Source organism: Salmo salar, chromosome 17 (genome assembly GCF_965601325.2).
Source record: "Salmo salar chromosome 17, fSalSal1, whole genome shotgun sequence".
Lineage (NCBI taxonomy): Eukaryota > Metazoa > Chordata > Actinopteri > Salmoniformes > Salmonidae > Salmo > Salmo salar.
In genome coordinates, this window is record NC_138307.1 from 6,518,647 (window position 1) to 6,768,699 (window position 250,053).

Below are 250,053 nucleotides of genomic sequence, written 5' to 3' on the forward strand. Positions count from 1 at the left end.
CGAATCGCCCTTGCTGTCTGCCTGGTCGGCTCCCCTCTCTCCACTGGGATTATCTGCCTCTGACGCTATTACGGGGACTGAGTCACTGGCTTACTAGTGCTCTCCCATGCTGTCCCTAGGAGGGGTGCGTCACTTGAGTGGGTTGAGTCAGACGTGATCTTCCTGTCCGGTTTTGCACCCCCCCGGGCTCATGTGGTGGAGGACATCTTCGTGGGCTATACTTAGCCTTGTCTCAGGGCCAGTAAGTTGGTGGTCTGTTTATCCCTCTAGTGGTGTGGGGGCTGTGCTTTGGCAAAGTGGGTGTGGTTATAAACTGCCTGGTTGGCCCTGTCCGGGAGTATTGTCGGACGGGGCCAGTGTCCCCGGAACCACCCGTCTCAGTCTCTACGCTGCAATAGTACATGTGCCTTGGGGCTAGGGATCATGCCTCAGGTCTACCTGGCCTGATGACTCCTGGGTGTCCCCAGTCCACCTGGTCGTGCTGCTGCTCCAGTTTCAACTATTCTGCCTGCGGTTAGGGAACCCTGACCTGTTCGCCGGACGTTACCTTGTCCCGGACCTGCTGTTCGACTCTCTCGGTCTACCGCACCTGCTGTCTCGACCTCTGAATGCTTGTCTATGAAAAGCCAACTGACATTTACTCCTGAGATACTGACCTGTTGCATCCTCTACAACCACTGATTATTAAATGACCCTGCTGGTCAAACATCTTGAAGAACAATCTGGCCTTAAATGGCCAAGTACTCTTATAATCTCCACCCAGCACAGCCAGAAGAGGACTGGCCACCCCTCAGAACCTGGTTCCTCTCTGGGTTTCTTCCTAGGTTCCTGCCTTTCAAGGGAGTTTTTCCTAGCCACCGTGTTTCCACATCTGCATTGCTTGCTGTTTGAGGTTTTAGGCTGAGTTTCTGTATAGCACTGTGTGACATTTGCTGATCGAAAAAGGGCTTTATAAATACATTTGATTGATTGACTTGACCCCTCTGACTGGTAGCACTTCCTTCTTTTCCAACTCTCTCGCCATCTCCCTCAGAACGATCTTCTTGACCCTATCCAGTCAGGCTTCAAGACGGGTCACTCAACCAATATTGTTCTTCTCTGGGTCACGGAGGCTCTCCGCACTGACTTTCTCTCCACTGTTCTCATTCTCCTAGATCTATCCACTGCCTTCGACACCATGAACCATCAGATCTTCCTCTTCACCCTCTCAGGGCTGGGCATCTCAGGCTATGCACTCTTGGAGGCCACTCCTATCAGGTGACGTGGAATCTGTGTCTGCACCACGTACTCTCACTACTACTGTCCCCCAGGGCTCGGTTCTAGGCACTCTCCTCTTCTCTCTATACACCAAGTCACTCGGCTCTGTCATATCCTCACATGGTCTCTCCTATCATTGCTATGTGGATGACACTCTACCTTTCTCCTTCCCCCACTTCTGACACCCAGGTGACATCAAGCATCTCTGCGCTGCCTGGCAGATATCTCAGCTTGAATGTCGGCCCACCACCTCAAGCTCTACCTCGACAAGAAAGAGCTGCTCTTCCTCCCGGGGAAGGCCTGCCCGCTCCAAGACCTCTCTATCATGGTTGACAACTGCAGTGTTCCCCTCCCAGAGTGCAAAAAACTTTGGCGTGACCCTTGACAACACCCTGTCGTTCTCTGCAAACGTCAAAGCGGTGGCTCACTCCTGCAGGTTCATGCTCTACAACATCCGTAGAGTACGACCCTACACGCAGGTTCAAATCCAGGCTCGCTATTGGCTGGGCTCCCCGCTTGTGCCATCAAACCCCTGCAACTTACCCAGAACGCTGCAGCCCGCATGATTTTCAACCTTCCCAAGGTCTCCCATGTCATCCCACTCCTCCGCACACTCCACTAGCTTCCAGTCAAAGCTCACATCCACTACAAGACCATGGTATTGCCTACGGAGCAGCAAGAGGAACTGCCCGTCCCTACCTTCAGGCTCTGCTCATTCCCTACACCCCAACCCGAGCACTCTGTTCTGCCACCTCTGGTCTATTGGCCCTCCCACACCCACAGAAGGGCAGCTCCGGCTCAACCCAGTCCAAGATTTTCTCTGTCCTGGCATTTTAATTTGCATGTGAGTTGTAGTTTAATGTGTTTATTGTATTGTGATGTGTATGGTTGAGCCTGAAGGTAGGGAGGGGCAGTTTATCTCGCTGCTCCGTAGGCAATTACCATGTTCTTGTAGTGGATGCGAGCTATACAGAGCTCATCTGGAAAAGAGACCTTGGTCTCAGCATTGACTCCCATTCCAAAAAAATCTTGAATTGAGATTCACAGTAATTGACTATTTGCTTTTATTTGACATTGTATAGTAACAAACTTGTCTCACAATTTTGAGTAGGGATACAATTCCAACCAATTTAGTTTTACTGAGTAGCCTAGAGAAAGCATATTGCAATTCTTTGGGACAGTAGTTCAGAAGACCTGTCAATGACTCCAGCACATTGTCAATAAAAACAGTATGTTTTTATACTGCATTGTCAAAAATACTCTGAAAGGTGGGTTAACAATAAAATACTGTTTCTATCATTGTAGTAGTTCTTTGCTGGCAGCCAGAGCTGATCCTAGGACAGTGATGAAGCGGTGTACGTCACTAAAGGAGTTGTAGAGCGGCACCGGAGCGATGCGCAGAACGTTGGGTTCCCTCATGTCACACTGAGATGGCATGGAGAGAATAGATCAAAACAGCAACAGTCAATTACAAAATATAGATTTTAATCTATGCATGTATACTCATGCGTGAAACACATACATACTGTCCAAAAATATAAACGCAACATGCAACAATTTCGAAGATTTTACTGAGTTACAGTTCATAGTTCATAACCTATGGATTTCACATGACTGGGCAGTGGCGCAGCCATGGGTGGGCCTGGGAGGGCATAGGCCCACCCACTGGGGAGCCAGGCCCAACCAATCAGACTTAGTTTTTTCCCCACAAAAGGGCTTTATTATAGACATAAATACGCCTCAGCACCCTTCCTCTCCCTTCTCAGGTGATCCTGCAGGTAAAGAAGAAGGGTATGGAGGTCCTGGGCTGGGGTGGTTACATGTGGTCTGCGGGTGTTTAATCAGCTTCTTGATATGCCTCACCTGTCAGGCGGATGGATTATCTTGGCAAAGGAGAAATGCTCACTAACAAGGATGTAAATACATTTGTGCACGCAACATTTGAGAGAAATAAGCTTTTTGTGCGTCTGGAAAATTATCTGGAATCTTTTATTTCAGCTCATGAAACCAAGACTTCACATGTTGCGTTTATATTTTGTTCAGCATACATGTTAAGGGCTTGTATTTCGTACCCAAATTAAACGTAAGTCCACGTCTGGACTAAAAAGCATGGTCAATTAATTATTACTTTTTTAAAGTGAATTTGTATTTATTAAAGACAGCGCTTTTTAGTCCAGGCTAGGCTTAATATGGGTCTGGGAAACTCGCCAATACTGTACTACTATTGTATATATGAAGCCACTCACAGCGACGCCCCTCTTCTCCAGCTCCTGGAACACGGCTGCGATGGGGACCGAGAAAGAGAGGGAGAGTTGGCAGCCTCGTTCCTCAGGGTGGGAAGGAGTGATGATATGGACGTAGGGCTTGTGAGGCTGGGCCTTGTCCTTGTTGTAGTAGTGCTGGATCAGACACTCCAAGTAACCCGTCAGAAGTCTGGACTTCTTCCTCAGAGCTGCCATACTGGTCATAGCAAAGACCTGGACGTATTGGCAAAGATTGACAACAAAACAGTTATTGCCAGGGCTGGAATCAATCCCATTTAAATTCAGAAAGTATACAAAATTCCAATTCCAAATTCTCCTACTTGAAAAGCATTGAAGAGCATTTGAGTTTCAGTGTACTTCCTGGATTGACTGGAATAGAAATGCAATTAACCCCAACCCTGGTTATAACAACAGTTACAACCTTTTACAGGTCACTTGTAAACTCCATGATTAGAGAGATGAGTACGAACTTGTTCTAATATTTGCTGTATGAAATCGATATGAAAAACCCAAATTGGTTCCAGTCACCTCTAAACTAGCTTGCAGTGGACACACCAGCAGGACGGGTTGGTTTGATAGCCGAAAGCCACTTATACCAGGTAGCAGATCCATTTCTATGGTAAGAAAAAATGTAGGATGTTCGTGATGAATTCATGTGACTTGACTGAAAGGGTGAAATGAACACGGTATAACCCATTTTCTGTAATACCCTAATATGACCAGGAGATGTCAGTGTAAATCAAGCTACATGGATATCTCTGCTTAGAGACCCGACAATGCCAACTTGAAGCAACATTCTGTAATGTGTCCCAGTATAGGGAATAAAATGAGAACATGGATCACAAATATGTTGATACCATTATCCATGCGGAACCTTGTTTTCAAGTTATGTCCCCACCATCCCGTGAGCCTGAGAGAGAAAGTAACAAGTAGTTAAAACACAAGAGTCCACACGTAATATGAACACACATCTGAGCTGTACTGCACTGTCATACTCACGCAGGCTTGACTGTATGTGCATTCTTCTCATGGATAAAGGCTCCAGCCAGTCCACCAGCTCCAGAATTCACATACTACACATGAATACAAATAACTCTGTCAACACATTGCATAGTTTGTCTGCCGTATTATCTACAGCATTCAAGACCAAGGATAATCTACAATATTTGAAAATGGGCATCGATAACTGCAAGAAAATCATCGTTGGCAATATTAAGCTAGAACAAGTCCATTTCTACCCCACATATTGTGGTCTTCCTGTGTCAGCAGGTGTTGGACAGGAAACAGAGTGAAGCCACTGCCAGCAGTTCATTTGCCCTTGATTTCTCCACACAAACCCCCAATGCTGACCTTGTAGGAGCACCAGCAGGCAAAGTCCACTCCCCAGTCATGCAGCTTCAGCTCTGCATTGCCCACTGCGTGTGCACAGTCGAATCCAACGTAGCAGCCCTATGGCAAGAGCAAAAACGCACGGTCATGCCAGATGCTAAGGGCAGCAGGCCGGAGCTGTGCAGTCAGGACGCATCAGAGGCGGTTCATCGGCGTGTCTGAGTGTTTGTTTGCGTGTGTGTCTTTTTAAGATAAACTTCAGAAATGATTCATGTATTCCTAGTGGGGGTATTATCGTGCGGATCATTAGGACTAAGTCTGGTTGTTTTGATTGCCCTGCTAAATGTTACAGAAGGAAGGCTTCCCCCTGTGTGTGTGTGTGTGGTTTGACATCTCCTGAGTGTCATCATTTATATTTCCTTGTCAACACACTGCTGTTTATTTGACAAATGTCATTCTCAGCATGGAGTGAATTTGAATGGGCGTCATACACTTGCATGAGGTGAATGCAGACAAACCCTGCGAGCCAATCACGTCAAATTGTTACTCATCCCTGACAACAGAGGACGCTGTTGGAGCAGCTGTTGTCAGACAAAATGCTTTTTTGTTTTAAATAACATGCTTCATTACCTCAAAAGCAAATGTTAATAACAACATTACACAATAGAAGCATGATGAAATAACTTGACTATACACAGTGGATACAATGGCCATTATCCATTATAAATAGGGGTTGAATTAGGAATTCAGAGGAGCCCCTCTAAACATAACCCTAGCTTCATGTCCACATCCCAGTTCAACCCTAACCTCAACCACTCCTAGCTTCATGTCCACATCCCTGTTCAACTCTAACATCAACCCTAAGTTCATGTCCACATCCCAGTTCAACCCTAGCTTCATGTCCACCTTGGTTTCTCCTATTTTTTCCTTCAAAACCTTAAATTGCTGGAGTTTGGCTCCGTCTGTTTCTCCTTTTGACCCAATGTGCAGGAGCCTGGTTCCTGGTAGCTCCAGACCCAAGTTCTTTCATTTGGCTTTTTTTTTATTCTACAGATAACAGCCAGAACAGGTAGAGGGCAGAACACACGGATCAAAATTAGAGGGCAGGTAGAGGGCAGATCACCCACCAAATTAAACCCACCACAACCCCCCCATGCTCTAACAGAGCCCCAACCCAAAACCAGACTTATTTAAGCAGACATGATATACATTGAGTAATATAATCAAATAGTAAAAAAATTAAGATCTAAGAAAAAAGTATTAAATAATTATACAAATTCGGGTTGGTTTATGGAGTTAGCTGGGTGAAATTAGCTGGTCCATGTCTTCTGCCAAGGATAGGAAAGGTTGCCAGATATTAGAAAATGTAATTGCAGATCCCCTAACGGAGTAGCATATTTTCTCTAGCTTGAGATGTTGCATAACTTCCTTTATCCAATGGTTAAAAGTAGAAGGAAACCCATCCTTCCACTCAAATAGAAGACATCTAGCTAGAAGAAAAGTAAAATGCCAGTATGTGGCCCATAGAACTGTTTAGAGGGGCCTCCTGTGGTGCCACTCCATAGAACTGTTTAGAGGGGCCTCCTGTGGTGGCACTCCATAGAACTGTTTCGATGGGCCTCCTGTGGGGCCTCCTGTGGTGCCACTCTGAATAATGCAAAAAAAGCCAGAAGGTTCTATAGGACTCTCCAGTATCTTAGAAAACATCTCAAAAATTGATATCCAGAAATGTCAATTTCGAGCCTGCCCAAAACGTGTAATAAAGAAGCAGGAGTCTGCATACATCGGTCACTAGTGGGATCTATTTCTGGTCTAATCTTGGATGATTTTGCCTTTGACCAAATGCAGCCGATGAACTATTTTAAATTGAATCACAGCATGTCTTAGACATAGCAGAATGTATTCTCTGAAGCATACTCTGCCAAGTTTCGTCTGAAAGTTGTCCGCCTAAATCCTCTTCCCATTGGTTCTTGAAAGAGTTCAGGAAATCCAGATTGTGCGAGTTTAATAACGTATAGATAAAGCTTATGCCCCCTTTGATATGAGGGTTCACTTTAAAAATAGAATCTAGAAGGGAGGTAGGTGGGCGTGACTCCGGCCCAATTGAACCACTGATTATAAACAAAAGACTTCACTTCTTTGTCGCAATGTAGTGACAGTATCACAGTTGACACCAGAGGGCAGTGTTACTCTCTTGACCGTCTTAAATTGAACCTTCATAAAACACCATCCAGATCATGTTTGTGTACCCTCTAAGAAGGCATGGGATCATAAAATAGATTCAGCCGCGGGCCGATTTTTTTTCTTGAGCGGCGAGTCAGGCCGGAACATAATTACAAATCATTTGTAGACTACAAATTGACCGCAAGAAGCCCAAATAGAGATAATACTTGACAAAAACATTAAAGCATTGGGCCAGGTAGTTTTCTCCTGGCATCTGCCAAACCCAGATTCGTCCGTCGGACTGCCAGATGGTGAAGCGTGATTCATCACTCCAGAGAACACGTTCTCACTCAGTCCAACGGCAGCGAGCTTTATACCACTCCAGTCGACGCTTGGCATTGCACATGGTGATCTTAGGCTTGTGTGCTGCTACTTGGCCATGGAAACCCATTTCATGAAGCTCCCGACAAACAGTTATTGTGCTGATGTTGCTTCCAGAGGCAGTTTGGAACTTGGTAGTGAGTGTTGCAACCAAGGACAGACAATTTTTACGCACTTCAGCACTCGTCGGTCCCATTCTGTGCGCTTGTGTGGCCTACCACTTTGCGGCTGAGCCGTTGTTGCTCGTAGACATTTCCACTTCACAATAACAGAATGGGGCATCTCTAGCAGGGCAGAAATTTGACGAACTAGGCCTCCCGAATGGCGCAGCGGTCTAAGGCACTGCATCGCAGTGCTAGCGTCATCACTACAGATGCGGGTTCGATACCAGGCCGTGTCGCGACCAGGAGACGGCACACAATTGGCCCAGCTTCGTCCGGGTTAGGGGAGGGTTTGGCCGACCGGGATGTCCTCTAGCGACTCCTGTGTCGGGCCAGGCGCATGCACGCTGAGACGGTCGCAAGGTGTATGGCATTTCCTCCGACACAATGGTGCGGCTGGCTTCCATGTTAAGAGAGCAGTCTGTCAAGAAGCAGTGCGGCTTAGCGGGTCGTGTTTCAGAGGACGCATGGCTCTCGACCGTCGCCTCTCCCGACTCCATACGGGAGTTGCAGCAATGGGACAAGGTTAACTACCAATTGGATATCACGAAATTGGTGAGAAAAAGAGGTAAAAAAAATATGACGGTGCCACGACGTTAGTCATTGAGCACTTCAGTAAGGCCATTCTACTGCCAATTTGTGTCTATGGAGATTGCATGGCCGTGTGCTCGATTTTATACATGTCAGCAATAGGTGTGGCTGAAATAGCCATATCCACTCATTTGAAGGGGTGTCCACATACGTTTGTATATACAGCGGGTGGTGAAGGGGGTGTTATGGAACCCTGCTCTAAGGGGATTTGTAAAGGGTTTAGAAGTAGTATCTAGACAATCAAGAATGAATTCAAACGTTGAAATAACATTTCCCAAAAAGACCCACCCCTTTAAAAACACAAATGTTAGGGTCTCAGTGCAGGCGAGAAAAAGACACTAAGCAGTGGTTCTAAAGTAGTCCTTTTACCTTCTTCTGCCCTGCTTTAGTGATGGCGGCCATATCAAAGAGCTGTCCAGTGTAGTACTGCACTCCACTGAACAGAACCACAGCAATGGAATCTCCCTCCTTTTCTATCGTGTCCAGAATGTCCTCTGTTCTCAGCACCTCCTCGCCCTGACGGGTAGAAAACACGGCAGTTGGTCAGGGTATATAAATCTCACTTTTAATTACTGTTAATAAACTCTTTCTCAACACTCAATTTAACTCTTTATACTCAATGTCCTTGGGTACCTTGAAAGGTGCAAATAAAAGTTATCCTTTAAGTCCTATCGCCCCAAAAGGGATTACAGAAAAAAAAACGACTACTTTACCGGTCTGGGCTTCATCAGCAGCATGCTCTCCTTAGGGTCATATCCTTTCAACTGGATCTGAGATTCCACAGCATACTGAAGAAATCACACACGATGAACATGGTAAAAAAACAGTGGGTCAATTTACCCCACTCTCCTCCACCAACACAGAGACAACAGATACAATGTGGTGGGAATAAGAACAGTGGACTATTCTATTACGACAGGATAAATGATGAAGAGTAGGTCCTGCACACTCAAGTATTATACAACCGTCAAAGATCTTTTTAGGGCAAAAACAATGAATTATGGTTGAAATGCAGTTGAAGAATGCAAATGGCTTTGAACACAAAATGACCTGCAGTCATTACGCCAACATCCTGTAGGTTTAAAACAAGTTCTGTGTCGTTGGAATTACTCACATGGTCTGAGGGGAAAGCCTTGTCCTCAAGAAGGATTTTGTGACGTTTTGCTGTAGGTTTGTAAAAAGACAGCTGCAAAGCAAATGTATAACATGTTGTTTATGTAAAGTCTCGGTATAATAATGTATGTCACATTGGAGATTTGTATAAAAGTTTGACATTATCTTACCAGCAGAATATGCAGATTAACCGTTAACCCGTTCATCAAGGCAACCTCCTCAGCTTTAGCCCCTGTTCGCACGTACGCAAACACAGGCGTGATTTAATTCCCATTGCTCTGACATAACTTTAGAACACCTTTTTACCTAATAGCATTTAAGCAATCAAAACCTACATTTTCCACACTACATTTTCAGCACAAAAAAAGACATCCTAGGAGCATAACGGCCTTCAGTTGTTTGGTTTGGCTGTACTTTGCTCACTGCAAAAGATGGCACAATGCCAGGGTGCAATTACCTTTTAAAACCAGTCACAGATAGGAGGTCTCTGTCATGAATCATCAACAGCCAGACAGAACGATAATTAGCTATCAGAATTACCTGACAATTTAACCATGAACGTTATGAGAGCTGGAGATTACAGGCTTTTAACAGTGCTGTGTGAAAAAGGGAACCATGACGACCGTGTGTATTGGATCCCTTTGGTCGCATATCAGTGCAAAACGCCTGTAAAGGTGCCGACATGCATCGTTAAATAGCCCCATCTCAGCCCTGGCTCATGTTAACTGTTATGATCATACAACTAACATAGAATGTCGAATGGTAAGGCATTGTATTTGATAATGCATTGGACATGTGTTATTGTATGAACTTACCAACCACATTTGCCATGAGTTCCTCTATATTGTTCTCCGCCCAGGCCCAAGGTCGAGAGCCTTGCAAATGGCCATGAACCCCCCTGTAAAACAGAACACAGAGAAACATTAAAACAATGCTCACCGCTACAAGGATAGGATACACATTTCACAGATAAAAGTTAGGACAATTACATTAAAAGAGAACGGTTCATGGGGGGGACTTGTCATCCTCGAACGACCATTACTGTACTTGAAATAGTTGACTAAAACTTTAGCTGAGCTGATTCAGTGTCATAAAGCAGACATTGGGGGGGAAACGTTGGGGGAACAACTTACATTTTAGCCCATTTATCCAACTCCTCATCAATGTACTTCTTGGCCATTTTGGGCTGGAGGCCAAGTGAGTTCCCCACAAAGTAAATGCATTCCTTGGTGCCATCCACAAGTGTAAGGTCAGCTAGGGTAACATTAACAGTGCATTAGCACAATCGATCCACACATTTGCACTGAGAAGCTTCCCTGCATTGTTCAAGTCATGGCATACTTCTTGGCCCCAGAAAGAGGCTTTGTTATACAGTTGAAGAATATGTCATTGAAATGATTCAACTTTCAAACACTTAGCTAAATGAAAGTGCTTAGTCATGCCCTTTATTCAGCTCAACCCAAATTTTGTAAGCATCTCTCTTCCAGCTGCAATATCTTCCGACCACATTATACCTGACCAGGCAGGCCGTTTCCTCACTGTATGTAGGATCTCGTAGACCTACATGTATAGGCAGGTCATTTTGGTGATTTCTGGTATAACTTACCATCAAAATAAATAAATCCCAGGACATTTTCGGACTCATTCAGCAGTTTTTACCTGATTAAGTACAATAGCATTGGAAATTCATTTTTGAAATTTCCATTTACACTACTGTTCAAAAGTTTGGGGTCACTTAGACATTTCCTTGTTTTTTTTTTTTTAAAGAAAAGCACATTTTTTGGTCCATTAAAATAACATCAAATTGATCAGAAATACAGTGTAGACATTGTTAATGTTGTAAATGACTATTGTAGCTGGAAATGGCAGATTTTTTCTTTCAAAAACAAGGACATTGCTAATGACCCCAAACTTTTGAAAGGTAGTGTATATTCCTGAAGCTTACGGTGAAAATGATGCTGTCGCTACTTCTTGATGACAAGACATTGATAAATAGCCCAACGTCAAGACCGTTTTAAAGTGTCCAAATCAATAACCAATATGCAGAAACAGTTTGTGATATATTGAAAACCTATAATCTACACATAGTGCCATGAAAAATCATTTGCCCCCTTATGCCACACCCAATTCCCCTGTGTGAAAAATTAATTGTCCCCGTACACTCAATAACTACTTGTACTGACAGGTTGAAAACATGGCAGTTGATCAGGGGACATAAATGTCAATTTTAATAAATGTTAATAAAAGATTTCTCAACACTCAATTTCACTCTGTTAGTGTCCATGGGTATCATCTCATCCAAAAAGTTGACTCCAGTTTGCCAAAAAGCACCTGGATGATCATCAAGACTGTTCCATGGACAGAAGAGTCAAAAGTATACCTTTTTGGATGACAAGGGTCCCATTATACCTGGTGAAAACCAAACACTGCATTCCACAGTAAGAACCTTAAATCAACAGTCAAGCATGGTGGTGGTAGTGTGATGGTTTGGGGATGCTTTGCTGTAATAAAACTAACAAAGTATTTACAAGCAAAACCAGCCAAGATGACCATTTGTTCTTCACCTGTGGACTGTGACTTAATAGAAGAACCATGAATTCGGCTCTGTATCAGAGAATTCTACAGGAGAATGTCAGGCCATCTGTCGGTGAGCTGAAGCTCAGCTGGGTCATGCAGCAAGACAATGATCCAAAACGCACAATCAAGTCTGCATCAAAATGGTTAAAATGCAACAAATTAGAAGTTTTGGAATGGCCTAGTCAAAGTCCAGACCTAATTCCAATTGAGATGTTGTGGCAGGACTTGAAACGAGCAGTTCATGCTTAAAACCCCACAAATGTTGCTGAGTCAAAGCAGTTCTGCATGTAAGAGTGGGCCACTTGAAACTACCACAACTCAAAAAACATCACTGCTTAGAGGACAACCTGCAGTACAGTCAGATACATTTTGGAATGTTGAATTTTGATACAGGGGTCACCAAAACAGAAAGAGAAACAGCAACACTGGTTTTAGGGCTCCCTAGTGGTGCAGTGGTCTAAGGCACTGCATCTCAGTGCAAGAGGTGTTCGAATCCAGGCTGTATCACATCCGGTCGTGATTGGGTGTCCCATAGGCTGGGCCACAGTTGGCCCAGCGTCGTCTGGGTTTAGCAGGATTAGGTCGTCATTGTAAATAAGAATTTGTTCTTAACTGACTTTCCTTGTTAAATAATGGTTAAATAAAATGTTTAAAAATCCCTCCGATCAATCACTCGTATCGATTATCACGTTTAAACTATTTGCGCAAGAGGGGGGAGATGAGGTTGCACGTCCTGTTAAAAATAACACCGCTCAAAAACCACACAGAACATGGTCTACATCACTGGTTAGAGGACAATTTGTAGAAAATCAGCTAGCTACATTTTGAAGTGTTGCATTTTGTTTCAAGTGGTTCGCGAACGTGGTAAGTGTAATGCAACACTTTTTTTGTTAATCACTTCCATCGATATCACGCTGAAATCAATAGAACAGGGCGCAAACGTTTGGGAAGTAGCGCCGTTTAAACTAACACGACTCAAAGGCCAACACGGAAACTTAACCTATACACGGTTGGTTAGACAAGAGCGTGTAGAAAGAAGGCTTATACCTATGTTTTGCAATGGCGGATGTTGATTTTAGGAGGCTGCCGTCGTGGAAAAGGGAACAAACAATTAAAATACTTTTTCTGTTAGTAAACGTCAACGAATCACAACCCACCATAGGATATCAACAGTACAAAACTAAAGCTATTGATATGTTTTCGGCAATTGATTTTGTGTCATGTTGACTATAGAACTGCTTTTCTAACATCACCAATCTGAGGTAAAAAGCATGTGGAATTACCTCCAATTCGATGCGGTCAAAACGTCAGTTTGTGTAATGTAGTAACACATACTGTCCACATCATGGAAAGCAGAGTAATATACATTAATTAGATATGGAAAAATTATTAGCCATCTTAATTTAGGATGATAGTAAATTTGGCAAAACAATTAAATACCTTAATTTAGAATGATAGTAAATTAAGCAAACTCAGATGCTTTCAATAATCACATACAGTATATTTCTCACTAGTTTAAACATTTTTAAAAAAGCCCTTGTGCACAATTTAACTGGGTGCTCTAGAAAGAGTTCCCAATAGTGACTATACGGCAGCTCATTCCTACCACTTACTTGGGGCAAGCAAGGCTCGTTGTAGCCAGAAAAACTCCGGCCACAAGTTAGTAAAGGCTAGAGGTTTTCCTACACATAAGATAATAGTATAATGACACTCCACGGACTGCTATAGGGAGAAGCAACTAGCCAGTGCATCAAAAGCCTGCATAACATTAAAAAGCATAAAATGCCTGCTTGCCATTTTACTTACAAGGAGGGAGTTCTGCAACTTTGGGTAATAGAAACTGTTCACGCAGATGCTTTAGTTCGTCGTGATTGTCCAGATATGTGGCTACTTCATTCGATGTCTGGCTGCATCCCAGCAGAGTAGAGACACGCTCCAGAACCTTGCGCGGAGAGATGGCGTCAAATGGGTCCATTACTGAAGTTGAAAAAAGGAAAATTATTTAGAGTAATATGCAATTTACAAATAGTTCTCAAACAAAGCTAGTCCTACAGTATATACTATCTACACAGGCTATATACCCACCTCAAATGTTTTGACAGGTTGGCTAAATTACATTTACGCACGCACGAAACCACTGCCTGCGTTCCAAAGTTCAATATATTAAATTATGACAATTCAAAGTGGAGAAACAATTAAATAATTAGGTAATTACCAGATAAAGCAAGTATTTCCAATTTCAGTTGAATATATCCCAGTCTCTTTCACCCGTTTGAGAGTTAAAATGGACACATTCACAAGTGCTCTTTCACCCCTATGTAAATATCCGAAGTTAGCTAATCATTGACCTCAAAGATATCACTGGTGAGGTTGACTTCATTGATTCCAGCCTAGGCTACTACATGTCATTTTCTAGCTTTTATTATCGATACTGTAAACAACAACTGCAACAAATATGGGTGAAGAAGAGGCACTATGTAGATCTACTTCCTTTATAGACCTACTTCCTTTATAGACTGTCATGAGTTATTTTTCATTACAGCCTATACTCTGTTCGTACTTTCGATTGGGCAGAGGGACGTGGTGACCGGAGGAACACCGTTGCTTGTATCTAATTGGTTGACTAGACCTCTAGTCAACATGTCGCGAAAATTCTAACTTTTCTCTTGGACAGGGCACAAAATAACTCGCTCTAGAGGAGACAGGGGTCAGGTACGGCGCCAGGATTTTCTCTCTCCAGGTGCTAAGGAGGGGCTTGACCAATACGTGGGGGTGCTAAGAAAATAGACGACTTTCATGACTATTTACAAGTGCATTTAATCCATATGCATAACCAGACAACTGTGCATTGGTAATACTGTTTCGGGTGAAATGGCTATCACAACGTCAGAAATGAAATGAATAATATCCAAAGTGCAGCCACAACGAGAAGTGCAATGCATTTAACCTATGCCTGTTAACTGTGCACACACTTGTAAAACGAATTGGCTATCATCACAATCTTAGTGATTGTATTTCTATTGCATACAAAAAAATAACTTGTTGGCCGACGATATACATGCGTCCTGCTGTGCATTGGTTATACTGTTACGGATTAAATGTCTATCACGTCAGAAATGGAAAGGAATAATATCCAGTGCAACCACAACGAGAAGTGGAATGCGTCTTCTTCCATCCAGATCAGCGCGATTGAATCATGTTCCCACCACCGGACAGGGGCACTCTGTCAATAAATAAAAGGCCTTTCAGTTACTCACCAAGTGTTGTTTTATAGAAGGACGATGCGGCTGTTGTTGTGGTTCAGTGCAAACGGGTCTATAATCTTCTGGTCATCCAGGGCCTTGGTTCTCTCTGCTTGTATGGACATGGCAGACAATGGTTCTGAGTCGAGGGTTTAACCCAGTATTTCATTCTGTATATCATGATGCGTGTACTTAGCATTTCTAGTATTATCTGAGATTTTTCTGTGCAACTGTTTTGTCGAATTTGCCTATGACCTGTAAAAGTTCAAGGAAGTTTCCCTGGTTGACAGCCATGTAATTGTCTATGTCTCCTCTCTGTGAAAGTCCCTGGTATGCAGTGTAACGCAATGACTCCACAACTGCTCTCATACACTCTCTGTTCTCTCGGACTAGTTTCGAATGTCCATCGCTTAGAGCATTGCATATTGTTGAGCCAGACTCTTTCTGAATAGTCTACTCATTCCACGCTGTCATTGCATATTTATGCTCCACACTAGCATTGTGTGTCAGGAACGAACTTGTCCCCTTCTTCCAGTTCTTCTGGTAGCCAGCGAGGGTAAATGCCGCCTTCTCTCCACCATGGTTTCCTGGACGTTGAAAGTGGCGGCATGCAAAGCAGAAAGCACGGTCCTTTTGAAATAGAATATTCCAGCCATGTGTAATCCTCATACCATCTAAGATTGAAGTAGCGATCCTGCTGTCCAACTTTTGTGGCTGGATAACGCCGAAGAAGAGGGCGCCTTGGTTCTTCAACAGGTGACTGGTTTAAATCAGAGGGAGCGGTGGCTAGCAGCGACGAACTGCTCTGGTGCTCCCTCACGTCGTGGCTCACGAGTTTCTCTCTCCGACTCATCTTTCTTATCTCCCTCTTCTTTGGGCCCCTCGGAGACAGGGTCTGGATTTTCTACCCGACACTCTTCTCTTGATCAGAAAACGGTCCATCGCAACGGGGCGAAATGGCGACTAGCTATGTAAAAGTTAGCTCACATAACGTAGCCTAACGTGCGCGAGCAGATAGAGAATGAAGTCAATAACGTGATCCACCTTTCTTACAAGTTTACAAGAGACAACACAATGCTTAATATTCCTACTTATTAGTGTACTATGGTATTCCATGGCAAGCTGGTGGAAGTCTCCTGGTGGTGCCTATGTAGCCTGTCAGTCTATAGGAGTTGAGTGTTACCTATTTCCCATCTTCATTCATAGTGGACATTTCCTCTGCCAGTCTTAATAGTTAATGAATAGAAGGAATCAGCACTGAGCCTACAGGGAGCTCCATTATCAATTTAGAGAGAGGAATCTCAGCACCATGAAGAGCAAGACAACGTTACTATATTGAATAATATCTCAACTCCAATCCTCCTTCACCACATTTCCCTTGCTCTTATCCATCTTTAAGATTACCACTGACATACAGTACCACAGGAGAAAACTTACATCATACAGTAGCTATGTTGAAAGAGCTGTTTTTCAAATTCATGGGCAGGAAACATAGATGTAACCCAGACTTAATCTATACTGATTTAGCTATTCAAAAGCAAAATACTAATAAAAAGATTTAAACAAAAAACGAATAAAAAATATGAAATTACAAAATGCACAGGAGCTCTTTGCCTAGGTGACCTAACAGTGTCATGTCAAAATGTGTAGAACAGCATGAAATTAGCTATAAAACTGCAAAGGTTTCTCTCTGCCTCATGGCCATGCGCTACACCACTGCATGCATCCCAATGGTAGACCGCCTCGAACAAATCATCCCCTTCAATGCTGCAGACAGCAGGAGTTGATCCTTGGCTTAACAGTGTCATAGCAAATAACCAGTCTTCCGTTAAGTCACCAGTCATAAAGGGTAGTCGAACACAAACCCTTCAAACGTCATAAAAAGCCTTTGCATATTTCTTTCACTTCTACATATTATAAATGGCACATTTTGGAGGTTTGGTTTTGCTTTAGGAGGGATATCTGTCTGATAATTACATAAAAAAGTGTAGGAAGTAGTCAATTCTGAAGAAGGAGAGGTTGAGCAAGAGGTTGGTTCTGTCCCAAATGCCCCCTTATTCCTTGTAAATAGCGCACTACTTTTGACCAGAGCCATATGGGCCCTGGTCAAAAGTAGTGCACTGCATAGGGAATAGTTGTTTGTTGTAGTATACAATGGAGCTGTCCCAGAGGTAACCTTGCTGCTTTTGTATTTTCACCACGAACAGAACTGCTCTTCTTCAAACAAGCCCAAGCATCTCACATTGTAACAATATCTAAATGCACTATACAGATGTATTGATCCTTTATCTATACATCTTCACAATACAACTGAAAGTAAATCTTGTACTTTTTAGAGTGTATCCACTCTCCTCTATCTCCCCCACTCCATTGCAGTCTACTCACACAGATAACTGTATTTTGTTTCAATGTCAGCTATATTTTGAAGGTCTTGGATAGCTTGTACTGTATGCTGGGATCTGACAAGTTCTGACCTCCATGGTTTTAATGGACTCTTCTGTGGCTCATTTGTAAGAAGAGGGGAGCTCTCTGCTGCGTCTGCTTTGTGCTGGGACAGGTCTCCAGGGCCCTCTTCTTCAGAAACATGGAGGACAACACATCTTTATGGGCTACATGACCTCCTTACTGAGCACTATTGACTGGTTGTCAGCTAGCCTTCTAGACAATGATGCTGGAATTGGTCTCTCTTATTGTCTTTTGTCCTCTCTTTTTCATCTTCTCGCTCTCTTTCACTCTCTCTCTCAATTCAATTCAAGGGCTTTATTGGCATGGGAAGCATGTTACCGTTGCCAAAGCAAGTGAAATAGATAATAAACAAAAGTGAAATAAACAATAATAATGAACAGTAAACATTACACTCACAGAAGTTCCAAAAGAATAAAGACATTTCAAATGTCGTATTATGTCAATATACAATGTTGTGGCGATGTGCAAATAGTTAAAGTACAAAAGAGAAAATAAATCAACATAAATATGGGTTGTATTTACAATGGTGTTTGTTCTTCACTGGTTGCCCTTTTCTTGTGGCGACAGGTCACAAATATTGCTGCTGTGATGGCACACTGGTATTTCACCCAGTAATGAAATACTGGGTGAAACCTCTCTCACTCTCTCTCTGTGTGTTTGTGTGTATATGAAAAGAAAGCCCTGTAGGGGGCAACAAAGTACCACACATTATTCATTTGAATGAACATGATAATATGGAACCTAAAATATCACATAAGCCAAGACAAGACAAGGGAGTGGAAATACGTCTAAGGGTGAGGATGAGCTGCAGGTCTGGAGAAGCTGGGTACATTTGCCTTCCACAAGAGTGTCTGGTTGGGTATGTTGGATGCCATTTCTAATTTCAGTACTTCATCTCTGATTGCCCAGGAGGGGGTGGAGAAGGCCCTTACACTCTGGACCTGTCTGTCTTCTGACTAAGACTGTACTGTAAGATCCACTGGTGTGGCTCTGGCTCCACCAGTGTAGTATAAGACAGTTAGCAAGGCAGGCAGCAGCTGCTTCTGTTCATCCACTACGCCAGGGGACTGGAACACTCAGCTAGCTAACTCCCTCCTAGGACACTGACCTCCTTTGTGGCGCTCGATTGAAATTCAGGAGCCTGCCCCCGTACTAGTACCCCAGGCCCAGCACAAGTCTGTAAACAATCAGGGGCATATGGGTGAGGAATGACAATCTCTGAAAACTGAAAGATGGAATGAGACGGGATGTGATGAAATGGGATCCCTGGCTGTGATCCCACTTTGAGGGTGTCTCAAGGGGAGTGGGATATGCAAAAAATACACATTTCCATGTCCTCACACTCGTACAGGTTATCCACTTGTACATGCAGTGAAACAGGACAAATATAAGCACCCCCCTATTTGACATTTGACATACACACACACACATTGCACGGACATACAGTGAATGGTTTGCAATTACAATACATTATTACATTCACATTAGGTGGGGTATTTTATCTGTGTCGTTAGGCTGCCCCTGGCCTGCATATTTCATATTTGAAAAAGGGCATGGAGAGTGGGGCTGCCACAGGCTAATAGAGAGAATGGAGGGACCATCCTGCTGCATCTCCTCAGGGGAAACCAAACCAGCGAGATCAGACAGTGGCTGAATCATTACAGTTTAAGATCTGGCAGGCACAGTGGTGGGACTTGACTGAGAGGAGACGAAAGGAGAGGAGACCAATTATTACTTTTAACGGACTAAAGAGGGTTTCATATTCACAATGGGCCCTGCAGAGAAGAAGCCCTTTGTCACTCAGATTACTGGACTAAATCAGAGTTTCCCAAACTCGGTCCTAGGTCGTTTTCATAGTCCCCGTGCATGTTTTTTTTTTGGGGGGGGGGGGGGGGGCAAAGCTGAGTTTAGACAGTGGTGGAAAAAGTACTCAAAAGTCATATTTGAGTAAAAGTAAAGATACCTTAATAGAAAATGACTCAAGTAAAACTGAAAGTCACCTAGTAAAATTCTACTTGAGTAAAAGTCTAAAAGTATTTGGTTTTAAGTATACTTAAGTATCAAAAGTAAATGGAATTGCTAAAATGTACTTAAGTATCTAAAGTAAAAGTATTAATAATTTCAAATCCCTTATATTATGCAAATCAGACATCACAATTTTCTTGTTTTTCATTTATTTACGGATAGCCAGGGGTACACTATAACACTCTGACATGAATTTACAAACCAAGCATGTGTTTAGTGAGTCCGCCAGATCAGAGGAAGTTGGGATGACCAGGGATGCTGTCTTGCTTGATAAGTGTGTGAATTGGACCATTTTCCTGTCAAAATGTAACAAGTACTTTTGGGTGTCAGGGAAAATGTATGGAGTAAAAAGTACATTATTTTCTTTAGGAATGTAGTGAAGTAAAAGTAAAAGTTGTCGAAAACATAAATAGTAAAGTAAAGTGCAGATATCCCAAAAAACGACTTAAGTAGTATTATTACTTAAGTACTTTACACAACTGAGTTTGGGAAACCCTGGACTAAATGGATTATTCTTCTGGAACACATTATCCCTTTAAAAGTGCTGAGTTTTGTGTACCTCAATATCCTAAGAATTGTCAGTAATCTTACTGACAATTCTTAGACTACACTACTGTAGATTAAGGTGAAGAGATATGCATGTATGTAATTCCCTACTGTCAATGAAATGATAGTCAGTCTCTCTCTCTCTCTCTCTCTCTCTCTCTCTCTCTCTCTCTCTCTCTCTCTCTCTCTCTCACACACACACTCACGAGAAACATCGTCACGTTTACAAATAAGAGGACAGGCTGTGTAATGTAGACCCCCAGTATTGAAAAGTGCTAGAAACATTGTCTCCCCGCGCTGGTAGCTCTACCTACCTCCCTCCGCCTTCCTCCCCTCCTACCTTTTCTATCTCTCGCATGCTTTCACAGTGTCCTCCACTCGCTCACATACAGCTGGGAAGAGGTAAAGGTAAAACGCAAAGGTTTGCGTGACAAGCGTTGTGGCTATCTACAGTTGACATTTCTGAACGTTCTAACCGGACCAGGACGTGAGTGGATGAAGTGCTGCGGCCAGTTTTGATCCGCAACGATGTCCGACTTTATTTTAGCTTTTTTGACCATATCTGGATTATTTCAAATTGCTAAAATGCTGACAACTGCGGATGCAGATCAAGGTAAAACAAGTTCATGTTGTGCTATTACTGTCGAAAAGCCATCTATTAGGATCTTATAATCATCATCACAGAACAATCATAGATTTCCAAAAGCATTTTATGACCTTGTCCTTGGCTTTTTGTCATGTAGGCCTATGTGTTACGTTGTATAGCAAGGGCTTGTTACAAATCTCTGAATTACAAATCTCTGAATTAAGTGTGTGATGAGCACTGTCACCTAATAATGCGAATTCTGATGGAAGTTTTTGTATGCTATTATTATAGATAACATGCATGATGCAGAAGATGAACAGAAGTCTGCTCTATTCATCCAGTGATTTAACCCAAATAACATGATTATTTGATATTGTATAATTGAGCATTAGGTAGACTACCACTTTCCTTTAATTGTTTTAACTTTATAGCCCACCCACATTAAACATTTTGTTGCAAAACCTTAACAATACGGGCTTGTTCAAATAGATTTATAACAGATGGGAATGAATTCAGAATTGATTGATAATGTTTAGGGCTATATGCAGTTGAAAATGTATCGAAGAAAAAAAATAATCACGCAAAAAACAAAGGTACCAAATACTCAAATACATGTATACCTGCTCAACATCAGCATGTCCACTAAGCTACTGGCTACTGGTTAATGAAATACATTTGGTCAGCTCGTCCATTACATGCTCATCTGTTTAGCCTGCCTGACCAATATAAACCTCTGAAATATGGGCTAGGCTACTGCGGGAAGAAGACCTTACATCCAATAAACACTAGATCGACCATAAATGACCAACATCATTACAGTTGATCCACAATCAACAGTTTTATAAAGGTAATCCAATATTGACAACTCCATTGCTGCCCTTAGCAAATACAAATTGGGTCTTAGTGATAGAGAATATGGAGTAAACGTACTCAGACAGAGATAGATCTGTTCCTTGCATACATGTTTTTAGTGGCTGGCAGAGGTGACACCACAGGTTTAAAAAAAAAAATGGTATGGCAAAATTAGTTTGTGTTTTTTCTGGGGCATGGCGTTTTTCCTGGTCTCCTGACCTGATCAGGTAAAACTATGGGTACTATTCGTAGGCTATGACAAAATATTATTATTATAGATCGCTTCCCTTATCATCTGTGCTATGACTATAGGGTTGGGTTTTTTCTTGTCGGGTTATGTGAATTGGAAACACTCCCGGCCTAAGGTGGATCAAACCCGTTCTAACTACCACAAGCCTTGTTATTTTTCATTCTGAATCTGATATCGAAAGAGCCAGAGACAACAACTACATTGGAAAACAAAGGCCAGTGACACTAAATCTCACAACAAAATGTGGAAAAAGTCAAGGGGTGTGAGTACTTTCTGAAGGCACTGTACTCTGTAGTTTACTATAGCAGGGCTGTGTTATGCAAACAATTGTTACAATGTCTTTAAATGTTAATTTCACTCTATACACACACACACACACACACAATGTTAATCAGTAGACTTTGAAAAATAAATATTGAAATAAAAAAAGATAGTAATTTTATGTCATAAAACCTTTTATTTGTTCATCTGATTACAGTGCTCTTCTGCAATGATTCATTCTGTAAGCTTTATGTAAGGCATGGTTACATGTAACACTATACATGGTAGACTTTGTAACAAGGCAGGGAGGGTTACATTAAAAACAATTCTTTATGTGTAAGTCATAAAACAAATAAACTTGTGTTGTTGTCCTGTCTCTGTCTGGCCCACCAAAGGTTGGTTCCCTGGTGCTCACTGTAGGAACTGATTGCCTTTCAATTTCATATATTCAATCATTAAATCAACTACTTTCAACATTTTCATTGAAAATAATATCCCCCCTTTCTCTTGCACGCTATTCTAACCAAACCTGCATTACCAGTTCATACAGTAGGTGTCACTATGCTCTAGCTATTTGAAAAAGACTGATGTCATGATGCCTGCTTGTCTCTGTATTTGTGGAAGTTATGGTGGTGCTAGACATACAGTTGAAGTCGGAAGTTTACATACACTTAGGTTGGAGTCTTAAAACTTGTTTTTCAACCACACCACAAAATTCTTGTTGTATAGTTTTGGCAAGTCGGTTTGGACATCTACTTTGTGCATGACACAATTAATTTTTCCAACAATTGTTTACAGACAGATTATTTCACTTATAATTCACTGTATCACAATTCCAGTGGGTTAGAAGGTTACACACACTAAGTTGACTGTGCCTTTAAACAGCTTGGAAAATTCCAGAAAATGATGTCATGGCTTTAGAAGCTTCTGATAGGCTAATTGACATCATTTGAGTCAATTGGAGGTGTACCTCCAATTGACTCAGTGCCTCTTTGCTTGACATCATGGGAAAATCAAAAGAAATCAGCCAAGACCTCAGAAAAAAAATTGTAGACTTCCACAAGTCTGGTTCATCCTTGGGAGCAATTTCCTAACGCCTGAAGGTACCACGTACAATAGTATGCAAGTATAAACACCATTGGGACCACGCAGCCGTCATACCACTCAGGAAGGAGACGCGTTCTGTCTCCTAGAGATGAACGTACTTTGGTGCGAAAAGTGCAAATCAATGCCAGGACAACAGCAAAGGACCTTGTGAAGATGCTGGAGGAAACAGGTACAAGAGTATCTATATCCACAGTAAAACAAGTCCTATATCGACATAACCTGAAAGGCCGCTCCGCAAGGAAGAAGCCACTGCTTCAAAACCGCCATAAAAATGCCAGACTACGGTTTGCAACTGCACATGGGGACAAAGATCATACTTTTTGGAGAAATGTCCTCTGGTCTGATGAAACAAAAATAGAACTGTTTGGCCATAATGACCATTGTTATGTTTGGAGGAAAAAGGGGGAGGCTTGCAAGCCGAAGAACACCATCCCGGGGGTGGCAGCATCATGTTGTGGGGGTGATTTGCTGCAGGAGGGACTGGTGCACTTCACAAAATAGATGGCATCATGAGGATGGAAATGATGTGGATATATTGAAGCAACATCTCAAGACATCAGTCAGGAAGTTAAAGCTTGGTCGCAAATGGTTCCAAATGGACAATGACCCCAAGCATACTTCCAAAGTTGTGGTAAAATGGCTTAAGGACAACAAAGTCAAGGTATTGGAGTGGCCACCACAAAGCCCTGACCTCAATCCTATAGAAAATTTGCGGGCAGAACTGAAAAAGCATGTGCGAGCAAGGAGGCCTACAAACCTGACTCAGTTACACCAGCTCTGTCAGGAGGAATGGGCCAAAATTTACCCAACTTATTGTGGGAAGCTTGTGGAAGGCTACCCGATACGTTTGACCCAAGTTAAACAATTTAAAGGCAATGCTACCAAATCCTAATTGAGTGTATGTAAACTTCTGACCCACTGGGAATGTGATGAAAGAAATAAAAGCTGAAATAAATCATTCTCGCTACTATTATTCTGCATTTCACATTCTTAAAATAAAGTGGTGATCCTAACTGACCTAAGACAGGGAATATTTACTAGGATTAAATGTCAGGAATTGTGAAAAACTGAGTTTAAATGTATTTGGCTAAGGTGAATGTAAACTTCCGACTTCAGCTGTACCTTGTTTTCCATGAAAATGTTTGTTCATTCTATTATGAGGCAGGAAACCAGGCAGGCAGAAAATGAGAGTTTCCATGAGATAACACACCCACAAAGTCAGATTCCACAGACCAGAGAGGAGCGTGAGCAAAGAAAGAAACCAAGTCAAATCAAATACAATTTTACCGGTCGCATCCACATATTTAGCAGATGCTATTGTGGGTGTAGCGAACTGCTTGTGTTCCTAGCTCCAGCAGTGCAGTAATATCTAAAAATTCACAGCAATACACACAGATCTAAAAGTGGAATTAAGAAATATATAAATATTAGGACAAGCAATGTTGGAGTTCAGAGTATAAAATATATACAGTACCAGTAAAAAGTTCAATAAAAGTGTTAAACAAACCAAAATGTATTTTAGATTCTTCAAAATAGCCACTCTTTGCCTTGATGACAGCTTTGCACACTCTTGGCATTCTCTCAACCAGCTTCATGAGGAATGCTTTTCCAACAGTCTTAAAGCACCCCCACAACATCACACCTTCTCCTCCATGCATCACAGTGGGAACCACACATGCGGAGATCATCTGTTCACCTACTCAAATTTGGACTCATCAGACCAAAGAACAGATTACCACCGGTCTAATATCCATTGCTCGTGTTTCTTGGCCAAGCAGGTCTCTTCTTCTTATTGGTGTCCTTTTGCAGCAATTCGACCATGAAGGCCTGATTCCCACAGTCTCCTCTGAACAGTTGATGTTGAGATGTGTCTGTTACTTGAACTCTGTGAAGCATTTATTTGGGCTGCAATCTGAGGCTGGTAACTCTAATTAATTTATCCTCTGCAGCAGAGGTAACTCTGGGTCTTCCTTTTCTGTGGCAGTCCTCATGACAGCCAGTTTCATCATAGAGCTTGATGGTTTTTGCGACTGCATTTGAAGAAACTTTAAAAGTTCTTGACATTTTCCGTATTGACTGACCTTCATGTCTTAAAGTAATGATGGACTGTCGTTTCTCTTTACTATTTTGAGCTGTTCTTGCCATAATATGGACTTGGTCTTTTACCAAATAGGGCTATCTTCTGTATACCACCCCTACCTTGTCACAACACAACTGATTGGCTCAAACGCATTAAGAAGGAAAGAAATTCCACAAATGTACTTTTAACAAGACACACCTGTTCATTGAAATGCATTCCAGGTGACTACCTCATGAAGCTGGTTGAGAGAATGCCAAGTGTGCAAAGCTGTCATCAAGGCAAAGGTTGGCTACTTGGAAGAATCTCAAATAAATGAAATATATTTAGATTTATTTAACACTTTTTTGGTTACTACATGATTCCATATGTGTTATTTCATCATTGTTATGTCTTCACTATTATTCTACAATGTAGAATAATAGTAAAAATAAAGAAAAACCCTGGAATGAGTAGGTGTGTCCAAACCTTTGACTGGTACTGTATGTGATGGGATGTACAGACAATATAGACATTATGGACAGTATGTGGATAGAATATTTAGTATATCTGTAGAATACGTAGGATAGAATATATATACAGCAATAGTTGAATAGGATTTTTTTATTTTATTATTTGACCTTTATTTAACTAGGCAAGTCAGTTGAGAACAAATTCTTATTAACAATGACGGCCTACCAAAAGGCAAAAGGTCTCCTGCGGGGACAGGGGCTGGGATTAAAATGATATATTTTTTAAATATAGAAATATGAACAAAACACACATCACGACAAGAGAGACAACACAACACTACATACAGAGAGACCTAAGACAACAACATAGCAAGGCAGCAACACATGACAACACAGCATGGTAGCAACACAACATGGTAGCAGGACAAAACATGGTACAAACATTATTGGGCACAGACAACAGCACAAAGGGCAAGAAGGTAGAGACAACAATACATCACGCAAAGCAGTCACAACTGTCAGTAAGAGTGTTCATGATTGAGTCTTTGAATGAAGAGATTGAGATGAAGCTGTCCAGTTTGAGTGTTTGTTGCAGCTCGTTCCAGTCGCTAGCTGCATCAAACTGAAAAGAGGAGCAACCCAGGGATGTGTGTGATTTAGGGACCTTTAACAGAATGTGACTGGCAGAACAGGTGTTGTATGTGGAGGATGAGGTCTGCAGTAGATATCTCAGATAGGAGGGAGTGAGGCATAAGAGGGTTTTATAAATAAGCATCAACCAGTGGGACTTGCGACGGATACAGAGATGACCAGTTTACAGAGGAGTATAGAGTGCAGTGATGTGTCCTATAAGGAGCATTGGTGGCAAATCTGATGACCGAATGGTAAAGAACCTCTAGCCGGGGGTAGGTGGGGGAGGTTCTATGTCAACTTGTCCAATAAGAAACGCCTGCTTTCTTTTCCATTGCAAAAATGTTTTCTATGACATAAACGAATGAATATGTCTGGTCAACGTGTTTGGTGCTGCTGCTTTGAAAGTGGTGTGGCGGTGCAACACCAGATTGAAAAGAACTGGGCCAAATGCTGTCTCGCAACAAGTTTTCTGGCGGCTCTGGTGGCTGTGGTACATTACCTAATTTACTGTACAGTTACGGTGCATGGCTGCATTTTGAGTGTGTAATAGTACATCATAAGTACACATCATGCCACACATTGGCAGCACTATCTATGCATCTCCTTCATAGTTAAGTGGAAGGAAGCTTTTTGTGCTCATCATCCCAACAGACCAGTTGGCCCAATCCAATGTAGCTGGACCAATGGAATGTCACAGCTCAGAATCTTGCAAATGGCACCCTATTCCCTACATAGTGCACTACTTTTGACCAGCGCCCATGTATGGAATAGGGTGCCATTTGGGACGAAGCCCAATAATAACTTTTCTTCCAAGGACTCAGATATGAATTGAGGCACCGTATCCTCCAGAGAAATAGCAGTGGAGACTTTAGCCTATTAAATATTACTGTACCTCCTCTCCTCGATGAGGGTTGAAGCAAAGCCTGGCTATAGACCACTGTGTGTCTAAACTAGGAGGAATTCAAGGATCTCTCCTCTACAAAGGTTAAATGGTTAAAAAAAAAAATTCTGACCTGCTTTTTCTGATATGCTGAGGGGTGACACTTTAAAATGAATCACAGAATGAATGTTTGTCTTGGAGGTCAGTTCCTGATTATTTGAATGTAAGGTGGTATAGGACAATTAAATGCACATTTGGCAAAGTGTGTAAAGTAACTAAAATAACTATATATAGTATATATCCTTTATTAATATACTCTTACTTCTAAAAGACAAATTGTGACATACATTTACATTATACCATTATTGTTACACATTTAACCCTCAAGCTACTATTATACTTTACATACATCGATTACCAACTGGGGTCATTTTGACCCCAAGAATAAACTTTTGGAAAAAGCAACAATCATCACAAAATATCAACTCATTTCTTATCAAAACACCATTACACATGTAATTAATGTTTTCTGAAATAGAAAATGACCAAAACAGACTGTTATTGTCACGCCCTGACCTGAGAGAGAGGGTTTGTTTCTCTGTGGTTAGGTCAGGGTGTGGGGTGGGCAATCTATGATGTCTATTTCTTTGTGTTGAGCCGAGTATGGTTCCTAATCAGAGGCAGCTGTCTATCGTTGTCTCTGATTAGGAATCATACTTAGGCAGCCTTTCCCCCCACCTGTAGTTGTGGGATCTTTATTTTGTACTGCTTGTTAAGCCTACAAGACGTTACGGTCGTATTCATTGTTTATTCCTTTTTGTTTGTAGTGTTCTGAGGTAAATAAAATACGATGAACACTTACCACGCTGCGCTTTGGTCCACTCCTTTTGACGATCGTGACAGTTATTTTAGCCAAATTACATTTAATTTGCATATTCTTTAGAAAATGTGCAGCTGTTTTCCAATGTGCAATGCACAATAGTGCTAAAAAAAACATATTTACCATCATTTGATTAAATTATCTTTTCATTTTCAGAATTTTAAAGTAAATATTTATTTTATAATATTTGTGGTATCAACGACTGCCATTTAAAGGGGCAGTTGAACAACATTAAAAATATACATAATTTTACTGACAAAAAGTGATTAAATTCACTTAAAAAAACTGGTCCTGGGAGACATTGACCAAAAATATGGCTTCGTTTTTTAAAATGTAACTTACCCCACAGTCAGCATTAGCATTGCTGTTACTGAAACAATGCTGGTACAGCCTATGACAGGATGTTTCAAAATGCATACCCAAATCCTCAAATTCACTTCAAACCAAATGGTTTAGCACCCAAAATAGCATAATAAGTTACACATATAGAATATTGTAGGATATAATAGGAATTCTGGTATTTATAAAACATTTTCGGTATTTTTTTTTCTGATAATACACACCATTAATGCTGCTTTTCAACTGTAACACCAGTGTGACACTAGTGTATACACCATTATGTTATACTAGGGAAATTGTATTTCCATAGCTAGGGCTGACAGTGAGGACTTATGAAGAGCAGAATCAACAACCGCTGCATAATCAAAACAGTTGCTTTGTGAGAAGGTGTTAAAGTTCACAGTTAGCCATTGTTATGTAAATGATAGGTGAAAAGTACCAGTGGCCTGGCTTTGGTCCCAGGTAAGAGCAGGTCCGCCGGAGCCATGGGCCACACTCCTAGAAAAAAAGGTTCTAGATAGAACCAAAAAGGGTTCTATGCTTGCTTCATATATGGCACCCCTTAAGGTTTTATATAAAACCAAAATTGGTTCCTATATAGAACCTTTAGGGGTGCCATATATGAAGCAAGAAATACAACTATTTTCTTTGTTTAGTTATAAGAGTGCAGTGAGACACGGGTGCTGGCCAGCATGGAAACAGAAACGTTTTTGCCTTTTGGGTAAAACACTGGGCTAAAACCTGTGTGAAAATGCACCCCGTATGTGTACATTCAAGGGTAGCTGGTTTCTGTATTACAGTTTTACCAAGTATGCATACGACTGACATACCTTTATGAGCTGTATTGACTGCAACTAATCATATATCTGAGGTAATTTAGATTTTGTACATGGTCAATCAATCAATAAAATGTATTTATAAAGCCCTTTTTACATCAACAGATGTCACAAAGTGCTATACAGAAACCCAGCCTAAAACCCCAAACAGCAAGCAATGCAGATGTACAGTAGAAGCATGGTGGCTAGGAAAAACTCCCTAGAAAGGCCGGAACCTAGGAAGAAACTTAGCGAGGAACCAGGCTCTGAGGGGTGGCCAGTCCTCTTCTGGCTGTGCCAGGAAGAGATAGTACATGGCCATTAAGGCCAGATTGTTCTTCAAGATGTTCAAACGTACATAGATCCTTCACTCAGTCTGGAGATCTGGTCATACTTAGTTATACAGTTATATTCATAGGCGAGTACATTAATTAAGGTTCTCCATCTCTGCAGGTGATCTGTCTATCTGGTCAAAATCATTGATACAATGTCACGATCGTCATATAAATAATTGGACCAAGGCGCAGCGTGATTAGAGTTCCACATTTTTATAATAGTGAAAGTTCTCGAAACAACAAAGATATAACGATGTGAAATACGTAGCGCACATAAGCACACATACAAAACAAAACAATATCCCACATCGCAGTTGGGAAAAAGGACACACTAAGTATGATCCCCAATTAGAGGTAACGATTATCAGCTGCGGGGAACCATACACACACACCAACATAGAAACACAATACCAAGAAACCCCACCCAGTCACGACCTGACCAAAAACACCATGGAGAACCCCGAGGGCTCTCTATGGTCAGGGCGTGACATACAGGTCCCCCTCCATCCTCTGATGACATAATCTGTCTTTCAGATGGGATGTTAAACGGATGTCCTGACTCTCTGTGGTCACAAAAAAAATCAAATGTCGCAACATCCAAGCATCCCGGATAGCACTGACTCTCTGCATTCTGCACTGTTTTACTAATTTCATGTGTACAATATATACTGTATTCTAGTCAATGCCATCCTATTCACCTGGCTAAATTCCCAATCTGGCCCTCACACCATCATGGCCACCGAAATCATCACCAGCTTCCAATTGGCTCATTCATCCCCCCCTCTTCTCCATTGTAACTACTCCCCAGGTCGTTGCTATATTAATGAGAATGTGTTCTCAGTCAACTTACCTGGTAAAATAAGGGTACAAAAGTATAAACAACTTAATAGTATGTCTCGAGACAAAACCTGGATTCAAATAAATACTTTTTTAGATTTGCCCTGGAATAACTACTTTTCTGAGAATACACACCAATACAGCTATTTACTGTACAGTATGTAGATTCAGAGCATATCAGAGTTCTGAATTGCAAGTATTTATACCATTGTCATACTTTGTATACACTTGGAATATTTTATATGCACAAAAAGAAGGTGATTTTGGTTTTGTACACAGTCATACGATACATGGTATAGAAAAGTACAATGTTAGGCGAGTACATCTCAGGCGAGTACATATTGGTGCAGATGATCTGTGTATCTGGTCAAAATCACTGACACAGGTCCCAAAATCACTGACACGGGGGTGGGGGTGGGGGGGGGGGGGGGAGGATGGATAACTTGTAATTATGTCTCCAGAGAAACCTAGATTCAAATAAAAGTCCTATTTATAAAATTACTATAGGCAGAATTTGGTGTTTTTGGCTGGGGTCTAAATTACCCTAAAGGACTTGAATTAAAAAAAAAAAATCTAAATTGATACCGAAACACTAAGCAAGGATTTAGATTTGTTGGGAACAAGTTGATTGTCAAAGTTATTGCAACATGTGGAACAATTGAATAAACCACCTTTGGGCTTTGATCAAAAATATGCCTCTGGGGTCAAAATGACCTAGATGGTAGCTTGAAGGTTAAATACTTGTTTGATGCAATTGTAGGACAGTATAATACTGTTTTTGTGTGACCTTATGACCTTATGGTGCTATAACCTTATGGTGCTATGGCCTTATGGTGTTATGACCTTCTGGTGCTATGTTTGACCTTATGACCTATTCTCAAACAGTACTTCAGACTTTACACTGTCTAGACTCCTCTAGCAGGTGTCATCGTCGATCTGACTTTGGTTAATATTTAGCAACAAAAAAAATGAAGTAATCACAGTTATAGAAGGGTAAAAGAGGGTAAACATTGATGATGTTGTGTTTCATCCCATTTCTAATTATTCTCCAAGTGGGTTGCTTTGTTCCCCCGTCAGACTGTAATAAATCATCACTGCATCACAATATATTCTCGTGCTTAATAGCGGCATTGTGTGTGTGTGTGTGTTTGTGTGTGTTTGTGTGTGTGTGTGTGTGTGGGTGTGTGTGTTTGTGTGTGTGTGTGTGTGCGTGTGTGTTCTGGATTTCATGTATGCATGTGGGCCATCACTGCAGAAACACAAAATATAATTTCCTTGAATTGTACCTCTTTATATGAAAAGTCATTCCTGACGGACCCCTTAAAAGTCTGTACCGTGCTTCTGCATGGGCACACATCCTCCTGAGTGCCTGGAGTGAAATAGAAGGAAAAAAGAAGAGAGGGAGAGTGAGAGTGAGAGTGAGAGGGATATAGACAGAGAGAAAGAGAACATGCGAGAGAGAGATAGAGAGAGCGAGCAATAAGCTTAGGTTGCATCAGGTTGCAATGAATTAAGCCCACATTTTTTTGTAACACTATAATGCACATTTACTCTGTAATGCGCCATCCCTGAATCCATAGTTAGAAAAGGGGATACAGAGGTTATTTCATCGGTCCTTTGTTTGAAAATGGATAACAACCATCTCACTAGGATAAGTTGATACTGTATCCTCCTTGTCCTTGAAATTGTAATTAGCCTACTTAAATGTGTTGAGATAATGAACTCTGAAATCTTGATATTCACAACAACACCCCAGATCAGTATTCCATTTATGTCGTCAATCACCAGGATTCTTCTTAATTTGCTGCTAAGTGGTCTTTATCCTTACTGCCTCTCTGTCTCTCCTCTGCATTAATAAAATAAAGTTAAGGTACAGAGTGCAGACCGAGCACCGCCACCCAAATAAGCAGGGAGAACTTACTGCTCAAATTATGTCCATGCTCATAATGTCAAATGATTGAAACTAGAATTTAAAATTGGTCAGATCAAAAAGCAAAGAGAAAGGTTGTGCTTAATGCCTTTGTGATTTTCTAGATTTCAAGTTCAATTCCAGGTTTTATTGAGACATTTAAACGTGTTTCGACATAGTCATAAAAATCTGTTGCTTAAGAGCACTTCGCTTTTACAGCTTTATTCCCAAATGTGTTTATCCAAATATCAAAAACCATGTGTTTGTCCTATTGATGCTATTTTCATCTGTAATCTGTAATCTGCCTTGATCAGTCCTGTATATTGCTACCTTTGTACTGTAAAGTCAGTTCAAATCAAACTGTATTGGTCGCATGCGCCGAATACAACCGGTGTAGACTTTACAGTGAAATGCTTACTTACAAGCCCGTTCCCAACAATGCAGAGTTAAAAAGTAAGACAAATATTTGCTAAATAAAAAAGGAAAGAGTAACACAATAAAAACAATAACAAGGCTATATAGGTACAATGAGTACGAGTTAATGTGCAGGGGTACGAGGTAGTTGAGGTGATTGGGGTAATAAAGTATTCACATGTGGGTAGGGGTAAAAGTGACTAGGCCATCAGGATAGATTATAAACAGAGCACCAGCAGTGTATGTGAAGTGTGAATGTGTGTCTGTGTGTGAGTGCGTGTGTGTTTTGTGTGAGTGTATGTAGTGTGTGTGTCAGTGTAGTATGTATGAGTGTGTGGGTAGAGTCTAGTGAGTGTGCATAGAGCCAGTGCAAGGGAGTCAATGCAAAACAATTAAGATAAAAAAATAAAATAATGAAGGGTGTCCATGCATATAAATTGTCTGGGTAGCCATTTGATTAACTGTTCAGCAGTCTTACGTCTTGGGAGTAGAAGCCGTTCAGGTGCCTTTTGGTCCCAGACTCGGCGTTCCAGTACTGCTTACCGTGCGGTAACAGAAAGACAATCTATGACTGGAGCCTTTTTAGGGCCTTCCTCTGAAAACATCTGATATAGAGGTCCTGGATGGCAGGGAGTTCGGCCCCAGCGATGTACTGGGCCGTACACACTGCAGCCAATCAAGATGCTCTCAATGGTGCAGCTGTAGAACGTTTTGAGGATCTGAGGGCCCATGTGAAATATTTTCAGCATTCACAAGAGGAAGAGGCATTATCATGCCCTCTTCACGACGACTGTGTTGGTGTGTTTGGACCATGATAGGTCCTTAGTGATGTGGACACTGAGGAACTTGAAGCTCTCGACAAGCTCCCCTACAAAATGGCAAAATGGTTGTGGCTAATCTGTCTGATTGTTTAAACCTAAACTCAACATCAATATCCTTTCGTCTGTACCAGCCATCTGCTGTATCTACTCTGTTTTATATAAAGCATTTAGTACTTCGATACAATGGTATTTCTTCATGTTTTTCAAATTACTGAGTTGACCTTTCACAGTTTACTGGTCAAGCAATACATCCAATTGATATTATCAAAAACAAACAGTAGTACACATGTTTTATTAAGTGGAGAACCACATTTTCTGCGTGGAAGCTGTGTGGCTGTTTGTTTGTGACTAAAACACAGTTAGGGCACAGTTGGGAGCTGCACAACAAATAGACACTGGCCTCGTGAAGCATAACAGTCACAAAAGTCAATGATTTAGTTAAAAGACTTTACACAGTCTGTGGTAATCCAACTGTATTACAATCTCATTTCACAACTCAATACTCCGTGGAGATTAGATTTGTATCTTCGCCTAGCTGCGTAATGTCAGATTGGGTGACATTTAACTTCAGCGGTTAAATGTTGCTATTTCCACATATTCTAATTGAGACCATATATGCAGCTACATGGTTTCATTGCATTTTCAAAACCATACATTTGTATGTGTTCTGTTTGGTCGTGAAGTGGTTTGTGATGGCAGCAAATGGCTCATATAGACAGTTAGACAAACCCAATGGCAAACAAACAAGCGGAAAGATGTGGTGCCAATATGCTGGAATGGTTCTCTGTTTCTGCCTCTCGGCCACCTGTGAGCTTTGTGGGCATCTCATTTTACAGACTGAGGCTGGTCGGTAGCCATCTAACGATGCTGGCTCATGCCTGCAGGCAGTGAGAGTCTGTGTGTGTGTACGTGTACATGTGTATACGTGTGTGTCTGTACATGTGTGGATATGAGTGTGCCTTTATGCCTGTGTGTGTGTGTGTGTGTGTGTGTGTGTGTGTGTGTGTGTGTGTGTGTGTGTGTGTGTGTGTGTGTGTGTGTGTGTGTGTGTGTGTGTGTGTGTGTGTGTGTGTGTGTGTGTGTGTGTGTGTGTGTGTGTGTGTGTGTGTGTCTGTGTGTGCATGTGGTCCCCAATCCTCCTATTAAACAGACAGCTCCAAAGTGTCCAAAGCACTGAAGACTTCACTAATGGCCCTGTCCTCACATTGTATCGCCATCTGCTCCCAGCAAGCCTTCAGAGGAAACATCACATCACCACTCAGTGTGAAACAAAGACATTTTTTCTCTGTTTAGCATTCAATTCCGTTCCACATCACCATATGACGTTTGAAGTTTGGCTGTTCAGTGTCCAGAAGTTTTTGGGAGAAAAAGCTTAAAGCTTGTGTTTATAGAGCCGTTTTGAATGAGAAGTTTAGTTACTTCCGTTTGGTTTTAAAATGTTGTGTTTTGATTGTCAGGACTTCCACAAATTGCACATTCTAATTAGGGAATCGTTTTCGTAGCAAAGATATTTGGTTTATTAATCAAACATCACAACCATTTTGTCTGGCAGACCTGCCAGCCAACACTTTTTTCAGAGAAATAAGATAAACCTTTCATTTGATTCAATTTGACTATTGACTTACCCTAGCTAGCCTAAAACTCAAAATGTGACTGTCAGAACAGAACAGGACTGTTAGAGATCTGTGTAAACTGCAGTGTTTTTTGCTTATGTGCAATATTTACATATTCAATAGATTACATGTTGGGGACACCACACAAGGAATTGGCATTGTTTAGTCAGGGGAGATGTGAGCACTGAGCAGCAAGCTTTGTGCTTTGTTGATGAAAAGAGGTTTAGGGAGGAGGTGTAGGGAGAAGATGAAGGCAGGAGCAGTAGGGGTGGGCTCGGATGTCTGCAGTAGTGCGTTTCTTAGCATGGTTCCTAAAGGGGCTTTACCCCGGTTGCAACAAATGTCTCATTTCCTGGATTTGTCAAGCTGTGATGCATTAAAACTGACAGCGAATAGGGCAGACAAAGCTATCTCATCACAATAGGATATTATGCATATCCCTTCTGACGACATTAACTAAAGTACCAATACATGACTGCCAAGTGCCAACTCAGTGCATTTGCATTCGGACACACTATTTACCATACATTGTTTAGTCTGCATGATTATTTTGCCTTCTTATTTACCCTTAATGGCAGTGTCAGACAGAGTTAGTTACATGTTTTAGTACATTTCCTGGACAGGCTGTTTTCTAGATAGACTTTAGATCAACTGACCAGTCTGCAAAGACGGAAGGTTCGATCATTTCATCTAATTCAATCTAATGAGTGTTCAAATGATGTGTTGTTTCAGGACGGTTTGATTAATGTAGTGTAATTTAAACCTGCATCCCTCCATCACCTCTAGTGGTAATTAGCCTCTAGATTAGGTAGGGGGGGATGGAGAGAGAAAGAGAGGAGAGAGGGTGGGAGAGGTAGAGAGAGAGACAGGAGTGAGGGGAAGAGGGTGGGAGAGAAGGAGAGAAGGGAGGATAAAAAGAGAGGGAGAGTCAGAGAGCGAGAGAGGGATATATCTATTTATAGAGAGAGAGAAATAGAAAGAGAAAGAGAGAGAGCCTGCCTGGGGTTCAGAGACAGAATGTGAAATTGAATGGCACTGGCGGGCTAGCTGAACAGAACAGGATCACGGTGACTAGCCAAATTTGTCATCTGGAAGGGAAGATTGATCTCTCAAAGTGTTACCGCTAAATTAGCCGCCATGGGCTGCAAACTATTGGTAATAGATTAATTTATGTTCTTGACATTGGATGGAGGGATGAGGGGAGGAGAAGATCTACAGTATGTGACAAGTGATGAAACAGATGAATAGGGAAAGGTTGGAAGGACATAAAACATACCCTCTCTTGGCTAATGATCCTTTTAAACGATAGAAATGACGAGGACATATGCATTGTCACCATTGTCTCTAGATTCATTCTCCCATGAATGCATTTGCTCTGCTCAAGATTTCTCTGCTCAAGACTGCCTTAGACAGTGGAGTTTTTGAATTTCTTCTTGAGGAAAGTCAATTCGTATGGAGATTTTGTGGGGCCTAAATTCAGCTTTAAAGACTCATTACAGCTACTTGTTCCTGCATTTGGTAAATCAGTCAAAGGTATAATTTACATACTAATGACATATTTCCCATGCAAATGTTTGGACAATTCTGCCATAGCAATGTACATGATAAGTCCCATTTGTGTGCTTTGCTACTTGTTTTATCTCTGTAGTACAGCATATTTGTGGTAATGTCAGATGATTTCCCCGTTTTTGACCGTTTAGATGGAATCTGCAGTCGTGTGAAACAGCAGCACTGGCCGCCCCACCACCATTGTTATTGTTTTTGTTGCTGAGCTGAGGAGTGTCGCGCAGGATGATAAAAAAAAAAGTGCTCTTCTATTGCGCGTGCAATGATGTCCGAGGGGAAAAAAACATGTTCATTGTTTGCAGTCACTTCGTGGTTGTTGTAATATCGCAAACGACGTGGTGTAACCGGTGTGAAGTGGCTAGGTAGTTAGCGGGGTGAGCGCTAACTGGTGGTGACGTCACCAACACTCGCTCTGAGCGATAGGAAACCATGCTTCGTGGGTGTCAGTTGTGGATGTGTGCAAAGGGTCCCAGGTTCGGGGCGAGGAGAGGGACGGAAGCAGTACTGTTACAGTGGCAGTTTCACCATTAACCTGTTTGGGATAGGGGGCAGTATTTTCACGGCCGGATAAAAAACATACCCAATTTAATCTGGTTACTACTCCTGCCCAGAAACTAGAGTATGCATATAATTAGTAGATTTGGATAGAAAACACGCAAAAGTTTCTAAAACTGTTTGAATGGTGTCTGTGAGTATAACAGAACTCATATGGCAGGCCAAAACCTGAGAAGATTCTATACAGGAAGTGCCCTGTCTGACCATTTCTTGTCCTTCTGTAGCCTTTCTATCAAAAATACAGCATCTCTGCAGTAACGTGACGTTTTCTAAGGCTTTCATTGGCTCTAGGAAGGCGCCAGAAAGTGGAATGATAGCTCTGCAGTCTCTGGGCGAAAAACAGCAGGGGTTTTGGTGAGTGGTCCTTCTGGGAACAATGACACTGAGGCGCTCGTGCACGAGACAACTTTATTTTTTTCTTTCAGCGTTTGAACGAATACGTCGTCGCCCGGTTGGAATATTATCGCTATTTTACGCGAAAAATCGCATAAAAATTTATTTTAAACAGCGTTTGACATGCTTCGAAGTACGGTAATGGAATATTTTGAATTTTTTTGTCACGAAACGCGCCGGTGCGTCACCCTTCGGATAGTGACTTGAACGCACGAACAAAACGGAGCTATTTGGATATAACTATGGATTATTTCGAACCAAAACAACATTTGTTGTTGAAGTAGAAGTCCTGGGAGTGCATTCTGACGAAGAACAGCAAAGGTAATCCAATATTTCTTATAGTAAATCTGAGTTTGGTGAGGGCCAAACTTGGTGGGTGTCAAATTAGCATGCCGTGATGGCCGGGCTATCTACTCAGAATATTGCAAAATGTGCTTTCACCGAAAAGCTATTTTAAAATCTGACACCGCGATTGCATAAAGGAGTTCTGTATCTATAATTCTTAAAATAATTATTATGTTTTTTGTGAACGTTTATCATGAGTAATTTAGTAAATTCACTGGAACTTTGCGGTGGGTATGCTAGCTCTGAACAAAACATGCTAATGTAAAAAGCTGGTTTTTGATATAAATATGAACTTAATTGAACAAAACATGCATGTATTGTATAACATAATGTCCTAGGAGTGTCATCTGATGAAGATCATCAAAGGTTAGTGCTGCATTTAGCTGTGGTTTTGGTTTTTGTGACATATATGCTAGCTTGAAAAATGGGTGTGTGATTATTTCTGGCTGGGTACTCTCCTGACATAATCGAATGTTTTGCTTTCGCTGTAAAGCCTTTTTGAAACCGGACAATGTGGTTAGATAAAGGAGAGTCTAATCTTTCAAATGGTGTAAAATAGTCATATGTTTGAGAAATTGAAATTATAGCATTTTGAAGGTTTTTCGTATTTCGCGCTAGCGGAACGCCTGTCCATAAGAGGTTTTTAAGGATTTCACCAATAACTGTATTCATGCTCCATGAAATTAATTAGCCGTTTTTACTTTTTAACCATACAATAATTTCTCCTTAAAGCATAATTGATCCAGCCAATGCGATGGATGCCAAGCAACAAACAAGTTGCTTTCAAAATACTGTATATTATGCAATAATTTTAAGTAACTTCCTGATTAGAGGATATTACACTCGTAGAAAAAAGGTGCTATCTAGAACCTTCAAGGGTTCTTCAGCTGTCCCCATAGGAGAACACTTTGAAGAACCCTTTTTTGTTACATGTAGAACTTTTGGGGGTTCCATGTAGAACCCTTTCCACAGAGAGTTCTACATGGAACCTAAAGGGGTTCTACCTGAAAGCAAAACGTGTTCTACCTGGAACCAAAACAGGGTTGTCCTATGCACAATGTTATTTATCCATAGTTTAGCTGGAATGGAATGTTTCTACACTGTGCATTTGACTGTGATAATGAGGTTGTCTGACCTAGCAATCTTAAGATGAATGCATTAAGTGGCTCTGGATAAGTGCTAAATAACTAAATTGTAAATGTTTTGCATACATATCTCATATAACACTCTTAGAAAAAAGGGACTGCCTAGAACCTAAAAGGGTTTGTCGTGGAAATTCTACACAGGGACACTCAAAGTCACTCTTAAATGAATCATTGTTTATTATCAGTGCTCTGGAGAGGTTCCAAACAACTCAATACACCAAGTACACATGTCGATCAGGAGATCTACCCGGGTCAGTCCCGTTAGTTCTCTTATGGACAGAAAAGTTATATTTTCATAATTTAGTTTATTCATCATTCATAATTAATGAATCATTAAAGTTTGCTTCCTTCATGTGACCGACCAATACTGGGTCATGCATGTGACAGACCAAACCTCACAAGGCTTCTTCTCTAAGCTGTGACCTTGAAAGTGAGATATCCCTTTCTCAAAATAAGTTCCTGGGTGTACTGCCAAATTGCAGATACTGATAGTGAAGATTCGTTCAATCAGTCACTTGCATGAACACAGAAATTGGTTATTAGAAAAGCACAAACCTAAAAATGTCAGTCACAGGTTATTTGGCTGCCCCCGTAGGAGGACCCTTTGAAGAACCATTTTTGGTTCCAGGTATAACTTTTTGGGGTTCCATGTAAAACCCTTTCCACAGAGGGATCTACATGGAACCCAAAAGGGTTATCCTATGCAAAATGCTATACATTGTATCCATCCAGCTAACTTGAAACAACTTTGGAAAGAATTGAAGTCAACATGGGCTAGCATCCCTGTAGAATGTTTTCGACACCTTGTAGTCCATGCCCCAACGAAATGTCTACAATGTTCTACATGGAACTCAAAAAACATTTACATTTGACATTTTAGTCATTTAGCAGATGCTCTTATCCAGAATGGCTTACAGTTAATGCATTCATCTTAAGATAGCTAGTTGAAGGGCCTCCTGAAGGGCACAGCGGTCTAGGGCACTGCATCGCAGTGCAAAAGGCTTCACTACAGACCCTGGTTTGATCCCAGGCTGTGTCACAACTGGCCGTGATCCGGCGGCACACAATTAGCCCAGCGTCATCAGGGTTATTGCACTCTAGCGACTCCTTGTGGCAGGCCGGGTGCCTGCAGGCTAACCTCAGTTGTCAGTTGAACAGTGTTTCCTCCGGCACATTGGTGTGGCTGGCGGGCGGGTGTTTTGAAGCGCGGTTTGGTGGGTCATGTTTCGGAGGATGCACTTGACCTTCGCCTACCGAGCCATTTGGAGAGTTTCAGCGATAAGACAGTATGGATTTTTTTTTAGAGATATCTAGTTGAGACAACCTCATTATCACAGCCAAATAAACAGTATATGAACATTCCATTTCAGCTAAACAATTGATATAGATTTTAATACACACCTAAAATCTATGATAAAAAAATCTGAGAACAGTTATATTTCACACTCACATGAAGGTACCCACAAGCAATCATTTCTGGGGATAAAACACAAATGTGAAAAATGGGTGGACATAACATTTTGGAAATAATCATTTTCTGGGGTGGGCAGTGATTGTGTATGTGTTGTTGGGGGCAGTGGGTGTGTGGTATGGCTGAAGAAAAATGTGATTAATGTTTCTGCTTTTAAAGGATTAAACATCCTATGGCTCCCAGGGTTACGAATGATGATTCTAAACCTTCGGTCACACTTTGCCCATTGGTGCTGTCTAACGGTATTAGGTGTTTATGGTTCCTTAGAAAACCACTTCATATACCAAGTATAGTTTTTTTATTTAAATGACTCTGGAACCAGTGCCATGAAAAAGTATTTGCCCTCTTTCTGATTTTCTCTATTTTTACATATTTTTGATACGGATAGTCATCTCATCCAAAAAGTTGACTCAAGTTTTCCAAAAAGCACCTGGATGATCATCAAGACTTTTGGAAGAATGTTCTATTGACAGATGAGTTTAAAGTATAACTTTTTTGACTAGATGGGTCCCATATTGCCTGGCGAAAACCAAACACTACATTTCACAGTAAGAAGCTTATAGCAACGGTGAAGCATGGTGGTGGTAGTGTGATGGTTTGGGGATGCTTTTTTAGGAGCAGTGGGTTAACTGCCTTGTTCACGGGCAGAACAATAGATTTTTACCTTGTCAACTCGCAATTAGATCTTGCAACCTTCCAGTTACTAGTCCAACGCTCTAACCACTAGGCTACCTGCTGCTTTGCTGCCTCAGGAGCTGGACGGCTTGCCTTTATAGAAGGAACCATGAATTTGGCTCTGTATCAGAGAATTCTACAGGAGAATGTCAGGCCATTCTTCTGTGAACTGAAGCTGAAGCTCAGCTGGGTCATGCAGCAAGGCAATGATCCAAAACACACAATCAAGTGCACATGAAAATGGTTAAAAAGCAACACATTTGAAGTTTTGGTATGACCTGGTCAAAATCCAGACCTAATCCCAATTGAGATGTTCTGGCAAGACTTGTAACGAGCTTGTAACACGCTTGAAAACCAACAAATGTCGCTGAGTTAAAGCAGTTCTGCATGGAAGATTGGGCCAAATGAGAGACTGATCAACAACTACAGGAAGCGTTTGATTGGAGTCATTGCAGCTAAAGTTGGCACAACCAGTTATTCAGTGTAAGGGGGTCAATTACTTTTTCACACAGGGGCATTGGGTGTTGCATAACTTTGTTTATGAAATAAATGAAATAAGTATGCAATTGTTGTGTTATTTTTTCACTCAGGTTCCCTTTATCAATTTTTTTGGTTTTGGTTGAAGATCTGATAACATTCAGTATCAAAAATATGCAAACGTAGAGAAAATTAGAATGGGGGCAAATATATTTACACAGCACTGTACTTCTCTACCTAATAATTATATAGGCAGTATAACTCAATGCCATACAGTACCAGTCAAAAGTTTGGACACACCAACTCATTCAAGGGTTTTTCTTTATTTTTTACAATAGTAGAATAATAGTAAAGTTATCAAAACTATGAAATAACACATAAGGAATCATGTAGTAACCAAAAAAGTGTTAAACAAATCAAAATAGATTTTAGATTTTAGATTCTTCAAAGTACCCACCCTTTGCCTTGATGACAGCATTGCACATTCTTGGCACTTCTTTTGGTCCTACATGATTCCAAATGTGTTATTTCATAGTTTTGATGTCTTCACTATTATTGTACAATGTAGAACAGTAAAAATAAAGAAAAACCCTTGAATGAGTAGGTGTGTTGTAACTTTTGGTACTGTAGGTGTTTTTATTTTGAAAAGTTGTCTCAAATAAACCTCAAGAATGGATAACAACACCCTAGGATGTCACTGTGTTTGTTTTCCCTTGGAATAGTGCCATACAGGTTCAAAGGTTAATAAAGTTCTGGACATGATCACTGGCTGAAAGTAATACAAGCCATCGCAAGGTCAACAACAACAACCATGGCAAAGTTGTTTGTCTGTATTTGTTGAATGTGATGTCAGCAGAGAACCAAAGAGAATTGGATCAATGCGGAGTCTAAAGGTCCAGGTATATGTTAAATCAATTCTGCTCTTACTGCTGTTGTGCAGGGCAGTCATTGATACTCTGTCTTACAAACAAACAGCAACCTTTTACCTTCGCTTCGTGACTACACAAAATTAGTAATGTCGCAGAGAGAAAGAGAGAGAGAAAGATTTGTTAAGATCAGTTTGTGATCCCATACTCTATAGCAGGTATTCCCAAACTGGGGTACGCAATGCCGTCTGGGGTACGCCAAATAAAACATAAAAAATATATAAACAAAACAACAAAAATATAAACAAAAGATGCCAATTTGAAAAATAAGCCACAGGAGTTTTTTGAGCGAGAATGGTGACGACTTTCAAGTAGTAAGACATGTATAAAAGCAACAGATACCATTAATAAGAAGGGGCTAAAAGCGTCTTGTAAGGTGAGCTACCGAGTGGCTAGGACAGGCAAGCCCCATACTATTGTGGAGGACTTAATATGGCTGGGACAATGGATATGGCTGGGACAATGCTGGGGGAAAAGGCCAAAAAAACTATACATACAATGTCCCCATCAAACAACACCGTTTCACGACGCATCAGTGACATGGCAGGAGATGTTTTGAAACAATTACTGCTTCGCATACAAGCCAGTGAATTCTATGGATTACAGCTGGATGAGTCAACAAACGTGGCGGGCCTGGAACAGCTCCTGGTATATGTCCGTTACGTTCATGGGGGGTCAATTAAGGAAGACATCCTCTTCTGCAAACCGCAGGATACTCTGCACTCAGAGTATCCTGCCTTGGCAAATCATGCTGTTAAGACTCTGATGCTCTTTGCAACCACGTACCTATGTGAGAGTGGATTCTCGGCCCTCACTAGCATGAAAACTAAATGTGTGTGGAAAATGATTTAAGATTGAGACTCTCCAATACAACCCAACATTGCAGAGTTATAGTGCCTTGCAAAAGTATTCACCCCCTTGGCGTTTTTCCTATTTTGTAATTTAAATAGATTTTTATTTGGATTTCATGTAATGGACACACAAAATAGTCCAAATTGGTGAAGGGAAATGAAAAAAATGACTTGTTTCAAAAAAATTCTGAAAATAAAAAACGGAAAAGTGGTGCGTACATATCCATTCACCCCCTTTGCTATGAAGCCCCTAAATAAGATCTGGTGCAACCAATTACCTTCAGAAGTCACATAATTAGTTAAATAAAGTTATAAAGTCCACCTTTGTGCAATCTAAGTGTCACATGATCTGTCACATGATCTCAGTATATATACATCTGTTCTGAAAGGCCCCAGAGTCTGCAACACCACTAAGCAAGGGGCACCACAAAGCAAGCAGCACTATGAAGACCAAGCTCTCCAAACAGGTCAGGGACAAAGTTGTGGAGAAGTACTGTTCAGGGTTGGGTTATAAAAAATATCCAAAAACTTTGAACATCCCACGTAGCACCATTAAATCCATTATTAAAAAATGGAAAGAATATGGCACCACAACAAACCTGCCAAGAGAGGGCCGCCCACCAAAACTCATGGACCAGGCAAGGAGGGCATTAATCAGAGAGGCAACAAAGAGTGTAGATTGGAGTATATGTCCATAGGACCACTTTAAGTCTTACATTCCACAGAGCTGGGCTTTATGGAAGAGAGGCCAGAAAAAATTAAGCAAACATGTTTGGTGTTTGCCAAAAGGCATGTGGGAGACTCCCCAAAAATATGGAAGAAGGTACTCTAGTCAGATGAGACTAAAATTTTGCTTTTTGGCCATCAAGGAAAATGTTATGTCTGGCGCAAACCCAACACCTCTCATCACCCCGAGAACAATATCCCCACAGTGAAGCATGGTGGTGGCAGCATCACGTTGTTGGAATGTTTTTCATCGGCAGGGACTGGGAAACTGGTCAGAATTGAAGGAATGATGGATGGCGCTAAATACAGGGAAAATCTTGAGGGAAACCTGTTTCAGTCTTCCAGAGATTTGAGACTGGGATGGTGATTCACCTTCCAGCAGGACAATGACCCTAAGCATACTGCTAAAGCAACACCCGAGTGGTTTAAGGGAAAACATTTAAATGTCTTGGAATGGCCTAGTCAAAGCCCAGACCTCAATCCAATTGAGAATCTGTGGTATGACTTAAAGATTGCTGTACACCAGCAGAACCCATCCAACTTGAAGCAGCTGGAGCAGTTTTGCCTTGAAGAATGGGCAAAATTCCCAGTGGCTAGATGTGCCAAGCTTATAGAGACATACCCCAAGAGACTTACAGCTGTAATTGCTGCAATAGGTGGCTCTACAAAGTATTGACTTTGGGGGGGGGGGTGAATAGTTATGCACGCTCAGGTTTTCAGTTTTTTTGTCTTATTTCTCATTTGTTTCACAATAAAAAATATTTTGCATCTTCAAAGTGGTAGACATGTTGTGTAAATCAAATGATTCAAAGCCCCCCCCCAAAAAAATGGGTGTAAGGCAACAAAATAGGAAAAATGCCAAGGGGGTGAATCATTTCGCAAGCCACTGTATGTGCATCCTTTCAAGCACACCTTTCTCATTAATCTGTGGTGAGTTATTCACAATTTTCGATGAACAAATAAGGTTTTATATGTAAGATGCCTAAATAAATAATTGATTAGTATTATATTATTATTTGTGCCCTGGTCCTATAAGAGCTCTTTGCCACTTCCCACAAGCAGGGTTGTGTCAAAAACCCACACTCATTCTTATGTTTAATAAATGTAGAGTATAGTGTGTGTGTGGCAGGCTTACAATGATGGTAAAAAAAAAAAACATTTGAGAGTGCACTGACCCTGGTGCTAGAGAGGGTACGCAGCTGGAGGATGAATGTTTGAAGGGGTACGGGACTATAAAAAGTTTGGGAACCACTGCTCTATATGAACAAATCTATCTGAAACACTGAACGTTCCCAAAGCCAAAAACAAAACTCATAACCTGGCACTCAGCACTCCTGCTTTAAAGGTGTTTCAGTCCATGCCAAGGGAAATAATATTAAGTAGCATGACTGTAAAATCCACTCAGAATTTTTTAAATGAGCTCAATAAATTATTCATGTATTCTTAGTGGGGGAATTATTCAGAGGATCAGGTCTCTGACTGTGTGTGTGTGTGTGTGTGTGTGTGTGTGTGTGTGTGTGTGTGTGTGTGTGTGTGTGTGTTGATAATTGCTTGATAGACGGCTGTTGTAGAGGGAAAAATACCTGACCTTCTGCAGAATGGAAGGTTGCATTAGGTTTTAAATGAAGTTTTAAATGAAGGTTTGTTCATTTAAAGATGACATCGATTTGTCTCCTGTTAAGTTTGCCTGCACTGCTTTGCATCCTAAAAGATTGAAAGATTAAGGATTTATTGGAGTTCCTAATAATCAATGATATGAGACATTTATCCAATAGCAACAGAGGTGTACAATATGAAAATGACCTGAGAAAGTACTGGGAAAGTCAGAAAGTGTTTGTTTTTTATCTCTAGGCTATTATTTGTAGTGTTTCTATACTGGCTATGCTTTTGAAACCAGGAACCAAATGTTCCAAGACAGATGACTCAATACTTTTTAACCAGTTTGAGCTAATGAGAATGTGAGCTACAAAGTAGGTTTTTATTATGTGGCTATGTGTACTGTGGGTCTCTAAGCTATCAAACAACAACACTATTCAACATCTGACTTAGAGGTTTCAGGATGAGTTTTTACAAAGCAAAGGTTTCACCCTGGGATGGTAAGACACAGCGAAGTGATGCAGCTCCTTTTGAACCGCTTCTGGCGAGGCAGTCTCTTTTCTCTTGTTTTTTCCTACACAAATAATTCATTTGTTGTGAAAGCAGATGAGTGTATAGTGACTCTTGCTTTTATGAGGTGAGGTGTCCTGCCCATTATCTCTGCGGGGCGCAAGGAATGAAACTCCTAATAAAACAATCATGAAGGTACCACAGAATATATCCTGCTGTTATGGTTGTATGTTTTCAATGCATCTTCTTTTCTTGGAAAGTGAGACGGGAACTACAGTAGTGAAGTATGTAAAGAATAGATCTTTGGTTCAATAGTTGCACTCAGGTTCTCCTGGTCTTGTTTCTATGTTTGTTAAGATAGCCGACATCAAGTGGATAGGCATCAAAGTTATAGCTAGCTCTGTGAAGACCTACAGCCATTCTTTTGAATGGAAGTCCCAGTGCTGAAAGTTGCCCTAAAGGCATAAGGGCTGAGCTCCTCTTGAAAATTGCACTCATTTGGGCTCCATGGGGGATAGCTACAGCTTAATATAGTTTAAATTCTGTCTGCCAAATTTTTCATTAATAATTATTTATTCATCTTCCATGTGGACAGACTATCATTTGGAGCTTTTAAACTGTGTGATACTGCTTGAGTCTTTGTTCTGTTATTTTTCTGATATTTACCAGCAGAAATTATTGATAAAAAAGCAGGGTGAATAATTTGAGAAAAAACATGAGATTATGAGAGGCCACTTTCATGGCAGAACAATGATCCCTGTGAAGTGCTAGACTGTAATTGAGAATCCAGTAATACATTATACTGAGCCGCCTCCATTCAGTATAAACTGTAGTATACTATAAATATGTGATGCGGAAAACGTGGACGGAGTCACGGAATCCAGACATTTTGAACAATATATACATAATTTCTTTACTTAGTAGAACATGAATTAATTGAGCTTATTAGAAAAGTAGTTATTAATTGCAGTAGTTTATCATAATTAATGAAAATAATGCATCAGGGATTTGTATTTCCTGCAACTTTCTTAAGAAGTAACAGTATGATGGGAATGCGCCTGTTTATGTTGTAGCCAGGTAGCTACAACACAAAGTCTTTCCCAAAAACCATCCCAGTTAAATGTTGCCTGCAAAGTAGGTCTACCGGGCAAAATGATATCATGATGATTTTTATTAATAGGGTGGGTGAACTCTGCCATCACATGTGCAATAGGCTACAAAAACACTGCTAGCCAAACACAACAGTCTCTGCACACTTTAATTAAAGTGGAAACTCTTTAGACTCTCCAAAAAAGTGGACTCCTGATCTGATTTAAGCATTGTTGTGGACTTAGAACATCCAAATTAGTTTAGCGAGAAAATTACGTGGCAAAAAACGGAATTTGGCCCAATTAAAAAAAAAAAAAAGTTTACAAATTGTTGTTCACCAAACCATAAAACATTCCCTTTCAGCTTGTTCTAATGTAAAAACTTGACTTGCCCCTGCTCTAGTTATTGTGAAGGTCTGAAATCTTGAGCGAAGCACGTCACTTCTCCTAGTGATCACAGACTGTGAGTCTGACAGGCAGAAGGAGGTGGTGAACTTGTCAACATTCTCAGCAAAGTTTCCTTTTCAGGAACAGGACTTAAACATGCCTATTGGGTCTGTTTCTATGAGCCCATGCAGTTATTTCTAGCAAATCTATTAAAAAAACGAACCAAAGTAATATGTTTGTTCACCTCTGATAAATGATCATTATAATATTACAGACTTCATTTCTTTGATTGTAGGAAAGCCATTTCAACCACATAGTTTATTTATAGATGTCTTTATTTTCAATATAGTCTATATACATAGTTTGTTGATACTCAAGTTGAGGAGTATGCTATTACCTAAAATGCTTGATTACCAATGTAATTGTCAATGTACAATTCTGCCATGTATTGTTGTAGTGTTGCACTGTGTTTGGGTATAGTGCAGGTGTTCTAAATTGTTGATCTCCAAAGGGATACAGACAGACACATTGAAGACGTTTCTTGGCTGTCAGGCACTTAAACTTCTGACAGCATCTTTTCTGCTGCTCTGCTAAGCCTTCAGAGGAGCTGCTTGTTTATGTGTTTTAAACTTTGTTTCGTCTTCGATCCTTTTCTCTCCAAAAATAAATATACCTCGTTTTGACAGCCACTTCTAAACTGACACTCCCTCAGCGGTCTTTGGCGCGACTTCAAAATGTGTGTATTTTCAGAATTTGATATTTTCGTTTTTAATGACTTGATCCATTTATATTGTAAATATTGAATTGATGTTGTTTTGGGTGAAATCTGATACTCTGTTTTGCAAGCTAATTAAAATAACGGCGCCGGAAGGCAGCCTAAACAGATAACTTTCTACATTTTGTACATATATATTATTTTTTATTCACTTTTTTGTTGTTGTCATTGAGTTGTTGATTGGACATACAGTATCTGGTTGTTTTTACCCATGGAGTTGCAGGACTGATGGCAGGTTGACTCTGGTTTGGCTAGCTAGCTGGCTTTAAAAAATGCACCTGAGCACCGGCTGCTTTTTGATCAATGAGATCAGACTTCCTTGTGGAAATCATCTGGAATTACCATTATCTGGCATCACCTGGCATCAACCATCATCTAACTCAATTTAGGAGCCTGAGATCGCTGGTCTACTGAAGGAGTCCTGCTCTATCCTCTGACAATGGCGTGGCAGGTAGCCTAGTGGTTAGAGTGTTGGACTAGTAACCGGAAGGTTGGAAGATCAAATCCCTGAGCTGACAAGATAAAAATCTGTTGTTCTGCCCCTGAACAAGGCAGTTAACCCTTACATAGGCCATCATTGAAAATAAGTATTTGTTCTTAACTGACTTGCCGAGTAAAATGTTTTGTTATACTGTGCATTCGGAAAGTATTCAGATTTGAAGAGAATGTGAGTCGTGAACATTGTAAGGACTTACCCTTACATGTAAGGACCTTGTGTTAATGAAAACATGTTTACTAAGGGGTGACTTTACCAACACAGACTCATCAAATAAAACTCAATGGCTTGTGAATGTACATTATCTCTTCCCCTGGAGGACTGGCACCTGCAGGAGGGAGGTTTGTCAGAGTAATGTAGCATAGCGTTGTGGTATCAAACTGCAGGATATGCAGTTTTTATTAAATCAACATTAAAGGCCATGCTGTCGTTGTTTGTCTTTGAACCTGGACTTGTGCTGTATGTTAGTGGGGCTGTCCTGAGCTAGCCTGACTTGCCCACGTCCTAACTAAATAACTGTTATATGCAAATAATTGGATTAATTTCCATTTGTTTGTATTTGTGCAATCTGTGGTTTGGAAAAAGCAGGAAAAGCAAGAAAAGCTAAATTGACGAACAAGTATGGAAGAATTCTTGATTGTATCCTAACTTGCTAAGATTATTCATGCAAACATCCGAACTTCTGTGTAAGTTGTTCATCATGGGATAATTTCTAAGAACACATTTATTCTCTGCAACACAACACGCATATTGTAATCACTGTGATTATTATACCAAAGTTTACTGAGGGAAAAACACATTCATTTGATGAAAAGTGCATATATACAGTGCATTCGGAAAGTATTCAGACTCCTTGACTTTTTCCACATTTTGTTACGTTACCTTATTCTAAAATAGATGAAATACTTGTTTTTCCATACACAATACCCCATAATGACAAAGCGAAAACAGTTTTTTAGAATTGTTTGCAAATATATAAAAATGTTAAAAACAGAAATACCTTATTTACATAAGTATCAGACCCTTTGCTATGAGACTCGAAATTGAACTCAGGTGCATCCTGCTTCCATTGATCATCCTTGAGATGTTTCTACAACTTGATTGGATTCCACCTGTGGTAAATTCAATTGATTTGACATGATTTGGAAAGGCACACAGCTGTCTGTATAAGTTCCCACAGTTGACAGTGTACGTCAGAGCAAAAACCAAGCCATGAGGTTGAAGGAATTGTCTGTAGAGCTCCGAGACAGGATTGTGTTGAGGCACAGCTCTGGGGAAGGGTATCAAAACATTTCTGCAGCATTGAAGGTCCCCAAGAACACAGTGGCCTCCATAATTTTTAAAAGGAAGAAGTTTTGAACCACCAAGACTCTTCTTAGAGTTGGCCGCCCTGCCAAACTGAGCAATCATGGGAGGGAGGAGATGACCAAGGTCAGGGAGATGACCAAGACACCGATGTTCACTCTGACAGAGCTCCAGAGTTACTCTGTGGAGATGGGAGAACCTTCCAGAAGGACAACCATCTCTGCAGCACTCCACCAATCAGGCCTTTATGGTAGAGTGGCCAGACGGAAGCTACTCCTCAGTAAAAGCACAAGGACAGCCTGCTCGGAGTTTGCCAAGAGGCACCTAAGATTCACTTGTCTGATGAAACCAAGATTGAACTCTTTGGCCTGAACGCCAAGCGTCACATCTGGAGGAAACCTGGCACCATCCCTACGGTGAAGCATGGTGGTTGCAGCGTCAGCGGCAGGGACTGAGAGACTAGTCAGGAGGGAAAGATGAAAACCTGCTCCAGAGTGCTCAGGACCTCAGACTGGGGCGAAGGTTCACCTTCCAACAGGACAACGACCCTAAGCACACAGCCAAGACAACGCAGGAGTGGCATCGGGACAAGTCTCTGAGTGTCCTTCAGTGGCCCAGCCAGAGCCTGGACTTGAACCCGATCGATCATCTCTGGAGAGACCTGAAAATAGCAGTGCAATGACGCTCCCCATCCAACCGGACAGAGCTTGTGAGGATCTGCAGAGAGGAATGGGAGAAACTCCCCAAATATAGGTGTGCCAAGCTTGTAGTGTCATACCCAAGAAGTCTCGAGGCTGTAATCACTGCCAAAGGTGCTTCAACAAAGTAAAGGGTCTGAATACTTATGTAAATGTTATATTTCAGTTTTTTATTTTTAATAAATTGTTAAACATTTCTACAAACCTGTTTTTGATTTGTCATTATTGGGTATTGTGTGTAGATTGACGTGAAAAAAAACGATTTAATCAATTTTAGAAGAAGGCTATAACGTAACAAAATGTGGAAAAAGTCAAGGGGTCTGAATACTTTCCGAATGCACTGTAGGTGTTGGAATATCAAAGCCTTCATCAAAACCCCACTCTCACATTTATCTCACATTTCAATGTGTTACCTGAGGGTAAAAAGTAACACTTAAAATGTATGAAAAGGTGAATCTTTCTGTGAAGAAACAATATGACTACAGTTGATTTTTGTGTGAATTCAGACCAGGTTTAATGTTGGCCTTTTGTGTCCCACAGAATGACTTGCTTGTTTGCCGTGTTGCATAATTATTCAGGGGTGGTTCAACGGATCGTTTCTCTCTCCTCAATAGTAAACAGGCAGCACACCTTGCCAGGAGTCTCTCTAAAATGTTATGTGTCATGTTCAGTGGTGAGCAGCAAAGTAGGTGTCCAACTTTATGATGTTTGAATTTGAGTCGATTTCTTGAAAATGTATGAGTTGTTAGTTGTTGTTGATTTATGACACAGCTGAAGACTTCATTTAGTGATATCTACCTAACTGGTGGCAGCCTAACATGAGTTCTTATTAGAATCTATTTGACATTTTAGTCATTTAGCAGACGCTCTTATCCGGAGCAGTAAGGGTTGCATGCCTTGCTCAAGGGCACAACAACAGAATATTCACCTGGTCGTCTCTGGGATTCAAACCGGCAACCTTTCGGTTACTTGCCCAATTTTCTTAAATGCTAGGCTACCTGCCACCCCATATTTCTTGCACGTTTACTATTCACTGCCTGTGTGTTTGGGTTGGTGATACAAATTTGTTAGGCTGAAATTAAGGCCATTGACATTCCGTGATGTTAACAGAATGTGACTGATTTGTTTTCAATAATTGTTAGAATATCAAAGCCACTCTCACATTTAAAAAACGTACATTTTATGAAAATGTGCGTTTTTCTGGGAAGAAACAATGTGATATTTTTTGCAGTGACAGTTTTTAAATGAACCCAGCCCAGCGTAATGTTTTTTTTTGCCGTGGTGCACATTTTAATGTGTTACCCTGAGGGCTCTATTTTTAGCCGGTGTTAAGGTGGCACTAGTGTCAAATGCAAGTTAGTTTGCAATATCGTCATGTAAAAACTAGCTCGCTGGCATTTTCCAGCCACAACGCCAGGTTCGGTAATTTACCTGGCTTGCGTTCAGATTTAAAAGATGGTCCAAAGTGCTAATTTCAGGCAGCGCTGGCAGGGATATTTAAGACCAACCAAAAGCTGTTTTTAGTGTTAACCCAGTTGGCTATGGCATGAATTTTGATGGCGGAAACGCAGCCTATCCAGCTGTGATGCCCATATGCGCATAGAACAAGGTGTGCTTTTGGTGCCTGTATACTTACTATTTAGAAACATAAAACGTTAATGTTTTTTCCTCCCATTTCGTTTTATTTGAACATAAATCAAGCATGCCCTCCTCTCATTGTAGGCCATTTTCTTTTTTTCCTGGCCAATGTAATCAAGTCGGCTAGTCAAGACCATTGATAAAGTGTTTGGCTCGTGAGACCGCTTGGAAATAAATCTTAATCAACAAAGCTTTATTAAAAGATCAAGTTTGAAAGGAGCAAAACAATGAGCTGTAATTCCCTTTTTGTCGATGTATTGTAGGCAGGCCTACATTATTTTTGCCATGCTTTGGATGTGCGTAAAACCCCTCCATGATGTAGGCTACATGTGTTCATGCCCATCATGAAACAAGAGATGAGAACCTCGGTGAATAGTGGTGACCCTCGTATTAGAAGTTATTTTCCTGAAAACAATTGTTTGTTTTCCGTTTCATATTTTGAAAACCCAAGCCCTCCCTAAGCTACCGAGTGGCACAGCGGTCTAAGGCACTGCATCTCAGTGCAAAAGGTGTCACTACAGTCCCTGGTTCAAATCTAGGCTGTATCACATCTGGCTGTGATTGAGAGTCCCATAGGGTGGCACACATTTGGCCCAGCATTGGCTGGGGTAGGCCATCATTGTCAATATGAATTTGTTCTTAACTGACTTGCCTAGTTAAATAAAGGCTTACCCTAGGACTACTATAATGAAGGCTGGCCCAACAGCAATGCATCATACGTTTTTTAATCCTGCTGATTTGATAATTCACTGGCATGGTTTTATGGTGAGAATGTCAGTGGCGTGCATGCAATGCAACTTCAGGAGAAGTGTGAATGTGATCTGTAAGATGGTGCCAATATGTACAGTTGAAGTTGGAAGTTTACATACCCCTTAGCCAAATACATTTAAACTCATTTTTTCACAATTCCTGACATTTAATCCTAGTAAAAATGTCCTGTCTTAGGTCAGTTAGGATCACCACTTTATTTTAAGAATGTGAAATGTCAGAATAATAGTCGAGAGAATGATTTATTTCCGCTTTTATTTCTTTCATCACATTCCCAGTGGGTCAGAAGTTTACATACACTCAATTAGTATTTGGTAGCATTGGCTTAACTTGGGTGAAACGTTTGGGGTAGCCTTCCACAAGGTTCCCACAACAAGTTGGGTGAATTTTGGCCCATTCCTCCTGACAGAGCTGGTGTAACTGAGTCCAGTTTGTAGGCCTCCTTGCTCGCACATGCTTTTTCAGTTCTGCCTGCAAATTTTCTATAGGATTGAGGTCAGGGCTTTGTGATGGCCACTCCAATACCTTGACTTTGTTGTCCTTAAGCCATTTTGCCACAACTTTGGAAGTATGCTTGCGGTCATTGTCCATTTGGAAGACCCATTTGCGACCAAGCTTTAACTTCCTGACTGATGTCTTGAGATGTTGCTTCAATATATCCACATCATTTCCATCCTCATGATGCCATCTATTTTGTGAAGTGCACCAGTGCCTCCTGCAGCAAAGAACCCCCACAACATGATGCTGCCACCCCCGTGCTTCACGGTTGGGATGGTGTTCTTCGGCTTGCAAGCCTCCCCCTTTTTCCTCCAAACATAATGATGGTCATTATGGCCAAACAGTTCTGTTTTTCTTTCATCAGACCAGAGGACATTTCTACAAAAAGTACGATCTTTGTCCCCATGTGCAGTGGCAAACCGTAGTCTGGCTTTTTTATGGCGGTTTTGAGCAGTGGCTTCTTCCTTGCTGAGCAGCCTTTCAGGTTATGTCGATATAGGACAAGGTCCTTTGCTGTTGTTCTGGGATTGATTTGCAATTTTCGCACCAAAGTACATTAATCTCTAGGAGACAGAACGCGTCTCCTTCCTGAGCGGTATGACGGCTGTGCGGTCCCATGGTGTTTATACTTGTGTACTATTGTTTGTACAGATGAACGTGGTACCTTCAGGCGTTTGGAAATTGCTCCCAAGGATGAACCAGACTTGTGGAGGTCTACAATTTTTTTTCTGAGGTCTTGACTGATTTCTTTTGATTTTCCCATGATGTCAAGCAAAGAGGCACTGAGTTTGAAGGTAGGCCTTGAAATACATCCACAGGTACACCTCCAAATGACTCAAATGATATCAATTAGCCTATCAGAAGCTTCTAAAGCCATGACATCATTTTCTGGAATTTTCCCAGCTGTTTAAAGGCACAGTCAACTTAGCGTATGTAAACTTCTGACCAACTGGAATTGTGATACAGTGAAATAATCTGTCTGTAAACAATTGTTGGAAAAATGACTTGTGTCATGCACAAAGTAGATGTCCTAACCGGCTTGCCAAAACTACAGTTTGTTAACAAGAAATTTGTGGATTGGTTGAAAAACGAGTTTCAATGACTCCAACCTAAGTGTATGTAAACTTCGGACTTTAACTGTATATAAAACATTATATTTGGGAGCATTATAAGGGTGAGTGGACGTTTTCCCTTTCTTTTTATATTGGATCTTTGTGCAGCTACTGTGAAAATTTTAGATGTGTGTAAAACCCTCTGTGTTGTTTTAATAGTATATGCCCAAGTGAAGCAAATATGGTGCCTGCAATTGTGGTGCCTGTAATTGTATTTAGACATTAGGCTGTTTAAAACAAGTTATTGTTTCATTTTAGGAGAATTTGATCAGTATTATTCACTCTCTTTTTAGTGACTTTAATCTTGCTTAGTGACAACATTTGGAATGTCCATGCTCAGCCATAATGCAATTTACAGTAAGCCTAGCCCATATCTTAGTGTGAATGTTACACTATCTATCACAGGAGGTTGGTGGCACCTTAATTGGGGAGAACGGGCTCGTGGTAATGGCTGGAGTGGAATCATATCAAATCCATCAAACACATGGTTTCCAGGTGTTTGATGCCATTCTGTTTGCTCCGTTCCGGCAATTGTTATGAGTCATCCTCCCCCCCGTCCCTCCTTCCTGTGGTATGTACAGCGCACTCTGAAAGTATTCAGAGCCCTTTACTTTTTCCACATCAATCTGCACACAATAACCCATAATGACAAAACAAAAACAGTTTTTTAGAAAATGTTTCAAATAAAAAACAGAAATATTACATTTACATAAGTATTCAGACCCTTTACTCAGTACTTTGTTGAAGAACCTTTGGCAGCGATTACAGCCTCAAGTCTTCTTGGGTATGACGCTACAAGCTTGGCACACCTGTATTTAGGGAGTTTCTCCCATTCTTCTCTGCAGATCCTCTCAAGCTCTGTCAGGTTGGATGGGGAGCGTTGCTTGCTCAGATATTTTCAGGTCTCTCCAGTTCGATCAGGTACAAGTCCGGACTCTGGCTGGGCCAGAACTCTCTGTACTTTGCTCTGTTCATCTTTGCCTCGATCCTGACTAGTCTCCCAGTCCCTGCCGCTGAAAAACATCCCCAAAGCATGATCTGCTACCACCATGTTTCACCGTAGGGATAGTATTGGCCAGGTGATGAGCGGTGCCAGGGTTCCTCCAGACGTTCAATCTTGGTTTGAAGAGTCTTTAGGTGCCTTTTGGCAAACTCCAAGCAGGGTGTCGTGTGTTTTACTGAGGAGTAGCTTCCATCTCGCCACTCTACCAGAAAGGCCAGATTTGTGGAGTGCTGCAGAGATGCTTGTCCTTCCGGAAGGTTCTCTCATCTTCACAGAGGAAATCTAGAGCTCTGTCAGAGTAACCATCGGGTTCTTTGTCGCCTCCCTGACCAAGGCCCTTCTCCCCCGATTGCTCAGTTTGGCCAGGTGGCCAGCTGTAGGAAGAGTCTTGGTGGTTCCAAACTTCTTCCATTTAAGAATGATGGAGGCCACTGTGTTTTTGGGGATCTTCAATGCTGCAGATTGTGCCTCGACACAATCCTGTCTCAGAGCTCTACTGTCAACTGTGGGACCTTATATAAACAGGTGTGTGCCTTTCCAAATCATGTCCAATCAATTGAATTTACCACAGGTGGGCTCCAATCAAGTTGTAGAAACATCTCAAGGATGATCAAATAAAACAGCATGCATCTGAGCTCAATTTTGAGTCTCATAGCAAAGGGTCTGAATACTTACCTAAATAAAGGTATTTCTGTTTTTTCTTTTTGATACATTTGCAATTTTTTTTGAAAAACCTGTTTTCGCTTTGTCGTTATGGAGTATTGTGTTTATATTGCTGAGGATTTTTTTAGAATAAGGCTGTAACGTAACAAAATGTGGAAAAAGTCAAGGGGTCTGAATACTTTCCAAAGGCACTGTACATATTTCAACATGGAAGTCATGCAATTACTTAGAGCAATGTGGACTGCAAACAGGTTCAAGTTAACATGATTAGCAAAGATGGGATAGGTCTATATTTTGTTATTTTTTTCTGTAAGCTGTCTAACAAACTATAATGGTCTAACATTGGAATCGAAGTTGATTCCAAAGCAATACATAAAAGACCATAAACACACAACTTGAAGCAACCGCATATTTAGCCATGGAGCACGTCCTGATTGGCCAGTGAGGGTCCAAGCTTTGACCCACCCACAACTTGTTAATTCATCAAAACCCAGCCCTTTCTCCCTACTGCCAGCCACTGTTCCAATAATTGTGCTTGTGAAAATAGCAAAAATATTTCTGACACACCCCCGAACCTATAACGCTACCGCCCAGCGCTTAGCTTAACCATTGCGTTAGGTTTGTTAAATTAGAGCCCTCATTGTATATCATGTCTGCTTTAATAGGTCTGGTTTTGGGGTGGGGCTCTGTCAGAGCATGGGGGTTGTGGTGGGTTTAATTTGGTGGGGGATCCGTGTGTTCTGCCCTCTACCTGTTCTGTCTGTTATCTGGCTACCCCTACCCCGGTCAACTGCCCGGCACCCTCCACAGCAATCCGCCAAAGACCCCACCATTTCTCCTTCACCCAAATCCAGAGAGCTGATGTTCTGAAAGTGCTGCAAAATCTGGACCCCTACAAATCAGCCAGGCTTGACAATCTGGACCCTCTGTTTCTAAAATTATCTGCTGCCGAAATTGTTGCAACCCCTATTACTAGCCTGTTCAACCTCTCTTTCTTATCGTCTGAGATTCCCAAAGATTGCAAAGCTGCCGCGGTCATCCCCCTCTTCAAAGGGGGTGACACTCTAGACCCAAACTGCTACAGACCTAAATCTATCCTATCCTGTCTTTCTAAGGTCTTCGAAATCCAAGTTAACAAACAGATTACCGACCATTTCGAATCCCACTGTACCTTCTCCGCTATGCAATCTGGTTTCAGAGCTGGTCATGGGTGCACCTCAGCCACGCTCAAGGTCCTAAACGACATCATAACCGCCATCGATAAGAGACATTACTGTGCAGCCGTATTCATCGACCTGGCCAAGGCTTTCGACTCTGTCAATCACCATATTCTTATTGGCAGACTTGACAGCCTTGGTTTCTCAAATGATTGCCTCGCCTGGTTACCTGATTCTCTGATCCACCTCTACGCAGACGACACCATACAACTCTCCTTCCATGGCCTCCAACTGCTCTTAAACGCAAGTCAAACTAAATGCATGCCATTCAATCGATCACTGCCCGCACCTGCTCGCCCGTCCAGCATCACTACTCTGGACGGCTCTGACTTAGAATACGTGGACAACTACAAATACCTAGGTAAAAATGAGTAAAACTATACAAACTCCATTGTTGGTTAACGCCCAAGGTTTCCCCTCTATTAACTTTCCCTGTGGATCCATTCCCTGTGGATCCATTTTTATGATCCCAGGAAGAGGATCATATATAATTTAGAAAATGTGAAAAAAATATATATAAATACAGTACCGGTCAAAAGTTTGGACACACCTACTCATTCAAGGGTTTTTCTTTATTTTTACTATTTTTTACATATATATCAGTACAAAGTATTTTTCATAATTTTTTTAAGTAGTCTAGAATCAGTTTGCAATTAAATCACACAGAGTGGGTTCATTTATTATATCCCACAGGGCTACTCAACATCTATTATATTCACTAAAGCAATACTTATGAATAGGTTTTGAAAAGGGAACCGAAAGCAATGTCTCTGCGAACCAGTAAATGCTTATTGCAATACAAAAAAAGAATCTACTGTAAATCGTATCTAACCTGATAGTCTGCAGCTATACAAATATATCACAGATCAACATTACCTCACGACTATTCCTCCATTATAGAAATGTGCCATTTTTTATGATTTTACAGATGTATTTTTTATTTTTATTTCACCTTTATTTAATCAGGTAGGCTAGTTGAGAACAAGTTCTCATTTGCAACTGTGACCTGTCCAAGATAAAGCATAGCAATTTGACACATACAACAACACAGAGTTACACATGGAATAAACAAAACATAGTAAATAATACAGTAGAACAAAATAAAACAAAAAGTATATATACAGTGAGTGCAAATGAGGTAAGATAAGGGAGTTAAGGCAATAAATAGGCCATGGTGGCGAAGTAATTACAATATAGCAATTAAACACTGGAATGGTAGATGTGCAGAAGATGAATGTGCAAGTAGAGATACTGGGGTGCAAAATAGAAAACATTCACGGTATATGTTTGACAAGACTGGAGCAATGGTGGGGTGAACATGTGGGGATGGTAAAAGTATACCACCAACACAATAGTCTCATTAAAGAAACTATTAATACACCTTTGTGTCTTTTGTCATGGGAAAGACAGCTTAACTTTCCTGACTCTCATAAGCCTACAGCGTCTTCATGTTGATGACCAAATCAAGAATATTACTTTGAACCCATGATATTTGTTTTTAATTCTCATTTTAGGTACAAAAGCTGAGTTGGTGAGATGTCCGCCGAATCACATGCAGTGCATTGGCTCCAAAATGTGCATCCACTTCAATAAACTTTGCGATGGAGCGAGAGATTGTGAGGACGGATATGATGAAGGAGTACACTGTCGAGGTGAGTGTGTAGTTGAACGAAATGATGTTGAATATAATAATAAATGACATTCATCAATCTGACTTCATTATTAGGTGAATAAATGCAGCAGGGCATGTACATTTCTGGAGGATCTAGCCTTACATCACCTCTCAGTATGACTATAATGAACATGTGTCTATTTTGCGCCGTTATGCAATTATTAAGAGACGAGATACAAATAGCTACAGTAATCCTGGCGACCAATGTTCTAGCGTTCATTTATTGTGTCATGTAGGGATGTCAAGGTGGAACCCAAGCACATACTATGTCTAGTGTAAGTTATATTTACCAATAGACCTACTAATTACTCTGTAAAACGAGGAATGCATTTACTCAATTCAACTAATAGGATTTATTAGTCACAAAAGAATTAACACTCAAACAATTCCAGTGTACATGAAATACATGATACGCTACAAAGTAGATGACTATCAGCTACGTAAGACTTAACGTGGTTACATATATCTTCAATTCAAAATAATCTCTAAGAGAAAATACTACGTGTGTGATACACAAAGGAGCTTACTAACAGGTTCTCAAAGTATGAACGAATTCACTGACTTTTAAAAAATTCAAGCAGAAACTCACAGCCAGCCTGAATTAACATTTACTTGCGCTTTGCTAGTGAAAACAATAGGCAGGAACTCATACCAAGATTCTAATCTAATCAACTATGTTAAAGTGATAAGAGCACACCCGTGTCGCTCCTCTTTTAACTATCTGCCTTCAGCGTAACACAGTGTCCCTGTAACAATACATCCAGAGCACTTACCGTACAATAGAATATATCAAAATTCTTTATGAACTCTTGAAACAATCCAAACATGACAATTTATTCTGAACAAAATTATAAATGCAACATGTAAAGTGTCGGTCCCATGTTTCATGAGCTGAAATAAAAGATCCCAGAAATGTTCCATATACAAAAAAAAGCTTATTTCTCTCAAATGTTGTGCACAAATTTGTTTACATCTTTGTTAGTGAGCATTTCTCCTTTTCCAAGAGAATCCATCCACAATTAAGAAGGAAAGAAATTCCACAAATCAACTTTTAACAAGGCAAGGTTCATTGAAATGCATTCCAGTTGACAACCTCATGAAGCTGGCTGAGAGAATGCCAAGAGTGTGCATATCTGTCATCAAGGCAGGTGTGGCATATCAAGAAGCTGCTTAAAAGCATGATCATTACACAGGTGCAGCTTGTGCTGGAGACAATACAAGGTACTCTAAAATGTGCAGTTTTGTCACACAATACAATGCCACAGATGTCTCAAGTTTTGAGGGAGCGTGCAATTGGCATGCTGACTGCAGGAACATCCACCAGAGCTGTTGCCAGAGAATGTAATATTAATTTGGCTACCAAAAGCCACCTCCAACGTCGTTTTATAGAATTTGGCAGTACGTCCAACTGGCCTCACAACCGCAGACTATGTGTAACCATGCCAGCCCGTCTTCTTCATCTGCGGGATCGTCTGAGACTGGACAGCTGATGAAACTGTGGGTTTGCACAACCAAAGAATTTCTGCAAAAGCTGTCAGAAACCGTCTCAGGGAAGCTCATCTGCCTGCTCATCATCCTCACCAGAGTTTTGACCTGACTGTAGTTCGGCGTCGTAACCGACTTCAGTGGGCAAATGCTCACCTTTGATGTCCACTGGCACGCTGGAGAAGTGTGCACTTCACGGATGAATCCTGGTTTCAACGGTACTGGGCAGATGGCAGACGGTGTGTATGGCATTGTGTGATGTCAACGTTGTGAACAGAGTGCCCCATGGTGGTGGTGGGGTTATGGTATGGGAAGGCATAAGCTACGGACAATGAACACAAATGCATTTCATCGATGGCAATTTGAATGCACAGAGATTCTGTGACGAGATCCTGAGGCCCATTGTCGTGTCATTCACCCGCCGCTATCACCTCATGTTTTAGCATGATAATGCACAGCCCGAAGTCGCAAGGATCTCTATACAATTCCTGGAAACCTGAAAATGTCCCAGTTCTTCCATGGCCTGCATACTCACCAGACATGTCATCTATTGAGCATGTTTGGGATGCTTTGGATTGACGTGTACGACAGCGTGTTCCAGTTCCTGCCAATATCCAGAAACTTCACACAGCCATTTAAGAGCAGTGGGACAACATTCCACAGGCCACAATCAACAGCCTGATCAGGACGTGCACATAGTAATGGCTGGAACGGAATACATGGAATGGTAGCGAACATTCCATTGACACCATTCCATTGACTCCATTCCATTGACTCCATTCCATTGACTCCATTCCAGCCATTATTATGAGCCGTCTTCCTCTCAGCAGCCTCCTAAGGCGTCATCCTGCTGGGTCTTAGCACCTGCAAGTCACTAGTCACGAGTATCACCTTCTCAAATGTTTACACTACAATTTCACCCCCTGTGGATACTCTGCATTGTACAAAACAATCAGAGGAACCAGAGAAAGATGTGGAGAGAGGTGATTAGACCTTAAAAAAATAACAGCATTGAGTCCATGTAATAGTTACCACCCAAAGGCTTGCCACGACACGGTGGAGACTCAAGAAGATGGTCGCCGTCTGCTCAGCCTGCATTAACTTCTTGTCCATGGTCATTAGAGACTTGGTGCTCTCCTCGTAGAAGGTATCCTCCCACCAGGGTGCGACGTCAGTCTCCAGGAGTACTAGCTGTCCCATCGTGGAGTCTTCCATCTCCTCCATCAGAAAGTGTGTGACTTAGCTGGACAGGTCAGGCCCCATCATCGTAGTCCTTTTCACAGTTGATGACGCATCACTGTTTGTGAAAGACTTGGAAACCATTCCAAATAGCAATACAATGAAAGTACACACATTAACATGATATCATACTTTGCAATGTATGACAAATACAGATTATGTATGACAGATACAGATTCTATAACAACAATAATATGTTGTGAATGAAGTTTCACTATCATTAATATGAAAACTAGCCAAGAAAGTTATCCCATCAACTACCTGATCCAAACAGAGGATGAATTAGTTGCCTAATAGTAAACTGGCAATTTTGAGGGGTTCCTGGGTGGCGCAGCAGTCAAAAGCACTGCACTTTTGGGTGGAAACAGGGTAAAACAATACGCTTGTGGCCATACCACCCTGAACACGCCTGTTCAGGATCGGGCCTGGTTAGTACTGTGACAGGAGACCCCCTGGGAATACCAGGTGCAGGAAACTGGTGATTTAATTAGGTGATGATTGGGGAAAATAATTAGGACCATTTGGCATGCTGGCATAGTTACATGCTCTATTCTGAGGACATTGAAAATTCCTGACATTTAATCCTAGTAAAAATCCCTTGTCTTAGGTCAGTTAGGATCTCCGCTTTATTTTAAGAATGTGAAATGTCAGAATAAGAGTTGAGAGAATGATTTATTTCAGCTTTTATTTCTCTCATTACATTCCCAGTGGGTCAGAAGTTTACATACATTCAATTAGTATTTGGTAGCACTGCCTTGAAATTGTTCAACTTGGGTCAAACGTTTCGGGTAGCCTTCCACAAGCTTCCCACAATATGTTGGGTGAATTTTGGCCCATTCCTCCTGACAGAGCTGGTGTAACTGAGTCAGGTTTGTAGGCCTCCTTGCTCGCACACGCTTTTTCAGTTCTGCCCGCACATTTTCTATAGGATTGAGGTCAGGGCTTTGTGATGGCCACTAGAATACCTTGACTTTGTTTTCATTAAGCCATTTTGCCACAACTTTGGAAGTATGCTTGGGGTCATTGTCCATTTGGAAGACCCATTTGCGACCAAGCTTTAACTTCCTGACTGTTGTCTTGAGATGTTGCTTCAATATATCCACATAATTTTCCTTTCCTCATGATTCCATCTATTTTGTGAAGTGCACCAGTCCCTCCTACAGCAAAGCACCCCCACAACATGATGCTGCCACCCCCGTGCTTCACGGTTGGGAGGGTGTTCTTCGGCTTGCAAGCCTCCCCCTTTTTCCTTCAAACATAATAATGGTCATTTTGGCCAAACAGTTCTATTTTTATTTCATCAGACCAGAGGACATTTCTCCAAAAAGTACGATCTTTGTCCCCATGTGCAGTTGCAAACCGTAGTCTGGCTTTTTTATGGCATTTTTTGAGCAGTGGCTTCTTCCTTGCTGAGCGGCCTTTCAGGTTATGTCGATATAGGACTCGTTTTACTGTGGATATAGATACTTTTGTACCTGTTTCCTCCAGCATCTTCACAAGGTCCTTTGCTGTTGTTCTGGGATTGATTTGCACTTTTCGCACCAAAGTACGTTCATCTCTAGGAGACAGAACGTGTCTCTTTCCTGAGCGGTACTTGCGTACTATTGTTTGTACAGATGAATGTGGTACCTTCAGGCGTTTGGAAATTGCTCCCAAGGATGAACCAGACTTGTGGAAGTCTACATTTTTTTCTGAGGTCTTGGCTGATTTCTTTTGATTTTCCCATGATGTCAAGCAAAGAGTCACTGAGTTTGAAGGTAGGCCTTGAAATACATCCACAGGTACAACTCCAATTGACTCAAATTATGTCAATTAGCCTATCAGAAGCGTCTAAAGCCATGACATCATTTTCTGGAATTTTCCAAGCTGTTTAAAGGTACAGTCAACATAGTGTATGTAAACTTCTGACCCACTGGATCGTTGTAAAACGAGTTTTAATGAATCCAACCTAAATGTAGGTAAACTACCGACTTCAACTATACATATATACAGTGAGGGAAAAAAGTATTTGATCCCCTGTTGACTTTGTACGTTTGCCCACTGGCAAAGAAATGATCGGTTTATAATTTTAATGGTAGGTTTATTTGAACAGTGAGAGACAGAATAACAACAAAATTTCCCTCATTAAAATGCAAATCAATTTATAAAATTTTTGACATGCGTTTTTTCTGGATTTTTTGGTTGTTATTCTGTCTCTCACTGTTCAAATAAACCTACCATTAAAATTATAGACTGATTATTTTTTGGTCAGTGGGCAAACGTACAAAATCAGCAGGGCATCAAATACTTTTTTCCCTATCTGTATATATATATATATTTGTATGTGTATGTGGATACTCATGTTTTTTAATTTAAAAAAAGGAGTAAAGTATCCACTGGACAAAAACAATAAAGATGACAGCAACAGTCTTGCAGGCACATACAACGCAGTGCAAGGACAACTACCCACAACCCCAGAGAAAAACACACACTCCTATATAGGACTCCCAATCAAAGGCAACTCAACACACCTGCCTTCAATTGGGAGTCCCAATCACCAACACAACCATTCACACACACAAAACCCCTGCCACATCCTGACCAAAACTAACACCATTACGCCCTCTGCTGGTCAGGACGTGACAGTACCCACCCCTCAAGGTGCAGACCCCGGAATGCACCTAAAAGAAAAACAAACACCCAAACAACAACAAATATCCCCCTAAACAATAAGGGAGGGAAGGGAGGGTGGCTGCCGTCAATGACGGCACTGTGCTACACCCTCCCTCCCCAACCCACCTCTCCAGGAGGTGGCTCAGGTGCAGGACGTCTGGGGAACGGGCGGGCCAGTCCATAGCATCAATGCCTTCCTCTTGCAGGAACTGCTGACCCACTCCAGCCACATGAGGTCTAGCATTGTCTTGCATTAGGAGGAACCCAGGGCCAACCGCACCAGCATATGGTCTCACAAGGGGTCTGAGGATCTCATCTCGGTACCTAATGGCAGTCAGGCTACCTCTGGCGAGCACATGGAGGGCTGTGCGGCCCCCCAAAGAAAGGCCACCCCACACCATGATTGAGCCACCGCCAAACCGGTCATGCTGGAGGATGTTGCAGGCAGCAGAACGTTCTCCACGCCGTCTCCAGACTCTGTCACATCTGTCACGTGCTCAGTGTGAACCTGCTTTCATCTGTGAAGAGCACAGGGTGCCAGTGGCGAATTTGCCAATCTTGGTGTTCTCTGGCAAATGCCAAACGGCTGGCAGCTCCGGACTGGCGGGCGGCTCTGGCCCAGGATTCACCAGGCTGGGGAGACATGCAGGAGGCCTGGCTCTGGGCGCAGGCACAGGACTCACCAGGCTGGAGAGACCCCCTGGAGGCCTGGTCCTGGGAGGAGGCACAGGATAAACCAGGCTGGAGAGACCCCCTGTAGGCCTGGTCCTGGGAGGAGGCACAGGATAGACCAGGCTGGAGAGACCCACTGGAGGCCTGGATCTGGGAGGAGGCACAGGATAAACCAGGCTGGAGCGACCCACTGGAGGCCTGGTCCGAGGAGGAGGCACAGGATAAACCGGGCTGTGGGGGAGCACTGGAGTTCTGGTGCATAGGTTTGCCACCCAAACTCCAGGCTGAATGCCCACTTTTGCCCGGCACGGGCGGAGCGCAGGCATAGGCCGAACTGAGCCCTCCCAGCGCCCCGGAGACACAGTGCGCAGTGCCGGTGCAGGATAGCCTGGACCGAGACAGCGCACCGGAGACCAGATGCGCTGAACTGGAACACTCCGACCTGGCTCGATGCCTACTCTCGCATGTCACTTGCGGGGGGCTGGCATGCAGCGCTCCGGGCTATCAACGCGTACTGGGGACACCGTGCGCTTTACCACATAACACGGTGCCTGACCAGTACTGCGCTGCCTCCTGTAAGCATGGGGAGTTGGCTCAGGTCTCCAACCTGACTCTGCCACACTCCCCGTGTGCACCCCCCCACATTTTTTGGGGGCTGCCTCTCGTGCCTGTTGCGCTCCCTTGCCTCATACCAGCGCCTCTCAGCTATTGCTGCCTTGATCTCCCACTGCGGGCGGCGATACTCCCCAGCTTGAGCCCATGGTCCTTTACCGTCCAGTAATTCCTCCCATCTCCACGAGTCCATACTGCCCCTCTCCTGGTGCTTCTCCTTCCTCTGCTGCTTGGTCCGTTTTTTGGTGGGTGATTCTGTAACGGCCGTCGTCGTAATGAGACCAAGGTGCAGCGGAGGATGTGTATTCATCTTTGAAATATTTAATTGGAAAAGAGAACACTTTACAAAAATAAACAAAAGACGACAGCCAAACAGTCCTGTCAGGAAAAACTCTAAACAGAAAACAATCACCCACAAACCCCAAAGGAAAAACAGGCTGCCTATGTATGACTCCCAATCAGCAACAACGAACCACAGCTGTTCCTGATTGGGAGCCACACATGGCCAACCAAAGAAACAAACCAACATAGAAAAATAAACATAGAATGCCCACCCATGTAACACCCTGGCCTAACCAAAATAGAGAACAAAAACCCCTCTCTATGGCCAGGGCGTTACACAGTTTAAGTGATTCAAATCCAATCCTGCATTCTGAACAGCCAAAAACCACATGGAATTGGATATTTCAAGACACATTTCAAACCACCTTCATAGGTGGTTTGAAATCAGATACAAATCTGATTCCTTATCAGATTTAAATCTGATTTATTTGCCCTCAAGTGTTTTTTTTACTGTTATTTGGCATATCTTGTTGCTTTCTAGCTCTGTTGACAGTTTGAACAGTACATGTGGTAGCTAACTAGCTAGTTTATTGTTTACAAACACATTAGTGAATGTGCTAGAAATAGCTACCTAGCTAGCTAGTTTACTGCTGTGGCTAGCCAAAAAGGACTTGTTTTGAAAGTTGGATAATTTTATCCTTTGAGGCTTTAAATGTGTTCTTACACTATGATGTTGAACATTCAAAGTAACTGGGAAACGTCCATGGCAGCCACCTTATCTTACTACATAACTTCTGAGTGATAGGAAGCGCAAGCTCCACCACCAATCAGCCTACACCAGTGTTCACACACCCGTATTTTCTAAGACAAGTGTAGACAAGTCAGCAAATAACTGCTGTCTGAACACACACAAATCCGATTTGGTTACTTGTAACTTGCTGTTTGGACAGTCAGTATTCCAAAACTGATTTGAAAAACAAAACGGATTTGAGCATTAAGGCCTGCAGTGTGAACAAGGCTAAAGAGTCCTCAATCAACCTTAGTGTAAAAGACTGTTCTTCAAACCTGAACGGCATCTTTGATCGTTTGAATGATTCATCATGTGCTATGACACTGCAATCACATTACCATATTCATGATACTGAGGATTATTTTTAGCTAGGACTAGGCTACTTTTTTTAAGGAAACGTCTTTAGCGTGACTTTGTTAAGCAGAATGATGCAGTAATTGCAGGAAACCATGATACATGTTTCATAAACAGCTATGGCTATTGTACAAAGCCTACAAAGTATAGAACATTTTACAACTTAACCTCGAAATTTGCCATATGTCTTACTTGTTCTGTGAAACACTTAAAACACAACAACAACAAAATCCGTTGCAGGTGTTGCAGAAAAGAGATGTATAAAAAGCCTCACTGTGAACTCTTTCATCTCCCAGTGGAAATAATCATATACAGTATTCTACTCTGCCCACTTTTCCCTGTTTCTCCTCTGATGAATACAAAGCAGTTGAATAAATACTGCATTCAACAGAATAGAGTTAAGAATAGGAATTTTCAGACAGAACAAACTGGCATTTTATAAAAAGACATAGAATAAACTGCCAACTTAAAGAGTCAGTGAGGCTACAGACAGAGCACTTAATGGATCCTGTCGTGTAGAGAAGTGAGCCGAAAGAAAATATCTACATCTATTTTGTTAAGGCATGACAAATAGACGATGACAAGTAGAGAAGTTTGTTTACTCCTTTATGCTGTATCGTTAGCACAGAAGACGCTATAGCAAATACATCCAGATTGAGCAATTATCTGTGAATAATGGTCCAATAAGCCAAATTGTAACTTCTGTAAAGCGATGAGGATGCATTGTGTTTAAGTTACTCCTTAAGTCTATGGGCCCTAAACAGTCTCTAAAAAGAGCATACTGTACAAACACTGTGATTGGATACAAAAGTGCATTAGCTCCACTCAGCTCCTCATCTTGGGTCGTTTCTGTTGGCATGGTGGCTTATTTATGGTCTGAGGATGACAATACCAGATGGGACATTAGCAACTAATCATAAGAGATCAGTGAGTGAGTTAAGAGGTTTTACTCAAGAGTACAGCCATGTACTCTCAATGAGAGGCAAAGCGGGAGAGATGGAATGCACATTTCCAAGGAAACATGAGACATTCCAATGCACTGGGAATATCTCATCACCCTAATGTTACTTTAGATAGTTGTAATGTTGTTTTTTTATATAAAAAAATGTATTCAAGTTTTACAAAATGTACAGTCGTGGCCAAAAGTTTTGAGAATGACACAAATATTAATTTTCACAAAGTCTGCTGCTTGAGTGTCTAGATATTTTTGTCAGATGTTACTATGGAATACTGAAGTATAATTACAAGCATTTCATAAGTGTCAAAGGCTTTTATTGACAATTACATGAAGTTGATGCAAAGAGTCAATATTTGCAGTGTTGACCCTTCTTTTTCAAGACCTCTGCAATCCGCCCTGGCATGCTGTCAATTAACTCCTGACTGATGGCAGCCCATTCTTGCATAATCAATGCTTGGAGTTTGTCAGAATTTGTGGGTTTTTGTTTGTCCCCCCGCCTTTTGAGGATTCACCACAAGTTCTCAATGGGATTAAGATCTGGGGAGTTTCCTGGCCATGGACACAAAATATTGATGTTTTGTTCCCCGAGCCACTTAGTTATCACTTTTGCCTTATGGCAAGGTGCTCCATCATGCTGGAAAGGGCATTGTTCATCACCAAACTGTTCCTGGATGGTTGGGAGAAGTTGTTCACGGAGGATGTGTTGGTACCATTCTTTATTCATGGCTGTGTTCTTAGGCAAAATTGTGAGTGAGCCCACTCCCTTGGCTGAGAAGCAACCCCACACATGAATGGTCTCAGGATACATTACTGTTGGCATGACACAGGACTGATGGTAGCGCTCACCTTGTCATCTCTGGACAAGCTTTTTTCCGGATGCCCCAAACAATCGGAAAGGGGATTCATCAGAGAAAATGACTTTACCCCAGTCCTCAGCAGTCCAATCCCTGTACCTTTTTCAGAATATCAATCTGTCCCTGATGTTTTTCCTGGAGAGAAGTGGCTTCTTTGCTGCCCTTCTTGACACCAGGTCATCCTCCAAAAGTCTTCGCCTCACTATGCGTGCAGATGCACTCACACCTGCCTGCTGCCATTCCTGAGCATGCTCTGTACTGGTGGTGCCCCGATCCCGCAGCTGAATCAACTTTAGGAGACGGTCCTGGCGCTTGCTGGACTTTCTTGGGCGCCCTGAAGCCTTCTTCACAACAATTGAACCGCTCTCCTTGAAGTTCTTGATGATCCGATAAATGGTTGATTTAGGTGCAATCTTACTGGCAGCAATATCCTTGCCTGCGGAGCCCTTTTTGTGCAAAGCAATGATGATGGCACGAGTTTTCTTGCAGGTAACCATGATTGACAGAGGAAGAACAATGATTCCAAGCACCACCCTCCTTTTGAAGCTTCCAGTCTGTTATTCGAACTCAATCAGCATGACAGAGTGATCTCCAGCCTTGTCGTCGTCAACACTCACACCTGTGTTAACGAGAGAATCACTGACATGATGTCAGCTGGTCCTTTTGTGGCAGGGCTGAAATGACTTGGGAATGTTTTTGGGGGATTCAGTTCATTTGCATGGCAAAGAGGGACTTTGCAATTAATTGCAATTCCTCTGATCACTCTTCATAACATTCTAGAGTATATGCAAATTGCCATCATACAAACTGAGGCAGCAGACTTTGTGAAAATTCATATTTGTGTCATTCTCAAAACTTTTGGCCACGACTGTACATCAATGTAAGTACAAAGATTTGACCATATCCCAACCACCCTTTCTCCCTCCCTTCCTCCACACAACAGATCCACCCAACCCCCCTAGTCCCTTCCCTACCTCTCCGCCCTACCCCTTCCACCCACCTCAATTCCTTCCCTCCGTCACTCCCTCCCAACCACCCACTCTGATCACCCCATATAGCCAACCCACCCCACACCCTCCCTCAATTCGGTCCTAGAAAACAAAAATTCTACAGAGATATCGCAACAAATAAACAATCAAGAATACAAGGGGGAAAAATATACAAACAACTCAATACAGATTCCAAATACAAAAACAGAAATAAATAAATGATCAGTTAATCTTAGACAAACGTGCTTGGACTGGATAGTATTATATTGATTACTGGTAATACCTACTGGGAACCCTTAAAGCATCTCATCAGAGGGGAGCCTCTGCAAGCTACGAAAAAATACGCAGATATATCTGAGAAATGATTGCTTTCTATCGAGGTAATAGAGTCAATATGCCATCCCAGGGTTGGCAAGGGGGTGGAGCAGGGAAGCCAGAAAATTGGGAGGAGACACAATGCCTAATTGGAAGGTAACGGAAAAAGTGAGATGGAGGCAAAGACTATTTAGAGACCAGGTTGGGAAAACTAGAAAAAATACTAGAAAAGTCTTGGAAGAACTTAATACCTTTCCTTGTGCAGTGAGAGAAAGGATTATCTATTAGGGAAGCAGGGAATAAGTGATTCTTGTCAATAGGACCCATAGTAGATTCAGAGGAGAATTTAAAATGCCATCGAAACTGGTACCAAATCTTAAGTGTGGAAAGCACTACAGGATTGTGAGTATAGCGAGAGGGGGATGTTGGGAGAGAAGAACAGAGTAAAGAAGGAAGAGAAGCAGAAATACAAGAATGTGCCTCTAGGTGGCACCATGGGGTATCTGGAGCATGTAACCAGAATGGCAATTTCTGAAAGTTTGCTACCCAGTAATAGTATAACAAATTGGGTAGTGTCAGCCCTCCAGTAAACTTGCATCTCTGAAATAAAGATCTACTGACTGGGTACCTTTCCTCCCCAGATAAATGTGGTAACAGCCTGATTGATTGACTTAAAAAAAAACGTTGGTAAAAACAATGGGATAGATTGAAATAGATAAAGGAATTTGGGTAAACTGTTCATTTTTACAGCATTAATCCTTCCTATAAGTGATAGTGGTAAGCTATCCCATCTCTGAAAATCAGTTTTCATTTGCGCAAGAAGGGGAGCAAAGTTTGCAGAAAAAAGAGCATGTAATGAACGAGTTACGTTCACTCCAAGGTATTTGAAACCAGAGTGGCTAAGCTGAAAGGGCAAGTATGTCTGCTGGAGGTGTAGTGCTTCTGGATTGATTGGGAAGCACTCACTTTTCTGGAGATTCACTTTTCTGGAGATTAACCTATATTCAACTCCTTCCCGTGCTACACCCTGGAAAGAGGAGGATGCCCATAAAACTACTGAAAAGGGCTCAATGGCGACGGCAAATACTAAAGGGGACAGTGGGCAGCCTTGGCATGTCCCACGTTCCAGGGCAAAATAATCAGAATGGGTGTCATTAGTACAGACACTGGCCTGGGGAGAGGTATACAGAGACGGATCCATGAGCAAAAATGTGTCCCCAAATCCTAATTTTTTAAGAACAGCAAATAGGTACTCCCATTCAGTTCTGTCAAATACCTTCTCTGCGTCTAGGGAGATTACCACCTCAGAGGAGTTGGAGAATTGTTTAGAATAAATAATGTTAAACAGCATCCGAACGTTAAAAAATGAATATCTGTCCTTTATAAAGCCGGTTTGTTCCTGTGATATGAGTCTTGGTAAAACTACTTCCAGACGCCTCGCTATCACCTTCGCCAGCACCTTTACATCCTCATTAAGGAGACTTAGGGGCCTAATTGAAGAACAGGAAGTGGGGTCTTTTCCCCTTCTTAAGGAGAAGCCTGTGTTAGGGTAGGTGGCAATGAGCCATGTTCAAGTGATTCATTATACATAGATAAAAGTAAAGGGGCCAACTTGGTATAGAATTTCTTAAAGAACTCAGTTGGAAACCCATCAGGCCCTGGAGCCTTGCTGCTCTGCATTGACTTGATAGACTGAATAACTTCTTCAAGGCTGAGAGGGGAATCAATGTCATCTGCAGTTTCAGCCTCAACTGTGGGAGTCTCCAGTTCACCCAAAAATGTAGCCATATTGGCAGTATCTGAAGGAAATTCAGACGTATACAGGGAGGAATAGAAAGATTTGAAGGTGTCATTGATCCCTGTAGGGTCAGAAATCAAGCTATGAGAGGAATCTTTAATTTGGGGAATCAGACAGGTAGCAGCTCTGCGTTTTAATTGCTGTGTGAGCAGACGACTTGCCCAGTCGCCATGTTCATAGTAGGTTTCACTAGCAATAGTAACCGTTCTGCATCTGTAGTGGACAAGAGATTGAATTCAGATTGTAAATTCAAGCTTTATTCCAAGATAAAAACTTTATAGAATTAGGACTACCTATTCCCATATTACTATTATTTGCGTTGTTAGCCATCTAAAATATTGAAATGAAAAAGGTGTGAAAACAGACCAAGAATTTGCAAAGATAACAGAGAAAACTGATGAAAAAAGCTAAGATAAAAACCAAACAAAACCAAACACAAAAAATACAAAAATAGGACCAAAAAAGGTCACTCCCCCTCCACTCCCACCCAAACCCAAAGTCTCGTTCCCCAGCGAATGGAGACAGCAGGATGAAGTTTGTGCAGCTTCGGTGCATATAAACAGAAAACCTTTCTATCCTAACGCGGAGAGGCTACATAGAACCGGTAGTGAAATACATTTGCAAAGGCATTCACAAAACGGTAAAGTAGGTCAACAGATAACCAAAACAAAGACCCCATAACAGTGAAACGGAACTGTCCTGACACAGGGAGTCTTCAATCAGTGCAACACGTACAATGTGTCTTAAGGATGGCCAAATAAGTGTCCCACAGTATGTTACCCTGTTACAAAAAAGAAAAGGGGCCAAGTGTCTGTACATGTACGAATGATCAATAGGGCGTAATAAAGTGGTGAAAAGTCCTTCAGTAAGTATCTAGAAAAAAATGAGAAAATACTAAACAAAGGAAAGCTCTACTGAGTGGCAATATAATTTCCGAGACCAGAAACGTACAGAGGTTCTGAAGATCTCTGGGGGAGTGCTCTGTAACGGTTGGACTGGAGTCTGCGCCATTACCATTCACGTTTGCCATCGCGGTTGAAACGTTAGTTACAGGTCTTCTGCTCCTCAGGTCGTGTGACATTTGAATCAAAACGTTAACTCACAAACTCACCAATCAAATATGATATGTAAGAAAGTGGAATGCAAAGTACAAATTTGGCAAAATTAACTAATGCGTAAGAGCCTCGTCCACGAGCTTCTTGTCCATTCTCATGCTAAACCGGAAGCCATAGTGCTGTGTTGGCATTCTATACAATATATACAAAACATCTTGATTAGTTTTGATATACTGATTATGTTCTGTAAAAAAAAATTGTGAAAATATAGCGAAAAGTTAAGTAACGCCAGGCATTATTTGCCTCTCTGATTCCTGATAATGTAGTTTGGCTGTGAAACAGGCCATTAAACAAGACACCTGACAGTGTGTGAACCTCCCCTGCGCTCCGCTGCCATGGCGCTGTGGTAAATTTACAGCCACATAACTCACACAGTGAATCCTCAAGGTGATTCCGCCACCGTCGTGCTCCACTAACCAGAGACCAGACACAGGACCAGACACAGGTGTTTGCTCTGGGAATCAGTAAACAAGATATAGAGCTGTCGGGTCTGCCTGGGGTTGATGGGGCTGCTGTGGGGCTGAGGTCTAGGATGCTGGCCCCCTGAGGTGATCCATCTCACCACTAGGAGGGGGTCACTATAATCTACTGTACCTTTTTTTATATATTTTTTATTTCACCTTTATTTAACCAGGTAGGCTAGTTAAGAACAAGTTCTCATTTACAATTGCGACCTGGCCAAGGTAAAGCACAGCAGTTCGACACATACAACAACACAGAGTTACACATGGAATAAACAAACATACAGTCAATAATACAGTAGAAAAAAAAGAAAAGTCTATATACAGTGAGTGCAAATGAGGTAAGATAAGGGAGGTAAGGCAATAAATAGGCCATGGTGGCGAAGTAATTACAATATAGCAATTAAACACTGGAATGGTAGATGTGCAGAAGATGAATGTGCAAGTAGAGATACTGGGGTGCAGGAGCAAGATAAATAAATAAATACAGTATGGGGATGAGGTAGTTGGATGGGCTGTTTACAGATGGGCTTTACAACAACACCATCACCATCTCTGTGGGGAGAACAGACGATGGGAATTGGGGGACAGCCATATTACTCAAACACCACCAGAACAGCCATATTACTTCTCATAGAAGGAAAAGTCGTTATGAGTTTTGGTCGACTCCCTAGTGGTGGTGTCCTGGTGAGGCATCATGGGAGAATGAAGAGGCTGTTTGTAATCAGTGGGAGATGGGATGGAGCTGGCCTGGAAATGTTTCAGTACAGAAAGGTGAGACTTGCATCAAAGTGAATGCATGTAAATTAAAGTGAAGTTCACTGACAGTAATTGATTTAGAAATGCTGTGCGATGACTCTAGCGTTCTTGCCTGCTTGACATAAATAGATATAACTCTGCTTCCCACTCCCAAGGTTAGCCACTGACAGGTTTATGAGGAAATAAACGCTTTTGAATGATATTTTGGGTATTGAAGTCATTGCAATTTGTGGCAGTGGCACATGTTGTGCAAGAATATAAATCACTGACATTCTTCCACCAATTTATGAAACAATAAATACAAGGTAGGTGTAGAGAGATAATGACAGAACAGCAGGAAGCCCCTGTGTCCCCCAAATGGCACCCTATTCCCTATATAGAGCACTACTTTTGACCAGGGCTCTGGTCAAAATTAGTGCAATACAGTATATAGGGAATAGGGTATATGGTGCCATTTGGGATGTAGCCTTGGACAGCTCTCTGACTGATGCATGTGATTATGAGCAGTTATTGCTGTTGGAGGAAGTAATGAATTTCCTACAATGGACCTTACATTTCTACTTCTACTACTGTTGACAGCAACCTTGAAGTGGCGTCGGAGAAATGTATCAACATAAGCAGCTTTTAAACAGAAATTCACTTTCTGAAATCGCTGTGAAATAAATCATGCACACCAAATGATAAACAGCTAACAAAGTGATCGGAATCACTTATTTAAAAAGGGTTTCTATGCCCTCTTTCGGGGGTTTCAAATCTTTCACACCTCTTCCCCTTCTGCTGGCAGTAAGAAAGGAAATTACATTTCAACTTCAAGTCTGAAAGCCCAGAGACATTAGTGACGTATTAACATGACATAACACCTGTTATTGCTTTTTCCATGGCAATGTCAACCACCTACACACAACAATGTTTTTTTTACTTTGTCTTCCAGAACTCCAGCCAAAGTGCCAAGAGTTGTTGTGTCAGTACGGCTGTGTCAAAATGAGAAACGTGACATTCTGCTTCTGTGCAGACGGCTTCGAGGTGGAACAGGATGGTCGAGCCTGCAGAGGTAAGGACCGACAGCCAACAATTCATCTAAATCAAAGGGATGAGTGGCGGATATTAACAAACTGATGACAAAAAAAGAATGGTAGCGCTTTTATGTTCGACAACACAGTAAGTCATATTTGGATCATTCTGGAATAACTACTAAATGGACACATATATTATACTCTGTATGTGTGAAGGTGACACTTTTGAGATGTCTTTTTGGGGCCATATTAAACCAGGTTTATGTACCGGAAAGTATTCAGACCCCTTCCCTTTTTCCACATTTTGTTACGTTACAGCCTTATTATAAAACGGACTACATAAAAAAAAAATCCTCATCAATCTACACACAATACCGCATGACAAAGCGAAAACAGGTTTTTAGAAATAAAAAAATAGAAATACCTTATTTACATAAGTATTCAGACCCTTTGCTATGAGACCTGAAATTGAGCTCAGGTGCATCCTGTTTCCATTGATCATCCTTGAGATGTTTCTACAACTAGATTTGAGTCCATCTGTGGTAAATTCAATTGATTGGACATGATTTGGAAAGGCACAAACCTGTCTATATAAGGTCCCACAGTTGCCAGTGTATGTTAGAGCAAAAACCAAGCCATGAGGCCGAAGGAATTGTCCGTAGTGCTCCGAGACAGGATTGTGTCGAGGCACAGATCTGGGAAACGGTACCAAAAACACTTCTACAGCATTGAAAGTCCCCAAGAAGACAGAGGCCTCGGTCATTCTTAAATGGAAAAAGTTTGGAACCACCAAGACTCTTCCTCTTCCATTTCTAAAATCCTGTTTTTGCTTTGTCATTATGGAGTATTGCGTGTGATTGATGAGGGGAAAAAACTATTGAATCCATTTTAGAAGAAGGCTGTAACGTAACAAAATGTGGAAAAGGTCAAGGGGTCTGAATACTTTCCAAATGCACTGTATTTAGGTCATGTTTGAACTGCACTTAGTTTGTAACAATTTCTTTCCCTCTCACTGTAGATCACGATGACTGCACAGTATATGATACATGTAGCCAGACATGTATGAACACCTTTGGATCATATAGATGTAGCTGTACAGATGGATACATCCTACAACCCAACAGAAGGTCCTGCAAAGCCAAGACCGGTAGGATGAATGATGTATCATGGCTTTAGTATGCAGCATGTCTTTGATGGAGAGGTTTTACCTCTAGAATGTGTTGTTTCATGAAGTAAACCAAGGGTTTCCATCTAATTAATATGAATTGAACTTTATATTGGAGACTCATCTGGTGAACATGTATAGCCGACCTGTAACACGACCTGAGCTATTTCATGTCTACATGTCTTTGCTGTTCTGTGTTACTTTTCCCCTTGGGGCCAACATAATGTGATGATTCAATCAGGTAACTTTACAATTGTTGCAGATAATACAAGAGGGATGTTAAGGGACACTTCAGGATTTTGACAATGAAACCCTTGATCTACTGCTCCAGAGTTAGATGAACTCATGGATACCATTTTTATATCTCTATAGCCATATGAATGAAGTTAGAGGTAGTTTCATGAGCCAATGCTAACTAGCGTTAGCGGAGTGACTGGACGTCTATGGCATCTGATAGCATGCTAGCACTTACAATAGACTTCCAGGCATTGCGCTAATGCTAGTTAGCAATTGTGTTATTGTTAGTTACTTACTTATTTCAAACTGCACGCAGAGACAATAAAAATGGTATCCACGAGTTCATCTGACTGGGGAAGAAGATAAAGGGCTTCATTGCCAAAATCCTGAAGTGTCCCTTTAAGACATAACCATTAAAGGAAAGGATTTAGCAAGAGAGGGAACCCTGATTTATGACTAGCATTACTTCCATTACTCAAGTACCGTGTGGCCTAACTTTCCTTGGACTGGTAAATCACACTCTTCATGGGTGAATAGAAGTCCAGGCCACGCACACTCACACTCACGCTCACACACACCTCCTTACATTTCCCATGCTTTCAGCACACTTATGTCTCCTAGGTCAATAACAGTTGTAAAACACCCGGTGACAATCCTTTGTTTACTTTCCTGCTGGATATACAGCAGTGGGCTATCGCTTAGAAAGAGATCTACAGTAGTGGGCTATCCCTTAGAAAGAGATCTACAGTAGTGGGCTATCCCTTAGAAAGAGATCTACAGTAGTGGGCTATCCCTTAGAAAGAGATCTACAGTAGTGGGCTATCCTTTAGAAAGAGATCTACAGTAGTTGGCTATCCCTTAGAAAGAGATCTACAGTAGTGGGCTATCCCTTAGAAAGAGATCTACAGTAGTGGGCTATCCCTTAGAAAGAGATCTACAGTAGTGGGCTATCCCTTAGAAAGAGATCTACAGTAGTGGGCTATCCTTTAGAAAGAGATCTACAGTAGTTGGCTATCCCTTAGAAAGAGATCTACAGTAGTGGGCTATCCCTTAGAAAGAGATCTACAGTAGTGGGCTATCCCTTAGAAAGAGATCTACAGTAGTGGGCTATCCATTAGAAAGAGATCTACAGTAGTGGGCTATCCCTTAGAAAGAGATCTACAGTAGTGGGCTATCCCTTAGAAAGAGATCTACAGTAGTGGGCTATCCCTTAGAAAGAGATCTACAGTAGTGGGCTATCCCTTAGAAAGAGATCTACAGTAGTGGGCTATCCATTAGAAAGAGATCTACAGTAGTGGGCTATCCCTTAGAAAGAGATCTACAGTAGTGGGCTATCCCTTAGAAAGAGATCTACAGTAGTGGGCTATCCCTTAGAAAGAGATCTACAGTAGTGGGCTATCCCTTAGAAAGAGATCTACAGTAGTGGGCTATCCCTTAGAAAGAGATCTACAGTAGTGGGCTATCCCTTAGAAAGAGATCTACAGTAGTGGGCTATCCTTTAGAAAGAGATCTACAGTAGTTGGCTATCCCTTAGAAAGAGATCTACAGTAGTGGGCTATCCCTTAGAAAGAGATCTACAGTAGTGGGCTATCCCTTAGAAAGAGATCTACAGTAGTGGGCTATCCCTTAGAAAGAGATCTACAGTAGTGGGCTATCCCTTAGAAAGAGATCTACAGTAGTGGGCTATCCCTTAGAAAGAGACCTACAGTAGTGGGCTATCCTTTAGAAAGAGATCTACAGTAGTTGGCTATCCCTTAGAAAGAGATCTACAGTAGTGGGCTATCCCTTAGAAAGAGATCTACAGTAGTGGGCTATCCCTTAGAAAGAGATCTACAGTAGTGGGCTATCCATTAGAAAGAGATCTACAGTAGTGGGCTATCCCTTAGAAAGAGATCTACAGTAGTGGGCTATCCCTTAGAAAGAGATCTACAGTAGTGGGCTTTCCCCTTTGAAATAGTCCATAAATAATGGAACCTAAACAGTGACTGGACATTAGCAGTAATTGTGAAAGTGGCAGTAAATTCATTGTCCCAAACTAGTTGAATAGTGGAATACTACCATTTTAACATGCTACTCGCACTGTAATGGTCAAAGCTACATAGACACCTGTAAAAGCTTGTCTATATCAACTTGTTATAGAGAATTAATCAGAGATTTTTGGAAACAAATGAATGTTTGCCTGATGGGTCATTAGCAGCAAACAAGTGCTTATTATAATCTCATTCAGATGCTCTGTTTTGAAGTTTCTGTTGTTGGATTGTATGCCGTAAGTATCCTTTAAGAATGTATGGATGGATACTAATTTCAGTCTCTCTCTCGATCTCTCAGATCCTGGGGACAGACCACCTGTGTTGCTGATTGCGAGTACAGAACACATCACAGTCACACACCTCAATGGGTCGTCTATACCCAACCTAAAGCCATTGGATACTAATCAGACGATTCACACGTTGGATTTCTATTACAAGGAGGAATCATTATGTTGGATCGCCTTTACAAACTCCAACCGTCAGCTTTGGTGTGCCACCATGACAAAGTTTAAAGGCTTTTCACAGATGCGAAGAGTAAGGATAGGAGAGAATCTAGAGAGTAAGTTTCATTTCAAATTATGTAGAAATATCTATCATAAGGGTTTGGATGTTGCTGCTCTAACAAAAAAGTTTGCTCTAGTCACAATGTACTTTTTTTCATTTGGTTGTAGATGTGGAACATTTTGCCATTGACTGGCTCACAAGAAGCATTTACTTTGTGGATAGAGTAAGTGAAAGAATATATGTCTGCAATGAACAAGACGACGCATGTGTCACAATAGTTGATCTCGATCTTCAAAACCCTGGTGGAATTGCTCTAGACTCATTGATGGGGTAAGTTGAGAAATTGAGAAATGTATTTTATGCAAGTGTCACGTCCTGACCCTAGTAAGATGTCATTTTCTATAGTAGAGTGGGGCAGGGCGTGACAGGGGGTGTTTTGGGTGGTTCTATGTTTTCTATTTCTATGTTTAAGTTCTAGTTTTTCTATTTCTATGTTGGGATTGTTTGGGTTGATCTCTAATTGGAGGCAGCTGGTCCTCTTTGCCTCTGATTAGAGATAATATTTAAGTAGGGGTTTTTCTCTTCCTGTTTTGTGGGTTATTATGTTTTGAGTAGTGTGTTTTCCTCTCTGCGTCACGGGTTGTTGTTTTTGTGTATTCAAGTATTTTTCGTGTATTGCATTTAGTTTCACAATAAATATAATATGTGGAACTACGAACACGCTGCATTTTGGTCCGATCCTTCAAACAGCCTTGACAGCAAGGCTTTCCCGTCTAAATATGTCTCAGCTTGCCATCAGCTGTTGTACTGGTACCAACACATATTTTTCTGTTTGATTTAAGGTTCAATGTAGCGGAACCATATGATATATTTTCATTTCCTAAAAGCAGCAACAGACACCACTATATTTACTTTCACATTCTACAGATTTTTTTATATATTTTTTTTTACTTTAACTCAAACTGACTCAGCTCACAACATTTGACAACTCAATTTGAGCAGACCTGTATTTGTATGTGATGCAGAGCTGTACCAGTTGTCAAAACTGAGTGCCACTTCCAGCTGATAAAGAAACTATGAGTGCATCCCAAATGGCACTCTGTTCTCTATATAGTGCACTACTTTTGACCAGAACCCTATGGGCCTCAGTAAAAAATGTGCACTGTATAGGGAATATGATGCTGTTTGAGACAGTCTATTTTAAGGCTTAGACTTCCAAACCTGTGGTATTCCTGACTTGGATTTAAGTGGCTCCTGCACCTTAGCAGTCAGTTGCTGTTAGGAGATTGTGTTATCTTCCTGTGCCACTCACTGCACTCACACGCAACAAAGCTGCTTTGACAACATCAAAGTGAGAGGGGTAATATTCCAGGACCAATGTGTTCAATTATAGATGCGATATCATCGGCAATACGTTAGTTTTCCCTTCAGGGGAAAATGACTCCCTTCTACTCCCATGATATCTGTCAGATGACAAAGGGATGACAAAGGGAATGTATCTAAGGATTTCATGTATTTTCAATGGATTTCACTTAGTTAACTTAAAATGATTTAGTGTTCTGCTAAAATGGAGTTGGATTGTAGAAATGAATAGAAAGCATATAGCGATATTGTCTCAGTATATGATCTGATACATTTGTTTTGCATAGACCAATTACATTTTTCAAATTAGCAATTTTAGGTTTGATACGTTTTTAATAGATGAATCATACTGGATCTTATCAAAAACAAGTGAAGTGTGAAGGTGAACTCTACATGCAGTCATACTTCTGTTCTGAAGCTCAATGTTGAAAAGAGCCTTGACGCTGAAATAAGTCATTGGCGTGTTGCATTTGGTTGACTGCACCTAGAATAGCTTTCTGATTGGTGGCATTGATTTATTTAATTACAAAACACCACTTAACTGTCCGAATGAGCTTTCAAATATGGTTGAATGAAAACCATCAATTTGCAGCACAACATTGCACGTGATAAATTCTGTATATGACTGGCGTGTGAAATAGGAATTACAAGGAGGAAGCGTTTCTATTGTGATTCCACAGTTGATTTCTCCACAAACACCTTTCCCCCTACTGTTTATGGGACAGTGCATATCACTCAGTGTGTCAGGTTCAACATGATAACGTTAAAGTATCGGAGTTAGCGACAAAAGCTCATTTCCATCCGTAGTCCAAACTGTAGGCCCTACTGTACATTGTTTCTCAATTGTGGTTTGATTCTATAAAAACTGTTTTATACCCTGGGATTCAACTTGCTTTTCAGGAAAATGTTCTTTACGGATTTGGGGAGTACAGCCAAGTTGGAACAGTGCAATATGGACGGCACCAACAGGACCAGGATAGTGGAGAACAGAATAGAGAAGCCCACAGCTGTTACTCTAGACCTGGTTAGAAAGCTGGTCTACTGGGCAGATTCTGCCCTGGACTATATCCAAGTGGTGGATTACAATGGGCGCAACCGGCACACTCTTATCCATGAAAGCTCTGTAAGTACAGCGAGTGACAGTTGTTATCTTATGATCTTCCCATTTCCAATGTTCAATAATTCTTTGTTTCAGAGAAACCATATACTATTTTATCAAAGTGCATGCCAGTTGGTCTCACTTTAGTGGTCATTTGTGAGGATTCAATAAGATAGTCCAAATGAGCTAAGCTTTTGTTAAGAAGTGTGTGGACATTCTTTGACCCTCCCTTTTTTACGTAGAGACAGTGGTTACGTCCCAAATGGCATCCTATTCTGGTCAAAAGTGGTGCTCTACAGAGAGAGGGAATAGGGTTGAAAGAGACGCAACCAATGCTACTGTACATTCCTGCTGCTGCTGTATCCCCTTGCCGCAGCCTTTTCCAATGGATTAGAATGGAGTGGAGGAGCAGGCCCAGCTAGCACATTTGGTTTCCAATTGATTCTGGGAACGAAGCCATAAGTGAAAATGTTTCCTCTTCTGGGAACACATTTTCAAAATGATAGGTTATTTGAAGGTAATGAAATAATGTTCTGAGAACATGTTTCAATAAGACTTTTAATAACACTGCTAGCTTAGTTTGGGTTAACTGTTTTGAACTCCAAGCACAGATCGGACATGCAAACACAGGTCTTTTTTTTATTGTGGCACGGCATCAGTGACATTCAAACCTTCTCTTTTCTATCCATGGAATTATTCCACTGTGCAACCAGGATGGAGCTACTGTGGCATGCCATTTTCTTTTTAAACTCATACGAAGCTGTTCATTTTAGTCGAATCAAACAGACCCCATTTCAAAGGAAACAACCACTTATTAGGATCAGGTGTGGCCAATTACACAGCTGAACACACTTAACAAGATAGAGGACAGAGAGTTTTGTTGACGCTGAGAACGGATTGTACATGTTAAATAACATGCTCAGAGCGTTCTTTGGATATACCTAATGTTTTCTTGGGGTTTTTATGGAAAGTTTTCTTAATGTTCTGAGAACATGACTTTAAATAAAACCACGAGGAAACCTGTAGAAAACATTAGGCTGAAGTACTGAAATTCATTGTTTCTTCACATTCTCTGAACAATTTGAGAACATTACTTTACATAGAACCATGAGGAAACGTTATGCTGATGTACAGAAATTCCCACCTTTGAAACATATGGTTCTCAGAATGTTATGTGCCAGCTGGGTATCCTGCACCATTCCAAGAATGTTGTTGGAATCAGTGGAGGCTGCTGAGGGGAGGACAGCTCATAATAATGTCAGGAACGGAGTGAATGGAATTCCACCTATTCCACTCCAGCCATTACCACAAGCCCGTCCTCCACAATTAAGGTGCCACCAACCTCCCTGTGGTTGGAATATTGTATGTAAATCAACCATAGGACAACCACTTTCTCACCAAGCTCTAAGAAACATATGATTCTCAGAACGTTAGTGCTAGCTGGGGGAAAAGGTGTTCATCTGGGGATTAAGTTGAGATGAATGAAACATCTAAATGTAGCCTAGCGTTGCTCTATAGCACTGTGCTCCTCATTCCTCTTGTCACTACTGCTCTCTTTGTCTTCCAGTTGCTGCACCTCCACGGATTATCACTCTTTGAAGATTATTTGTTTGCAACTCGCACCGAGCCATCTAAAGGAACAAAAGCGGACATTTTACAGATAAATCGGTTTAACGTAGCAGACGTTCAAACTGTTACCACCGTGGAGAATTCTGTGGGAATACGTGTTTACCAAAAACTCACCCAACCAACAGGTAGAAAGCAAATATAGAGTTTCTTGCGTGTTTAGAAGATAGCTGTGTGTGTGTGTGTGTGTGTGTGTGTGTGTGTGTGTGTGTGTGTGTGTTTGTGCGCATTTGTGTGTGTCGTGTGTCTGGTATCCACCCTCGTCTCCTATCTCTCTCTGCAGTCAGGACTCATGCGTGCGATCCCGATCCTTCTGGAAGAAAAGGAGGATGCTCTCACATGTGTCTGCTCAGTGGAAGTTACAAATCTAGATCCTGTCGCTGTCGAACAGGCTTTGTACTGGGAAGTGACAGAAAATCCTGCAAGAGTAAGTTCATATTCTGGCATATTATGTAATGTGTTGACGGTCATAGTGTCAGTCAGGGGCAAAGTAGCTTCTATAATTAGTGGCAGCGCCCACGCAAACCAAATGTCTGCAACTTTGCTCCAGTGCGCTCCTCTGTCAGGTCTACTGAACATCACATCTAGTCAACCCAAACAACATCTCATTCTCTGCCTGTTACTAATGACTGGTTAAAAGCCAAATTCATCTTTGTTTTGGTCAGCTTCAATGCTTCCCGTTAACTTTGTCTCGAGCGTTGCTTTGGCACAGACTAGTTTTGGAGAAAGGGATTGATTTATTTGATATGGTCTAATCAGCAGAACAAATTTTTGCTTTAATTTAGGTAATTGTAATTATTCTTGTCTTAGGATACAATTTTTAATTTCCTGTGTTGGTTGGAAGAAAAGCTAATCATGTAAATTAATTACACACTGGCAGTGTTCAGGGTAAAGAAGATTAGTAGCTGGTGGTTTGTTTATGTAATATTCATAACACTTCCTATAAGCACCCTCTTCATAATGCATTATAACCTCCCTCTGCAGAGCCTATGAATGAGGTATTCCTGTTCTACGGACGAGGGAGACCCGGTGTCATCCGAGGCCTGGACCTGAATAGCAAGTCGGAGGCTGAGCACATGGTGCAGATTGACAATCTTGTAAACCCTCGGGCGATCAGCTTCCATGCAGAGACCAGCCACATATACTTTGCCGACACAACCAGCTTTCTGATTGGCCGACAAAGACTGGATGGGACCAATCGAAAAACGATCCTTAAAGATGGTCAGTGCATTTAGATGGTTCTGTTTGTTAGGTAACAACTTCAAGTAACCTTGAGATGAGATATTCCAGATGTTGACAAAAAATAGCACCTTTTATGTTAATGAATTGAGAATCATGCCAATCACGTTAGGGTTAAACACATGTGGACAGACACAGGTAACATAAGATTGTATCATAGCAACCGTCAACAGACTGTGAGATGCGACGACTAACGAGGAACTCTCTTCTGGTGCGCAGATATTTTGGACAAATCACAATTTCACAGGTGTTCGCATCTTTCAAATTTCGGAATGGGAGGGGACATTTGGGCTCCCGTGTGGTGCAGCAGTCTAACGCACTGCATCTCAGTGCAAGAGGCATCACTACAGTCCCTGGTTTGAATCCAGGCTGTATCTGGCCGTGATTGGGAGTCCCATAGGGTGGCGCACAATTGGCCCAGCGTCGTCCGTGTTTGGCCCGGGTAGGCCGTCATTGTAAATAAGAATTTGTTAACTGACTTGCCTAGTTAAATATATATAATTTGGCCCATGCTTTGGTTGAGTTTCCATTTAGAGGGGATAGAAACTTCTCTAGTCTCGTTAGTATATTTTCTCATACAACTCCCCCAGAACATTATCGAGCATCTGACGAAATTACGCAAGATTTTAGTTCTGGGATTATGTGAGTAAAGAAGTCCTTTGTCTTCTTTACATCCCTGGCATGTACCTGTACACCTCTGTACACAAATGAATCATAGGTTATTCATACTTTGAAAGGTCTTAAAGTTGTGTCCCCAAATTAGGTCAATCTCTAATACCCAAAAGCTTTCTGTGTAAGCAGCATTATTTTGCATGGCTTTTGTGTTGTGTGTGATTTAATATATCTGCTACAGTAGATTCTAGAACAATGCTTTGGGGTTTTGATTCCATTAACGAGGATCTGGAGACAGTGATAGATTACGCTCCTGTAGGGATGATCAAGTAGAGGATAACAACAGCATACTCTATACATTACATTTTTTTTCCTCACATCCTGTCCTAGACCTTGATAACGTGGAGGGGATCTCAGTGGACTGGATAGGGAACAACTTGTACTGGACAAATGATGGCTACAGGAAAACAATCAACGTTGCCAGATTGGAGAAAGCTGCACAAACAAGGAGAACTCTGTTAGAAGGAGATATGTCTCACCCCAGAGCGATCGTGGTGGACCCTCTGCACAGGTGAGTGTGTCTTTTACAGTTGACACCCTGATAAGATCTCCTTATGTAGTGACGTTTCAATAGATATTGGTTTGTACGTAAGATGCCAGTGCCCACTTTTGGTACTGTTTTGAGTAAATCGACTCTGGCCGCGATTCAATCCGATCAGTGGTAGATCCGAGTTATAGCGCACTTGACATTTAAAGGTCATTTCACTTGAGACGACATATGCAGCGTTTACCTGAATGCGGTCTCCGCAAATGCTGAAACATTGCCTTTAAAATGTGCATAGCCGACAAAGTGCGATTGGATTGAATCGCGACCTAAATCTCCATCTGAGGAAAGGAGCTGAGTTTGGACACATTTTTCGGTAAGAAGGAGCTTAAAGGTGAGATGGACACTGAGCGGCTGTGAATTGCTTCTCTGGCAAAAATGTAAGTAGTGTGTTGCTCTCTGGTATGAGAGGCTTAACAGTTTCCGAGCAGACTAGAGTGTCTACTGTTTTTCGGGAACTTTAGAGTGATTTGATATTCACACATTTGGTGTCATGTCTTAACAAAATATAAATACAGTGAGTATACCAAACATTAGGAACACCTTTTGCCCTCAGAACAGCATCAATTCGTTGTGGCATGGACTCTACAAGGTGTCGAAAGTGTTCCACAGCGATGCTGGCCCATGTTGACTCCAATGCGTCCCACAGTTGTGTCAAGTGAGCTGGATGTCCTTTGGGTGGTTGACAATTCTTGATAGTAGTTGTAGTTGTAGTTCTTGACACAAAACGGTGCGCCTGGCACCTACTACCATACCCCCCGTTCAAAGTCACTCAAATCTTTTGACTTGCCCATTCACCCGCTGAATGGCACAAATACACAATCCATGTTTCAGTTGTCTCAAGGCTTTAAAATCCTTCTTTAACCTGTCCCCTCCCCTTCATCTACACTGATTTGAAGTGGCTTTAACAAGTGACATCGGTAAGGGATCATAGCTTTCACCTGGATTCATCTGGTCAGTCTATGTCATGGAGAGAGCAGGTGTTCTTAATGTTTTGTATACTAAGTATTATTTGGGCTAAATGATCTATCTCTCTATGCTAAACCATCATATTGATAATGAATTTTTTCTGGTGTTCAGCTGGATGTACTGGACAGACTGGGAGGAGGATGAGGTGAACGATAGTGTCGGCAAGATAGAGAAAGCCTGGATGGATGGATCACACCGGCAGGACTTTGTCACTTCAGGCATCCTGTGGCCTAACGGACTCACTCTGGACCATGGCTCCAGTAACATGTACTGGTGCGACGCTTATTATGACCACATAGAGAGAATCTCCCTCGACGGTACCCACAGAACGGTTAGTAAATGAGTGAGTGTTCTTTTCTACTGATTAAGACTATACAATCAGCAAATATGCATAGTAACATTTGAATATGTACATTCATTTCCAACTTTTGTATGGTTGCAAATACATGACTCCATCAAAAAAGTAACTTTTAACTGTGAATTATTGTCTAACATGTTCTTTGTTTCTTTAATCTACAGGTGGTGTATAACGGCAAAGAATTAAACCATCCCTTTGGAATTTCCCTGCACCAGAATTCCGTTTTCTGGACAGATTACATGAACGCCTCTATTTTCCAACTGGACTTGCAGTCAGGGCAGGTTGCTCTTATGAGAATCGAGAAACCCCCTCTTTTTGGGCTATCTGTGTACGATGCTCAAAGGCAGCAAGGTAAATACATGATCACACTATCATTGTCATGCACCAAAACTATTTAAATACACGACTGGCTCTCTTTTTGTAATATAAACATATCAGAGACTAGGGGATATAATCATTACGTACAGGATCCCTGTGACTCTCAACCCTTTGAGACCAGTTTTTTTCAGTATATCAACCCTGATGAGATGGTGAACTGAGAGGACCTTTGATGAAATTACAAGACTGAAAATGGCTGAAGTACTAAACTTGGACTTTGCTCCAGCCAGGGGGTTTGAAAAGCATGACAGTTAATACATCAGAAGATTCTCTTTTGATTTTTCCCTTTTAGGCCGGACAAAGTTGAATGACTGTTTAACGGATGCACCGCCTAACTTTTCTCCACACACCGGGGAAAAAAAATCTGGTGTTATTTGTTGGCCAATATATGCGGCTCTTTGCTTATAATGCACTGTCCGCTTTCTAGTGATGGGTCGTTCGCGAACGAGTCGGCTCTTGTAGGTGAACGTTGGGAGCCGGCTGGCATATCAGAAGAGCCGAATCTATTTATAAAAATATTTTAAAAAAATAAGATATGAATAATCAAAAGATTTAAATGAATAGAATTAACTAATTCAAAGAACGAAAAAATAAATTAAATAATATAGTCCTAAATGTTCAAGCGCACACATTCGTTCTGACTGTCTGCTCAGACTAACAGCCTCACCTGTTGTTCCTGTCAATCAGACACGCAGTGTCAACCAATGAACCAAAGATGCGTGAGGAAGGGCCGAGCCAACTCACTCACAGTCACACACTTAGCAGCCGAGGAGAGAGAGGAAGGATAGCTGTGAAAACAACAGCTGGAAAATGAGTCGGAAGCACAGTAGCATTTGGATGCGTTTTAATAATGTAGCCAATGTTAGAGCACAGTGTAGAATTTGCCAAAACAAAATCTCATATAAAGCCGATTCTACACACAACCTACACCGGCATATGCGAACTGTGCACCCAACTGTGAAGCTAGCTGTAGCGGAGCTTCGAGAAACTAGCGGACCTGCTAGTGATAGTGGTGGAGCCAGCACCTCCACACATGGAGCTGTATCCACTCAGTCAAGTAGGCCTACTCTGCGACACACAGCAACGCAGTCGTCTATGGACCAGTTTATGCCAAAGTCTGTCTGTAGCAAAACAAGGCCAAATTGATATTGCATTGGCTAAAATGATTGCCACCAATTTCCAGCCATTTTTGATCGTGGAGGACAGAGGTTTTAGAAATTATAGCAATAGTCTAAATCCAATGTACACAATTCCAAGCAGGAAAACCCTTTCAAAATCACTTATTCCACAACTGTATGAGAGTACACAGGCTTCAGTGCGGGAAAGAGTCCAGAAAGATACTGCAGTTTGCCTTACCACTGACTGCTGGACATCAAGGGTAACCACTTCTTACATGTCGGTTACATGTCACTTCATTGAAGATTTTTCGATGTCTAGCTGTCTTCTGGACTGCTTTGAGTTCAGCGACAGACACACCTCAGAGAACTTGGCACAGGAACTGTTGAGAGTGGCCAGAGAATGGCAAGTAGATGGAAAAGTGGTCTGTTGTGTTAGCGACAATAAAGCTAACATAACCAAAGCCATGAAAATTTTAAAATGGACCCATCATCCATGTCTTGTCCACACAATCAACCTGATTGTAAGAGATGCTCTGAAGGTGATGAAGCCCACTGTGGACAATGTGAAAGCAGCTGTGGAATACTTCCACAGGAGCACAGTAGGTGCTGAAAAACTAAAGTCTACACAACGCCAGATGGGGATGCTGAGGCCTAAATAAGACTGCACTACAAGGTGGAATTCAACTTTTTATATGTTGAAGCGGTTTCTTGAGTCAAAGAATGCCATCATCTCTACCCTGGCCATTGTCAATTCACCTGTTGATGCTCTGACCCAAGAGGAATTGGAGGAGGTTTGCAGAGTCCTGGAACCCTTTGAGCAGGTCACTGTGGAGATCAGTGGAGAGATGTACAGTAAGCAGTTATTACTACATCACTATTTAATCCAGTATTATATATGTATATGAGCAGTAGATGAGAATGTAGTATCAGTAGACAAAACATGAACCTGAACTAATAAGTTACTGTTCTCTCTTTTCAGCTATGTGACAGCCTCAAAAATGATACTCCTGTGTAAGGGTCTGCAGTGAATCACATCCAGCCGCCAGAGAGAAGCAAATGTAACCACAGGACATATGACAGAGTTGATGGACACCCTATGTTCATAAAAGAAGTTAGCCTTCAGTGATGCCAGAGCGATTGATGAGGCTCTTCAAAGAATATCCTCAGCAGCAGGGAGGGACAGCCCCAGCGGTCAGCTGGCTCAGGCACCAGGGCAACAGGAAGAAGAGGGATCAGATGTAGCAGAAGCACCAGCAGTAGTGCCACAAACCTCTGCTGTTTGGATGCTGTTTGACGAGAGAGCAACTGGGGATGCAGCACGAAGGAATCCCTCAGCAGATGCCATAATGGAGGTCCAATCCTATTTGGAGGAGCCCCATCTGGGCCACATCCGTTCCCTCTGAGAGGGTCTTCTCGAAAACAGGACAAATAATTACTGAGAGAAGAAACCGCATCAGCCCCTCGAAAGTCAGGCAGCTTGCATTTCTGAATGAAAATCTCTCATAAAAGCTAAATATGGTCAGCATTGCTGTGTGCTGCTGGTTATAACATGGCAATAAAGAAGAGAGAGAAAAGAGGGGCCAGTTTAATGTTTTAAGTGGGATTCGGCAGTTGTGCACATTATAAATTTTTCTTTGATATGGTGCAATATTCCATTATGCTGTTCAGATTGTATTCATTTTCAATGGTTAGATTTATATGCACTTTGTTTACTTACATTAAAAAGTTATACTTTAAATGCAAATGTTTAATAGCATTATTTTCATAACAAACCAATGCATTTTGAAATACATTGTGGTTAAGGTAGAGTATGATTTCATTTAATAATTTAATTACTATTGTTTTAACACCAATCATAGTCAAACTATCGCAAACTGTTTGACTTGAAAAAATACAAAACATCTTTTTTTTAAAGAGCCGATTGGGAGCCAAAAGAGCCGGCTCTTTTTGGTGAGCTGATCTGAACCAGCCGGCTCACTGAAAAGAGCCGGAATGCCCATCACTACCGCTCTCCCTCGAGTCTTTCCCACGTTGATGCTCAAGAGCCCGAACAGCCTCAGATCACACGCTCAGATCATGTTCAAGCCTCGGATTGGACAGTGAAACACACACGCTCAAGCCTGCAGACGACTTTCAGATGTTTCATTTCTCACTCATACAGTCATGGCGAAAGCCAGCGCAAATTCCTACTATTTATGTGTCCAGGTTAAACGTGGGACGTCCCTCATTATAAACAAACAGTCAGTTAAATTAATGGTTATTGCATCATTTTCAGATCTATTAGAAGCGAGTAATAGACGAAACAACAATGCAATTTAACCAATTGACTGGCCAGAGATCAGGGCATCCATCAGCGAAGACACAGTGCAAGCGGATAGTATTTTGGACAACCAAATTGAACTCAAAATGATTGATGAAATCGAAGTGTGTCAGCTGTATGGTGATTTGCGATTCATAACTTACATTTTACCGGTACTACCAGTAGTAGTAGGCCAACGGATAACACCACGACGGAATGCGTTTGAAGTGATGACCGCCGAGCATGTCCAGCAAAGTACATTGCCAGTGGCACGGACGCACTTTGTGCAGATCCGCAGGTGTGGGCTTTTCGTGGCAGCCAGACGAGACAATCGAAGGAGGATGAGGTGAACAAAGTTACTGGACTTGAATTTAGTCACGCTTGCTCTATGTAGATTGATGCTTCTAATTGTGCATGTTTTCGCTCGCTCGCCTCGCTTTCCTTGGGAAAAAATCCGTTAAACAGTGAATACGTTTTGTCTGGCCTTAGCATATTTGAAATGCCACAATTCCGGCACTCGGGCTCCTAAACAGTAGTCAGGCATATTTTAGTCTGTCTGGTGCAACCCCTCTCTAACAACCAAATCCTCTCATAGCCACCGAGGACGAGTCATGAACAAAGAGAGAGACCAATGATTGATTCAATGAGAACTGAAGCTGAGACTGTCCTCAAATGTACACCGTCTCTAATCCTTTAACAGCTACTTATAGTAACCCCAGGCCGTGTTTTCAGACTCAGCTGCACGGGGGTTGTCATGATAACAGTCCTTGGTTGGCAGATTGAAGCACCACCTGTCTGTACTGTCTCTCACTACCCTCGAAAGTGAACGCTGAACTCAGCTGGGTGCCACCCACCTCAGCCTTTACAACGTCTTCATATGCCTTGTATTACATCAGCCTTCCTCGCTCCTTTTTTTTACCACTCTTCATATGCATACCTCTTCAAATACAGTTTCATCGACATCAAGGAGGATGTCAAATGATCCGTCAGACACAGTGTTCCGTTTTCATCTGATGTCGCTCCGACTTTTTATAGCAGCGGGGTTAGGATGATTCTGCCTTTGGCTGAGTCATATAAACAGTCGCTCTGACTGGCATGCGGATAGGAATACCATTAAGCCGTTTTAATCTATGAACGTTTTGAATATAGTATTTGGTATAATAGCATCACTGTAACTAGGATTATATATATGTTAGTGTTACAGTTTTGAGTTATGTTATTGTCTTCCCTAATATGTTGCATTATAAAGGCTGCAGCTGCAAAAAAAAAAAAAAAAAAGATCGGATTTAGCCTACTTTGGTTTATCTAATTGATCTTTAGGTGACAATGCGTGTGGGGTTGATAATGGTGGCTGCGGTAGCCTGTGTCTGGCCATTCCCGGTAGCAGAGTGTGTGCCTGCGCTGACAACCAGTACCTGGACACGAATAACCTCACCTGCTCCTGTAAGCCCTGTCAAATACACTCTTATCTCAAACATACAAGGCCCGTTCAGCCCGACACTCCACATCAATGACCAAGGCAATCAATAGGAATAATGACAGCAGATAAGATATGGTCATGTAGAACTCAATATGCCAGTACTGATTTTCAATGCCAGCATTTAACATAAAATACATGTTTCATCAGTTGTGGCTCTTGAGGAATATGTTCTGCGGAGTGGGAAGATGAGCCAGCAAGTGGATGTGTGTCTGTGTGTGTGTGTTTGCTTGCAGCCACATTGGGAGATTCAGGGGACCATGGGGAGCCACAGAGATGTGGGAATGAAGAGTTCCAGTGTAGGAACCAGCGTTGTGTCCAGGCCTCCTGGAAATGTGATGGGGACGATGACTGTTTGGACGGGAGTGATGAGGAACCGTACATCTGCTGTAGGTCTTATTCTGCGTGTTTGAAAATATAGATCATTTTGCATTTATGGAGAATAGGACATGTCCCAGAGACTGATTCCAAAAAAAATAATCAAAAATCATTAAGTTGAAATTAACAACAACAGCTTAGCAAGACTGAAATTGCTAGGCTGACTTTTTCTGTCATGCTTTCTAGCTAACTATCCAATATCTATGATCAAAATAAGTTGTATTTGTCACATGCGCCGAATACAACAGGTATACCTTACAGTGAAATGTTTACTTACAAGCCCTTAACCAACAATGCAGTTTTAAGAAAAATACCTAAAGAAAAATAAGAAATAAAAGTAACAAATAATGAACACATTAATATGATTGCATGACAGTTTACATCAAAGACTAAATATCAAAGCAATTTTGCCCATCATTACAGATAATCGTAGTTGCCCTGCGGATCAGTTCAAGTGTCTGAACAACCACTGCATCCCCAAGAGGTGGCTCTGTGACGGGACCAACGACTGTGGGAACAACGAGGACGAGTCCAACTTCACCTGCTCTGGTATGCTACTGTCTGTTCTACTTAGAGGCCCATCTAGCTCATATGGACCAGGATGCGGCCGCCAGATTCCATGTTGTAGAACAAACTTAAGTGATCTGTCACGCCCTGACCATAGAAAGCCCTTGTTTCTCTATGGTGTAGTAGGTCAGGGCGTGACGAGGGGTTGTTCTAGTTTAACATTTCTATGTTGGTGTTTTGGTTTGGTTCCCAATTAGAGGCAGCTGGTAATTGTTGCCTCTAATTGGGGATCAAATTTAAGTAGCTATTTTTCCCACCTGTGTTTGTGGGATATTGTTTTGTGTTTGTGCATGTGCACCACGTAGTCACGTTTCGTTGTTCGTTTATTGATTTATTTGCTTTTGCTTAAAGTTTCACTTTGTAATAAATATGTGGAACTCAACATCCGCTGCGCCTTGGTCCCGTTCTTACGACAACCATGACAGAATATTCCACCAAAAGAGGACCAAGCAACGTATCCACGAGGTAAAGGAGTTTTGGACATGGGTGGATGCGAAACCGTTCCTTAGCGGCAGACGGAAGGTAATAATGGAGGACAGCGACGGCGCCAGAGTTCGCAGCCACAGAAAGCCCAAGGACAACCCCAAGATTTTTTTGGGGGGGGGGGCACAAGCGGTGGCCGGCTGAGCCGCGGGAAGAGCCAGAGCACATGGCGCAGGCGATAGAGAAGTGGTCGGTCGACCCAAGGAGAGAGCCAGAGCCCGCCTGGGAGTCGATGGAGCAATGTGAAGAAGGATATCGGAGGATGATGTTGGCGAGGAGTAGGCTGCAGTGCAGGCGGGCTGAAGATCGGGTCATCAGTCCGGTGCCATCTGTGCTGGCTCCACGCACCAGATCTCCAGTGCGCCTCCCCAGCCCGGTACGTGCCTGCTCCCTGCACTCGCCCTGAAGAGCCAGAGACCATCAGGGAGGCAATGGAAAGGTTGGGAGAGAGAGATGAGAGAGATGTTGTGCAAGTGTGTTCTGCTCAACATCCGACCAGAGGATCCGGTTAGCAGTCTGGTGCAACCTGGGCTGGTTCCACGCTTTTGGCCTCCAGTGCGCCTCCCAGTCTGGTACGTCCTGTGTCTCCTCCTCACACTCGCCCTGAAGTGCGTGTTCCCAGTCCGGTACATCCTCTGCCTCCTCCTCACACTCGCCCTGGAGTGCGTGTCCCCAGTCCAGTACGACCTGTGCCTGCTCCTCACACTCGCCCTGAAGAGCGTGTCACCAGTCCGGTGCAACCTGTGCTGGCCCCACGCATCAGGCCTCCATTGTGCCTCCCCAGTCCAGTACGTCCTGTGCCTGCTCCTCGCACTCGCCCTGAAGAGCGTGTCACCAGTCCGGTGCAACCTGGGCCGGCCCCACGCATCAGACCTCCAGTGCACCTCCCCAGTCTGGTACGTCCTGTGCCTGCTCCTCGCACTCGCCCTGAAGAGCGTGTCACCAGTCCGGTGCAACCTGGGCCGGCCCCACGCATCAGGCCTCCAGTGCGCCTCCCCAGTCCGGTACGTCCTGTGCCTGCTCCTCGCACTCGCCAGTCTGGTGCCACCTGTACCAGCTTCACGCACTAGGCCTCCAGTGTGCATTCACAGTCCAGAGCTTCCGGCGACGGTTCACAGTCCAGAGCTTCCGGCGACGGTTCCCAGTCCAGAGCTTCCGGCGACGGTTCCCAGTCCAGAGCTTCCGGCGACGGTCCCCAGTCCGGAACCTCCGGCGACGGTCCACAGTCCGGAACCTCCCGTGACGGTCCACAGTCCGGATCCTCCTGCGACGGCCCACGGTCCCGGAACCTCCTGCGACGGCCCACGGTCCGGAACCTCCTGCGACGGCCCACGGTCCGCAACCTCCAGCGACGGTCCACGGTCCGGAACCTCCAGCGACGGTCCACGGCCCGGAACCTCCAGCGAGGGTCAACGGTCCGGAGCTTCCATGCAAGGCGTCCAGTCCAGCTCCAGGGCAGGAGCCTTCCTCTGCGCCGGTGGCCAGTCCAGGCACGGTGTCCAGTCCAGCTCCATGGCAGGAGCTTTCCTCTGCGCCGGTGTCCAGTCCAAGCACAGCGACCAGCCCAGCTCCAAGGCCGGAGCCTTCCTCTGCGCCGGTGCCCAGTCCGGGCACAGCGTTCAACCCAGCTCCATGGCTGGAGCCTTCCTCTGTGCCGATGCCCAGTCCAGGCACGTCGTTCAGCCCGGCACCATGGTCGGATCCGGGGTCTGGGGGGGGGGGGGGGGGGGGCTACGACCCGCACCGGAGCCGCCACCGACACTAGTCACCCCCCCAAACCCTCCCATTTGGTTTCAGGTTTTGCGGCTGGAGTCCGCACCTTTGGGGGGGGGGGGAATACTGTCCCACCCTGACCATAGAGAGCTCTTGTTTCTCTATGGTGTAGTAGGTCAGGGCGTGACAAGGGGGTGTTCTAGTTTAAAATTTCTATGTTGGTGTTTTGGTTTGGTTCCCAATTAGAGGCAGCTGGTAATCGTAGCCTCTAATTGGGGATAATTTTTAAGTAGCTATTTTTCCCACCTGTGTTTGTGGGATATTGTTTTGTTTGTACATGTGCACCACGTAGTCACGTTTCGTTGTTCGTTTATTGATTTATTTGCTTTTGCTTAAAGTTTCACTTTGTAATAAATATGTGGAACTCAACATCCACTGCGCCTTGGTCCCATTCTTACGACAACCGTGACATGATCTCCAAGTTTCTCCAACAAGATAGTCATTTGGGAGAGGTTCTGTCAGAGCAGAGGCCATTGGAGAATACGCAGAGAGGAGAAGACAACTCTTACAAGACTTAAACATGCACTACTGCATGATTTCCCGTGTTGGTGAGGGACGCTTATGTCAAAGATTCCCAATGGCCTCTGTGCTACTGCACATCATGATTGTATCTATATACTGGGATAATTCATCATCTTCTCCATCCAGGAGACTTGACCAGGATATGCACACCTCCTCTGGGGGACATGGGGGTTTGTTAGGGGATGTAGATGAGAAATGTTTTTGTTTCACTTCATCCTTATCAAGGTGTTTCAGTTGCCAGATGTTGACATAATGCCCATCCTGAACACGGATAGGATGATTCCATAAGAAAGAAAATGCCGATTTATATGAATGATATCCTGGTTTCACGTTTTTTACGTTCACTTTTTGATCTCTGTGAATAACTAGATTACTGTGAGTAGATAGAGTAGATAGTAGCGAGTCAATTCTCTAGGACGACCAGTCACGGAGAAACCAAATCCAGATGTTTTAGCACTAAAGGGCTCCACAGTGGCGCAGCGGTCTAAGGCACTGCATCTCAGTGCTAGAGGCGTCACTACAGACCCTGGTTCAATTCCAGGCTGTATCACAACCGGCCGTGATTGGGAGTCCAATAGGGCGGCGCACAATTGGCCCAACGTTGTCCGGGTTAGAGTTTTGCCGGGGTAGGCCGTCATTGCAAATAATAATTTGTTCTTAACTGACTTGCCTCGTTAAATAAAGGTTAAATAAAAATAAAATATATGCAACACACATGGTCTGCTGGCTCTCTATGTGGAATCAAATGTTACAGAACATGAACAGTAGATGCAAAAGATCAGACATGACTTAAAAACGTCCCGTACTATAATGGTGAGGATTCACTCACTGAAATAGGCCAGGCCTAGTCAATGCACTTTATTTAAGTACTTATTAAGACCATACTGGTATTGAAAAGCACTACCGTAAATTCCGGACTATAAGCCGCAACTTTTTTCCCAGGCTTTGAACCTCGCGGCATAAACAATGACGCGGCTAATATATGGATTTTTTCTGCTTTCAATTTTTTTTTCTCCAAAATAACACATTCTGTGACGTGATCAGTTTTTTGGCGGCATGAAGCTTTCATTAGACCAATGAAATTGCCGAACGGGTTAAGGTCAAACAACTTTTTTGTTTACTGTTTAGATTAAATCGAGCGCTCTCAAACTTCCCATCATTCTGATTACGGTAGTCATTTTGTCACCCTCATCATGGCAAAGACACAGAGAAATGCATATGATGCAGCTTTCAAGTTGAAGGCGATTGATCTGGCTGTTGGAAAAGGAAATAGAGCTGCTGCACGGGAGCTTGGTCTTAATGAGTCGATGATAAGACGTTGGAAACAGCAGCGTGAGGAATTGACTCAGTGCAAAAAGACAACTAAAGCTTACTGCGTCAAGCCGGTTTCGTTGCCTATTTTTTTGTTACAAGCCGTGTTTCGTTAAAGCCTATTTATTTTTGTTACAAGCCGTGTTTCATTAAAGCCTGTGTAAAGTTAATTTGTTTCAATGTACCGGTAGGCACCTGCGGCTTATAGACATGTGCGGCTTATTTATGTTCAAAATAATATATATTTTTTTAATTCAGTGGGTGCGGCTTATATTCAGGTGCGCTTAATAGTCCGGAAATTACGGTATATAACTGTTGCATAATAGAATAGAAAAACGTAACTTTTCTAATGGGAACTTCAGTGTAGTAAAATAATGTTATAAAATGCTATTCTATTATTGCTATGAATGTTTTCAGCGGGATCATGCCAAGCTGACCAGTTCTCCTGTGAGAACGGGAGATGCATCCCAGAGTCCTGGCGTTGTGACAGGGATGACGACTGTGGGGACCACACTGATGAGACCGCCTCTTGTGGTGAGCTTCTGGACAAGATTCCATTTAAAGGTTAAATGAAATTAAATGAAGTCACGGCTGTGTTGAGATATTCATACTGGCATACTACTTAGAATGAAGCAGTCCATTGGACAAGACATTCCTCGTGATATGTTAGCCTGGGTATTTTCTTAACACTCCAGCCATGACAAATCAATGGGTTTCCCTCCTTTGGTTCCTTCCACTTGGATAGGTTGACTTAAATCGAAATGATATCAACGTTAGCCTAACATTTCAGAAATCATTCACAATGTTTTTGAGACTTGTTCTATCTTTTGCATTATATCATTCCACTGTATGCCTTGTATTTGACCTACCCATCATGTTAATTCAATTTAGAATGTAGCATACCCTCTGGGCGTGCTCTGACATACTCTGGAGCAGACAACTCAACATGGAGATGGAGAGAAAGGCTTTTAATATTTTAAATGTGAAATAGCTGGGACTCTTCCCTGTCATGAGAGGGATAATTATGTCTTTCTTCTCTGAAACAATAGCATGCATGGGCTTTCAAAGATGTAGATCAGGGATTGGCAACTGGCTCAACCCATCCGCCCTCCTTACTTTTGAAAGTACACAAGATGCAATTTTGAAATTTGGTTGTATGCATCAGCAGTTTTTCCTCTTGTTATGTCAGTCACTGACAGTCACACAGTTAGCCATGTCGGGCTAATATTTTTCTATATTGGTAAGTTAGTCTAGGGGCCAGCTATCTAAACTTGTAGTAATCATGGTCAAATTACAGACCGGAAGACCCCTATGGATTTTGTTAGTCACTCTCACTCAGATATCATATTCAAAACGAGAAACATTTCTCACCATCGTATGGTGAAATGTTTAGATGTGCAGGAAATTAGCTGTAAAACTGCTGATGGTGTTGATGTAGGCCCGGGCCAGCCTTTCAAATAATTTCATGGCTACAGATGTGAGTGCTACAGGGTCGTAGTCATTTTGGCATGTTACCTTGGCGTTTTTGGGCACAGGGACTATGGTGATCTGCTTGAAACATGTAGGTATTACGGACTGGGTCAGGAGAGGTTGAAAATGTCAGTGAAGACACAAATGCAAGTTCAAACAGGTTCAAAGACAGCCACGACACATGCGCATGAACCCCAAATGACCTTTCCCCAGGTCAGGTATCCCACAATGTAAATACACCCTCTTCTGGCGAGGATACATCTAAAATGACTGTATATCACCATCACCACAGAGTTGTTAAACCAAAGTAATGTAATCTGATATCACCTTCTACACTTGTTTTAGATAAGAGGGAAAAGTAACAGGCAGTAGGACACAGTCTGCAAAACATTCAGCAAGAACAATTTGAACCTTCTGTTAGACAATATTGCTGTGAATGATACTTTTCTGTTACCTCTGGTGCTACTTAGAAACTGCTTCACAAGTACAAACAGAGACAGACAGTGTTCATAGTAATTACAGTTTCTGCTTGGCTTCCTTAAATCTAATTTAAGCCTGCGCTGAAAAACACTTTGCGCACTCCAATTTTTGTAACTTCGGAATTCAAAGGCAATGCCGACTCACATAACTGTGCCAATGTCTCCTGCATCGAATGTGTAATAATAACAGATGTTCACCCACACTGTTTCAGAGGTGTTCATTGCATGCAGTGTGTAAATTACTGGCCTATGTGATTCTGGACAGTCGTAATTGATTGATTCCAGTCATCAAAAGTGCTTCGTTAGAAAAAAATCCCAAATTGAAGTCCAAACCTCTTGTGTTACAACAATAACACAATTTTTTCTTCTTTCTTTCTTAACAGATTTCGCCACATGTGAGCCCCTTACACAGTTCAGCTGTTCCAATGGAAGGTGCATTAGTGTGAAATGGCACTGTGACTCAGGTGAGTGGTATTTTTCTGTGAACACTCTCTTTTTACAGTTCAATTTTCTACCTCAGTGGGAAAAACTGCCTGACTTGAAATGGCGTCATTACAATAACCAGTGTACAACCAGAATTGGTTGTAATCTGGTTGTAACAACATCATTTCAACCAGTTTTCCTTACTGGGAAAACGCCATGGGATGGACCTGCACTCTCAAGAAGCAGCTTGCTGGATGAACACATTTCACCTTCTCTGAACCACGCTGTGACTCTCACACTGTTTCTTAATCTCCCTTCTGTCCTTTCCCCCGCTCTTCCGTCCGTTCCCTCTCTCTTCCGTCCATTCCCCCCCTCTCTTCCATCTGTTCCCCCTCTCTTCCGTCCGTTCCCCCTCTCTTCCATCTGTTCCCCCTCTCTTCCGTCCGTTCCCCCTCTCTTCCGTCCATTCCCCCTCTCTTCCATCTGTTCCCCCTCTCTTCCGTCCGTTCCCCCTCTCTTCCGTCCGTTCCCCCTCTCTTCCGTCCGTTCCCCCTCTCTTCCGTCCGTTCCCCCTCTCTTCCGCACGTTCCCCCTCTCTTCCGTCCGTTCCCCCTCTCTTCCGCACGTTCTCCCTCTCTTCCGTCCGTTCCCCCTCTCTTCTGTCCATTCCGTCTCTTCCGTCCTTTCACCCTGTCTTCCCTCCTTTCCCCCTCTCCCCATCCTTTCCCCCTGTCTTCCATCCTTCTCCCTTCCCCCCTCCTTTCCCCCTCTCCCCATCCTTTCCCAATGTCTTCCATCCTTTCCCCCTCTCACCATCCTTTCCCCCTGTCTTCCATCCTTCTCCCTTCCCCCCTCCTTTCCCCCTCTCCCCATCCTTTCCCCTGTCTTCCATCCTTTCCCCCTCTCACCATCCTTTCCCCCTGTCTTCCATCCTTTTCCCATCTCCCCATCCTTTCCCCATCTTTTCCCTTCTCCCCCATATCTTCTCCTTCTCCCCCTCCTTTTCCCTTCTCCCCCTCCTTTCCCCCTCTTCCCCTTCTTTCCCCCTGTCTTCCATCCTTTTCACTTCTCCCCCTCCTTTCCCCCTATCCCCATCCTTTCCCCCTGTCTTCCATCCTTTCCCCTCTCCCCTTCCTTTCCCCGTCTTCCATCCTTTCCCCCTCTCCCCATCCTTTCCCCCTGTCTTCCATCCTTTTCCCTTCTCCCCATCATTTCCCCCTGTCTTCCATCATTCCATCCTTTCCCCCTCTCCCTCTCCTTTCCCCCTCTCCCCATCCGTTCCCCCTGTCTCCCCTCCTTTCCCCCCTCCCCATTCTTTCCCCCTCTCCCTTTCCACCTCACCCAGATGATGACTGTGGGGATGGTAGTGACGAGGTGGGTTGTGTCCATGCCTGTTCCGGTGCCCAATTCCAGTGTGCCAGTGGGAAGTGTATCCCTGACCACTGGGCCTGTGACGGGGACGATGACTGTGGGGACAACAGTGATGAGAACACCACCTGCACTGGGACAGGTGGGGGACAAACACACTAACTTCTCATTCTTCTATCTGCCTTACGGGAATCACACCCTTCGGATTCAAGTCTTAGATCTGTGAAAAGTATAATGTAGTCGGAGAATATGCTCAATATAGTCTTTGAAATGGGGATGCTATTCATCACACTTCAGGGGATGCGGTTAGGAATATGGGTTTGAGATGTGCAATATCTGTCCTTGTAAAAATAGCCCTTACCCAAGAAAGAAGTGCTTTATGTTCTGAAGTGCATAGCCCTACCTGAACTCTGTATTTGTAAATGTATGTTTATCTCTCTGAACCTCGGGCTCTCCTATAGCCTCGGTATTAGCTGATGACTGCAGCGGAGATGAGTTCCATTGCCAGGACGACGGTGGCACCTGTATCCCTGAGCGCTGGAGGTGTGACGGGGACAAGGACTGCGAGGACGGGAGTGACGAGGCAGACTGTGAAGGCGCCAGCAGAATGTGCGACCCGCACGCAAAGTTCACCTGTCAAACCTCAGGTACAGTACTGAAGCTACTGTGAAAACACTTTAGAAAAGAAATGCTGCACACTCTGTGGCTCTGATGCAGTGCACACTGTATCGTTAAATACCCATGTTTAACTGTAGAAAGCTACGCTGCTTTCATCAAGGTGTCATCTGGACTGTAGCTACTGGGACCTACACAAAAAGCTCACCTGTAAAATCTCAGGTACTGTAGCTACCTCGCCAGATGTTTTGTGTACTCTGCATACAGGACTGTACTGTACACAGCCCCCAAAATGAACCATGTTTTTTTGTCGACCTCTCAGTTATTAACATAGACATAAATCAAATGAATGTATCTCTGGTTATTACCCTCAAATGGTCTTAATTTGTGTCCTTGGTGTACAGACACACATTGGGGAAGCTGATATTAGCCTACAGGGTTAGAATTCACACAAAATGGTGAGGAAAAAGCCAGAGAGCATTTCATGTCTTTTATGATACCTGCAGGGCATCTTGTAGACTTCTCCTACGCTTTATCATGTAGCCATGACGGTAAAATGGGAATACTTGGGGTACTTTATGTGACTCCTAAAACAGTTCCACATGGTTGTGGTAAATCAAATTGGCCTAGGAGTTGCAGATTTCCCAATGTAAGTTGGTCATGTTATTGTGCCAATAGTTCAGTGGAGTTGATATGAATCATCTGTACGGTGCACCACATTATATATCATTGGTCTTAAAGTGGAGAATTCAAATGAGAAAAACCTCTGGCTTAGTTCACTGATCTCATGCTGTTAAAAGGCTTAATACACATCATTCACTTACCATGTAAAATTCAATAAAATGTCATGAGGAGTTTTAAAATCCACAAAAAGCAGGTCTTAAAGGTAACACTGTTAATAATGGCAAGGCTTTTGAGAGAGGAAGCACAGCCTATCCAGCCATGAAGCACAGTGCCAATGAAAGAGACATGCCTTTTTGGCCGGTGAATCTCGTATTTAGAAACATAAAAAGCAATTGGTTCCCCCCCCCCATTTCGTTTAATTTGATTAAAAACCAAGCATAGCCTACCCTCCCCTTAATCTAGGCTGGTTTAACAGCGTTGCATAGGTGCATATTTTTAATCCTGGCCGTTATCTAACTAGTCTATGAATAAAGGGGTTTAAATGGTCTACTGAGAGTGCTTGAAAGTATTTTGGAGGTTTTTGCCCTCATGCTTTTTCATCATTCACAATTCACATACCTGCTTAATTGATTTCGCTTTTTCAGTTGGCTATCCATCAACATTTTCAAAGAGCGCCTCTCGTCCGATTACCGAAGAGGCACGCTCCTCCAAACTATTCAATCCTCCTATAATACCACATCAGCTGCAATTTTTGGGGGGAGAATCTTGTTCGTACATAAGCCATGATACAATTCGCAGGAGCCAAGTATTTTGTATAGACGTGCGAATGTTATGCTTAAAGACATTTAGGCCTACGCGTGCACACAGTACCATGGAACGAGAGAAGCGATTTCTGATATCATGACCCGATCCTATTTAGAAGTATTGTTGTTGGTTTAAAAAGCAGATTTATTCTTTTTTGTTTCATTCGATTAAAAACAAAACCGTCCGTGGGTTTATGGTGAGAATGTACATGACTGAATGCAATGCAATTTTGTCTGCTATTTCTGGAGAAGTGCAGAAATGATCTGTAAGATGGTTTCATGATGTTTATAAAACGTTACATTTGCGAGCAGTGTAACGGTGAGTGGACATTCCCCCCTTTCTCTTTATATTGGATCTTTATCCAGCTCCTGTCAAAAGTTTAGATGTGTGCAAAACCGTCTAACTTTCGTTATCTGTATTATACGCCCACGGGGAGCAATTATGGTGCCTGTAACTGTATTTAGACATAGCCTATTTAAAATAGGTTGTTTTGTTTACATTCAAATTTGATTATGCACTGTCTTTTCAGGGCTTATTAATAGCCTACTTCATTTAATCTAGTTTATTGACTACGTTTGGCATGTCCAAGTCAAGACTACAATATACAGTAGGGCTAGCCCCTACATCTGTGTGAATTCTATAGAAAATGTTTAACAATGTGTTTTCATATTGAAGCTACGCAAATAGTACAGTGTGAAATGCAAACATGATCAAGAGCAGGCTATAACGGATTACCGCCAGCGCTAAGATTGACCATTGCGTTAGGTTTGTTAAAAAAGATCCCTCAGCGTGGATTCTGAAACAGCTTCATTAGGATACCCGATTGGAATCGCAGTATTTTGTAAAACACTCCCAAATTAAAGCGAACAGAAAGAACATACCTCCAACAATAGATCAACACACTGTTGTTTGAATTGAAATAATTGGCAGACTCAGCTCTGATCTGTATTCACTGTGTCTGTCCAGACTAAGCTGACTGCCTTACGCTGAGGCTGACAAAGTATAGTCGTTGAAAATATATAGGAGGCATCCCAAATGGCACCCTATTCCCTATACAGTGCACTACTTTTAACCAGAGCCATATGGGCCCTGGTCAAAACTAGTCCACTATATAAGGAATGGTGTGCCATTTGGGCCAAATACATAGCCTTTCATTAGGCCTTGTTGCAAGCCACGTAAACAGGATTTATTCCAGGGTTTCCTCATCAATACCACAGATTAAAGCTGAGGTGGGCTGCCTCTCTGCTAGCACCATACACTTTACTTTCTTCTGATGCCTAAAGCGCTTTTAGTCCTCAGCTTTTCAGGATTCCTCTGAGACTGTGCTTTTTACCTCGCTGCTTCCAATAATTGCTTCCTATTTCCTGCAATTGTTTCTAAAAGCTTCTATTTCCAGTCACTTTAGAAGCATTTGACAAACTACCTAGAAGCAGCAGAATTGCTTCATTTGATGGTATTGACAGTTTAGGCTTAGGTATCACTATGACCATTTTCTCACCAGTTTATATCTGATAGTTTCCATTCTCTCCAAGAAAATGGACAATCAATTCTTATTTTTGTACTTACGGTTGAAATGTGGGTTTGTTATCATTCACAATATCTCTTATAAGGACAAAACGATTTCGATTTTTGCAATTTTGTCCCTTGCCTCATCTCTCTCCGTTTCTCCCCTCACAGGCAAGTGTATCAGTAAGAGCTGGGTGTGTGACGGGGACTATGACTGTGAGGATCTGTCCGATGAGGAAAGCTGTGAGAAATCGCCCTGTAAACCTCCCAGATACCCCTGTGCCAACGACACCTCCGTCTGCCTGCCTCCTGAGAGCATCTGCAACGGGAGATATGACTGCTCTGACCACTCTGATGAGGGACACTTCTGTGGTATGACCTTTGTTCAAATCACTTCTAACCAATTCTCTTGGTCCTATTTCTCTCACTTGAGTCAATTCTCTCGGTCCCCACTTCAATTAATTATTAAATATCGTTCTATTGTTTTTCTCACTTAATTCTATATTTCCTTTGTCTTCCTCCTCTAGCCCGACCGGCAAATGTATGTTGACAGACAGTGTTGAGCTGTTGTAAATCAGCAGCAGTGCTTGCTTTGGCATCGTCCATCTGTCCTCTTATTCCCCGCTGAACTCAGGGAGAAACTCGGGGAGAACAAGCTGTTGAGGCCGGAGAGGATATAACTCTTGCTGACCAAGATCCTTAGTTTTCTCTGGAAACACTCCAAAGACGGCAGGGAAGAGACAGAGGAGACATATTAATAGTGAAGGGGATTATGGTTTATAACAGAGACAATCCTTTTGTTTGGACCACATGGGCTAGATGATCGTAGCAGTAGGGTCAGGCTTAGGCAATGGGGTTAGGCCAGATGAATACCTTATGTTCACATGAATGACCTGCCCAGGGATTGCCACACGACACTTTGTCCATAGAAAAGAAGATGCGAGACAGATATGACAGGAAAGTTGTGTTCACTTTTTTATTGAGCCCCTATGTCACTAGTCGACGAGGACGTGCAGTACATCAGTCTCCATCCATCACTACTCTCTGACTTTCCTTCCATACATCTGTCTGTGTTCTCTGAATCAATCTGCTCACCTCTCATCACCTTTCTTCGTCTTCTTCTCTCGCCGTCTCAGCCGATTGCATTTTGGGTAACGGCGGCTGTAGCCACCAGTGTGCAGTGGCTCCTGGGAGGGGCGTGGTGTGCTCCTGCCCGCCGGGGCTCAGTCTAAGCCCAGACAACAGGACGTGCCAGACCCTGGACTACTGCTCCAGGCACCTCAAGTGCAGCCAAGTGTGTGAGCAGTATAAAGCAACCGTCAAGTGTTCCTGCTACCCAGGCTGGAGGCTGGCACTAGATGGAGACAGCTGCCAGAGTACAGGTAGCTGGTGTTAAGCTCTGTGTGACATGGCTGATAAGTCTTTCGGACACATACCTGCGCTCTGTGGAACTGCCCAAGGACCGCCCATAGAAACGAGAATTCTGATTCTATTTCTGTGTTCCTGTGTGTCTCAGTCAGTAGAGCATGGCGCTGGCAACGCCAAGGGTTGTGGGTTTGACCTGCTGGGAGCACCCATAAGTAAAATGTATGTACTGTAAGTCACTTTGGAAGAAAAGCGTTTGCTAAATGGCATATATTATTATATTCTATGGGACAGCCATCCTTACCCTTGTGCCTTGAATCCAACATATAAAAAGCAATGTGATAAATTGGGTATATTCCTAACTGTACATTTTATTCCAAATTCTGAAGCAGATATTTGGGACATTCCATTTATATAGTAGTTAAATACCTTTGGAAGCAGTACTATTTGAATATTGGCCATTTATACACCTGTGGCTTTATAGGCCTTTTTTTCTCTTCATCAATGTCTCCCAGTTATATAATGTAACATCTGGTAATTGTATTGAATAAGCCATTTTTTTTCCATCTAAAATATTACACTTTCGATTGGAGATTCATTCTCCGAAGGTTTCTGTACTCATTTTATGACAAGATGAGCTAAACGAGATAATGTGGTATGAAAATGAAATGAATGAAATGACGATCTATTTCATAATTATTGATTTCAATATAACCTTATTCACAAACTAAACTAACGTGAGTTGCTATTCTAGCAAACAAACATGACAGTTATTTGTGTATTTGTGTGAGAATCTGTATTAGTATGCAATATTTATTATCAAAAATGTATTTCTTGACTTATTTCTTGTTTCCTTCCTCAGATCCCTTTGAGGCATTCATCATCTTCTCCATCCGCCATGAGATCCGGAGGATAGATCTCCACAGACGAGACTACAGCCTTCTAGTTCCTGGTTTGAGGAACACGATCGCCTTAGACTTCCACTTCAATCAGAGTCGACTCTACTGGACCGATGTGGTTGAGGATAAGATATACAGGGGGAAGCTGCTAGACTCTGCTGGTAGGAACACCATAGAATTTGGTTGGACATTTGTTTTTATTTTTGGTTAAGCTCAGTTGTTGATTTTTAATTGAGGTCATGGGGAAAGTGTTGTATTGGCTATATTTAGTTCTCCTATCAACTCCACTGAAGACTTCCTAAACCAAAGCCTAGTTTACCTGTGTTTCAGCACATCCTCTTGCCCTCTTATGTGTTAGTGTGTTGGTCCTTTACTGTTATTGGTTCCTTACAGGTGTGACAGGGATTGAAGTGGTGGTCCAACATGGATTGGCTACTCCGGAGGGTCTGGCTGTTGATTGGATAGCAAGGAACCTGTATTGGATCGACAGCAACCTAGATCAGATAGAGGTGGCCAAGCTAAACGGGAAGCTCCGGACCACACTGATCGCCGGAGGGATGGAGCACCCACGAGCCATCGCTCTGGATCCTGAGCAGGGGTTAGTTATCTCTGAGGGAGTGAGTGAGTGAGTGAGTGAGTGAGTGAGTGAGTGAGTGAGTGAGTGAGTGAGTGAGTGAGTGAGTGAGTGAGTGAGTGAGTGAGTGAGTGAGTGAGTGTACTCTTTAACAAGGATGTGCATTTCTTACATAATCCTGGTTTGATATGAATGACCTTAGGGTGAGGTTGACTTGATTCTGATTAATCCTTAATCGATTTCACATGGATGATTATTCTTATTTGATTATTTTGTGGTTTAGAATCATTTTCTGGACAGACTGGGATGCCACCTTTCCTCGGATCGAGGCTGCTTCTATGAGCGGAGGAGGACGCCATGTTGTCTTCCGAGACATGGAGATAGGAGCCTGGCCTAATGGTCTTACTCTGGACCTTATGGAGAAGAGGGTTGTGTGGACTGATGCCAGGTGGGTTATATGCCTGCACCTGTCTATATAGGGTCAATTCCCCATCAATTCTATTTCAATTCAGGAAGTCAACTGAAATTCCAATTTAGATGAGGATTTCAGTTGACTTCCTGAATTGGCTGTATTGAGTTGGAATTCACCCCAACCCTGCTGGTGGAATCAAATGATTCCAATAGACAAACATCTATCTTCATCTCAACAGGTCTGATGCCATATTCTCTGCTCTGTACGATGGGACTGGTGTGATAGAGATTCTGAAAGGACATGAGTACCTGTCACATCCCTTCGCTGTCTGTCTCTACGGAGGTAGTGTCTACTGGACTGACTGGAGGACCAACACTCTGGCTCGGGCTAACAAGTGGACAGGGGCCAATGTGACAGTCATCCAGAAAACCAGCGCCCAGCCATTTGACCTTCAGATATACCACCCCAGCAGACAACCACAAGGTAGGCTACCGCACTGTCTCAAACATTAAGATCACAAGGTTGAAAAGAGAGTGGATGTTTTGAATTAAAGACAACCTTCTCAGCTGGACAGGTTGAAGAGTTTTGTTTACTTAGATCATAATTAATCATTTATTGTATGGTTGCGTTTTGAATTTGTTGTTACATCTGTGTCTCACAAAATACTTTTCGCTTTCTATATCCAAAGTTCACTGAGAGATAAGAAAGTGCCATAGTGTCGCCCTAAAGTGGTGATAAGCCCAGTCATTCTGGACGGAGGCTACTGTTTAGTCTAAATGACACTATAGTGCCTGGAAATACGATGACGTTGCTAAAGTAGTCAAATATTTAGTAGGAAACAACTTTGCCAGCATTAACATGTCGTCAAATTTACTTTAGACAGATGGCAAAGTTGTCATTAGCTTGCAAAGTTTGTCAAAAATAGCTATCAATGCTAATGTTAGCTAGCTAAAATCTGTTGGCCTCCCCTCAATCTTAGCTAGCTAGCTAACATTATACAGCATCTAAAGTCAATCTGGCAACTTCAAATGATAACAAAAGATTTCATACTAATTATTTGTCTCCTTTTGAATGTCATTGTATTTCCAAGCCACTGTAATACACTTTGGATGAAATCTTCATCGGCGCTGATTGACGATGCATTGAGTAGAATGCTTAGTCGGGCATCAGTCCAAAAATGAATGTTCAAAACAATATTGTGACTAAACACGCAACCCATGAATTGGTTCATCTGGCTTCATTTTCTCTGTCTGGACTTTTGGCAGTAGGGTTCATTTACAGGACTCTGCCTTTCACAAATCAAATACGTTTCCTTCCAAGAGTATCAGAATCTTGTATTAAAATAAACCACACTAGTTGATTATTGAAGCCACATTTTGTTGATTATTGAACAACTTCCCCTCCTCTCCCCCTCTCTCGGCGATAGCCTCAAATCCCTGCGAGGCGAATGGCGGTCGTGGACCCTGCTCCCATCTATGCCTTATCAACTACAACCGCACCGCATCCTGTGCCTGCCCCCACCTCATGAAGATATCTGCAGACAACTTTACCTGCTTCGGTGAGTGAACCTCACCCCTTCATCCATTTGTCAGTCAGTCTGTCCTTACATCAGTCTCTCCGTCCAGCCATCGCGCCATCTATCTATCTAGCCATTCATTCATTCATACAATCCTCCACATTCATACACTATAGTGCATGTCCCTCAAAAGGGAGTCATTTCAAAACACAGCAGGTTTCTACTGTTTTGAGAAGAAAAGTGAAGAAGGTGTCTGACAAGACTGTAATCATGTTCACACTACAATGACATTGAAAGAGCATGGAATTTCAAATTCTCAGGTGGTTTGAGTGTTGAATAGTAAGGCCACCAATAACTCCTGCTTGATTCTGAACTTTGAAAGCAGGCTATACAAAGCAATGTCAATATCCAGTTTTCTCTTGTCCTTCAACAGCACTGAAGAAATTCCTTCTGTATGTGAGGCGAACAGAGATCCGTGGCGTGGACATTGACAACCCTTACCTGAACCTGATCACAGCCCTGACGGTCCCAGATATAGATGAGGTCACAGCAGTGGACTACGATGCATCAGAGGAACGAATCTACTGGACTGACGTCAAAACACAAACCATCAAACGGTCCTCCATCAACGGAACCGCAATAGAGACGGTCATATCCGGAGGTAGGGAAAGATGTTCACCTCTGTCTTCTGAAATGTAGCGGTTTTCTGACACTCATGTAACTAAACGTAATGTTTGTTGTAAATGTATTCTCAGACTGTTACACTGTTTTTTTGCATCCATTTGATGTCCTTTTCATATGTACCCATTCTAATTATCATAGTCCACCTGTCAGGTTGTTCAAGCGATAGACTCAGTACATGACTTTATTGAAGAGATTAACATGACCATATTGATGTTGTCTTCTGCATGTGATTTCTTTGCAGGTATTGTTAATGTAAGAGGGCTGGCCGTGGACTGGCTCTCCAGGAACCTGTATTGGATTAGTTCAGAAAGCGACGAGACACAGATAAACGTGGCGAGGCTAGACGGGTCCCTGAAAACCTCTGTGGTTCATGGGATTGAGAAGCCTAAGTGTCTCACCGTACATCCGTCTAAAGGGTAAGATTAGATTTTTGGACGTACTTTTATACAGTTCAATGTCTGATATTGATTAGGTATAACAAGATGTAGTCAAATGAATGGTAGTTACACGATATGATAAATGATGCACTTTTGTGTTGGTGTTCTCTGTGGAAAATATTGTTTTCCTAATGAGTTTTTACCTTCCAGGAAAATGTATTGGACAGATGGCAACACAATCAACGTGGCCAACATGGATGGAAGCAATAGCAAGATCATTCACCAGAACCAGAGAGAGCCAGTTGGTAAATGTCACATGTAAAATTCTGAATATTTGTTCTACGTACAAAGCATCCACATTTAGTGGCTAGTACCAGTTATCTTCTGCAATTTTATATTGCATGACAACAGTAGTACTACTATCTGGTAACAAACGATATTGCAATATTGAGTGAGATGATTGGTAGAACAGCAACCCCATAATATGTCAATCATAGCTCTAATCGATGATGTCTCTTCTAGGCCTGTCGATAGACTACACATCAGACAAGCTGTATTGGATCAGTGGAGGCAACGCCACCATCAACAGGTGTAGTCTGGACGGTAGTGGTCTGGAAGTGCTGGAGACCATGAAGAAAGAGCTGGTTAAAGCCACAGCTCTAGCTGTTATGGGTGAGTGACGAGAGTTTAGAGCATGGGCCTGTGTTCATAAAGTGTTTCAGAGTAAGAGTGCTGGTCTAGGATCCGTTTTGCTTTTTGGAGCATGGTTCTATGGATGAGCACTACACCCTGAGACTCTGTGTATATTATTTTTGTCTTAGAAAGTGCCTGATATAAATATGTTGTGTTCTTACAGCTCATAAAGGTATTTTCTGACCAAATTGTATTTTGTTTTAAATACTAATCCATTGATTTGGGGTTGTTTTTGATCTGGAGTACATGAGTAAAAGGGGTTTTGACAGTGAGCTGCCTCACGCTACAGAAACAGAAACCAGTAACCAGGCTTTCTGACTTAGTGATGGGCATCCTGGGCTTTCTATCCATCCTGCTCACTGACTGTCCCAGGTTTACTTATAGCTGTAATGGTGATTGTATAATATTGTACATCTATTATGTTTTAATAGTACAGATCATTGAGGGGGAGTTTCTCTCCACGCTCTATAAGAAAGTTGATCATGATACTATTAACAGGGTGGAATAATTATTTTTTTGTGTTGATTAGATGGTTGTATTCATTTGTTTAATATCGTACTATTTAATATTTTAGTGGTTATTCCCCATGACTAACCCTACAGGGAGTTAGACAGCGGAGAAACATCATTATTGATGGGCTTCTCGCTCTGGTTTTGTTATGATTCCTTCATTTAGAGTGCCTCTCTTATCTGCTTGGGATATTGAAATAGCCTCTGGGATATTAAAGTACTATCTATCTATCTACAGTATAGTCTGCCGTAATTCTGTTGGGAATACTGTTTGATTTTGATGTAATTCACCTGCAGAGGGACTGCTGTTTATATAAATCCTATCTGTGATTTAACCATAAAAAGACATGTTGTTTTTTTTCTCTGTGGTTTTAACACGCCGTCTTTTTGTATGCTCTCCAATCCTCCCGTCATTCGAGGAGATTCTGTTCTTTGTTGATAGCTCTAGTCCAGCAGGCCAAAAGCCAAGAATGGTCTGGCTTAAGCCTATTGTACTGTACCCCATTCAAGTCTGCAGACAGGTTAAAAAAAGAAGAGAAAGTTAAGTTCTCTGTCTACAGGCACAGGATTGGTCTTGCTTCAGAGGTTTTCTGACTGCTGAGCCGCTGTCCGATGTCCTTTGTGCCGGGCTGACTGTACTTCAGCGTTGCCTGTTTGCTGGAACTGGGCTCATGCATAAACATTGACATTTTTTTTCGGTCAAGGGTGCAAGTACAGTGCATGGGCTTATATTATAAGAAAAAAATATGTCACATGGCCCAGTTCCTCTGTTTCCTCCCTGGACCTGTGCCCCTAAGATTTATGGGTAGGGGAATGAACTTAAGATCCTGTCTCTCTGTCTCGTATCACCCGATTCTCAGAGGAAGAAATATGAAAGTCCTCCTTTACACAGCTACCTCCTTGTCCCTTCTTTTACAAACATCCCAGGAGTCAGCCCCGGCCTACTGTATTCATCAGCAAAGGAATACTGTACAGTTAGAGCTATGCATACCTTATGGATAATACAGTATTACACCGTTCCTAGAATGTATTCAATTCAGTTACAATTGTATGTTACAGTTCCTAGGAAAGCGATCATTCAATGTGTTATTTGGGTCCAGTGATATTTGTAGTGCTCTGTGAACATGCTGTATTGCCTACTATTTATGAACAAATGGGCCGTTAGCTTTTGATTGAAGGGTTACTCGCGGAGACAGCATAGAACCACTATTGCTACTGGACAGTATCCGTGGTCTTTTGAATAGCTTTGATTTATCAATATACTTGTCAATTCAGTCATGAACAATCATTGATTTCCTGTCTTCAGGTGCCAAGCTGTGGTGGGCTGATGACAACTTGGCCCAGTTGGGGACCGTCAGTAAGAGAGGTGGGCTGGACATGGTGGTTTTACGTAACAAGACCACAGGGATTGTTCATATGAAGATGTATGACGAAGACAGCCAGACAGGTAGTGTAATGAGTAGGACTGCAACTCAATGCTTTTACTCAGACAATGTCCTACCTCCTTGTAAAGCTTTGTTGTGTGCTTTTGACTAGAGATTGCTAAGTGTTTTCGATCCTCTCTTGAGAATGCACCGACATTGCTTTTTATTGGTGTATGTATGTTTCAGAAGAAATTGTCCTTTTTTTAATCCTATTGGCCAAAAATAATGCTTCTTCATTGAGACGCAGCTTTATTGAAATAAGGATTCCGTGTAGCAGTTTTGTGAGTCATTGGCAGTATCATCCATTTTATTGACACGTCCAATATCAGGATTGCTCTCAACCTCTGTTAGTATTAAAAATGGCAATTAAGGTGTCTTAAATGTAAATCTTTCAACTTCCTCCTCAAACTTCCTCTGACCGATTAGCTAGTTCATTTATCTTTTTGACACAGACCACATGGGAGTATGGCCATGTCTCATTAGGCTTCTCTCTCTCCCCTTCTCTTCCCTCTCTCTCTCTCTCTCTCTCTCTCTTTCTGTCTCTCTCACTCTCGTCCTCTCTCTCTCACTCACTGGAAGTGCTCATGCTTTCGTGGAAGTACTGTAATCTCATGAAAATAATCGGAACGTAATGCAATGCAGATGTACTCTGCCTAACTCTGCCCCCCCCCCCATAATGCTCAGTTAAATAATACGCATGTTGTCCTACTGTGTCATTACTGTGTTGTTTCCTGAAGGAATCCACAAGCATATACAATGACCATGCCTACGTGTTCAATTTACAGTGTAATGTTTCACTGCTGTGCAGGGAGGAATCTCTGTCAGGACAACAATGGAGGCTGCTCTCAGCTCTGCTTCCCAACATCAGAGAGCACACGGAGCTGTTCCTGTGCCGTGGGCTACAACCTCCACTCCGATCGCATGTCATGTGAAGGTACTGTACCGGCTTCTCGTGGGAGTACATTGAACAGGGAACACAACATATGAAAACCATGATGTGAATCTGATTTGACATGTACTGCAGATCCTATAGTGGCATTGAAATATGGCGTTGTCTATGAGCGTTGCATTTTTGTGTTTTGAAGGACTAGGGTCTTTCCTGATGTGACGTGAAGGTTAGAATTACATTTGACATGTACAGTAGATGCCATATAGTTGATTGGTTTGGCTTTGTGTTTGAACTTGAAGGCATCGGGTCTTTCCTGATGTACTCAGTTCATGAGGGCATCAGGGGGATATCCCTGGATCCCAGTGATAATAGTGAAGCCTTGATGCCGGTGACCGGCTCAGTGATGGCTGTGGGGATTGACTTCCATGCTGGTGAGTGTATTGGCATTGTTTTTTTGTGATTATTTGAACTATTCTTCATGCTTCGGATTGCAAATTAATCATTATCATTTCAATGTTTTAATTGTTATTTTTAATTCTAGTTTGTAGGAAACAAATGAAGGGAAGAACATTAATCCTTTTCAATGAATTGATTTTCCTAATAGGAAATGACACGTTATATTGGACAGACATGGGCTTGAACAGGATATCCAGAGCCAAGCGAGATCAGACGTGGAGAGAGGACATTGTCACTAGTGGTATCGGCCGCGTGGAGGGGATTGCAGTGGACTGGATTGCAGGTAAGTAGCCGAGCTCTCAAAGTTAACCTTTACTTAAGAGAATACAATGTCAAGTGCAAAGGAGGACATAAAAGTACAGTTGCGGTCAAATACAGTGCCTCCGGAAAGCATTCAGACCCCTTGACTTTTTCTACATTTTTGTTAAGTTATAGCCTTATTCTAAAATTCATTAAATTATTTTTTTCCCCTCATCAATCTACACACAATACCCCCATAATGACAAAGCCAAAACAGGTGTTAGACATTTTTGCTAATATATTGAAAATAAACAACTGAAATATTACTTTTACATAAGTATTCAGACCCTTTACTCAGTACTTTGTTGAAGCACCTTTGGCAGTGATTACAGCCTTGAGTCTTCTTGGGTATGATGCTACAAGCTTGGCACACCTGTATTTGGGGAGTTTATCCCATTATTCTCTGGATATCCTCTCAAGCTCTGTCAGGTTGGATGGGGAGTGTTGCTGCACAGCTATTTTCAGGTCTCTCCAGAGATGTTTGATCGGGTTTAAGTCCGGGCTCTGACTGGGCCACTCAAGGACATTCAGAGACTTGTCCCTAAGCCATTCCTGCGTTGTTTTGGCTGTGTGCTTAGAGTCGTTGTCTTGTTGGAAGGTGTGTGCTTAGAGTCGTTGTCTTGTTGGAAGGTGAACCTTCGCCCTGGTCTGAGGTCGTAAGCTCTGTGGAGCAGGTTTTCGTCAAGGATCTCTCTGTACTTTGCCCAGTTCATCTTTGCCTCGATCCTTACTAGTCTCCCAGTCCCTACTGCTGAAAAACATCCTCACATCATCATGCTGCCACCACCATGCTTCACCGTAGGGATGGAACCAGGTTTCCTCCAGACGTCACGCTTGGCATTAAGGCAAAGAGTTCAGTCATGGTTTCATCAGACCAGAGAATCTTGTTTCTCGTGGTCTAAGAGTCTTTAGGTGCCTGTTGGCAAACTCCAAGTGGGTTGTCATGTGCCTTTTACTGAGGAGTGGCTTCCGTCTGGACACTCTACCATAAAGGCCTGATTGGTGGAGTGCTGCAGAGATGGTTGTCCTTCTGGAAGGTTCTCTCATCTCCACAGAGGAACTCTGGAGCTCTGTCAGAGTGACCATCGGGTTCTTGGTCACCTCCCTGACCAAGGCCCTTCTCCCCCGATTGCTCAGTTTGGCTGGGCGGCCAGCTCTAGGAAGAGTCTTGGGGGTTCCAAGAATTATGTTCTTGGGGACCTTCAATGCTTCAGAATTGTTTTTGTACCCTTCCCCATATCTGTGCCTCAACACAATCCTGTCTCGGAGCTCTAAGGACAATTCCCTCGACCTCATGGCTTGGTTTTTGCTCTGACATGCTGTCAACTGTGGGACCTTATATAGAAAGGTGTGTGCCTTTCCAAATCATGTCCAATCAATTGATTTTACCACAGGTGGACTCCAGTCAAGAAACATCTCAAGGATGATTAATGGAAACAGGATGCACCTGAGCTGAATTTCGAGTCTCATAGCAAAGGGTCTGAATACTTACTTACGTAAATAAGTTATTATTATATATTATTTTTAATCAGCAAAAATGTCTAAAACCTGTTTTTTCTTTGTCACTATGGGGTATTGTATGTAGATTATTCAGGATTTTTTTGTTGTCCATTTTAGAAAAAAGCTGTAACGTAACAAAATGTGGAAAAAGTAAAGGGATCTGAATACTTTCCGAAGGCACCCTTGCACGATTCACTATTTCTTCTAAAATAAGTTTAAAAAAATAAATATATATAAAAAGTTTTTCACACATTGATTTACAACCGCACAGGACCAAGAAAAAAATATCAAATTAATATTTTTCGCATCAAAGTATAAAACAAATTGCCTGGACTAAATTATACAGAATTGAAATTAATTTGGTTGGAGGCAGGTGATTCTCATTTACAGTGCAACATCTTACTTTTAAAAATAGCAGTTCAACCATAAAAAAATGAGAAAACAGAACATTCTGCTCCATTGTGCTCCATTGTAAAGTGCAAGGGTGCCAATATATTTGACTGCAACTGTAGGACATACAGAGAGATGAGAGCCATAGGACATACTTCACAAGTAAGACATACATAAAATGTAATGAATTGACTGACTTGTAATGCAATGGTTGAACGCTGTACAAAGTCATGTTTGTGTTATTTACTAGGTAATATCTATTGGACGGACCATGGCTTCAACATCATAGAGGTTGCTCGACTCAGTGGCTTGTACCGAGCCGTGGTGATAGCTGAAGGACTTGACCAGCCCAAAGCCATTGCTGTGCACCCTGTGAAAGGGTGTGTACAGTTTTTCATTTCAGTTAACACTTTAAAGTCCACCCGCTTGGTATGTAATGAACACGTCCTAGCTACATAATGTATTCCCTGGAAATGACCGCCAAATAACCAATGTTTTCATTCATTTTGATAGCCAGTAATAATGAACGTCATAAAACGATCTTTGCAAGATTATATAGTAGAATTATATAATTACAGTGCCGTTAGAAAGTATTTACACCCCTTCTTCCACATTGTGTCAGCACCCAAGGGACTGCCGACTCAGGTCTACTGGCCGTTGCTCTCTCGGGGGTAAACCCTTGTGTCCCCTGGCATACTGGCCTTTTCTATCAAGTTTTTTCTGTTGGTTAATTTAATTACATTTTAATACTATAGAATTTGTATGCATTCACAATTGTAGACTGCACGATCAATTTGGGGTTTTATGTTATGTTTTTCTTTTATGTGTCTGTCTAAACAGTATTTCTATCTCAGCTCTGTGTAAAGTGTTTTCAAATCTCAGGCTCTTGGATATAGTTACATCTCAAGCTAACTCATGGATAGACTAACCTGTTCCCCCGCACATTGACTCTGTACCGGTACCCCCTGTATATAGCCTCGCTACTGTTATTTTACTGCTGCTCTTTAACTATTTCTTATTTTTATTTATATTGTTTACTTATCTATTTATTACATAACACTTATTTTTCTTTAAACTGCATTGTTGGTTAAGGGCTTGAAGCCTGAAGCTTAAGTTGTTAGACTTCCCAGATTCAGTGACCATCCTTGGTGTAATGGACACGATGGGAGACAGAGCTGGTTTCAAGCACAGGGCACAGCTGGTGTTTATTGTAAAGGACCACAGGAGGAGGCAGGTAGCTGGGTCCAGGGGCAGGCAGAAGGTCATACACAGGGGGTCCAAAAAGGCAACAGTACAGGCAGGGAAAAGGCTAGTAACGTAGCCCGGGAGATCAGGCAATAGGTTGATTACAGGACATCCGATAGGCTGAAGTACAGGCAGGGAATAGGCAAAAGGTGTCGTTAGTGAGGCGGGCACAAACTATCATACACGGAGGATTATATTACGGGAAAAACAGGGCTCCGAATAGAAGTGTGTCACAAAACAAACAACACCTCACAATGATGGGGTGCCAAGACCTGAAGTAAATAGTGTGTGATAATGACATGCAGGTGTGTGAATAGGTGATTAGAATTCAGGTGATTGGGATCTGGAGAGGGAGCTGCGTTCAGGGGGATCTACGTGTTCGAGAGTGTGAGCTGGAAAGTGAGCTGGAGTGTGAGCTGCGTTCAGGGGATTTACGTGTTTGAGAGTGTGAGCTGGGAGCAGACGTTACACTTGGGGGAGATTTTAACTTGACTCTAGATCCTACTATTAATACCACCAGTGATAATATCTTGGCACTCTGGGCACCTTCAAATTATATTAAGACCTTTTTAGATGACTGGAACATTGTGGATGCCTGGTGCCTAACAAATCCTAGTACTAGAGAGGATCTTATTTTCTCCACATCATCAGTCTTTCTCACAAATTGATTGTCTTCACCTCCCCTGTTTTTCTGAAATGTACATCCCATGCAGAGATTTGAATTATGTTGTTATCTGACCATTCTCCGTTATTGATTTACTTTGAGATTTCTCCAGGATTCACAGGTTTTAAGAAGTGGCATTTCAATGTTTTGCTTTTGCAGGATAGGGAATTCTTAATAAACTACATTTTTGATATCTTACAAACCGGGATTAAAATGGATTTAATTATAATTTTTGGTGGAAGAAAAAACAAATTTGAACGTTTATAAAAATCATGAATAATAAAACACTAATATAGAGTGCATTCGGAAAGTATTCACTTCTTCCACATTTTGTTACCTTACAGCCTTATTCTAAAATTGATTAAATACATTTTTCCCTCATCAATCTACGCACAATAAACCCATTATGACTAATTGAAACAGGTTTTCTTTTAATTGTTGCATTTATAAAAAAAGAAAAACAGAAATACCTGATTTACATGAGTATTCAGACCCTTTGCTATGAGACTCAAAATTGAGCTCAGGTGCATCCTGTTTCCATTCATCATCCTTGAGATGTTTCTACAACTTAATTGGAGTCCATCTGTGGTAAATTCAATTGATTGGACATGATTTGGAAAGGCACACACTTGTCTATATAAGGTCGAAGGAATTGTCCGTAGCGCTCCGAGACAGGATTGTGTCAAGGCACAGATCTGGGCATGGGTACCAAAACATTTCTGCTCCATTGAAGGTCCCCAACAACACAGTGGCCTCCATCATTCTTAAATGGAAGAAGTTTGGAAGCACCAAGACTCTTCCAAGAGCTCGCCGCCCAGCCAAACAGAAATCGGGGGAGAAGGGCCTTGGTCAGGGAGGTGACCAAGAACCCGATGGTCACTCTGACAGAGCTCCAGAGTTCCTCTGTGAAGATGGGAGAACCTTCCAGAAGGACAACCATCTCTGCAGCTCTCCACCAATCAGGCCTTTATGGTAGAGTGACCAGACGGAAGCCACTGCTCAGTAAAAGGCACATGACAGTCCACTTGGTGTTTGCCAACAGGCACCTAAAGGACTTTTAGACCATGAGAAACAAAATTCTCTGGTTTGATGAAACCATGATTGAACTCTTTAGTCAGAATGCCATGCGTCACATCTGGAGGAAACCTGGTACCATCCCTACGGTGAAGCAGGGTGGTGGCAGCATCATGCTGTGGGGATGTTTTTCAGCGGCAGGGACTGGGAGACTCATCAGGATCGAGGGAAATATGAACAGAGCAGATCCTTGATGAAAATCTGCTCCAGAGCGCTCAGGACCTCAGACTGGGGCAAAGGTTCACCTTCCAACAGGACAATGACCCTAAGCACACAGCCAAGACAACGCAGGAGTGGCTTCGGGACAAGTCTCTGAATGTCTTTGAGTGGCCCAGCCAGAGCCCGGACTTGAACTCGATCGAACATCTCTGGAGAGATCTAAAAATAGCTGTGCAGCGACACTCCCCATCCAACCTGACAGAGCTTGAGAGGATCTTCAGAGAAGAATGGGAGAAACTCCCCACATACAGCTGTGCCAAGCTTGTAGTGTCATTCCCAAGAAGACTCGAGGCTGTAATCACTGCCAAAGGTGCTTAAACAAAGTACTGAGTAAAAGGTCTGAATGCTTATGTAAATTTGATATGTCAGTTTTTTTCCATTATAAATTTGCAAAAATATCTAAACATTTTTTGCTCTGTCATTAGGGGGTATTGTGTGTAGATTAATTAGGGGGATGTTTTTTAAAATCCATTTTAGAATAAGGCTGTAACATAACAAAATGGAGAAAAAGTCAAGGGGTCTGAATAGTTTCCGAATGCACTGTATCTTGATTAGATAAGTATTCAGTCCTCTGAGACGGTACATAGAAACACCTTTGGCAGAGATTACAGCTGAGAGTCTTTCTAGGTAAGTCTTTAAGAGCTTTGAACACCTGGATTGTACAATATTTGTCCAATATTATTTTTTTAATTATTTTAGCTCTGTCATGTTTGTTGATCATTGCGAGAAAGTCATTGTCAAGTCTTGCCATAGATTTTCAATCCAATTTAATTCAACTGTAACTAGGCCACTCAGGAACATTCAATGTCATCTTGGTAAGAAACTCCACTGTAGATTTTCACCTTGTGTCTTAGTCTATTGTCCTTCTGGAAGGTGAATTCATCTCCCAGTGTCTGTTGGAAAGAAGAGTGAACCAGGTTTTTTCTAGGATTTTGCCTGTGCTTAGCTGTATTCCGTTTATTTTTATCCTAGAAAACTCCGTAGTCCTTACCGATGACAAGCATACCCATAACATGATGCAGCCACCACCATGCTGGAAAATATGAAGATTGCTACTCAGTGACGTGTTTTGTTGGATTTGTCCCAAAATAAAGCTTTGTATTCAGTATTACTTAAGTGCCTTGTTGCAAACATGATGCATGTTTTGGAATATTTGTATTCTGTACAGGCTTCCTTCTTTTCACTCTGTCATTTAGGTTAGTTTTGTGGAGTAACTACAATGTTGTTGATCCATCCTCAGTTTTCTCATATCACAAACTCTGTAACTGTTTTACAATTACCATTGGCCTTGTGGTGAAATCGCTGAGCAGTTTCCTTCCTCTCCGAGAACTGTGTTAGGAAGGACGCCCGTATCTTTGTAGTGACTGGGTGTATTGATACACCATCCAAAGCCTAATTAATAACTTCACCATGCTCAAATGTATATTCAGCGTATCCTCTTTATATTTTTTCACATCTAGGGGCGGCAGGTAGCCTAGTGGTTAGAGCGTTGGGCCAGTAACAAAAGGTTGCAGGATCGAATCCCTGAGTTGACAGGGTGAAAATCTGTCGTTCTGCCCCTGAACAAGGCAATTAACCCACTGTTCCCTGGTAGGCCATTATTGTAAATACGAATTTGTTCTTAACTGACTTGCCTAGTTAAATAAAGGTAAAAAAATCTACAAATGCCTTTCTTTGCAAGGAATTGAAATACCTCCCTGGTCTTTGTGCTTGAAATTCAGTACTCGATTGAGGGACCTTACAGCTATTTGTATGTGTGAGGTACAGAGATGGGGTAGTCATTAAAAAATCATGTTAACCGCTATTATTGAACACAGAATCAGTCCATGCAACTTATGTGATTTGTTAAGCACGTTTTTACTCGTGGACTTATTTAGGCTTGCCATAACAAAGGGGTTGAATTATTATTGGCTCAAGATATTTCAGCTTTACATTTTTCATTAATTTCAAAACATTTCAACAACAGAATATTCCACTTTGACATTATGGGGTATTGTTGTGTAGATTAGTGACACAAAATATCAATTCAATCCATTTTTAATTCAGGCTGTAACACAACAAAATGTACATACAACATCAAGCAATTACCAGCCAATAAACTATCCACCCTTCATCCAAAGCAAACTAAAGTATAAATACAGTATTTCAGCACTCTCTGCGTTCATAACTGATTACACTGTCTCACATGTTCAGCTTCTCAATCATTAATAACAGGAAAAGAAAGGACGGGTCCATTTTCCCACATCAGCTTAGACTGCAGGGCACTTTCCTATTGATTCCTCCCCTGATGAGAGATGCTAATGAACCAGGATAAGCAGCTGAGGAGAATAGAGATGAGTCTACTGGCACTGAGTGTGTGTGTGTGTGTGTGTGTGTGTGTGTGTGTGTCTACTGACACAGCTTGTGCCTCACCTGCGCTGGGCTAATTAATGTTGTCTCCCTCTAACCCCTATTATTCAAAGCATTGTATGCATGCGTTACCCGGAGATCTCATGTAGAGAGAGATAACTTTATGTGGCAATCACGCTGATTGCTTAAATTAAAGCCAATATAGAAATATGTCAACAACTGGCCCCCTATGGATATTAGAGTTTGTGTGAGGAGATTGGAGCCAGAGCATACCGTCATGTTATTTTTAATGATTTATAATTGGTGCGCTCACAGTTAGGAAGTCATAACCGTTGGAACATTGGATCAGCTGCTTGCCTCAGTATTAGTATTCTGAAAGGGAGTTGAAAATGTCTACTGCACTGTCCATCCATACCAGCATGGAGTTCAGCCTCCTTGAATTATGCGTCGATACTGTTATGGCCCTGCGATTTTTTTGCAAGCTCTGATGCTTGACGTATCGCACAGTTTTTTTTGGCTTGTGTCGTGTACATGTTTGTTACTGACGTGCTGTTTATTGTATTGACGTCATTTTCGTCATGTGCCTGTGTGTCTAATACTGATGTGTTGATGCTGCCGACTTGGTCCAGTTCTCCCTTGAAAAAGACATCTTTATCGCAACTAGACAAAAAAAGTGGTCTACTGATTATGAACAATACACGTTAGATCAACCCAAAGCATTTCCTGTCAGTGTAAGAGGTGACTGTAAAGTATGAACATTGTTTGGTGGTGGTGGCTGTGGACTCTTCTTACCCTTCTGTTGTCCTCTTGGCCAGGTTTCTGTTCTGGACAGAATGGGGCCAAAGCCCCTGCATCTGTCGGGCCCGGCTGGACGGATCAGACCAAGTTATTCTGGTCAACTCTGGAATAGCATGGCCCAATGGGATCTCCATAGACTATGAGGTATATTTAAGCAATAAGCCCGGAGGGGGTTTTGTACATGGCCAATATACCATGGCTAAGGGATGTTCTTAGGCGAGGCGCAAAGCAGAGTACCTGGATACAGCCCATAGTCGTGGTACAGTATATTGGCCATATACCACAACCCTCCCGAGCTGCCTTATTGCTTTTTAGAAACTGCTTACCAACGTAATTAGAACAGTAAACAGTGATTTTTTTTGTCATACCCGTGGTATACGGTCTGATATACCACGGCTGTCAGCCAATCAGCATTCAGGGCTCGAACCACCCAGTTTATAAAATATAATAATGAATGCCATTTAGCAGATGCTTTTATCTAAAACAGCTTATGTTTATTCATCTCCAAAGTTATTGGCACCCTTGATAAAGATGAGCAAAAAATACTATGAAATAAATAATACAAATACCGAGCTATATTATATGGTATTATTTTTAGTTTATTATTATATTATTTCAAAGTAATACAATTGCAAAAAGAGATTTTGTTGAGCAAGTAAAAAAAAAAAAATCTCAAAAGGATAGGCGTCAAAGTTATTGGCAATCAGTGGGTGCAGGCATTGTATTATTTGTGACCCGAGAGGGAATCAAATCCATGACGTTGATGTTGCTAGCTCCACACGTTTACCCACTGAGCCAAACAGGAGGACCAGGTGTTTTTGGCCCCCAGAGTGCACACACAGCACTTTAGCCTCCCTCTGATCTTCCAGGCTGAAGTGGCATTACATTCTGCTTTGTGTTATCTTTTTATAATGATACTCTCCCACCATCATATACCTGAAGTTTACTTTCTCAACATTGTATTCTAGGAAAATAAATTATATTGGTGCGACGCCCGCGCCGACAAGATAGAGCGGATCAGCCTTGAGAGCGGAGAGAGCCGGGAGATAGTACTGTCATCCTCAGCCAGCAACACAGCGGATCTGTTTTCAATGGCCGTCTATGGGGCTTACATATACTGGGCTGACAGGTAATTTATTCTTCCAGAAATGTTACAGTATAGTACAGTCTCTCCAAACAGGCTCCATAGAAGCCTTTGCCAGCTGCTCTACCCTTGTTGGATTAACCACCTGCACCACAAGGTCACTTTAAATATCAATCTAATTGACAGAGAAAAAGGCAGAACATTTAGAACAGACACCTCTCTATTTAAATTGTGCGTACCTACCTCAATGTCATCCACAAGGGTAGCTAGGTCCCGTCACCTTCTGTCAGACCAGCTGTCTAGTGTATTTGAATGAGTTCTTCTGTTTTAATTAGACGAGGGCCATTGATTATCCCCGTGTCAAACTTCCTGTTACCTGGTGTCAAGCTCCCTCCTCTTCCTGGTGTGTGTGTGTGTGTGTGTGTGTGTGTGTGTGTGTGTGTGTGTGTGTGTGTGTGTGTGTGTGTGCGTGCGTGCGTGCGTGCGTGCGTGCGTGCGTGCGTGCGTGCGTGCGTGCGTGCGTGCGTGCATAGGGCTCATGCCAGAGGCTCCATTCGCCGAGGCGTCAAGAGTTATCCAACGGAGGGAGCCATGACTCTGAGGAGTGGTCTGGGAGTCAACTTGAACGATGTCAAAGTCTTTAACCGAGGACGGGAGAAAGGTTGAGGTTTCAACTTCATTATCACGTCCTTATTATTTCATGTTCTTACCTGGCTGTCAGTACCTGCGGTTGTTAAGTGTTCTAGAATAGACCTGAGATTAAAGGGCCAATCAGCAGTTGAAACAATAACGTCGTCCTTCCCACCACTGTTTCAGTAAAAAGCTGAAGGATGGGGCTGGAAAAAAATGTAATCACTCTCAAATGCATAAACAGAGGTATGGATGCAAGGATATCCATGATATCAAAATTGGAGTTTAACCATGTTTTGTTAACATTTCCTTTGTTTACAAACATTGGAGTAAAACAAGCTTATATTTGGGGTTCTGTTGGGGTACAACAGTTAAACTAAGCTGATGAGGCATTTATTTATAAGTTATATTATTCAAGAATCAATAGGTACAAATAATGTATTATTATGCCCAAAAATGGATGCAGCAACTGCTGATTGCCCATTTTAATGTGAAGGTATTTCAACCTCTTGCAATACAGAAACGTAATAGCTGAATATTGATTTAACATTGATACTGCAACTTCAAAATGGAATCTTATTCCTTATGGTCAAAACAACACATTTCAGATTGACAGCCAATAAGACTGTGGAGAACCTGACTTGACCTCTGACCTTTGACCCTGTAGTTGACTTCCCTACAGGAACCAACCCGTGCGGCCAAAACAACGGAGGCTGCCATCAGCTGTGTTTCCACCAGGGCAGTGGGAGGAGGACGTGTTCCTGTGCTCACGGCTACCTGGCTAAAGGTAATCAGTGATCTTTTGTGTTTTCATTCATCTCTTTTATTGCCTCTTGTTTGCTTTTTATTCTTACATTTATTTATTTTTACTGTTAAGTGTGTAGAGATTTTAAATGCACTATTAAAGTTTGATCTTATTTTTGTATTTTTTCCCACATCAAATGGTTCTTATTTCAATTAATCACAGTTTCAAAGGTTCAATTACATAATCATTGTCGTTTGATTAGACGGTCTCAGCTGTCACCAGTACGATGGCTACCTTCTCTACTCTGAGAGGTCGATCCTGAGGAGCATCCACCTATCAGACGACAGCGACCTCAACTCTCCCATCAGGCCCTATGAGAACCCTGCCTACTTCAAGAATGTGATAGCGCTGGCCTTTCATCACCGACAACAGGACTCTGGTGGCACCAACCGGATTTTCTATAGTGACGTTCACTTTGGGAATATACAGGTTGTCAATGACGACTGGACCGGACGGAGAGTGATCGTTGAGAGTAAGTTCACTTTGATAAAGTGTGGTATTTGTTTGTCTGCTCATTTATCCATTACTAAATGAATTACTACTGTTTTGAAAATGTTTGCTTTATCATATCTACAGATGTAGGATCTCAATTTGAGTCAATTTGCTACAGCAGGAAAATAATCCTGCAGCAACAAGAAATGTGAATTTTTGTAGGGACAAATCAAGTCTGAAATTTCTAAGTGGTAATGACTGACTGTAGAAGCCTTTTTAAACCTCTAATACACTGCTGTGCAGGAAAATTTTCAGCAACCAAAGAGTGATTAAGATTCTACATCTGTAGCAAAGAGTAACGGGGGAAGTGGAAATCCTTGTAGAATGTACTTGCATTCTTTTCTCACCTCCTTTCACATTGAATGCGTTCATTATTTCATTTCTGCACCATACTGTAGCTTCCTCCCTGCCTTCAGAAAGATGAGAGAGAAGACTGATGAGCAAGTAAAGCTGCTGTTTCAAGTAGTGAACATTTCTTTCCCCCAATTTCAAAAGTCTTCAACTCTCCATTGACAAGAGCTCAAACTGTTACTTGTAGTGTGAAACCAGGGGGATCCCACATAATCTGACTGCCTTTCATGTCCCACTGATGTCAACACTTAGAGGCCGACTGAAGCCTCTTTCGTACGTCTGACAGAAACTCTGATCTTTTGCCATTTCCATTGCTTTCGTTTTGCTGCTGATAGAAGTAGCAAAACTATCAAAGACGGCATTGTACAGCAAGATGAGATGTCAGTTGCAGTGATTTTAGAAGTGATACATTAAATGTTATCTAGTTCTATGGGAGTTGTATATGATGAAAGGAATGCTATACAGAGAACCTCTAGGTGTATTAATGTTGTATAAGCCATTTAGCAGACACTTTTATCCAAAGACTTACAGTCATGCAGGCATACATTTTACGTACGGGTAGTCCTTGGAATCGAACCCACTATCGTGGTTTTGCAAGGGCTGTGCTCTACCAACTGAGCTAGAGAGGACCAGAATGTGGTGTAGGTGTATAAAAGGGTTGGCCTGAGACTTCCTGTGAGGAGTGGGGTTGATAGTTGGTATTGGCATTTCCTCTCTCATACAGGGGGGGCAAATCCATCTTCGTTTGCAGCCAACTGTAATAGGTGATGGATGGCAAACAGGAAGTGATGTCCTGACCCCTTCTGTCCCCTCTGTAAATCACTCCGCAGAAACTTCATACACCACAGACACGTTAAGTCAGTTCCACCATGACATGTTACCTGTTCTATTCACACTGTCAGGGACAGTTGACTACTACTGGCATTTCCTCTCCCTTTTTTCCGGCCTTCTAATTCAAATTCCGTCCAACAATCATCAAAATATATGTATTTCATTTCTGTTTCTTTCTGATGTACAAGCATGAGAAATAGAGGAAAATAGCATATTAATAGACAGCAATGACAACTAAAACAACAGGAAAATGGTCTTATTATTCTATAAATGTTTTGCAGCCCAGACCGATAAGCACTGTGATTAAATACATTACATGACCGAAAGTATGTGGACACCTGCTCGTCGAACATCTCATTCCAAAATCATGAGCATTAATATGGAGTTTGTCCCCCCTTTTTTGCTATAACAACTTCAACTCTTCTGGGAAGGCTTTCCACTAGATGTTAGAACATTGCTGAAGGGACATTACTGAAGGCCACAAGAGCATTAGTGAGGTCGGGCACTGATGTTGGGCGATTAGGGCTGGCTCGCAGCTGGCGTTCCAATTCATCTCAAAGCTGTTCGAGGTCAGGACTCTTCCCCAAACTGTTGCCACAAAGTTGGAAGCACAGAATCATCTAAAATGTAATTGTATGCTGTAGTATTACGATTTCCCTTCAGTAGAACTAAGGGGCCAAGCCCGAACTATGAAAAACAGCCCCAGACAATTATTCCTCCTCCACCAAACTTTACAGTTGGCATTCGGGCAGGTAGGGTTCTCCTGGCATCCGCCAAACCCAGATTCGTCCATCGGGTTGCCAGATGGTGAATATGATTTATCACTCCAGAGAACGCATTTCCACTGCTCCAGAGACCAATTGCGGTGAGCTTTACACCACTCCAACCGACGCTTGGCATTGTGCATGGTGATGTTTGTGTTGTGTGTGGATGCTCTGCCATGGAAACCCATTTCATGAAGCTCCCGACGAACAGTTATTGTGTTGACATTGCATCCAGAGGCAGTTTGGAACTCGGTAGTGAGTGTTGCAACCTTGGCGGTCCCGTTCGGTGACCTTGTGTGGCCTACCACTTTGCGGCTGAGTCGTTGTTTGCTCCTAGACGTTTCCACTTCACAATAACAGCACTTACAGTTGACAGAGGCTGCTGTAGCAGAGCAGAAATTTGACGAACTGACATGTTGAAAAGGTGGCATCATTTGTTGTGCCACGTTGAAAACATTACTCATATGGTGAGGACTTAAAACTTCTGTGTGCTTCGGTTTGGCTGGTGCATATAGGCGAAGCGAATGAGTGTGCTTGCATACTCCATTAAAAGACCTTTGTTTAAAAAATGAGAAGAAAAACAGCAATTGTAATGTTTATCCATATTGAGACGCCGTAGTCGGAATGAATCTAAGATAACTCTAAAAAATCTGTCGTTCATTTTGACGTTTTTGCCAAGGAGATCTTAGTCACGCAATTTTGCAGTATTTCTCAATGAAAATGTTTTCATGAAAACGAGTCGTCTCTTGTTAATTGACAGCAAACACTTCATGGAGGAATCCCTACTGTTGACCAATCACCGATGAAGGGGCGTAGACTTCAGCTACCGACTTCGGCTTGCTCGAAAAACCCCTTGTCGAAGACCAAAACAAACTTAATCGTCACAAAATGTCATCATAATATTATGCACAAACTGTTCGGAACTGTTTCGGATGGGAAGCATGAGGACGCTTTTACTCTCATCCTATATAGACATCAGTGGCGGTCAGTGCCGGTTAAGATAAGGGATGACTATTTTTTTATTCATGAGCATGGCCTTATTTCTATTACTTCATATTGGATTATTTTGGATCACTGTCATTCATATTCCATTCACCCAGTTTAATGTATCATTGGTAGGTTTAGGCTACTACATGATACTCAAATTTTCCCTATACCCATCATGAGGTTGCTACAACATAGCCTATGAATGAAAGTTTACAACGTAGGTGCACACAGGTCGAGAGACAAATTTGAGGTGACAGACAGTGACACATGGACAGCCAGTGACATTCAATACCACCTTGCACACTCTTGCCTGCATCTAGCTGATATAGGGTGTAATCATTAGTCCAACTGTTGCAAACGAGAGTTTCTATTGGACAAATTCAGTTATGTTTATCCCTGTTTTATTCCGTTTGCTTCCATTTAAGAAACGTGTTTCAACAGAATCCGCGAATTGAATACACCCCTGATCACGCGTAAACACAGTTCACTTTCATAGCAGCCATGTTGTATTCCTTCTTGCATCTATGTGCTCTCTGCCTCTCACCTTGTCCCTTCGCTTGTGGACTTCAATGCACAACACATCAGCTGTATGTGACCAGGCAAAAAAACATTTCCAAGCCAAACCGCTACACACAACCTTCATCATTGTCACCATATTAGCTAAAGTAACGTCATAGTCAGCATAGCTAATAGAACTAACCCATTAGTAAACCTGCTACAATCATGCAGTAACGTTAGTGTACAGTCAGTAAGCAGTTACACCGGCGTGCCCCGGTGGCAGTAAATTAGTCAAACCAAAAGCTTACCTTGACTTGGCAGAGTTCCAGGGTTGTGTTGGAAAGTCATAGCCAGCTAGCTAACACCACATCCCTCTGTTTGAGCCGGGTGTTTCAGTAGGCTGAACTAGCTAGCTGTATTTGCTAGCTAAAAAAGTGAAAGTGAAAAAAAATACTCTATTTTTTTCTCTCTTGCTTCTCCTTCATTTTTTATTTTATCAAATTCACTGTCTTTCTCTCTCTTTGAGTCATCTACTTACCACATTTTATGCATGGCTAACAGTGCTAGCTAGTTGTAGATTATGCTTTCAGTACTAGATTCATTCGCAGATCCTTTGATTGGGTGGACAACATGTCAGTTCAAGCTGCAAGAGCTCTGATAGTTTGGAGGACGTCCTCCAGAAGATGTCATAATTACTGTGTAAGTCTATGAAATGGGTTGAGAACCACGAGCCTCCTAGATTTTGTATTGAAGTCAATGTACCCAGAGGAGGACAGAAGCTAGCTGTCCTCCGGCTATACCATGGTGCTGCCCTACAGAGTGCTGTTGAGGCTACTGTAGACCTTTTTAAATGTTTATTTTTTTATTTTATGAAATTCACTGAGTAGGGTGGTCCTCCCCTTCTTCCTCTTAGGAGCCTCCACTGATAAACATATAGTGAATATCAATGTCAATAGATGGATATGACATTTCATCTGTATGTCCATCTGATATAGTGTTTTTTTAGGAGGAATCAGCTGAACACACACACACACACACACACACACACACACACACACACACACACACACACACACACACACACACACACAGAGACGCCTCAGAGGTGTTGCAGTATAGTTCCCTAATGCACATAGACAGCAGATCCCTGTCACCCCATAGCCCCTGTAGCTTCTGTGTAGTAGGCTAGGCTCCATGCTGACTTGGCTCAAATATATCTGACTGACCAGGAATGGGGAAGGAAGATCCATCAAAATCACAGAGGGGGTTGGATGTTGGAGAGGAAGGCAATAATGGTTGTCCTTATAGGAGGCTAGCTCATGGAGAAAGCACCAGCACTACTCCCATATAATGATTAACGAATATGATAATTAAGTATCTCTTAAAATAATATTTTTGTCAACCATATAGGCCTCTCCCTTGTCCAAACAAGTGTGTGATATTACCCTATTTGCAGAATTTATTCTGAATACATTTGGGCAGATGAAGAGAATATGATTTTTTTTCGCTTGTTTAAAGATTTCTTAGTGGTGTTGCCTGTTTGTACACTGGCTGTATTCTCAATTATTTGTATTACTTTTCCTTTTTTTACTGGTAGTGAATGTTGATTTTTATGTCCTAGTTTGTGCTATTGTCCTGTCTGAATGTAAAACAGTGAACAGTCTTCTATTGTTCATCTCTTAGCACAGTGGGACATCTTTACACCTGCCTAGGCTCGTTAGGTTCCATTCAAAATAGTTTGGCATTGATTTATCTTTTAGGAAGAAACTACCGTTCGGTACAGCGAAATATGAAATATATTCACAGGGATATCCAGGTGTATCCTGATGAAGGTTATCCACATTCAGACCCAACCAGTTTAAAATCAAAGTATTCACAGAGTGTTGATCGCTACCCAGTACAGCTGACCACTGGATTCTTTCATGCCTAAATGCATTATGTGGAAACCTCCATGACACCACCATATGAGACAACCTTTACAAGGTGTGCCAGATAGAGATATATATATATATATATATAGAGAGAGAGAGAGAGAGAGAGAGAGAGAGAGAGAGATATAGAGATATATAGAGATATATAGAGATGAAGTAGGAAGTTTACATACACTTAAGTTGGAGTCATAAAACTCGTTTTTCAACCACTTATTGTTAACAAATTATAGTTTTGGCAAATCGGTTAGGACATCTACTTTGTGCATGACACAAGTAATTTTTCCAATAATTGTTTACAGACAGATTATTTCACTTATAATTCACTGTATCACAATTCCAGTGGGTCAGAAGTTTGCATACACTAAGTTGACCGTGCCTTTACAGCCTGGTAAATTGGCTTTAGAAGCGTGTAAAGGGTTTAAACACAGTTTCCCATGCTTGTTCAATGAACCATAAACAATTAATGAACATGCATCTGTGGAACGGTCGATAAGAGACTAACAGCTTACAGACGGTAGGCAATTAAGGTCACAGTTATGAAAACTTAGGACACTAAAGAGGCCTTTCTACTCACTCTGAAAAACATCAAAAGAAAGATGCCCAGGGTCCCTGCTCATCTGCGTGAATGTGCCTTAGGCATGCTGCAAGGAGGCATGAGGACTGCAGATGTGGCCAGGGCATCGGCTAACCACGGCATGAGGACTGCAGATGTGGCCAATATACCACGGCTAACCACGGCTTACTCGGTGTTGCGTCGTGCCTAAGAACAGCTCTTAGCCGTGATATATTGGCCATATACCGCACCCCCTCGTGCCGTATTGCTTAATTATATCAGTGTTATTGTTCCTGTGTAGATGTGGGGTCAGTGGAGGGCCTAGCATACCATGGAGCCTGGGACTCGCTTTATTGGACCAGCTCCACCACAGCCACCGTCAGCAGGCACAGCTTGGACCAGAGCCTCCCCGGGGCCTTCACCAGAGAGGCTGTGGTCACACTGGCAGAGGACGACCACCCACATAACCTGGCTCTGGAGGAGTGTCAGAAGTAGGTGTTAAAACTTCCCTGCTCCTATTGTCTTATACACACTTACACACCCTTATTGGCCTTCAGTAGATGCTCACTTGGGTATATGGGTTGTGTTATGTACTCAGTTAGCAAATCTATTGAAAACTTTTCTATCAGGGTTTATAGCTGCTCTGGGGGAGTGTTAGAAGTGTTCTATCATCATTTGTTACTGATCATAATGTCTTTACAGTGGATGGTTCTTTTATGTTTTCTTTGCCTCCCTTTTATACCCTGTTTTCCTTCACAAGAACATGAGGCAGGCTTAAAAATGAGTCAATTATTTTGCTTTAGAATGTGAGGATCGAAACACGTTTATATCTTCAGAAAATCGAGATAGAAAAAGCATGTTTGCGTTTTCCTGGGAACATGTTTTGTTTTTTAATGGGTATAGTCATTCAGCGTAGACGCTGATGGTTGATGGATGTTTACAATATATTGAATGGAGGTGCATCCCATCTGCTTGCTTCCGTGAAAGTCTCAATAATGTTTTTGTTTTCACTGCTGATGCAGCCTGATGTTCTGGACTAACTGGAATGAACTGCACCCCAGCATTATGAGATCCACCCTGTCAGGAAACAATATCCAGAGTGTCGTCACCGCAGACATCCTCACACCTAATGGACTCACCGTCGACCACACCGCCGAGAAGCTCTTCTTCTCCGATGGCAGTCTGGGAAAGATTGAACGATGTGAATATGATGGCTCACACAGATATGTAAGGAGAATTTTTTTTTTATATATATATATATATACTGTATGTTGTTCGGAATAGAATGATTAAGTCATATCTTGTACAATCTTCAAAAAAAAGGTGCTATCTAGAACCTTAAAAGGTTCTTTGGCTGTCCCCGTAGGAAAACCCCATGAAGAACCCTTTATGGTTGCTTGTAGAACCCTTTTGCTTCCAGGTAGAACCCTTTTGGGTTTCATGAAGAACCATTTGTACATAGGGTTCTACCTGGAACCAAAAAGGGTTCTACCTGGAACCAAAAAGGGTTATCCTATGGGGACAGTTGAAGAACCCTTTTGGAAACCTTTTTTCTAAGAGTGCACCATCAGATTTGGAAATTATTCCTGCTGTCTCATTCCTCTTGTCATGCTTGAGTATGTGATGTCCAAGGTTCTGTTGATGTATTTCAACTGAAATTAATACGACTTAACTAATGACTAAAACATGAGCGTAAAACCAATTTAACACCATTTTCTTATTCCGTTCATTCTGTAGGTGATTGCGAAGTCAGGTCCAGGAACCTTCTTTGGCCTGGCTATCTATGGGAACTTCCTGTTCTGGTCTGATTGGGTAGGGAGGGCGGTGGTACGCTCCAATAAGTACACAGGTGGCGACATCAAGGTCCTCAGAGCCGACATCCCCAACCAGCCAATGGGAATTGTTGCAGTTTCCAACAATACCAACAATTGTAAGTGAATTCTATACAGTACATCAAAGCAAAACTCACTTGTCAACATGGAGTCTTCTATACATCGCAGCCTGTGATGGTTTGCATGTGGTTACAACCCTGTGTAGCAGAGTTTGACCATTTGGCATGAACATTATACAAGACTTCCTATAGCCCCACCTGCCCTCCCTGATTAATTACCACTCAATGTAAATCTGTTATTGAATAAACAACTCCAAAAATCCCAACCTCCAGTGCCACAGGCTAACCCATGCTGTCTGGCCTGTGCTTCACCAGAACCCAAGCTTGGCACTGTGCTTCAGCTGAATCTGTACCATCCGAGCAGAGAAATATATCCTCTCTCTCTCTCGCTCTCTCTCTCTCTCTCTCTCTCTGACTGAAATGAGCAGACATGTGGGTACTAAGGGGGCAGCATGATGGCATGGTTTATAGCTTACCTCTCCATACCACTGTCCGAGCCAAACACAGTTCAAAGAGGGGACCCCAACAGAGAATTCTACCTTTCTACCACAACACTGACCTTGAAAAGTTTTCAGTCCTTGATTTCAAATATTTGGAAGCTGAAACTCTTTATGGGAGGCACTGCAAGTAGGAAGTAAAGCATGGCATTTGGATTATAAAAACATTTAACTATATACTGTCCTATTTATTTGGAGGTTGATGTGTGTTTTCTGTAAGATGATGTACTACAGTACCCATAATGCTCTGTTTTTCCAGGTGAACTGTCCCCTTGCACAGTGCTGAACGGTGGATGTCATGACCTTTGTCTTCTGACCCCTCACGGCACAGTCAACTGTAGCTGCAGAGGAGAGAGACTACTGCTGGAAGATAACAGATGTGTATGTAAGTCTAGTACCTTGTCTTTTTCCCTCTCATTGGGAAACAGCATCCGGCTCAAAGGACCATGTGAACGTCTTGCTAATAGTCAAGTAGACAACAGGCATCTGACAGTGTTACTGTCAGATGAAGCAATGTGAGGGGCATTGAAGAATTATGTTTGTTGGAGAATGGAGATATAGCAGAAAGCAGACCCTTCTGTTTGGATGAGGAATCAATCAGAAAAATATTGATTTTCTCTTCTTTTTGCAGCTGAGAACTCCTCCTGTAACATTCACACTGAGTTTGAGTGTGGGAACGGGGAGTGTATCGACTATCAGCTGACATGTGACGGAATAGCACACTGCAAAGACAAGTCGGATGAGAAAATGCAATACTGTGGTAAGTAAACACCAAATATGTGTTGCTGTACTAGTTCACCAGTGCTCAGATGAAAATCCCTACCAAGCCCCGCCGGGTTCTTGTCCAGTAGAATGAGTTCGGACTCGCTCACTTCCTGAACTCCACGAAGGAGAAGAGGAACCGTATTAAAGTGGATGTCATGTAATCCCTTTGGTCGAATCTCTTCCTAAAGTGTCTTTATTTATTTTTTATCTCTTTCGTTTTTCTTCCTCTCCCTCTTTACTCCTCTTCCTCTCTTACAGATAACAGAAACTGCAGACGCGGCTTCAAGAGCTGCTATAACCAGCGCTGTGTGGCCAATAGGCGGGTTTGTGACGGGGTCAACGACTGTGGAGATAATTCCGACGAGGTTTATTGTAACAGTGAGTAATACGAATCTGATGAATTGACATGCCCAGTCTGACAGACATCATCTGTACTACATTACTACTGTATAAACAAATAAATAGCTTTAGGGTGAACTCCTGTCTCTCCTGTTAGATTTCATAGATGAACATTTCTCCATAATATTATCTATTCTTTCTATTATCTCCTAGTCCACCTGACGATGAACCAAAGAGATGGATTTCAAATAAAACATATTTCTACCCCTCGTTTCTTCATCTTTTTCTTTTCGGACCTGTATTTTCTCTCCAGATTCCACATGCTCTCCCTCAGACTGGCGGTGTCTGAACGGGGTTTGTATTCCGGCCTCGGCCCGCTGCAATCAGATCATCGACTGTCCCGACGCCTCAGATGAGAAGAACTGCAGTAAGATAAGCCTTTGTTAAAGCGCCATAACGTATCTGTGTTAAGGCGCTACACTGTATCTTTCTAAGGTGCTACAACATTACCTTTCCCAAGTAGCTGGTCTGTAGGCTAGGCCTGGTCGTGTGTGTTATTAATGTTAGATAAAAGAGAAGAAGGAATTTCTCCCTGGAATTTTAAGTTATTTTTAGTTTTGTTATTAATATCAGGGCACTACACTATTATAGATAAGACAGTGTATAGCCGGGGAATATCAATCGCTAACCTTAGCCTTTGGATATGCCGGTCGAATGACCACTTCCTTTAGGCAACACAGGCTGCTTGGATTACTACATGCTGGGGGTGAAGGAGACGGTGTTCGTCAGCTGCAACTCTACCTCCCTCTGTGTCCACCCCTCCTGGATATGTGATGGAGCCAACGACTGTGGGGATTATGCAGATGAAACCAACTGCCGGAGTAGGTTTTTTCCCTTCCCTTTTTTTCTCTTCTGTGATGCTAGTTCTGTCGGCTACTGTTGATGTGGCCGTGTACCAGACAGACACCGGCCCTGGTGGAATGCATTTGAAGAGATTTTGAACATAGCCCGGCCTCGCAGTTTATTGTTCTGAATGGATCTTGGCTTCTGGTTTCTCCCCAGCTCCTTCCCTCAGAAAGAGATGTGAGGACGGCCATTTTGCTTGCCCCAGTGGAAACTGCATCCACACTGTCTGGCTGTGTGACGGAGTGAAAGACTGTGAAGACGGCGCAGATGAATTCCAGTGTGGTGTGATAGACATATTTATATCATATTTATTTACATGACATTTATTTTAGCAAGCACATTGCACTGATTTGTATCCACTGACACTGACGAGAGAGAGAGAGAGAGTCTAAATTATTCAAATGACTCAAGGGAACGATTGGATCGTTATGTTGTAGGGTACGTACCTGCATGAAATGTTGACAAAGTACGAGGTGGCGAAATATAATGGAGAATTTCTAGGTTGAACAATTTCCCCTTTTTTCCTGTATCCACTGATGTGTCTGGTCAATACATTTGGTCAATACGGACAGATAAGAAGACAAGATAACCCAGTGTTGGTGGTTCGTTCATGTGGGTCATTAAAGGAAACAGTGAAGGGGTGTCTCCTGCTGAGCCTGAGCCCAATGTTTCCATCCCTGATTTGACCCCTATGTGGAAATCTCCCACAATCACTGTTCAAAGCCCCTCCTGAGGAATACTGACGGGAGGAGATGTTTCACTCCTGCTGTTGGTTCTTCAGGGCAGAGCGGTAGACTATGCTGTTGTAACACAAACAGAATAGCAATGGCAAATATCCTATTTATATTTGTTGTGGATTTGCTCGTCGTCGGTGTATTTGAACGAGTCCCAGCCAGTAGCGGTCGGATGCACACACAGCGTTGTTGGTGCTGTTTGTGTGGCTAGTTCACGCTGACCTTGTCCATACAGCCACATAGTATTTGTTAATGGTTGCTCTCTGAATGCCCAAGGAGCAAAGGAAGCAGCTCCGCAGTGTCATCATTAAATTGATGTGGAATGCAAACAGATAAACAGACAATTCTTTCTTTCTTTATGTCTCTCCCTCTCTCATCTCTCCCTCTTTCATCTCCCTCCTCTCTCTCTCTCTCCCTCTTTCTCGCTCTCTCTCTCTCTCTCTCTGCTTGCTAAGGATGAATTCTTTTTACGTCACTTGGCACTCCTTTGTATATGGTTTGACTGTAAGACGAGCATTACTTTGAAAGTGCTTACGACTGAGAGAATGGTTTTGCCGTGTTGGTGTATCTAATTTCACAGATGACATTGATGAAGTGATATAATTTTCCACCTGCATTAGAATAATTTGCTTCAAAATTGGTTACCTTCACCTCCATACGTGATATTATTTTCTTCACCTTTTCTGTACAAAGACCTACCTTCTTTCTTGTATGTGACTTGACTGCAATTTCGTATTACTCTATAACAGTTGAAACCTGGGCCCATTTGGACTTTGCACACATACACTACCGTAATAAATCATGAATTTATCACTGCTCTCTGCATGGTTAATTGTGAAGATGTTTACATACTTCTTCTCCCAATGAAATACCATATAATATGTTATATTTCATTCTGTCTAGACTTGTCCTGCCTGTGGAACCAGTTTGCCTGCTCTAAGAACAAGTGCATAGCCAAGCAGTGGCTTTGTGACGGAGAGGACGACTGTGGGGATGGATTAGACGAGAGTGCAGAGATCTGTGGTATAAAAACACGCCTGAATTTATTTACATTATGTTGACTCAAATGTGTGTAGAAAATGTGGAGAACAGCCATAAATCAACATCAAAGGGACAGGGAAAGGGGCCTCCTGAGTGGCGCAGCGGTCTAAGGCACTGCATCGCACTGTTTGAGACGTCACTATAGATCTGGGTTCGATCCCGGGCTGTGTTGCTGTCGGCTGCGCCCGGTAGACCCATGAGGCGGCGCACAATTGACCCAGCATCGTCTGGGTTAGGGGAGGTTAGGGTTTGGCCGGCTGGGATGTCCTTGTCCCATCATGCACTAGCGACTCCTTGTGGCAGCCTGGCGCATGCACGCTGACTTCGGTTGCCAGCTGTACGGTGTTTCCTCCGACACAATGTTGCAGCTGGCTTCTGGGTTAAGTGGGCAGTGTGTCAAGAAGCAGTTCAGCTTGGCGAGGTCATGTTTCGGAGGACACATGGCTCTCGACCTTCATCTCTCCAGAGTCCGTACGGGAGTTGCAGCGATGGGACAAGACTGTAACTACCAATTGGATATTGCAAAAAAGGGGTAAAAAGTACAAAAAAAGGGACAGGGAAGATTAATTTAATATATTTGACATTTTATGAGATAAATCCTTGTTGGATATCACGAAATTGGGGAGAAAAAGGCGTAAAAAGTACAACAACAAAAAAAGAGACAGGGAAAGATGAATTTAAGATATTTGACATATATGGATTTCATGGTTTTCAGTAATATTTGCACAGACCCTTCAGAAAGTCTTGTAAATATATATATTTCTATTACTGTAATTGTGCAGATTCTGTAGCCTGAGTGCCAGTCTGTTTCTGCTGTCTTGCCAAATCCTTGTCACTCATTATCATACCAAACATGTTTGGCATGACAATTCCTTAAGGAGTTGGTAAGAGAGCTAAAACAGACTGCAACTCAAGCTAAAGATTCTTCAGTTCGGTAAAATAATATTTTGACCACGACTCCTATTGTACATATCCAGGTACGGCTACCTGTGGCCCAGGGTTGTTTAGTTGCCCAGAGTCGTACGCCTGCGTCCCCAAACACTGGCTTTGTGATGGGGAGAGGGACTGTCCAGATGGGAGTGATGAGCTCTCTGCTGCTGGCTGTGGTAATATATTGTTCTGAAGTTCTCCAACAAAAATCACAGTCATAGTGTAGTCACTCCCTTTTCTAAAGCACATAGTATAATGATAATAATAATGATATGTGTCTAACAGTGTAGTCCAAGTCTCTTTTGTAAAGCACAAATGTCTCAATACATGTTTGTCATAGTGTACTGTCCTCTGAAGGCCTCTGGACAGAAAGTACACAGTCATAGTGTAGTCACTCGGTCCCTTTTTTAAAGCACAAATATCTCAATATGTCTGACAGTGTACCCCGAGCCCCTTTTTCTGAAGCTCAAATGTCTCGACACATATTTGTCATAGTGTACTGTCCTCTGAAGGCCTCCGAACCCGAAAGCACACAGTCAAATTTTAGTCACTCAGAATCTCCTTTGTAAAGCACAAATGTCTCAATATGTGTCTGTCATAGGGTATTGTCCTCTGAAGGCCTCCAGACAGAAACCAAACAGAAAACAATCATAGCATAGTCAGACTCAGTCCCATTTATAAAGCAAAAAAATGTCTCATTGCGTTTGTCATTGTGTATTCAGAATCCTCATTGTAAAGCAGAAATTACTCAATACGTTTCTGTTATAAGAAAAAAATATAAAAATAATCGGCCCTCCATCTCCTGCAGTACTGTAAAACCATATTTCCCCCTGACACATACACTACATGGCCAAAAGTATGTGGACACCTGCTCGTTGAACATCTCATTCCAGAATTATGGGCATTAATATGGAGTTGGTCCCCCATTTGCTGCTCTAACAGCCTCCACTCTTCTGGGAAGGCTTTCCACTAGATGTTGGAACATTGTTGAAGGGACTTGCTTCCATTCAGCCACAAGAGCATTAGTGAGGTCGGGCACTGATGTTGGGTGATTAGGCCTGGCTCGCAGTCGGCGTTCCAATTCATCCCAAAGGTGTTCGATGGGGTTGAGGTCAGGTTCTCTGTGCAGTCCAGTCAATTTCTTCCACATCGATCTCAACAAACCATTTCTGTATGGATCTCGCTTTGTGCACGGGGGCATTGTCATGCTGAAACAGGGAAGGGCCTTCCCCAAATCATTCTCCTGGCATCTGCCAAATCCAGATTCGTCCATCGGACTGCCAGATGGTGATTCATCACTCCAGAGAACGCGTTTCCACTGCTCCAGAGTCCAATGGCGGTGAGCTTTACACCACTCCAGCCGTCGCTTGGCATTGGGCATGATGATCTTAGGCTTATGTGCGGCTGCTCGACCATGAAAACTCATTTCATGAAGCTCCCGACGAACAGTTATTGTGCTGACGTTGCTTCCAGAGGCAGTTTGGAACTCGGTAGTAAGTGTTGAAACCGAGGACAGACATTTTTTACGCGCTATGAGCTTCAGCACTCGGCGGTCCTGTTCTGTGAGTTTGTGTGGGCTACCGTTTCGCGGCTGAGCCGTTGTTGCTCCTAGACGTTTCCACTTCACAATGACAGCACTTACAGTTGACCGGGGCAGCTCTAGCAGGGCAGACGTTTGACGAACTGACTTGTTGGAAAGGTGGCATCCTATGACGGTGCCACATTGAAAGTCACTGAGCTCTTCTGTAAGGCCATTCCGCTGTGAATGTTTGTCTATGGAGATTGCATGGCTGTGTGCTCGATTTTATACGCCTGTCAGCAACAGGTGTGGATGAAATAGCCAAATCCACTAATTTGAAGGGGTGTCCACCTACTTTTGTATATATAGTGCACCTTGTTAATAATGTCCACATTCCTATAGAAGTTCAGATCCTTTTTGAGAGGGGTGTATGGTGTGAAAAAATCTTACGTATTTCATTAACAAATTGGCCCTCCCTCCACATATTTCTTATCACAGCCCCAAACAACACGTGCATGGAGGGCATGTTCCAGTGTCGTAATCAGGTCTGCATCCCACAGCGGTTCGCTTGTGACCATGATGATGACTGTGGAGACGGCTCCGATGAGACCCCGGAGTGTAGTAAGAACTTCTCTCTCTCTCTCTCTCTCTCTCTCTCTCTCTCTCTCTCTCTCTCTCTCTCTCTCTCTCTCTCTCTTGTATTTCCTCTTGTTGTGTTCTGACTGCACATCCCGCCTCTTGCCTCCTGTGTCCTACAGAGTACGGGTCCTGCAGTCTGGGGGAGTTCCGCTGCACAGATGGCCGCTGTTTACCCAGAGTCCAGTGGGAGTGTGACGGCCATCCCGACTGTCTCGACCAATCAGACGAGCTGCCACACAACCCCAAGTGTTCTGCTGCAGGCAAGCCTTTCATCTGATACAACACAACTGTGTGTGGGTGTGTGGGTGGGTGTGTGTGTGTGTGTGTCTGTGTGGGTGGGTGGGTGTGTGAGAGAGAACAGAAGAGGCACAGACCACCCCAGTCTCACCATGTCCCGGCTGGTTTGAGCCTATTACCAACACGTTATGCTCATAGACCTGCTGGGAACAGGGCTGATACAAATTGAGTTGATAGCAGGGCCGTGCTCAGACATTACATGGGGCAGGTGCTCAAAATGAATGGTTCTCAGTTTACTGATTGTGATTTATCTTCAATGGTCTTTATAATATAATATCTATGATCTTCTGACTCATGATATATGGGCTGGCTGGCTAGTAGCTTGTGTGGATATTTTTAGTATATGGTGGTTAGGCAGGTCACCTGTGATACAAGTCATTATTCGACGTCCATCCATGCCTGAGGACGTCGGGAGATGCCGTGGAAACCAGCCACCAGGGGCAACAGCGAGCGCTGTTACCTTCAAGTAGGCATTGTGGACGTGGATGGCAGATGGGCCGAAGCATCCGCCTATGGTTCCAAAGTGCCCAAAGGATACATGTGTAAATCCACCGATAGGTTATTTTTAATATTTTGGTTTTACGCCTATCCCAAACCTTAACACTTACCTTAACCATTCGGAGTTAATTCCTAACCTTAAGAATTCGGAGTTGATGCCTAAACTTAACCTTGGAACAATACAGAGAAGTAATCTTCGGAACAACTTCGAAATTTGACATTTGAGAAACATGGATGAACGTCTTGACTTCCTCTGTTGCCATGACACTCATTTGCAACTCCCGACTGAAGAAGGGATGGAGTTGGGTCGGAGAGTCGTAGATGCAGCCGCTCCTTTCTGTCTTTCTGCCTCTCTCTGCTGCACGTGGGCTATCAGCCAACCAGGCCGAATAGTGATGATCATGTAAATCGAGTGTTATCAAGTGTTATGCTGCTGTATCAGTACTGTTGATATTTAAACTTGACGACATCACAACGAATTTCGGACAGTGGGTTCAGAACAACAACGTCAAAAACTGTGTACAGAAATATATACAAATACCACCACCCAAAAGGGCAGTTGGCGAGTAGGAGGGCAAAGGGGGAGGTGCTCTGGCACAGGTACACCCCTATCTGTACACGTTCCTGGTTGATAGAAATATGTTTAATTGACTGTTTAATTATGTTGGCCGGTTCCCCAGACCCAGATTAAGCCTAGTACTTGACAACAACAAACATTTTTTTTTATTTCATTTTTTTATCTAGGACTAGGCTTAATCTGGTTCCGGGAATTCAGAAGTCTTGCATCCCTGGCTTTCACAGAAAGTTAGAATCTAACACGTACCACTTTGTTCTGTAGAAAGCTTGTGCAACGGCTCTTTCTTCATGTGTGTCAACGGCCGCTGTGTCTCGCTGGCCAGCCTGTGTAACAGGAGGGACGACTGTGGGGACGCGTCGGACGAGAGGAACTGTCACGTCAATGAGTGTCTGAACCGTCGAGTCAGTGGATGCACACAGGACTGTGAAAACCTGCCTGTAGGCTACAAGGTAGGAAGGTACCCCTGCTCGCTTTCTCAGAATTGCACACGCACGCACGCACGCACACAGAATCACAAGTCATGAACTGTACAAGGTTATTTCTCAGAGTCTCACACACACACACACACACACACACACGGTATAGCTCGAAGTATGGTAAACCACTAAGCTCTTACAACATAAAACTAAGGCTTAGCGAAAACTGTTTATTTATGTTTTGCAAATTTCTCTATAATGATAGGCTTTAACACCGGTGTTATTACATTCCATATATTATCATGTTTAACAATAAAACAAACAGAGCCCAAATTAACATACTATGTGGACTTGATATTTGTCAGAATGGAACAGGTTCTGTTTTCCAGAACATTTTGCTCATGGCTTACCATATGTGTTTGTTTGTGCTATTCGTACTAAATAACCATGACCCTGGTACATACAGTACAGTTGTCACGGTTGTCGTAGAATGAAGGAGCGGACCAAAGCGCAGCGTGTGTATCGTTCCACATTTTCTTTATTAAACTGTGAAACTATGCAATACATACAAATAAACTGAATGAACAAAAACAACAAACCGTGACGAAGAGTTACAACATACACTTACTCAAAATCAATCTCCCACAAACCCAGGTGGGAAAAACAACTACTTAAGTATGATCTCCAATTAGAGACAACGATGACCAGTTGCCTCTAATTGAAAATCACCCCCCCAAAAAAACATAGAAATACAAAAACTAGAACATAACAACATAGAAAATCTAAACTAGAAAAAAAAACTGTCACGCCCTGACCTACTCTACCATAGAAACATAACAGCTTTCTATGGTCAGGACGTGACAACAGTATATATGTTGGGATCTGCCTGGTTGCTGTAAGCCATAGGTTGTCAGAGAAAAATGGATTTAAATCCATACTCTGTAAGATGTTCATACCATCAAAGAGTGGCTCGCCAACAAAACAAACCATGGATTTTGCACTCAGAATCTATTAAATCCCGTTGTGTCATAATATCCCTGTATAGTCAGTAGTCATACCCAATGGCGACAGTACCCCGTGACTTTTCTATTGATTAATTCAGTGCCTCAGTGCCAACACATGGATTCTGCTAGAAAAATAATGGCTCTCAATTTCTCCCTCACGTCCGATCCAGTGCAAGTGTTGGCCGGGATTTCGCTTGAAGAACGATGGCCAAACGTGTGTTGACATTGACGAGTGTTCATCCGACCTCCCCTGTAGCCAGCTCTGCGTCAACACATATGGATCTTACAAGTGTCTGTGTGCAGACGGCTACGAGGCACCAGCTAAGAACTCACACAGCTGCAGGTCTCTCTCAGGTATACCTCTTTTCTCTACCTCCATCATTTTCTCTTCTGTTCTTTTTTTGTTTTCTCTCTCTCTCTCTCTTCTCTTACCCATCTGTCCTTGTATCTGTGCCTCTGCTGCTTGAGGTACCCCTTTCTCCATCTTATCCTCTTTCGTCCTTTCCTTTCCTTCTCTCCATCTCCTCTCTCTTCCTTCTTACCCATCTGCCCATGTATCTGGTCCTCTGTCACCCACCTTCCTGCTTGATTTGTTTTAAATCAGGGACTTCGGGAAATCACAGGGGAATTATTTTGCCGTCAGAACGAGGATCCTGATTAGTTAAAAGAGACCACTAGAATATGTATGAAGGTAAAACTACTTGTTCTATCTCTATGGGAAGGTACCTGTAGTGAGCCCAGTCAAAGAATAGCATGTGATGGTGATATATACTAGGGCTTGGATCTAGGGAGGAAATCAATGATTGTATAAGACAGACACCTCCAGAGCCTCTGACTGTAACGTTACTGCACCTGCAGTAGGATAATGAGACCATGCATTAAAAGTAATGACTTTATGAGTAATGATGAGCTACTGTGCCTTGCAAAAGTATTCACCCCCTTGGCATTTTTCCTATTTTGTTGCATTACAAACTGTAATTTAAATAGATTTTTATTTGGATGTCATGTAATGGACATACACAAAATAGTCCAAATTGGTGAAGTGAAATGAAAAAAATTACTTGTTTAAAAAAATGTGAAAAGATTCTAAACGGATAAGTGGTGCGTGCATATGTATTCACTCCCTTTGCTATGAAGCCCCTAAATAAGATCTGGTGCAACCAATTACCTTCAGAAGTCACATAATTAGTTAAATAAACTCCACCTGTGTGCAATCTAAGTGTCACATGATCTGTCACATGATCTCAGTACATATACACCTGTTCTGAACGGCCTCAGAGGCTGCAACACCACTAAGCAAGTGACACTATGAAGACCAAGGGGCTCTCCAAACAGGTCAGGGACAAAGTTGTGGAGAAATACTAATCAGGGTTGGGTTATAAAAAATATCAGAAACTTTGAACATCCCACGGAGCACAATTAAATCCATTATTAAAAAATGTAAAGAATATGGCACCACAACAAACCTGCCAAGAGAGGGCCGCCCACCAAAACTCACAGACCAGGAAAGGAGGGCATTAATCAGAGAGGCAACAAAGAGACCAAAGATAACCCTGAAGGAGCTGCAAAGCTCCACAGCAGAGATTGGAGTATCTGTCCATAGGACCACTTTAAGCCGTACACTCCACAGAACTGGGCTTTACGGAAGAGTGGCAGAATAAGCAAACATGTTTGGTGTTCGCCAAAAGGAATGTGGAATTCTCCCCAAACATATGAAAGAAGGTACTCTAGTCAGTTGAGACTAAAATGTATCTTTTTGGCCATAAAGGAAAACACGATGTCTGGCGCAAACCCAACACCTTTCATCAACCCGAGAACCCATTTTACATTTTAGTCATTTAGCAGACGCTCTTATCCAGAGCGACTTACAGTAGTGAATGCATACATTTCATACTTTTTTTCTTCTTTTTTTCTCCATACTGGTCCCCCATGGGAATCAAACCCACAACCCTGGCGTTGCAAACACCATGCTCTACCAACTGAGCCACACGGGACCAACACCATCCCCACAGTGAAGCATGGTGGTGGCAGCATCATGCTGTGGGGATGTTTTTCATCGGCAGGGACTGGGAAACTGGTCAGAATTGAAGGAATGATGGATGGCGCTAAATGCAGGGAAATTCTTGAGGGAAACCTGTTTCAGTCTTCCAGAGATTTGAGACTGGGACGGAGGTTCACCTTCCAGCAGGACAATGACCCTAAGCATACTGCTAAAGCAACACTTGAGTGGTTTAAGGAGAAACATTTAAATGTCTTGGAATGGCCTAGTCAAAGCCCAGACCTCAATCCAATTGAGAATCTGTGGTATGACTTAAAGATTGCTGTACATCAGCAGAACCCATCCAACTTGAAGGAGCTGTAGCAGTTTTGCCTCGAAGAATGGGCAGAAATCCCAGTGGGTAGATGTGCCAAGCTTATAGAGACTTACCCCAAGAGACTTGGAGCTGTAATTGCTGCAAAAGGTGGCTCTACAAAGTATTGACTTTGGGGGAGTGAATAGTTATGCATGTTCTGTTTTTTTGTCTTATTTGTTTGTTTCACACACAAAAAAAAAATGGTATCTTCAAAGTAGAAGGCATGTTGTTTAAATCAAATGATACAACCCCCCCTCCCCCCCCCCCCCCCCCCAAAAAAAGATCTATTTTAATTCCAGGCTGTAAGGCAATGAAATAGGGAAAATGCCAAGTGGAGTGAATATTTCTGCATGCCACTATCTCTGAGAGCATGCTGCTACAGTCAACCCTGCATAGTCATATGTGACTCTTCAGGACCATCACTCTGAGATTATTTCTTCGGATTATATTGTTAGTCGTTGTCGTCGTGTATTATAATTGCTGTATTTTTTTTTCTTCTTGTATTTTCTTCAGCTGAAGAGCCCTTCCTGATTCTGGCCGACCATCATGACATCAGGAAAATAAGCACTGATGGATCCAATTATACTCCTCTAAAACAGGTAAGACACACAAAGAGAAGTGTAACTTTTTTTGAACCAGCTCAATATTTAAGGATGGAGGAGGTTTCTTATGCACAGAATCATTTTATTGATCATCTCACTTGAGTACATTGAGCATATCCTTGTATGTCCTGTATGTCTCTCCACAACCAATCATGCAAAGCAATTGCTCAGGTATTTTTTTTGTAACAACAATACAACATGTACCTGATGACTGTGTCCCGCAGGGCCTCAGTAACATTATAGCAGTGGACTTTGACTACAGAAAGGAGATGATTTATTGGATCGACTCGAGCTCTCCTGCCCTAACCCAACGGAGGATAAACAGAATGCGACTGAATGGGAGCGACCTGAAGGTACAGTAGAGTACCGGCTTATACATCAGGTTTGGGGTAAATTGAAGTTATTCAATTCAGGAAGTTAACAGATTCCAATTCAATAATTGAAAAAAAAGGGCATCTATTTTCAATGACTTCTCAAAAAAAAAAACGAAAGAGGAGTTTAACGTCTGCTTCCAACTCACACTCTCAAACACGTAAATCCCCTGAACGCAGCTCACTTTCCAGCCCACTTTTCAGCGCACACTCTCGAACACGTAGATCCCCTGAGCACAGCTCCCTCTCCAGATCCCAATCACCTGAATTCTAATCACCTGTTCACACATCTGCATGTCATTATCACACACTATTTAGTTCAGTTCTTTGCACCCCATCATTGTGAGGTGTTGTTTGTTTTGTGACACACTTCTATTCGGAGCCCTGTTTTTCCCGTAATATAATCCTCCGTGTATGATAGTTTGTGCCTGCCTCACTAACGACACTTTTTGCCTATTCCCTGCCTGTACTTTAGCCTATCGGATGTCCTGTAATCAACCTATCGCCTGATCTCCCGGACTATGTTACTAGCCTTTTCCCTGCCTGTTCTGTTGCCTTTTTGGAGCCCCTGTGTATGACCTTCTGCCTGCCCCCAGACCCAGCTACCTGCCTCCTCCTGTGGTCCTTTACAATAAACACCTGCTGCGCCCTGCGCTTGAAACCAGCTGTCTCCCATCGTGATCATTACAAGGAGAAGCTATTTATTTCAAAAGTTGACGCATTTGTAATTTATTCAAATCACTTCCTGAATTGAGTGTCTTCAATTCAAATTGACCCCAACCGTGTTCTACATTAGTCTGAGGAAGGTGTGTGGTGAGATAGTGTTCCAGTGGTTAATGTATGAGCCTGAGGGAAGGATGCCCTTTATCCATTTTGTCTCTCGCTCTCATTTTTTTCCTCCCCCCCACCAGGCAAGATTACACCGCTAGAGATGAGATGTTGAGAAGGTCCTATAGGTGCTTTATAAATCTAGAATTAAACACCCTGACTGTGCAGCGGTTTAAATGTGACTAAAGGTGACAGTCTTCCCTGGCTGAAGGTTGAGCCGAGGCACATAAAACATTTATTCTATAGGAGGGATTATGGCCATGTAGCGCCTAATGCACAATGAGATTTTAGTGCATTCCATTGTCATAAAATGTACAGTATAGAGTGTGGATAATTCCTTAGACGCACAGCTTCTTTGTTTTCATTACACCTCGGAAATACTTTATTGTTTTGGACCTAAACCCCCTGTTAATAATTCACAGCGTTATGTAGTTGATGGTGTACATGAGTATTAGTTTAAGGTGTTTGACGCAGAACAATGGCTGTTGGTTTAGGTTTTGTTTTTGTCATATTTATGACAATATCATCATACTGTTATGACGGACAGTTCAAATAGTGTTACTGAACCCTGTTACGATCATGTAATGCACCATGGATACAGTACAGTATTGAATGTGCTTCCTTTTCTTTGGGGGGGGGGGGGGGGGGGCAATTTTGCACTCGTAAATCAGTGACATTGGCACACAGAGGGAGATCTCTGACTCTGTATCTCAATGTCAATGATAGTATCAGTGTGCGTGTATTTGCATCCTTGAACATGGCTGGTCTCCTATCATGGCTCCCCATTTAGCTTTCCGAAGGACAGGGTCAGAGTCTGGGTGAAGTTAGAGTGACAAGAGAACCTGAGTTCCTAATGGGGCTCCCCTTGGCTCGTTATCATTAATACAGGGATAATGACTCATTATAGCTTTACTGTACCCAGGATGCCTCCCGTCTGATTCGTACTTTAGCTCACTGCTGCCGAGATCCTTCAGAGTAGAGACCGTTTCTGTAGTTATTAGACCAATGTAATCACTATAATGAAAGCGATATTAGAACTGTTTGCAGTGCAGATCCATAGAAGGCTGTTATGAGTCGTAAGGGCTTTTCACACTGTATCTTCTTCATTTGGGACAAAATCACTCCAGGGCTAGCTTACCTTCCATTCACACAATCAATTGTTAATCACGGGGTAACTGAACCCAACTGTCTGGGTTAGAATGTGAGGGCTCCACGAAACAGGTTACAGTGATTTTCTGATTCATCTTGAGTTGCTTTATCGGCCCAGTGCAGTCGGAAACATGATTTTCCTGTGTTTTATATATACTTCCACACTATGAGGTTGGAATAATACTGTGAAATTGTGAAAATGATGGATGTCCTTTTAGGGCAAGAGCTGTTCAAATCAAATTTTATTGGTCACATACACATGGTTAGCAGATGTTAATGCGAGTGTAGCGATATGCTTGTGCTTCTAGTTCCGACCATGCAGTAATATCTAACAAGTAATCTAACCTAACAATTTCACAACAACTACCTTATATACACAAGTGTAAAGGAATGAATAAGAATATGTACATAAAATATATGAATGAGCCATGGCCAAACGGCATAGGCAAGATGCAGTAGATGGTATAGAGTACAGTATATACATATGAGATGAGTAATCAATCAATCAAATCAAATCCCCCCCAAAAAATTTCATCAAATATTTTTTTTTTTTTTTTTTATATAGCCCTTCGTACATCAGCTGATATTCTCAAAGTGCTGTACAGAAACCCAGCCTAAAACCCCAAACAGCAAGCAAAGCATGTGAAAGAAGCACGGTGGCTAGGAAAAACTCCCTAGGAAAAACTCCCTAGAAAGGCCAAAAACCTAGGAAGAAACCTAGAGAGGAACCAGGCTATGAGGGGTGGCCAGTCCTCTTCTGGCTGTGCAGGGTGGATATTATAACAGAACATGGTCAAGATGTTAAAATGTTCATAAATGACCAGCATGGTCAAATAATAATAATCATAGTAGTTGTCGAGGGTGCAACAAGCACGTCCGGTGAACAGATCAGGGTTCCATAGCCGCAGGCAGAACAGTTGAAACTGGAGCAGCAGCACGGCCAGGTGGACTGGGGACAGCAAAGAGTCATCATACCAGGTAGTCCTGAGGCATGGTCCTAGGGCTCAGGTCCTCCGAGAGAAAGACAGAAAGAGAGAAAGAGAGAATTAGAGAGAGCATATTTAAATACACACAGGACACCGGATAAGACAAGAGAAATACTCCAGATGTAACAGACTGACCTTAGCCCCCCGACACATAAACTACTGCAGCATAAATACTGGAGGCTGAGACAGGAGGGATCAGAAGACACTGTGGCCCCATCCGATGATACCCCCGGACAGGGCCAAACAGGCAGGATATAACCCCACCCACTTTGCCAAAGCATAGCCCCCACACCACTAGAGGGATGTCTCCAACCACCAACTTACCGTCCTAAGACAAGGCCGAGTATAGCCCACAACGATCTCCGCCATGGCACAACCCAAGGGGGGGGGGGGCGCCAACCCAGACAGGAAGACCACGTCAGTGACTCAACCCACTCAAGTGACGCACCCCTCCCATGGACGGTATGGAAGAACACCAGTAGGCCAGTGACTCAGCCCCTGTAAAAGGGTTAGAGGCAGAGAATCCCAGTGGAAAGAGGGGAACCGGCAAGGCAGAGACAGCAAGGGCGGTTCGTTGCTCCAGCCTTTCCGTTCACCTTCACACTCCTGGGCCAGACTATACTTAATCATAGGACCTACTGAAGAGATAAGTCTTCAGTAAAGACTTAAAGGTTGAGACTGAGTCTGCGTCTCTCACATTGGTAGGCAGACCATTCCATAAAAATGGAGCTCTATAGGAGAAAGCCCTACCTCCAGCCGTTTGCTTAGAAATTCTAGGGACAATTAGGAGGCCTGCGTCTTCTGACCGTAGCGTACGTGTAGGTATGTACGGCAGGACCAAATCGGAAAGATAGGTAGGAGCAAGCCCATGTAATGCTTTGTAGGTTAGCAGTAAAACCTTGAAATCAGCCCTTGCCTTAACAGGAAGCCAGTGTAGGGAGGCTAGCACTGGAGTAATATGATCAAATTTTTTGGTTCTAGTCAGGATTCTAGCAGCCGTATTTAGCACTAACTGAAGTTTATTTAGTGCTTTATCCGGGTAGCCGGAAAGTAGAGCATTGCAGTAGTCCAGCCTAGAAGTAACGAAAGCATGGATGAATTTTTCTGCGTCATTTTTGGACAGAAAATTCTGATTTTTGCAATGTTACGTAGATGGAAAAAAGCTGTCCTTGAAACAGTCTTGATATGTTCTTCAAAAGAGAGATCAGGGTCCAGAGTCCTTCACAGTTTTATTTGAGACGACTGTACAACCATCCAGATTAATTGTCAGATTCAACAGAAGATCTCTTTGTTTCTTGGGACCTAAAACAAGCATCTCTGTTTTGTCCGACTTTAAAAGTAGAAAGTTTGCAGCCATCCACTTCTTTATGTCTGAAACACAGGCTTCTAGCGAGGGCAATTTTGGGGCTTCACCATGTTTCATTGAAATGTACAGCTGTGTGTCGTCCGCATAGCAGTGAAATTTAACATTATGTTTTCGAATGATCCCCAAGAGGTAAAATATATAGTGAAAACAATAGTGGTCCTAAAACGGAACCTTGAGGAACACCGAAATTTACAATGGATTTGTCAGAGGACAAACCATTCACTGAGACAAACTGATATCTTTCCGACAGATAAGATCTAAACCAGGCCAGAACTTGTCCATGTAGACCAATTTGGGTTTCCAATCTCTCCAAAAGAATGTGGTGATCGATGGTATCAAAAGCGGCACTAAGATCTAGGAGCACGAGGACAGATGCAGAGCCTCGGTCTGACGTCATTAAAAGGTCATTTACCACCTTCACAAGTGCAGTCTCAGTGCTATGATGGGGTCTAAAACCAGACTGAAGCGTTTCGTATACATTGTTTGTCTTCAGGAAGGCAGTGAGTTGCTGTGCAACAGCTTTTTCAAAAATTTTTGAGAGGAATGGAAGATTCGATATAGGCCGATAGTTTTTTATAATTTCTGGATGAAGATTCGGCTTTTTCAAGAGAGGCTTTATTACTGCCACTTTTAGTGAGCTTGGTACACATCCGGTGGATAGAGAGGCGTTTATTATGTTCAACATAGGAGGGCCAAGCACAGGAAGCAGCTCTTTCAGTAGTTTAGTTGGAATAGGGTCCAGTATGCAGCTTGAGGGTTTGGAGGCCATGATTATTTTCATCATTGCGTCAAGAGATATAGTACTAAAACACTTTAGTATCTCCCTTGATCCTAGGTCCTGGCAGAGTTGTGTAGACTCAGGACAATGGAGCTTTGGAGGAATACCCAGATTTAAAGAGGAGTCTGTAATTTGCTTTCTAATGATCATGATCTTTTCCTCAAAGAAGTTCATAAATGTATTACTGCTGAAGTGAAAGCCATCCTCCATTTGCGAAGGCTGCTTTTTAGTTAGCTTTGCGACAGTATCAAAAAGAAATTTCGGATTGTTCTTATTTTCCTCAATTAAGTTGGAAAAATAGGATGATCGAGCAGCAGTGAGGGCTCTTCCATACTACACGGTACTGTCTTTCGAAGCTAGTCGGAAGACTTCCAGTTTGGTGTGGCGCCATTTCCGTTCCAATTTTCTGGAAGCTTGCTTCAGAGCTCGTGTATTTTCTGTATACCAGGGAGCTAGTTTCTTATGACAGATGTTTTTAGTTTTTAGGGGTGCAACTGCATCTAGGGTATTGCGCAAGGTTAAATTGAGTTCTTCGGTTAGGTGGTTAACTGATTTTTGTCCTCTGACGTCCTTGGGTAGGCAGAGGCAGTCTGGAAGGGCATCAAGGAATCTTTGGGTTGTCTGAGAATTTATAGCACGACTTTTAATGCTCCTTGGTTGGGGTCTGAGCAGATTATTTGTTGCAATTGCAAACGTAATAAAATGGTGGTCCGATAGTCCAGGATTATGAGGAAAAACATTTAGATCCACAACATTTATTCCATGGGACAAAACTAGGTCCAGAGTATGACTGTGGCAGTGAGTAGGTCCAGAGACATGTTGGACAAAACCCACTGAGTCGATGATGGCTCCGAAAGCCTTTTGGAGTGGGTCTGTGGACTTTTCCATGTGAATGTTAAAGTCACCAAAAATTTGAATATTATCTGCTATGACTACAAGATCCGATAGGAATTCAGGGAACTCAGTGAGGAACACTGCATATGGCCCAGGAGGCCTGTAAACAGTAGCTATAAAAAGTGAGTGAGTAGGCTGCATAGATTTCATTACTAGAAGCTCAAAAGACGAAAACGTCATTGTTTTTTTTTTGTAAATTGAAATTTGCTATCGTAAATGTTAGCAACACCTCCGCCTTTGCCGGCTGCACGGGGGGTATGGTCACTAGTGTAACCAGGGGGTGAGGCCTCATTTAACACAGTAAATTCATCAGGCTTAAGCCATGTTTCAGTCAGGCCAATCACATCAAGATTATTATCAGTGATTAGTTCATTGACTATAACTGCCTTGGAAGTGAGGGATCTAACATTAAGTAACCCAATTTTGAGATGTGAGGTATCACAATCTCTTTCAATAATGGCAGGAATGGAGGAGGTCTTTATACTAGTGAGATTGCTAAAGCGAACACCGCCATTTTTAATTTTGCCCAACCTAGATCGAGGCACAGACACGGTCTCAATGGGGAAAGCTGAGCTGACTACGCTGACTGTGCTAGTGGCAGACTCCACTAAGCTGGCAGGCTGGCTAACAGCCTGCTGCCTGGCCTGCACCCTATTTCATTGTGGAGCTAGAGGAGTTAGAGCCCTGTCTATGTTCGTAGATAAGATGAGAGCACCCCTCCAGCTAGGATGGAGTCCGTCACTCCTCAACAGGCCAGGCTTGGTCCTGTTTGTGGGTGAGTCCCAGAAAGAGGGCCAATTATCTACAAATTCTATCTTTTGGGAGGGGCAGAAAACAGTTTTCAACCAGCGATTGAGTTGTGAGACTCTGCTGTAGATCTCATCACTCCCCCTAACTGGGAGGGGGCCAGAGACAATTAATCGATGCCGACACATCTTTCTAGCTGATTTACACGCTGAAGCTATGTTGCGCTTGGTGACCTCTGACTGTTTCATCCTAACATCGTTGGTGCCGACGTGGATAACAATATCTCTATACTCTCTACACTCGCCAGTTTTAGCTTTAGCCAGCACCATCTTTAGATTAGCCTTAACGTCGGTAGCCCTGCCCCCTGGTAAACAGTGTATGATCGCTGGATGATTAGTTTTAAGTCTAATACTGCGGGTAATGGAGTCGCCAATGACTAGGGTTTTCAATTTGTCAGAGCTAATGGTGGGAGCCGTCGGCGTCTCAGACCCCACAACGGGAGGAGTAGAGACCAGAGAAATCTCGGCCTCCGACTCCGACTCGCTTAATGGGGAGAACCGGTTGAAAGTTTCTGTCGGCTGAATAAGCGACACCGGTTGAGCATTCCTACAGCGTTTCCCTCCAGAAGCCATGAGAAAGATGTCCGGCTGCGGGGACCGTGCGAGGGGGTTTATACTAACGTTACTATCTGTACTTACTGGTGGCACAGACGCTGTTTCATCCTTTCCTACACTGAAATTACCCTTGCCTAACGATTGCGTCTGAAGCTGGGCTTGCAGCACAGCTATCCTTGCCGTAAGGCGATCGTTCTCCTGTATATTATAAGTACAACGACTGCAATTAGAAGGCATCATGTTAATGTTACTTAGCTTCGGCTGTTTGAAGTCCTGACCAACCATGTCCAGATAAAACCTCCGGGGTGAAAAAGTTGAATGAAAAAAGTTGAGTGAGGGAAAAAGTAAAAATATACGGTAATGAAAAAGTAAAAAACCGTCAGGTAGCAAAGTAAGATCGGCAACAAAACGCACAGCAGCGTAAACAAGTCTGCAACGTAGGGTATGTAAACATTATATAAAGTGGCATTGTTTAAAGTGGCTAGTGATACATTTATTACATAAATGTTTTCATTATTAAAGTGGCTAGAGATGAGTCAGTATGTTGGCAGCAGCCACTCAAAGTTAGTGATGGCTGTTTAACAGTGATGGCCTTGAGATAGAAGCTGTTTTTCAGTCTCTCGGTCCCCGCTTTGATGCACCTGTACTGACCTAGCCTTCTGGATGATAGCGGGGTGAACAGGCAGTGGCTCGGGTGGTTGTTGTCCTTGATGATCTTTTTGGCCTTCCTGTGACATCGGGTGGTGTAGGTGTCATGTAGGGCAGGTAGTTTGCCCCCGGTGATGCGTTGTGCAGACCTCACTACCCTCTGAAGAGCCTTACGGTTGTGGGCGGAGCAGTTGCCGCACCAGGTGGTGATACAGCCCGACAGGATGCTCTCGATTGTGCATCTGTAAAAGTTTGTGAGTGTTTTTGGTGACAAGCCGAATTTCTTCAGCCTCCTGAGGTTGAAGAGGCGCTGCTGCACCTTCTTCACCACGCTGTCTGTGTGGGTGGACCATTTCAGTTTGTCCGTGATGTGTACGCCGAGGAGCTTAAAACTTTCCACCTTCTCCACTACTGTCCCGTCGATGTGGATAGGGGGCTACTCCCTCTGCTGTTTCCTGAAGTCCATGATCATCTCCTTTGTTTTGTTGACATTGAGTGTGAGGTTATGTTCCTGACACCACACTCCAAGGGCCCTCCTCCCTGTAGGCCGTCTCGTCATTGTTGGTAATCAAGCTTACCACTGTAGTGTCGTCTGCAAACTTGATGATTGAGTTGGAGGCGTGCATGGCCACGCAGTCATGGGTGAACAGTGAGTACAGGAGAGGGCTGAGAACGCACCCTAGTGGGGCCCCAGTGTTGAGGATCAGCGGGGTGGAGATGTTGTTACCTACCCTCACCACCTGGGGGCGGCCCGTCAGGAAGTCCAGGACCAGGTTGCACAGGCAGGGTCGAGGCCCAGGGTCTCGAGGTTAATGACGAGTTTGGAGGGTACTATGGTGTTAAATGCTGAGTAGGTATTCCCCTTGTCCAGATGGGTTAGGGCAGTGTGCAGTGTGATTGCGATTGCGTCGTCTGTGGACCTATTGGGGCGGTAAGCAAATTGGAGTGGGTCTAGGGTGTCAGGTAGGGTGGAGGTGATATGGTCCTTGACTAGTCTCTCAAAGCACTTCATGATGACGGAAGGGAGTGCTATGGGGCGATAGTCATTTAGCTCAGTTACCTTCGCTTTCTTGGGAACATGAACAATGGTGGCCCTCTTGAAGCATGTGGGAACAGCAGACTGGGATAAGGATTGATTGAATATGTCCGTAAACACACCAGCCAGCTGGTCTGCGCATGCTCTGAGGACGCGGCTGGGGATGCCGTCTGGGTCGGCAGCCTTGCTAGGGTTAACACGTTTAAATGTTTTACTCACGTTGGCTGCAGTAAAGGAGAGCCCACAGGTTTTGGTAGCGGGCCGTGGCAGTGGCACTGTATTGTCCTCAAAGCGAGCAAAGAAGTTGTTTAATTTGTCTGGGAGCAAGATACCATGGTCTGTGACAGGGCTGGTTTTCCTTTTGTAGTCCGTGATTGACTGTAGACCCTGCCACATACCTCTCGTGTCTGAGCCGTTGAGTTGCGACTCTACTTTGTCTCTGTACTGAGGCTTAGCTTGTTTGATTGCCTTGTGGAGGGAATAGCTACACTGTTTGTATTCGGTCATGTTTCCGGTCACCTTGCCATGATTAAAAGCAGTGGTTCGCACTTTCAGTTTTGCACGAATGCTGCCATCAATCCACTGTTTCTGGTTGGGGAATGTTTTAATAGACGCTGTGGGTACAACATCACCGATGCACTTGCTAATAAACTCGCTCACCGAATCAGCGTATTCATCAATGTTATTGTCCTGTTTGAAAAGACTGCCTGAAATTTCAGTCTGTTTTGGTGGAATGGAGATTTGGCCTGCCACGGTGACATCACCAGGTAGTAAATTGGTTAATAGACCAATAAGAAAGAGAATTCCAAACTCTCTGCCAATAACAGCTACTTTTCAGTTTTCCCCTCCCCACTCAGACAGCTCGAAGCCAGTCCTAGGAAAAATCTTGCTTGAGAAATTGCTCTTTGCGAAAATGAGATTTGTTTTCTTCTTTTTGACAAATTTAATTGAAAACAATCACATTAAGGTACTTAATTGTTACTCAGAAATTATTTTATATTGAGATAAAAATGTCCCTACCTGTTTCCTCTCCTCTAACCCACAGGTAATCCACAGGACGTCCACCCCCAGTGCTCTAGCCGTGGACTGGATAGGTAAGAACCTGTACTGGTGCGACATAAGGAAGAAGAGTCTGGAGGTGTCCAAGGCTAACGGACTCTATCCTGTGGTACTGGTCAGCACTGGTCTGGACAACCCTACCGACCTGGCTCTGGATGCAGACACTGGGCATGTACAACTCTCCATCTTCTCCATCTCTCTTTACATCATGCTACGTGCTACTATCTATCACAGTATCATCTGGAGAGAATGAAACCAGAACGAGATTTAGCTATGTCTGTTGAGAGAAACCAATGACTATCAGAAGAAATACCAGCTAATCAGTTTGTTACTGTGTAAGTGTACCTATGCTGTTTTGTTTCTAAGGCAGCCAACTTTCTGCTCAGGCTTTGAAGTCTAGTACTCATTTTGATGTTGAGTTTCATATCTCACGTAAACTACTCCATAATGAGAAGTAAACACAGTTAGATTTACCAAATTTTTGTCATTTAGCAGACGCTCTTGTCCAGAGCGACTTACAGTTACTGCATTAACCTTAAGATAGCTAAGTGAGACAACCACAATTCACAGTTCACATAGCCCATTTGACCAACGAAGTGGAGAAGTGTAGCCTAAGGTATCTAGCTGAAAACTGTATTCATTCCTCTGTAGTTATGTGTTCTGGATCGACAGTGGAGAGTATCCCCATATTGGGAGAATAGGTTTGGACGGCAGCAGCCGGACGGTGATCAGCGATACAGACATATTCAGCCCTGCAGCTCTCACCATCGACTACACAGCAAAAAGACTTTACTGGGCTGACTCGCATCAAATTCTCTTCTCAAACATGGACGGTTCAAAAAGACACAAAGGTAAGGGACAGTGAATTAAGTATTTCCCTTGGTCTGTCTGTCTGTCTGTCTGTCTGTCTGTCTGTCTGTCTGTCTGTCTGTCTGTCTGTCTGTCTGTCTGTCTGTCTCTCTGTCTCTCTGTCTCTCAACTCTCAACTCTCAACTCTCAACATTTGATGGCTCAATTGGCTTTGTAAATAATCATTTGTGCAGATTTAAGGTCAGGTTGTCATTGACATTGTCATCTATCACTTGCCTCACCCCCCTTATCCTACCTCATTTGCACACACTGTATACTTTCTCTATTGTATTATTGACTGTATGTTTGTTTATTCCATGTGTAACTCTGTGTTGTTGTTTGTGTCGCACTGCTTTGCTTTATCTTGGCCAGGTCGCAGTTGTAAAAAAATAAATACAAAATTAATTGAGTGTACTTTTTCAGACTTTAGATAAAAACCTTGACATTACTGTGAAACGGTTTGTCCGTGATTGATTCAACTCCATAGAAACCGAGCGTGAGCCAAGTCATTAATATGCCTGTTCCATACACTTCAAAACAAGGTGTTAATTGGAGTGAGTCGCTATCTATCTCTGGCGTTCAACCTGTGAGAAATGAGATAAATGTTTTTCTCACCTTTTTTTTTAGTTATTCATTTGGTCTAACACAATTTTTCCACAATACTATTTGGTTCACGAACAAAACATGATGTTATTAAACAAGGCTTAAAAACCTCTTAAGGATCCGACCCTTTTCATACATTTTTGCCTCAAATGGCATATCCAAATCTAACTGCATGTAGCACAGGACCTGAAGCAAGGATATGCATATTCTTGATACCATTTGAAAAGAAACACTTTTAAGTTTGTGGAAATGTGAAATTAATGTAGGACAATATATCACACATTCGATCTGGTAAACAAAAATACAAAGAAAAATACATGCATTTAATTGTATTTTTTTTGTACTATCATCTTTGAAATGGAAGAGAAAGGGCATAATGTATTATTCCAGCCCAGGCGCAATTTAGATGTTGGCCAATAGATGGCAGCAGTGTATGTGCAACGTTTTAGACTGATCCAATGAACCATTGCATACCTGTTCAAACTGTTGTATCAAGACTGCCCAAATGTGCCTAATTGGTTTATTAATACATTTTCAAGTTCATAATTGTGCACTCTTCTCAAACAATAGAATGGTATTCTTTCCCTGTAATAACTACTGTAAATTGGACAGTGCAGTTAGATTAACAAGAATTTAAGTTTTCTGCCCATATCAGACATGTCTGTCCTGGGAAATGTTCATGTCACTCACAACCTCATGCTAATCACATTAGCCTACGTTAGCTTAACCGTCCCGTGGGGAGGACACCGATCCTGTAGAGTTTTTAAAGTGAAGTCACGACACTCTCAACATATTTTTATTGTTAATTTAATTTCAGATTTTCATTTTCAACAGCCAGTTTGTGATTAGCTGTAGTACTTATAGTCTACTCCGTGCTCTACTAAGCCATGCTGACTGACAGATAGACAGTCCATTTAGTCATGTCTTTACTCCTCTTTGCCTGCAATAAAACACCACAGAGCCTGGCAGCTTGTCACAGCAATTATTCAGGACGAGCTGTGTGTGTGTGTGTGTGTGTGTGTGTGTGTGTGTGTGTGTGTGTGTGTGTGTGTGTGTGTGTGTGTGTGTGTGTGTGTGTAACCGATGTGAAATGGCTAGTTAGTTAGCGGTGGTGCGCGCTAATAGCGTTTCAATCAGTGACTTTTGCGGCTTTTGTGGTGCGATGGGTAACGATGTGTGATGTGTGCAAGGGTCCCTGGTTGGGGCGAAGAGAGGGACGGAACCTACACGGTTACGTGTGTGTGTGTGTGTGTGTGTGTGTGTGTGTGTGTGTGCGTGTGTGCAGCAGATTCCTCATAAAGCAGAATCAGATGGACGTAATGTAGAAGTGGCATGTTAATCTATTGTGTGTGTGTGCGTGCATGTGTGTGTATTCACGCGTGCGTGTGTGTGTGATCTGACTGTATTCCAGACTCTGATTAATCAGTGCGTATTCCATTCCAGTGCCTAGTCAAGACATCCGGGAGGTGACAGGGCTGACTCTGTTTGAGGATGTCATCTATTGGACGGATGAGAAGTCCAAGTCGCTGAACCGGGCCCACAAGACCTCCGGGGCTCAGGGAGCAGAGCTGCTCAGATACTGGAGAGCCATCCACAACATCAAGGTGTACCACCCTCTCCGCCAACCCGACGGTAATTGTCTAGACACTCAGTGTGTGTGTGTCTGAATGCCTTGGAGAGAGAGAGAGAGAGAGAGAGGTGTTTCTTTTTAATTGTAATGAGCAAATGTGCCCTCAGACTAATGATGCTGACAGCAGAGTTGAGGGGAAAGGGCTCTAGCTGTGGATGTTGGTTTTAGTCTCCCTCTCTCCGCCGCAGTGCCCAAACACCAGTGTCAGGTGACCAACGGAGGCTGCAGCCACCTGTGTCTGCTCTCCCCCGGGGGAGGTTACAGGTGTGCCTGCCCCACCCACTTCTACCTGGCTGCAGAAAACAAGACCTGCCTTTCCAACTGCACAGCCAGCCAGGTCAGTGGCCCTTTTCTCCTACTGCTTACAGAAATATTTGACATATTTGACAATGTTATCCAGAGCGACTTACAGTTAGTGAATTCATCTTAAGGTTGTTAGGTGGGACAACTACATTTCACAGTCATAGTAAGTGAATATTTCCTTAGTAATAATTAGAGGAGTGCTTATATTTGACATGTTACACACTTGTAACATGTCAAATATATGTTTGTCATGGGAATGTGTTTCTTGCATATCCCAACTCCCCCTGAGACACCCATAGGGAGTGGGGTCACGGCCAGTGTCACCATTGTCCAGCACCCCTGGATCAATTGGGTTAAGTGCCTTGCTCAAGGGCACAGTGTCAGATTTTGTCGGCTTCGGAATTCAAACCAGCAACCTTTCGGTTACTGGCCCAACACTCTAATCACAAAGGCGACTGTACCTGCCACCCAATAAAGCAGCTACCAGCTAAGTCCGTGCTAGGAGGGGGAGTGAGAGGGGGGGGGGGGGGGTGCTGTGGGATAGATTAAGATACATTTTGAAGAGGAATGTTTTCAGATGTTTTTGGAAGATGGGGAGGGACTAGCAGAGGCTCTGACTTCAAAATCTTAATGAATGATGATGATGTTGAAATCTGAAGCTTTCTACTGTTGTTGTGTCCTATAGTTCCGCTGTGGGACAGATGAGTGCATCCCCTTCTGGTGGAAGTGTGACACGGTGGATGACTGTGGGGACGGGTCAGACGAGCCTCCAGACTGCCGTGAGTCACCATCAACACACGCACACACGCATACACTTGACAAAGTCCCAGTAAGGGTTGTCACATTTTCTGTACACACCAATTCACAATTACACAATCAATTCACAGCCCTCTAGTGGAGCAGGACACTAACTGCACAGTACAGTACAGAAACCGTTACAACCCTTCTCCCTGGTCTTGTTCACTAGCTGTGCTTCTATAAAGTCGGTGCAATGTGTGTGTGTGTGTGTGTGTGTGTGTGTGTGTGTTTTTGTTCTTTCCTCACAGCTGAGTTTAAATGCCAGCCAGGGAGGTTCCAGTGTGGAACTGGTCTCTGTGCTCTGCCTCCATTTATCTGTGATGGGGAGAACGACTGTGGGGACAACTCTGATGAAGCCAACTGTGGTGAAGTCCTTTTGTCATATTATTGACCTTTCTTCACATTTCTGGTCATTATCTTAAAAGAGAATGCATACTCATTACTTACCGTTTTAAATAAAGTCAATAAATAAATTCTGACATTATCCGTCCTATTCTGAATCCGACCCAAAAGTTTCCACAACTGTCAAAAACGACATTGTAGACTACCTCGGTTAAGGCTAACACCTTTGTTCATACTATCTACAGAATCGTACATCTGTCTATCTGGACAGTTCAAATGCAGGAAGCGTCAGAAGTGCATCCCACTGAACCTGCGCTGTAACGGACAGGACGACTGTGGAGACGGAGAGGACGAGACAGACTGCCGTAAGAGTCAAATAATCTGTAGATAGATGGATCTCCATAGATACGGTCTTAAAGAAGATGCTGACTATGTGATGAAAGTTTGACAGCTCTGTACTTTTTGTCGGGGGAATTTCAATTTCACTTGGCCATGAAAAATGAGCCTCTGCAAGAATTTAGATAATAAAGTATTGAAAAGGCTTTTAGTTGTTGGCACTCTGGACATTTCTTTAGCGTGAGAGACAACCCTTTGATGAATGACAAAAGAAAAGAAAGGAACAGTAGAGAGAAACTCAGACTCTGAACAGACAGTCTCTGTGACTTCCCCTCTGATCTTCAAGTCTTGGTCAATGATTCACCCTGTTAACAATTCTCTTTGGATTATAGGAAGCCCCCAGCCTTCTATGTTCATACTGCCATACCTGGTTAATTCTGTTCATAGACACAAGGAAGGTGCATTATTAATAAAAGCCACATGTCCTTGTTATAATAAGAAAAGGATGTGTGTTTCCTTTTAGTTGACCTAGTTTGACCTCACTGTGGATTTTGATTGGAGTTTCATCCCCTGCTTGTTATCCCTCTGTCTTGACATTTTAAAGTTCTGAACTTCTGGGTGCTTCTTTCACTTGTCTGAAATTTACAGCACCAGGTAAAGGTTATGAGACAATTCCTCATGTCTGTGAGAGAGACAGAGAGAGGGTCTTAGTAAGTACCTGTAATCACACCTGTCTGGTTGTCATCATGAATCAAAGTGACAGCTCTAAGACACACTGGAGCAAGGTCTCAAGACACACACACACACACACACACACACACACACACACACACACACACACACACACACACACACACACACACACACACACACACACACACACACACACCATCCATGAATGCCTTATTAGATCACAGTGGTGGGTTAACGACACGTCTCTGAGCTCCAGCCCTAGAAGCAGTCTAATCTCCTTCCCTTCCCCTCCCTGCACCTCCTGAGTCTCTGGCTGCAGTCACATTCAGCCCCAGCCTGGCTCAGTGGTAGAGCCGTGTTGCCCTTGCCCGAAGTCTTGCCCTGAGGCCACTGGGAACAGAGAGGAAGACACTGGTAATTGCACCAGCAGGGGGTTGAGCCACGCTGGTAGGCTGGGGGAAGGTGGAGCTGGGTGGGGGAAGGTGTGAGGGGAAGGATGGGGGGAGGGCTGGAGGAATGTACAGCACCAAGTAAAGTGTTTCTCTGTGGGCTCTATTTTTACAAACCTAACACAAGTGTAAATCTAAGCGCTGGCGGTAGCGCTATAGGTATGGGGGGTGTCAGAAATATTTGTTGCTATTTTCACAACCAGATTTATGGGCGCAGTAGCTGGCAGTGGCGCGGAAGGGCTGGGTTTTGCAAAATAAACAAGTTGAAGATGTATCGAGACTTGACCTCTCACCGGCCAATCAGAACATGCTCCATGGCTAAATATGTGGTAGCTTCAAGTTGTTGAGAGCTTGGGACTTGTCACGTCCTGACCAGTAATAGGGGTTATTTGTATTGTAGTTTGGTCAGGACGTGGCAGGGGGTATTTGTTTTATGTGGTTCGGGGTGGTTGGTTGTTTAGAAGGGTGTTTGATTTATTATTTCCAGGTTTTGGGCTATGTTATGTTTTGTATTTCTATGTTCATTCTAGTATTAGTATTTCTTTGTTTAGGTATTGGGTGTTGGACTCTCAATTAGAGGCAGGTGTTTCCTAGTTGCCTCTGATTGAGAGTCCTATATATAGGTATGTGTTTGTGTTTGTAGTTTGTGGGAGATTGTGCTAGGTATAGCCTTAATGCCTTACCGGCCTGTTATTCGTCATTGTGTTTTGTGTACGTGTTTATTTTGGTTTTTCCTTCTTTGCCAAGTTAATAAAAGAAGATGAGTGCACATTTCCCCGTTGCGTTTTGGTCCGACAATGATTTTTCTTTATCATCTGACGAAGAAGAATGTGACAGGACTATTAAGTTCTTTCTGCAAAAATATGCTTCTGAGATGATTGGCATTAGAATTGGTTTGAATGGTGTCAGCAATTTGTATCTTGTATTCTTTTTAACTTAACAACATGAATTAGGATATGTATAGTACTATATAGGTAGAGAACATTGAACAGAACAAGGCCACATGAATAACAAAATGTTGGCAAAAATGCAGATAGAACGGTGTAGTCCCAAGCTCACATTGTGTATTTATGGTATTTTATGTATTGCGTGGTCATCAACTCCTAGTTGAATGTTTGTCCATTAGAGCCTAGTTTGTTAAATAGCCTACAGAAACAAAATAACAAAAAGTAGGCCTATCCCATATTTGATAAATATGTTGAACATGTTTTGAACAGTAATTGCATGGCATCGATATGGAAATATATTGTTAACGTAGCATTTGCACTAATATAGGCCTACTGTAAAATGCATTACATTGTCAATAAGCAATATTAAATTCACTAATTGATAAGACCTACAAAGAGAGCGAGTAATTTTAATCAAATTCTCCTAAAACGAAACAACTGGTTTTAAACAGGCTATATGTCTAAATACAATTACAGGCACCACCATTGCTCCCCGTGGGCATATAATTGGGCATAATTTCAAACAGAAATTTGCATCCTGTAGTACAAACTCAAAAAAGTTATGGGACAGTGTAAAGTCCATGGAGAATAAGACCACCTCCTCCCAGCTGCCCACTGCACTGAGCCTAGGAAACACTGTCACTACCGATAAATCTACAATAATTGAGAATTTCAATAAGCATTTTTCTACGGCTGGCCATGCTTTCCACCTTGCCATCCCTACCCCGGTCAACAGCCCTGCGCTCCCCACAGCGACTCGCCAAAACCTCCCCCACTTCTCCTTCACCCAAATCCAGCCCATCCAATCTACCTCATCCCCATACTGTATTTATTTATTTATCTTGCTCCTTTGCACCCCAGTATCTCAACTTGCACATTCATCCTCTGCACATCCAACCATTCCAGTGTTTAATTGCTTTATTGTAATTACTTTGCCACCATGGCCTATTTATTGCCTTACCTCTCTTATCCTACCTCGTTTGCACATGCTGTATATAGATTTTCCTACTGTATTATTGATTGTATGTTTGTTTATTCCATGTGTAACTCTGTGTTGTATGTGTCGAACTGCTTTGCTTTATCTTGGCCAGGTCGCAGTTGCAAATGAGAACTTGTTCTCAACTAGCCTACCTGGTTAAATAAAGGCGAAATAAAAAAATAAATATAGTGTGATATTAGGCAACAACGTAGACTACAGTTACGTCATTTAGCAGACACTCTTATCCAGAGCGACATATAGTAGTGAAAGCGTACATTTCATTAAAAAAAATTCTAAGTACTGGTCCCCTGTGGGAATCGAACCCACAACCTTGGCGTTGCAAACACCATGCTCTACCAACTGAGCCACACGAGACCACACAAGACTATGGAGGGTTTGATGCACATCTAAACTTTTGACAAAGATAAAGATCCAATATAAAGAGAAAGGGGGGAATGTCCACTCACCGTTACTGCTCCCAAATATACTATATATAGCTGTAGCATACCATTGCCGTTGATTTGGCCATAGTGACTTAGCCAAGTGAAAGGTAACAAAACAGGCAAATATAGCCTAAAAGCTGATTCAGCACCAATTCCCGCGATTTCCCGCGGTTTGAAAGTTCCAACAGAGGAAAGTGGAAGATACATTTTTTGGACAAAATGAATAACTTTTTTTCTTAAACAGGCTTCCTACGTTCACTGACGCCTTTCATGCAATGGGCATAGCACATAATGAGTCCAAACGTCTCACAGAAATAAAAAGGGGAATGTCTGAGTGTTCTGATATTCATGACATTTCAATAAAACATTGGTGATGTACTTAAGGCTACAGTGTGCTCTGGCAAAATCAATGTCATTACCAACTGCTTTACCGCTAAAACCAGCTTTTGGTCGGCCTTAAATATCCCTAGTTGCAGTCACTGAAATTGGCATATTGGCGCACGTTCTTAAGGACACACCTCAAATATTTCCACCCCTCCCACTTCGGCGCAAGCCAGCTGACATTACACAGGTAAATCGCCGACCCTGGCGCTGGGGCTGGAAAATGCCAGCGCGTCAGTTTTAACATGGCAAAATGATGCGCGCGCGTGAGCGACAGAGCGAGACAGAGAGGATATTTCAGGAGCTGAGTCTCACCCAGGGTGCAGATTAGGGCAGACAGAAGGAGGTTTAGCCTGCGTCTGAGGGCTGAGGGGGATGTCTTTCTGACACAAAGGGAGGTTTAACCAGGGCTAATCACGCTGGGCGGGCTGAGGGTTTAGAGATGCAGCTGGAGCTCTAACCACCTCCATCCCCCCTCCTGCTGGGAAAGAGGAAGCTGTGCTCTGGGTGTCAGGGTACTGTGGCATAAAGAGGGTGTGGAGGAAAAATGTACTTTCTCTATTGCTCCACACCCTAGTTTTGTATGCCACATATAACATGATTTGTGTGAATTTGATTGAACTACAATACATGTGTATTGCTATTGTTTTGGTACCTTCAGTTGCATTAGCCTACAAGTTTTGCCATTTTTATATAGACTGGTTAGCTGGTCCTTTTTGTGGTATACGTGATGACGTCTCTTTTCGTCTTTATCCTTCAGAGTTTTAACTCCCTGTCTCTTTTCTATCTCCTGTGCCATCGGTCTCCATCCCCAGCTGAGAGTACCTGTTCTGCCAACCAGTTCCAGTGTAAGAGCTCCATGCACTGTATCTCAGCCCTATGGGTGTGTGACGACGACCCGGACTGTGCTGATGGATCGGACGAGGCCAACTGTGGTGAGATCTACTGTTCTATTTCTATTGTACTACAGTGCCTTCAGAAAGCATTCACACACCCCTTGACTTTTTCCACATTTTGTTGTGTTACAGCCTGAATTTAAACTGGTTTAAATTTAGATTTTGTGCAACTGGCCTACACACAATACCCCATAATGTCAAAGTGGAATTATGTTTTTTGAAATGTTTACAAATTAATACAAAATTAAAAACTTGAGTCATTATGTATTCAACCCCTTTGTTATGGCAAGCCTAAATAAGTTCAGGAGTAAAGATTTGCTTAACGTGTCACATAAGTTGTATGGACTCACTCTGTGCAATAATAGTGTTTAACATTATATTTTTATGACTACCTCATCTCTGTACCCCACACATACAATTATCTGTAAGGTTCCACAGTCCAGTAGTGAATTTCAAACACAGATTCAACAACAAAGAACAGGGAGGTTTTCCAATAGCTCACAAAGAAGGTCACCTATGGGCAAAATAAATAAAACAAGCGGACATTGAATATCCCTTTGAGCATGGTGAAGTTATTAATTACACTTTGGATGTATCAATACAACCAGTCACTACATAGATATAGGCATCCTTCCTAACTCAGTTGCCGGAGAGGAAGGAAACCGCTCAGGGATTTTACCATGAGGCCAATGGTGACTTTAAAACAGTTACAGAATTTAATGGCTGTGATAGGAGAAAACTGAGGATGGATCAACAACATTAATCTAAATGACGGAGTGAAAAGATGGAAGATTTTCCAAAACATGCGTCCTTTTTGCAATAAGGCAGTTAAGTAATACTGCATAAAATGTGGCAAAGAAATTAACTTAATGTGCTGAATACAAAGGATTATGTTTGGGGCAAATCTGGAGCAGGTTGAGAGCTTCAAGTTCCTTGGTGTCCACATCACCAACAAACTAACATGGTCCAAGCACGCCAAGACAGTCGTGAAGAGGGCACAACAAAACCTATTCCCCCTCAGGAGACTGAAAAGATTTGGCATGGGTCCTCAGATCCTCAAAAGGTTCTACAGCTGCACCATCGAGAGCATCCTGACTGGTTTCCTCACTGCCTAGTATGGTAACTGCTCGGCCTCCGACCGCAAGGCACTACGTAGGGTAGTGCGAACGGCCCAGTACATCACTGGGGCCAAGCTTCCTGCCATCCAGGACCTCTGTACCAGGCGGTGTCAGAGGAAGGCCCTAAAAATTGTCAAAGACTCCAGCCACCCTAGTTATAGACTGTTCCCTCTGCTACCTTACGGCAAGCGGTACCGGAGCGCCAAGTCTAGGTCCAATAGGCTTCTAAACAGCTTCCAAGCCATAAGACTCCTGAACACCTAATCAAATGGCTACCCAGACTATTTGCATTGCCCCCCTCTCCCCCTCTTTTACACTGCTGCTACTCTCTGTTGTTATCATCTATGCATAGTCACTTTAATAACTCTACCTTCATGTACATATTACCTCAACTAACCGGTGCCCCCGCACATTGACTCTGTACCAGTACCCCCCTGTATATAGTCTTGCTATTGTTATTTTACTGCTGCTCTTTAATTATTTGTTATTTTTATTTCATATTCTTATCCATATTTTTTTTTTAACTGCATTGTTGGTTAGAGGCTCGTAAATAAGCATTTCACTCTAAGGTCTATACCTGTTGTTTTTGGCGCATGTGAATAATAAATTGTGATTTGATTTGAAATCCAACACAACACATCACTGAGTACCACTCTTTATATTGTCGATCATGGTGGTGACTGCATCATGTTATGGGTATGCTCATCTGCAAGGACTATGGAGTTTTTTAGGATAAAAAGAAACAGAATAGAGCTAAGCACAGGCAAAGTCCTAGAGGAAAACCTGGTTCAGGTTGCTTTCCAACAGACACTGGGAGACAAATTCACCTTTCAGCAGGACAAAAACCTAAAACACAAGGCCAAATATACACTGGAGTTGCTTACCAAGAAGACGTTGAATGTTCCTGAGTGGCCTATTTACAGTTTTGACCAAAAATGGCTTGAAAGAGTATGGCAAGACATAAAAAAATGGCAACTTGACAGAGCTTGCAAATATTGTACAATCCATGTGTGCAAGACTTACCCAGAAAGACTCACAGCTGTAATCGCTGCCAATGTCAATTCTAACAAAATGTAACAGAACAAAATGTGGAGTAAGTCAAGGGGTATGAATACTTTCTGAAGGCGATGTATGTTATATTAAATTCTAGTCTACACTCTTAGAAAAAAGGGTTCCAAAAGGGTTCTTCAGTTGTCCCCATAAGAGAACCCTTTTTTGGTTCAAGGTAGAACCCTGTTGGTTTCCATGTAGAATCACCAAAAGGGTTCTACCTGGAACCAAAATGGTTTCTTCAAAGGGTTCTCCAATGGGGACAGCCGAAGAACCCTTTTAGGTTCTAGATAGCAACTTTTTTTATAAGAGTGTAGTCTAGTCTAGTCTATTGTAGCAATTTTTGATCTCAATGGAATGGCCTACTCTAAAGGGACATTTGTATCTCAACTTTGTGACTCGTACTATATGCAAGCTTTGAGCAGCTAAACGCAAACGTGTAGACTTAAATTGAATGTGATAGATAACGTTATGCAGACATCAAATGGCATGTTTTACTGATGACCACCTCATTAATGCTGACTGGTCTTTGATATGCTCATAAAGCACTTGTTAATATGGCCAGCTCCAGAGATTAGCTGGAGGAGGTTAAGTCCTTTTACTGGCTCTGCCTCTCATCAAATGGACTGCTAGGGATTGACCTTGGCATTTCCACTGCTGCCTGTGCATTTAACGGTGACATTTAGGGGGATTGAGGGGATGACAGTAAGGTCTCTCTATGATTTGAGTCGTTCTCTCTGGTTTTCAGTCAGTGTTCAATTTTTTTTCTTTTCTCTATGAGTCATATTTGAAGGTTTCTTCTCGTCCAACCTGGCAGATATTAAGCATGAGAGGAGACGTACACGCTTACAGAACATATTGTATACACCTACTGGCTTTGACTTACCTTCACTGGCGAGAAGCAACAACATACGAGTTCTGGAATTCCCAGCATCTTGTTTTTCTTTCTTAATTCTAGAACGTGAATATAAATCTTTCAGGCATGGGAAGGAATGCATTTAGTATTCAACTGTCGCGGTGTGCTCAGGTCAAATTTGAATTCTGTTAATGTCATACTAAGTCTGGGAATTAGCTCTCGAGCATGGTACTGTGTGGTTGTCAATTAAGAATGCATTATGTATTTATCTATTCTCCCGATAGTTGGATTAAAAGTCTGACAGGGAGATGAGAGGAAATCACGTTGCTGATTTCACAGCGTTGGGACAACATGTAAAGACGGATTACTAGGTTGTTATTTTAGAAAGAAGACAGGAAAGTTACTGTTCTCCTAGTCTTTCTTCTTGACAGTAGCAGGCGTTTGTATACAGTATGTAAAGTAATGTCTTACTCTTTATTGGTCATCGTCTTGTTGTCTTCCTTAGAGACAACTCAAGGGACTGACGATCACGGTCGCGCACACCTGGCGCTATGCAAAACATCAACACGGCTACCGGTTCAGACCCTTTGCTTGTTTTGCGTCTTTATGGACTGTCATGTTGTTTCTGTGCCTAGATGAGAAGACTTGCGGTCCTCATGAGTTCCGGTGCCAGAACAACAACTGTGTCCCGGAACACTGGAGGTGTGATGGACAGAGCGACTGCGGAGACAACTCAGACGAACAGAACTGCAGTAAGTCCCTTGTCTTCGGTCTCTTGTTTAGGCTGGAAGGAATGAACTTGGAATGAACTTTTGGATAATTCTATATAACTTGCGTACTCCCTGACACTGTAACTAGAGCACTGTGTTTTGGGCGATCATGTGACGTAGCGAAATGTTATCCTGTCTTTAAAGCCTTCTCCAGAAATGACAACTGCACCAAAAATGAAAGTGATTGTCTGAGTATGAGGCTGGATCATCTGACATAAAAAGAAAAGGGGAACGTTCGATGAAAACGCTTCAAAGGTTCAAATCCAGGTCGTGTGACATGACTCCGCAAAACAAAGCGACCTAATATAACCACCAACAAGTACTTCTGCTTGGTATGATGAGGAATGCCCTGGGGAAACAGGCCTCACTGTCATGCGCCTAAAATCACTGTCGTTCCTTATTCCCTTACACCTCTCAGAGCCAGCCACCTGCCCCTCCAGGGACTTTGTGTGTGACAACGGAGAGTGCATCTCTGCTCGTTTCCGTTGTGATGGTGACAGTGACTGTGCTGATAGCTCTGATGAAAAAGGCTGTGAGACTCGCTCGTGCCCTGCGGACCAGTTCCAGTGTCTCAATCACCTCTGCATCTCCAACAAGTGGCTCTGTGACGGCCGGGAGGACTGTAAAATGGGGGAGGACGAGAGGAACTGTCAAGGACCTGGTATGAGCTCATAGAAACACACGCACGCACACACACACACACACACACACACACACACACACACACACACACACACACACACACACACACACACACACACACACACACACACACACTTGATTACTTACTGTATAGCTGTTGGATAGGTGTTGCTGGCTGCGGGTGAAGGTGGGGACTTGCTTTCACTGTCTTACTCAAAGCCTACAACCATGTTAATACCGCCCTCTGTTGGAATGCATGCTTGTGTGCGTCACATGCTTGTGTTCGTTTGTGTTTGTTCGTGTTCAGCAACGGTTTCCGTTTTATGACGTCACCAGTAAGCATAGATACAGTTGGCTTACTGTCTTACATTGAAAGCTAGAAAATAGCCCTTAATATCTTCAGAAACAGAGTTATTCCCGCACGTGGACCAATTCTCAGTTGACAGCAATTACAGATTTCACTCCACTGTAGTATATCCTGACACTCACCTTTATTCTAAGATTCGTAATCCCTTTGTGCTTCATTGCATGAATTGAATGCATGGCAAACTTTAAGTCTTGTGGAGAAGTAAATGCAAGGCCAGAGTAGCTTCAAGGCACTTCAAATCTTGAGCAGATGGTTCAATATCAGCAAGCTGGCCTTCTCTCCTGTCTGCTAACTACAGGTGTGAAATTAAAATGAGCTGTATGTCTCTCCCACCGAGATGTCTCCCTCTATCTCTGTCTCTCTCTCTCTCTCTCTCTCTTTCTCTCTCTCTCTGTCTTTCTGTCTGTCTCTCTGTCTGTCTGTCTGTCAATTCAATTAATTTTGCTTTATTGGCATGACGTAACAATGTACTGTACATATTGCCAAAGCTTACTTTGGAGATTTACAATATTAACATAATTTAAATAATAATAATCAATATTGTCTCAACGGGACAACAGTAACAACAAAAATCAAGGGTCAAAATAACCATACAGTGAACAATAACAATAAGCATACAGTAGAGGACATGTGCAGGTTGATTGGTCTGTCAGACACTGTCCCTCATCTTATGGCAGGCAGCAATGTAGTGCGCTGCCAACCCACAGCTCTCGGCGTCCTCCCCCAACAGGACGGGTAGCATATTCTCATCAGAGAGGTCTTTGAAACCTTGAATAAGGGTTTCAAATTTGGGGAACTGACACTCAAAAGAAATTATGTTTTTGACATTTTGTCAGGAAATGCAGCTCCGTCTCAGGTTCTGCTGTGGTGCTGTGGTTGGACAGCCTTTCCTCTACAGGGAGCCATGTTTTCCTGTCTACCCTTCTCAATGGCAAGGCTGTGCTCACTGAGCCTGTACTTTGTCAAGGTTGTTCTAAGGTTTTGATCAGTAACCATGGTCAAATAGTTTGCCACGGTGTACTGTCTATTTAGGGCCGTATAGCACTGCATTTTGCTTTGTGCTTGTGTTTCCCTGTAAGTAATGTAGTTTTGTTTTGACTGTGTTGTAATTTGGTTTATTCTGATTGATTGGATGTTCTGGTCCTGAGGCTTCAGTGTGTCAGTAGAACAGGTTTGTGAACTCAGCCCCAGGACCAGCTGGATGAGGGGACTCTTTTCTTTGCTCAGCTCTTGGTATATCAGGGCTTGGTAATGATATGAGAGGGGGTCACTGTATTTTAGATGTTTCCAAAACTTAATTGCTCTTTTTTGAGGTTTTATTATTAGTCGATATTGGCCTAATTCTGCCCTGCATGCACTGTTTGTAGTTTTGGAGGAGAGTCTTACAGAACTCTCCATGCAGGTTTTCAATTTGGTTTTTGTCCCATTGGGTGAAATCTTGTTTTGCAAGTGGACCCCACACCTCGCTGCCATAAAGTGCAATTGGTTCAATGACACATTCAATTCGTTTTAGACAAATTTGAATAGGCATTTACAATTTAATTTGTTTTTTTTTAATGGCGTGGAATGCCCTGCGTGCTTTCTCTCTCGGTTCATTCACTGACTCATTAAGGTGTCCAGTTTAGCTTATTTTTTTATCTAAGTAATTGTAATGTGTGCAGTAATCTATATATTTTGTACCAATTGAGAAATTTGGTCTAATTCCCTGAGATCTAGGAATAGGTCTGTCTCTCTCTGACTCTTCTCTCCCTGTCTATTCTCTCTCTCTCCGTCTCTCTCTCTCTCTGTATCTCTCTCTCTCTGTGTCTGTCTGTCTCTCGCTCAACTCAGTTGCTTTATTGGCATGATTTAACAATGTACATATTGCCAAAGCGTACTTTGGAAATGGAACGATTCATTAGCAACGTCATCAATATTATCACAAACAGGAAAATCAAGGGTGGGGTTGGTGGGGTTGAAAATAAACAACACAAAGACATACAGGTTTGTTGGTCTGTCTCTCTCTCTCTCTCTCTCTCTCTCTCTCTCTCTCTCTCTCTCCTCTCTCTCTCTCTCTCTCTCTCATAATAACTTGTTTTTAATATTTTAGCTGAGTACTTTCTTTATATATTCATATGGAGAGTACCTGTGGACAGTTGTGGCTGTAAATTCCTCCAATTGGGAGGGCCACACCGTGATATGCATGAAAAAGCTTTTCCCCCCTCTCTCCCAGTGAGTCCAGATGGGAGTGAGACTGAATTGCTCTGATGGGTCCAAAGTGCTCCAAAACACGCTAGGAATAGCACTCAGAATGGACCCTCTGAAGCAGCTCTGTTTCTGTATCTGCAGCCATTGTGTTGCACTTGTATACCAGGTGGTGTCGTGGCCAGTTGAGAAGTATTTTCAGCACCGGTTTAATGGGGATTGTCTATGTCGTCAGCGTCTTTTGTCTAGAGTGGTCCTGTGTGATTCAGTCGGTATGAGCGTGGCGCTAGCAACATTAAGGTTGTGGGTTCAATAACTACACATAATACAAATGTATGCACTCACTGTTCTGTCAGTCATTTTGAATAAAAGTGCCTCATCTGTTTCAGCGGTCCTTCCGTCCTGCGCCCTGAGTGAGTATGAGTGTGTCGGGGGAGGCTGTGTGTCGGCCCGCCTGAGGTGTGATGGCCAGAGAGACTGCCCAGATGGATCTGATGAGGTGAGTGCTCTCTGATGAAGCCCTAATTGTAGTCCCTGATAGTAGCCGCTGAGCCTCATCGTCTGTGCGATAATGCAGGATACCTTTCATGTCTGTTGTCCTTTAATGTATGGCATTTGTTCATAAGGTCATCGACGTGTGAAAATGTGTCCTAATTATCTTGGCCCATATTTTCATGGGAAATCCCCCTGAAATGTTGTTGTATGATTGCCAGCACGACTGGTGGTTTTGTATGATTGCCAGCACGACTCGTGGTTTTGAATGATTGCCAGCACGACTCGTGGTTTTGTATGATTGCCAGCACGACTCGTGGTTTTGTATGATTGCCAGCACGACTCGTGGTTTTGTATGATTGCCAGCACGACTCGTGGTTTTGTATGATTGCCAGCACGACTCGTGGTTTTGTATGATTGCCAGCACGACTCATGGTTTTGTATGATTGCCAGCACGACTCGTGGTTTTGTATGATTGCCAGCACGACTCGTGGTTTTGTATGATTCCCAGCACGACTCGTGGTTTTGTATGATTGCCAGCACGACTCGTGGTTTTGTATGATTGCCAGCACGACTCATCTGTGTAAAGATTGCTTTTGGCAATCAACATCCTTATCTCTCAAATACCTGGATACAAGTAGTGTGGGAATGTTTGCCTGTTTCCTCCAAATGTCAGGGTCCCGTAGGATCTCAGTGTAATTAAAACAATGCTTAATTCAGAGTCACCTCCATACAGTGGCAGCCTACCTCTTCTTTAATGAGGTCTTTCTCCACAGCCAACAGAGTCCCCTGGAGAGAGCAACGTCATCCTAGACTCATGCATTATATATTAAAGCAATCTCACCAAAGGCCAAGTATTTTGCGCCAGGGGACATGTTGATTAATTCAACCTATAACTCACAGTTTATAACACATCCATCCCTCTGTCATGTTTTGTAAAAATATAATTCACATTTCATCTGAAAATGACAATGGACTAAATCTTCTTCTTCTTCACATACATCATAATGTAATGTTAAGACTTGGACAAGCCATATTGAGACCTGGCAGTGGAATGGCTTGGTGGCGGACAGGGGTGTATGTGTTTGTTGTTTTTGAGGTGTGTGTGTGTGTGTGTGTGTGTGTGTGTGTGTGTGTGTGTGTGTGTGTGTGTGTGTGTGTGTGTGTGTGTGTGTGTGTGTGTGTGTGTGTGTGTTGTGCCGACAGGTAGACTGTGTGAGGGAGTGCAGGGAGGATGAGTTCCTGTGTCTGAACAGAGCTCACTGCATCCCCAGCCGCTGGCACTGTGATGCCCTGCCTGACTGTGTGGATCACAGTGATGAGCATAACTGTGTCCAGGGTGAGCCTAGAACACACACGCACGCATGCACACGCTCATCACACACACACACACGCACACACACACACACACACACACACACACACACACACACACACACACACACACACACACACACACACACACACACACACACCCAATGTTCTTTACAACATGTGTGATGTATTATTCACTCAGTCAGTATTATGTAAAAACTGTGTGTCCATTGCTGTCTCTTCAGTCAGAGTGCTCTCTGTAATTGTGAGGAAATGTTGATGGGTACAGTGGTGGAAAAAGTACCCATTTGTCATACAGTACTTGAGTAAAAGTAAAGATACCGTAATAGAAAATGACTCAAGTAAAAGTGAATGTCACCCAGTAAAATGTTAATTGAGTAAAAGTCTATAAGTATTTGGTTTTAAAAGTATCAAAATAAATGTAATTGCTAAAATATATTTAAGTATCAAAAGTAAAAGTATAAATAATTTCAGATACCTTATATTAAGCAAACCAGACAGCACTCATTTATTTTTTTATTTTTTATTTTATTTTTTATTTACGGATAGCCAGGGGCACACTCCAACACTCAGACATCATTTACCAGCAAAGCACTTGTGTTTAGTCAATCTGCAAGTTCCGAGGTAATAGGGATGACCAGGGATGTTTATTTTTTTCTTGATAAGTGCATGAATTTTCCATTTTCCTGTTCTGCTAATCATTCAACATTAGTACTTTTGGGTGTCAGAGAAAATGTATGCAGTAAAAAGTACATTATTTTCTTTAAGAATGTAGTGAAGGAAAAGTACATGATGTCTAAAATATAAAAAGTAAAGTACAGATACCCCCAAAAACGACTTAACAAAAAATAATTTAAAGTACTACTTAAGTACTTTACACCACTGGATGGGAGAGGCAAGTAGAAAGTGGGTTGCAGTATTAATCAATATAAAGAGAAACAGCTGTTCCCTCATCTTCTCAGAAAAGCATTCAAGTTCAACCTATTGCGGCTTCGAGTCTGACTCGAGTCACAAATTTCATGACTTGAGACTCGACAGAAAATAAAATAACTCGAGACTTGACTTCGACTTGGAGTCTCAAGACTCGGGACTTGACTTTGACTAGAGACTGATGACTAAATTATCTGGCCAGGTTTGTCAGTCATTTTGAGGCACAGAGTCTCAGTGCATTCATTTACACGCAGTCAGACACAGTAGTCGCAGCATTGCACTTGCAAAACGAACGTGTAACAGATTGGCTAGTGAAACACACACACTGCCCACTGATTGGACCAGCAAACGGTCAATTAACACAGGTTGGGTGAGCTAGTGAACAGATTGCTAATTTGCTGTACAGCTATAGGATCAGGAGCAGAGCAATGTCAAATTGTAGGGAGATGATTGCCATAAATAAATATGTAGCTCCAAAACATTTTGATAATAAAGAATATTAACGTTTTATTTTGCAAGCGCACCATCAATAGGGCATCAAGCAACAATTGCTAGAATAGGACGACTGGTCTTTTGGTATGTCAAAATTGCTTGAAATTGATAATGTACTCATAAAGCTTGCATTTGGAATTTGTTGTTCAAATTAATTATTACATAATCAACATGTGTAGTAGACTTGATAATGAAAAGGGCTGCCTAGAGGCATCAATAAATAGACAAAGATTTGTAGTTGAACAAGTCATTGTGTGTGTAAATATATATATATATATATATATATATATATATATATATATATATATATATATATATATATATATATATATATATATAGTTGAAGTCAGAAGTTTACATACACTTAGGGTGGAGTCATTAAAACTCGTTTTTCAACCACTCCACACATTTCTTGTTAACAACCTATAGTTTTAGCAAGTCGGTTAGGACATCTACTTTGTGCATGAAACAAGTAATTTTTCCAACAATTGTTTACAGAGAGATTATTTCACTTATAATTCACTGTATCACAATTCCAGTGGGTCAGTGTCACACCCTGACCTGAGAGAGCCTTTTTATGTCTCTATTTAGGTTTGGTCAGGGTGTGATTTGGGTGGGCATTCTATGTTCCATTTTCTATGTTTTGTATTTCTTTGTTTTAGCCGGGTATGGTTCTCAATCAGGGACGGCTGTCTATCGTTGTCTCTGATTGGGAACCATACTTAGGCAGCCCTTTTTCCAACCTGTCCTTGTGGGTAGTTAACTTTGTTTGTGGCACTTTGCCCTGTAAGCTTCACGGTCGTTTTGTATTGTTTATTGGTTTTGCTGGCGACATTCAATAAAGAGGAAAATGTACACTCACCACGCTGCACCTTGGTCTACTTCATCCGACGGTCGTGACAGAACTACCCACCACCAAAGGACCAAGCAGCGTGGCCATGAGAGGCAGCCCCAAGCGAGATTGGAGGAGAGAGCTATGAGAGAGCTGCTGTGTTGGTGCATGAGGCACGACATTCGCCCTACGGAGGGTGTCCTCGAATTGATGTCACCCGAGTCAACTCTCCATACTCGTCCTGAGGTGCATGCTAGCCGTCTGGCGAAGACTGTGCCAGCACCACGCACCAGGCCTCCTGTGCGCCTCCCCAGCCCTGCACGTCTTGTGCCAGCTTGGCGCTCCAGACCTCCAGTGCGCCTCCACAGCCCGGTGAGTCCTGCGCCCGCTCCACGCACGGTTTCCCCAGTTCGCCTGGAGAACCCAGTGCGGCCTGAGCCAACTCCCCGTGCTTACCGTGGCGAGTATTTGACTGGTCAGGCCCCATGCTATGGGGTGATGCGCACGGTGTCGAGGCCGAGCATCCACAGGCCGGTGTGCTCGGTGCCAGCGTCCCGCATTTGCCGGGGGAAGCGGTCACCCAGCCAGTACGGGTGGTGCCAGTCCTGCGCTCGAGACCGCCAGTGCGCCTCCACGGCCCAGTGTATCCGGTGCCTGCTCCCAGAGCCAGGCCTCCTGCAAGTCTCCCCAGCCTGGTGAGTCATGTGCCTGCTCCCAGAGCCAGGCCTCCTGCATGTCTCTCCATCCGGGTGAGTCCTGTGCCTGCTCCTAGAGCCAGGTCTCCTGCAAGTCTCCCCAGCCTGGTGAGTCCTGTGCCTGCTCCCAGAGCCAGGCCTCCTGCATGTCTCCCCAGCCTGGTGCGTCCTGAGCCAGAGTCGCCCGCCAGTCCGGCGCTGCCAGAGTCGCCCGCCTGTCCGGCGCAGCCAACAGCAAGGGACCTTGTGAAGATCTACAGTAAAATGAGTCCAATATCAACATAACCTGAAAGGCCACTGAGCAAGGAAGAAGCCACTGCTCCAAAACCGCCATAAAAAAGCCAGACTACGGTTTGCAACTGCACATGGGGACAAAGATCATAATTTTTGGAGAAATGTCCTCTGGTCTGATTAAACAAAAATAGAACTGTTTGGCCATAATGACCATTGTTATGTTTGGAGGAAAAAGGGGAAGGCATGCAAGCCGAAGAACACCATCCCAACTGTGAAGCACGGGGGTGGCAGCATCGTGTTGTGTGGGGGTGCTTTGCTGCAGGAGGGACTGGTGCACTTCACAAAATAGATGGCATCATGAGGAAGGGAAAATTATGTGGATATATTGAAGCAACATCTCAAGACATCAGTCAGGAAGTTAAAGCTTGGTCGCAAATGGTTCTTCCAAATGGACAATGACCCAAGCATACTTCTAAAGTTGTGGCAAAATGTCTTAAGGACAACAAAGTCAAGGTATTGGAGTGGCTATCACAAAGCCCTGACCTCAATCCTATAGAACATTTGTGGGCAGATTCTGAAAAAGCATGTGCGAGCAAGGAGGCCTACAAACCTGACTCAGCTACACCAGCTCTGTCAGGAGGAATGGGACAAAATTTACCCAACTTGTTGTGGGAAGCATGTGGAAGGCTACCCAAAACATTTGACCCAAGGTAAACAATTAAAGGCAATGGTACCAAATACTCATTGAGTGTATGTAAACTTCTAACCCACTGGGAATGTGATGAAAGAAATAAAAGCTGAAATAAATAATTCTCGCTACTATTATGACATTTCAAATTCTTAAAATAAAGTGGTCATCCTAACTGACCTAAGACAGGGAATTTTTACTAGGATTAAATGTCAGGAATTGTGAAAAACTGAGTTTAAATGTATTTGGCTAAGGTGTATGTAAACTTCCGACTTCAACTGTATATATATATACACACACACACACACGTATATACACACACACACAGAGTTCCAGTCAAAGGTTTGGACACACCTACTCATTCAAGGGTTTTTCTATATTTTTACTATTTTCTACATTGTAGAATAATAGTGACGACATCAACACTATGAAATAACACATATGGAAACATGTAGTTACAAAAAAGTGTTAAACAAATCAAAATATATTTTATATTTGAGATTCTTCAAAGTAAGCCCCCCTTTGCCTTGATGACAGCTCTGCACACTCTTGGCATTCTCTCAACCATCTTCATGAGGTAGTCACCTGGAATGCGTTTCAATTAACAGGTGTGCATTGTTAAAAGTTAATTTGTCGAAGCGCTATGATGAAACTGGCTGTCATGAGGACCGCCACAGGAAAGGAAGACCCAGAGTTACATCTGCTGCAGAGGATACGTTCATTAGAGTTAACTGCACCTCAGATTGCAGCCCAAATAAATGCTTTACAGAGTTCAAGTAACAGACACATCTCAACATCAACTGTTCAGAGGAGACTGCGTGAATCAGGCCTTCATGGTTGAATTGCTGCAAATAAACCACTACTAATGGCCACCAATAATAAGAAGAGACTTGTTTGGGCCAAGACACATGAGCAATGGACGTTAGACCGGTGGAAATCTGTCCTTTGGTCTGATGAGTCCAAATTTGAGATTTTTGGTTCCAACCACCGTGTCTTTGTGAGACACCGAGTAGGATGATCTCCACACGTGTGGTTCCCACTGTGACACTTGGAGGAGGAAGTGTGATGGTGTCAGTGTCCTTTGCTGGTGACACTGTCCTTGATTTATTTAGAATTCAAGGCACACTTAACCAGCATTCTGCAGCAATACGCCATCCCATCTGGTTTGCGCTTAGTGGGACTATCATTTGTTTTTCAACAGGACAATGACCCAAAACACACCTCCAGGCTGTGTAAGGGCTATTTCACCAAGAAGGAGAGATCCAGTGCTGCATCAGATGACCTGGCCTCCAAAATCACCTGACCTCAACCCAATTGAGATGGTTTGGAATGAGTTGGACTGCAGAGTGAAGGAAAATCAGCCAACAAGTGCTCCTTCAAGACTGTTGGAAAAGCATTCCAGGTGAAGCTGGTTGAGAGAGTGCCAAGAATGTGCAAAACGGTCATCAAGGCAAGGGTGGCTTTTTTGAAGAATCTCAAATCTAAAATATATTTTGATTTGTTTAACACTTTTTTTGGTTACTACATGATTCCATATGTCTTATTTCATAGTTTTGATGTCTTCACTATTATTCTACCATGTAGAAAATAGTAAAAAATAAAGACGAATCCTGGAATGAGTAGGTGTGTCCAAACTTTTGACTGGTACTGTATATGTATTTTTTTTATTGACAGTTATATTTGGGACTCGACTTGAGACTTGAACCTTGTGACTTGCTTGTGACTCAAAAAATAGTGACTTGATCCCATCTCTGACCCATATGAGTATTACTCTCCCAAGTGTAGGCCTGGCTACCCGGGAAAAATCTTATTTTCGCCAAAAAAAACATATTTTTGTTTAAAAAAACATATTTAGGGGACAAATCATATTTTGGTGAAAAATCATATTTTGTTGAAAAATCATATTTCGGTGAAAAATCATATTTTTGGTGAAAAACTATTTTGGCGAAAACTCGTATTTAGGTGAAAAAACATTTTGTTTCCTACGATATTGTTTCTCTTGCAGCAGCCCACTCTTGCCGTGCGGATGAGTTTATCTGTACCAACACACTGTGTAAGCTTTACATCTGGGTGTGCGATGGAGAGGATGACTGTGGCGATAACTCTGATGAAGACTCTGACATGTGTGCTAAACTGCCGTGTCCACCGAGCAGACCCTACCGCTGTAGGAACGACAGGGTGTGTCTGCGCTCGGAGCAGGTGTGCAACGGAATCGACGACTGTGGGGACAACTCCGATGAAGAGAACTGTGGTGAGTCCAATCATGTCTGTGAACTTTTGAACTTAATCATTCAGATGATCACAAATAACCCAGAATCACAAAGCTCCTCTGTTTTGTCTACATGTTTTATTTCACCTTTATTTTAGCAGGGAGTCCCATTAAGACCAATATCTATTTTACAAGGGAGTCCTGTACACACACACACACACACACACACGCACACACACACACACACACACACACACACACACACACACACACACACACACACACACACACACACACACACACACACACACACGTCCATCATTGTTAGTGTAAAAAATGAAAGCTGGAGATAGCAATAGCCTAGCTATGGTGTTGAAATGTGCCTGTTCTATCTTTGGCCCCATGGCTGTTACATTCTCCTTCTCCCCCTGGCTTGTCCTGTGTCCTGGATCAGAAGACATGATGCAGACCCCAAGGCCCTGTGGTAAGGTGGAGTTCACCTGCAGTAACCATCGCTGCATCCCGCAGCAGCTGCAGTGTGACCTGTTCGATGACTGTGGAGACGGGGGCTCGGATGAACTCGACTGTAAAGGTGGTACGTGGCTTCTAAAGTCTCTCGCTCTTCGATGTTGACCTTTGTCTCTCAATCTCTCTTTCAAAATATCCCTCCCTCAATATCGATCTCAATCTCTCTTTGTCTCTCTCTTTGTCTCTCGTTCTCTCGCGCTCGCTCTCGTTCTCTCTCGCTCTCTCTCTTACGCTCGCTCTCTTGCTCTATCGCGCTCGCTCTCTCTCACTCTCTCTCGCTCTCTCGCACGCTCTCTCTCTCGCACTCTCTCTCGCGCTCTCTCTCGCTCTCGCTCGCGCTCGCTCTCTCTTGCGCTCGCTCTCTCTTGCGCTCGCTCTCTCGCTCTCTCGTGCTCACTCTCTCCTGCTAGCTCTCTCTCTCGCACTCTCGCGCTCTCTCTCACTCTCTCTCGCTCGCTCTCCCTCGCTCTTGCTCTCTCACGCTCACTCTCTCGTGCTCGCTCTCTCCTGCTAGCTCTCTCTCTCGCGCTCTCACTCTCTCTCTCGCTCTCTCGCGCTCTCTCCCTCGCTCTCGCTCTCTCACGCTCACTCTCTCGCTCTCTCGCACTCACTCTCTCGCTCTCTCACGCTCACTCTCTCGCGCTTTCTCCCTCGCTCTCTCTCTCGCTCTCTCTCCCTCGCTCTCGCTCTCTCACGCTCACTCTCTCGCTCACTCTCTCGCTCTCTCGCGCTCACTCTCTCGCGCTTTCTCCCTCGCTCCCTCGCTCTCGCTCGCTTTCTCCCTCGCTTTCAGTATCTGTCTCTGTCTCTCCCCCTCTCTGTCTATATCTGTCTCTCTCCCTCTGTATATATCTGTCTCTCCCTCTCTGTCTATCTGTCTCTCTCTATCTGTCTCTCTCATTTCAGTTCAGGTTCAGTTAGTTTCAGTACTCCCAAGAAAGATTGTATAAGTAAGGAAGGAAGGAAGGCAGGATAAGTCCCACATAATCTTCCAAATAAATGCTGTCTCCTGGATCGAACATTCGGAACTAAAAACATAACTGAAATACATAAAATCATGCATTTTGGGCACTGTCAGCTCTAACAACATCTCTGCACTCAGGGCATGTTTATTCCCAGCACGTAGTGTACTCTATTTACAAAAGCTGAATGAGAGAGAAAAGTGGTGTACTGACTGTGCTAATGGATGTTTTTATTATTCAAATCACCATGTTACACTTTCAGTTTATAAATCAATGCACACTCTTAGAGAAAAATATATGAAAGGGTTCCTCGGCTGTCCCCATAGGAGAACCCTTTGAAGAACCCTTATTGGTTCCAGGTAGAACCCTTTTGGGTTCCATGTAGAAACCAAAAACGGTTTTACCTGGAACCAATAAGGGTTCTTCTATGGGGACAGCCGAAGAACCCTTTTGGAACCCTTTTTTCTAAGAGTGCACAAACAGCATCCGACTTACACCATATGTGATGTGTTATTGTGATGTCCATGTTTTATACAGTGGTTTCCAAGGAAGGGGTATGTGGAGAGAGAGTGGGTCTATGTGGAGATGAAGCATTCTGCAATAATACAGGAACAGATTCTCTCTGTCAGTGCAAGGCTGGCTTTCAGAGGAGCCAGACGACGAGGCAATGTGAAGGTACAGTACAGTGATGATGTCGCCTTTTATCTTCTCTGTCTCAGGGTTTTACTCTGCATTCATTTGCTGCTAAGAGTTTGAAATGTTAAGTTGCCATTCAAATAGAGAGCAGACAGCAAGAAGGCCCCACTTTACAGTACATGCACCATCGCGTCAAGTCTGTCGTTATCACGGCAGAAAAGCTCTGATAGCTCCTGACCACTGGACAATGGCAATGTGTAGCATATCTACTCTGCCTGTTCTTTCTTTTTGATAAATGTGTTGGGCTAGTTTTGAGATATGAACTGTCAAAGATAGAATTCGTACTACTCCTAAGAGGTTATCTCTGTATATTCAAGGACAGAGCTCAGACAGAATTGTGACGGAACCTCTTTTAATCATGCATGGCTTTATGGGAATTATAACCTTCATTCTTTATCTATTTCTCAGAGATCAATGAATGCCTTCAGTTTGGCATGTGCTCTCACTACTGCACCAATACCAAAGGATCCTTCAAATGCACATGTGACCGTAACTTTAAAGAAATCGATGGTGAATGTATAACCAAAGGTAAGAGCTTACCATTACTATTTGGAATACATATACAGAACATAATCAAACTCATGACAATTTGATATTCACACATCACATCAAAATTCGACTTAATTAGGCGTTGATCAATTATGCATCACAATTATTCTGATTGGTACTATCTGTTTTGATTATAATATGCTAATTGTGTAGAAGCTACATTGAATATGCTTATTGTATTGTAATCTGGAATGTACACTCTTTTCATTTATATTATTTCCTTTGTGTTTTTTTCTTCTGCCTTAATGAACTCAACGGGCAGGACCAGAGGATCAAGTGCTCTACGTTGCTAATGACACTGAAATCCGAAGTTTTGTCTATCCGTTTAAGCAGAGCCACGGACAGAAACTGCATGCTCGCATTGAGGACAATGCTAAAATCATTGGGATGGACGCTCTCTTTCACAGACACAAGTTTGTCTGGGCCACACAGTTTAACCCTGGTGGAATGTTTTACAAAGACATCGTAGACAGAAGTCTCACCAAGTCAAATAGCGGAATCATAGTAAGTAAAGGGTTTGACTGGGCTAGAGGTGGAGGGTTATTACTTATTATAAACTGGGTGGTTCAAGTCCTGAATGCTGATTGGCTGAAAGCCGAGGTATATTAGACCGTATACACTCTAAACATGCTCCCAACAATTCAAATAGCGGAATCATAAGGGTTTGAGTGGGCTAGAGGTGGTGGGTTATTACTTAATGTAATAATTGTTATTACTGTATCTGAATGTTGTGTATTTTATCTGTTAAATCACACTCTAAATATGCTCCCAACCATTTGGCTGTAACCGTTAAATTGTTGGGAGCATAATTTAGTGTGCGGCTTTGTTAATTATTTATACAGTTTACCCTCAGTCAGCACCTGTATAAACATTTTGGGGGTTTGAATTAACATATTAATCTGTTACATATTAACAGTGCTGGGATTAGTTACTTGACAAGGTAATATATTACTTTGTGTGGAAAGTAATGCATCATTTTACTCATTATAGTACTTTGTGATACTTTCATGAAAAGAAATCCCAAAATCTCGCAGTTTGTTTGACAGTCTGGGAGAGACTTAGGCGAGCCGTTCACGTTCTATCAAAGATAGGCTACTTACTAACTCAGGTTTGATCACTAATTTCTCATTTCATCTATGGCGATGCTTTAATATTTTGTTGTGAACAATAATTGTTTTGTTTTTCTTGCATGTCCTAGACAATTACAGTTTCAAGATACAATACATACTAATATGTCCAGGAGGAAAACAAACAAACAAGATGTAAAAAACCCAGAACAAAAACATACAAATGAAAAAGAACAAAACAGATTAAAGACAAATATGTTTCAGTGTTTCCAAATTCAATCAGTCTATTCAAATGTTATTCTCAAAGGCTACCAACCCAGAGCCACATAGGAATACAAATAGTTTAAAAAAGACAGAGAAGGACAATGCTATCTCCCATCCACAAGACCAAACATTGTTGTTCAATTAGCTCTTGCAAGTGGGACATAGCATGTGACCAATTGACCAGAGTTTTGGGCTTGGCCCCACACAGTCTGGCAGTGGCTCTTTCCAGCTGTGCAATGTCCAAATACATAAGCAACCAAAATCTGCAAAGTTCAAACCAATTCCTTACACCATGCCCAGACCGGACGTGCGCAAATTGATTTAGTCCGCCTCACACCAAACGCGATCATGACACACAGGTTGAAATATCAAAACAAACTCTGAACCAATTATATTAATTTGGGGACAGGTCGAAAAGCATTAAACATTTATGGCAATTTAGCTAGCTAGATTGCAGTTGCTAGCTAATTTGTCCTATTTAGCTAGCTTGCTGTTGCTAGCTAATTTGTCCTGGGATATAAATGTTGAGTTGTTATTTTACCTGAAATGCACAAAGTCCTCTACTCCAACAATTCATCCACAAATAAAACAGTCAACCGTTTCTAGTCATCGCTCCTCCTTCCAGGCTTTTTCTTCTTTGGACTTTATATGGCGATTGGCATCTAACTTTCATAGTATTACCATGATGACCGACCGACCTCAGTTCATATTTCAATCACCCACGTGGGTATAACCAATGAGGAGATGGCACGTGGGTATCTGCTTCTATAAACCAATGAGGAGACGGGAGAGGCAGGACTTGCACCGCGTTCAGCGTCACAAATAGAACTGACTTCTATTTTAGCACTTGGCAACGCAGACGTTTCTTGGCGCGCACAAGCAGTAGGGGCGCAATAATTGAATAACATGTATGTGTACATTTATTTTGCAACGGTGTGGTCAGCATGTTAGAATAGTTTTTTTTGCCTGCTGTTATTGCAGCTAAAACAATCCACCTCTCTTGATAAGATAGCGAAATGCTAGGGTTACAACCAAGCAAGAGGAGGGATGGGCCTTGCAGGTATGTTCCTGCCTTGAATAACATTTAAAATATTAACAACATGAACCCAAAGAGTCTTCACTGGTACACAGCTCCAAAAACGGATGCATATAATTGCCCACCTCAGATTGGGTACATTTATTACATCAATTAGTTCAATAAAGAGTGGTACCCTGGTTTTTAGTCCTGTAGGTTTTCAACACCGTATGGAGTCTGAGATAAAAAAAATTAAATAAAAAAATCGGAAGAACCAGGGAGAGAATATTACTTTTTCCGATCTGGAACGAAACCCTTGCAGGTTGAAGATATCCTTCAAAACATGATTACCTTGGAGGGAGAGAAGTTAAAGGGCATAGAGCCTGATAAAAGAAAATTGTTATTGCAAATAGGAGATAACTCATGAAAATTACAAGTTGTACCCAGATAATTATTATTTTGGTACCAAACAGTCAATGTATTTTTTGCAATAGATCCCATAAAAGATGAGGCAGTATTTTGCTTTATCTCAAAAGAAGGAAGGTCCTGAATTCTAATTGGGTGAGACTTGGCCGCCTCTATTTTCCGCCAAGGCACTTCAAGCCAAATACTCAGTGACAGCTGAAATGCCCAATAGTAGAGTTTTTAATGTTGGGTAGAGAGAGCCCTTCAACATTTTTGTTGCTTTGCAAGGTGGAGAGACTAATTCTAGGACGTTTCCTATTCCAAAAAGAAGTATGTGGACACCCCTTCAAATTAGTGGATTCGGCTATTTCCATTATTGACAGATGTATAAAATCGAGCCCACAGCCATGCAATCTCCGTACACAAACATTGGCAGTAGAATAGCCTTACAGAAGAGCTCAGTGACTTTAAACGTGGCACTTTCATAGGATGCCACCTTTCCAACAAGTCAGTTAGTCAAATTTATGCCCTGTTAGAGCTGTCCCAGTCAACTAACTGTAAGTGCTGTTATTGTGAAACGGAAATGTCTAAGAACAACAATGGCTCAGCCACAAACTGGTAGGCCACACAAGCTCACAGAACGGGACCGGTGAGTGCTGAAGTGCGTAGCGTGCAAAAATGGTCTGTCCTCGGTTGCAAAACTCACTACCGAGTTCCAACTGCCTCAGGAACCAACGTCAGCGCAATAACTGTTCGTCAGGAGCTTCATGAAATGGGTTTGCATGGCCGAGCAGCTGCACACAAGTGTAAGATCACCATGCACAATGCCAAGCCTCGGCTGGAGTGGAGTAAAGCTCGTCGCCATTGGACTCTGGAGCAGTGGAAATGCGTTCTCTGGAGTAATGTATCGCGCTTCACCATCTGGCAGTCCGACAGACGAATCTGGGTTTGGTGGATGCCAGGAGAATGCTACCTGCCAGAATGCACAGTGCCAACTGTAAAGTTTGGTGAAGGAGGAATAATGGTCTGGGGCTGTTTTTCAATGTTTGGGCTAGGCCCCTTAGTTCCAGTGAGGGGAAATCTTAACGCTACAGCCTACAATGACATTCTAGACGATTCTGTGCTTCCAACTTTGCGGCAACAGTTTGGGGAAGGCCCTTTCCTGTTTCAGCATGGCAATGCCCTTGTTGCTCAAAGCAAGGTCCTGTAAGGGGTGCGTAACCAGTGGCAGGGAAGTCAGACGCAGGAGAGCAGAACTAAGTAATAGCCGAAGCAGTTTAATAGCAAAACCAACAGCATAAAGAGTAACAAGACATGGGTACAAAATCCGTCGCGCACCAGTCAACATGTGCACAAGCACTTACAATAAACAATACCACACAAAGACATGGGGGGAACAGAGGGTTAAATACACAACACGTAATGAGGTAATGAAAACCAGGTGTGTGAGAAAACAAGACAAAACAAATGGAAAATTAAAAATGGATCGGCGAAGGCTAGAAGACCGGTGACGTCGACCACCGAACACCGCCCGAACAAGGAGAGGAACCGACTTCAGCAGAAGTCGTGACAGGTCCATAGAGAAATGGTTTGTCGAGATCAGTGTGGAAGAACTTGACTGGCCTGCACAAAGCTTTTTCCTCAACCCAATCGAACACTTTTGGGATGAATTGGAATGCCGACTGCGAGCCAGTGCCCGACCTCACTAATGATCTTGTGACTGAAGGGAAGCAAGTCCCCGCAGCAATGTTCCAACATCTAGTGGAAAGCCTTCCCAGAAGAGTGGAGGGGACCAACTCCAAATTAATGCCAATGATTTTGGATTTAGATGTTCGACGAGCAGGTGTCCACATACATTTGGTCAAGTAGTGCATACCTATGTCCTTAAAGAGTGAAGTTGGGTGAGGAAGTTAATTAATACTGGGGAGTACATTCATTTGAATAACCAAAACTCTTTCTTAAAGAGTAACACGAAGTGGAGACCGTCTACTGTACTTAGATCTTTATTTTCTCCAATGTTGCACTGAAATTCTCATTAACCATGACTTTGAAATTGGATCGAATTGAAATGCCCAGTTATGTAAATACCTTATTTTCTAAAGTGATAGGTAAAGAGGGTAATGTGACTTGTTTTGCTGTGGGGTTTAGAGGCATTTAGATCATTTTACAGCCAGAGAAGGAGCCTAATTCTTTTATAGAGGTCAAGTACGTGTGATATACTGTGCATTCGGAAAGAATTCAGACCCCTTGACTTTTTCCACATTGTTACGTATCAGCATTATTCTAAAATTGATTAAATAGTTTTTATTCCTCATCAATCTACACACAATACCCCATAATGACAAAGCAAAAACAGGTTTTTAGAAAGCTTTGCAAATGTATAAAAAAATGGAAAACTGAAATATCACATGAGTATTCAGGCCCTTTACTCAGTACTTTGTTGAAGCATCTTTGGCAGCAATTACAGTCTTGAGTCTTCTTGGGTATGACGCTGCAAGCTTGGCACATCAGTATTTGGGACGTTTCTCCCATTCTTCTCTGCAGATCCTCTCAAGCTCTGTTAGCTATTTTCATCTCTCTCCAGAGATGTTCGATCGGATTCAAGTCTGGGCTCTGGCAGGGCCACTCAAGGACATTCAGAGACTTGTCCCGAAGCCACTCCTGCGTTTTCTTGGCTGTGTGCTTAGGGTTGTTGTCCTGTTGAAAGGTGAACCTTTGCCCCAGTCTGAGGTCCTGAGTGCTCTGGAGCAGGTTTTCACCAAGGATCTCTCTGTACTTTGCCCCGTTCGTTTTTGCCTCGATCCTGACTAGTCTCTCAGTCCTTGACGCTGAAAAACATTCCCACAGCATCATGCTGCCATCACCATGCTTCACCGTAGGGATGGTGCCAGGTTTCCTTCAGACGTGACACTTGGCATTCAGGCCAAAGAGTTCAATCTTGGTTTCATCAGACCAGAGAATCTTGTTTCTCATGGTCTGGGAGTCTTAAGGTGCCTTTTGGCAAACTCCAAGCGGTCTGTCATGTCCCTTTTACTGAGGATTGGCTTCCATCTGGCCACTTTATCATAAAGGCCTGATTGGTGGAGTGCTGCAGAGATGGTTGTCCTTCTCCCATCTCAGCAGAGGAACTCTTGAGCTTTATCAGAGTGACCATCGGGTTCTTGGTCCCCTCCCTGACCAAGGCCCTTCTCCCCAAATTACTCAGTTTGGCCAGACGGCCAGCTCTAAGAATAATCTTGGTGGTTCCAAACTTCTTCCATTTGAGAATGATGGAGGCCACTGTGTTCATGGGGACCTTCAATGCTGCAGACATTTTTTTAGTACCCTTCCCCAGATATGTGCCTCGAAACAATCCTGTCTTGGAGCTCTACAGACAATTCCTTCGACCTCATGGCTTGGTTTTTGCTCTGACATGCACTGTCAACTGTGGGACCTTAAACAGTGGCTTGCGAAAGTATTCACCCCCTTGGTATTTTTCCTATTTTGTTGCCTTACAACCTGGAATTAAAATAGATTTTTGGGAGGTTTGTATCATTTGATTTATACAACATGCCTCCCACTTTGAAGATGCAAAATAATTTTTTATTGTGAAACAAACAAGAAATCAAATAAAAACAGAAAACTTGAGTGTGCACCCCCCCCCCCCCCCCAAAGTCAATACTTTGTAGAGACACCTTTTGCAGCAATTACAGCTGCAAGTCTCTTGGGGTAAGTCTCTATAAGCTTGGCACATCTAACCACTGGGATTTTTGCCCATTCTTCGAGGCAAAACTGCTCCAGCTCGTTCAAGTTGGATGAGTTCCACTGGTGTACAGCAATCTTTAAGTCATACCACAGATTCTTAATTGGATTGAGGTCTGGGCTTTGACTAGGCCATTCCAAGACATTGAAATGTTTCTCCTTAAACCACTCAAGTGTTGCTTTAGCAGTATGCTTAGGGTCATTGTCCTGCTGGAAGGTGAACCTCCATCCCAGTCTCAAATCTCTGGAAGACTAAAACAGGTTTCCCTCAAGAATGTCCCTGTATTTAGCGACATCTATCATTCCTTCAATTCTGACCCGTTTCCCATTCCCTGCCGATGAAAAACATCCCCACAGCATGATGCTGCCACCATCATGCTTCACTGTGGGGGATATTGTTCTTGTGGTGATGGGAGGTGTTGGGTTGGCATACTTCTAAAGTTGTGACAAAATGGCTTAAGGACAACAAAGCCAAGGTATTGGAGTGGCCATCACAAAGCCCTGACCTCAATCCTATAGAAAATTTGTGGGCAGAACTGAAAAAGTGTGTGCGAGCAAGGAGGCCTACAAACCTGACTCAGTTACACCAGCTCTGTCAGGAGGAATGGGACAAAATTCACCCAACTTATTGTGGGAAGCTTGTGGAAGGCTGCCCGAAATGTTTGACCCAAGTTAAACAATTTAAAGGCAATGCTACCAAGTACTAATTGAGTGTATGTAAACTTCTGACCCATTGGGAATGTGATTAAAGAAATAAAAGCTGAAATAAATCATTCTCTCTCTATTATTCTGACATTTCACATTCTTAAAATAAAGTGGTGATCCTAACTGACCTAAGACAGGACATGTTTACTAGGATTAAATGTCAGGAATTATGAAAAACGGAGTTTAAATGTATTTGGCTAAGGTTTATGTAAACTTCCAACTTCAACTGTATATACTCAGATCATGTGACAGATCATGTGACGCTTAGATAGACAGGTGTGTGCCTTTCCAAATCATGTACAATCAATAGAATTGACCACAGGTGGACACCAATCAAGTTGTAGAAACATCTCAAGGATGATCAATGCAAACAGGATGCACCTGAGCTCAATTTCGAGTCACATAGCGAACGGTCTGAATACTTATATAAATAAGGTATTTCTGTTTTTTATTTTTCATAAATTTGCACACATTTCTAAAAAACAGTTTGCTTTTTCATGATGGGGAATGATGTTAAAAAAAAACATTTAATCAATTTTAGAAAAGGGCTGTAATGTAGCAAAATGTGGAAAATGCACTGTAGAATTAGAGACATCGGACAAATAGAGTAAGGTTTCATCAGCATGCAGGGAGATATGGTGGACAGTCTCTTTGATCGTAATAGGCTAAATGTTAATCTTTTGCATAATGGGCTAGCAGTTCTAATTAAATTGGAAATAGGCCGGGACTCAGAGAACAACCCTGCCATGTGCATCTTTGTAGGACAATCTCTGGGGCAGTGGAATGGCCAGTCTGGACACGGGCAGTGGGGACTGTATATAAGGTGCTGGCAATATTATACTGAACAAAAATGCAAACGCAACAATTTCAATGATTTTACTGAGTTACAGTTCATATAAGAAATCAATCAAGTGAAATAAATCCATTAGGCCCTAATCTATGGACTTCACATGACTGGGCAGGGGCACAGCCATGGGTGGGGCTGGGAGGGCATAGGCCCACCCACTCGGGAGCCAGGCCCAGCCAATCAGAATGAATTTTATTACAGACAGAATTACTGTCCGGGTGATCTGTGGCATTGTTTTCTGTGACAAAACTGCACATTTTAGAATGGCCTTTTATTGTGCCCATCACAAGGTGCACCCGTATAATGATCATGCTGTTTTAATCAGCTTCTTGATATGCCACACCTGTCAGGTGAATTGATTTTCTTGGCAAAGGAGAAATGCTCACTAACAGGGATGTAAACAGATTTGTGCACAACATTTGAGAGAAATAAGCTTTTCGTGCATCTGGAAAATTTCTGGGATCTTTTATTTCAGCTCATGAAATATGGTATTAATACTTAACATGTTCTGTTTATATTTTTGTTCAATATAATTAATGATGACCCGAAGCCAACATGTTCCAAAACAGCCTATTCCACACGGTCAAACACCTAATCTGCATCTAATGAGAGGACAGCGTAAGCTTGTGATTGAGAAGCGGCGGAGTCTGTAGTATGGAATAGGCAGTATATATTGTCTGAGGCCAACCGACCCTTTATGAATCCTGATTGGTCATAATTAACCAATGAAATATGCAGGTCTCTAGTCTTTTTGACAAGACCTTCACAAGGAGTTTAAAATCGCATTTCAATATTGATAAGGGCCTGTAGCTTGAACATTCAAGTGTGTCCTTGACACCTTTCAATAGCAAGGAAATAATAGATGTTTTTTTGGTCCCTATGGACTGTCCCAATCTCCAGAGAGTGGTTAATTGAGTCTGGAAATACAGATCCGACTAAATCCCACACAGCCAACAATAATTCAGGAGGGATACCATCCAACCCTGAAGACTTGGATTTTGACATTGAATCCCCCCCCCCCCCCCCCACAGGACGGTTGAGCTAACGTGCGTGCTTGTGATTAGAATGACGTTGTAAGCAACAAGAACATTTCAAAGGATAGACATGTCTTACATGGGCAGAAAGCTTAAATTAAAGTTAATATAACCGCACTGTCCAATTTACAGTAGCTATTGCAGTGAAGAAATACCATGCTATTGTTTGAGGAGAGTGCACAACAACAAAAAACTTGTATCACGCAACTGGTTTGATACATTCACATCTGAAGGTAAATAATGTACTTACATTCAGTAATCTTGCTCTGATTTGTCATCTTGAGGATCCCAGAGATAACATGTAGCATAGTTTTGTTTGATAAATAAATTGTTATATTCAAATGTAGGAACTGGTTTACACAGTTTAAACCCCTGCTGGGTCTGCCCCCCCCCCCCATCTAAATGTGTGGTGTTTGTCATTTCTGTAGGAAACTAATTATCCATAATTTATGACATTCCTGGGAGTGTGTAAACTTAAATTTGTATTACCATATCATTCATTGTATGTTCTCTATAGTAATGTACTTGAAAATGTATCAATTGACCAATTCGGCACATTTGGGCAGACTTGATACAACATTTTGAACAGTAATGCAATGGTTCATTGGATCAGTCTAAAACTTTGCACATACACTGCTGCTATCTAGTGGCCAAAATCCAAATTATGCCTAGACTCATAAGTGAGATAATGGCCTTTCTCTTGCATTTCAAAAATGATGGAACAAAACATTTTTTGAAAACGCATGTTTCTTTCTTTGTATTATCTTTTACCAGATCTAATGTGTTATATTCTCCTACATTAATTTCACATTTCCAAACTTCAAAGTGTTTCCTTTCAAATGGTTTCAAGAATATGCATATCCTTGCTTCAGGTCCTGAGCTACAGGCAGTTAGATTTGGGTATGTCATTTTAGGCGAAAATTTAAAAAAGGATCTGATCCTTAAGAGGTTTTTAAGAGAAAGGGAAGGAAGTTCCTAGGGATTAAAAAGGACAACATCTTCCTACAGTCTTTAGGAAACTCAGAAGTATACAGATTGGAATAGAAAGTAGTGAAAGTATTAATTTGGGAGGGAAGGGTACAAAGTTCACCGTTATTGTTCCTAATGACATCAATAGATGACAAATGTTCAGTTTGCGTCAGTTTCATTGCCAAGTGCCTACTCGGTCTATCCGCATTCTCATAGTCATTCTGTCTCGCTTTCAAATGAATAAATTCAGCCCCAGAACTAGTCACCGTCTTATTCTCAGTTTTAAATGTTACTTCCCATAACGTATGGGGGCCTACCCCTGGTTGTGCATTAACCTGTAAGAAATCATTAATGCCAGTCAAAATTTTGTTTAAGAATTCCCTACCGCCATTTCATAAAACCTGTGAATCCTGGAGAAATCTCAAAGTCAATCAATAATGGAGAATGGTCAGATAACAGCATAGTTCAAATCTCTGCATGGGATGTACATTTCAGAAAAACAGCGGAGGTGAAGACAATCAATTTGTGAGAAAAACTGATGATGTGGAGAAATTAAGATCCTCTCTAGTACTAGGATTTGTTAGGCACCAGGCATCCACAATGTTCAAGTCATCTAAAAAGGTCTTAATGTAATTTGAAGGTGTCCAGAGTGCCAAGATATTATCACTGGTGGTATTAATAGTAGGATCTAGAGTCAAGTTAAAATCTCCCCCAAGGATGGTCACTGAGTCTGGGAAGTCTACCAATTCAAAAAAGGATTTATCATTTGGCATATAAATGGAGGACAAACATAATGTAGTGCCATTAATAGTAACAAAGGTATAACAATTGTCTATCAGTGTCTCCCCCAGAGACCCCCACCTTCATATTAAGATTAATATTCCTCTTAAGTACAATCATAGCACCCTTGGTTTTGTTTGGGGCACAGGACTAGGCTAGTATCTTATAAAATGTGTTCTGAAATCTATTGATATCAGTGGCTTTCAAATAGCTCTGCTGTAGGAAGGTGAAATCAATATTTTTACATTGTAAGTACTCTAAACAAGTTAAGACTAGTCAAATCATGTCAAATTGTATTTGTCACATGCGCCGATTACAACAAGTGTAGACCTTACAGTGAACTCCTTACTTTCAAGCCCTTAACCAACAATGCAGTTTTAAGAAAAATAAGTGTTATGTAATAAATAGATAAGTAAACAATATAAATAAAAATAAGAAATAGTTAAAGAGCAGCAGTAAAATAACAGTAGCGAGGCTATATACAGGGGGTACCGGTACAGAGTCAATGTGCGGGGGAACAGGTTAGTCTATCCATGAGTTAGCTTGAGATGTAAATATATCCAAGAGCCTGAGATTTGAAAACACTTTGCACAGAGCTGAGATAGAAATACTGTTTAGACAGACACATAAAAGAAAAACATGACATAAAACCCCAAATTGATCGTGCAGTCTACAATTGTGAATGCATACAAATTCTATAGTATTAAAATGTAATTAAATTAACCAACAGAAAAAACTTGATAGAAAAGGCCAGTATGCCAGGGGACACAAGGGTTTACCCCCAAGAGAGCGACGGCCAGTAGACCTGAGTTGGCAGTCCCTTGGATGCTGACACAATATGTGGAAGCCATGCAACCCTTCCCTGTGCTAGTCTACAAGTGCTGCCCTATCAGATGGGCTGCTTAATTAGGCATATATACTTTAAGCCAAACATCTGTAAAGATTTCCTATCTTCTCATTAAAAATCTCTCTCTCGAGCCACCAGTTCTGGTTATAGACTGCACAAAGGCTACACGGACCCATAGAGATGTATAGAGAGCACACTTACCACTAGACAGGAAAGCCCTTTATGGGCTTTGCTATCACAGAAGTGATCAATGGCAAAGATCAGAGGTGTGCCCTCTATACATTTTTATGGAGGCACTGACATTTCTCCAAACAGCCTTTCTCCGCTCGCTCGAAAACTAAATGAGGAAGTCAAGATCGGATCAGAAACAGAGATTCTGAAAGTAACACGTGTTAGTTGACAAGTAACTAATAATATTACCCAATAAAAAATGGAAAAAGTAATGTTACTTTACTTCATTACTCATAAAAGTAATCTGTGATAATGGCGCCGGTGATGGCTGCCGTTTTACGGGCTCCTAACCAACTGTGCTATTTTGTTAGTTTTTTCGCATTGTTTGTAACTCATTTTGGCTGGCTTATCCGTACATTGGCAGGACAGAGCAGCTACGTCTGGTAAGACAAGGGGCGGGGGTGTGTGTCAATTTGTCAATAACTGCTGGTGCGCGATGTCAAATATTAAGAAGTCTCGAGTTATTGCTTGCCTGAGGTAGAATACCTCATGTTAAGCTGTATACCACACTATCTACCAATAAAGTTAGCATCTACTGTATATTATTCGTATCCATCTATTTACCACCACAAACCGATGATGGCACTAAGACCGCACTCAACGAGATGTATAAGGCCATAAGCAAACAAGAAAATGCTCCTCCAGAAGCGGCAATCCTAGTGGCCGGGGACTTTCATGCAGGCAAACTTATATCCTTTATACCTCATTTCTACCAGCATGTCACATGTGCAACCAGAGGAAAAACAACTCTAGACCACCTTTACTCCACACACAGAGACGCATACAAAGCTCTCCCTCGCACTCCATTTGGCAAATCTGACCATAATTATATCCTCTTGATTCCTGCTTACAAGCAAAAACTAAAGCAGGAAGTACCAGTGACTCGCTCTATAAGGAAGTGGTCAGATGACGCGGATACTACGCTACAGGATTGTTTTGCTAGCATAGACTGCGATATGTTCCGGGATTCATCCAATGGCATTAAGGAGTATACCACCTCAGTCGCTGGCTTCATCAATAAGTGCATCAACTACATCATCCCCACAGTGAACATACATATCCAAACCAGAAGCCATGGCTTACAGGCAACATCCGCACAAAGCTAAAGCTGCCGCTTTCAAGGTGCGGGACACTAATCCAGACACTTTTTAGAAATTCCACTATGCCCTCAGATGAACCATAAAACAGGAAAAGCGTCAATACAGGACTAAGATTGAATCCTACGACACCGGAACTGACGCTCGTGGGATGTGGCAGGGCTTGAAATCTATTATGGACTACAAAGGGAAACCCAGCCGCGAGCTGCCCAGTGACGGGAGCCTACCAGACGAGCTAAATGCCTTTTATGCTCGCTTCGAGGCAGGCAACAATGAAGCATGCATGAGTCCACCAGCTGTTCCGGATGACTGCGTGATCATGCATTCCGTTGCCGATGTGAGCAAGACCTTTAAGCAGGTCAACATTCACAAAGCCGCAGGGCCAGACGGATTACCAGGACGTGTACTCAAAGCATGAGCGGACCAACCGGCAAGTGTCTTCACAGACATTTTCAACCTCTCCCTGACCGAGTCTGTGATGCCTAGATGTTTCAAACAGACCACCATAGTCCCTATGCCCAATAAAGCGAAGGTAACCTGCCTAAATTATTACCGCCCCGTAGCACTTCAATTGGTAGCCTTGAAGTGCTTTGAAAGGCTGGTCATGGCTCACATCAACACCATCATGCCGGAAACCCTAAACCCACTCCTCCAATTCACATACCACCCCAACAGATCCCCAGATGACGCAATCTCAATCGCACTCCGCACTGCCCTTTCCCATCTGGACAAAAGGAACACCTATGTGAGAATGCTGTTCATTGACTACAGCTCAGTGTTCAACACCATAGTGCCCACAAATCTCATCACTAAGCTAAGGACCCTCGGGACTAAATACCTCCCTCTGCAACTGGATCCTGGACTTCCTGACTGGCCGCCCCCAGGTGGTGAGTGTGGGCAACAACACATCTGCGACACTGATCCTCAACACTGGGGCCCCTCAGGGGTGCGTGCTTAACTTCTATGGGCTAGGTGGGCAAGCGTCCCACCCCTGGTACACCCTATCAACAGCAGGTGAAATATCAAGGGCGCCAAATTTGAAAACAATTAAATGTCATAATTCAAATTTCTCAAACATACAACTATCTTACACCCTTTGAAAGATAAACATCTCCTTAACCTCTATGGGCTAGGTGGGACGCTTGCGTCCCACCTACTCAACAGCCAGTGTAATCCCGTGGCGCGTTATTCAAATACCTTAGAAATGCAAAACCTTCAATTTTTCAAACATATGACTATTTTACACCATTTTAAAGATAAGACTCTCGTTAATCTAACCACACTGTCCGATTTCAAAAAGGCTTTACAACGAAAGCAAAACATTAGATTATGTCAGCAGAGTACCCAGCCAGAAATAATCAGACACCCATTTTTCAAGCTAGCATATAATGTCACATAAACCCAAACGACAGCTAAATGTAGCACTAACCTTTGATGATCTTCATCAGATGACAACCCTAGGACATTATGTTATACAATACATGCATGTTTTGTTCAATCAAGTTCATATTTATATCAAAAACCAGCTTTTTACATTAGCATGTGACTAGCATGTGACTAGCATTCCCACCGAACACTGCCAGTGAATTTACTAAATTACTCACGATAAACGTTCACAAAAAGCATAACAATTATTTTAAGAATTATAGATACAGAACTCCTCTATGCACTCGATATGTCCGATTTTAAAATAGCTTTTTCGGTGAAAGCACATTTTGCAATATTCTCAGTAGATAGCACGGCATCACAGGGCTAGCTATTTAGACAGCCAGCAAGTTTAGCACTCATCAAAGTCAGATTTACTATAAGAAAAATGTTATTACCTTTGCTGTCTTCGTCAGAATGCACTCCCAGGACTTCTACTTCAATAACAAATGTTGGTTTGGTCCAAAATAATCCATCGTTATATCCAAACAGCGGCGTTTTGTTCGTGCGTTCAAGACACTATCCGAAAGGGTAAATAAGGGTGACGAGCATGGCGCAATTCGTGACAAAAAAATTCTAAATATTCCATTACCGTACTTCGAAGCATGTCAACCGCTGTTTAAAATCAATTTTTATGCCATTTTTCTCATAAAAAAGCGATAATATTCCGACCGGGAATCTGCGTTTAGGTAAACAGACAAAAGAAAAGAAAGCATTCGGTCGACTCGGGCACGCGCCTAAGCCCATAGTACTCTGAGCGGCCACTTGCCAAAAGCGATAAAGTGTTTCAGCCAGAGCTTGCCTCGATATCGTTCAGCTTTTTCCCGGGCTCTGAGAGCCTAAGGGAGCCGTAGGAAGTGTCACGTTATTGCAAAGATCCTCAGTCTTCAATAAAAAGTGCCAAGATGAAACACAACTTCTCAGACAGGCCACTTCCTGCATGGAATCTTCTCAGGTTTTGGCCTGCCATATGAGTTCTGTTATACTCACAGACACCATTCAAACAGTTTTAGAAACTTTAGGGTGTGTTCTATCCAAAGCCAATAATTATATGCATATTCTAGTTACTGGGCAGGAGTAGTAACCAGATTAAATCGGGTACGTTTTTTATCCGGCTGTGTCAATACAGCCCCCTAGCCCTAACAGGTTAATCTAACCACGTTGTCCGATTTCAAAAAGGCTTTATGGCGAAAGCATAAAGTTAGATTATGTTAGGACAGTACATTGAAAATAGCTGTGTGTAATGTTTTGTCAATGCAAAGACAAGCATCACCAAAAGCAGAAAACCAGCTAATATTATGCACTAACCTTTGACAATCTTCATCAGATGACACTCCTAGGAGATTATGTTAGACAATACATGCATTTTTTGTTCTATCAAGTTCATATTTATATCCAAAAACAGCGTTTTACTATGGCGTTGATGTTGAGGAAATATTTTCCCTCCAATACCGCCAGTCAATCAGCACAACAAATTAAATAATTACTATTCGAAAACATTGGTAAAATATTATATTGTCATTCAAAGAATTATAGATTAACATCTCGTGAACGCAACCGCATTGCCAGATTTAAAAATAACTTTACTGGGAAATCACACTTTGCAATAATCTGAGTACTGCGCCCAGAAAAATAGGCTTTGCGATACAGACTAGGCGCCATGTTGGAGAGATCTAAAATCAAAAATACTATGGAAATATTCCCTTACCTTTGATTATCTTCATCAGAAGGCACTTCCAGGAATCCCAGGTCCATAACAAATGTAGTTTTGTTAGAAAAAGCTCATAATTTATGTCCAAAAAGCTCCGTGTTGTTAGCGCGTCCTGTAGGCTACTCAAAAACATGAACGACGCCCGCCGGACTTGTCTTCACCAAAGAGGGGAAAAAAATGATTTACGTTCATTCAAACATGTCAAACGTTGTATAGCATAAATCATTAGGGCCTTTTTCAATCAGAACTTCAATAATATTCAAGGCGGACGATTGCATTCTCTTTTAAAACGTATTGGAACGAGAGTACCCAAACATGCACTCGCGCGCCAGAGTAGTATCGGCCATCCGCTTATGACCAACGTTCCAAGTCTCTTGTTCGATCAGTTTTCACAGGAGAAGACTCAAACCACTTTGTAAAGACTGGTGACATCTAGTGGGTGGCGTAGGAAGTGCTCAATGATTAATAAGTCCCGGTGTGTTTCAATGGCATAGGCTTAAAAGTAATTCAACACATCAGGTATCCACTTCCTGTCAGAATTTGTCTCAGGGTTTTGACTGCCATATGAGTTCTGTTATACTTACAGACACCATTCAAACAGTTTTAGAAAATTCAGAGTGTTTTCCTGTACTCCTTTTTCACCCACGACTGCGCGGCCAAGCATGACGCCAACACCGTCATTAAGTTTGCTGACGACACAACAGTGGTAGGCCTGATCACCGACAACGATGAGACAGCCTATAGGGAGGAGGTCAGAGAATGTGAGCAAGACAAAGGGGCTGATCGTGGACTACAGGAAAAGAAGGGGCGGACAGGCCCCCATTAACATCGACGGGGCTGAAGTGGAGTGGGTCGGGAGTTTCAAGTTCCTTGGTGTCCGCATCACAACGAACTATCAAACACACCAAGACAGTTGTGAAGAGGGCACGACAACACCTTTTCCCCCTCAGGAGACTGAAAAGATTTGGCAAGGGTCCCCAGATCCTCAAAAGGTTCTACAGCTGCACCATTGAGCGCATCCTGACCGGTTCCATCCCCGCCTCGAATGGCAACTGCTTGGCATCTGACCGTAAGGCGCTACAGAGGGTAGTGTGTACGGCCCAGTACATCACTGGGGCCAAGCTACCTGCCATCCAGGACCTAATTCTAGGCAGTGTCAGAGGAAAGCCCAAAACATTTTAAAAGATTCCAGTCACCCAAGTCATACAGTGAGGGAAAAAAGTATTTGATCCCCTGCTGATTTTGTACGTTTGCCCACTGACAAAGAAATGATCAGTCTATAATTTTAATGGTAGGTTTATTTGAACAGTGAGAGACAGAATAACAACAACAAAAAATCCAGAAAACGCATGTCAAAAATGTTATAAATTGATTTGCATATTAATGAGAGAAATAAGTATTTGACCCCCTCTCAATCAGAAAGATTTCTGGCTCCCAGGTGTCTTTTATACAGGTAACGAGCTGAGATTAGGAGCACACTCTTAAAGGGAGTGCTCCTAATCTCAGTTTGTTACCTGTATAAAAGACACCTGTCCACAGAAGCAATCAATCAATCAGATTCCAAACTCTCCACCATGGCCAAGACCAAAGAGCTCTCCAAGGATGTCAGGGACAAGATTGTAGACATACACAAGTTTGCCAATGAACATCTGAATGATTCAGAGGACAACTGGGTGAAAGTGTTGTGGTCAGATGAGACCAAAATGGAGCTCTTTGGCATCAACTCAACTCGCCGTGTTTGGAGGAGGAGGAATGCTGCCTATGACCCCAAGAACACCATCCCCGCCGTCAAACATGGAGGTGGAAACATTATGCTTTGGGGGTGTTCTTCTGCTAAGGGGACAGGACAACTTCACTGCATCAAAGGGACGATGGACGGGGCCATGTACCGTCAAATCTTGGGTGAGAACCTCCTTTCCTCAGCCAGGGCATTGTAAATAGGTCATGGATAGGTATTCCAGCATGACAACGACCCAAAACACACGGCCAAGGCAACAACGGAGTGGCTCAAGAAGAAGCACATTAAGGTCCTGGAGTGGCCTAGCCAGTCTCCAGACCTTAATCCCATAGAAAATCGGTAGAGGGAGCTGAAGGTTCGAGTTGCCTAAAGTCAGCCTCGAAACCTTAATGACTTGGAGAAGATCTGCAAAGAGGAGTGGGACAAAATCCCTCCTGAGATGTGTGCAAACCTGGTGGCCAACTACAAGAAACGTCTGACCTCTGTGATTGCCAACAAGGTTTTTGCCACCAAGTACTAAGTCATGTTTTGCACAGGGGTCAAATACTTATTTCCCTCATTAAAATGCAAATCAATTTATAAAATTTTCGACATGCGTTTTTCTGGATTTTTTTGTTGTTATTCTGTTACTCACTGTTCAAATAAACCTACCATTAAAATTATAGACTGATCATTTCTTTGTCAGTGGGAAAACGTACAAAATCAGCAGGGGATCAAATACTTTTTTCCCTCACTGTAGACTGTTCTCTCTTCTACCGCACCGCAATCGGTACCGGAGCGCCAAGTCTCGGACCAGAAGGCTCCTTAACAGCTTCTATCCCCAAGCCATAAGACTGATGAACAATTAGTGAAATGGCCACCCGGACTATTTACGTTGACAGCAGCCCCCCACCCCCCCTTTTGTTTTTAGACTGCTGCTACTCACTGTTTATTATCTATGCATAATCACTTTACAAATTACCTCGACTAACCTGTAACCCAGCACATTAATTCGGTACCGCTACCCCCTGTATATAGCCTCGTTATTGTTATGTCATTTTCTTGTTACTTTTTTTTTTTTTTATTTACTTTAGGTTATTTAGTGAATATTTTCTTAACTCTATTTCTCTAACTGCATTGTTGGTTAAGGGCTTGTAAGTAAGCATTTCACGGTAAGGTCTACACCTATTGTATTCGGCGCATGTGACAAATAAAATGTTAATTTGATATTAAAACCTTTTGGAAATAACTCACAGAAAATATCAGAAATTCTTTGTTGTTTCTCCTGAAAGTGCAACCTTGAATATATCAAATTCGTTTTGATGGTAGCAATTCCATGTTCCACACACTCCTACAACAGCCATGAGTGTAGCAAAGCGAAACAATTTCCTCAGAGGGTCTCAATACTACTTAACTGCTCTGCCTTTGAGACCAGAATAGGACAGGACCTAACAGCCACTCAATATCTCTGACATTAATTGGTTTGATTTGAGCCCTGGGAAAGGGAGTGAAGGGGACAGAGCACAGGAGCTGTGTGACTTCAAAGAGCACTGTAGCACTGATTTGACACTTGAACTGAAATTACACTATATATACAAAAGTATGTGGACACCCCTTCAAATTAGTGGATTCGGCTATTTCAGCCACACCCATTGCTGACCGGTGTATAAAAATCGAGCACACAGCCATGCAATCTCCATATACAAGCATTTGTCAGTAGAATGGTCTTACTGAAGAGCTCAGTGACTTTCAATGTGGCACTGTCATAGGATGCCACCTTTCTAACAAGTCAGTTCGTTAAATTTCTGCCCTCCGAGAGCTGCCCCAGTCAATTGTAAGTGCTGTTATTGTGAAGTGGAAACATCTAGGGACAACAACGGCTCAGCCGCAAAGTCGTAGGCCACCTAAGCTCACAGAACGGGACCGGTGAGTGCTGAAGCATGTAGTGCGTAAGAATCATCTGTCCTCGGTTGCAACACTCACTACCGAGTTCCAACTGCCTCTGGAACCAACGTCAGCACAATAACTGTTCGTCTGGAGCTTCATGAAATGGGTTTCCATGGCCGAGCAGCCGCACACAAGCCTAAGATCACCATGCGCAATGCCAAGCGTCAGCTGGAGTGGTGTAAAGATTGCCTCCTTTGGACTCTGGAGCAGTGGAAACGCGTTCTCTGGAGTGATGAATCACACTTCACCATCTGGCAGTCCAACAGACGAATCTGGGTTTGGCGGATGCCAGGACAATGCCACCTGCCCAAATGCACAGTGCCAACTGTAAAGTATGGTGGATGAGGAATAATGGTCTGGGGATGTTTTTCATGGTTCGGGCTAGGACCCTTAGTTCCAGTGAGGGGAAATCTTAATGCTACAGCATACAATGACATTCTAGACGATTGTGTGCTTCCAACTTTGTGGCAACAGAATGGGGAAGGCCCTTTCCTGTTTCAGCATGACAATGCCCTCGTGCAAAAAGCGAGGTCCATAAATAAATGGTTTCTCGAGATCGGTGTAGAAGAACCTGACTGGACTCCACAGAGCCCTGACCTCAACCCCATCAAACACCTTTGGGATGAATTGGAATGCCGACTGCGAGCCAGCCCTAATTGCCCATCATCAGTGCCCAACCTCACTAATGCTCTTGTGGCTGAATGGAAGCAAATCCCCTTAGCAATGTTCCAACAGCTAGTGGAAAGCCTTCACAGAAGAGTGGAGGCTGTTATAGCTGCAAAGGGGGGGGGGGCAACTCTATATTAATGCCCATGCTTTTGGAAGGAGATGTTTGACGAGCTGGTGTCCACATACATTTGGTCATGTAGTGTATTTTGTCAGAGAGAGCGAGAGAAAGGGAGAGAGCGAATGTGTGTGTGTGTCTACATGCTTTAAGTTTGTAAGTCAATGTCCAGGTAAGAGTATGAAAGTCATGTCAGTAAACGTGTAAACACATTCTTCTTCTCCAGTGTCCTGACTTCAGAAGGCCCAGGGATATATCTGCAGATTGGGTGACTGGCAACATCTACTGGACAGACCACTCCAGGATGCATTGGTTCAGCTACTACAACGCCCACTGGAGGAGGCTCAGATATTCCATCAACGTGGGCCAGCTGGCAGGGCTAAACTGCTCTCGTCTCATCACAGACATCGCCGGGGAGCCTTACTCTATCACTGTTAACCCAGCTCGAGGGTAAGATTAATCCTTACATGAATTACATTTTAGTCATTTAGCAGATGCTCTTATCAATTGACAATAAGTGCAATCAACTAAAGTTGCTTGGTAAAACAACCACATATCAGATTGGCAATTTTGTGACTGTATTTTCTCTTTGGGCAGATACACAACAAATTATGCCTGATCCTCTGCCCTGTCCTTATTACCTGCTATAATGATCTATTCTTCCTTTACTTACTTCCTGTACTTCCTCTAGGATGATGTACTGGACAGTGGTAGGAGACCACTCCCACATCGAGGAGGCTGCCATGGATGGGTCTATGAGGAGAATCTTAGTGGAGAAGAACCTCAGGAGACCCAGTGGTAGGTGCTCTCGAACTTCTGGTCATGTGACATATAACAATACCTTCAGGAAGTACCCATAAGCAGGAAATATGGAGCTGTGTATTTGTATATTTATTTTCTACATATCTAATCTAGGCTAATTCATATCCTGTTTATTTTAGTGTCGAGTGATACATTTTGATAGAATGCAGCACTTGTCAGAAGCAAAGTTTGCTGCACTTTACCACAGCTCATATAGAGTGACTAATATGTTTTACAACTTCACAGGACTTGCCATTGATTATTTCAACCAGCGTTTGTACTGGGCTGATACAGAGTTGTCTGTGATTGGGAGCGTTCGATTCGATGGATCGGACTCTGTGGTGGTGGTGAGCAGTACACATGGTGAGCAAAGCACAGACGAACACAGAAGACATGCATGTCCTTAACTCTTTACACTCGTTAAAAACGGCCTATGTGGACAGGGCTAAATCCTACAGAAGAAATATGGAAAGCATATGCATAACCATGGTAGCAATTAAAAGGGAACAGTTTGGAGATTATGGGAAAATTATTAGACTAAAAATGGATGAGGCAACAGTTCACCTAACACAAGACTGAATCCAAACATTACACTGTTCATTTTATGGGCATTTAAAAAAAAATTGATAACTAAATCTAAAAATGCTCTGGATACATTCAGTAACATGAGAATATTCTCGGAAAATTTGGGATAGGTGCAACATAAGACAAAAAATGACGGGTTTGAGTGAGAGGTCTTACTGGTGTTTCCAAGTGGTCACACACCTCTCCAAAGTGTGCAGAGATCCTAAGTAATTTCAATGAAGTCAAATAACTATAAGGTACTTTTTTGAGCTCTGCTAGCTATGCCGTTGAGGAATTAGAGCAAGCAGACTTTTACACAGTTACTGTTTTTGTTTACGCAATCCAAAAATGGTCCATTATAAATCGTAATCTGGGTCAGGTGGGCATGGTTGGTTGGAAGCTTGTTCTATCGCCAACATGACTAGCTAAATGATCAAATACGAGGCAATTCAGAGAAGCAAATCGTAATTTTGGTGCGCATAGAATGGAGTCATGAGTGCATGCGTAGTTCCGCAGCGTGGTCATTCTGTTCAGGACAAACCGGGTGTTAAGCCATGTCATCTTGTAACCGTACATCCAACATAGCGATCATAAATGTTGACACTGTATATAACATGAATTTCATGATATGGAAATGTCAAGTGCGCATTTGGACTCACAGGTGTTTGGCATCAAAGCGGTATTTTTCTTTAGAATCCTCAACGTCTCGTCTTTCGAAACACATTGAGTCATCTTAATTCACAGCATTTCCCTCGCTCAGACAGCCAAAAATGTGCTAAAGTTGCCCAATTAGCGGGAGAGATGGGGGCAACTTATCGTGTGTGGTGCTCAAGTTCAAAGTGGCTGTCAGTCAACACCAATGCAGAGCTCTGACATCATGTACTGTATAGCATGTTACTGTACAGCCTGTATAGCATGTTAATGTTACTGTACAGCCACTTCTTTCCAATGTAGACGCTTATCAGTGTCCAAATCTGCCATTTTCAACCTGCCAGCCAAAATTCCAAGTTCTACTCTGCAGGTTGCATTTTCTTTAATTGTCCATTCATTGTCCATTCCCTCAAGTTGTTGTCATTCTTATCAAATGCGCTCGGCTCATCCCTTCAAGGGTGGAGGGTAGAGCTGTAGCAAATTTTGCCAAATGTTATTTTATATTATTTGGAATTCAGATGAATTATTGAGGGGCCCATTTCATCCCTTACTAGTCGTGTTACAGTTGTTACCACTTGTTCTGTCCCAAGGTCTTTCCCAGCCTGTAAGAATTGATATCTTTGAGGACTATATCTATGGGATCGGGATGAGGAATGATGTCTTCCGGGTCCATAAGTACGGAAAACAGCCAATGGAACGGCTCCATCTGGGAGTAGAGAGACCCTCCGTTGTCTTGGTCCTCCATCGATTCAAACAGCAAGACGGTAGGCTAACAATTACCTTAACAATCACTTTCTCTTTCCCCATTCTCTCTCTTTCTGTCTCTCTCACTCTGTCTGTCTGTCTCTGTCTGTCTGTGTTTGTCTCTCTTTCTCTCCCCTCTCTCTCTGGCTCCCTCTCCATTTCCTCTCCTATTCCCTCGCCAGTGACTTCTGGCAGTTGTTTGTTTACTGTCGTCTGGTTCTGTGGATGTTCTGTGAGAGTTGGTTGAATGGCAATGTAGTCATCTGTTTGGTGGGAACTGTACTTCATGCCTCTGTATGCCACTTCTAAGGGCCAGTTGAAGCCCTTCCCGATGCATCATTAGCCCTAGCTCCAGCCCAGAGGATCACACTGTTGTTCTCTCTCAATTTAACACAATCAAAAGGATCTCATGTTTGACTTTGAAAAGTTTGAGACTTTCATTATGACAGAACAGGATTTTCTCTTAGTGTGTGTCATCTTGATATTCATTATTTTGTCTGCGTTACATAGTGTCAAATGAACAGACGGCACAGAATACGCTCACTGCAACCAGCCAGGTCCACTCGAACAACACAGTGGTACAGTGCACGGTCGTTTACGTTTCTACACTCTACAAACTCACAGACCCTGCTTTCTAACCTTTGTCCCATTGGCCATGTCAGTGTCCAATCCGTGCCTAAGGATGGGCTGTGATTTCCTGTGTCTGCTCAACCCTGCCGGAGCCAGCTGTTTCTGTCCTGAGGGGACCACGCTAATAAACAGGACCTGTAGGGACACCAATTCATCAGGTACAGTAGGACACCAATGTGTTGGGTACAGTACGCCTACCTGTCAACCAGCTAGCTATTCAATGAGCAGGGACAGTCAGTACAGTAGGCTGCAGGGACACTAACATACCAGGACAGTAGACTACAGGGACACTAACCTCTCAGTACAATAGGTTGCAGGGACACTAACATCTCAGTGCAGTAGGCCTGGTCAACCTGCAATACTTTCATACTTTCATCCAACTGAGACTGGATCTTTCATATGCTGAGTAAATTGGAGTGAAAGTGAAGGTACCATGAAAGCAGTCGTGCATAGAATAGTCAGTAAAGCCCATTTGAGTTCCAGCCTTTTAGAAACTTGACTTAATCCACTTATTAGATATTAATGGGAGCAGGTCAAGGTTGCCATGGTTTCAATCTTAACATGTGGGCCTACATCATTTGCTTTCAGGAGAGCTGTGTCGCCCCGCCTGCGAGAACGGAGGACGATGCATCACCAACGAGAAGGGGGAGCTGCGGTGCTACTGCTGGCCAAATTTCTCCGGGGAGCGCTGTGAAGTGAACCACTGTAAAGACTACTGTCAGAATGGGGGCACATGCTCAGGCTCTTCCATAGGTAAGCCCCTTCTGCTACGTGTGTGTGTGGGGGGGGGGGGGGGGGGGGGGGCATGCTCCCTGCTCTTCCACTGGGACCTCCAGGACAGGAGAGGGCGCTCATCCATCCGTGACTATGGGAAATGAGCGTTGGGACCTGGTTGGGAACAAGGCCCCTGTCCTGACAGCCAATGAGATCCTGCCCACAGATGCCAGTTCTGCTGCATGATTGATAATCTGCTTCTAAATAACTATCGGTCGACGTCACGTGTCAAACTTATTCCACGGAGGGCAGTGTGTCTGCAGGTTTCCACTCCTCCTCTGTACTAGATGGATCAATGAAGGTCACTGATTAGTTAGGAACTCCCCACACCTGGTTGTCTAGATCTTAATTGGACACCAATGTAATGGAAATAACTCAAATCAGCAGACAATCCATGGAATGAGTTTGAATCCCCTGCTTTATGTAGTTATTGATTGGAAATTAGTGATTTTTTTTGTTTGTTGCCAGTGCCTCCTGTGTCAGGAAGCCATAGGAAAGTGCAGTGAAAATCTCTTCGTTTGACTAACCCTGAGAGATGTAAGCTATAGATGTATCTGAAAATACAGTATGTATGGCCCCACTTTGGTATTGCATTAGCGAGGCCGTCTACGGTAGCACCATGAATATGCAAGACATGCTTTATGTGTGGCATTGCTATCCATTTTTGAACAGTTGTTAAAGCACATTAAAGTCCCCAAAGTCCGTTACAGTAAATGCATAGCGAGGTTGTTTTTCTCTCTCGCTCTCTTCAGAATAAACAATTGAGAGTGGAGATATAAATAAATGGCACGGATCAAGCTTCTCTCTTTTCTTTCTCTTCTGAGGCCTTTTTCGGGAGGAGTTTGAAGCGAGGAAATGAGGTGGTCAAATATTAATGCGTGAAATAACAGTTAAATGTTAGTGTTGGCATGGCGATATCAATAACAACTTGCCTCTTAGCTGACAGATGGAACAGTGGGAGAAAGAACTTCAGACACACACACACACACACACACACACACACACACACACACAGTACGTTTCTATTCATCTCAGTCAGGAGCGGGCAGCAGATGTTGTATTTCAGATGTAAGCTCTCCAAGCGGTCATAGGACCCGTGTGAAACTAGTTGAAATCCTTCCAGTGCAAAAAGACATGGCTGTTTAGAAAACATTGGACCTTGGGAGTCTCTTTGTGGGCATCACCTTTGTATGTAATGTGAGAGAAATCACATCTGCCTTGTATTTGCTCGCTTTTCCATTATGACGTTAGACAGTGGACATGCTTGTGATTATTGATATCAGCAACACAATTTTGAGCCAATTTCTATAGAATGTCAAATAAATCAAACTACACCCCCACTCTCTCGCTCTCTCTCTTTTCCTCCCTCTTCCCCCTTCTCTCTTCCCCCTCTTTTTTCCCTCTCCCTCCCTCCCTCCCTCCCTCGATCTCTCTTTCTCTCTCGCCATCTCTCTTTCTCTCACTCCATCCATCCATCCATCTCTCTCTCTCTCTCTCTCTCTCTCTCTCTCTCTCTCTTCTCTCTCTCTCCCTCTTAGGGAGGCCTACATGTCGTTGTGCTGTGGGGTTCACAGGGCCGGTCTGTGAGAGGAAGGTGTGTGATAACTACTGTCTGAATGGCGGCACCTGTGACGTCAGCAAGGGGAACCAGCCAGTGTGTCGCTGTATGGCCGAGTACACTGGGGAGCGCTGTCTCTACCGTGAGTCAGACACACACACACAAAGATTTGCCTGTTTTATGACAAGCAGTCAATCAATATTTCATGTTGCATTCAGTCTCCGCCATGAGAAGAGAAGGGGTTTGTGGTTTCCACAATTACCACAGCACTAAAGATGAGTTGGAATATTTTGTTAGTCTCCGAAAGAAGCTTTCTTGCAACAGCTCAGTTTCAAGGGCTGAACAAATTGATGTTACACTGATTGATACAGTGGATTACCAGGAATGTAACACATTCAATAAAGGAGCTTGTTTTTCTCCACCTTGGTTCCAGATATCTGCCATCACTTCTGTACCAATTCGAAGGCTTGTACTCTGTCAAGCAAGAGCAAAGTGGAGTGTGTGTGTTCAACCAGATATGAGGGAGTGAAATGTGACGTGGACAGATGTCTCCAGTGTCGAGGGGCACCATGTCTTGTCAACCCGGAGACAGACAACGTGTCCTGCAAGTAAGTGTCATCTGAGTAGAATAGGTCACATTTGATTTGGATAGTCCAGATAGTATGACCATCTGTAAAGATGGACTATCAACAAACTATCTGTTGATAAGCAACTGCTTGCTAAGGTTAAGGTTAGAACAGGGGTTAGGGTAAGGATTAGTTTAGGGTTAGGATTAGGGTTTGATAGTTAGTTGACATGTTACTGATAGTCTGTAGATATCCAATGTTACCGACTAGAATATCTAGAATGGAACATTTGACTGATACTACTTATTGGTACACTCAATAAGGCCGGTCCACCCATCATAGAACATTGACTTGAAAGGAATATCCATTCTAGTAATTCTATTTCTGTGGATGCTACCACATGTCAGCATTCTCCTGTCTCCATGGTTCAGGGCTTGCGTCATTAGAAAAATGCATAAGGCGTCGTAAACGCATTCGAAATATGCTTGTAATGCTTTGTGAAGTCTCATTGCCATATTCCCTAACCTTTCCTTACAGCTGCAGTAACGGTAGAGTGGCAGCCACCTGTCAGCTGTGCGATGGGTACTGTTACAACGGAGGAACCTGTCTACAGGACCCTGAGACCAGTCTGCCGTCCTGCCAGTAAGTCAGCGCAATTGTTTTCATTTCTATTGATTCTATTGCTTTCAATTGAGTAGGTTGTCGTCATCGGTTTTCTCAAGAACGTACCGTACATCTCTTTGGCTGTGTTTACACTGGCAGCCCAATTCTGATATTTTTGGAAAAAGATCTGATCTGATTGGTCAAAAGACTAATTAGTGGCAACAGATCAGAATTGGGCTGCCTGTGTGAACGCAGCCATTGTGTTTGTCTTCGTTCTGCTTTCAGTTGTATCACACACACACACACACATCACTGATACAGTTAGTGGTATTGAAAGTGGTTGTGTGGTTTTGCTGTGAGAGACAGAGCAGGTACTGTAGTAGAGACTGGATTAGACCCCAGGCTACTAAAATGGGAACGTAGTAGAAAACAATGAGGTCTCACACTGAGGTGGCTTATTTCCACGTTTTCCCAAGATTAAAGGGTTTGTTTTCCTTTTTCTCTTGCAAATGATATGATCTCCTATATTAAAGTATACAGAGGCTTTTGGTTGTGTTTGTTTCTAGGGCTTGCATCACTCTCAAGAGGCTTTTCAAAGTTGATCATCCTTAGTTGCATCATCCATTTTTGGACTTTTGGAATTATTCATATTCAGTATTATACATGTGTTACAGTCAGTATAGCCAAATTAATAATATATACCCGTTGATTCTTGAATAATATAACTTATAAATGCCTCATGAGCTTAGTTTACCTGTCATACCCCATCAGAACCTAAAATATCATCTTATTTTACTCTGATGTTTGTAAACAATGTCAATGTAAACAAACGGTATATCCTTAAAACATTTTTCAACTATAATTGTGATGTCATGGACGGTCAGTCCTTGCATCCATAGTTCTGTCTATCAATTTGAGAGTGGTTACATTTCTCCAGGCCCATTCCTCAGCCTATTACCAAAACAGAGGTGGGGTGAGTGCTTTGTTATTGTTTCAATTAAGGATTCTAGCTTTAAACTGTATGCCTAGATACTGTAGATACCACTGCCTCCTACACTACAGCTTTGAATGAGCGGTTTCCCGCTCATTGTTTTTGTTCGTATTTTTCCCGTGTTTAGTTCGTTTTTTTGCTTTTACCTTCATGTCATCCAATTGCTTGTTGTATTGGGTTGGTGGTGGAGAAAGATGGCACGCACCTAGAGGGCTATATGTGTCATGCTATAGATCTCAAACAACAATCAGTAGGCTGTTCCTGTGGTTTAACGTATTTTGCTCCCACTTGGCGTGACATTGGATGGATTGCTTGCCATAACGCTTTGCTTTCTCACCTGAACACACACACATCCTATGTAAACACTAGGATGGAATAGGGCCTAGCTCCATCTGTTCGATTTCATACTCCGTATCCTCCAATGGCCCGAGGCTGGTGGACTGTGAGAATGTATTGTGCTCTATCTTCTTTTATCTGTGTGTCCAAAATGGCACTCTATTCCATATGTGGGCCCTGGTCAAAAGGAGTGCACTATTTAGGGAATAGGGTGCCATTTCAGACCCAGACTTTGTCTCTGTATTCCTCAATATATGATTCGTTCATGTGGCGATCATTTCTCTGTGCTGCAGCTGCACGCCTGGGTTCTTGAACCAGCGCTGTGACCAGCGGGCCAATCCGTGTGATAACTACTGTCAGAATAAAGGGATTTGCACGTTAACTGCCTTAAACAAACCCCAGTGCAAGTAGGTCTGACTTTTACCCCTCCTCTCTTCCCCTCCTCCCTTCTCCTCCTCCCTCCTCCTCTCTTCCTCATCTCCTTCCCTCCTCCTCTCCTGCCATTTCAGAGACCAGCCCTCACTGTCTCACTTTCCAGCAGCATCCACTCTGCACATCACTCCCCAACTCAGACTCTCACCAGTACCTCTCTCTGTTGTCTAACATATTGTATAATATAACTCCTTACAACACATGTTCCTCGTCCCCGTCATTCACAGCACAAACGCACCTGACGTTTCTCTCTTTGCACTAGCATCTCAATACATGTAGTGAAAACAGGATAATAACCCGGGCTCTAAGTGATCGAGAACAACTTTCTGCAGCTTAGCATATTCCCAAGCAACAAACGGTGTGATTATATAGGTCAGCTACACGCTGTCATTCCCTTCAGGACTATGATTCATGTGGTACCTGCAGCCAGCCACAGTCCCTCTAATGAAAGTTTGATTAAATACCGCTTACAGTCCATTTAATATTAGCTAATATCATTTCATCATCATGCGATCACCCTTGTCAGATTCCATATAGTGTAATTGCATGTCTTCCTATCCTCTGGGCAAGGGAGGGGAAAGAGAGGACTACTAATGGGACACTGTCTCTGGATTACATCCAAACCTTCCTGAGTTCCATATAGCACCCTATTCCCTACGTAGGGCACCACTTTTGACCAGATTCCTATGGGCCGCTATGTGCTCTAGTCAAAAGTAGTGCAATATACAGGAAATAGGGTGCCATTTGGGTTGCAGACTTCGTGTGAGATTATGCTTATTTTCTTTAATTCGATGTGGGAATGAATTATGCATGCATGTTCCCTGAGACTTTAACAAACGAGGAGATGAAATTAAGAGATGTGAGCGTGTCACAGGGGGCTGCTGAGGGGAGGATGGCTCATAATAATGGCCGGAACTGCGCAAATGGAATGGCAGGTAGCCTAGCGTTGGGCCAGTAACCGAAAGGTTGCTGGATCAAATCCCCGAGCTGACAAGGTAAAAATCTGCCGTTCTGCCCCTGAGCAAGGCAGTTAACCCACTGTTCCCCAGGCTCCGAAGACGTGGATGTCGGTTTAAGGCAGCCCCCCCGCACCTCTCTGATTCAGAGGGGTTGGGTTAAATGCAAAGGACACATTTCAGTTGAAGGTATCCCCCTTAGAGGTCGACCGACTATGATTTTGCATCGCCGATACCGTTTTAATCTGAAAAGCCGATACGATTAATCTGCCGATTTTATATATATTTGTAATAATGACAATTACAACAATACTGAATGAACAATGAACAGTTATTTTAACTTAATATAATATATAAATAAATAATGAAACATGTTTGGTTTAAATCATGCAAAAACATAGTGTTGGAGAAGAAATTTAAAGTGCAATATGTGCCATGTAAAAAAGCTAACGTTTAAGTTCCTTGCTCAGAACATGAGAACATTTGAAAGCTGGTGGTTCCTTTTAACATGAGTCTTCAATATTCACAGTTAAGAAGTTTTAGGTTGTAGTTATTATAGGACTATTTCTCTCTATACCATTTGTATTTCATATACCTTTGACTATCGGATGTTCTTATAGGCACTTTAGTATTGCCAGCCTAATCTCGGGAGTTGATAGGCTTGAAGTCATAAACAGCACTGTGCTTCAAGCATTGCTAAGAGCTGCTGGCAAACGCAGTCAAGTGCTGTGCTGTTTGAATGAATGCTTACGAGCCTGCTGCTGCCTACCACCGCTCAGTCAGACTGCTCTATCAAATATCAAATCATAGACTTAATTATAATATAATAAACACACAGAAATACGAGCCTTTGGTCATTTATATGGTCAAATCCGGAAACTATCATTTCAAAAACAAAACGTTAATTCTTTCAGTGAAATGCTAGCGAACAGGTGGCAACCCTAAGTCTAAATATTGATGTTACATTGCACAACCTTTAATGTTATGTCATAACTATGTAAAAATCAATGAATTATGTTCTTTGTTAGGAAGAAATGGTCTTCACACAGTTTGCAACGAGCCAGGCGGCCTTAACTGCTGCATATACCCCAACTCTGCTTGCACTGAACGCAAGAGAAGTGACACAATTTCCCTAGTTAATATTGCCTGCTAACATGAATTTCTTTTAACTAAATATGCAGGTAAAAAAATATATATATTTCTGTGTATTGATTTTAACAAAGGCATTGATGTTTATGGTTAGGTGCATTTGTGCAACGATTGTGCTTTTTTCGCGAATGCGTTTTTGTTAAACCCGTTTGGCAAAGTTGAAGTAGGCTGTGATTCGATGATAAATTAACAGGCACAGCATTACTTATATTCAACGCAGGACAAGCTAGTTAACCTAGTAATATCGTCAACCATGTGTAGTTAACTAGTGATTATGTGAAGATTGATTGTTTTTTATAAGATAAGTTTAATGCTAGCTAGCAACTTACCTTGGCTCCTTGCAGCCACAAGGTCCTTTTGATGCGGCACTCGCGTAACAGGTGGTCAGCCTACCACGCAATCTCCTCATGGATTGCAATATAATCGGCGCCCAAAAAGGGCCAATTACCGATCATGAAAATGTGAAATCGGCCCTAATTAATCGGCCATGCCGATTAATCGGTCGACCTCTAATCCACCTTTCCCCAAACACCTGGAAACCATGTTTGGTGTATTTGATACCATTCCACTGATTCCGCTCCAGTCATTACCAGGAGCCCGTCCTCCCTAATTGATAAGGCTAAAGTATGTGTGTACACTATAGCCTTCTTTTAAAGCTACTTGGTTTGAACAACAGACAGCTATTCATACTCATTGTGACTTTTCTAGGTGTCCAGCTGATTGGTCAGGTACACAGTGTGAGAAACTTGCCCCCAAGAACAGTCTGCCTGGCAACATCAGCGGGGGTGAGTAGTTATTGGAAAGAGTGGTAAAGAGACTCTCTCTCTTTATCTCTCTCTCTTGCTTGCTCTCTCTCTCTCAAACACACAGAAACCTACAGATTGATGTAAAATCTTAATTTGATCACTATTTTGTTGCCTATAATTTGCAAACGTGTGGTGTATTTGAGTTTTAAAAAGCTTCTAAAGTTTGTAATGTCCATTTTGAAAATTCATTTTTGATTTGCCCTTACGGAAAATGTATCAACCCCTAAAAAAATGTCAATTTAATTATAATCCAGATAATAATTCAGATTTTCTGTTTCTGCAGGATTATTTTCCTGCTGTAGCAAACTGGCTCAAATTAAGATCCTACATCTGTACACACACACGCATTCACACACACAAACATAGACACAAAATCCTACAAGAAAAAAAGTATATTTTCAGTTATTAAAGTGCTGCTGTCTGGATTTGGAGACCTTTTTCAGACTATTTGAACCGCCCTACCCTCCCAGAGATTGGTATTTGATCTTGGTCTGCAGTCTGACATTTCACTGTCGACTTGCTCTCAAGGCTTAACTGTGCAGAATCTTTTACCCCCATAGACTGACTTTAACATAGAAATGCAGTCCCCATATGAAGAACCTTGTTGAACTTTGAAGAAAGTAATTTTTCCACCCCCTGAAGCTTTTTTGAATGTTAACATATTGTCTTGTTTCACTACAGAGAGGAGGGAAGTATGTTACGTATTGAACATGTTTAACTCTAATAGTTTGTTCTGTGTGTATCAGGAAGCATGGCCATCATTGTCCCACTGGTTCTGCTGGTGATTCTCATCACTACCATGGCCTTGGGGGTTTTCATATGCAAGAGGAGGCAAAGGTATGTCTTTACTTCTAAGGTGACAGATTACGAAAGATAACCAGTCACTTCAAACTACATACAGTGCCTTCGGAAGGTATTCAGACCTCTTGACTTTTTCCACGTTTTGTTAGGTTACAGCCTTAAATTGATTCAATAGTTTTTTTCAATCTACAGACAAGAATGATGAAGTAAAAACAGGTTTTTAGAAATGTTTGCTAATTCATAAAAAAATGTAAAACTGAAATATCAAAGTTACTCAAGTATTCAGTCCCTTTACTCAGTACTTTTTGAAGCACCTTTGGCAGCAATTACAGCCTTGAGTCTTCTTGAGTATGACGCTACAAGCTTGGCACACCTGTATTTTGGGAGTTTCTCCAATTCTTCTCTGCAGATCCTTTCAAGGTCTGTCAGGTTGGATGGGGAGTGTTGTTGCACAGCTATTTTCAGGTCTTTCCAGAGTTGTTCGATCAGGTTCAAGTCCGGGCTCTGGCTGGGCTACTCAAGGATGTTCAGAGAATTGTTCCGAAGTCTCTCCTGTGTTGTCTTGGCTGTCTTGGTCTTCTCTACAGTGTGTAGATTTCTTAGGATTTTTTAATAATTTATTTTAACCCTTTTTTCTCCCCAATTTCATGGTATCCAATTGGTAGTAGTTACAGTCTTGTCTCATCGCTGCAACGGACTCGGGAGAGGCGAAGGTCGAGAGCCATGCGTCCTCCGAAACACAACCCAAGCTTCTTGACACAATGCACATCCAACCCGGAAGCCAGCCGCAGCAATGTGTCAGAGGAAACACTGTACACTTGGCAACCTGGTCAGCGTGCACTGCGCCCGGCCCGCCATAGGAGTCACTAGTGTGCGATGAGACAAGGATATCGCTGCCGGCCAAACCCTCCCTAACCTGGACGACACTGGGCCAATTGTGCGCCGCCCCATGGGCCTCCCGGTCGCGAACCCAGCATCTCTGGTGGCACAGCTAGCACTGCAATGCAGTGCCTTACACCACTGCGCCACCTGGGAGGCCCTGTATTTTTTTATTTTTTTTATCCATTTTAGAATAAGGCTGTAACGTATCAAAAAGGTCAAGGGGTCTGAATACTTGTACAAGGCACTGTACATGTTCTGTTGTGTAATTAATGGCCATGCTAATCGTAGTAAGCGGTCATGAAGGTTTATAATGCTTTTCTAACCTTATCAATGTTATGATTTACAGGGGGAAAATAGTCCAGCGGCAGCCCATGGCGAATGGTGGGCTAAACGTAGAGATCGGTAACCCCTCGTACAACATGTATGAGATGGACCACGACAATCACTCTGATGCTGGGAATCACCTTCAGCCAAGCTTCACCCTAGACCCACACAAGGTTTGGAAACGCTTAACTCCTTTTTCCTCCCTTTTCCCTGAGTTACTAACAAGGGCTACGCAATACCCACACTAGCGTACTACATTGAACACATGCCCAATACATTGATTCAGGGGTATGCCCGTGTGGATATTGGCGTGTAGCCAATAGACAAAGATGTATTCTATTCTATTCTGGAAGGTTAAACTGTAATGGTTGTGTTGTAGGGTTGGTGTGTGATGTTAATATTTTCATTGTGTGTTGTAGGGTTGGTGTGTTGGTGTGAGGTCCAGTCACCTGCACACTCTGTCAGTTCACCCTGATGGAGTACATCATCTCCCTAAGGAGATCCTTCCTGGACAGGTGAACTCCCTGTGAACTTCCTGTCCTCTCTGGGACAAATGCTGTATTAAAGCCTACTGTATATTGATACAAAGCCATGGCCATTGGGGTCATAGTGGGGTTTATGAGACAATTCAGGATCTCATGTTGTATTCATGAAAGCACCGGTAAAGGCTTCCTCCAGAATGTGTGTAATATGTGTTTTAATTAAGCAATAAGGTCCAGTGGGGTGTGATACTGTATGTAGACCATATACCACAAACCCCCGAGGTGCCTTGTTGCTATTATAAACTGATTACCAACGTAATTAGAGAAGTACAAATAAATATTGTGTCATACCCGTGGTATACGGTCTGTCAGCCAATCAACGCTCAGGGCTCGACCCACCCAGTTTATAATTGAAAGGAACCATCTGCTGGTGTTCCACATGGCTAGAGCTTGTCTCGAGTCACCTGGTGGGATGTCGGTGACCGTGTCCTTGTCTTGGTTGTTAAGCAACAATAGGCCCTGGGCGTACTGCAAAATACTTTATCACATTAACACTGTCAATTGTTGTATATATCCAAATAGGCTGGGCATCTGAAAGATACGAAATACTTTAATAACTAATTCATCTAGTTAATGTAAATCATGTAGGCCAGTGAAATGGTTATTAGCTCCTCCTGGCCGTGTTTAGTGTAAAAGTAATACTCTCCTTTGGTTATTGTGCTTTTTCCCCAGGCCATAAACTCCAACCCAGTATACGCTAAGTTATACCTTGATCAGGGACAGCACTGTCGGAAGCCCGTCATCAATATCGAGGAGAGAAGCGAGCTACTCCCAAAGAAACTGGAGGCAACTATACGAGAGACAGTTGCATAGCCTTTTACTGTACGCTATTGGTATAATTTTTTATATGAGCTGTATACATGTACAAAATGAAAAGAAGGATTTTTATATGTCCATATCACACTAGAATTTTCTGTTTTCATGTTATGTCTGAGGCATCATCAGGCAACACTGCGATGTGTATCTTTTGCATTGCACTGAAAAACATCACCTGAAAATGACCTTCCCTCCAATGCTTTCCTTCAACTGAAGTAGTCCCTGCTATGATGCTTTGAGCTCGCAACTGTTACCAGCTGATCGCTATAATCAATGTGTTTCAAGGATAGGACAAAAAAAAAGTGTACTATGGTGTCACAGCCTACATTCATGTATACAGTATTTACCTTCTCAAATGACGATAAAAGGTGTAACAGAAGTTTTATAATTTTATATATGATTTATATATGTCCAGTTTGGCTTGTATTTTCTGACAAGATATTACGTGTAGTACTTTTATACAAAACTGTACAGTATATCGATATGTAATAAATGGGGGGTTTCTTGACCTTTCAAATACACTACTGCTCATATCTATCTATCTATCTATCTATCTATCTATCTATCTATCTATCTATCTATCTATCTATCTATCTATCTATCTATCTATCTATCTATCTATCTATCTATCTATCTATCTATCTATCTATCTATCTATATCTATCTATCTATCTATCTATCTATATCTATATATATATATATATATATATAGTGTTGCTGTTTTTTATATAAAAATGTATTGTTGTATACATCTGGTTCCCCAATTTGATTGCAAACAGGACCTTTTGCTCAGACTTAAAAACATTGCAACTGAGTGAACATGTCTGGGCCCAGTTTCCCAAAAGCATCTTAAGGCTAAGTTCATCGTTAGAACGATAGCATCCGGGCCCAGGACTGTTCCTTTACCTGTTGATTGTCTTTGGGGGTGGTAATTGTTGGGTCAGTAGGGGGCACTATATGTCCCTTAAGTTGTTTTGCGTCACTGCATTCTTGCAAATGTCCTTTCTTTCTCAGTTAAGTCACAGCACCAAAACCAGGCAACTGTTGTACATTATCACATTTTGTTTCCATGAACAGATATTTTCAAAAGCAATGGAGAACAGTAAATTACTTCAGCAACATGAGCGCTCATGAGATTGTGTGGGGCACTACTATATTCAATGTACTGTATCCTGGTGATCAGAATGATTTTCTCAGCTCTGCATGCACAATGGTTGGGTTTTCCTTCGGGGAATGAGCCTCACAGCTCCTCTGTATTCTACTATGCACAGTTTATATTCCACTAGCTGCTCCTTATCTGAAAGCACACCTGCCTGCACACACTGCAGAGGGCTGGTTGTGTTGTCAGCCTCCCTGTGATCTTCCCACCCTCTCTAACCAAGGGCCACGCAGAGTATCCAGATTGTGTCAGAAACAGTTTTGAGGATCTGTCAAGGAATTTACCATTTGAAAAGGTGAGAGAAACTCATGGCTAGCAGACATCTTATTATATAATGTACATTGAAAGTAGCCTGGGTTGTGATATTTACTTTGTACTTATTTGATGGGAACCCTGTATTGCTGTATGGAATGCTACTCTTGAATGCTGTCTTTTCATTGGTTGGTGACTCTCATGGGAGTCAACACTACTTGAAAACTTTCAATCGTAGATAGATAGGCTCGTCCCTTCCTTTCTAACTAACAAGAAATCCATCAACATGGATTCATCTCTCAATCCACCCATGCCACTTTGTAAATCACCCAAAACAACTACACATGCACAATTAACATCCAATATGTTACAAAATGCTGTTATTGACATTCCATTCTTCAGTGCTGTGTTTTCATTCTGTGTTTTCTCACAGTAAAAAGCTATGTGACATCTGGTATTGTTCAAGGTCTAACGTTAGCCGTGGGATCTCGTTTGTCGTTCTCAGGGAGCGAGAGGACATCAATTGGCTTCTAGAGAATGCCTTCTCCCCAGTAAAGTTAGCTTTACCTACCATGAGTAGGCTACTATTTTAGGTAGCACAGTCGAGAGGAACAACATTTTCAAGGAACTGAGGAGAGGGAACTTAAGTATGATCATACAGGACTCATCATTGACCGGGTCTATCCCCCAATTAGAGCTATTGTTAGAAGACAATAATATTATTTCCATGAAATAGTCAATTATAGTTCAAGGTTTCTTATAAAGTATCTCTTTAATGCAAAAACCTTACCTACCTACTTTTAGTAAGTCTGAAATTAATAAGCTATTATCACAAACATGGACCCAAACGTTTGAATTAAAAGGCTAGAAACACCCGGGTTTTGTCATGGGCCCTATATTTAGACTAAAGGCATTTATTTTCTAAACCACCCACAAAATACCTTACACTTAGTGCTATTCTCCTCAGCCAAGCAGGAAGCCTACAATCACTATTTACCGTTAAGTAATAATACTTCCTTTGAGAATACGTCTCCCCAATCTACAACTCCATTTTGATCACAAATGTGGATTAAAAAGACAGAGCCAGAACCTCCTCTGGAATATATTCTCAGGAATTCAGAACCTGGCCAGCTAAAGTTAAAGTAGCAGTCTTTCAAAGATTATCTTGAATATAACCTTAGGAATACAAGAAACATTTCTCTCCAATATCCGCCTCAGTCGAACTTCCTATTCACCTCAGATCATATGGGGTGGCTATGCTGCTCTGCTTTCCGATCCTGTTTCAGAAGACCGTCTCCAGGAATGTGCTCCAGTGTATTATGGAAACATCAGCCCTTGCTGTGTTAATTGGCTGCTGGTGTGCAGACTGTAACTTCTTAACCCAGAAGTAAAATCTTGTGTAATTTGGTCAGCTGCGCAGAATCTGTCCACAGGAGATTCTGCAGACGGTGAATAAAATAGTTACAGTACGTCATGTTCTTTGTAATAATATTTTAGTTCCCTGTTATAATTTAATAATTGGAGTGTAAATTGACAAGGCTTGTAAATATTGTATAGGTTACAGTTACTGAAGATACGCCATTAGAGAGTACCAAGTCATAGAAAGCCCAAAAGTGTTACAACTTCCCCAGTCTCCCCTGCTTAGGCTATGTAACAGGAAAGGTAACTGTCTTTAACAAACACTCAAGAACGGACCTCACAAGTGAACTAATGAGGAGGGTACGTTCATTTCTTTGAACACTGCGGGAGCCGACACTTTGAAAGGAAGTAGGCACAGGGTGGGCACTGTATGAAACCTGTCACAACCTTGTTCGTTTGCTCGTTCTAGTGAGAAGTAGCTTTGGCATAAGGTAGGAAGATCCACACAGTAGGCTACAGGAGGAAATCTGATGGATATCAGACACCTTCTTTGCTATCAACATTTTATGAAGTTTGTTCTCATGGAAATCCAAAGCAATATCTTCGGAGATGTGTGGATTTCCAACAGACAAGGGTCTACTTTCACTTTAGCTAGACATCAGTAAAATCAGTGGTTAGGCACTATAGCAGGATTCCCCAATAGGCAGTCTACTGGTGATATTATTTGGCCCCAGATGTTTTCTAAGCAAAATATATACTGTATATATATATTTTTTTTTTATATACAGTGTCCACCTTGTTCCTATATTATTGTTTTTTACAGTACCAGTCATAAGTTTGGACACACCTATTCATTCAAGGATTTTTCATAATTTTTACTATTTTCTACATTGTAGAATAATAGTGAAGACATCATAACTATGAAATAACACATATGGAATCATGTAGTAACCAAAGAAGTGTTAAACAAATCAAAATAGATTTTTTATATTTAAGATTCTTCAAAGTAGCCACCCTTTGGCTTGATGACAGCTTTGCACACTCTTGGCATTCTCTCAACCAGCTTCACCTGAAATGCTTTTCCAACAGTCTTGAAGGAGTTCCCACATGCTGAGCACTTGTTGGCTGCTTTTCCTTCACTCTGCAGTCCAACTCATCCCAAACCATCTCAATTGGGTTGAGGTCAGGTGATTGCGGAGGCCAGGTCATCTGATGCAGCACTCCATCACTCTCCTTCTTGGTCAAATAGCCCTTACACAGCCTGGAGGTGTGTTGGGTCATTGTCCTGTTGAAAAACAAATGATGGGATGGCGTATCGCTGCAGAATGCTGTGGTAGCCATGCTGGTTAAGTGTGCCTTGAATTCTAAATAAATCACAGACAGTGTCACCAGCAAAGCACCCCCACACCATCACACCTCCTACTCCATGCTTCACGGTGGGAACCACACATGCAAAGATATTCCGTTCACCTACTCTGCGTCTCACAAAGACATGGCGGTTGGAACCAAACATCTCTAATTTGGACTCATCAGACCAAGGACAGATTTCCACCAGTCTAATATCCATTGCTTGTATTTCTTGCCTCAAGCAAGTCTCTTCTTCTTATTGGTGTCCTTTAGTAGTGGTTTCTTTGCAGCAATTCAACCATAAAGGCCTGATTCACGTCTCCTCTGAACAGTTTATGTTGAGATGTGTCTCTTACTTGAACTCCGTGAAGCGTTTATTTGGGCTGCAATTTCTGAGGCTGGTTACTCTATTGAACTTTTCCTCTGCAGCAGGCTGACTCAGGTCCACAACAGCAGCAGTATGTATTGCCAGACTTGCGAAGTCCACATACAGGAAAAACAGTAAAGATTAGCAGCAATCCCAGTAAAACCTGTTCCAGGACAGTAAACTTTCTATTAGGCTTCATCTCATCTTTGACCCAATGACCTGCTCACATCAACATCACATACACAACGTCTGACTCAAGGCTTTTGTCCCAAACAGCCTCATATTTCCTATATCGTGCACTACTTTTGACCAGAGCCCTATGTGCCCTGGTCAAAAGTAGTGCACTATGTAGGGAATAGGGTGCCATTTGGGACGACCCACGGTTGATGGGCTGTTAGCTATATAGTTTGACTCATGGTTAGAGATGTCAGTTCCATGCCTGGGTGAGGCAGACGGGAGGGTGACTCCTGGGTCGCATTTCTTAACAAACAGACATTTTTCTCCCCAATTTCATGGTATCCAATTGGTAGTTAGAGTTTTTTCCAATCGCTGCAACTCCCGTATGGACTCGAGAGAGGCGAAGCTCGAGAGCCATGCGTCCTCCGAAACACGACCCCGCCAAGCCGCACTGCTTCTTGACAGACTGCTCGCTTAACCCGGGAAGCCAGCCACACAAATATGTCGGAGGAAACAGCTGGAGACCAAAGTCAGCGTACATGCGCCTGGCCCACCACAAGGAGTCACTAGAGTGTGATGGGACAAGGACATCCCGGCCAGCCAAATCCTCCCTTAACCCGGACGATGCTGGGCCAATTGTGCACCGCCTCATGGGTCTCCCGGTCACGGCCGGATGCGACACAGCCTGGGATCGAACCGGGTCTGTAGTGACGCCTCCAGCACGGCAATACGATTCCTTAGACCGCTGCGCCACAAACCAATTTTCAACAAAAAACTAAATTCTGATTTAAGTAGTCCAACCATGTTTTCGTCCTGTTTCCATCCAGGCCTGGGTCATCCAAAGGCAGACAGGAGTGGAAGTTGGCACCTGCCCTACAGCTTGTCACCAACCCTTAAGACAGGGCATGTAGTATCTGGTTAAGAGAGACTGACTGGACACAACTTCTGACTCAATGTAGTCTGTTTGTGGAATCGGGTTAGAGGCAGACGAAAGATGAGGGAGGCACCTGCCCTGCAGTATGTCTCCAACCCTTTTCCCTCCATACTGTATTTATTCTACGTTTATTGGACAGAGACCATGTTGGACAGCTGAACCCATCCTGGCACCGGCATACATGTGTGCTTCGTTGGCTGAGCTGTGACATGCGAGACCAGCCCAGGCCACCGTCTCCAACCATTAATCCAGGGCATCTGTCTGGGGGAGGCTGGGAGAATCTAGAGCCACTGCAGGGCCGTAAACAGGGCCATGCCATTCAGCAGAGCCACAGCTCTACTTCCAGACCAGGCTAGAATGAAGGCAAGCCAAGTCTAATAGATGGCATCTGGACAAAGCAATGACTATAAATTAGAACAGATCCACATTCTATGGCACAGCATCGACAGTGGGATGACTATCTCTCTCTATTCTGCTCACATACATTTAGGGGATTACGGTGTTATTGGCTGGTCAGTCAGTGTGAGAAGAAACAACATAGCTGCAGCATTTCTAAATCAGATGAAAAAAGGAGCATGTGGGGAATAGTTCCCAAGACTCATGTTAGTTCCCAGAATGAATGCCTAGGCTTTAGCTCAGTGGGCTAAATCAGTTTTGAGATTACACCAACAACCTGGATTCAATCAACATTATCTAAATTATAATTAAGCTAATATCATAAATTGGTCAATTATATTTTTTGTATATTGTAATAACATTTCTATTCACAAAAAAAGTTTCGATTTCCCACAAAAATATTTGAGGCTTTGTCCCAGTTGAATTTGCCAAAGACTATTGTCACAGTATGGATTCTTCAAGAGGGTCCACCGACACCCCAAGGGTTAGTATGGGGACTTGAAAGCGGGATGTGCTGTCCTCCCTCCTCCTTGTAAGACTGAGCAACTTGTGTCTTGATTAGAAAAGTTGATTGAAAAGAAAAGAACGCTCTAAAACTTCCCACGGATTCAACCGTTAACACAATCTGAGGAACCATGGCTCTGAAACAACTAAACGAGTACTATTCTGTCACTCAAGAACATTTTGAAAACTTTCGAGGATTCTCAAATGGGATTTAACATCTGTGAAAATTTGTGGCATCTTTTCCTTCGGTGAAATTGTGAACCCCTACTATGGATTGCGCGGTTTGCAGCCTCTCACATGCGTCATTCCCGGGATATCTGCGCATTGTGTTTCTCTATTTGATGCAGTGGAGAGCGCTCGCCCAGTTAGGTAAGTCGAATAAATCATGTTTTAAAAAGGTACAGTAAGACGTGAATGCCTCGACTATTGCCCTTGATAAAAAAGGAAGATAACAAAATGTAGTTTAGCGTACAATTGTTGACTGATGAGAGCTTTGCAGTTTGATTACTTATTATGGTCCAGGGAATAATATAACGTGTATTTTCAGTGTTCTTTCACTCCTCCAGATACTTTTTCATAAAAATTCATAGATAAGACTTGAGAGGATCAGAACATTTTCTCAAACTTTTCCATTGTCAGACAGCTGCATCAGATTTAAGACAGTGTGATATGGCGGTATGGACCATATGGTAAGAAAGCAGCAGTTTATTGGACACACCCGCAGACAATATAGCAGTGCTGAAAATCATTATAGCCTTACATACAGTTACAGTCTGGGTTGCTTTTGGGGGAGGTGGAACACATGTCTCCCTTTGTATCTAAACCAGGGGCGGAAATCCCGGGGGGGACGGGGGGGACACGACCCCCCCATCCTGGGAAAAATATGATTTGTCCCCCCCAATATATCACTGAAACATAACTATGTAATTTAAATAATATTAATAATACGCAATGAAAGCAATTGTGCTGATTATAGACACCCGACAGGGAATCTCCTTTTCGGCAAACAGAGGAAAAAATCCCAAAGGCGGGGGCGGTCGGGGTCACGCGCATAAGCTAGTGTCTCTTGATGGGCCACTTGAGAAAGGCGATAATGTGTTTCAGCCTGGGGCTGGAATGACGACATTCTCTTTTTTCCCGGGCTATGAGAGCCTATGGACGACGTGGGAAGTGTCACGTTAGAGCAGAGATCCTTAGTAAATGATAGAGATGGCAAAGAAGTTCCAGAAATGGTCAGACAGGCCACTTCCTGTAAAGGAATCTCTCAGGTTTTGACCTGCCATTTGAGTTCTGTTATACTCACAGACACCATTCAAACAGTTTTAGAAAATTTAGGGTGTTTTCTATCCATATGTAATAAGTATATGCATATTCTAGTTACTGAGTAGGAGTGGTAACCAGATTAAATCGGGTATGTTTTTTATCCAGCCGTGTCAATGCTGCCCCCTAGCCCTAACAGGTTAATAGCGCGTTTTTAAGTTTCAAAAGATTGCGACCCCCCCGCCCTTTGCCTCACAATGGTTTGATCCACTGCCAGTTCCTTAGTTTGCATGTAACTGCCGTGAGGTTCATCCAGTCAATCGCGCACACACACTAGCTGAATATGCAGAGCTAGCGCGCAAATATTAACTATTAAGATAGCTAGTACCTATTCCATTTATGTGGCGTCGTCAAAGATGGAATCAGCATGCAGATGATGTAAGTTAGTGCTTCAAAGTCCCTGTGATAAGGTTAGCGATAAACTGAAATCCAAACTGAACAGAACTACACTCTCTTCTACCATTGTCTTAAATATATTTAATGGTCTCGTTGCAAAAGCTAAATTGTCGCAAGGGAACTTTTATTTATTTATTTTATTTCACCTTTATTTAACCTGGGTAGCAAAGATTATAGCAAACACCACTGAAACCGAATTGGTGCTCGCTAGCTTTGCAAATTCAGCTATTGTTGGAAGCCAGCCAATATGAAACAAACTATTAAAATTACAAAAGGTTGCAGCATATGTTGTGTAAATGGTGAACTCATACAGCTCTCAACTCTTGTCATTTTAATCCGTTTCACATTTGCTAGCTACCTTTTAGATCGAAGCCCAAATAGAATGATAGAAGATAAGATGATAGAAGCCTACTGTAAATAACCTACACACTGTGTATGTGTGTAGCCAGCCAGGTAGAAGAATGGCAGAAAAATAAAAGACGGACATCAGAGTATTTTTCAGTACACCAAAACGCATAGTAAGAACCCTAGTAGCCTAATATCTCAAAGACTAGTTGATAAAATGTTCATAAGAAAGAAATGAAATTCTAATGGAAATGTTTCACAATGATGTCATTAGGCAGAGCAGGCAACAGATGGCACACAGACAGCAGAGTTGGGGACAGATATGCAGGGACAGACTGGCAGAGACAGGGAGTCTCAGGTAAGTTTGTTGAGTCTTTGTTTGGCAACATTATGAAAGGTTCTCAATTTTTTTGACTTGTAAAATAGGAACATAATTGGAAAATGCCATGGATACCCCCACTCTCAACTTAAACTGGTGACTGAACTAAGATTTGTTAAAGGCAATGGTATTGCTGTTGTGATTAGTTGTGTAGTTTTGGGTACTGGTAGTTAGGAGTACGGCAAACACCTTATTTCTTTGGTTCCTCAATATACATTTACCATATTACAATGTAGGCTATGTGTTACAGCACTACTTTTGGTGTCCCCCTCAGGAATTGCTCTTGAGAAAATTTCATGTAATTGTCCCCTCCAAAGTGGATATCAGATTTTCGCCCCTGATCTAAACCAGCCTTTTGTTGTTCTACTTCTAAATGAAATACTGTTAAACAATCATAGTATAGGATGGTATAGCTCTGTATAGGTCTGTGGCTATTGTTACGCTTTGACACCTTATGTAATAATGCACCGGACTCTCTATTATTCTAACTGTTCTAGAAATCCAACCAGCTGGAGAAATTGGCGCTGTGTAGCTAAGGTCTCTTTCTCAACACCTTACAGTAGGGCTATAATATAAGTTGTATATAATGCGTAATATTGTAGGCCTAAGTGTTTTAGACATGCAAGCTGCTGGAGAACTTGGCACTGTAGCCAGTTGCTGAGGAGGACACAATAAGAGGCTGTGCTGCTGTGTCATTTGGTGTCTAGTTCTAAAGCCTTGCATACCTGTCGCTCAGCACCAGCCAACAAGTAGATAAGTAGATATGCTTTAAGGAGTTTTGTTGGGGGCGGCTTTACAGGATTGTAACTATGTTACCAGTAATACAACATTAAAACAATTTCAATACAGCATTATAAATATAGCCTATGTGAGACAGTACAGTACATGTATGCCACTGTTAGATTATGAATCAAGTAATGAATGGCATCTTAAACTTTGACCATTGTAGACTCGGAGTTGAACCTTTTCTCCCCCACAATGTAAGCCCCAAGGCATTTTTAACTCAAATACTTCTAGTAAATTGAACCCAAAGTAAATTAAAAGTCATTATCGCTTAAATTGTTTCTGTGGTACTGACTCAAAACTAAATGAGAAGTCACATCAACTATATTTTAAGTTATGATAACAAATTAACTTTTTTTCCTAGCATGTGCTATTGCAGGTAGATTTTTTAAAATTGTATTTAATATCTGTGTTTTTGCATGTACATTAAGTGATTGATTAATTAATCTTATGCTACACATGCTATTTAGTTAGATTTTTTGCACCCATTACTGAAATGGTTGTTCCAGTTTAAATGGCTTAGGTAGTCTCCTCACACTGTGTCCTATCACTGGCAGTCATTATGAATGCAGTTTGTGGGTGAATAAATATTTAAACTGTTGGAAATCTTAACTCTGGCTGGATTCCAGTAGGAATTACACATCACTTTGCAAGCCAGCATAATGTGACTTGCAGGTATGGTTGCAAAATTCTGGTACATTTCCGAGGTTTTCCAGAACTTTCAGTTGGGAGATTCCTGGAAATCCTTCCAGGATTTGTAGAAAATCTGGGAATTTTTTGGAAAGTTACTGGAATTTTGCAACCCTATTTGCAGGCCTGATGTGGCCTATAAACCATGAGTTTCAGGCCACTGTATTAGTGTAAAAAATAAGGCCTTATGAGATATGTACTGAATAGTCATAACGAGTTTAATTATAATGATAACATTCACCTAGGAACTCACCTAGTGAAGGCCACAGGACTGAAAATGAATGAATTCAACAACCATGTCTCTGTCACTAACAAATACAGTCATGGGTGGTAACTTTACAATTCACTCAAAAAGGCAAGGCACACTGGGAAATTATATTCGAGGAGTGGCTTAGTGGGGACATTACTCAAAATGTTCAAGCTGATACAACTCAAATCTGGGCCCCCTCCAGGGTCACAGGGACTCTATCCGTTTGCAATGGCATGTATTCATGGATACCAAGGGAAGCCAGGCTTCCCCAAATGTTTGACAAATAAAAATGATTTATATTTAGTCTCTGTGTTTTCAGAATTTTCCATCAATTCGCAAGTGGCTGAGTCTCACCAGAGAAATCATCCGAGTGAGGCCCTCTGTCTCAGTATGTGTAGCCCATGTATCTGATGCTTTGTGGAACAAATGCTACCACCGTAGCATTTGATTGATTGATCCCATTTGAGAATCCTCCCTTGATAAAAAAAAATGTAAAAAAATAATTGGCCAATCAGCGTTGAGCTGAGCTCAACTATGGGTTGTCCCGGTGCAGCAAAATGCCCCCAAGGGAGGCCCGTTTGGATTTGGCTTCACACCAATTTGGACTTGTGATTTTGACTTAATTCTCTGTACAGGCCAATGATTATGACGGCGATTCTGATCTAACCATAAATTAATATATTGTGCCACTGGCCTGAGACAACTGAGGTTCAATATGTAGCCTAGATGTAGCCTAGTAGTCTCACGTTAACAAGCTAGCTAACTTAGCTGGTTCATTGTTGTCCATGCGAGGTAGTTAGTATTTTAGCTAGGTAGCCTATGAAAACTAAAACTAAAAGCATACAGAGCCTTAGACCGTTTTGCCAACATGAAAGAGAGGAGGATGGCATTAGCTTTCAACTACCGTAATTTCCGGACTATTGAGCGCACCTGAATATAAGCCGTACCCACTGAATTTAAATTGTTTTTTTATTTTGAACATAAATAAGCCGCACATGTCTATAAGCCGCAGGTGCCTACCGGTACATTGAAACAAATTAACTTTACACAGGCTTTAACGAAACACGGCTTGTAACAAAAATAAATAGGCTTTAACGAAACACGGCTTGTAACAAAAATAAATAGGATTTAACGAAACACGGCTTGTAACAAAAATAAATAGGCTTTAACGAAACACGGCTTGTAACATAAAATAAAAAATTTGCAGTAAACAGTAGCCTACCAAGAAAGTCATTGGTCACTATCTTCCCCCTCCTGTGCACTGAAACCACTGAAGTCATCTCCTTTCAAAAAAAATTGAAAGCGGGAAAAATCCATATATTAGCCGCGTCATTGTTTAAGCCGCGAGGTTCAAAGCGTGGGAAAAAAGTTGCGGCTTATAGTCCGGAAATTACGGTAGTCTACAAGTAGGGTGTGGACTTGACCGGACAGATGTTGCTCTCCGGTTTTGTGAAGAAACAAATATATGTTTAGTAAAACTAATTCCGCCACTGACTGACTGTTGTCTTTTTTTTGTCACGTCTTTATTGTATACCACAGTGGCGTATGAACAAATAGGTTATAGAGCAAACTACGCAAATATCATAACATAGGTTGTGATATGGCTTTTTTACTGGCTTGGTGTGTGGTTTTACCCACACACCACTACTGTCAGTTTGAGTAATGACTACAAAATCCCTTTTGGTGACCGTTTTCATATATATTAAAGGAATACTTCAGGATTTTGGCAATGAGGCCCTTTATATACTTCCCCAGAGTTAGATGAACTTGTGAATACCATTTTATTGTCTCTGTGTCAAGTATGAAGGAAGTTAGATGTAGTTTCGCAAGCCAAAGTTAACTAGAGTGAGCGCAATGACTGGAAGTCTATGTGTATCTGCTAGAATGCTAGCAGATACCATAGATTTCCAGTAATTATGCTAACGCTAGTTAGCAATTGTGCTACCGCTAGTTAACAACTTCCTTCAAACTGCCATAAAAATGGTATCCACGAGTTCATCTGACTCTGGGGAAGTAGATAAAGGGCCTAATTTCCAAAATCCCGAATTATCCCTTTAAGTGCAATGGGTTTCCTCAAAGGTTTTGAGTAATAACAGCACATTGGGGTTTACAGTGCAGGGGACTAGTAGTTATACCATTAGGGAGAGTAAGCACTAGTTCCTTGGTGTTTCTTCTCTCCTCTCCCACATCCAATCAGCGGGTCATTTGCTACTTCAGCAGAGTTGTCACAACAAATAAATCAAAGAATGGGCCCTGACCCTTTAGTTCAGCACAGCATGTTGTGTGTGTGGGTGAGTGCGCATGTGTGTGTGTGTGTGTGTGTGTGTGTGTGTGTGTGTGTGTGTGTGTGTGTGTGTGTGTGTGTGTGCGTGCGTGCGTGTGTGCGTTTGTGCATGTGTGTGTGTGTAGTCAGAGTCTCAATTAAACCACTAAACAACTGCCCTGAGAATGGACTCTGATGACCATCTCCTCATGAGACAACAAAGCATTCTTACACTAGCAGCACCATGGTTGGGGTCATAGGTCAGATCATGATGCCACACTCCTGCTGGGGAGCCTGTTGTTGTGTGTCACCTATTCTGTGTCTCAAATGGCACCCCTATTCCCTATATAATGCTCGTGTCTGTAGGGCTCTGGTCAAAAGTATTGCACTATGTAGGGAGAAGGGTAACATTTTGGATGAAGTCTTAGCTTATGTGTTATGCCTTTTCAACCTCTGCCATATCGTGGATTCAGAGCTACCTATGTAATAGAACTCAAAGGGTTTTCTTTAATGGAAGATCCTCTAATGTCAAATATGTAAAGTGTGGTGTACCGCAGGGCAGCTCTCTAGGCCCTCTACTCTTTTCTATTTTTACCAATGACCTGCCACTTGCATTAAACAAAGCATGTGTGTCCATGTATGCTGATGATTCAACCATGTACGCATCAGCAACCACAGCTAATAAAGTCATGAAACCCTTAACAAAGAGTTGCAGTCTGTTTTGGAATGGGTGGCCAGTAATAAACTGGTCCTGAACATCCCTAAAACTAAGAGCATTGTATTTGGTAGAAATCATTCCTTAAGTTCTAGACCTCAGCTGAATCTGGTAATGAATGGTGTGGCTGTTGAACAAGTTGAGACTAAATTAGTTGCCGGTACCTTAGATTGTAAACTGTCATGGTCAAAACATAGATTCAATGGTTGTAAAGATGGGGAGAGGTCTGTCCGTAATAAAGAGATGCTCTGCTTTTTTGATACAACACTCCAAAAAGCAAGTTCTGCAGGCTCTAGTTTAGTCTAATCTTGATTATTGTCCAGTCGTGTGGTCCAGTACTGCAAGGAAAGACCTAGTTAAGCTTCAGATGGCCCAGAACAGAGCAGCACGTTTTGCTCTTCATTGTAATCAGAGGGCTGATATTAATAATATGCATGCCAGTTTGTCTTGGCTAAGAGTTGAGTGACTGACTGCATCACTTCTTTTTATAAAAACATTGTGTTGAAAATCCCAAATTATTTGCATAGTCAACTTACACACAGCTCTGACACACACACTTACCCCACCAGACATGCCACCAGGGGTCTTTTCACAGTCCCCAAATCCAGAACAAATTCAAGAAAGCGTACAGTATTATATAGAGCCCTTATTGCATGGAACTTCCTTCCATCTCATATTGCTCAAATAAACAGCAGACCTGGTTTCAAACAGATAAAGCAACGCCTCTCCCCTATTTGACCTAGATAGTTTGTGTATGCATTGATATGTAGGCTGTGTGCCTTTACATTTTTTTTAATGTAGTTCTGTCCTTGAGCTGTTCTTGTCTATTGATGTTCTTTATGTTTCATGTTTTGTGTGGACCCCAGGAGGAGTAGCTGCTGCTTTTGAAACAGAATGTTGATCCTAATAAAATACCAAATTCCATCCAATCAAGTTACTCCATACAGCAGGAGTATCTAACTCATTTTGCCCCAGCGGCCACATTCAGTCTTCAAGGTCTGGAGGGCAACACTGAAAATTATTTATATTTCCTTGCCGTCCAAATTTGAGAGCATGTGTTGTATTTACAAATCCTCTCTGCATACATACACCTTGTCTGTCTGGGAACTAATTCTCTCCAAGCACGAAGGTCAAAGGTTTTCCAAACAGCCATGTTTTCCATAGGAGAGGATGACAGAGGGGAGACTGGGCTGTTGCTGTTTGGTTAACCTAGTCAAATTGGCCTTTAACAGAGTTTACAGCACTGTAGGGAGGTAATGTCATAGTCTCTAGGGAACTCAGCCCAGGACAAACCTTCATTAGCCAAGGGGGGCAGACTGTTGCTGCATCCAAATGATACGAAATATGTAACAGCATTTGGGGGTACTGTAACAAAATGTGTAACATGCTATGTTTTGTAATTGATCATTCAACACCATAGTGAACACGTAGAGCAAGACGCCTTTAAGGTATATAGAATATATTCACCAAGGTAGGATTTCCAAAGGATGCTCTGCATAGGCTTATATCTACATTTCAATACAATGTTCTACAGTGAAAGTAATCTGCTGCGAGGGGTAACTAGTACACTGTAAACACCAATGCAATGTAGAAACAGAAAATATTTATTAGGCCAAACATTACTGTTGTATACAGTAGCATACAACAAAACCACAAACATATGTAAACCAAAAGTATATTCTTTAGAATACAGTAAAGAACACAATTGTGTGTGGGGTCCCGGGGGGGGGCAGTCACCAGTGCTAAGCTACGCTTCATCTCTTCTCCGGGCTGGGTCTGGCCACAATACTTCGTCCACATCACAAGATAAGTTCTCTCTTGCCAAACATCGAGGGAAGTATCTCCTAGCATGGCGTATCCAACCTTGGACAGAGGCAACCTATATGCCCCCACATGCGTCCTCCATTGACTGGAGAAGCGGCATGCGGGCATAGGGTTGGCGATCATACACTTTCCAGCGCCAGGCTGAGAAGAATTCCTCTATGGGATTTAGAAAAGGTGAATATGGGGGTAGGTACAAAACTACAAATTGTGGATGGGTGGCAAACCAGTTTTGGACTAGAACAGCCCGGTGAAAACTAACGTTGTCCCATAAAACCACAAATCTAGCAGGCTGCTGATCTGGATCAGGGACAAGCATTGTGTAAATTGCATCCAGTGTGGCATTGTGATGGAGGACCCCGTTTTGAGTGATGGCAGCACACATAGTTATATTACCCCCACGCTGTCTAGGGACATTGGTAATTGCCCTCTGTCCTATTACAGTTCTTCCGCGGTGCGTGGTTTTGGTGAGGTTGAAGCCAACCTCATCCACATAAATAAATTCATGGCGAATTACATGGGCATCCAGCTCCAATACTCTCTGTAACAGACAAAAGGATAAACAGATTAGTAAATATGGTATGTCTGAAGTACTGGAAATAGTGTTGCATACATACCGCTACAAAGTGATGTCGCATATTCTTGACCTGTCAGAGTTTCTCTCAAATGGCACCTTTGTTTCATCGTCACTCGGTGCCGTTGGAGGATGTGTTGTATGGTCGACAGGCTTACAGCATTGATGTTGTTAAATATGGTGTGATTATTCAAGATATGCTCTCTTATCTCTCGAATCCTAATTGCATTGTTGGCCAAAACCATATTTATAATTGCAGTCTCTTGTACATCTGTAAACAAGCGTCCTCGTCCTCCATGATGTCTTTGCCTTTCCACTCTGTACAGAATTCAAACACAGTATGTGTTCAGCATAGGAACTGTAAACAATGTACAAAAAAAAGGTAGTACAGCATGATAACCAACCTCATTCATTCAATGCAGTGCAGTAAATGGATGGCTTAGAGTTACAAATGTTTATGCAATACTATGCAGTCATACGTATTTTACAGCACATTACTGTAATGCTAAAATAGTCAGTTGCATACCTGTTCTCATTTCTGAAGGTTCCTAATATGGACGCCACTGTAAATCGACTCAAGTTGGGCTGGACTCTCAGTCCAGCCTCTCATGGTCAAACCGTGGTTGATCACATGATCAACAAGTGTTGCCCTAATCTCATCAGAGATGGCTCTCCTTCCTTCTCTTATTTGCCCTCGCCCGCTTCTTCCTCTTCCAACTCTTCGTCTTTGAATTTGTCCTCGTTGTTGTCCCCTGCCTCTCCCTCCTACTCCTCTGGCTCTCTGTCCATTGTTGGCATCCATTGTTCAAAACAGGTAATCTGACCTTTGACCTATTTATAGGCCTATACTACAGTAAAGCAGTGATTGGTTAGTGATCAGTTAAGCAATTAGTGTTTGCACATGTGAGGAGTGTGTGTGTGACCTGGTGAATAAGTGTAGGATTTTGATTGGTTGTGTTTGGAAAAGGAAAGCAAGTCACTTCCTGTTAGAGTTTTGTGTTTTAGGTAGAGAATTGTGTGTAGTGTTTTGAAAAAGGTGTTTATGCAATTGGCAACTGAGTCAAAGGCTGAGAAATAGCTTATGGTTTTGGATATTTGGTGTGTAGTTTTGCACTTTGAGTGAGAGGTTTCAAAAATCGTGTGACATGAAAAGTTTTTGTGTGTCAGCAGTTGGAAAAAACGGTATTTATTGTGTACCTTGATTTTGGAGTTTTGTTAAACGCTATTAAACTACTCCATTTTATACCAAGTTCGATTCTCCTGCGCCTGACTTCCCTGCCACCTACACACACACGACGCTACAAGTGTATTTGTATTTGTATTTATTATGGATCCCTATTAGCTGTTGCCAAAGCTACTCTTCCTGGGGTCCAGCAAAATGAAGGCAGTTTATACCATTTTAAAACATTACAATACATTCACAGATTTCACAACACACTGTGTGCCCTCAGGCCCCTACTCCACCACTACCACATATCTACAGTACTAAATCCGGTGTGTGTGTGTGTGTGTGTGTGTGTGTGTGTGTGTGTGTGTGTGTGCATGCAATGTTTGTATTGCTTCACAGTCCCCGCTGTTCCATAAGGTGTTTTTTTATCTGTTTTTTAATCTAATTTTACTGCTTGCGTCAGTTACTCGATGTGGAATAGAGTTCTATGTAGTCATGGCTCTATCTAGTACTGTGTGCCTCTCATAGTCTGTTCTGGACTTGGGGACTGTGAAGAGACCTCTTGTGGCATGTCTTGTGGGGTATGCATGGGTGTCCGAGCTGTGTGCCAGTAGTTTAGACAGACAGCTTGGTGCATTCAACATGTCTATACCTCTCATAAATAAAAGTAGGGAAGAAGTCAGTCTCTCCTCCACTTTCAGCCAGGAGAGATTGACATGCATATTATTAATATTAGCTCTCTGTGTACATCCAAGGGCCAGCCGTGCTGCCCTGTTCTGAGCCAATTGCAATTTTTCAATTGCAAATTCACCTGACCACACGACTGAACAGCAGTCAAGGTGCAACAAAACTAGGGCCTATAGGACCTGCCTTGTTGATAATCTGTAGGACCTGCCTTGTCTTCCCTGTGGCTCAGTTGGTAAAGCATGGTGTGTGCAACGCCAGGGTTGTGGGTTTGATTCCCATGAGGGGCCAGTACAAAAAGAAGAAAAAAAAATGAAATGAATGCATTCATTACTGTAAGTCACTCTGGATAAGAGCATCTGCTAAATGACTCAAATGTAATGTAAAATGTATAATGTTGTTAAGAAGGCAGAGCATTGCTTTATTGTAGACAGAGTGTGATATTGGTGCAGGTTCTTTGACACTTGAATAGACATGGGATGTGAGAAATCTGACTTTAAAGTCCTTTTCTCTCCATTTTTAGCCTTCAGCTGCGAGCTATGTTCAGACCTTGTCATGGATTGCTGGCTTTATTGTCTAACCCTCCAGGGTTGAGTTTAGAAAGGAGGGGAGTTAGGTAAATGAATGAGTGTTATTTTTACCTGTTTGAATATACCCTCCTCATCTCTCCCTCTGAAGGTTACAGTAAATTAACTCTAGTTCCACCCTTTAATGAACTGACTGAGCCACTGGAATGACATATTTTGCTACTTTTTTTGCTACCATGCCCCACTCACTCCCTCACTCCCTCCAACCCTCCCTTCCTCCACAGTCCAGGTTGTCATCTCAGTAACTACCCAGAAAGACTTTTATGTTCCAAATATGTTCATCTTAAAAATAAAATGTATCCTGTGAATGTAACGTGTTTTCTTTCTAACCTTGTCATTCTGTCTTCCCCAGCCCCAGAGTGCTACCTGGGAGGTTACCGCATGTTGAGGAACCCGTATCGCAGCGTGGACTTTGACTCCAGTGATCTGCAGAACACTGCCATACAGGACCTGATCTGTGATCACTCCCTCTCTCCAGGATGGTAGCGCTTCAGCATTAAGAACAAGCCTGCAGAGATGCCCACCAGCTGTGTGGAAGTAAGCTAAAGCTGTTAAACCTTAGCCATCTTGCACCTAGTGTGTAAAGGGGTTCCACAAGGCTCCATTTTAGGGCCTGTTTTATTTACCATTTACAACCATCGATACAGGCAAAGCTATGATTAACTCTTCACAGTGGGGGGGATTTTCTTGAATTTACTTGAAGATACTGTATTTAATCAAGTGGTTTTCATGAGGAAACATGTTGTGCATCCAATATTTAAAGTGTGGTGTATTATGAGAATTATAAGGATTATTCTTTATAAACATCCAAACTGCAAGGCATGAATTACATGATTAATTTCCATGTAAATGAGACAATACAACTGACCTCATTCAATACAGCTGTGTTTAGTTTTTGCTTTTTGAGTTTGCTTTTTGTTGATCGTGAAAAGTTGAGTGTAAACTGTATAATGAGTAGCAACAAGACAGGTGGAAGCTTTTTCCCAAAGTGTCTCAGAGTAGGTGTGCTGATCTAGGATCAAGTCCCCCCTCATATCCATTACAATTTAAAAGGCAAAACTGATCCTGGATCAGCACTTACTCTGAGATGCTTTGTGAATACGGGTCATTGTCTTCTCTCCAGATGAACAGATGTGGCACCCAGGCGCCTGTGTGGCGGTCTCTGACTGATAGCTCGTTGCCCCACCCAGGGGAGGTCCGCCAGCTCTCGGCCTGTGCCATCTGGCAGTTATTCCACTGGAGCACCAAGGACTGCTCCTTCTTCCGCATCCCCATCTCAGTGCGCAACTGTGGAGAGTTTCTCCTGTACTACCTGCAGCCCACCCAGGGGTGTATGGGATATTGTGCCAAAGGTGAATTAGAATTACAGAATCACTGTCAGTTTGGTGTGATGGGATGTATGGGTGACTGCTTTGCTGGAATTTGGAATTTGTTATTAGCCTTAAGATATGTCTGCTGCTCTATTCGTTCGCTCTGGTCTAAAGCCTTCAAGTACACAGTGGAATTAAGGAAATCCCCAAAATAAAGGTCTAACTGTATTTTTCTTGTTTTTAGCCACATCAGAATTTGGACCTAAATTATGCCCCACGGGTGAGGTGGAAGTCAATGGGCGATGCAAAGGTAAACAACTACAACAAGCTCAAATAAATATTATTATTTAATAATGTCTGGTTGGTCCTTGATATCAACTTCTTGTTCATCCCTCATCTTTCCCTTGCTCAGCAAGTCTCCCTGCATTATCCTACAAGCCTGTGATCACCCCAGAGCTGGTGGGCAGCAGTGTCCACCTGCGATGCACCTTCAGTGGGGTGAAGACCTCGGGACTCCATTTGGGCTACCTGGTGGTCTGGGCCGACACCTGGCATCCAATATGAAGGTGGAGATCAGGAAAGATTCTATCATGGAGACCGTCTCATTGGTGGAAATGGACGGAGTCCACTTCAGACTGGGGGAGACGGTAATAATGCCTACCAGACGTGTGGATGTGGATGTGTGTGTGTGTACGTGTGTGTTTGTGCGCTTGTGTGTGAGCTTGCGTGCGTGTGTTTGTGGCGGCTTAACCAATGGATGGATCCTGTTGACTTCTTGACCTTTATGACTGGGTTCAATTAAAGAATAGAAGAAAGTGTGTCAGATTGACAGGGAAGAGAAAGGAGGGCAGGATGGGTAGAGGAATACATCAGACTCAGTTTAGGGTTGGTCTTTCTTACTTTTAATTGCTGGGAGGACTCTTTCACATGATTCCCATCAAATGCTTTCTTTGCAATTGGTACGTGGCATTGAGGCTCTTCTTCTAACACAGATATTAGATATTAGTCTTCTTCAACCTGTCCCTGTCCCAGGCTGTAGTCCCCACTTGCTTCAAGGAGACCACCATAGTCCCAGTGCCCAAGAAAACCAAGGTGACATGCCCAAATGACGATCGCCCTGTCACACCCACCCCTGTAATCGTGAAGTGCTTCGAAAGACAGGTCTTGGCCCACGTAAAGGCCAGCATGCCAGGCACACTGGACCCACTCCAATTTGCCTACCGCTCCAACAGATCCATGGAAGATGCTAATTCCATCGCTATTCACACGGCCCTAAGACATCTGGACTAGAGGATCACCTACAGTATGTGAGAATGCTGTTCATTGACTACAGCTCAGCATTCAACACTGTTGTTCCCTCCAAGTTTGTCACCAAGCTCAGAGCACTTGGTCTGGAAACTACCCTCTGCAACTGGATCCTGGACTTCCTGAAGGGCTGACCACAGGCTGTAAGGATTTGCAACAACACTTCCTCCACACTGACTCTTAACCTGTTAGGGCTAGGGGGCAGCATTTGCACGTCTGGATAAAAAAAATGTACCCGATTTAATCTGGTTACTAATCCTACCCAGTAACTAGAATATGCATATACTTATTATATATGGATAGAAAACACACTAAAGTTTCTAAAACTGTTTGAATGGTGTCTGTGAGTATAACAGAACTCATTTGGCAGGCAAAACCCTGAGACATTTTCTGACAGGAAGTGGATACCTGATGTGTTGTATTACCTTTAAACCTATCCCATTGAAAAACACAGGGGCTGAGGAATATTTTGGCACTTCCTATTGCTTCCACTAGATGTCACCAGCCTTTACAGTTCATGTTGGGTACCCTCGTTCCAATACGTTATAAAAGAGTATGCATTCGTCCACCTTGAATATTATTCATGTTCTGGTTAAAAAAGGCCCTAATGATTTATGCTATACAACGTTTGACATGTTTGAACGAACGGAAATATATTTTTTCCCCTCGTTCATGACGAGAAGTCCGGCTGGCTTAGATCATGTGCTAACAAGACGGAGATTTTTGGACATAAATGATGAGCTTTTTTGAACAAAACTACATTCGTTATGGACCTGTGATACCTGGAAGTGACATCTGATGAAGAGAATCAAAGGTAATGGATTATTTACATAGTATTTTCGATTTTAGATCTCCCCAACATGACGTCTAGTCTGTATCGCAACGCGTATTTTTCTGGGCGCAGTGCTCAGATTATTGCAAAGTGTGATTTCCCAGTAAGGTTATTTTTAAATCTGGCAAGTTGATTGCGTTCAAGAGATGTAAATCTATAATTCTTTAAATGACAATATAATATTTTACCAATGTTTTCTAATTTTAATTATTTAATTTGTGACGCTGACTTGACTGCCGGTTATTGGAGGGAAACGATTTCCTCAACATCAATGCCATAGTAAAACGCTGTTTTTGGATATAAATATGAACTTGATAGAACTAAAAATGCATGCATTGTCTAACATAATGTCCTAGGAGTGTCATCTGATGGAGATTGTAAAAGGTTAGTGCATCATTTTAGCTGGTTTTATGGTTTTGGTGACCCGGTCTTTGAATTGACAAAACATTACACACAACTCTTGTAAATGTACTGTCCTAACATACTCTAAATTTATGCTTTCGCCGTAAAACCTTTTTGAAATCGTAAAACGTGGTTAGATTAAGGAGATGTTTATCTTTCAAAGGGTGTAAAATAGTTGTATGTTTGAAAAATTTGAATTTTGACATTTATTTGGATTCAAATTTGCCGCTCTTGAAATGCACCTGCTGTTGATGGAGTGCACCACGGGTGGCACGCTAGCGTCCCACCTAGCCCATAGAGGTTAACATAGGGGCCCCCCAAGGGTGTGTCCTCAGCCCTCTGCTGCACTCCCTGTTCACCCATGACTGCATGGCTTTGCATGATCCCAATTCCATCATTACGTTTGCTGATGACACCACGGTTGTATTCTGTAACCAACAACGATGAGTCAGAAATGTGGACACACAGGAGGAAGACATTGAATAGGACCACTTCAAGCACACACCATTGCCTCACATCAGTGCCAACTCCAAAGGGTTCAGACTCCTGGCCTCCAACTGTTTTGCTACACACACATCACAACTGCTGCTACCAGACTGTTGTTAATACTGCACAATGTAAACAGTCGCCCCCCAATCCACCCCTCCCCAATACACGTGTAAATATTGGACTATAAATTGTGCCTTCCTGAATTATACTTATGTTAAAATGTTTGTTATTTTCTACTGAGCCATTTACTTGATGTTCGTATTCTTATATTTTCTCATTTCTTATTGCTGTTGCTGTTGCATTGTCTAGAAGGAACCTGCAAGTAAGCATTTGGTTGGACGGTGTATACCATGTGTATCCTGTATACTACTAAGAAAACTTGAAACTTGAGAGAGCAATTACTGTATTTGTGGTTTGTCTGCTAAATTACCGTACATCCCTGCCATGTGAAGCCATGTGTGGACGGATACTATTGGTACTAGTGTGTATCCATGACAACCTGTGCAGTACAAGGCAGGCTTGGACTCACTCATCAGGATCTGTTCCACACATGCTGATGTCACAGCTGGGCTAGATCGGGGTCACTACTTTACTGAGGGTTGAGTTAAACACATCACAGCTCCAGCCCTAGCACATTGCTCATGTAGCCTACACGCCATATGACTCAGTGAAATGTTTGGATGAATTACACATACAGTGAGGGAAAAAAGTATTTGATCCCCTGCTGATTTTGTACGTTTGCCCACTGACAAAGAAATGATCAGTCTATAATTTTAATGGTAGGTTTATTTGAACAGTGAGAGACAGAATAACAACAAAAAAATCCTGAAAAACGCATGCCAAAAATGTTAGAAAATGATTTGCATTTTAATGAGGGAAATAAGTATTTGACCCCTCTGCAAAACATGACTTAGTACTTGGTGGCAAAAACCTTGTTGGCAATCACAGAGGTCAGACGTTTCTTGTAGTTGGCCACCAGGTTTGCACACATCTCAGGAGGGATTTTGTCCCACTCCTCTTTTACAGATCTTCTCCAAGTCATTAAGGTTTCGAGGCTGACGTTTGGCAACTCGAACCTTCAGCTCCCTCTACCGATTTTCTATGGGATTAAGGTCTGGAGACTGGCTAGGCCACTCCAGGACCTTAATGTGCTTCTTCTCGAGCCACTCCTTTGTTGCCTTGGCCGTGTGTTTTGGGTCCTTGTCATGCTGGAATACCCATCCACGACCCATTTTCAATGCCCTGGCTGAGGGAAGGAGGTTCTCACCCAAGATTTGACGGTACATGGCCCCGTCCATTTGATGCTGTGAAGTTGTCCTGTCCCCTTAGCAGAAAAACACCCCCAAAGCATAATGTTTCCACCTCCATGTTTGACGGTGGGGATGGTGTTCTTGGGGTCATAGGCAACCTTCCTCCTCCAAACACGGCGAGTTGAGTTGATGCCAAAGAGCTCCATTTTGGTCCCATCTGACCACAACACTTTCACCCAGTTGTCCTCTGAATCATTCAGATGTTCTTTGGCAAACTTCAGACGGGCATGTATATGTGCTTTCTTGAGCAGGGGGACCTTGCGGGTGCTGCAGGATTTCAGTCCTTCACGGCGTTGTGTGTTACCAATTGTTTTCTTGGTGACTATGGTCCCAGCTGCCTTGAGATCATTGACAAGATCCTCCTGTGTAGTTCTGGGCTGATTCCTCACCGTTCTCATGATCATTGAAACCCCACGAGGTTAGATCTTGCATGGAGCCCCAGGCCGAGGGAGATTGACAGTTATTTTGTGTTTCTTCCATTTGCGAATAATCGCACCAACTGTTGTCACCTTCTCACCAAGCTGCTTGGCAATGGTCTTGTAGCCCATTCCAGCCTTGTGTAGGTCTACAATCTTGTCCCTCACATCATTGGAGAGCTCTTTGGTCTTGGCCATGGTGGAGAGTTTGGAATCTGATTGATTGATTGCTTCTGTGGACAGGTGTCTTTTATACAGGTAACAAACTGAGATTAGGAGCACTCCCTTTAAGAGTGTGCTCCTAATCTCAGCTCGTTACCTGTATAAAAGACACCTGGTAGCCAGAAATCTTTCTGATTGAGAGGGGGTCAAATACTTATTTCCCTCATTAAAATGCAAATCAATTTATAACATTTTTGACATGCGTTTTTCAGGATTATTTTGTTGTTATTCTGTCTCTCACTGTTCAAATAAACCTACCATTCAAATTATAGACTGATCATTTCTTTGTCAGTGGGCAAACGTACAAAATCAGCAGGGGATCAAATACTTTTTTCCCTCACTGTAGGTGTTCCTTTTGTCCAGATGGGTAAGGGCAGTGCGGAGTGCGATTGAGATTGCGTCATCTGGGGATCTGTTGGGGTGGTATGTGAATTGGAGTGGGTTTAGGGTTTCCGGCATGATGGTGTTGAGGTGAGCCATGACCAGCCTTTCAAAGAACTTCAAGGCTACCAACTTAAGCGCTACGGGGCGGTAATAATTTAGGCAGGTTACCTTCGCTTTATTGGGCATAGGGACTATGGTGGTCTGTTTGAAACATCTAGGCATCACAGACTCGGTCAGGGAGAGGTTGAAAATGTCTGTGAAGACACTTGCCAGTTGGTCCGCTCATGCTTTGAGTACACGTCCTGGTAATCCGTCTGGCCCTGCGGCTTTGTGAATGTTGACCTGTTTAAAGGTCTTGCTCACATCGGCAACGGAATGCATGATCACGCAGTCGTCCGGAACAGCTGGTGCTCTCATGCATGCTTCATTGTTGCCTGCCTCGAATCGGGCATGAAAGGCATTTAGTTCGTCTGGTAGGCTCCCGTCACTGGGCAGCTTGCGGCTGGGTTTCCCTTTGTAGTCCATAATAGATTTCAAGCCCTGCCACATCCCACGAGCGTCAGTTTCGGTGTTGTAGGATTCAATCTTAGTCCTGTATTGACGTTTTTCCTGTTTTATGGTTCATCTGAGGGCATAGTGGAATTTCTAAAAAGTGTCTGGATTAGTGTCCCGCACCTTGAAAGCGGCAGCTTTAGCTTTGTGCGGATGTTGCCTGTAAGCCATGGCTTTTGGTTTGGATATGTACGTATGTTCACTGTGGGGATGACGTAGTTGATGCACTTATTGATGAAGCCAGCAACTGAGGTGGTATACTCCTTAATGCCATTGGATGAATCCCGGAACATATTGCAGTCTATGCTAGCAAAACAATCCTGTAGCGTAGTATCCACGTCATCTGACCACTTCCTTATAGAGCGAGTCACTGGTACTTCCTGCTTTAGTTTTTGCTTGTAAGCAGGAATCAAGAGGATATAATTATGGTCAGATTTGCCAAATGGAGGGCGAGGGAGAGCTTTGTATGCATCTCTGTGTGTGGAGTAAAGGTGGTCTAGAGGTGTTTTTCCTCTGGTTGCACATGTGACATGCTGGTAGAAATGAGGTATAAAGGATTTAAATTTGCCTGCATGAAAGTCCCCGGACACTAGGATTGCCGCTTCTGGAGGAGCATTTTCTTGTTTCCTTATGGCCTTATACATCTCGTTGAGTGCGGTCTTAGTGCCATCATCGGTTTGTGGTGGTAAATAGATGGATATGAATAATATACAGTAGATGCTAACTTTATTGGTAGATAGTGTGGTATACAGCTTAACATGGGGTATTCTACCTCAGGCAAGCAATACCTCAGTGGGAAAACGTTCAAAATCAGCAGGGGATCAAATACTTTTTTCGCTCACTGTACAAGCCAACACAAATTAGAAAGACCATTTTTACGACCCTAAGCCTTATGCTTTTTTGAAGGGAAAATATTCAAAATGCTATTTCATTTGTGGCTACTTATGTCATTATTAACATACGATTATTTCACAGTTCTCCTGCATTGTCTCCACGTTCCTGGGTAACTCCAGCCGGACACATCTCCGGCTAAAGAGAGTGAGAGCTTCTACGCTGGAATTAAAGTAAACCATCATGACCAAAACCCTCGTCATTCTGAATGTGTTTGAAGCTGGTATGGTTGTTGGTTGACCTCTAAATTGTGTATAATCAATTGTTGAGCATTAAACGCCTCCTGAACTGCATCTGGTGCTGTAAATTAAATGAAGATTGAGCCCAGACTGTCCAGGAACCTGTGTCTGTACCCCCCTCTCTCTCTCTCTCTCTCTCTCTCTCTCTCTCTCTCTCTCTCTCTCTCTCCCTCTCCTCGCTCTCTGCCTGCAGTTTGTTCCAGATGTGCTGCACATTGCGGAGGACGGTAAGGAGCATGCTGTAACCATCCACAGTACAGTGCCTATCCCCTGTTTCGGGACAGAGCACGGCCGACCATGTGGAGTCATTCTCACTCTGTGTGTCCGTGACTAAGGTGAGAATTAGAATTGCCTAATTTCCATGACCATGCCATCATAATTTGTATGTATTTGTATTATTGAACCTTTATTTAACTAGGCAAGTCAGTTAAGAACAAATTCTTATTCACAATGACCGCCTACCCTGGCCAAACCCTAACCCGGTCGACGCTGGGCCAATTGTGCACCTGTAGTGACGCCTCTAGCACTGAGATGCAGTGCCTTAGACCACTCGGGAGCCCCACTGTGTGAGCCAGTGCTTACTGTACTAGTGTCAGAGAGGTTTAAAACCAAGAGACTCAACATGCAATTACCCTGTTTGTTTACAACCATCCAATCCTTTCTCAGATCTAGGGGCTAGGGGTTGATTTCATATGCAGGCTTGTCTTGTCTTGCAGCTCTGTGGGGGTATTTACTAAGCAGACACTGTTATGTGTCCTGTTACCCTCCCAGACAGCCTGGATCCAAGCGTGGAGGCCCCCAACATGGCCCTGTCTACCTGCCAGGTGGAGCTGCAGCCTATTGCAGCCTGCAGCCGCAGTCAGGGGTGTGCCTGGGCCAGTATCACCCTCACCGCCGTCACAGACTTCACCCGCGACGGCAACCGCCCCAGCCTCCTCAGCGCCACGCCACACTCTGACGTACCGTGCCTCTGGAGGGGATACACCCCTACACCCCTCAAGGTCTGACCTGGAGACCCATAGAAATATAATTACAACACATTAGAACACCAGAATGGAATTAGAACTTTAGAATATTCTAATGATCTTTTCTACGAAACCACGCCTCTGGATGGACTATAGCCCCACCCCACTCAAGATCCGAGAGAGAGATAATGTAGCTGTCAGCCTCAGAACAGCTGCTTTTGACACTAACAGAACTGCAGTAACTGTCTGCATGACATAGCATCACAGTGTTTAAATGGTTCAAGAGAAGACTGTAATGAACCAACGACAAATCCCTCACACTGCTTTTCTACGTGAGCTTCCACTCTTTCCTTTAAACTAAGTCTGAACATTACTCATGTAGCAAAACCGTTGTGTCCTCCTAAACTTCTGACTTCCCCTTTGTTGTGTCATCACTCAGTCATGCAATCAGGCTAGCCACATCTGTGTTTAGTGTTTTAGACATGAAAGCATTTCGCCTGTTTTTCAGACGCACAGACACACACACACACACACACACGCACGCACGCACGCACGCCACACACACACACACACACACACACACACACACACACACACACACACACATGAAAGCCCTGTGCTGTTGCCGACACTTTAATCAGCACGACCAGAGTGGGTCACGCTAAGCTTTGTTCCTCATACCTCTACAGGTCACAGTTCAAGATGTTCCCACTGCAAGCTGCTACTCTCTGACTGATCCGCACATCATTACATTGGATGGCAGGTAGGTAACTGGGGCATTGTGGTTAGCATGCTGTGTACTCTGTTGCTCAGTTGGTAGAGCTTGTCGCTTGTTAGATTCCCAGGACCACGCATATGTAAATCACTTTGGATTTATGATTTATGTAACTTTGGATAAAAGCATCTGTTAAATGGCCTATATTATTATTATACACTGCTCAAAAAAATAAAGGGAACACTTAAACAACACATCCTAGATCTGAATGAAAGAAATAATCTTATTAAATACTTTTTTCTTTACATAGTTGAATGTGCTGACAACAAAGTCACACAAAAATAATCAATGGAAATCCAATTTATCAACCCATGGAGGTCTGGATTTGGAGTCACACTCAAAATTAAAGTGGAAAACCACACTACAGGCTGATCCAACTTTGATGTAATGTCCTTAAAACAAGTCAAAATGAGGCTCAGTAGTGTGTGTGGCCTCCACGTGCCTGTATGACCTCCCTACAACGCCTGGGCATG

The 250,053-nt window shown here is 42.5% G+C and overlaps 2 protein-coding genes across 3 annotated transcripts; one reads left to right on the top strand and one right to left on the bottom strand.

Moving 5' to 3' along the window:
• Positions 1–2,304: 2,304 nt before the first annotated feature.
• On the bottom strand, positions 2,305–14,339 carry kynu (kynureninase). 2 transcript variants are annotated; one of them, XM_014151602.3, is made up of 14 exons: positions 14,052–14,339; positions 13,643–13,813; positions 10,393–10,513; positions 10,075–10,157; positions 9,430–9,491; positions 9,261–9,332; positions 8,860–8,934; positions 8,516–8,662; positions 4,872–4,970; positions 4,521–4,594; positions 4,379–4,431; positions 4,050–4,135; positions 3,504–3,734; positions 2,305–2,682 (listed from the first exon to the last, which is right to left on the bottom strand). In XM_014151602.3, the coding sequence occupies exons 2-14, from the start codon at positions 13,809–13,811 to the stop codon at positions 2,554–2,556; spliced, it is 1,401 nt and encodes a 466-aa protein (XP_014007077.1). In that variant the 5' UTR covers positions 13,812–13,813; positions 14,052–14,339; the 3' UTR covers positions 2,305–2,553. The 2 variants fall into 2 exon arrangements, 1 of the variants encoding a protein (XP_014007077.1); XR_001321707.3 differs by lacking the exon at positions 4,050–4,135.
• A 44,485-nt stretch (positions 14,340–58,824) lies between these two features.
• On the top strand, positions 58,825–221,509 carry LOC106575230 (low-density lipoprotein receptor-related protein 1B). The gene is made up of 89 exons (XM_082964378.1): positions 58,825–58,840; positions 59,575–59,712; positions 75,999–76,118; positions 77,099–77,227; positions 79,811–80,071; positions 80,184–80,346; positions 82,279–82,501; positions 84,045–84,231; positions 84,387–84,530; positions 85,088–85,324; positions 86,345–86,525; positions 87,639–87,858; positions 88,047–88,236; positions 93,001–93,123; positions 93,412–93,546; positions 93,959–94,084; positions 98,609–98,725; positions 100,524–100,604; positions 101,909–102,073; positions 102,393–102,578; positions 105,652–105,852; positions 106,617–106,862; positions 107,708–107,905; positions 108,138–108,342; positions 108,602–108,766; positions 108,969–109,213; positions 110,157–110,288; positions 110,680–110,907; positions 111,172–111,346; positions 111,518–111,612; positions 111,830–111,979; positions 113,816–113,956; positions 114,742–114,867; positions 115,122–115,253; positions 115,427–115,561; positions 117,719–117,848; positions 123,835–123,961; positions 124,786–124,946; positions 125,435–125,562; positions 126,214–126,318; positions 126,539–126,808; positions 133,045–133,234; positions 133,766–133,970; positions 134,481–134,673; positions 135,391–135,516; positions 135,763–135,891; positions 136,155–136,274; positions 136,549–136,662; positions 136,967–137,120; positions 137,311–137,423; positions 138,779–138,898; positions 139,894–140,022; positions 141,864–141,986; positions 142,124–142,264; positions 143,638–143,825; positions 144,967–145,150; positions 147,664–147,749; positions 147,977–148,105; positions 158,215–158,396; positions 158,880–159,079; positions 161,124–161,312; positions 161,499–161,647; positions 162,299–162,392; positions 162,660–162,776; positions 162,999–163,118; positions 167,797–167,916; positions 171,537–171,653; positions 172,090–172,332; positions 175,254–175,363; positions 176,563–176,695; positions 182,568–182,827; positions 183,240–183,363; positions 184,799–184,936; positions 185,366–185,485; positions 185,769–186,010; positions 206,319–206,542; positions 206,784–206,890; positions 207,140–207,256; positions 208,699–208,872; positions 209,515–209,640; positions 210,071–210,235; positions 211,795–211,956; positions 212,248–212,422; positions 212,918–213,022; positions 217,556–217,632; positions 218,400–218,490; positions 219,683–219,833; positions 220,080–220,175; positions 220,875–221,509. Exons 1-89 carry the CDS (start codon positions 58,825–58,827, stop codon positions 221,013–221,015), a joined length of 13,650 nt encoding a protein of 4,549 aa, XP_082820504.1. The 3' UTR covers positions 221,016–221,509.
• Positions 221,510–250,053: the final 28,544 nt, after the last annotated feature.

Excerpts from the sequence above, each read along its gene's own strand:
- kynu (XM_014151602.3), bottom strand. The coding sequence starts at position 13,811 with ATGGACCCATTTGACGCCATCTCTCCGCGCAAGGTTCTGGAGCGTGTC. Across the intron at positions 10,158-10,392 it reads TTGGATAAATGGGCTAAAAT|GGGGGTTCATGGCCATTTGC; the intron begins GTAAGTTGTTCC and ends TCTGTTTTACAG. Across the intron at positions 4,971-8,515 it reads CTAAAGCAGGGCAGAAGAAG|GGCTGCTACGTTGGATTCGA; the intron begins GTAAAAGGACTA and ends CTCTTGCCATAG.
- LOC106575230 (XM_082964378.1), top strand. Across the intron at positions 137,424-138,778 it reads CGCAGATGAATTCCAGTGTG|ACTTGTCCTGCCTGTGGAAC; the intron begins GTGTGATAGACA and ends CATTCTGTCTAG. Across the intron at positions 162,777-162,998 it reads CTCTGATGAAGCCAACTGTG|AATCGTACATCTGTCTATCT; the intron begins GTGAAGTCCTTT and ends TACTATCTACAG.